The sequence below is a fragment of the Macaca fascicularis genome, chromosome 7, assembly GCF_037993035.2.
Source record: "Macaca fascicularis isolate 582-1 chromosome 7, T2T-MFA8v1.1".
Taxonomy (NCBI): Eukaryota; Metazoa; Chordata; class Mammalia; order Primates; family Cercopithecidae; genus Macaca; species Macaca fascicularis.
Window position 1 is genome coordinate 21,551,629 of NC_088381.1, and position 205,637 is coordinate 21,757,265.

Consider the following 205,637-nt stretch of genomic DNA (forward strand, 5'->3'; position numbering starts at 1 on the left):
AGAGCTGTTCCTATTTGGCCATCTTGGAACAGAATCTGGATGATTTACTTTTGTCTCCCAGTTTGGAAGCCTCATGCCAGCAGGCTACTCTAGATCTCTTGAACTTTCTAGCTAATCAAGCATGCAAGGCGTCTAAACCAGAAGCCCAGCTCTGCTTACAACAAGTCAAATGTCTAGGCCTAATCCCAGAGGAACCAGGGCCCTCGGCAAGGAACAAATACAGCCTATACTGGCACTGGTCCCTCAAGAAGTAGCACCAACCAGATTGATAAACTCGCTCATCTGATCTTGTGATCCCCACCCAGGAACTGACTCAGTCCAAGAAGACAGCTTAGATCCCCTGTGATTTCATCTGTGACCCAAACAATCAGCACTCCTGACTCACTGGCCTTTCGCCACCCATCAAACTATCCTTAAACACTCTGAGTCCCCGTATGTTCGAATGCTTGGGCAGCCTGATTTGAGCAATAATAAAACTCCAGTCTCCTGCATAGCTGGTTCTGCATGAACTCTTCCTCTATTGCAGTTCCCCTGTCTTGGTAAATTAGTTTTGTCTAGGCAGCAGGCAAGGTGAATCAATTCAGCAATTACATATGGGGGAGGGGGGACTGTAAGGGAATGAAATCCTGAGCACTGTCCTCAAAGGAGGGAGGGGCCTTATAGACTTAGGCCTCCCTAGAAGCGGCTCTCTCCTCAGAGAGTAAAACCTCACTGTTTCTCAGAGGGCTGAGAGGCTTGAAGGAAGAGTTTGGGCAGAAACTCTGCTTTGAATAGAAGCAGCAGAACCAGTTGAGAGAAAGAGGTCCACATATTCCATTTCATGGCTTTTTTTTTTTTTTTTTAAAGACGGATTTTCACTCTTGTTGCCCAGGCTGGTGTTCAATGACACAATCTCAGCTCACTGCAACCTCTGCTTCCCAGATTCAAGCTATTCTCTTGTCTCAGCCTCCCAAGTAGCTGAGATTAAGGCACATGCCACCACGCCTGGCTAATTTTTGTATTTTTAGCAGAGATGGGGTTTCATCATATTAGGCTGGTCTTGAACTCCTGACCTCAGGTGATCTACCCCTCTCAGCCTCCCAAAGTGCTGGGATTACAGGCGTGAGCCAGTGCGCCTGGCCTCATGTCTTTTTTATACTTATGCACCAGGCCCATGGAATAACGCACGAATTCATTCACTCCTAGTCGTGCCAGGCCCTTTGCTGGGGGCCGGAGAAACAGGGCCGAAACGGATGCTGCGTCATGGTAGCGCCTGTCTCCCAGAGTGCACACTGAGCTCCACCCACAGCCTCAGCGTTCTTGTTGCTAGGAATATGGACCCTCGGGCTGCACCTCAGACCTAGACCTACCGGATCAGAATCTCGGTGCTGGTCTTGAGAATCTGCATTATCAACAGCTCCTCACATTTCCCACCCCCATTCTTCTGCAGATAACATTTGAGAGCCCTGGTCTTGTGCCTACTGCCTCCGCAGGCGGTTTTCAGGGCAGCTGTGCGCGCTTGGATGTGAGGCGGCAAAAACAGCGCGCTTCAGGGCTGGCGCGGTGGCTCACGCCTGTAATCCCAGCACTCTGGGAGGCCGAGGCGGGCGGATCATGAGGTCAGGAGATCGAGACCATCCTGGCTAACACGGTGAAATCCCGTCTCTACTAAACAGAGATACGTGGTGGTGGGCGCCTGTAGTCCCAGCTACTCGGGAGGCTGAGGCAGGAGAATGGCGTGAACTCGGGAGGCGGAGCTTGCAGTGATCGCACCACTGCACTCCAGCCTCGGCCACAAACAAACAAACAAACAGCGTGCTACAGATGGAGCCAGCGCCCAGGCTTCGCGCCCCCAGCCCCCTCGCGAAGCCCCGCCCCGCCTCCGGTCCGGAGAAGGCCAGGAAGCCCCGCCCCTCCACGCTAGCACCGCCCGGGCTGTCACAAAGGAGGAAGCCTAGCCCCGCCCCTGCGTGCGCCGCTTCTTCCAGGCCCCGCCTTCCACCCTGTGCCCTGGACCCTCGGCTGGGCAGCGCCACCAGAGCGACCAAACGTCCCGCGCCTTCCAGGCCGCACCCAAGAGCCAAAAGAGTTCCATGGCGGCGGCGGCCAAGCCGAAGAACCTTTCCCTGGTGGTGCACGGACCGGGGGACTTGCGCCTGGTAAGCCGGGAAGGAGGGTGGGAAGCCTACCGACCCTACCTCACTCTCCTCTGAGCCCAGCCGCAGTCCTGGCTTCCCACTTCCAGCCCTGCGCCGGCCCCGCACCTTAAGCGCCCTGGCTGCCCAGATCCCAGCTGGTTCCCCTCCGGGTGTGGGGGCGGCGGGTAGTGGCTGTTGCAAAGGGCAGGGATCTAGTCCTGTGCCTCCCTGAACCTAGCCCCGTGGCTGGCACGTGGCCGGTGCCCAGGATGGTTGCAAACTGTTTGAATGAATCTTTCTCTCTCCTTTGCCAGCTGCAGATTTACAGTCCAGCCTCTTGTCATTGACCTTTTCAAAGAAAATGCTAAGGCTGTCTGAATTATCTGGACAGACAGTGCAGAGCAGAAAGGGGGGTCAGAGGACACTTACAAACAGCGGAAGTTCTATTTAACTCCCCTTGCTTGGGACTGATAAACCTCCCTTGCAGGATTATTATGATCACAAGAGTACTCAGCACTTAGTACGTGCTCAGGAAGTGCCAGCTCCTTCTCCTTTCCTTCCAGTCTAGGCCTCCATCTCCAGAACCCCTGGTGTTCCCCTTGCCTGTGCCAGACTTCTGGATCTTGATAGTCCCCTTGTCTGTAAGGCTCCTTCTCTCCCTAAGTCCCTATCTGGTTCACTTTCCAGCAGTTTTCCTTTCTAATCCCGTGCCTCTGTCCCTTTAGGAGCATTCTGTATGTGTGTTCTCTGCCTGAGACCCTGCCTTTTGCTCCCTGGCTTGTGGCACTAAATAAAGTTTAGGGAGTGGCTGAGTCAGCACCCTGGTCATGCCAAGGCTGCCTTGACAAAGTCCCTCTCAGATGGGCCTGTGATGGCAGTGGCTGTGTGGGACGAGTGCCAGCCATCTCTGCTGCTCCCTTGTACCTCCTTTCCCTCAAAGTCCATGCGTCAGTATGTAAACTGCAGTAATTCAGAAGCTCATCCAGATTAGCAGTTCTTGACTATTTAAGAATCTGTGATGTCCCCTCAACAGAATGCAAACAGACTGAGTTTGGCAACAATTTCAGATTGTTCAAGGACTCTCTTTAAGCCGCTCTAAGCCCCTCTGTAGAACCCTTGTCCCAGCTGACACTCCATCTCCTCAGTTGGAGAAAGTGCCATAGCCGAGGTGATAAGTTGTGTTAGTTAACAGACTCAGATGTTCAGACTCCCCAGTCCAGTGTTCATTCCACTCTTTCGAGCCTCCACCCAAGGTCCTGAATTAAAGTGAGGCTGTTAGTGTTTATTGTTGCAAATGCCAGATGGTGGTATGAGTAAGGGAAAGTGGTCCAGCTCTACACAGTTTGCAGAGTGATTTCCAACTCAGTACTTCATTCCACAAACATTCACTCATGAAAGGATGCCTGCCATGTGCCAGGCACTGGGCTCAGGGCCCAGACAGGAGGACACAGCCCCTGCTCCCAAGTTTACTGAGGGAGGCAGAGAGACAAAGTCAACAATTATGAAAGAGCCTGAGGGCTTGGATGGAGGCCTCAGAGAGAAAAGACCCCACAGGGAGGGGCCCTTGGCCCTCTATCTGCTCAGAGCCTGCTTAAAAGTCATGCACCTAAGGTGCAGAACCACAGTTAAGTTCTCCTCCACCTTAACTCAAACTCATGGTCTCCCACTGCTCAGGCAGACTACCTCTATTATGGTTTTATAGACAAACCTTTGAAGATTACAGCAGCAGGGAACTAACCTTGATCTCATCAGCTGTGCATTAGAAGCCACTCTGACTGGATTAGGGGCTAGGCTGGGGTGGCTGTAACCTAAAGGATCTAGAAAATATGATGGGCTAGAGAATTTCACCTGTGGTTGTGTGCTGGTACACTAACTGGATAAAAGAGTTCAGAGGAGGATTTAGGAAAACACGTAGGCTCAGTTTGAGAATGGGAAGTGGTAGGGTCATTTACTAGTCAGAGTAGATTAAAATGATGAGATCAGGTTTGAAAATTTGAGTTTCAGATGTCTCTGGAGGCCAGGTGTGGTGGCTCATGCCTGTAATCCCAGCACTTTGAGAGGCCAATGTAGGCAGATCACTTGAGGTCAGGAGTTTGAGACCAACCTGGCCAACTTGGTGAAACTCTGTCTCTACTATAAATTCAAAAATTAGCTGGGTGTGGTACTGCATGCCTGTAATCCCAGCTACTTGCGAAGCTGAGAATTGCTTGAGTCTGGGAGTCAGAGATGCAATGAACTGAGATCGCACCACTGTACTCCAGCCTGGATGACAGCAAAACTCTGTCTAAAAAATAATAATAATAAAATAACAAATAAAAAAATTAAAAAATAAAAATAAAGATGTCTCTAGGACAGGACACAAGGTGCCTTTGAGAAATTTCCTTGGGTGCGGGGTCTGGAGTGCAGGGATGCTATCTGGTGTGGAAATGTAAACTCAGGAGTCCTTTGCTCCTCTACTGAGCAGCACTGCACCGCCCACCCCCACCCAGGGGGCATTTGGAAATGTGTCAGGGAGATTTGGTTGTCACAATGACTGAGGAGCACTACTGCAGCCTTTATTCAGTTCATAGCACTGTCCTGGACAACAGAGAGTTGTCCTGTCCCAAATAGTGCCCTATGGGGAATTGTGTATGGCTGAGCTTGCCTAGGCTGAGTGAACCATGTAGAATGAGAAGGAAAGAAGAGGAGGCCATTACCCTGGAGAGAGCCCCAACACTGGAGGGGAAAGGGCAGAAAGAGTTGTCAGCAGAGGAGACCCACCAGCAAGGACTATGCTGCCTCAGGTGCACCTGCAGCTCCACACAAACCTTCTGGGCCCTCGCCACTCCTTCTCAGGCATGGTCTTCCACCAGCACCTCCACAGGGTCCACCCCTGACCCCAGTGTGGTATCACTGCTCCTCCACCTTTTCCTTAAGACAGATAGGCTCGGTGGCTTGGGTTTGGGGCCAGTAGTGAACCAGAGATAGCGACTAGGAGGAACAATCCTGGGGAAGCTTTGAGGGGAACCAGCCATTTTCCTCTCTGCAAGAGGACCAAAATGAAACCCAGGATTTCCTGGGCTTAATAAATTGTCAGCGGTTGCATTTGGGTGGGGAGGGGGAACCTTGGTTGGATATAAATTACAAAAAAGATAAGGGGAAGTGGGGAGAATTTGACTGTTTTCTTCTTTTGATGTAAGACCACGCAGCCACAGATCAAAAACGCTTCCATTTCTGGCTGGTTGGGGAACTGAAGCTCAAAAAACTGTGGCCGGTTTAGGTATACAGAGGGCAGGGCCTGCTGATAAAATGGTTCAGTGCCTCAGGAACTCCTTTGAAGGGAGTTGTTTGGGGAAACTCTCATTCCTAAAATCTTTTCAAAAAATGTATACATTTTCAAGGGAAAAGTGTATCATTTAAATTACATCATTATTTGCTTTCCAAAATGTGTATAAATCGTTCCTAAAATCTGAAGCAGGGTTCCAAAGTGTTCTGAAGCAGGAAGCAACGGCTCAACCCTTCCCAGTGCTGCCTTCCTGCTTGAGGTAAGGCCAGGAGCCAGCCAGCGTCCAGGGCAGTGGTCCTGTGGGGGAGTGTGACCTGGTCCACTTGACTTGTCCCTTAACTGGCAGGAAGGAAACGTACCGCACAGCATCCCTACTGCCTAAGCAGAAGGCACCATTCTCTTCTTTCTTGATGTATGGCTGCAGGGAACAAAAAATTAAACTCCTCGCCTACTAATTAGTTTAATGATCACCTTGACCACAGCAAGGAGTATTTATAAATTGGGTGGTAAGTCAGACACACACTAAGACCGGTGGTTTTCTTTTATAATGAGGAGAACAAAATGAAACAACAACCTGAGACTTAAGGACTTTCGCTTTTTCCCCTCATTTTAAATAGAGAAAGTTTGGGAGTTGGAGGGAGCAAAAGGGACTGATGACCAAGTTGATGTATAAGGAAGCAAACAGTGTCAGCTTGCTGGGGTTCTCTCTAAATGCAAATAGTGCGAAGTTCCCAAACCAGGCTGGGGAGCCAGAGTGGGTTTAGTCCCCATTCTACTGCTGCTAGTTGTATGACTCAACAAATTATTTTCCACTTCAACTTCCCAGTGAAATGGGGGTAATAGTAGTGTTCTGTTTGGTTGTATGAGGATTCAGTGGGACCAGTCGTGCGTGTGAAAGGCCTAGCACAGCATCCAGCACACTGTTAGTGGTACGTGCTCACTGTGGAGATGAGCAGGAAGCCAGAGACCCTGAGAACGGACATTTAAACCCTATCAGCTTAAAAAGAGTTGGACGGAGACCAGGGCCTTCAAACACATGGACCGTTTTCCTAACCAAGTTATTATAATGTGGGCCCAGGCAACACTCTTGTTTTCCTCTGTGTTTTCCAGTTTACTGTATGCCCCTTTGATCAGTCTATAGAAACCCAGAAGCTTTTAATTAGGAAATGAATTCCTGGTTCATGAAGTTAGAATATAAAACAGTCAAATTAGCTTTTCCCCCACAGAAGCTATGTTTGGTGGTGGGGGTGGTGGGCAGCTTGTTTTTGTAATGTAGGGTTCACTCGAATGGTAGGGAAATGAAGGGAATTAATATGTTGACTGCCTACTGCGTTCCAGGCATGTGCTGGGTACTTTAATACAGGGCTTTACAAACTCCACAATGAAGGACCAATTTTATTTTTTCCAGGCGGCCATGGACTGATATGTTTGCATCAATATATTTGAATGCTGCGTCATGTCAAAATGCTATAAACAACCAGGCACGGTGGCTCACACCTGTAACCCCAGCACTTTGGGAGGCCAAGGCGGGCAGATCACTTGAGGCCAGGAGTTTGAGACCAGCCTGGCCAACATGGCAAAATCCTATCTCTACTAAAATACAAAAATTAACTGGGTGCGGTGGTGCACGCCTGTAATCCCAGCTACTCAGGAGGCTGAGGCACGAGATCCCTTGAACGGGGAGGCGGAGGCTGCAGTGAGCCAAGATCATGCCACTGCACTCCAGCCTGGGTGACAGAACAAGACTCTATCTCAAAACAAAAACAAACAAAAAAATTCTATAAACATTTCTAAATGCTCCTCTCAAGTTCTGTACATTGCATTACAAATCAGTTCATCAGTCACCTTCTGAGTGCACTTCATCTCCCTTCTTCCTGAAAGCCGGCTCTTCCAGACTTCAGGCAGGAGCCGCTGAGCAGGGGGCAGTACAGCAACAGAACAGCCTCCACTTCCAGGAAACTGAGCACCGTGGAGGGGACGTGGTCAGATTCTCGTTATGATCAGCTATAGGAGGAGGCAACAAATTAAAGGAAAAAATAATAATTTTAGAATGATGGGTGAATGTTGTTTAACTATAAAAGGCAGAAAAAAATAGTACATTGGCATCAAGTTTAAACATTACTCGGAGATCCGTGAAGGTATTTCTTGAGTTTTTGTCCATTGAGGCAATGTATTATACCTTAGGTCAAAAGAGTTGCTTTGACCTAAGCATTTTTGTTTTGTTTTGTTTTTTGAGATGGAGTCTTGCTCTGTTGCCCAGGCTGGAGTGCAGTGGCCCGATCTCAGCTCACTGCAAGCTCTGCCTCCCGGTTTCCCACCATTCTTCTGCCTCAGCCTCCCAAGTAACTGGGACTACAGGCTCCTGCCACTGCGCCCAGCTATTTTTTTGTATTTTTAGTAGAGACGGGGTTTCACAGTATTAGCCAGGATGGTCTCAATCTCTTAACCCTGTGATCCACCTGCCTCGGCCTCCCAAAGTGCTGGGATTACAGGTGTGAACCACCGTGCCCGGCCTTGACCTAAGCATTTTCAAATACTTTTATGTATTTTTAAAAATAAGATAAATCTATATCTAATACAGCACATTCAAAATGTCCCCTCCTTACCGTCTATAATTTACTGTTAAGATTTTGGGGTAAAAAGCGGATTGTATAATGAGAGGGCATGAACATGGGCAGCTCAGATGGTCCTGGGTATCATGTCTGTTTCTCTGAGCCAGCTGCTTCTATGTGATCAGATTAAAGGGGCTGATAGTCATGAAGGAGCAGCTGGATTAAACCAGATTACCCTGATAGTGACGAGATGCAGGCTGCTTAACCCTTACCAGTCAGAGACACTTAAGAGTGAAAAGAGAATCTAAAACTCCTCCAGAAAAAGAGAAACTGGGTAGCAGCAAGTAGCCCAAAGAAGCATCTTTCTTGCTTTTATCTTAATTTTATGTTTTAACGACAACAAAACAAAACCCAAACTGGACATACCATTTCAAATTCAAAACAGGAGATTAAATCCAGCAAACACTCCCACCTCCGCCAACAGCTCTGGAAAGGCAGTGCCTTTGTCTGTGAAAGACCGCAAGGCACAAAGGTAGCATTTTCCTCTCAAAGTGATGCAGCTTTTTCTTGGCCCCTTCGCTGGACTTATGGAAGGGGTGCCTTATCTACTGGGCCTACTGTGCTCAACCCCTTGTGGGAGGGAGCACATGAATGAGCAAGTGCAGGATCCAGCCAGCCAGCTGCTCCAGGCACTGACACAGAAGCAAGCTCCTCGAGGGGAATGTGGCAGCACCCAGGTAAGGGTGTCCATGACCCCGAAGCCCCAGAGCGGCTGTTACTGTGCTCGTTTAGTTCCACCATCTGCAGGTGGTGGCATGTTAGCAGCTCAGTTGGTCCCTTGCCTCACTGCACAGGGCATGCCACTGGTAAGGGGCAAAGGGCCAGTGTGACAGCCTTTTCTGGGTACCTGCACTTGGTGGGCCCTGAGCTCTTGTCCAGTGTCCAAGAAGAATGAGGTCACCCAGATGATTGAAGGATGGTGAAGGTGGAGAATTTTACTGAGCGATGAAAATGGCTTTCAGCAGAGAGGGGAACTGGAGAAGGGATGGGAAGGGCAGGTTGTCTTCCCAGAAGTCAGGTTGTCTCTTCCCCGAAGTCAGGCCATCTCTCCCTCTACCAACTGAGTCTGGGATCTTTACAGGCACAGGATGGGAAGTGTGTGTTGACTGGTTTGTGAGTATGCAAAAAATGTTAAAGTGAAGACACCACTCAAAGGTGGGCAAAACAGTGTAGAAAACCACTTAGGAAAGATTAGGTATATGTAAAATAGGTGAAGGGTGGGGATCAATCAGAGGAAAGCGTTCAAACAGGAAGACAAGTTCTTGATCCAGTCCCAGGATTTAACTTGTAGCTTGGCTTTCAGGCTTTAAACTGTCTTCCACTTGGAGGTGGAATGTCACTAGGAATACCCACTCCTATCTGCCTAGGCATTTGGCCACCTCCTTTCGCTATGAAAAGCAGGAGAAGAAGCAAGCAATATCACAAATAGGATTTTAACATTCCGTAAAAAGCAGCCCTATTCTAAGGGGAGATACTAGAATTATGGATGTAGGGGAAATTTCTCTATAAAAATGCATGGCAGAAATTAAGAAGAAGGAGAAATATGTACACGTAGATACAATATTGGCATCTAACTTAGAAGTCTTTTAGTGTGGCTGTTAAGGCTGGCAGTTTTCCCCAAATCAGGTTTACATTAAGAACATTAATTACCAGGGAAAATATATTCAAATTTTGCAAAGTAATATTCAACTCAACAATGTTAAAAAACATGCAAATATTCAATAACATAGACCTGAACACAGTGAGCACTTATCAAGATCACTAACAGACTAGCATCTGACAAAAGCTCAAAGACTTAGAATTTTTGCTCCATAGAGAGAACCATTTAATAAGATCATGTATGGTTATATTCATACACTTTGAATTGGGAGGAAATTTTAATCTATTTATCCCTGATGAAAATTAAATGGTCCTTAACTATCCTGTGTGGATTCAATGCTAGATGCTGGAGAAGTGCAAAGGAGAGAAAGGAGTCACCTCTCCAGGCTTCTTGCAGGAGGTGATGCCTGAGCACCAGTCCCAGTAAGCAACTGCCTATTGGACAGCTGTCATGTCAGGTTCCAGCCTACTTGTGCTGACTCCAACCAGGAGCCCAGAGGTTTCACAAGAACTCAATGGTCAATTAAACGCGAGGCTTTCACATACCAACAATCATGCAAATATATTCAACACACACAGGCAGTGATAGGGGAGGTCGGGGCGGGCATGGTGGTTCACACCTGTAATCTCAGCACTTTGGGAAGCTGAGGTGGGAGGATCACTTGAGGCCAGGAGTTTCAGACCAGCCTGGGCAAGACCTCATCTCTACAAAAAATTTAAAAAGTAGCCGGGTGTGATAGCACACTCCTGTAGTCACAGCTACTCAGCAGGCTGAAGTGGGAGGATCGTTTGAGCCCAGGAGTTCGAGATTGTGGTGAGCTATTAATGTGCCAGCCTGGGCTATAGAATGAGAATGCATCTCTTTAAAAAACAAACAAACAAACAAAACCAGAGGAAACGAGCCGTGGCAGGTAGCTCCAGAGACCAGCACGCTGACCGATTAACCGATTAGGATTTCCCTCAAAACAATAAAGTGGGAGGAGTGTTGTGGCTGTTCTTCTCCCTGCAGAACTTATGGCAGCCCCTGCTCATGAGGAGGAGGCCTCAGAGTTCTCATGGGCAGAGCTTCTACAGGCTCTCGGCCATGGTCACTTTCTTTACTGTTTTTATACCCTACACAGGAATGTCCAATTTCATGTCTTAGCCACCTTTTAGCTTCACTTTCTTATTTTATTTTTTAAAATTAATTTTGGAAACAGGGTTTCACCATGTTGCCCAAGCTGGTCTGGAACTTCTGAGCTTAAGCAATCCACCTGCCTTGGCCTCCCAAAGTGCTGGGATTACAGGTGTGAGCCATCCCACCTGGCCTTGGCTTCACTTTCTTGTCAAGTTTTGGGGTTGCCTGGCCACAGCAGGTGTTATCATCTCAGATTAAACCATTCTCAAGGTTAAAAATAAACCTTGAGAACATTCTGTTAATAAAAAACCAGTGACAAAGTGACAAATAGTATATGATTCCACTTGTATGAAATAAGTAGCCAAACTCACAGAAAGTAGAATGGTGTTTGTTAAGGGCTCCTGAGGGGGTAAAATGGGCAGTTGTTACTTAATAGGTATTCAGTTTCAGGTTTACAAGATGTAAAATTCTAGAGGTCTGTTGTATAACAATGTGAATATAGACAACAATATTAAATTATACACTTAAAAGGATTTAAGATGGTAAATTTTATGTTATGTATTGTACCACAATATGTTTTTATAAAACAATAACTAGAAGAAAAAAAAGACTCCATTTTGAGACATTTTGAATCACAAAACATTATTATATATCAATAGCCCCACCTGGATGTCCCAAGACACCTTAGTCCCAGCATGTCCAAACCTAAGTGTCTCCTAATTCTCGTAGGAATTTAGAAGTCATCCCAGATGCCTCACTTCCCACCTCCTGTGGGATCTGGAAGAGGGAGAGGGATTAGGCAATGGGCAAGGGTGAGTGTGGTGTGGTTGCAGGTAAGATGGGGGCGTGGTGGCCACCACGTGAGGGGTTTAGGAGTCTCCAGGGTCATGGCGACTTGATACGAATTTGCATTTCAGCAAGATTGTTATCAGCAGAACAAAGTTGAATGGAGCCAGGAGAGCCCGGGCTGCAGACCAGCTCATTGGACCTTGGGAAGACATTCTACCTCCTATTTTGACCTCAAGTTTGCCAGGACCAACGCGGCTAGAACAAAGCCTGTCATGACAAAATAGCCAATTGGGAAACCTTTGAATTTTCCTCCCACCCTCAAAACACCTTTCAGGCACTCAAGAGAAAGGGAGAATGGAAGGGGAAAGGAAGAAAAACAGGGTCTCTTGCGCTCTGCAGGTGTGCAGGGCAGCCCTCCACAGGCCACAGGAAGCTTGGCAGCAGGGAGCAGGTGACTGCTGTGCATCTGGGATGAGACCAGCACCTTCCCCACACACTGCCAGCCATCCCCCACCCTAAGACAGTGGGAGCATGTTGCACTCTTTCCACAACTGGCAGAGTCAAGCCTAAAAACTGCTAGAATCCCTTCACTTTCTTCCAGATTCCAGCCTTGTAAAGAGTGGTCAGATTTTCTTAATGTTGATATGAAAACCATGAGAATACAGTTGTCCTTGGTATCCTGGAGTAGGGGAAGGATTGGCTCCAGGAACCCTTTGCGGATGCCAAAATCCAAGCATTCTCAAGTCCCTTGTACATGATGAAATGGTGTAGTATTCGCATATAACCTCCATGCATCCTCCCATCTGCTCTAAATCCCCCCAGATTACCTATAACACCTGACACAATGTCAATGCTCTGTAAATCATTGTTATAGATTATTTTTCATTTGCATTATTTTTTAGGGTTGTATTGCTATTTTTTATTTTTTGAATATTTTTGACCTGAGGTTTGGTTGAATCCAGGATGCAGAACACAACTTTTCCACAAAACAATTTAAAATACTTGTCAAAAGATAAAATTACTACAATTTAATTTAAAAGATTTTATTTGGCTTTATTTGCAATTCTAGAATTGGGCAACACTTCATTCCATAAAATAGCGTGTGCTCCAGTGAGGTAAACAGAGGAGGTGGTTTTACAAACAGAAAAGAGCTAAAGAAAGCAGAAACACAAGAAAAAGCAGATTGGTCATTTCAGTTATTTTCTTTGTAAGGTGGGAACAGGGAAATAGAACAACAACAAAAAAAACTGATTGGTTAAGATGAGGTTTCTTCGGGTCATAATTTTTCATTTTTTTGGTAAGGATTAAAGTAGAGGGAACTTTATTATCATGCTGACTGAAACTGGCCTGTTTGGGATATTTGGCTGTTATCTCTCCTGATTTCTCTGAAGATCATATAACAACTCAATTTTGCTTTGATGACGTGGAACTTTAGTATGAGTGGCTCCATTCTGGGTTTTTATTCTGTTCTCTTGGGGCCCAGTGCAGGAGCAAAACAGTGGCCTCCTGAAATTTCTATTTAACGTGCTTTACTCTTATCAGAAGGACAAGATTGACCAGGGTTGGTTCAACCATAGCATGAGCTAATTATGGAAAAAGAACTTTGATTTTACTTGTTTTGTAATAACAGCGAACGTATTTACTAAGTCGGCATTCCCTTTCATGATTATCATATGAAGGAGGAAATTGGGGCACACGGGTTACATAACTTACCCTGAGGTCATGCAGCTGGTGGGGGAAGCCTGGGCTGCATGTAGACAGGCAGTTCTAGAGTCTGAGTTCATTGTGCCACTCAGGTTGGCTGGAGGAGGGAAAAGGCATCTTCCTTCCATTTCTCCTTGTGTTGAAGCCATTGCTGCAACCCAAGCAAGATAGGTTAAGGGAATCAACTCAGTTATGCAGGTGGAAGTAGAGGAAATGGCACCAGTGACAACATAGCTAGGAAATGTATATTTAGGCTAATGTAAAATGTATATTTAGGAAAAGCAAGATAACATTTAGTATGTGAGAGGTACCTGAGATGATCCTATGTCCCCACAGAGGGTACTTCCTGAAGTATTTCCATGAGTTGCTTCAGGAGTGGGCTGGTGGGGCAGCGGGAGGAGCTGAAGGGGGTAGAAGGGAGAGTATATATGTGATTCAGATATGTATTTCTGACTTGAAGTGAACTATGCTGGAAAACAGACACAACTATAGTAAAGAAGAGTTACTCAATTCCTTTTTACCCCCTTGTACAGTCACTCATTAAAAGATAAGAAATTCGGCCAGGCACGGTGGCTCACACCTGTAATCCCAGCACTTTGGGAGGCAGAGGCAGGCAGATCACTTGAGGCCAGGAGTTTGAGACCTGCCTGGCCAACATGGTAAAACCCCATCTCTACAAAAAATTTTAAAAAATTAGTCGTGCAGCATGGCACGCACCTGTAATCCCAGCTACTTGGGAGGCTGAGGCGGGAGGATGGGAGGATCACTTTGAGTTCAGGAGGTCGAGGCTGCAGTGAGCTGAGATTGTGCCACTGCACTCTAGCCTGAGTGCAGTGACATCTGACATCAGGGACTGCTGATAAGTTACTAAAAATAAAAAAGAAAAAAACAAAGAAAAAAGAAAAGAAAAAGAAATTCTGTTTAGGAAACCTTGAATATGATTGAGGTGACAAAACCTTTGGGAATGAGGAGAAAAGGAGCTGTGGAGATAAAAGTGAAAGTTCGGGATCTCAGAGAACCTAAGGAACTTTGGTAGATGAGAAATAGGATAATTGGAAGAGTATCTGAGAGAAAGAAAGAGATTAAGCAAACAGAGGATTGTGGTCAACATCATGCCAGGGAAACATGAAGAGCAAGGTTTTGAGTAACCATGCTGTAATTACTTTCTGAAACATTGTAGTCTCCACAGTGTGCTTAGGGGGCAATATTTACAAACCTACGGGCTGATGTTAAAATAGTTTTGTGCTCAGGTAGCATGTCTCCTACAGAGACAGGGGGCAGGAGACAAGCCTGAGTTGTAAGGGTAATTAGAATCAGCAAGAAAAAGAATGGAAGAAGAAAGTTGGTGTGCGGGGAGAGGAATTTATTTTAACTTCTCCATCAAGTGTGTTCTGCTATAGGCACAGCACAGGCTGTGGGCACAGCACCCTCTAGTGTCTGGGAGAGTCACTGCAGCTTTGCGGTGTGGTAGGAGCACAGTTGTTCAGCTCCGTTAACTTGAACAAATATTTACAGTCGTGTTCTCTCTAGTGACCCAGGGCCTACTTGGTGTGCCTGACTGTTGTTCTAAGCTTTAGTCTTACCACCTCTCCACCTCCAAATGGGGCGTTCAGGCCTGGCCTGGCTTTAGGCAAGGCTATGAATTGTATGCTGTGGAACTGTCTTTCAATGTCTGAATTTGCCTACTAGTGCCTTTAGCAGGGAGGGTGGGGTGCTCTGCCATGTTTGAAATAAAGGCCTTAGTCTTTAGTTTCAATTTAACCTGCAGTTTAAGATTTCACGCAGTATAATGCAGCCAAAAAATGAATGAGATCATGTCTTTTGCAGGGACATGGATGAAGCTGGAAGCCATCATTCTCAGCAAACTAATGCAGGAACAGAAAACCAAATACCACATGTTCTCACTCATAAGTGGGAGTTGAAGATTGAGATCACATCCACACAGGGAGGGGAACATCACACACCGGGGCCTGTCGGGGGGTTGGGGGCAAGGGGAGGGCATCAGGACAAATACCTAATGCATGTGGGGCTTCAAACCTAGATGACGGGTTGATAGGTGCAGCAAAGCAGCATGGCACGTGTATACTGATGTAACAAACCTGCAGGTTCAGCACATGTATCCCAGAACTTAAAGTGGCAAAAAAATTCAAGTGGTATAACAGAAGCATCACTTTGCACAGTGGTCCCTGATGTCTGATGTGGCACCAGCAACGACTTTGAGGAATATTTTGGTGACAATCAGCTATCTTGAGGTGGCTATTTCTAGACTGATTACCTCCTTTCCTCTCATCCTCCCTCCCTCGCTTCCTTCCTTCCTTCTTCCCTCCCTCCCTCCCTTCCTTCCCTCGTTCCTTCCTTCCTTCCCTCCCACCCACCCTCCCTCCCTCCCTCCCTCCTTCCTTCCTTCCTTCCTTCCTTCCTTCCTTCCTTCCTTCCTTCCTTCCTTCCTTCCTTCCAATGTAGCCAGTCTAAATTATTAAGAGATTAAAAAACTCCCTTAAGCCTTTTTGCCCCCATCGGGCTGCTTTAGATGCAGCTCCACCATTTGCTACCTTAGTGTTACCATGGGCGGGTTCCTCAGTCTCATCACATGGAAAAGGGAAATAGTAGGATGTACCATATAGTTTTTTTGCGAGTATTAAGTGAGGTAATGCCTGTAAAGCACACAGTACCTGACACAAAGAAGCCATTGAGCAATGTCAGCTAGGCAGCAATAGCATTAAAGCTTTGAGCTTTGTTTCCCTGGAGAAGAGGTTCAGATTAGCACTGAGCCTCTTCAACAGAAAGGGCTGGTAACTTGAGATGAGTGAAAACCTCTGACCTTCCTTGGAAACACTATTTTGGATAGTGGTTATTTAACAAGTACAAACACTTGAGTTTGGGGCCAAGCACTGTGCCTGGTGCTAAAGAGACGGAAGGCATGGTCTTTGACTTCAAGGCATTTATGATCTTGTTAGGAAAAACAAAAGCCACGGACCACTAAGCGCAGTGCTGGTGCCGAGCAGCATGTGTCTGGTGCCCGTGGTGTGGTTTCATGCAGTGGGGCTGCCTGTAAAAGCAGCTAGATAAGCGCTTTTGGGGGAGGTAAGTTTGGAACAGTGCCTCGTCCCAGAGCTTGCTTCATGGGGCCCAGCTCTGACATTCTCATCACTTGTTTGGCAGCTCTTTGCACCACCCCTGAAAGAGAAAAGACAGTGGAAGCAGGCTTCATGCACTCTCTGGTAGCATGACCTTGACCAAGTTATTTAACTTCCCAGCTCCGGGTTTCTCATGAACAAACTAAGTGCTATGGCGAGGATAGAGTCCAGCCCACTGCCTGGCACATGGCAGGTGCTGAACGTTTCCATCTCTCTCTCTCTCTTTTTCTTGTTTTTGAGACGGAATCTCGCCCTGTCACCCAGGCTGGAGTGCAGTGGCACAATCTTGGCTCACTGCCATCTCCATCTCCTGGGTTCAAGCAATTCTCCTGCCTCAGCCTCCTGAGTAGCTGAGACTACAGGTATGTGCCACCACGCCCAGCTAATTTTTATCTTTTTGATAGAGATGGGTGTCACCATGTTGGCCAGGCTGGTCTCAAACTCCTGATCTCAAGTGATCCGCCCGCATCAGCCTCCCAAAGTGTTGGGATTACAGGCATGAGCCACTGCACCCTCTTTTCTTGATTACCTTAAAATAATAAAATGAACACTTGGATTTGGCCACTTAGTGTGCTTCCTTGTCACTAGAACTTTCCTAGCCCGTTGGCAATGAGGAAAGAAGGCTTAGTAAATCAACACTACTACTACTACTGCTGCTACTGCTATTACTACTAGCTGTGAACACCAGAATAGCTCAGATTGCTTTTGAACCTGTGAGAGGGGCCAAAATCCAGGTCTTATGTGTTCCCAAGGGGCCCCTAAAATGCCACATGGGAATTTTAGGGAAAGAGGAGCAGGTATCAGTCTCTGTGCTGATGGGAAGGAAAGAGGTTGGCAGCACAGACACTTTCTCCTACCTGTCTAGAGGGGAACACCCTCACGTTCAACTGTGGGAAACGCCTGCATCCTTTCCCTGGGGAGTTCGTCAGACCAAACCAATCTGTATCTAAGAACATGTTTCTCCAGGAAGGCGGGATCTGACATGGATGGCAGATCTAGAGACCCAAAGATCCCTTCTGCCTAGAGTTACGTGGAGTGTGCTTTTTCCTTAGTCCTGGCGAAGTTGCACCAGTGGGTGGGATGAGGTCAGCAATTAGTCAGCTCTTCCTCGGCTAGGATTGTGCCTTCGCTTTGTAGGCTGTTTCCCAGGGAGGGAACCCAGCGTCAGCACTTTATCTCATCCTGTGACATGTCACTAGTGACAAGTGTGGTCCTCTGTATGCTTTGTGAGTGTGCTGGCCATGCCGTTGTTGGGTCGGTCACTGTGTTATGTAGACAAGTGAAGAAGGGCTAGGCAGGTGTGTGCAGCGTGCCATTTAGCGTATCCCCTCAGGCATGTACCCAGGAGCAGCGTGGTCTGAGCTTGTGTTAATTCTAAGAAGAAATAAACTAATGATGAAACTCTAGTTTGTAATGGAAAATGTTCATAAGGTAAAGTTATTATACATGTTAAATGATTTTTTCAATTTTGTTTGTTTTAGGAGAACTATCCCATCCCTGAACCAGGCCCAAATGGTAAGTTCTTGGGAAACATAACTTATATTTTATTATTTCCTGTTGTTTCCTTTGGAATCACATGTATATTGTTCCCTTTCCTCTCTTTTCCTACTGTTTATTACTTTTGCGTCCATTAAAAACCTATGCTTGGCCGGGCGCGGTGGCTCAAGCCTGTAATCCCAGCACTTTGGGAGGCCGAGACGGGCGGATCACGAGGTCAGGAGATCGAGACCATCCTGGCTAACACAGTGAAACCCCGTCTCTACTAAAAATACAAAAACATTAGCCGGGCGAGGTGGCGGCGCCTGTAGTCCCAGCTACACGGGAGGCTGAGGCAGGAGAATGGCGGGAACCCGGGAGGCGGAGCTTGCAGTGAGCCGAGATCCGGCCACTGCACTCCAGCCTGGGCGACAGAGCGAGACTCCGCCTCAAAAAAAAAAAAAAAAAAAAAAAAAAACCTATGCTTTTGTTAGGCTGAGAGCGGAGTCTACTGTCCACAGCATGACCTGGTGGGAGGTTTATCTTGGCTGCTACATGAAATAAAAAGAATAGTGACAGAGTCGGAAAAATTACCGCGCCAGACTGCTGACTCATCCCAAAGAGTTTTTGACGTGAAGTATATGGACCAGTGACAGAATTGTTCCTCTTTTGACCTAAGGACAGTGTACCCTATCTACCAGAAGCTGCTGTTGGAGTGGCCAAGTGTCCTAACCCTAACCCAAACTTTGAAAAGGAGTGAGTCTACAGAACTTCATCTTTTAATTAGCAAAGGGAGCATCATGCCAGCTTTCCCCACTCCCCAGGAAGGCCAGTCGCCAAAGTGTGCGGCAGCCCAGGACCTTCTGTCCAGTGGGGGTGGGAGGGGCTGCATGGGGCCCTGTCCTCTGCTCTAATCAACCAAGCACAGAAAGTGAGTGAGCACATGGGGCCAGGGTTTCCAACACCTTTACTCCGCTCCTTCCAGGCCTCTCACTTGCTAAGCCTGTGGGGCTCAGCTGACATGCTGACGCCCAAGGTGGCATCTGTAACTTCCCAGCCTTGGGTTTCTCATTTACAAACTGAGTGCTGTGGTGAGGATAGAGTCCAGCCCACTGTCTGCACATGGCGGGTGCTGTGAACATTTCCATCTCTTTTTTTCTGTTGGCTCAGATCTCTGCTGACAGTTGTCTAATCCCTCCCATCCCTGGAATCCCACTTTGTCATAATCATGCAGGACCCTGAAGTGAGGCTGGGGGCAGTGGGCAGAGTGTCTGTAGATACTCACTCTCCCCCTCTCACACCTAGACAGTCACATCCCCTTTCTACCCTTGAGAAGTTGGGGGCAGTGGGCAGAGTGTCTGTAGATACTCACCCTCCCCTTCTCACACCTAGACAGTCACGTCCCCTTTCTACCCTTGAGAAGTTGGGGGTGTCCTTTCCCACTTTGTCCTACCTCACACCGGAACCGCAGCTTCTGGGTGAACATCAGATCGAAGGCAGCTTTCCTGGTGGATCCAGAGCTTTGCTTCTGAAAGGTCACTTGTGTTATCCACTTGTAAGTGGTGAGAATACAGACTAGACAGAATATAGCCATTCTATGGGTGCTGAGCAAGTATTGTATAGTCAGGGTTCAAGGATTTTCACCAAGATCCATGTTCAGAGAAGTGAAAGAGTTACCTCACTGTGTCCTGAAAAGTTGACTGTTGATTCCAGAAGTGGCCGAACGAGGGCTGTCTTGGACCCAGAGTACAAGCTTGGCTCCTGGTACGGCTTTTCTCCCTGAAGCAGCATTCTGCTCACACTCTTGTCTCTTGCTACACTTGCATCGGAAGGGAAAAGAGTGCATTTTAGCGGGTGTTCTAGCAAAGTCAAATCTAATCTCTCGCTACCAGTTGCTACTTCAAGAGAGGAAATTCTGAGATGATTTTCCTAACTCAAATGACTTTTCCCTGCCTTTGATCTGAGAATTCACCCTGCCATTTCTTACTCTCTTCACTAAAACTAAGGAGGAAGAAAGTTCTGAAGAGCCACCCCAGTAGTCTGTGGCAAGTGCACTGCATAGCAGAGATTCGGGTCTCTTTGTCTTTCTAAGGCAGAGTGTTTTTTTTCAGGGAGGTATTCATAACCGTCGTCTCAGTCAGAGATGACGGTATTTATTGGTACTTATTTCACCAAAGGGGCACAGTACCATCATTATTTTGAACTTAGAAAACTGGCCAGGCGCGGTGGCTCATGCCTGTAATCCCAGCACTTTGGGAGGCTGAGACAGGTGGATCACCTGAGGTCATGAGTTCGAGACCAGCCTGGCCAACATGGCGAGACCCTGTCTCTGCTAAAAATACAAAAATTAGCTGGATATGGTGGCATATACCTGTAATCTCAGCTACTTGGGAGGCTGAGGCAGCAGAATTGCTTGAACCCGGGAGGCAGAGATTGCGGTGAGACGAGATCCTGCCATTGCACTCCAGTCTGGGCAACAGAGGGAGACTCTGTCTCAAAAAAAAAAAAAAGTAAAAGAAAAAGAAAAAAAAAAGGAAAGAAAACAATAGGCATGAAGAACTCAATAGTTCACAAAATGTTGCCAAGCTGAGATTCTACCAGACTTGTTCTCATAAACAAGTAAGAATCATGCATAGCATATTAATTATCTAGAAAGTTTTCTTTTGGAAAATAGTTTGTTCTCTTAAGTGGTTGGTACATTTCATGCTACTAATAATATCTTTTCTATCCAGTGTATTGGTCAGTGTTGTCCAGAAAAACAAAACCACTAAGATATATGTGTGTGTATATATATGTGTGTGTGTACAAAGGGCAGGCTGGAAATTCAGGTAAGAGTTGATGTTGCAGTCTTGAGAAGAGTTCCTTCTCCTTCAGGAAACCTCAGTCTTTGCTTTTAAGACCTTCAAACTGATCGGATGAGGCTCACCTACATTATGGAGGGTAATCTACTTTACTCAAAGTCTATTGGTTTAAAAGCTAACCATGCCCAACATGTATCTTCAAACAACCAGGCATTATAGCCTAGCCAAATGGACACATAAAATTAGCCATCACATGTGGAAGCTTGTTTGCCTTGCGAGACTTAATCAGGGTTGCTATGTAGCTTGTTTTCCTCTATGGCCTAAATAGTGTGCCTGGCCTGGTAACCCAGCCCTCTCCCCTGGGCAGAGGGAAATCACTAGGGCACCTCAGAGTGATAGGGGTTGTTCCTTCTCTCACTGTTTTTTTCTTCCTTTCTTTTATCAGAGGTGTTGCTGAGGATGCATTCTGTTGGAATCTGTGGCTCAGATGTCCACTACTGGGAGGAGGGTCGAATTGGGAATTTTATCGTGAAAAAGCCCATGGTGCTGGGACATGAAGCTTCAGGAACGGTCGAAAAAGTGGGATCATTGGTAAAGCACCTAAAACCAGGTCAGCAAGGTCCTTTGACTTATGTGTTCATTCAACATAAACATATGTGCATGCTTTCTTTGGGCCAGACCCTCTGTTAAGCTCTGGATACAGCAGGGAACAAGAGAGTTTTGGTCCATACTCACATGGATCTTACCTTACACAAGAAAAGAGGGACCTGGAGCAGAGAGATAGTTACTTAGTCACCATGTGTTAAGGGTGGTAGAGGAGAATGCAGGTTGTGACTCGTGTCTTTTATCCAGACCCTTGGTTCATTTGAGGAAGGGACAATTAATCCAACATCTGGAGCCAAGTAAGAAATAAGCCAGGTAAAGGGCTGGAGAAAACATTTGAGGCATAGGAACCCAAACCACCTTTAGGTGCTGTGAACCAGGGCCTTGGATATGATGTTTGATTTTTATTAGATGGCTGGGAAACCACCATTATTCTTCCTAGATTTACTTAATTCATCTTCCCAGAGGGAGGAATTCTCAGCTGTGGCAGCCTGTGTTGTTCCCTGATACCATGAATTAAATCCAAGTTGTCTTGGCATAGTTAGCTGTTGGCTTTAACCTTCCTTTACCAGTGAGGCTGCTGTGCAGCCAGGAAATAAGGTCACATTATTTGGGGGAAGGTGGAGGTTGACAGGAGGCACCATCCTGTGTTAGTTATAAAGCTCTCTGAGCCCAGCCACATGCAGAGGGATTGGCCAGCTGTGAAGAAGTCAGGCATGTGTCTTATTTAGGGATGTTAAATCATTCATCATTAGTGGAAGTCAAGAAAGCTCCTGTGGTGTTATGAGGTTATTTCATAGTGGAATGTTTATAGCTTCCAATAGCCACTGGTGATTGGTTCTCACCTGTGGGACAAAGTCTCTGACTATAAATTATAATAAAGGGTGGGCTTCTCTAAATGTAAATTATAACAAGAGTTTAGTCAGTTTTCTACAATGAGCTCAGTCTTATGCCACGAGCCTTGAGGGATATAGAAAAATGAGCAGATATGATCCCTGGATGCTTAGATCGATGTGGAAACACTAGATGTCGGGCCCTACATAAATACCAGCAATTAGACAGCAAGCCCATAGGATACAATTAGGTGTGGGAAAGAACAGGCTTTAGGAGTTCAAAGGGCATTTGCTGTGGGCAAAGGTGGTTAAAGAGTTCATGGAGGAGATAGGTCTTTGACCTAGACATCTAACAGTAGTAACATTAATAAGAAGGTAGCTAATATTTATTGATTTGCTACATTAGTCTCCGTGTTAAACACTTAGATGTACAATTCTTTCTTTCTTTCTTTTTTTTTTTTTTTTTTTGAGACGGAGTCTTACTCTGTCACCCAGGCTGGAGTGCAGTGGTGCAATCTCACCTTGCTGCAACCTCCACCTCCTGGTTCAAGTGATTCCCATGCCTCAGCCTCCTGAGTAGCTGGGATTAGACATGCACCACCACGCCTGGCTAATTTTTGTATTTTTGGTAGAGATGGCGCTTCACCATGTTGGCCAGGCTGGTCTTGAACTCCTGACCTCAAGTGATCTGCCCACCTTGGCAGTAATTTGGGTAACTTGCTGTAATTATGGGTCTGAGCCACTGCGCCTGGGCTATTTATTTCATTCTTGAAACAACTCTATGAGATAGGCATTATTATCTTCATTAGTTGAAGAAGAAATTGAAGCCTGATTATTGCCCAGGGTCATTCACTAGTTTGTCTCAGAGCTGGGATGCCCATCCTGGTCTTTTGGACTCTAGAGAAAGTTCTCGGAACCACTGGGCTACCCAGCATCTTCATACTTGAGAAAGTTTTTATATTTGAGTTCTTGAAGAGGTCAGAGCTAATATTCTAGTTAAGAGGAAGCGAACAGGCTGGGTGCGGTGGCTCATGCCTGTAGTCCCGGCACTTTGGGAAGCTGCGGTGGGCAGATCTCTTGAGGTGAGGGGTTTGAGACCAGCCTGGCCGATATGGTGAAACTCTGTCTAAAAATAGAAAAATTAGCTGGATGTGGTGGCACGCACCTGTAGTCCCAGCTACTCGGGAGGCTGAGCCAGGAGAATTGCCTGAACCCAGGAGGTGGAGGTTGCAGTGAGCTGAGATCGTGCCACTGCATGCCGGCTTTCCAGCCTTGGTGAGAGACAGAGCGAGACTCCATCTCAAAAAAAAAAGAGGAAGTGCACAATCAAATTACAGATGCGAGAGTAACACATCTGAGTGCGGATAAGTCTGTGCTGCTCAGGGCAGAGGTTTTGTGTTGGGGAGTTATTGGAGATGATAAACATGCGTAATCTTTATAAAAGTCCCTCTTTAAAAAGCATTTGGCTGGGCATGGTGGCTTACACCTGTGATCTCAGCACTTTGGGAGGCCGAGGCAGAAGGATTGCTTGAGCTCAGGAGTTTGAGACCAGCATGAGCAACAGAGGTTGACCCTGTCTCTGTGAAAAATAAAATTAGCTGGGTGTGGTCGTGCGCACTTGTAGTTCCAGCTACTCGGGTGGCTGAGACAGAAGGATCACTTAACCCCAGGAGGTTGAGTTTGCAGTGAGCCATGATTGCACCACTGCACTCCAACTTGGGTGACAAAGCAAAACCCTGTCTCAAAAAATAAAATAAAATAAAGCACTGTAAAACTGTGAAATGTCATGTTATCATAATATAATCATAATTAGAAGGTAAAACTGAATAGTATGAAAACTCCACCTGATTATAGAGGATCTTGAAGGCTAGGTGGAAGAATTCATCCTTAATGGCATAGGCATAACTTGCAGAAAGTTAACTGTACAGGAAAGAAAGTAGAGGGAGTCAGAGGAGATAGAAGGAAGAGACAAATACAGACATTTTATTTTTTTGAGACGAAGTCTCAGTCTGTCGTCCAGGCTGGAGTATAGTGGCACCATCTCGGCTCACTGCAACCTCTGCCTCCCAGGGTCAAGTGATTCTTGTGCCTCAGCCTCCTGAGTAGCCAGGATTACAGGCACACACCACCACGCCTGGCTAATTTTTGTATTTTTAATAGAGACTGGGTTTCACTATGTTTGCCAAGCTGGTCTCAAACTCCTGACCTCAGGTGATCAGCCCTCCTTGGCCTTCCAGAGTGCTGGGATCACATAGGCATAAACCACCGTGCCAGCAAAATATAGACAGATTTTGGTGCTCATAAGGATTTCTGTGGGTCCTTTTCTTTTCTTAGGATACAAAATTTGGATTTAAAGTCTTTCATATGTTAACTTTGACTTAAAATTCTAATCAACAAATCTAGAAAGAAGACCACAACTTATCAAATATTTCCTAATGTTCATTTACAGAATTTAAACATATAAGTCAGCCGGGCGCAGTAGCGCATGCCTATAATCCTAGCACTTTGGGAGGCCGATGTGGGCGGATCACTTGAGGTCAGGAGTTCAAGATCAGCCTGGCCAACATGGTGAAACCCCATCTCTACTAAAAATACAAAAATTAGCCAGACGTGGTGGTGTGCATCTGTAATCCCAGCTATTCAGGAGGCTGGGGCAGGAGAATTTTGTGAACTCGGGAAGTGGAGGTTTCAGTGAGCTGAGATCATGCCACTGCACTCCAGCTTGGGCGACAGAGCAAGACTCTGCCTCAAATAAATAAATAAACAAACAAACAAATAGATAAACATACATATGAGTCAGTAACTCTAAGGCATGGAAGCATTCCTATGTTTTTTAAGACTAGACTAGTCAAGTGCAGTAGTGAGAAGCGAGGAAAGAGTAGAACAAGGCGTATTATCTGTAACTGACTGTGAACAATCAATTAAGATGACGCACTACCTTCAGCCCAGCCTTCACCACTTATTTTAATGAGCACTAACTATGTACCAGGACTCTACACTGTTCTGTGAGTACTTTCAACACAAAAAGACTTAGGAAAAATAACTTACCATGTCCCTGCTGAATAAAGGCCAGACCTTCCATGGCCTCAGTAGGCCTCACAAGGTTCTAACATCCTCTTCAGGCTCCGGAGGGCCCGAGCACTCATATAGAGGTGAGCGAACAGTCAAGTCTCCACAGCTTATCACTGTGTGAGCACCTGAGCTTCTGTTTCCTCATCGCTAAAGCAGAGATAACACCATCTTGTTGGTTTATGGTGAGGGAAGGGAGATTTTGTGATGTGCCTTTCCTGGTACCTGGCACACAATGGGCATCTGGTAAATGGCAGGACTGGATCCCACCATTATTAGTAAACTCTATTCTGTGTGGTAGGTGTAAGCACCTCTTCCCAGTGGAGTCTGTCCGTCCGACTTTTCCCGAATAACCAGGTACTGAGGCAGGATAAGGCCTGTGGGTCCTTTCCTGGGCTCCTGCCACATGGCTTCCTGCCTCACTGGCGTTCAGCCGTGTTGGTCTCCAGCTTGTCCTGGGCTCAGGCAGGAGGGTCCGCCAGGGTTTCCAGTCTTGTCTCTGATTCGCTGGTATGGGTCACTCCCCAAATTCAGACGGAGTTTAAATCCAATTGTAACTTTGATGTGTAGCAATACCTGTGATATTAAAATCCCCTGTAAGTCTGCTTTCTGTTTTCTGCAAACTTGGAGGCCATTGCTATATTGACAGCGTATTTGGAGTTCCCCTACATAGGGCTGGGTACCTGCCTGAAGATAAACCATCTAAACCATCCCAAACCCTCGGGATAACTATTTGTCCTCAATTATTCCTACCTCTCTCCCTTTCTTTACAACAGAAAAGCGCTACTGTCTTTAACCAACAGCTTTTACTTGTCACATTCCAGGGAATTTTTTCCCAATAAGTAATGCCCTTCTAGATATAAATGACGTTTGTGTCCCATGGTTTGTTTTCTCCCAATTCACAAATTCTATGTTTAGCAATAAAAATTTGTCTAGCACAACACTAGACACTATGGAAAAATAAATATGGAGCAGAAGACTGACTAATCCTGAGGCATTCCCATCCTTGATGAGGAGGCAAGATAGTCATGAAAAACAACTAGAGATGGACGTGGTGGCTTACACCTGTAATCCCAGCACTTTGGGAGGCCAAGGCCGGAGGATTGCTTGAGCCCAGGAGTTTGAGACCAACCTGGGCAACATGGAAAAACCCTGTCTCTGCAAAAACAAAAACAAAATCACCCAGGCATGGTGGCATGCACCCAGTTACTTGTAAAGCAGTCTAGGGTCAATATAGCAATCTCATTGTCTGACATGTTATCCAGAGTTCTTTGTCTCATGACCAGGAAAATTAACAAGCGTGGACACCAAGGGTGTCTACTATTAATGTCAAACCCATTTTTTTTTAATGAAACCTAAGAGATAATTCTATCAAATCTTACCCAGTTTGATCATGAGGTGAGATTCTCGTAAAGCTTTTATAACCCTCTACAAATTGTTGTTAAAAAGCAGATCAGTGCCTTAAGAAAGCCTTGTTGTGCTTTTATTTCAATGCTCAATTTACATAAAAAACATAGAATATCCTTTTGAATTTAGTCAATATATTCACATACAGAATTTCCTTTGCAAGATTTTTTTTTTTTTTGAGGTGGAGTCTCTGTCGCCCAGGCTGGAGTGCAGTGGTGCTATCTTGGCTCATTGCAAGCTCCGCCTCCTGGGTTCACGCCATTCTCCTGCCTCAGCCTCCCGGTAGCTGGGACTACAGGCGCCCACCACCACACCCGCCTAATTTTTTTGTATTTTTAGTAGAGATGGGGTTTCACCGTGTTAGCCAGATGGCCTCGATCTCCTGACCTGGTGATCCACCCACCTCGACCTCCAAAGTGCTGGGATTACAAGCGTGAGCCACCGCGCTCTGCTGCAAGATTATTTTTATAATCCTTCCACAACTCGCTCAAACCTTCAGCTTTATCTTCACCTAATTCAAAACAATCCTTTATTTCTAGGCAAAATTTACATTTCCATGCCTTCTTATAATCTTACCAAAACACACTTTACTTTCCTTACATATATTGCACGTAAATCTATTTTCAGTAGTCTCTAATTTCCTCTGCGAGGAAAGTGGCTGGGTTTAGGCAGGGACAGGTTTTTAAGTGGTCTGTAGATCCTTCTAGCAGGAAAGCCTGATATTTGAAGAAGCGATTGTCTGTTAGCCAGAGATTCCAATGTAGCTGGATGCAGAACAGGTGCCTCAAACATAAGGATTGAATGGCTGTTCTCCCTGTGATGGGGGCAGCACTGAGGCTAACAGTTGTCTCTCAAGGGTGGCTTCTTCTTGACTGCTGAAGGTGGAATTTTGCTGTTTGCAGATGGGGCATGGAGCCTGGTCCCTAATAGAGGGATGTAGGAGGGAGAGAAATTGGGGAACTAGAGGCCTTGGACAAAAGGCCAATAGTGACCTCCACAGAGAAAAATCTCATTTCACTAGGTGGCATGGTAGGGACTGAAACGTTAGGTAAAAACCCTGATTCTAAATTTTTTCCAGGCAGAGGTTAGAAGGAGAGGTTTTTGGGTTTGATAGTCTACCTCCTAGCAGAAGAAAATTGTCGCATAGAGGAACTAACTGTTCAAATTCATTGGGCAGACAGAGTCTCAGCCTTGCCACTGCTGCCCTCGCCACCCAGAGACTGCTGAGCCCCTGTCCGTCCACCACCACCACCCACTCCAGACACTGAACATCCAGTCATAGATTAAAATGAGCTGGTTCAGAAGGCCAAGCTGGCCGAGCAGGCTGAGCGATATGATGACATGGCAGCCTGCATGAAGTCTGTAACTGAGCAAAGAGCTGAATTATCCAGTGAGGAGAGGAATCTTCTCTCAGTTGCTTATAAAAATGTTGTAGGAACCTGCAGGTCATCTTGGACGGTCGTCTCAAATATTGAACAAAAGACAGAAGGTGCTGAGAAAAAACAGCAGATGGCTCGAGAATACAGAGAGAAAATTGAGACAGAGCTAAGAGATACTATCTCTTTTGGAAAAGTTCTTGATCCCCAATGCTTCACAAGCAGAGAGCAAAGTCTTCCATTTGAAAATGAAAGGAGATTACTACCGTTACTTGACTGAGGTTGCCGCTGATGATGACAAGTAAGGGATTATGGATCTGTCACAACAAGCATACCAAGAAGCCTTTGAAACCAGCAAAAAGGAAATGCAACCAACACATCCTATCAGACTGGATCTGGCCCTTAACTTCTCTGTGTTCTATTATGAGATTCTCAACTCCCCAGAGAAAGCCTGCTGTCTTGCAAAGACAGCTTTTGATGAAGCCATTGCTGAACTTGATACATTAAGTGAAGAGTCATACAAAGACAGCACGCTAATAATGCATTTACTGAGAGACAACTTGACGTTGTGGACATCAGATACCCAAGGAGACAAAGCTGAAGCAGGAGAAGGAGGGGAAAATTAACCAGCCTTCCAACTTTTGTCTGACTCCTAAAATTTACACAGTAGACCATTTGTCATCTGCGCTGTCCCGCAAATAGTTTTTGTTTACGATTTATGACAGGTTTATGTTACTTCTATTTGAATTTCTGTATTTCCCATGTGGTTCTTATGTTTAATGGTAGGGGAGTAGAACCAGTTAACATTTAGGGATTTACCTGTTTTCATCTTGAGGTGGCCAATATAGGGATGTGGAATTTTTATACAACTTATAAATGTTTGACACAGTACTTTTGGTACATTGCGGCTTCACAAGGGCCAGTGTTAAAACTGCTTCCATATCTAAGCAAAGAAAACTGCCTACATATTGGTTTGTCCTAGTGGAGAATTAAAGGGATCATTGGTTCCAGTCACAGGTGTAGTAATTGTGGGTACTTTAAGGTTTGGAGCACTTGCAAGGCTGTGATAGAAACAGTTATCCCATGGATCCCACATGTTAAACCAGGTATATCTGTAGAATACTCAATCTCAATGTGCACACCTTTGACTACAGCTGCAGAAGTTTTCCTATAGACAATCGTAACCCATCTTACTCTGGATAAGGGCAGAAATGGTTCACGTTCCATTATTTGTACAGTTACCTGCTGTTAGCTTTCATTATTTTTGCTATGCTCATTGTATTTGTACTTAAATGTTTTAGGCAACCAAAGAACAAATGTAAAAGTAAAGATGCAGTAAAACTGAATTGGCTGATATTCATTACTTATGTATATCAAGCACAGCAGTAAAACAAAAACCCATGTATTTAACCTTTTTTTAGGTTTTTTGCTTTTGTGATTTTTAGGTTTTTTGCTTTTGTGATTTTTTTTTTTTTTGATACTTGCCTAACATGCATGTGCTGTAAAATAGTTAACAGAGAAACAACTTGAGATGATGGCTAGCTTCGTTTAATGTCTTATGAAATTTTTATGAACAATCCAAGCATAATTATTAAGAACATGTGTATTAAATTAATCTAAGTGGAATAAAATTTTTATGAATAGAAAAAAAGATTTGGCTGGGTGCATTGGCTCATGCCTGTAATCTCAGCACTTTGGGAGGCCGAGGTGGGCAGATCACGAGGTCAGGAGATGGAGACCATCCTGGTCAACATGGTAAAACCCTGTCTCTACTAAAAATACAAAAATTAGCCAGGTGTGGTGGCAGGTACCTGTAGTTCCAGCTACTTGGGAGGCTGAGGCAGGAGAATGGCATGGGAGGCGGAGCTTGCAGTGAGCCCAGATTGTGCCACTGCACTCCAGCCTGGGCGACAGAGCAAGACTCCATCAAAAAAAAAAAAAAAGAAAAAGAAAAGAAAAGAAAGAAAGAAAGAGAAAGGAAGGAAATAAAGGAGAGAAAGGAAGGAAGGAAGGAAGGAAGGAAGGAAGGAAGGAAGGAAGGAAGGAGGGAGGGAGGGAAGGCAGGCAGGCAGGAAGGAAGCAAGGAAAGAAGATTCATTGGACAGTACTGGGTTTTTACATGGAGGAAAAAAAAACCCAAATGGAGAGGCGGGTATTCACTGAGGGTGAAATATCCTCCCATACAGTGCCATGAATACCTATCACTGGGCGACAAAAAGGTCCTTACTAGGTGAAAATTTAGGCTAAAATCTTGAATTCTCCCTGTTTCTAGGAAATCACAAAAACAGCAATTTGAGTTACATTCCTGGTTACTAAGGCACTGGCTGACTCTATCCAACAAAATTATATTCCCAGGTTGTAAAAATACCTTCAGCATAGCATACAAAGAAGGGATAGGAGACATGATAGCCACAAAGGAGAGAATGGAAGAAAATGCGATAGGAAAGACTGGAAGTCCTGGCACCAACACCATGATGGGCTGTCAGGGACTGGAGTTAGTTCAGGAGCCTTCAGATAACACTGAGGTGTAGCCTCAGCCAGAAACCTTCAGTTGTCCCAGGACCTCCTTCCAACCCCATGCGATGGCTAGGTCTTCCATGAATGGAAACTGGATTGGAACTCAGCTGACATTCCCAACACCCGAGGGCGATGGGGGATTGACAGAGTCCTCTCCAGCAAGCCTGTCCTCTGAGTCTTACAGATCTGGTGGCTGCACTAACCATTCTTAACTGACCAACAGAGGCCTGGTATTTGTTTGATTTTGAGAGGAAAAAAAAAAAAACACTGTGGATAAGAAACCACAGAAAGTAAAATATTAGAGGGTTGCTCCTACTCACCCTTCCGACATATCCCAGATGACCCCCTATGGGTGAAGCAGTCTAGGGTCATTGTAGCAGTCTCCTTGTCTAAGGTGTTATCCAGAGTTCTTTGTCTCATGACCAAGAAAATTAAGGAGCATGGACACCAAGGGTGAGGTTGCAGTGAAAGTTTAATAAGTGAAAGAGGAAAGCTCTCAGCAGCAGAGCAGGGGATCGACCTGAAACACGGTTGTTGTTTTACAGTTAAATACGAAGGTTTTTATAAGAAACTTCCCTTATCTGTGCAGGTGCTGTGTAACTTACCTTATCTGTGTGGCTACCTGTGTATCTTCCCTTATTTGTGCAGCTGTGAGCATGTCTTAGGCAAGCACAGGGTGCAGCTTCTCTTGCCTGAGCAACTACGGGCATGTTTTAGGCAAGCCCCCATCCCACCCCATGCAAGTTCTCACGGAGCCCACTGTGTACATGCCCAAAAAAGGGAGGAAGCTTTTTCCTGGGAGTCCCCTGATTACACAGAGAACCAAGGCGTTTCTATGTTGGGCCTCACTTCCTTATCTGTGCCTGTAGCTTGATTTTTCCAAGCTGCTCTCTATGTGCCTGCAGCTTGATTTTTTTCCAGACTGTTCTTTTGTTTGAAAGAATTTCACCGAGGACCTGCCCTAACTGTCTGCCTGCTTTTTTTCTTTCTCCTCCCTCACTTGGGAGGCTGAGGCAGGAGGATCACCTGAACTTGGGGAGGTCGAGGCTACAGTGAGTAGTGATTGCACCGCTGTACTCCAACCTGGATGACAGAGTGAGATTCTGTCTCAAAAAACAAACAAAAAACCAAAGAAACATACACACACAGAGAAACCAAAAAACCAACAACAGGAAAACTGGAAACAACCAGGTTTTTTCCATCAATAAGAGAATGGTGATACTGACTATAGTATACTCTTACATTGGAACACTATTCAGCTATGAAAAGGAACAAACTGTCATTTGTTTTTGAGGCAGTGTTGCTCTATCACCCAGGTGGGAATGCAGTGGTGTGATCACGTCTCTCTGCAGCCTCAACTTCCTGGGCTCAAGTGATTCTCCCGCCTCAGCCTCCCAAGTAGCTGGGACCACAGGCACACATCACCATGCTCAGCTAATTAAAAAAAATTTTTTTTGTAAAGATGAAGTCTTTCTATGTTGCCCAGGTTGGTCTTGAACTCCTGGGTTCAAGTGATCCTCCTGCCTTGACCTCCCAAGTACTGTGATTATGAGATTATAGGCATGAGCCACCGCACCTGTCCAGACAGTTAATACCACAACAACATAGATCAATCTGAAAAGCATTATGCTAACTGAAAGAAGCAAGATTCAAAAGAGTATCTACTGTATGATCCCATTTTTGTGATGTGCCAGAACAGGCAATACTACTCTGGTACAAAAAAATAATCAAAACAAAAAAAAAATCAAAACATCCTCTGGGGATGGGGGTGGGGATTGACAGGGAAGGGACACAGAGGAATAAGATTTCTGAGGTAGTGGTAGTGTTCTGTATCTTAAAAGGGGTTTGCATTCCTAGGTGATAACTTTAAAAAAGAACCATGAACAAATACTGAACTCTAGTTAATGATATGCAGGCTGAAGCATTTAAGGGTGATGTCTGCAGCCTGCTTTGAAATGAATCGGAAAAGAAGATGGATTGATGGAAGGAGAGACAGAGATGAGACGGAGGGGTAGATGGATAGATATGTGATAAAGTGAACATAGCTAGATGTTCCTCGAAGAATGTAGGAGGAGGCTATCCAGGTGTTCACTATGCAATTCTTTGAATTTTGCTGTGTGTTTGAAATTCTTCATAATAAAAAGATAGAAAAAAAAAACAATTAGAGAGCAGTTCTCAGGCTGGGTTTCCAAGCAGGTATGGTGGGGCATAGAATAGAAGTATAACAGAACTGGCTGTTCAGAAGCCTCAACTATTACTCTCCGCTGTATGAGGCCTCTGCAGGTCATTGGCCGTTGCGGTTCTACTACCAGGAATCAGTTGACTCCTAGTTATTGTCTAAAAATGACCAGACTGGACATAAAACATGCTATAATTACAGCTCTTGTCTTTGTAAAGGCTTTGCTCCCTATTTTCCAGACAGATGAAGAAAAAATGCCTGCAAACTCCATGTATGAGCTACCGCTTTTGCAGCAGTGTGAGACGGGAACTATACTTGGCTTGCCTTAGCTGGGAAGTGGCTGTGGAGGTAGAGGGGTGGCTTGGCTTGTTGCAGGAGTTGGAAAAAGGGCAGGCCACACTGAACTGTGGAGGAGGGGGCAGTCCTTTTCCCCCAGAGTGAGTCTGTGCTTCATCCCAAGTTTCCTTACCTGCCTAGGACACTCCGGGTCCCCAGGGAGGAGGGGGCTCATTAAGCTAGATTCTCACATCTGACGTCTGCCCATGAGCATGCAAGCCTTCATGACATCTCTGCTTCTGCTGTTTTCAAAGGTTGGAAAACAAAGAACCAGACCAAAGAGGGGGCAGACTGCTCTCACCTTTGGGCAGGGTGCCATCTTTGTTTTCCTCTCCAGGTGATCGTGTTGCCATCGAGCCTGGTGTTCCCCGAGAAAATGATGAATTTTGCAAGTCTGGCCGATACAATCTGTCACCTTCCATCTTCTTCTGTGCCACACCCCCCGATGACGGAAACCTCTGCCGGTTCTACAAGCACAATGCAGCCTTTTGTTACAAGTGAGTGTCCACAGTCCCACTGGGTCACCTGGGACCTCTTTCCCTTCATTAGCTTGGCGCTGTTTCCTGTGGTTATTTCTTTATTCTTTTCAGCTCAGAATTCCAAACATGCGGCATCACTTGGGCAGGCTACTCTTCTTGGTGGCGTTGAGAGAGGGTAGCCTCCCTAGGAATAAGACTGACTCACAGTGCTTGGTTTTAGTCTTTTAGTTTGTTTCCCTTACTTACAGCAACAATAGAAAAATACTGCTGAAAATCACTCACCCTCTGCAGACAGCCTGGAGAGAATTCCTGTGGTTCATCCTCTGTTATTACTTTCCACTGCAACCACCAGAAAGTTCATAACAACCATGACCTCGGCTGGGCGCGGTGGCTCACGCCTGTAATCCCAGCACTTTGGGAGTCTGAGGCAGGCGGATCGTGAGATCAGGAGATCGAGACCATCCTGGCTAACATGGTGAAACCCCGTCTCTACCAAAAAAAATACAAAAAATTAGCCAGGCATGGTGGCGGGCGCCTGTAGTCCCAGCTACTTGGGAGGCTGAGGCAGGAGAATGGTGTGAACCCGGGAGGTGGAGGTTGCAGTGAGCTGAGATTGCGCCACTGCACTCCAGTCTGGGCGACAGAGCAAGACTGTCTAAAAAAAAAAACCAAAACAACAACAACAATGACCTCGACAACAACAATAACACACCATGACAGCAACAGCTGACATTTCCTGAGGTGCCGTGGTGTGCTGCCAGGGCTTGAGCTCTGGGATCCTGGATCTACTCCCTCCTAGCAAGTGAATTTGGAGAAATGATTTAACTTTTCTCTGTTTCAGTTTCATTTAATCACCAAAATATTAAATAAGCTGATGCATGGAGAGTCATAATTATTATTACGATGTGCCTGCCCTTGTGCTAGTAAGTGCTTTGCATGCTTTAATTTATTTAATCTCCACAAGAATAATGGTGAGATGGGCACCGCTGTTGGGTTAACCAAGGCAGAAGGAAGCTTATTGACTTGGGCACGCAGCAGAACCAAGAGTCAAACTGGGGTCTCTGTGAGTCTCAAGCTCCTGCCCTGTGCCCACTCCCCTACCCTACTCCATTTCTCACCCCTGAAATTGTGAAGTTGAGTCTAGAGGAAGCAAAGTGCTTGCCTTTCTTCATGGCCCCCCATGGCCCCAGCCATGGAGCTCTAAGGTGCCAAAGTGCCGCTTTCCCCCTGACCCAACTCAGTTGCGTTCTCCTGCCACCCCAGCCTGGCCCCAGTGGTGGTTTTCAGCCAGGATGGGGCTTGTCCGATGGAGGCCAGGTGCCAGTCACAGGAACAGTCTGGGAGCCTACTGGGAGCCTTGAGAGGAGTCACAGGCCAGAGACCTTGTGATGGGTTTAAGTCAACACCTGAACCTGCTCTAGAAGTAAGCAGGTTACCTGTGCAGAGTCCACCTTTCAGCAAGTGGTTCCTGAATGAACCCATCTTTCTGGGGCCCTTTCCAAGTCAAGACACCAAACAAAAGTTTCATGGAAGGCAGAAGAGCATAGTGGTGAAGCCCACTGGTCTCTGCCAATTACAACTGTGTGACCTTGGGCAAGTCACTTAAATTTTGTAACCTCGATATCCTTGCCTGTGAAATAGAGATAGTAATGGTACCTCCCTCACAGAATTACTGATGAGATCCAATGAGAAAGGCATGTCAAGTCTCCAGCATGAGGTCTGGCCCATAGTAGGTGCTCAGTAAATGGTGCCAAGCTATGCCATACTCATGGCCTAGTGGTCTGGGGATGGAGGTGCAGGAGTAGACATGAAAGAGAGCCTTGCGCTGGTGGTTTATAGGGAATGATGGGGCTCTGGTTGGCAGTGGCAGTGGGGGTGCTGAGGAAGGTCTCTGGGGAGTCATACAGCCCCTGCCTTTCTTCTCCTCCCAGGGTGCTTTCTGCCTGTGTCCCCAATTCTTCCCTACCCAAGCCCTCCTCTCTGATGTCTTTTTAGGATTCCCATACTACCACAGCCTCTTTATTTGTGTACCTACCTATTTTCTTTCTATTTTCCTGCTTCCTCCTTGGCTTCTTAATCATCCATTACCCAATTTGGCCTGTTCCCTGAACCCCATTGTAAAAACTACCAAGTTGCCTCATCACTCTCTGGTGTTTACAAAGTCATGAAAGGTTGGGGCTAGGAGGAAGTTTAGAGTCTTCTCATCCTTGTTCTCCATCAACCCCCACTGGACAAGATTGGAGAGGGTGGAGTCAGTGGTTTTCCCAAGGTCAGTGGCAGCGGGGCTGGCCTCCAGGACTCCTTGTGCATGCTTCTGCCTCCACACCAGATAGCTTTCCAACACGGTTGGCTGTGTTGGGTGCAGGCGGATGAGGCAGCGTCTGCTTAATCAGTAGAGTATTCTTCCTGATAACAGTCTTCCCTCATCACCTTCCCCAATCCCATCTCTCCTCGATGTAGCTTCCATGCAGTCCACCCTCTGCATAGAGCCCTTATGAGTTCTTCAGGAAGCCCAGATGTGGAAGGGCAGGCGTATCTGGGAGCCTGCGGAGTCCCTGAGAGAGTTTAGGAATCTTAACTATTTCATTTTAAACTTTTTCCCTTTATATAGAAGGGATGCTTCTAGGGGGAGTAGAAGGAGTGTGACCGCAGTCAGAGCAGGAGAGTGGATTGGAGTAGGGAAAGTGATGGGGAAGAAGCCGAGGGGAAGGGATAAGGGGGTGGTGGGCAGCAGCTGGGCCTCCAAAGGCCTGGTGAGTAGTTCTGTCAAGGATCAGGGACAGTGATAGGAGGACTCTGAGTTATTCTGTTGAAGATTGGGGACAGTGTTGAGAGGATCATGGGGATGAGCACATGGTTTGGCTGCCACATTTATTTCTTTCTGGAACTCGAGGGTTTTCATGTTCCTGTGTGTGGAGATTTGGGGTGCTGGGTAAATCCTGGGCAGTGAGGAACTAGCAGAAATTGGATATTAATATTAGCTACACAGCTGCTCATACCAGGAGGCAGCTGATATGGGACAGGCAGAGGATGTGGAATCAGGACACCTTGGTTAAGTCTGGCCTTCCATTCCCTAGCTTCATAACCTTGGCAATTCTCTTAATGTCAGTGAGTTTCAGTTTCCTCTTCAGTAAAATAAAGATTTTTTTAAAAAGCCTGCCCTACCTGCCTAACATGGTTATCATGAGGATTAAATGAGGTAATAGATGAGCATGCTTCCTAATCTGTAAAGCTTTATGCAAATACTTGCTGTCATCATCAGCAGTATTATTGAGAGGGTCAAGATGCCAGTGGAAGTGAAAACCTAGAACCCAGAGTGAAGGTGACACAGCATTTAATCAGCTATGTGGAACAGGCCCTTTTTTCCTCTTAACTGGCCCTGGGTGAGCCGGGCAGCTTCTGTCCTCAGATGTGGTTCCTCTGGAATATATAATATGGGGGGTGGCTATCAGAGTGATGCCCATTGCTAAATCACTGTTCTGCAAAACTGGTGATAATCAGGATTGCTTGCTAAAGTGAAACTAAAAAGGCCGTAAATTTGAGAAGCAGATGAGATGCTGGAACGTGGCCATGTTAACTCCTTGTTAAGTAAACTTTTCATTTATTAATGATAACTACCATGCCTTACCTTGGATAGCACATTAAAGAAAATGTAATGTGTTTATTTCACTGAATTGATTTCTCCAAAGAAAACCATGTTGCCTTCTTCAGATGGGGACGCTGTGGCATAGGTTCTGGGATCAGAACATATCTGGCTTCTAATTTGAACCCTTTGGGCCCCTTACTAGCTTTGAACCACTGGGGCAGTCATTTAACCCACCAAGCCTGTTTCCTCATCTGTAAAATGGGAATGATAGTACCTACCACAGAACTATTCCAGGGCTTTACATGAGTTAATGTATATAAATTGCTTAGCACATTGCTCTGCACATAAATAAATGCTGGATGAATGTTAGCTATGGTTGTTATTACAGTAACGTTGGGCATGTATAATACTATTGTTAGCATTGTCGTTAACTCAGAGGATCTCTGTGTGTCGAATGATTCTTCAGGCTTCCTGACAATGTCACCTTTGAGGAAGGCGCCCTGATTGAGCCACTTTCTGTGGGGATCCATGCCTGCAGGAGAGGTGGAGTCACCCTGGGACACAGGGTCCTTGTGTGTGGAGCTGGTAAGAAACAGAAGCTACCCTGTTGCGGGTTCATTGACTGGGAATGCGGGGACCTCTCCGCCCATCTCATTCCCCCTCCAAGGCTTGAGATTTGTTCTAGAATCCTCTGGGTAAGGGAGGATTGCAGTGTCCCGTTCCCTCAGTGACTAGCACTTTGCTAAACAAACGAGTATCTGCAGACATGATATTAACTAGGGTTATATGTCCTAGGCAACATAGCCCTTTCGTTCATTTAAAGAATGAATTGGCTGGGCACGGTGGCTCCCGCCTATAGTCCCAGCACTTTGGGAGACCAAAGCGGGTGGATTACTTGAGCCCAGGAGTTCGAGACCAGTCTGGGCAACATGGTGAAACCCCATCTCTACAAAAAAATACAAAAATTAGCCAGTGTGGTAGTGTGTGCCTGTAGTCCCAGCAACTCAGAAGGCTGAGGTGGGAGGATCACTTGAACCTTCGAGGTCAAGGGTGCAGTGAGCCATGATTGTGCCCCTGAACTCCAGTCTGGGTGACAGAAGAAGACCCTGTCTCAAAAAAAACAAGACCCCATATCAAAACAAACAAAAAGAATGAATCTGGGCCAGGCGCAGTAGCTCATGCCTATAACCCCAGCACTTTCGAAGGCTGAGGCAGGTGGATCACTTGAGGCCAAAAGTTCAAGACCAGCCTGGCCAAAATGATGAAACCTCATCTTTACTAAAAACACAAGAATTAGCCGGGCATGATTGTGCGCACCATGTAGTCCCAGCTACTTGGGAAGCTGAGACAGGAGAATCACTTGAACCTGGAAAGCAGAGGTTGCAGTGAGCCAAGATCGTGCCACTGCACTCCAGCCTAGGCAATAGAGCGAGACTCAGTCTCAAAAAAAAAAAAAAAAAAAAAAAGGAATTAATCTGGTGATTATTTTTGAACGCTTGATGGGAAACTAGGGAAATTTTTTTTTCTTGAGACAGAGTCTCACTCTGTTGCCCAGATTAGAGTACAGCAGTGCAATCTTGGCTCACTGCAACCTCCACCTTAGAGAAATATTTTTGATAGTAAAGGGAAGGGCAACTCTTGGAACTTTCTAATTATACCAGCAAAGTGATGGCCTAGTCCCATCTATGAATAAGGCAGACCCCGCTACCGGCCAGTGGGAGGAGTGAGCAGTGGTTTGCTCCCACACCACTGGGAGCCAGCACTCTGCCTGCAGTAGGGTTGTAGCTAGCTGCCTCCCCTCATCCCCCGTTTCCAGCCATCTGGAACAGGCCCGAGCAGCCTCAGACCGAATCATTCTAGGCTTCTAACTGCTGGTGACCCAGACAGCACGCTCACACTCCTTGTGGGTGTGATCTGGGGTTCCTCATACTTGTTTGTGATTTTCTTTGGCAGGCCAAATAAGTGATCACAGGGTTTCCTAAGAGGGGTGATGGATATAGAATAGACTTGCCACAATGGGCTAGCAGACTGCAGGACTCAGGTGACAGATTCTTATAAAAATCTGCATGGATCCAGTACCTTTTTACCATAGAAAAGGAAAATAAGTCACACATACCACATACATGCATGCCTTGTCCCCAACACACACACATAGAAATTCACCTGCAAGCCCGTCACCGATTAGCCCAAGAGACCCACTATTAATATTTGGGTATAGAATCTTTTAGTTTGTTAGCTTTTTTCTGAGACCATGCTAAATACTCTTCCTTCACCTACTCTTTTTAAAAAATCAGACTGGGCACGGTGGCTCACGCCTGTAATCCTAGCACTTTGGGAGGCTGAGGCAGGCGGATCACCTGAGGTCAGGGTGAGACCAGCCTGGTCAACATGGTGAAACCTCGTCTCTACTAAATACAAAAATTAGCCAGGCATGGTGGCGGGTGCCTGTAATCTCCACTACTCAGGAGGCTGAGGTGAGAGAATCGCTTGAACCCGGGAGGCGGAGGTTGCAGTGAGCTGAGATTGCGCCACTGCACTCCAGCCTGGGCGACAGAGCAAAACACTGTCTCCAAAAAAAAAAAAAAAAATTCAATCTACTGTGAACATTTTTCCGTGTCCATAGATAAAAAGTTATGGCATAATTTTTAATAGCGGTGTAGTTTTTTAATCTTGCTTTGTTGGACATTTCAGGTATTATTTTTCAGTGTTTTGTTTTCTGAGGGAGTTCACAAAATTGTTCTCAGGGGGTGTGTACAAAAAGTAAATCCCCAAAGATATTCTGCATTGCTTTCATTCTGTGGGTCTGATTTTTATATTAAAACCACAGTGTCACTTAGCATGCAGATTCTATGGGGAAGCAGGTATCTCAGGAAAATCCTTGCATACCTGAGTATCCTGGGGCTATCTGGGCACCTGGGCCAACCCAGGGAGCCAGCTCACTTAAGGAACCTCTCCAGGTGGTCCTCAGAGGACACCTAAAAAGAATATGTGTCTCTCTAGGGGAGGTGTGATGGGTTCTCACGAAGGTCGGGGCAAAGAAAGAACAGGAGAACAAGTCCAGACCTTCCAAGAGTTCTTATATTCTGAATAACTGTGTTTCCTTGAATCCTGTGGTTCTTTGAGATTGTCTCCACTAGTGCCCAGGAGTAAGTGGGAAGTTTTTAGCTCTGAGGTTTGAGAGGATTAAATAGAACCCGGCACTAGGAGCGTGTTTTATGTAGAGAATAATTCTTCATGGATTCATTCACTTCTGCATTCAACAAACAGCCAGTAAGGTCTTATCATGCCAGGCACTGGGGTAGATGCTAGAGACACACAAAAGATACGGTTCCTGTCCATGGCCTGGACAAGTGGGAGAGCAGATGTTTAATATTTCACAAACATCTTCCGTCTTCTGCTTTGTTTAGGGCCAATTGGGGTGGTCTCTTTGCTCGTGGCCAAGGCAATGGGAGCAGCTCAAGTAGTGGTGACTGGTAAGGCTTTGTTCTCTTTCAGTCTCCTTGATGGGGAAACAGCTGGGCCTACTGTATGTGTATGTGTGAGGAGAGGTTATCTGTGACGGTGTGGAGGGGGTGAGTGTGTAGTGTCATATGGATTGTGGAGATATAGAAGAGTGTGCGAGTGTGTTTTGTGTTAGGAGAAGCTATTAGAGAGAGTTTGTGTGAGAGTGTGTGTGTGTGGGTGTGTTTGTGTAGCTGTGTGGTGGACATGGGAGTGTATGAGGGTATACAGCAGGGGTGTCCAATCTTTTGACTTCCTTGGGCCACATTGGAAGAATTGTCATGGGCCACACATAAAATATACTAATACTAACGATAGCTGATGAACTTTAAAAAAATTTTCTTTTAATCTCATACTATTTTAAGAGAGTTTACAGATTTGCATTGGGCCATACTCAAAGCCATCCGGAGCTGCATGCAGGCTGCGGGTTGGACAAGCTTGGTGTGAAAAGGATGTGTTGGGCTCAACAGCACCACCCATTGCACCAGAGCTTTGTTGCCATCAGATCTTACACCTCCATTTTCTTTTCTTCCTAATGAGTCATCAGATTTCTCTGTTTGAAATAATTTTTTTTTTTTTTTTTTTTTTACCTTCAGACCTGTCTGCTCCCCGGTTGTCCAAAGCCAAGGAGATTGGGGCTGATTTAGTCCTCCAGATCTCCAAGGAAAGTCCTCAGGAAATTGCCGGTAAAGTAGAAGGTCTGCTGGGGTGCAAGCCGGAAGTCACTATCGAGTGCACGGGGGCAGAGGCCTCCATCCAGGCGGGCATCTACGTGAGTGAGCTGAGGGCAGCTTTGGGGAATCAGCATAGGGGAGTGAAGGAGATAGAAGTAGGGAGTGAAGCTTCTTTACCAGCTTGCTGTGTGAGCCCCAAGCCAAATTGATTCCTCTTTTGTTATCTCTGTTTTCTTATCTCCAGTGTGGAGATTGTACTTGAACTTGCCTTACATCCTCATTGGGCCATCTGAGGTTCACACAAGATAACAGCTATACATGGGCCTTGAAAAATGTTACGGACACACACTTTGAGGATGGGGTTGGCTTCATGATCGTATCTGTGATCATAAAAGTGCAGTAGTTTTGGTAAAAAGATCAAGAAGAAAAACAGGGAATGATGCCTTAATTGTATGTGGGAAATCCCCGTCTTATTTTATTGAGGAAAACTGCAATCTTTTAGTCATTGATATAAAGTGACAGACATTCAGTTAGTCATGAGGGCGAGGTTATTTTCCAGGTTCACAGGTGTCCACTGCTTGTTTTGTCTCCAAGACTTAGGAACAGATAAGCTGCCAATGCCTGACTCGCCCCTCAGGGACCCACCAACCACTTATGGGAAGTTGGCAGGAAGTTGGAGGTGGTGGGAAGGAGTGGCATTGACAGATCAAAGTACGAGGAAAAGAGGGGAAAGAGAATAACTTCCAGGTTCCAAGCCCTACTGCATGCCAGCTTCTCTGCTGTACTTTATAAACATGATGCCTAATCTACACAATAACGCTGAAAATCAGTTACCGTTTTATGTTGAGGGATTTGTGGTTTGAGGCAAGTCGAGTCACGCCCAGGCCCAGCCCTGCCAGGCCCCAGTGCCTGAGTTGCCCTGCCGCTTAGGAGAGGAAGGGAAGGAGGGGACAAACAACCATGCTAGGGTAGAGGGACAGGGCCAGGGCTGGGGAGGGTCGCAGGCAGCTGTCACCACAGGGGACTCCCGTCCCCGCCTCCCAGACTGCTTCTCCACGGTAGCGTGGGCTTCTTCCTTCCTTCTGAGTCCAGCTGATTCATGCACGAGGGCACTTCGCATCACACGAGACATTCTAGGGAAGGCTGACTCACCAAGCTGAGTAGCAGAGCTGCCTAGACCTCCTTCTACTAAGTTGCCTGTGGCCTTAGGAGCTGAGGAAGCAGTGGGGGAGAGGGAGGAGCGGGTGCCACCTCGGCACTGTCCTGAGTTTCAGCTGGAGTCGGCCAGCCCTCTGCTTCACTGTCACAGGCAGTGGTCGCCATGGGGGAAGGGGCAAAAAGACGCTGAAACTCAGAGAGGAACAATGGGTCTGTGTGTGACTGATCTACCCATGGTATGTCTTGGGTACCTGCCGTGTGCCAGGCTTTGTGCTGGGCACTTTGAGGGCTAAGACATGAGTAAGTCGTGTCTACTGTCTTCAAGTAGTTGGCAGGTCAGTGACCTCCACCCCACAGAGAGGCAGTATAAGCTGGGCGACTTCAAGGACGTGTCTCTCCTTCCTCTTGTGCCTGGTCCTTAGAGCATTTGGAACAGTTGGCATTTCCAGCTGTTGATGGTGGCAGCCTGGTTGCCAGGCTACCTGAGGCAGCATGGAGGTGAATGTGACCCATGGGCCTCACCGGACCTGCAGCAGTGTCTCTCTTGACGTAGGGAGTGGGACTGTCATGCATGACAGGTGCTGTAGAATGCTATAGGCCACCCCGCCAATGAGCAGGCTAGGCGGCTGCACCAAATACGGACATATCTGAGCATTGCGGTCCTGCCAGGTTCTGACTGGATAGTGTTTGTGATGAGACGCGGCAGATGCCTTGGGGTAGAATTGATGTCATATCCTTGGTGCAGATGCCATACCTACAGGACAGTGTCCAGGTGGTTCCAGCATTCCTTGACCAGGGGTCAGCAAACTGCTGGCATCTTGGCAGCTTGGGATGGCCAATTGGTGTTCCTCCTCATCACCAGGTAGAGAGGAAGTGCTGATGAGGAAGTAGTTTCCCTAGAAAATGGGCTGAGAGGGCACGTCCAGGGTGCCACAGCTCTGAAGCGGCAGCCCCAGGAGTCACTCCCACACCACTCACACCCTGAGTTCACCTCTTGCTCACGGCACCGCAGGCCTCTCTCCATGGTGTATCCTTCATCTCAGAAGCGGAGGCTGTGGCGTGTGCCTTTCTCTAGTTCCACTGTTTAGCACCTAGAATGGTCCCAATAAATGCTTGCTGCTGACTATAATGAACAGCCAGCATGACTGAATTGTCCATTGTTCTGTCTCTCACCACACTGAGCACAGTGATCCCCAGAAAGCTCTGGAACAAGCACGGCACTCACAGGGAGTTCTGGGGAAATTTTCAGGAGAAATTTCGCAGCCACCTGTGAAATTGCCCACTCCAAGTGGGCAACTGATAAGGCAGATAAACATTCAAGGAAAGACAAAACCCATTATGGCTCATACTGTTGAGGAAAACATCTCTGGAACAAAACGATTTCTAACCGCCAGCCTACACGCACCTATAAAGCCTTTTTTAACCACAGAATATAAGTGACTCATCTGTCTCATGTTTATAGTTTTCTCAGCACCGGTGAGCTTAGAGGGCCGGCGGTTCCTTCCAGCTCTGATGAAAGCGCTGCCTGTGGAGGGCGCTCTGCGGGAGGAACAGGTGCTTAGACTGTGGAGCTGGCTGAAGCCAATATTGGGTCCCGAATCTGTAAAGCTTTGGAAGATGTTCCCACTGTGCCTGGTTCTCCGTGGGTTAAGTGTATTTTTTCAGAAGGTTTAAAGGAAACAGTGTTTACTCTGCCAGTCTGTTAAGTTTGGTTGGCAGGTTGAGCAGTTCAGCACTGTACAAGAATCACATTCTCTGGAATTTTGAGATGCTCAGCTGATGCAACCAGAAGATACTTGTGTGATGATACTACGTTATTGCAAGTGGGAAGTCAGCATTTCTTATCTTCTGAGCTTTCTTGTTTGTACCTCCTTTTCCAGGCCACTCGCTCTGGTGGGACCCTGGTGCTTGTGGGGCTGGGCTCTGAGATGACCACCATACCCCTACTGCATGCAGCCGTCCGGGAGGTGGATATCAAGGGCGTGTTTCGATACTGCAACACGTGAGTATGCTGTGGGTGAGCCAGGATGCTCAGCCTCCAGCAAGACCAGGGCAGGCCCCACTCAGCCTCTGGGCCCATGAGTCTCTGCCTGTTTGTTCATGGGGGGCACTCCCTGGCCACACTGATAGCTATGTGATATAACAGGGATCCAAAGAGAGAACACTCATTCCCAGTTAAAGAATGGGAAGGACAGAAGAATGAATGGAGGGAAGGAAGGAGGGGATTTTGAAGCATGCTCTTACTGGGTGTCTGCTGTTTATCCCCGCCAGGCCCCTTTCCCCCCACCCATTTTCTTAAGTTGCCAGATCTCCATTTTCTCCCTTTAAAGGGAAGAAGAAGAGAAAGGACAGAAGGAAGAAATCAAGTCCTGTGGCTCCCGTTCCTGAGCCCTAGGGCCCACCCTGGGGAGCGAAAGGGTCTTAGTTTGCCCCACCGGTGTTCCGCAGCTCCACCCTCTCCCGGCTGGGACCTTCTGGCTGGGACCCCACTCCGCGGCAGTGTCCCTTACTCCTAGCTTTAGAGGCTGCAACTCCATGCCCTCATCAGGGCACCAGCTTTCCAGTAAGCTGAGCTGTTAGTGGGTGTGACTGGATTGTCGTGGGCTGCCTCCCCACGGCTTCTCTGCCTTTTCCCAGTGGCTTCCACCATGTGCCTTGTTCCTTCGAGCCACAGGAATTCTAGGCTCCATGGCAGACATGGCGGAGTGAGGGGGTGGGCGAGGGGTGGGGGAAATTGGAAATAGGCTCTGTACCCCTGAATCGTAAGCCATAAGATCCTTTCCTCGGTTGTTGGCCTGTAAAATTGGCTTTGCCGAACCGCAGTGCTATCAATAATATGGCCAAGCTGATCTAGTGCTTGGTAGTTTTGGGCACATGGCTCTTTCCTCTTGAAGGTTGAATATAATGCTCGTGCTCTTTTACAGGTGGCCAGTGGCGATTTCGATGCTTGCATCCAAGTCTGTGAACATAAAACCCCTCGTCACCCATAGATTTCCTCTGGAGAAAGCTCTGGAAGCCTTTGAAACATTTAAAAAGGGATTGGGGTTGAAAATCATGCTCAAGTGTGATCCCAATGACCAGAATCCCTGATGTTTATTGGCTTTGCCCTCATCCGCACAGTATCGGGATCTCAGGGCACAATGGCTGGACAGGGGTGGGCTTTCATGCAGAACTTTCTCTTTTGAATGTTAAGAATAATTAATACAACTCATCATGAACAGAAGTCCTTATGCAGAGGAATTGGTGTGCCTTAAAGATACAATCTGGGATGGTTTGGGGGAACTTGTAGCCAGAGTGGCCTGTTCATGCTGAGCAAAGTCCAGCAAGCAGAGCGGAGTTTGGCAGGCAGGTGCCGGGAACTCTTCCTGGAGTGCCTTCATTGAGTAAGGAAATCTGGCCCGTGGATTTCCTGGTTCCACTGCTACTGACCCGGAGGGGGATGAGGGCTGAGTTATGAAAAGATAACTTCTGAAGACTTAACTGGCCCAGAAGCTGATTTTCATGAAAACCTGCCACTCAGGGTCTGGGATGAAGGCTTGTCAGCACATTCAGTTTAGAATGCAATGTCTCTAGAGACACATTGGCTGTTTGGTTTGATGATAAAAGGAGAGTAAGAAAAGGCATCACCTTCCTGGATCCAGGATAATTTTCAGACCAATCAAATGAAACAAAAAAGGAAGTGTCATGTGAGGTTAAACCAGCTTGCATTCCGCTAATGTGGAAAAAGTAAGAGGACTTCTCAGCACTATTTGAAGATTGCCTCTTTTTCAACTCCTGAGAATTGTGTTATTTCACTTGCCAAGTGAAGGCCCCCCTCCCCAACATACCTCACCCCACCCCACCCCTAAACATGGTCCCTTGTTACTAGGCAACCAGGAAACTGCTACCTGTTGACCTCACCAGAGACCAGGAGGGTCTGGTTAGCTCACAAGACTTCCCCACCCCGGAAGATTAGCATCCCCTACTAGGCTCATACTCAACTGATGATTATTAGACAATTCCATTTCTTTCTGGTTATTATAAACAGAAAATCTTTCCTCTTCTCATTGCCAGTAAAGGCTCTTGATATCTTTCTGTTGAAATGATTTCTATGAACTTGTCTTATTTTAATGGTGGGTTTTTTTTTTCTGGTAAGACTTGGATCCAAATCGCATCATGCCCACTTGTGACTTGGAGATTATTCATCAAGAATGAGGAGATAGTAGCCATGACATAGCTTGAGCTGTAGCCTTTAATCCCTTACTTCGACTGTGGGTGGAGGGTGAGTTTGAAGAGGTTCTGATTTTCTTGTAACGTGGGAAAGCCATGACCTTGTGCCCGAATCTGTCAGATTGCTTTGGGTAATAAATATTGTTAGTGGCATCTGACTCATGCTGCTGTTTAGTGGGCAGTGGACTTACGTTACCCATTTCCCGGAGGAAGGGATCCCAGGATTTTTGAAGGTGACATATTTTCTGTACCAAATATAATTTCATTGACATGAATTATCTCTAATCCTCACAACAAGTCACATACACAATCATTTTGTAGATAAAGAAGATATAAATGCCAGAGGAGACCTTAAGATTGTCTTAACACAACCCTTCGGCTAACAAGGGTGGAAATTGAGGCTCAGATTGTGGAAGTGACTTGGCAGATCACACAGTGGGTTAGTCAATGGCCCAGAATTAGACAGAACCCAGGAATCCTGGCATCAAATCGTTTACAACATGCTGCCTCTCATAGGCCAGAGGGGTCCAGTCCTAGGGGACAAAGGATGCCCCCATGGCACCACCCCCACCAAGCAGCTCCTACTGATGAGAAGATGCACTCAGCAATCTCGGTGGGAACATCCTCACACCCTGTGCCCACTTTCAGGTGCCCAGGGAAGGAGCTCTGTGTCTGCTTCAGCCAGGGCTTTAAGAGGAGAAAGAAGCTGGGAGTGAGGGGCAGAGGCTCTACCAGAGAATGTCTGCTGGTGTCTTGGAGGCACTTCCTGCAGACTATGCACTCCTTGCGAAGCCATTTCACTGCTGTCCCTTCATCCTTCTCCTCCCTGAGCCCTAGGTAGAAGTCCGTGTGTGGAGGAGGCCACCCAGAGATGACCCTGACCAGGCCCCACCGCCTGTAGCCACACCCAGCCTCTGTCACAGCTGGCTGCTAATAGTCAGCATTGCTTCCCTGTTATTTGGCCTCCGTACCTTGAACCTAGGTTGACATCATGAGCAGAGGACAGTTCTTAGGAAAGGCAAATATCCCGTAAATCCTATTTGCCTCCCCTTCTCCTAATCTCTGGCTCTACCAACTCCCCAGCAGGCCTCCTGCACACACACTAGGAGCCAGGAGGGAGGAGGCGGGACTGTGCTACACAAGGGAGACTGGGTGGGAAAGATGTCAGAGAACCAGTGCCTGAGTGCAGAGGTGACTTCACACCAGCATCTGCGGTAGCCAGAGGTGGCCTGCAAGAGGGAATTGCTGGAGCCAACATGTCCCCTTTCTCGGTTAGGGTCTGTGGAGCAGTCTGCTGCTTTCTACCCTCCAGGTTGCCTGAAGGGTTCTTCCCAGCTCTCCGCCCTGACACCTCTTCACTCACTAGCACTGGTGTTGCTGACTGGGTGGGGTCCTCAGTGTTGACTGAAAGCCTGAATCAAGTGCCAGGCACTGGTGGCAAAGCACATAGAGGCTGCTGGAGCTTCTAAGGTCACGGAACTTGTGGGGAATTCACATGCTTGGTTCCGGGACTGATTCACTGAGACAATCAGTATTGATTGAGCACTTAGTGGGTTGTGGTGGTGGTAGGAATGAATTCCTGGGCTTCCTGCAGCCCCTTTCCATGAATCTATACATATAAAACATGTACATGCATTTGTAAACAATAAGGGAGTGTGCTTTACTTTTTTCATTTTACTCGTAACAGATGAGAACTTAAAAAAAATCACAATTATTAAATAATTCCCATTACTATACCCGATAAAACTAATAATAATTTCATAATAGCTAATACCCAATCAACCCATGCTGTATTTTCCCTAATCTAAAAAAACAGAAAAAATTACTTTTTTTTTTTTTTTTTTCCCCAAAGACAGGGTCTTGATCAGCGCTCGCTGCAATATCAAACTCCTGGGCTCAAGTGATCCTCCTGTCTCAGCCTCCGGAGTAGCTGGGATTATAGGCATGCGCCACCATGCCTGGCTACTTTTTGTAGAGAAAAAAATTTAAAAAGGTCTCACTGTGGCCCAGCGTGTTCTTGAACTCCTGGCCTCAAGCAATCTTCCTGCCTCAGTTTCCCAAAGCACTGAGATTACAGGCATGAGCCACCATGCCCAGCCAAAACTGTACTTTTTTACACTTGCTTTTCTGGAATCAGGATTTAAACATATTGCATGTGGTTGATATATTAAGCCTTTTTTAAAATTTTTTGTTCTTTCTTAAGCCTCTTTATTATAGTTCCTCCTACATTTTGGTTTACATGCCACTGTTACGTTGAAGAAACTGGATCCTTTGTCTTCTAGATACTGTTTTACAAATGTGCTTGTTTTCATTAAATAAATGGCTAAATTTCTTTCTATGTCAATAATTGTACACATCATTATTTTAAATCACCACATCCCATTGTATGGATAGACTATCATTTATAAAGCAAATTGCAGTATTTTGAGTGTTTGGATACTTTGCAGAGTTTTGCTCTAATAATAAAGTTGCAATGACTACCCTTGTTGCATATTTTTGTGCTCCTGACTTATTATTTCCTGAAGTTATTAATATGTTATTTCTTGAAGTTATATTTTAGAATGAAAATACCTGGGGTTAAGGGTACACACATTTTTAAGGTAACCTGGTTAGACGAGAAAACATGGTATTGACATTAAGACTGTCTAAGAAAATCTCTGGGGGTGCCCCAGGCCTTGTGTGATGTGGGAGGACTCTGGGGTCTTGGGTAGCTCACAGGGGCTGCTGAGGATGAGGCCATGAAGCCACTGGCTCTATGGCTTCAGGTCACCCTTGGGAAAGCAGGGACCTAGACCCATAAACTTGGACAGATTTTGCCAACTTCCCAGGCCCCAGTTTCCTTATTAGTAAAATTGGTGGTCCCTCTTAGCTCCGGGACTACTGCCAGGACGTGACACCAAACAGCTCCTGTAAAGGACTGGCACAGAATTCATAGGGAGCTGTGACTCAGCCACTGTGAAGCAGTGAGACCAAATCAATGAACTGATACTGGAAGCCTTCCCTAGCCCTGCCCCTCCACCTCAATTCCAGGGGACACTGGGTACCGTTCACCAAACTTTTTTTTTCTCCTCCAGGTTTATCTTACAACCAAATCCAAGCAGAGGCTGCCCCACCCCAACTCCCCATTTTACACAAGGGGGCAATGCCAACCAGAATTCAGCAGCATGGCTCCCTCACCCCTCACCACTTCCATTGCTCAGGGCACTGTGGGGAGGGAAAATCCCACCTCAGCCCAATACACTTCCAGAGTTCCCTACTACAGGTATTCTGTAATAGTTACACCAGACCTGGGCTCACGGACATGGCTGGGATGGAAGAGGCTGGGCAAATGGCAGCTTCAGCTCATCTTGAGGCTGCCACATTCACTCTTCCCCACTGGGCCTCAGGAGGTGAGAATCCCTGATCCCCTGTGGCACACGAGGAGAAGGCACTGGAGGAAGAAGCCAGAGGGAGGCAACACAGAGAACCCATGAAACTTGCTCACCTACAGCAAGCAAAATGCCCTCACCTTAAGTAATCCATTCCCACTGCCACAGCAACAGATGGGTGACTTGGAAGTTGGGGAGCCTCCATGATGGCTTCAGGGATCTTCCCAGAAAGTACAGAACACACGTTGCTGTCTTTCTCCTGGCTAGGCCTACCCAAGTTAGTCAATAGCCAGGAGCCCTTCCCCTTGTGCCTGACCTGGCAATTTCAGGAAACTAAAGTCTTGAACTCCTGATCTATCTTTTGGCCCAGTAACAGTGTTATTCAGGATAAAAATATTTCTGCTTGTAATAACCTAGAATTAGTGTTTCTTACGATACATAAAGATGGGGCGTATTACTGTTGAATGCTGTCAGCAATGAAACAGCAAAAGAAAAAATGGGTGAGAGGGAGGAGCATAAGACCAATTGAGATCTGTTTCACTGAGAAGTTCAGGGCAGGAGTTCCCGCAACTCTAAAGAAAGGCCATTCACCAAACTTTTTTTTTTTTTTTTTTTTTTTTTTTTGGAGACAGGATGTTGTCCTGTCGCCCAGGCTGGAGTGCAGTGGCGCGATCTCGGCTCACTGCAAGCTCCACATCCCGGATCCAAGCGATTCTCCTGTCTCAGCCTCCTGAGTAGCTGGGATTACAGGAACACACCACCATGCCTGGCTAGCTTTTTATATTTTAGTAGACAATGGGTTTCACTATGTTACCCCGGCTGGTCACCTGAGCTCAAGCAATCCCCTTGCCTCGGCCTCCCAAAGTGCTAGGATTACAGGCAAGAGCCACTGCGCCCGGCCCATTCACCAAACTTTAACAAGCCACCAGGAAGAAGTAAGGTGTTGTGTGTAGAATGTTCCTTATTGGTTCTGACCTCTCCAAGTAGGTGCAAAACCATGTGGCATAAAATGACTTGGATTGGGTACTGGCTTAGTCCATTTTGTGTTACTATAACAGAATATGTGGGACTGAGTGATTTACAAATAAAGGGCTTCATTTAGCTCACAATTTTGCGGGCTGGAAAGTTTAAGGGCATGGCCTGGCTTCTGGTAAGGGCTTTTGTGCTACACCATAACATTGCAGAAAAAGTCAAAGGGGAAGCAGACACGTGTGAAGAGGCCAAACTCAAGGAACGTCCTGGCTTTGTAACAACCCACTCTTGTGGATCTAATCCATTCCTGAGAGAATTAATCCAGTCTTGCCAGAGTGAGAACTCTTTACCTTGAGAATGGCACCAAGCCATTCAGGAGGAATCTGTCCTTATGACCCAAGCACCTCCCATTAGGCCCCGGCTCCCAACCCCGCCACACTGGGGACCAAATTTCAACATGAGTTTTGGTGGGGACAAACTCAACCCAGAGCAGGTGTTAATACGCAGATCTTAGATGCTCAGACCCCAAGAGACTTGGCAGCTCGTAGAACCCTTAAGGAACTTTGCCTTCTGAGTGATTTGAAAGCATCCGTCACATTGCTGTTTCATTCTGTGGGCACATATGTGTATTTAACGCTGTGCTTATATAGCTTAACAATACTGTGTAGATTTTTGAGTGCTCTTGCATATTTGCACTATCTGCTTTCAGGAATACCAAAGGCAATCATATCTCTTGTCACCCATCATGTGAGATGATGGGATAGGGCTGCCAGCGCTGACTATTAAGGTTTGGTGACTCTCAGGAACTTCTGGAGAAACTGTTATCAGTAAGCAGAAGGAGTCCAATACATGATCTGTGAGGAAGTGAACGCGGAAAACGCTGGGAGGCAAGGAATTAGTCATCCAGGGCAGACGGAAGAAAGTGACTGAGCTCTGGCCTTTGGGGGCTGGGGCTGCTGGTTCTGGGGAGCAGCTGGGCTTTCAGCATAGCACAGGGACAGACAGGCTCCAGCCAGAGCTCTCCTGGGCCAACCCCAACTTGCCTTCCCATGTACCACACGCTAAATCCCCACACCTTGCTGAATGCCCAACAAAACTAGGACCTGAGGAAGGCCCTTGCTCCTGCCATGCTGCCTTCCTCCGGAATGGGGTTCCAGAAGGAACGAGGCTTCTGAAGGGAAGACAGACATTGCCAAGGTGGCTGGCGGGGGAAGTTTCTGTCATCCAGTCCATATCTGGCCACGGGCCTGTGGCGGACTGGAGGACAGCTCACCTGCATTTGGAAGAGGCACCTGTACAGGAAGACACCAGTGGGTTGTGTAGATGTCTTGGGCTCCCAATAGTAAGAAATCGGTGAGTACACGTTAGGCTACTCTGCTTCCTGATGACCTTGAGCAACTCACTTGACTCCTTCAAGCTTCAGGTTCCTCATCCTTTAAGTGGGAAAAATAAAAGAAGCCTCAGGCTTGTCGTAGGGACAGAATAAAGAACCTTGATGTTCTTCCCCTGGTGAATGGCACTCTGATTATGCTTATTAAGTGCTTCTGCCCCTGCCCTTGTCTCACCACATTTTCTCTCTTGACCTGTTAAATGAGTAGGATGAATGACCCTCAAGACTTTTCAGCTCTGAGCCCTGAGTCTGCAAAGGTGCTTGAAGGTATGGGAGGAGTTCCCAGGGTGGCAGAAAAGGCCTCAGCCTGGCCTTGACCCAGCATTGTCAGCAATTCCACAAACCTGCCAGGGAAAGAGAGATGACAGCAGACCCGGAGGCCAGGCAGAGAGGAGGAGAGGAACCAGGTGTCAGACGTAGGAGCTGCCTCTAACCGGCCTGCTCTGCTCCCCCAATGCCCCCTGCCCCCGAAGAGCCGCTGGACCCAGGAGCCCTGGGCGGTTTGTTCACATGGACAGAAAGTACAGAACACATGTTGCTGTCTTTCTCCTGGCTAGGCCTACCCAAGTTAGTCAATATCCAGGAGTCCCTTCCCCTTGTGCCTGACCTGGCAATTTCAGGAAACTAAAGTCTTGAACTCCTGATATATCTTTTGGCCCAGTAACAGTGTTATTTGGGATAAAAATATTTCTAGGGGTAAAAGCCATGACCAAGTCTCATACTTACATTTTGGAGGTGTCCCTAAATGGCTGGCACAGGGCCTGGCATGTAAAAGTAGCTCTGAAAATGTCTGTAGCCCGATAAGCAACCAGACCTCACTCCCAGCTCCCAGCCATTTCCATCCTGCCCATTAGCCTGAGCTAAACCCAGAGCAGCTGGGAATCCTCAGGCCGGCAGTCTCAACACGCAGTGACTCACTGTGTGGAAGGGGAAGTTAAACCTCAAGGATCAGGAGGGGCACGTGCAGAGACTGCAGCAAGAGGAGGGCTCACCTGGCCTAGAGCCCCCCGCCCCAGAAACCCACCAGAGACAGCCTAGGGTCCAAATAAGACAACTGAGCTGGACCTCACTGAGGGACAAGGAGTAGGACCCATTGCTCCATCCAGACAGTTTCGGCTTTTAAGGGGGAATTGTGGGGGACCCTGTGGTGTGGTGAAAACAATACCGGACCAGAGGCAGAGTTCTGAGTTCTGGGCCAGGGTCCTCAACCCATTAATTTTAGGAGAGCTAATAGTGTGTATGTTTTTTGGGTTTTTTTTTTTTTGAGACAGAGCAGTCTTGCTCTGTTGCCCAGGCGGGAGTGCAGTGGTACGATCTCAGCTCACTGCAACCTCCTCCTCCCAGGTTCAAGCAATCCTCCTGCCTCAGCCTCCCAAGTAGCTGGGATTGCAGGCGTGAGCCACCACACCCGGCCTTGTGTATGTTCTTGAGTATCCAGGTAGGAGTTGGTGAAACCTCTCAGAATTGTTATCATCGCTACAACAGAATGCTAAGCTTCTGTGACCAAGAATAAGGAATGAATCACAACAGCTGAACTGGGTGCCCACTATAGGCCAGACACTATTCTGAGAATATCAAATATCTTAACTCATAACCCTCGAAATGACCCTATGAGAGTAATATCATTGTCCCCATTTTAAAGCTGAGAAAACTGACGTACAGAGGGATTAAATGATTTGCCCCAGATCCCGCCTACTTCCTACATACATACGCTTGAATATGTGCAGAAAATAACGTCCAGGCTGATGGACCTCAAACCATTAATAGCAGTTAGCTCTGGAGGAAAAGACTTTGGGGTTTTGTGTTGTTTGCCCAGTGGGGTGGTTGGGGACAGGAGGACTTTCATTTTTTACTGTATAAATTCCTCTATAATTTGAAAAATTTTTAAAAAGCATGTTCATGTATCATTTTTGTAAGTTAAGAAAAATTAATAAGAATGTCACACTTCGCTGTGGCTTTCAGGCTCAGCTGCAACCTTTTCGTTTCCAGAAAGCCCTTGACTGCAGCCATTTCCTAGGAGCAGTGGAAGGGAGGGAAGCACCCACTCACCACTACAACCCTAGCGGACCCCTGGGCAGCCTGGGCAGGGCGATCTGCGATACCATAGACCGCGCAGGTTTGTTATGAGGCCTCAAGGACCGTGGGAGGACAGTAAAACAGATCCTGAAAACACTGCTTCCGAGAAGCCAGCTGCTTCCTTTCACTAGCGCTCAGTCTTTCTACTAACCATCTACTTGATGTGATGGTCAGCAGACTAACTGCCCACAGTAGGGCAGTCCTTGGCACCTCCTTTTAGGTTGTGTGCCTGTATTTTTGGTTTTAGTCATGTTTTGTGGACTCTGAGTCACTGAGTTTTGTTTTTGAATCAAGATTCCAAGCCTTCCACTTTTCTGAGGAGTTCATCTGGTTTATGGCTGTGACTATGATGCCTGCACGTCCATCCTGCCTTGGATGTACCTTTATTACTTCCTTCATTTGCTTTCTTCCCCTCTGTATCACCCCCTGCGATTTCTGTAGAGGACTTTGTTTCCTGGGTCCTTTTAAATTAGGTCAGAAGGAAACATTATTTTATCTTTCTAGTTTTTCAACTGGTTTTACCTTAAGAAATTTTAACAGACTATTTTTTGGCTGGGTGCGGTAGCTCACACCTATAATCCCAGCACTTTGGGAGGCCAAGGTGGGAGGATCACTTGAGGTCAGGAGCTTAAGACCAGCCTGGCCAATGTGGTGAAACCCCGTTTCTACGAAAAATACAAAAATTAGCCGGGTGTGGTGGTGCGCGCCTGTAATTCCAGTTACTTAGGAGGCTGAGGCAGGAGAATCCCTTGAACCCAGGAGGCAGAGGTTGCAGTGAGCCGCGATCAAGATCACGCCACTGCACTCCAGCCTGGGCAACAGAGCTAGACTCTGTCTCAAAAACAACAACAACAAAAACCACGAAGTTTTAATACACTAATTTTTATCATTCCTGCTATTGATATCTATTAATAAGTAGGTTATCTTTTGACTTTGTTTTAAGGAAATGTAGATGTGAGTGTTTTCTCCTCCAGCCTTACTCACCCTGTGGTATTATATCCCTGTCTAAAAGCTGCTGAACCTCGCTGTTTACCTCGTAGGTAGTTCTTACAGTATTGTATCTGATAACACTGTTTAATCAGACCTCATGCCACTTGACATGTCCCAGCCAGTCTTTCCAATCGCTTCTCCGTGTGCATGTCCCCACAGTTCGTAATGATTAGCTCTGCACCTGAGGACTCGTGTAGCTAGTTCTCGCAAGCCTTCCATTTCTTCAAATATTCTTCCAAAGGGGAAAAATAAACTTGGGTTTATTATGTTGCTAATTTATTTTCCTTTAGGAAGTGCGACTTTGCTTTCAAACTGTTCTCTTTTCTTTTCTTTCCTTTTCTTTTTTGGAGATGGAGCCTCATTCTGTCACCCAGACTGGAGTGCAGTGGCATGATTTCGGCTCACTGTAACCTCTGCCTCCCAGGTTCAAGCAATTTTCCTTCCTCAGCCTCCCGAATAACTGGGACTACAGGAGCGCGCCACCACGCCTGGCTAATTTTTTGTATTTTAGTAGAGACGGGGTTTCACAGTGTTGCCCAGACTGGTCTCAAACTCCTGAGATCAGGCAATCCGCCCGCCTCAGCGTCCCAAAGTGCTAGGATTACAGGCACGAGGCACCGCGCCCGGCCAAACTGTTCTCTTTTCTAAGGCTTGAGAAATAATGTCCAAAGACATCTTATTCTAGCCTCTTAAAATATCTCTTTCTTAGCCGCCTGTAACCACTCACAAATACTACACCCACACTTGTATTATCTTATTTGATCTCATCTCTGAATTCAGAGTTGGGAAGTAGATATGTAGAGAAATGTGGAGGATCATGTTGCTGTCTGAACTTTACAAACATTATCTCATTTTACTCTCACATTTGCTTTACAAACATCATCTCATTTTACCCTCACATTTGGCAGGAAATTGAGGCTCATAGTAGTAATGGAACCCAAATAAAGATAATTGACATGTCAGGATTTGAGCATCAGGCTGGTTGCTCCAAAAGCCATTCCCTCAACCACAATGACTCTCTATTTTCTTCATGATATTCTTGGTCACCCTGTTGCCCTTGTATCTTGTATTCTCTTTGTTTAGCTGCTATACCCATCAGGGATTTTTCTTTTTGCATTATGATCAACTCTGTTTAATTTGGCTCTAGTTAGACTTTCTATGCTGGTATTCTTGGCATTGCTAATTATTTGCTGTCTTCTATAATGAGGTTTTAACTCAGGGAAAAATAAAAAGTCCCTACCTTACCTCAAACCCCATTTTCCTAGAGGACTCCATTGCTAACAATTTAGACTATATCCTTGCAGACATACCCCAAACACTATACCCACACATATATACTCTCTCTATATATATACACACACATATATATATAATATATACACACACACACACTACACATACATACATATACATACACATTAATTTAATTTTACAAAAATGGGATTATATCTTGGTTATACAGTAGGCCCTTCATATCTATGGGTTCTGCAACCATGGGTTTAACCAATTGAGAATTGAAAATATTCAGAAAAAAGTTCCACCAAGTTCCAAAAAGAAAAACTTGGATTTGCTGCGCACTGAGTATTATGTTGAATCCACACAAATGAAGTGATGTGTTGGTGTCATATGAGGTGTTGTAAGTAATCTAGAGATGATTAAAATATGTGGAAGAATGTATGTAGGTTATATGCAAATACTACACCATTTTATATAAGGGTATCTACAGATTTTGGTATCCTTAGGGGGTCCTGGAACCAATCCCCCATGGATACCAAGGAATTACCTTATATATTTCCATGTCAGTAAATGTAAACCATATTTATTCCTTTTCATGCCAACCTATTGAGTGGATGTATATAACATAACAGCCATTGCACATAACATAGCATCTGTTGTATGGATGCACCATGTATCATCATGCATCATTCATCATTCTCCTGTTATTGGGTGTTTAGGTTTCTTCCAATATTTTGCTATTATAAATCAATGAATTTCCTTGTACATAAATCTTTCCATATAAGTGCAAATTTTTCTATAGGATTCTTAGAAGTGGGACCATTATGCTGAAGGATATTAACACAATTATCAAGCATCACTCCTATGCTTCCTTGGGGGTAGGCAAAAATATTTTTCCCTTTTTCTTTCAGAATAAATGATACTGAGTTGGAGATTTGTTCTTCAGTATTTGTCCCATTGTTTTTTCCTTCATTGGCTTCTCTTTTCCTTTTGATGGCAAAACGCTGATCTTTTAAATTTGTTTTGACACAATCATCATAATTAAAAAGCAACAAAAGTTTGATTGTGACAACAGCCATCACTGTAACACATCAACTTTGGATTTTTCTCGATTGCCTCCAGTCTTCGTGCGTGTGTAATCATAATCTTAAAAATCTCTACTGTTAATCCATGATTATGAAAGAAGTAATACTTGTTATTTTAAAATCTCAGAGATGTGTAACACGGAAAATAAAAGTCACTCTTAGTTCTACTCCACCCCTAGACATACTGTTAACAATTTATAAGTAAATATTTTCAGTCACAATCAAAATACAGATACAATTTGTATCTGTATACAGTAGAAATAGAAGGACAATTTCTACTTAATGACATATAAGTAAACATTTTCATAGTCACAATCAAAATGCAGATATAACTTTTATCTGTATACAGTAGAAATAGAAATACTATTTCTACTTAACGATAAATCTTCTTTTTCTTCTTCTTTTTTTTTTTTTCTTGAGACATGGTGTGACTCTGTCGCCCGGGCTGGAGTGCAGTTGGCCTGATCTTGGCTCACTGCAACCTCCATCTCCTGGGCTCAAGCTATTCTCCCCCCTCAGCATCCCAACTAGCTGGGACTGCAGGTGCATGCCACCACACCGAGCTAATTTTTGTATTTTTAGTAGAGACAGGGTTTCAACATGTTGCCCAAGATGGTCTCGAACTCCTGACCTCAAGTGATCCACCCATCTTGGCCTTTCAAAGTGCTGGGATTACAGGTGTGAGCCACTGCACTGGGACACCCTTATCCATTCTTACGTGCTTTTAAAATATTTGTAATTATAGTTTTTCCAAAAAGACTTTTGTTTGGATTGGAATCTTTAAGACAAGGTCTCACTTTTTCACTCAGGCTGCAGTGCATTGGCGTCATCATAGGTCACTGCAGCCTCAAGTTCCTGGTTTCAAGCTATCCTCCAACCTCAGCCTCCTGAGTAGCTGGGACCACAGGTGCACGCCATCACACCTAACTAATTATTTTATTTTTTTTGTAAAGAGAGAGTCTCGCTGTGTTGCCAAGGCTAGTCTCAAGCTCCTCTTCCCAAGTAGTCCTCCCACATCGGCCTCCCAAAGTGCTGGGATTACAGGTGTGAGTCACCATACCCAGCTCTTAAAACAAACTTTTCATGTGTATTTTTTATTTCTTATTATGAATATTTTGTATTTTTGAACAATGTACAAAAGTATAAAAAGAAAAATAAAATCAAATATATCATCACCTAGAAATACCCACTCTTACCATTTTGGTGAGTTTTCATCTATAAAAGTAAATATTTGTCTGGATTCCTGGTTATTTTCCTAGGACAGGTTCCTACAAAAGGAATTAGTAGAACAAACCTTTTAAGACTCTTGAGACATTTTGCCAAACTTCCTGAATACAAGATTGCTCATCTAATAATTTTCATCGCACATGGTTATATAATATTCCATTTCATTGTGTAGTTTACTTAATCATTCTCTGATTGTTGGACATCCAGACAATTATGGCTTCCTCGGGTTGCCAAGAGAATTACAAGAGAGAGCTATTAGGAAACCAGAGCTTGGGTCTGACACAGAGGAAATCTTCATTACTATTCCTTTGCCTACCCCCTGCTTCAATCACTCCAGGTAATGGACTTCCTGTCCCCCAGAGAACTCAGCCCTAAATGCCTCCCTTCCCCATCTGGGACCACTCCAGCACATTCCCCAAAGCTTATGCCTTCCGAAGATGTCAGCCTCTTCTGAATCCTGACGAGGTGAGGCTCTTGTTTTCCAGAACAACAGTGGGTGTTGTTTCCATGTCACACTGGGTGTTGGCAGATCCAAAGGTAAGAGGAATCCAAAGATGCCCTTTCCTTCAAAAGATGCCATCTGTAGGGTCTGGCTGTGGAAGAGGAATGTAGTTCAATCAGCAGGATGAGTGCTCCAGCCCAGTAATGAATGTGTACCTGGACCTTCTTTATCCTTCACGGTTAAGCTCAAAATCCTCCTCTTGCAAGGACCTTTTCTGAATTCCCTTTCTGAATCCATTCATCTTAGCATTTAATCAGTTGCTTATCACATAGTGTAATGTATTCCTGAACTATCCCATGAGAATGTGCTCTCTGTCTGGCACTTTACCAGGCAGGGGAAAAATGACAGTGAACTATAGGCAGAAGTCCTGCCCTCTACGGGGCTTACAGGATAGAAGGAAAGAGGAACATTGAGCAAGCATTGTGCTTGCCGGTGTGATGAGTTACGGTACTTTCTCCCCAGAGTTGGATTGGTTTTTGGCTCCTGGAGGGCAGGAAGTATGTTTTGCTTTTCTTCTGGACCCTGTGGGATCTAGTATGATCTGTGTGCACAGCAGTTGTTCAATAAATACCATCAGAACAATTAACAATGGAAAATATATTATGAAAATGCTTGGTTGCTTATACCTTTAGAGGCATCAGGATACAAAGAGCGGAGATGCTGAGATATCATAGGATTCAAACCCTTATTTTGCCTGTTACTAGCTTAATGCCTGTGGGTGATGGACTCTGAGTCCCACATGCCTCATCTATATAATGGAGGCAGTAATACCTTCTCCAGAGAGTTATTGTGAGGATTAAGTGAGGCAATGTATGTAAATGTGTTACGGGACCCAACTCAAAGTAAACCTGTAAATATTAGTTCCTACCCCAGACAATTTAACCTTGGTTGAGAGGCCAAGGAAACTGTTTTCTTCTATCCGTTTGAGACACCGAGTGCAGAAGGGAAGAGTGAAGTTTCAGGTCTAGAAGGGGTCTTAGCCTAATCCTTTTTTTTTGTTTTTGGTTTTTTTTTTTGTTTTTTTTGAGACAGGGTCTCACTCTGTCACTCAGGCTGGAGTGCAGTGGTGCAATCTCAGCTCACTGCAACCTCTACCTCCCAGGTTCAAGAGATTCTTGTGCCTCTACCACCTGAGTAGCTGGGATCACAGGCACCTGCCACCACACCTGGCTAATTTTTGTATTTTTAGTAGAGACAGGGTTTCCCCATGTTGACCAGGCTGATCTCGAACTCCTGGCCTCAAGTAATCCACCTGCCTTGGCCTCCCAAAGTGCTGGGATTACAGACGTGAGCCACTGTGCCTGGTCAGCCTAATTCTTTTATTTTCTTGGTAAGACAAATAGAGGCCCATAAAACTCAGGTGACTTTCCTCAGATTACTTGGTGATTTGAGCAGTAATGCTGGAAACAAAACTCAGGTCCCCTGATTCCAGCATCCAGTGTATTTTGGGCAGCCTTTCCTAAATTATCACTGCCAGCCTCTCACTCTTAGAAAAGGTGGGGCCTTCACGTTACATTTCATCTGAGGTCACTGTCCAGAGAAGATAAGAATTCCTGTGAAATCAGGGAGACACTTCCCAGGAAATTTATAGCTCCCTGGGGTCAAGACAGGGAGGTGGTCACTTGGTAATTTTCCACGCCATGCAAGGTCAGGATGGATTGACTTCCACATGATCGGGGTGGCTGGGGAGTGTGTCCCTGGGGGTTAGAGCAGGCCTCCTCCTGGCTTCACAGAGCCAGAACCTGGTGGGACACAAGAAAGTGAGCGGGAAGCTGGGGAAATGAGAAGGAGGGATGATCAGATAGGGTATAAATCTGGACTAGAAACAAGTCACTTACCATTACTCAAGCCCCACAAACCGCAAACTCCTCAGACTATGGAGCTCTGCCTTCAGAGCTTCAGCTTCTCTTACTGATAGGTGATACTCCTAACAATATTACTAGGTGCCAGGCACAATTAAGGGCTTTCCATACATTAACTTCACCTGAACGCTTGCAGCCTGCTTTTGAGTGGCAGGATAAAGTGGTAGTTAAGGGCATAATCTCTGGTTGAACTTTCTGGGTTCAAATCTAGTCTCCTCCCAAAGTGGGAAGATCTGCTTGAGCTCAGCAGTTCGAGACTAGTCTGGGCAGTATAGTGAGTAGCCCATCTCTACAAAAAACTTTAAAATTAACTAGGTATGGTAGCGCATGCCTGTAGTCTCAACTACTGGGGAGACTGAGGCAGGAGGATCGCTTGAGCTCAGGAGTTCAAGGTTACAGTGAGCTATGATTATACCACTGCACTCCAGCCTAAGTGGCAGAGCGAGACCCTGTCTCCAAAAAAAGAAAAACCTAGTCTGTCTTCTCACTTACATTCTAGATAACTTTGAGCAAGTTGTTTAAGGCTCTTCGTGCTTCAGTATCCCTTATCTGTAAAATGGGGATTGTGGTTATTCTAAGGATTAAGTGAGTTAATGCATTTCAAGTACTTATGACAGCACTGGGCACACAGCAAGCTCTGTATGCATTAATTGTCATCGTTTTATTGTCATCGTCTTAGAGGGCTTCTATAATTATCTTATCTAAAGGGGTCCCCTTAGTGTCACTGTCATGTCATAGTTTTATTATCTTCAAAGCACTTGTGACCTGTGACCTCCTTCTTCCCTTCCTCTTCCTCTTCCTTCTATCTTATTCATTGTCTGTTTCCTTCCACTAACATTTCAGTTCCCTAGAAGCTGTGCCTGTGCCTGGGACATAACAGATGCTCAACACATATTTGTTGAATTGAATTCTATCATTAGATCTTCCCAAACCCTGTGAGGCAGGTACTCACGTTATCCCCATTTTATGAAGGAGCAAATTGAGGCCCTGAGAGTTTTCTTTGTTTTCTCAAGGTCACCCAGCTAGGACTCAAACACAGTTTGACTTAAGAGCCCTCACTCTTAAGTACTATGCTGGATTGGCTCCTCTTACTCAAAATTTCTTCATAAATGAAGACATATCTGCACTCCCAGGTTTATTGCAGCACTGTTCACAATAGCCAAGATTTGGAAGCAAGCTAAATGTCCATAAACAGATGAGTGGATAAAGAAAAAATGGAGAGCTATTCAGTCATAAAAAAAGAATGAGATCCTGTCATTTACAACAATATGGATGGACCTGAAGAGCGTTATGTTAAGTGAAATAAGCCAAGCACAGAAAGCCAAATATTGCATGTTCTTACTTCTTTGTGGGATCTAAAAATCAAAACAATTGGGCTCATGGAGATAGAGAATAGAACAATGGTTACCAGCGTCGAGGGTGTCGGGGGAAGTGGGGGTGGTTAATGGGTACAAAAATAGAAAGAATGAATAAGACATAGTATTTACTAACACAGCAGAGGGACTATAATACAAAATAATTTAATTGTGCATTTAAAGATAACTGAAAAAGTATAATTGGATTGTTTGTAACACAAAGGATGAATGTTTGAGGTGATGGATATTCTCCCCTTCAAAAATATATACATATATATATTTAGACCTATTTCTAAGCAAAAAAGTTAATGTCAGGACAGTACATGAACTATGATTCAGTCATAACATGTACTGAAATACAGCATGTGTGTGTACATGTGTAAACAAAACAAAAATTCTTAATCAGTAGACAGGAATTATGCCACACCTTAGCAATGTTCTTCTCTTTCAGTTGAGGCAGAAGTTGGGGCTGGGAAGTTGGAAAAAGAGGCAAAGATCCAACCTTCATTCTTCTCCTACAGAACTCAGCTTTAGCCCCTTCTGTCCTCATCCACTCCTTTTCCCCCAGGCCCCAAAGCCCTTCCATCCAATCTCTTGCTTGTCCTCCTCTTCTCCACCCACAATCCCATCACCATCCAATCCCACCCGATTCCTTGTCCATCCTGTTTCATTCTCATCTTCATCCCTATTCCTGGGAGGCAGGGTTTGGATTGGGCTTTGTCCCAAAGCCTGAGACCAACATCTCTGTAACCCAGAGCAGGGAAGATTTGCTTTCCTTTGCACTATTTATATGATCATTTCCATGAATTCCCTCTGACTCATCTTCCATCTTTCTCTGGGACATTTTTGTAGCCTCCCTTGTTTGCACATTTTTCAGTCTAATCCCTCCCTGACACATACTTATGCAATGACCTCGCTTTCTCAACCCAAGGGATCACCCAATAGCTGCCTGATCCTGCCTTCTAGCCCACTTCTCAAAGAGTTGGTCACAAAGCCTCAGGAAGGGTAGGACCAGGTTAGCATCCAGGCATGTGCTGAGACTGAAGACACTTGTAATGTCTCTGCAAGTCCTTGACTTTTATCCCTCTCATTTGGTGGCTTTCTGGGAATCTGTGCAGGGTTAGAGCAGTCAGATCACATGAATACATGCTTAGGGCTGACATCTACAACCTGACTGGTGTGTGGAGTCAGGACTGAGGCTAGACAGGCTGAGTGCCATCTGAACTGACTCAAGATAATGGCAGTATGTCCCTCTATCCAGCTGGACATACACTTGGCATTGCCTGGGGTTTGGGCAAGAGTTGGCTGGGGATACATCTTTGGTGATGACAAAGTCTTTGGGAGATCCTCAGCATGGCAGGGAAGTCAGGCTAAGCAGAGAGTGTTATGGATAATCGTGATAGCCATGTTAATGCCATTCTCAAGTCTAGCAAGGATGGGTGAATGAAGATAGAATGAATATTTTGCACAGTTTTTAGAAAGACATAGGGAGGAACTGCAGGGTCAGATCTGGGAGTAAAGCTAAGGCTGAGACTGAAGAGGCTGGAGTTCAGGATTACTGACTGGTTGTGCACCTAGTAAGGGCAGGAAGGCTGGAGGGCTGCAGGAATGATTCTGTTGATAAACAGGTGGACTCATAATCATCATGCACTGCAACTGTAGAACATAGTCTCCTGCCTTTTGTCATCTGCATAATTGTCTGGGTCAATATTGTTGACTCCCCAATAATCTCACAGACATTTGAATAAATGAGGAAGAGGCCCAGAGGAGTTAAGGGATTTCCCTCCATAGCTATTTACAGATAAATTGGGTGCTAGAATCCAGGTCTCTTGACTTCTGATTGGTGCTCTTCCAGCCTTGTCAGAGAGATACCTTCAACATAGGAGGTTGGGAACCAGAGGCATTTGGCCTGGCTGAAGAGGTAGAGTGGGGCCAACGAGAAGACAAACCTGGTCTGAAACTCTCCCTCCACAGGTCCTACTGGATGGAGAACTGTATGACCCGGCAATTCCACTCATAGATACATACTCAAGAAAAATGAGTGCATGATGGCCACCAAAACATAGGTACAAGAAAACTCACAGCATTTTTATTCATAATCATTCAACATTAGAAACAACCCAAATGTCCATCAACAGAAGAATAAACAAGCTGGAGTACATCTCTACAATGGAATAGGAACAAAGTGCTGATACACACAAAAGCGTGGATGAATTACAAAAGCATTATGGTGAGTGAAAGAGGCCAATCTCAAAAGAGTACATTTAGTATGACCAAAACCGGATTTGGTAGAAATCACGTCAGTGATTGCTTCTAGAAGCTAGGGGAGACTAAGTGGAAGTGGGTACAAGGGAACTTTCTGGGGTGATGGAAATGTTGAAATGTTCTATGTCTTGACCTGGGTCGTGGTAAAATATGTACATGATTACTTATTATATGTCGATGTAAAATATTTTACAGCTCAGCTTTTTAGGAAAGAGCCAGATGGAAAACGAAAAGAAAAGTTAAAGAGCTGAGTATGGAGGGGATGTTTCAGACTGGCTCTTGCATAAGGTGACCAGCTGTCCCAATCTGCCTGGGACTGATGGGGTTTCCTGGGGCAAGAGACTTTCAGTGCTAAAACAGGGAGAGTCCTGGGCAAACTAGGACAGCTGGTCACCCAACTCATGTGGAAGAGGGGAATTGAGAGCGAGTTCTGAATATCTGGCAGAGAGGCTGGAATCCTTCAGCCCCAGAGCCCAGGGACCACTCCAGTAGATGCAGAGAGGGGCCTGCCCAGGGGTCAGGGCAGTGGGTGTCACTGGTGACATCAGGAATATCAGGGTTGGGGAGGCATCTTTGTTTCCTGGTGCCCTCCTCAAGGTTGCTGACACTTTGGGGGTGGGAAGGGGTAGAAGTAGGGCTGCTCCTTTTGGACCCAGAGGGAAAAGACTTGGAGACAGAGTTGAGGCAGTCGAGCTGTCCAGGTTCTAAGCATCACGGTTTCTGCACTGGGCTCTGAGGAGATTCTCAGCCAGAGTATCCTGGCCTCTTCCTCCCTCAAATGTCGGGCCAAGCAAATAGCAAAGCAATGCATCGATTCTGTGGAGATGTGGGGGCCATTGGAGACAAGCACTGTTGTACCTCTTCACCTCCACACTTGTCACAAGCAGGGACTGTCCCCTCCCCACTTTGCTTGCCACACCCGCCATGGCTTGAGCTGGGGTGGGGAGTGGTCTTTATCTTCTTTAGGAGATCCTGGCTGATTGTGCACTTGGTAAGGGCAGGAAGGCTGGAGGGCTGCAGGAACGCTGTTGATAACTAGGTGGACTTATGATCATCATGCACTGCAACTGTAGAACATAGTCTCCTGCCTTTTCTCATCTGTATAATTGTCTGGGCCAATATTGCTCCCAATATTGGGAGGGGCTCTGCAGTCCTCCACTGAGGCCCAAAGTGGATTCTGATGGAGAGATTGCCAATAGGGTTGGGCAAGTTAGGTGCACAGAAGGGAAGGCAGGGTACTGGCAGCAGCAGCCAGGGAGGACGGGCTCAGAAATTCTCATAGTGGTGCACGAAGTGGGCTTGGTCCTGCCTGTTGACGAGCTGACAGGCCTTCTCTACATTCTTGGTCATTCCCGGAGGGCCACAGCTGAACACCCCAATCTTGCGCACCTGTCAGGAGATTGGAGAGAGAGGGGGGCCTGCAGCCTGGAGGTGCTCACTCTCCTTGGAAAAAGCTGCTTCCTGAGCCTGGCTGGAATGACCAGGGCTTCAAATCCAGGCCTTGAGGAGGAGGCTTAAGGTGGAGGGGGTGGAAGTCCCCCTTTAAGACCTGACCCCATCCTAGGGCCAGGCAAGCGGGTGGAGTTCTCTGCTCAGAACAGAGCGGCAGGGTGCTTCCGGGCCAGGATGTCCTGGCAGGGGAAGGCCAGAGTCCCAGGGTGGGAGGGAGTGGGACTGACCTGTGGGTGGACCTCCTGCAGGGAGTTGAAGAAGGGCTCGAAGGGGGGACGGCCAAAGTGGGTGATGGAGCGCAGGCCCGTGAACAGACTCCGGTTCAGCACCTTCTGGAAGTGCCGCTCGCAGATGTACTGGGGGCACAGGTGCAGGTCAGACCAAAGACAATTAGGGCCAGCACTCAGCCCGAGCCAGCCCACATAGCCCAGGAGACAGAGACTGGGGAGGGGAAGGAGCTGGAGGCTGAGGATCAGGGCCACCAGCTCTGTGCCTCCTGCCAGCTCAGCCTGGCCATCCACCCACCTGCCCAGGCCATCCTGCCTTATGCTGCCAATCCATCTGCCCACCAAGTTGCCCTGCCTGGTGGGCCCTGACATACCAGCATGGTGGTCCTGAGGTCGAACTTCTCAGCCAGCTGGGTGATGTAGATGTGCACAGACACCAGGTCCTGGTGGTCGTTCTCCTCCACCTCTCGGATGATGTCAGCCAGCCACTCAAACTGACGCTGGGTCCGTGTCACCCAGATGAAGTAGATCTGGGGACACATGGTTGCAGCTCAGGACTCAGCTCAGCCTCCCTACATCCCAGGTGCCTTCACCTGAGAGGCTGGAAAGCCCCAGACCACCTGCAGACACCGAAGCTGTGGCAGGACCCACCAGCCTGATCCCAGGCTTCCAACTGACAGGTCCTAGCAGAGGCCCATCTGGCTACACCACCACCATCCTTCCAAGTTTGGCATCTCAACCACTGGGTAAGAATGACCCCTTCAGACTCAGTCCTGGAGCCAGGAACTTTCTCTCATGCTCCACCACTGTGATGTGGGGACACAATTCGGCCACCTATGCCCCATTTGATGAATGAGGGAGGGATGCTCACCTTCTTACACAGCATTTGGCTGCCCAAGGATGACTTGAAGACAAGGTCTTTGAGGATGGAGGCAAAGGGGGTGACCCCAATGCCCCCTCCCACCAACACTGACACCTCAAATTTATGCCACTCCTGATGGCCTTCTCCAAATGGTCCATCAAGGTACAGCTGCCAAGAGAGGGGGAGATGAAATGAGCCTGGCCCTGCCCCAGCTCTGAGGCCAGAAACGGAGACACAGGCAAAGGGAGGATACAGAACATCCTAGTCTTTTCTGAGGCACCCCAGTCCTCTCCCAGGCTGGCTTTGGGATGGCTGGAGCTTCTAGTCTCAGGATGGGGAAGGGTAGAGATCCTCTGCCAGTGCCAGAGGCCCAAAAGCAGGGTTCCCGGTGACAGGCACCTTCGGGTATCCAGCACAGCCATTGCCCCTCAGGGCTGAGTAGATCTCCCTGAGGCGAGTGGTCCAGGGCCCCACTGCCCGGATGTGCAGGCTGAGTGTGTCCTCATGGGGTGCAGAGGTCAGTGTGAAGGGGTGGTACTCGGTGGTCCCCAGAGCCAGGCAAGCGATCCGCACCCACTGCCCTGACTTGTACTCAAAGCCCTGAGGCCTCTGGAATTGCAGGTAGGTCACTCCTGGAGGTCATAGACAGGGAAAAGCACAGATCAGAAGGCCTGCTCCTGGTACCTGAGGACTGACAGGCGCCTGTCCTCTCCACACGCCTGAGGCCTGGGGAGTAGTCACATGGTCTAAACAGGTGGGGCTCCTGGGGCTGGGAGTAGGAGGGTCCCCTTCTCTGTTTTCCAGGTAATGCAAGGGCTGGGTTTCTCCGCTCCCCTCTTCCAGCCCCTCTCCTCCTCTCTACTCCCTCTTCCCATGGAAGGCCCAGTCCTCACAGCACTGCCTTGAATACCAGCCTGCTGGGTAAAAGGACTCAGGCTCACCAAGGACCATCTCAGTGGCTATCAAACCTCCATTTGAGGGTTACCTTTCTACACACCTCCTGTACTATCATCTATCTAACGCTTTTCTTTAAATCAACTACCTTTTCCGATTCAATTTATCTTGGCAGGGAACTTTATTGCTAAGGTAAGTGGAAAACCAGTATCATGTGTTCCATGTAGAAAACAACATATTTTGTTACCAAATTTTAGCTGGATACTGTTTGTTATCTGACCATAGCTGAGTCTCAGGCCTGATCTCTCTGTTAAAAAAAGGAGATTAGCAAGTGCTGGAGAGTAGAAAGGCATACTAACTCCACGCTGAGACTTTGTCCCTAAGTAATCTCAATTGAAATAATATTGCAGTGACATTAATTTTTTTACAATGTGAGTCCTGAAGGTTAGACAGTCCTGGGATACAGAAAATCATCTTTTGCCACCCTCTATGATGATACCAATCCCGACTTTGGCCAACGCTGACTCTCAACAACAGGCTGGCAATCTGGGCATCTGTCTGTCTCTGAGAGAAGGAACGGGACAGGCATATGTGGCTTCCTGCCCTGCGCTTCCCTGTACCCAGGTCACACGTGTGGGGGCCTTTCCCATCCTCAAACCCCTCTGTATGCACCATCAGCCGCCTCTTCTCAGGGTCACTTCTCACCATCTGCAAGTCTCCAGGGAGCTAAGCACAGCCCTTCCTGGTCTACTTCTATCAGGAAACCTTCAGGAATCTCCGAGAGTGGTTTTTTTTTGTTTGTTTTTGGACACAGAGTCAGAGGCAGTAATGGGGTCAGGAGGCCTGGTGAGCTGTCTCCCCACGTCTGAAGATTTGGCCTCCATTACTCCCAACCCATGTCAGGCAGGGCCTAGTACCTGAGGGCAGCAGCTCCGCCTTCACCACGCTGATCTCCACCTTCTTCCGGCTCAGGCTCACCAGCTTGTCACCCCCATAGATGATTGCCGGGACCAGGAAGTAGATGTGGAAAGTGGGCAGCTGGATCAGAGCATAGCTGCCGTGGATGATGAGCTGGAGACATGGCCAGTTAGTACAGCTCAGGCCCAGCCAGGCCCCTTCCCGGCACCCCCTCTTGCCCAGGCAGTAGGCCTGTGCCGGGGAGATAGGGCTAAGGTCTGGGGTCTTAAATCTCAAGGTCTCATTCTGAGATCTTGGATCCAAGTCTCCCTCCTTCACCTTCCTGTCCCATCCTGAGCTCCCTGCTCCATGGGCTGGCCCAGGGAAGTCCCTCACCAGGGCATAGAGCAGGATGTAGAGGTGGTGGGTCAGCCAGAAGCCCCGGAAGCTGCGGCGGCGGAAGTGGTGGGAGGCAAAGACATACATGATGGCCAGGACCAGGAGCAGAAGCACCCCTGTCATACCTGGGGGCAGGAGGACAGGGCCAGTGAGTAGTCTCAGGACTTCAGCTTGGGCTGAAAAGACAATGGCACATTCCCCTATCCTGCCCTCCTTCCTCTCTCATCCCTCCAGGGCCCCCAGAAAAGACTGCCTGGAGGGAATGGAGCTGGGGCTTGTCCTGAAGGCTAGAAACAGACCCCATGGCCACTATAGACAAGTGGGTATTCACAGAGAGATGGAGACAAAAGCAGAAGTCCTCAGACAGAACCCCCAGATCCCACATTTCCTACCTGGGACGGTCTGGAAGAACCACCAATAGAACTTCTGGGGAAGCTTGGACCTGGGGGGCAAAGGCACCTTGAGCCTCTGGCTGGGGCAGGAGGGGCTCCAGCACTGTCACACCACAGCATGACTCCTTTCCTGCTGGCCCTGACTGCTGAGGGTATGGGGCCTCCACCCAGATGGTCAGGGATCCCTCCAAGGAACTTGGCACCCAGCCGTCCACGGTTCCACCCTCTGCACTCAGCAATTTTTCCTTCTGCGTTATCCTGAACTCTCTTACTGTGGTTGACCCCTGCTTCCCTGAGTCCCTGGTTCATTATTCTGTAAGCTCCATAGGGCAGAGATTTTTGTTTCATTCACTGCTCTATCCCTAGGCTTAGAACAACACAAGGCACACAGCAAATCTCGGTAAGTAGTTGTTGAATGACTGCACGTATCTTGACACCCCTATTCTGGCATCTGGGTGGACACATGGGACACACTCCATAAATGTCTGCCCAGTGAATGGATAGAAGGCAGAGATGGCAAGCTGTGTGTCAGGCATATATGAGAAAGAGTCTCTGACTTCATCTCCCAAACACCTTTCCTGGCCAATCACAGCCAGCTTCCTTCCTGAGGGCAAGAAGTTTACCTTTCAGCTTCCCCCAGGGGACTAGCTTAGCACTGAGCTTCTTGCTGAGTGTCTGTGACTGTCGATTTCTTTTTTTCTTTTTCTTTTTCTTTTTTTTTTGTTAAAGACAGGGTCTTGCTCTGTTGCCCAGGCTGGAATGCAGTGGTACTGATCATGGCTCACTGCAACCTCAAACTCCTGGGCTCAAGCAATCCTCCTGCCTCAGCCTCCTAAGTAGCCAGGACTACAGATGTGCACCACAATGCCCCACTAATCTTTTTACTTTTTGTACAAATGGAGTCTCACTTTATTGTTCAGGCTTCTCTGGAACTCCTGGCCTCAAGCGATCCTCCTGCCTCAGCCTTCCAAACTGTTGGGCTTACAAGTGTGAGCCACTGTGCTCTGCCGATTTCTTTTTCTATTATACCCTTAGGCCCGCCCTGTGAGTCCCAGGAGAAACCTTCCCCAGAACTGACCCATCATTCACAAAGACGTTGGGGAATATGCAGGCCAGCAGGCTGAGGGGGCTGACTGAGAAGATGTAGACATTGACTGCGTGGCCAGCACTGTGCAAAACTGAAAGAGACAGACCCTGTTAGAGATGCCAACCAGGACAGACTCTGCCTCCGATCCCGAGGGAGAGGAGGCATGGGGAGGAGAGATGGAGGTATAAGGAGTTCCATCTCCCCACTGTTTCCCCCAACTAAACCCAGGGTGCTGCAGCAAAGAGGAAAAAGCCTGGGAGTCACGTACTAGCCAGGACAACAGCAGCCATGGCGATCCAGCGGTGGAAGTCCACCGCGGCGTCAAAGGGCACATAGCGGTTGAGGAAAGTCTCTCGCAGGAAGGTGATGAGGTTGCGGCACATGGTGAGCAGGATATAGGAGAACATGAAGGAGACGCTGGCCGCCGTGCCCCGCGACAGGATGATGCCCACGAGGGTGGTCTGTGCAATGCCCGAGGGTGGCGAGACAAAGCCATAGTCTGGGGCCGGAGTGAGGTTAGATCAGCTCGGCACAAGAGGCCAGGGTCCTGAGCCCTGGGCTCTCCTATGCAGACTCTTAGGATCAGAGGGCTTTTCACTCCTCTCCAAGGGTCGGGGCCTGCTCCCTGCCCACTGCCCACAGCCTGGAACTCTTACAGTAAGCACGATCTGCAAACACGCCAACACTGATGGCTGAGAAGATTGCGACACACACGATGTGCCTCCGGTAGTTCTCCACGAAGCGCTTGTACTGCTGCAGCTTTTGGGCTAGGAGGCCTCGCTGCGTCTTCTCTTGCAGCGCCTCCGTGTACAGCCGGGGAATGGGCACCGCTGCCCTATAGCAAGGGGAGGCAGGGCAGCGGTGTGGTAAGGGCCTCTGGCCTTCCCTTAATGCCACCCCATGAAAGGTGACCTGGGGATCGGGCAGGCATCAGGACGGGCCACAACAGATGAAGGGAAAAAAGCAATCTGCGGACTTCTTACTCCTCCAACCCTTGACTTCCACCTTTGCTCCATCCACCCACTCGCTGTCTCCCTGCTACTCCCCCTCCTCCTGTCTGTTCTATCCTTCTTTCTTCCTGATCCCAGCACAGGCCTCAAGGCTGTGCCCAAAGCAGGCAGGAGCCAAGAGACCCCTTACTATCATCCTGTTGAGCCAGGACCCTTGCCTGAAGAACGGGGTGCAGAGGTTGGAAGAGGATGAACAGTCATTCAACGCTATAACCCCCCAGTCAGGTCAGGAACAAGAATGGAATGAGACTCAGGATGGTCCCTTATATGCCAAGGATATGTAGGTGGGGCCTAGGGACCCTGAGACTTCTCTCCATGTCTCTTTGGGCCCAGGGATTTGGGAAACACTCACTTTTTGCCAAACCTCTTCTTCAGTCCAGGGCCTCCCAGCTCTGGGGCTCCTGAGGCAGGTGGCCCCAGTCCCTGGGGGTGGGAGCTGAGAAAAAGAAATGGGGCTGTTCTCCCCTTGTCTTTGCAGCCAGGAGAAGAACTCCCAGGTCAGAGCATGGGGTAGAGGTAGGGAGTGGCTCCTGGGACCAGGCAGGGGGCAAGGTGCAAAACGAATTAATAGGATCTCATGATTTGTTTTGTAGAATGATTCTGGCCTGGAGTGGCAGGGAGAGAGCCAAGCATCCGAGCAGCATAGGGTGAGAGAGGCAGCTGGAATTTTTGTGCTACCAAGAGCTACTTTCAAAGGGCAAATGCCTGATTTTACCCGAGGCTGATCAGCCAGTCCTACTCCCTTCATTTCTCTGCAGGGGGCTCAGCCAGGCCAGCCCGCCAGAGCCCCATTCCTGCTCACCGCTCCCCAGGTGTCCGAGTGATGAATGAGACTCGACAGCTGATGTTTTGTTTAAAGATATCTCTAATACCTAGAGAAGAGAACAAGAGGCAGGACTGGCTTCCCCACAAGGGCAGTGGGGTAGGATAGGAGACTGTACCCTCCTCCCTTCTGGGAAAGTCATGTCCAGATCTCTGACTCCAGTCCTGTTTCCCTCCTTCCCCACACTAAGCACTCACTGTGCACAGGGCAGACAATGTAACAACTTTGCGCAAGAAAGGGAATGTCCTCTTAGGTGGATCCAACCCTGCAGGTCCTTTGAGTAAAAGAAACAATGCCTCTTCCTCTGGCCAGATACATCCTAGACCAATGCCCGTGGCTTTGAGCAGTGTGTCGGATAGATTTCAACCTGCTCCTTGATCTCAGTGGGCATCCCTGTGCAGTAGACAACTTGCACACCTACATGTGCCACCCCAATTACATGTGCTTGGTTCTGTACTAGGTACCAAGGACTCAGAAAAGAATAAGCCCTGGGCCCTGCCCACCGGGAACTCTCATTTTGAGGACATGCCCCCCTCCCTGACACCAACCATTCCTCACACACTCACCACCTCCACCTCCACCTTTGACACAGAGCTGCGTGAAGCGGAGCTCGCTGTCATGGTCCCGCAGCATGAAGTGAAAATCCTCCCATGTCAGCTCCTCCTTGTCCTGGAATCCCGACTCCCGGAACATGGACTCCACCACCTCGGCCAGCTGGGCCTTGGACAGGCAGTTGTTGGAGATCTCGATGAAAGACCTGGAGGAGGACCATAGACACAGCAGCCTGTCACCCAGCAAGGTCAGGCTTGGGTAGGTTCAGGGTGGGGCAGGCCCTGGATTATCTAATGTGGTTACCAGTGACCCGGGAAATGGCACTGAGAAGGCACTCATCCAGCCTGCAGCTGACACTAAGCTGGGTGGGGTGGCCATAGACTCAAAAGGCAGAACAGAATTGAAAGTGACCTTGACCAATTAGAGAAAGCAGCCCTCAAACAGGGGGCACCTACAACTGGGAAGATAGTCCACTGAGTGCAGGGTTGTGTCCAGGGTGTGCATGGCCCTCTCTTGTGGCAGGCTCTCTGTCCACTCTCTTTTGTTGATGCCTCCCACATCACCCCTGGGCTCCCCCTTTCATAGTCCAGTGGGGGCACCAGGCAGCAGGGTGCCAGGGAGGGACCTAGCTGCAATGCCACTGCTTCATTGTGCCAACACCCTGGGCACAGGTGGGAACATCTCCATGCCCAACCTGATAGCACCCACAGTGGCACCTGCAATAGCCAAGCTCTATTCACAGCTTGTGCCTCGGGACGGAAACAGACACACTATGCAAGTTTGTGTAGGTCCGGCAGCAATGCTGTGCCATGCTGGGCCGGTACAACACAGCGAGCACAGCCATCACATTAAAAACATCGTCCCTCCAACAGTAAGCAAGATACACACTGAGTTACAGGACAAGAAGGTGGGAATTCGGCAGCCCACACCTGTAATCCCAGCACTTTGGGAGGCTGAGGCGGGCTGATCACCTGAGGTCAGGAGTTCGAGACTAGCCTGGCCAACACGGTGAAACCCCATCTGTACTAAAAATACAAAAACTGGCTGGACTTGGTGGCTCACACCTGTAATCCCAGCTACTTGGGAGGCTGAGGCAGGAGAATCACTTGAACCTGGGTGGCAGAAGTTGCAGTGAGCTGAGATCATGGCACTGCACTCCAGCCTGGGTGACAGAGTGACTCCGTCTCAAAACAAACAAACAAACAAAGAAGGTGGGAACTCAGCCCTTGGAGGCAGGGACCCTCTCCTAGATTCCCTTGAGCCTTACCTGGGGCTGGGCCTGCAATGACATACCCAGCGAGCTACAGACCGCAATAGCTTTGCCCTTTTAGAAGCCCTTGTCCGGTCGGGGTATCTGGACTATATGAGGAATGTAGCAGTTAAGGTGAATGCTTAACGCAATGTTAAGGCTTAACAGGATAGAAAAATTACAATAATGTGGGCTGTTACATCTATACTTTGTATTCATTTGCTCACTTATTTCATTTTGCCTTACTCAGTTATGTATGAAATGCCTGCACTGTGCCAATCACAGTGTGGAGAAGCTGGATTCAACAGGGAACAAGCCCTGCCCTTATGGCGTGGAGGCGAGCTGTGTTACTGACGCATTCATTGTCTTCAGGAATGAGAAGCACAAAGCTGTTTTTTTACCAGCACAACAAAACCAGAAATGGCTTAAGATGCAGGAAGAAAGAATGGTTGGAATATGGAGAAGCCTTCCACGTTTCTGTTCCTGACTATCATAGTGATGAATATTGGAGCAGCGACCAAGGTCATCCATTCACTGTTTCATTGGGTAAAGCACAGTGTTGGGCATGCTGTAAAAGAGTTCACAAAGATCCAAGGGCACCCAAAAGGGATTCGTGGATTTTTGTTGTTGGCCATATTGGTGTTGGGTTTTCGTTTTTGTTTTTTAACCAGGGAGACTTTTCTGGCTGGTGTTGACAGTCCAGACAGAGACTCTCCCAGAGGCAGAAGCCAGTCAGGTAAACATTTAAAGGTGGATGCTCTGAGAGTTTAGGATGTAGTGTCTAGGCCACCTCTCAACACAGATGACCACATAGCTTCTTTGCCAGCCCTCCTCTGACTCAACCTGTTTTCCTGTTTGAAACGCACCAGGAAGTCTCAGGATTAGAAAGGCACACCCCATACCGCATCATGGTGAAGAATTCGTCCTTGGAGAGGAAGCCATTCTCATCCAGGTCATACATGGTAAACATTAGACGGGACTTATCCTCTGGGGAGCCTGGGAAGAGAAAAAGTGATGCAGGTCATCTCCTTGCTGAAAGATCCCTAGATTCTTGGATAGCCTGGCACCTCCCAGCCCCCTACCTTTCATGAAGACCACCAGGATATCTAGGAACTCTCGGAAGGACAGGTAGCCATTGCCATCCTTGTCAGCCAGAGAGAACATCGACTCCACAAACATGTCCTGGGGTTTGAGGCCCAGGGACTCGGCAAACTCGGCCCTGCTCAGCTCGCAGGTCAGGGCCTCCCGCACCTTCTGGGAGGAGTCCAGGGGTAGGGTCCCTGCGTCGGCCTGGTTGATGTCCAGCACCTGCACTTGGGCAGCAGCAGAGGGAGGGAAAGAGAAGGAGGTGAAGCCTATGCTGGAAGCAGTTCAGTGACCCTTTACATCTCCCCAAAGTCCAAATCAGAAAGGCTGAACCCTGAAGGTTCTCCTGATCCTTAGATATACTGACTGGGGCCTCTGTTGTCCTAGAGATGGGGGAATCAAATCTCTAGCAGCCTGCCCATTTCTCCCTGGGCCCAAGAACCGGAAACTTCATACAGTGAGCATGGTGCTGGGGTATGGAAGGGAAAGTGCAAAGTTGAGGGGAATGAAAAGTGAGAAAGCCTACACTGGGGACAGAAGGTGTAGAGACATGATGGTAGACAGGCAGGAAGGGGCTGGGGCTGTGCTCTCTTGCCAATTCAGATAAGGCTGCCATGTGCCTATGATTTGTCCATTGTGCAAAATGTTTAAAAGTCACATGTGACAACCATTTATTGTTTTTTGTTTGTTTGTTTGTTTGAGATGGAGTCTTGCTCTGTCACCTAGTCTGGAGTGCAGCGGCAGGATCTCGGCTCACTGCAACCTCTGCCACCGGGGTTCAAGCGATTCTCCTGCCTCAGCTCCCAAGTAGCTGGGATTACAGGTGCCCACCACCATGCCCAGCTAATTTTTGTATTTTTAGTAGAGATGGGGTTTGACCATGTTGGCCAGGCTAGTCTCAAACTCCTGACCTTAGGTGATCTGCCCACGTCGGCCTCCCAAAGTGCTGGGATTACAGGCATGAGCCATTGCACCTGGCCACAACCATTTGTTAAATGCCTACAACTGACCCAGCACTTGGGCCAATAAGCACTGTACATAAAACAATGTTTTTCAAACATTAGAGTGTATCCGAATCATCTGGAGAGCTTGTTAAAACACAGATTGCCAGGCCCCACCCACAGAGTTCCTGGTTCAGTCTGACTGGGTAGGTGCTTTTCTAACATGTTCCCAGGTGAGGCTGATGCCCTTGGGTCCAGGGCCCAACCTCTGTGGACCACACATGTAGATGATCTCACCGAATCCTCACAACAATGCAGTGGGATGGATACAGTTTTCATCACTGTTTTATAGATAAGGAAACAGAGATACAGAACAGTGATAATGTGACTTGCCTAAGGTCACAGGGCTAAGTAAAGTGGCAATGCCAGGATTCACGCAAGACTATTTCTCTCCAGGCCACAGAGTGGAAGCTTAGTTCACCCACAGGGTGTTCTATCCAGCCCAAGTTTCCTCCATTTCTGGGGCTGGGCCCATCTCCAAAAGGCACAGATCCTGGCACCTGAGCAAAAAGGTGTCTGAAGAAGATCTCCAGGATGCGTTCCCGCTGCTGCTTTGTCACAGCCTTCCTCAATAGCTCCTTCTCACTCATCTCAGCCACATGGAGGCCCAGAGCCCAGCGCACACAGAAGCCCCGTAGTTGCTGCACAAAGTCGCCCCGTTCCTCTTCAGAGCTAAACAGCAGCACCTGGGTGGGAGGAAGGCGGCACCGACGCAGGGAGCTTGCTGGACCTTCTGCTTCAGCCTCCCCTCAACGGATCTTGGGTTGAGGGCAGGGGAGAAAAGCTCCTTCCCATCCATCCAGGCTGGGGCCAGGTGTGTGACCGAAGGGGGCCGGGTTGAGTCTGGGGGCCTCTGAAAGGAGCCCCTCTCCCCAGCAGCAGCTGTCATAGGTGAGGTCTATAGCTGAGGTGGCCTCGCTTGTGATAATGGAGTCGTGTGAGGGCAGCCCAGGCAGGGGAGGCAGGACGAGCCATACCAGGTCATACTCCTTGGGGATCTTGAGCAGCAAGGTGCGGCATCCTCGGTTGCTGGACAGGATGAGGTTGACCTGCTGCAGAGGCTGCAGCTGGACCACGCGGAGCACAGTGAGACGCCTGTTCAGGACCTGCAGACACCTGTCTGGCAGCAGCTGGATGATGATGGGACTGCTGCTCTCCTTGGGGCCTGGCCACTCCATCGCTGGGGAAGGGAGGATTGGGCCGGGTAGTTCAGTAGATGTCCCCAGGTCCCTGCCTTCAGGTCAATTCCACTGTGAAGACCCTAAAGGCGCCCTGGCTTTCCTCTCACTCTGTAACTTTGTTCTTTTTCCCAGACTCCTGTCTCTCCCCTCCCCGCTCCCTTCTCCCTCCTCTGCCCAGCCCCTTCTCACCTGGCACTCCATCTTTGGCTGCTTCCTTCTTCACGCTCTCTTTGCCTTTCTTTTGTAGTTTCTTGCGTTCTCGGCCCCGGAAATAGGCCACCACTCCAGAGAGAAGCAGACTCACTGAAGGGGATCAGAAGGAGCCAGTGAGGAGGGAGCTCCTCGCCTAGAGCTTCACTGTGGCTTCGGCTATGGCCCCTCCCTTCCAGAGGTTCCTTGAGCCTGGTCTGAAACGGTACCAAATAGCCAGCCCCTCAGGCCAGCGGGAAACAAGGGGCAGGGCCAGTCTGCAGAGAGGCTGCCTAAGAGCTCACCTAAGGGAAGGCAGCAGAGAGCAATGATGGTGATGGCAAAACCAGGGCTGCTGCCCTCAAAGAAGTCAAGCACAGTCAGGGGTGCACACTGGGGCAGGTCGCTGGTTGTGAGCTGATTAGGCTGAGGGCAGGGTGCACCTGAGGGAGAGGGCATGGAAGATCTCAAAGTCTGAGGATCCCACTGCATGGCCAGACCTCTTTCCCCTCTAACCTATAAAGGATCAAGGTATCATCTGTCTTCCCCAGGCCCACCTCCCTGAAACTGTCTCCCTCACAAAGTCCCCATCCACATCCTGTTTCTTGGCATCTACCCCATCCACCCCTTGTTGACTGTAGGGTGCAGCTTGTGTGCTAGTTGAGGTCCCTGGTGTGGGAGCCAGCCAAATGCAGGCCTCCTAGCCCAACACAGAAGGTGCCTGGCTCCCTGGACAGCACCAAGTGATTCCACTGCACCCTCAATCTTGATCCTTCTCTAGCCACTGTCACTCACTTGTGTTCTCCCAGGGCACTCACCTTTATGCCAGACAAAAACATTGGGCTGCAGAGCACTGGGGTCAACGTTGATAACAGCGACCAGCACGTCCCGCAGGGTGGTATTTCGGATTTCTTCAATCTCCTTCTTGGAGAACAGCCTAAGTTGGAGGAAGTAGAAGTCACTGGGATGGGAAGGGGATGCAGGCCTCCAGCAACCCCAGACCCAAGGAGCCAGGTGAGAAAAGAGACCCAGAGGGGCCAGTTGCAGTGGTTCATGCCTGTAATCCCAACACTTTGGGAGGCCAAGGTGAGTGGAGTGGATCACTTGAGGTCAGGAGTTCGAGACCAGTCTGACCAGCATGGTGAAACCCCATCTCTACTGAAAAAAAAAAAAAAAAGTAGCTGGGCATGTTGGTGCATGCCTGTAATTCCAGCTACTCGGGAGGCTGAGGCAGGAGAATCACTTGAACCTGGGAGGTGGATGTTGCATTGAGCCAAGATCACGCAACTGCACTCCAGCCTGGGTGACAAAGCTAGACTCTGTCTCAAAAAAAAAAAAAAAAAAAAAAAAAAAAAAAAAAGAAAGAAAGAAAAAGAAAAAGAAAGAAAGAGAAAAGAAAAGAAAAAGAGACCCAGAGGGGTTAGGAAGGGTGTGGTGGACTGACTAGGAATCAAGGGCTCATAAGGGCTGTCTAAGGCCAGACAGAAGGTCTAGGGCCCAGGCTGAGGAGGAATCTGAGGTGGGGACCCAGGCAAGCCTTACCCATTCCTGGTGTTCTCAAACCAGTAGCGGTCACCATCCCGCAGACGTACAAACTGGTCGAGGACAATGGCACTGAACAGGGGTCCAGGGTCCCCATGGCTCTCCAGGAGCCCCCCAGGGAGCAGCTCTAGCTGGGATAGGTCCTGGTTGTACAGGGCAGCTGTGGCCTTCAGCACCTGGGGCACCACAGAAGATAAGGGGTGAGTGTATGTTTGCTGAGGAGGGCAGCCACTGTTGCCCCATCCCTGGGACACAGGACCCCAGCAACTGCCTGGCTTGCTGCTCAGGCCTGATTTCCTCTTCCTAGGCAAGCCCCCTCAGGCAGGACAAGTCTGGTGGAAGGATCAGTGTGTCCCTACCCATGGTAAGACCACAGTCAGGTGCCCGAGGAGCGTATCCTGTGACCATCACCAGCCTGCCTGACCTCAATGATTAGCAGCTTCAGGGGCACCCAGCCCTTGGAGTGGGACCCTGCAGCAACAGGACAATGGCACCCAACCCAGAAGCCACCCTGCAGGAATGGTACAATGCAGTGGTTAGAAATAGATTCTGGAATCATATGGCTGAATTTAAGTCCTGCCTCTACCATTTACCAACTATGTCATCAGTAAAATGGGAAAAATGAATATATGTACCTTATGATATTATTATGTAGACTAAATGAGTCAACATATGTAAAGGTTTGGAACAGTATTGCCATAGGAAAGCTTGAGCTGCCATTATTATCATTAGTATTCCTGACCTGGGAATCCACATTAGGGTTGAGATCATTCCAGTTCCTTGGGATGTCCAGCCCAAAGGCCAGCAGGGCCTGGCTATAGCTGGGCAGCCCCATATCTCGGCCACGCTGGATGCTGCTGGCCACATAGTCTGTACGGGAGAATTTGCCAGGGCCAGGCCAGTAATCTGAAGAGGAGAGAAGAGCAGACTTTGGGCTTTGTCCTCTCCACCCTTTTTTGCCCTGCAGCCTTGTATCCAACTATTAGCACTATGGTTCTTCCTTCCTGGCTACCCCAGCGATCCACATGAGATCTGTGCCCATGCTGACCATTGTGTGGTGACCACACAGTGTCACCATATGTGATCGGGGCCAGTTTTTCCAGTAAGACCCCTCCTCTAAGACTCAAGACTGTTCTAGTCACCAAGCAGTAAATACCCTGTCCTGGCCGGGCGCGGTGGCTCAAGCCTGTAATCCCAGCACTTTGGGAGGCCGAGACGGGTGGATCACGAGGTCAGGAGATCGAGACCATCCTGGCTAACACACTGAAACCCCGTCTCTACTAAAAAATACAAAAAACTAGCCGGGCGAGGTGGCGGGCGCCTGTAGTCCCAGCTACTTAGGAGGCTGAGGCAGGAGAATGGCGTAAACCCGGGAGGCGGAGCTTGCAGTGAGCCGAGATCGCGCCACTGCACTCCAGCCTGGGCGACAGAGCGAGACTCCATCTCAAAAAAAAAAAAATACCCTGTCCTATGCCTCCCTAATTTCAAGACAGGGCTGAACGAAAAAATTTAGAGACCTAACTAAGCACCAAAGAGATTGTGGTACCACCCCTCCCCAATACTCATAGTTAATTTAAAATAAAAGCAACACAAAACTGTAAATTAAGCAAAAAAAAAAAGTTCAAAGTTCATTTTCTTCTTATGACTCCTTGAAATCTCTGTTTGTATCTGTGTTCCTGCATCGTGGGTGCCCTAGTTCTGCTGTTGATGAACCCAGAAGGATCCTCAGGCTTCCTGGCCCCTTGCCAATCACCCCTTCTGGCTCTGAGCTCACCCCTCAGATCTTCAACCACTATCCTGTCCTCCAGCTCCGAAATCTGGGAGGCCATTCCCAGCAGCAGCTCATTCACCTCCTGGGTACTGTTCAGATTGGGGTTCTGGAAGTAAACAATGCACTCAAGATAGGCTCTAGGGCCCCTACCCAAAACTCAGTCTCTCTCAGCCTGGGCCACTTTAGTACCCCAGGACAAAGAGCCCTTGGCCAGTTCCAGACTCTTTTGAGCTGTTGTCCCCAGATAATTTCCTCTATCCTTCATCTCCCATGAACCTGGGGTAGCAACACCCAAGAACTGGGATTGTTGCTTTTCCCAGCCTGTGTGAAGACTGACCTTGACCCATCTTCCCGTGACCCTGACCCCAGTCTGACCTCCCGAATCCAGTAGTTGTTGCAGACCCTGAGAGCTTGGGAGCTTTGAAAACCCTTGTTCAGGACCTTCCGGAAATGACAGCTGGCATTTCTGAAATGGAGAACAAAGGATGTGATGAGGGAATTCAGAGAAGAGTCAAGGATGGGATTGAGTGGGCTGAGGGACTCAGTGGGGGTTCATAGGATTGAGCAGCGGCCCAGGAACTTCCTTGAACATGGCAGACATTTGGCAATGTGTGTTTACTGAAGATAGTGTGCGCTCCTAGTCCAGGTAGGGTGGAGAGAGGAGGGAAGGGAATGACTCAGCTGCTGGACAAATCCTACACCCAGCAACCAAATTTCAGCCCTTAGGAGAGCTGGGGAGATTTCCCTACTAAGCCCACACATCTTACCCCAGGGTTCTGTTTCAGGGCCCCAAATTTTTGCTTCCCATTCTCCAGTGAAACTGCAAAGGAGTGTGAAAGGCCCCAGCCTCCAAGGCAGTTCATTCTGCACCTTTCTTGGTGTGATGCCCCCTCTCTGCCAGCCCCTCCCTCACCTCATGTAGACACCAGGGGGCACCATGGTAGAGAAGAACTGCTCAGAGGCCACCACAAATTCCGGGGAGATGCTGGGGTCTAGGAAAGGACGGTATCCTGCAGGAAGGAGATGGAGATGATAGGGAGATAGTCTCCTTGCCTCCACATCCTCCCTTCACACCCACCTGTCTCCTATCCCTTCAGGATTCTCAACACAGGTGTCCTCCCACCCCCCACTCCCTCACCTGTATACTCCGGGGGTGTTTTCTGCAGGAAGCTGGGCAGCCACTCATATACAGCGATGTTCTGAGGGGCAGAGAGAGGCGAGGGGAGGCTCCAGTTGGATGGGGCGGGGCCTGGAAGGGTCTGAGCCCAAGGACGGCTTCCAGGTGGAGATGAGGACCAGGCAGGGTCAGTCATGGGAGAAGCAACTCAAACAGGAGCGGTGTGAGGCCTGCCTCCTCAAGGAACCAGGGAATTTGGGGGAGCGGGGAGGTGGGGTTGGGAGGTGATAAATAATAATCACCAGCCAGATTTCTCCTCTAAACAGCGCATGCCTCCCTATCATTTACTGGGGCTTCCCTAGACCTCGGCTGTCTGGGGAGGGGTTTCTGGGTGGAAGTTGTCCACAGATGGGGAGCTCCGTGGGGCAGCGGAGTCTCCCGTGGACTTGCTCGCGGGAGGGGAGACGTCGCGGGGCGCGGACGGCTGACCTGGTAGGTGGCGATGACCCTCTTGCGCGCGTGCTGGAACAGCTCCTCGTCCCCCCAGTCTGGGTGCTGGCGGGCCAGCCTCTGCGCGCACAGGTTGTGATAGCGGAACCAGAGCAGACCCAGCGCCTGCAGGAAGGGCTCCCGGTTCCCTCGCTCCGCCCCGAAGGCTGCATCCGACGTGGGGGCGCAGGGGAAGAGATGAGCGGTAGCGTGATCGGGGGAGCCCACACTTGCAGACCCCCAGCCGGTCCCGTCCCGCCCTGGCGGCCTCACCGTACAGCCCCCTGGGCCCGCTCTGCCCGGTGGCGGGGTCGGGCGCCGCCCACATTGGCAGGGGCTTCTGTGAGTCTCGGGGGAAGGCGGGGTCGGGCCCTGACGCCAGCTGTCCCCCGGAGAAGCTCCGCAGCGCGTCGCTCCAGGAGTGCGATGAGCCATAGATGGCGCTGCCGTCCAGCCAGCCCGTCACCTGGTTGGTCTGCGGGGCACGCGGCGGGTGAGATGGGGTGTAAGGGGGCGAGGAGGGGGTGGGCGGCGGCAGGCCAGGGAAGGCCGGGGCCTGGCGGTTGTCCGCGGCTGGGAAGTGGGCGCCCCTCCCCGCCAGGCCCTGCCAGGCCCGCAGCCTGGGTCCCAACCGACTGGGGTGCGGCCCCTTCCTGCCGCCTTCCCCTCCTCACCAGGTCTCGGGGGTTGCTGGGGCTCCGTCCGGTCTTGGGGTCCCAGCGGCTCCTCTGAAAGGGCAGCACCACGTCCCCGCGCTGGTCGGGGTCGAACACGAGGTCTCCGGGCGGGATGCGGATGTTGAGGAACTCGGCGGGGCAGCCGGGCGTTTCCACGCTCACCACGTCGGAAAGAACATGGTAGCCTGCGGGCATGGGGTGCAAATAGGTGACAAACCGTCCGAATCGCGCTCTCCCCACGGCCTGGGCGGCCTCCAAGGGTCCTCAGGTGCCAAAAGACAGAGGTCCCAGTGCCAGCTCCACCACCAGCTCTGCAGGTTAGCCCCAGGGAGCCTCAATTTTCTAATCTGCAAAGTGAGACTATAGTGAGTTCCCTTCCTATCCAATTCATAAAGCTGTTGTGAGAATCAAAATGATATAATTTATGTAGGAGTACCCCAAGTCAGTCCTCCTCCCTCTGGGCTAGGGAGAGGTAAGATGGTTACAAACACATGGTGAGAAGAGCGGTGGCTGGGGAGCTCAGTTCCCAAGAGCCATAATGGGGGTCCAGTGACACCCCTAGTTTGGAGTAAGGCGTAAGAGAAAGGGGAGTGAATATCTCTGTATCAACATCCCAAATGTCTCCGAGATGAAGGCAGTCTTGAAGTGCTGCTTAGAGAGAGAGGAAGTGGTTGGGAGTCTTGGATGGGTCTCCTGTGGACTCGCAGAGGGGATCTGGCCCCTCCCCAAGGCTGAGCAGAGCGCCAGATCAACCCCACTGGTCTCCCCCTTTGCCCTCACCAAAGAAGACCCCCAGTACGGTGCGGTTGCGGAGCGACGGCAGCCCAGCTGTGCCGTTCGTGGCTGCATCGCTGAGCCGGCGCGGGTTGGGCAGCTGCGGCTCCTGCAGAGCCTGATACACACCGTCGGCGTAATTGGCTGGTACTCGGCGCTGCAACCGGCAGCCTGCGGAGGCAGGGAGTGGGGCTCTGTCTAAGCACTCCATCCCCAAGGATCACCCAAACCTCGCCCTAAGCCTCCCTCAACCCCCATCCCCCTTCACTGACAGAACCTTCTCGCAAGGGTCTCTTGGGCCCAGGAGCGCGTAAGAGTGCGCTGTGTCGGCAGCGGAGCTGCTGGGCGCGTGTTCCCCGCATATTCTCCTCTCAGGGCCTCCCGCGCCCCTGACCTTCGCGAGCCACGGCCCCAGCACACCCGAGCCCGCAGAACGCACCAACAGCGCCACGCTCGTGATGCCTCAGGTTGTTAAACCAGCCGTCATAGCGCTGCACTTCCCAGGGCAGTGAGAGTGCGTCCTGACTGCCTGTGGGCACAGAGAAGGGCCGCCTCAGCACTACGCTCCCAGCTACCCCTCCCTGGCAACAAAGGCCTTGGCCAGTCCTTCCCCAGCTCACGGAGCGCCCCTAACGGGACCCAAGTGTCCGGCCGCACTGAGAAGTTTCCCATCCCGCTGAGCTGCGCGGCGAAATGACCTTCCAGTCTCACTCAGGGAGCCGCTTGCCGCACCTCTCTCCTCCCCACCTCCCAGGGGATCCTGGGGAACACCCCGCCGCTAGAGGAGCCTGATACTTGCCCGCTGGATCCAGGGGTCCAGTCAGAAGAGCTCCTAGGAGCATCAGTGTCTCTGGTCTTGCACGGAGCATGCCAGCCCTGCAGCCTGCGGGGTGAGGGTGGGGGTGGTAGGTGGTATGGGAAGGCCACTGTTAGGGCGTCCTCTATCCCTCCCCTCTTGTTCCTACAGCCAGCACTGGAGGAGGAGCGCCAGCTGTTTCCACTTCTGAAAAGTAGCTGTTAGAAGCATAACCGAGGGCCAAACGCCACTCTTTACAGGACAATCGGCAGCTCTGGAGGCATTGACACTTCCCCATTCGCCACCCCATCAGAGCTAACCCCCGACCATAGAAACCCAATGGGCAGGAGTCTTCTGGGGCATGTCAGTCCAGGGCAGGACTGGTCCAGCCTCCCAGGGTGCGCTCAATGTCTCTAATGTCTCACCTCCACCACCCGGACCCCCGCCCCCAATCCCTCAGGCTCCGCTTCTCCTCCAGGAGTCCGGCAAGGGAAAGAGGTTACTGGGTTGGGAGCTAGGGACCTGCAGCACCCTTCCACAATGAATCCCCCCTTCCCCAGTAAACTCCCCTTCTGCAATGAACGCCCGTGCATGATTGGCGAGGGCTAACGTCAGGTCCTAAACGCTGATCTAACCTGTGGTTTAGGGTGGTGTTGCCTTCAGATGTCTTCTTTCCTCTTAAAATCTTTGCTTCTGTGCTCTGCTTCTTGCCTTCACGAACCTCACTCATCCAGCTCCGCCGATCCTCAGCCACCGCGGCTGCACTGTGGCTTTTCTCTCTGGGTCCTTGGTCTCGCCACTGTGTGGGTGTCTGCTCAGGACAGACCTGCGCCGAGTGTGAGCATCTGGACCCAGGGCTCACCCTCCTGCTGTGGAGGTGGGGCCCTTATTTGCATAACCTCTTCCCGCTCTGACCAGCCGCTGGGCTGGGACACCCCTGCGGCACGCCGCCCACGCTACTATAAAAGGGGTCCCGCGCGACTTCCAAACTCAGGGCGAACCCGCAGAACCAGGAAAGTAACGGCTACAGACAGTGAGAAGTAGTTTCGTTCGCCGACTAGAACAACTCTCTCGGTACCAACCCCAGAGCGTTGAGAGCAGCCCACCTCCACGCTTCCTTAGCGGAGAGGCGCAGAACTGACTTCACCAGCCCACTGGATCCCGGCCTTGTACGCGAAGAGACGCCAAGGACGCGCTCTCCCGCGTCCAGGTAGCCCCACCTGGCTGGCTTGCCTGCCCCTCTGCGTGCAGCTCACGGCCAGCGTGCAGCATGACCCTGTGGAACGGGGTACTGCCTTTTTACCCCCAGCCCCGGCATGCCGCAGGCTTCAGCGTTCCGCTGCTCATCGTTATTCTAGTGTTTTTGGCTTTAGCAGCAAGCTTCCTGCTCATCCTGCCCGGGATCCGTGGCCACTCGGTAAGGGTGTCCTTCTAGCTCAGGTAGAGTGGGGGAAGGTTCATGGGCAGATTGTCTCCTGAGGGACCCAGAACAGGTAAGACTGTACAAAAGCCTCCATGAATAGTCGAACTGAGGCTCAGGTGGAAGGAAATCAGGAGTCTGGTGCAGCAAGCACCCCTTTCCAAGGACAGGCACAGCTCCCCATCCAGGACATCCTGGAGAAGGACCCCAGCTGGGTCATTGGGAAGACTGCTGCAGAGAATGGGCGCTCAGTCCAGTCATTCTGAGGCAGAGTCTAGGCTTCATGTACTGGAGGGTCTCCCATCTCTCCCAGGACTAAAGCTGCACTCTCATCTCATCCCGTGGGTGATGACCTTCAGGCCAAAAGGACAGATGCCAGCAGCTCAGACTGCGGTGTTCCCCTTTGCACTGGGTTGAGACGCATGTGTACGGGTGCCCTATCCTAAGGACTGAGATTCCCACCTTGGATTAGAAGTTAGAGCCAACTGGGTGCATTGTCTTAGACTTTCCCCCTCTCCCAGAACCTAGGTTGTGCATTTTTCAGTTCTGGTAGGACCCAGCTTTTCCGCATCTTAATCTGTGTGGGTTTCCCTGGACTGGTGCACCTAGGAGTATCTGCATTCCCACCTCCTCCACTTGGAGACCAGGCCCTGTGGCCTCCCTCTTCTGAGGGAGGTGACCCCTGCATGCCTAGCACTTCTGGACTCACTGAGCCTCACCAAGCAGTGACTGGACCAGGAGACAGAACCAGGACCAGGCGCCAGACAGCTGGGGGAGTGAAGGTGGTGGAAGAGTGCCAGGAAGTGGCAGTAGGGGGAGGCACTGTTAGGGTAGATGGGAAATGGGGCTAGGGAGGTGAAAGTGCATGGTCACAAAACATTAGAAATGCCAGTAGCCCAGAAGGACTTGCAGGAAAAGCTCGCCTAACATTAGTCTCAAAGGTCTGAATATAACTAAAGATCCAGGTGAAGTGGGGTCAAGGGTGGTCTTGGGGACTGTGGTTGGGCAGGGCTCAGGCCTGACCTGGTGCCTATTCCTGCAGCGCTGGTTTTGGTTGGTGAGAGTTCTGCTCAGTCTGTTCATAGGCGCAGAAATCGTGGGTGAGTGTGTGGTGCAGCCCAAGGGGAGAGGACCAGGGTGACAAAGGAGGTGGGCAGAGGGCACCTGGGACAATAGGGAACTGGGGTTGGTTTTCTGCTCCTTCTTCCCACTCTCCAGCTCCTTCTAGGGCCCACTTTTTGGCCCTTACCATGCAACTACATTGGACCTCTAAGTCCCCATTTCTCTACAATGCCCCACCTCCCATCACCACCCCCTAATTCCATTTTCCCACCCTCTTTCCCCCACCCCACTGTGTGCCCTTCCCTACAGCTGTGCACTTCAGTGCAGAATGGTTCGTGGGTAGAGTGAACACCAACACATCCTACAAAGCCTTCAGTGCAGCGCGCGTTACAGCCCGTGTGGGTCTGCTCGTGGGCCTGGAGGGCATTAATATTACACTCACAGGTGAGGGGGCTGGGGCTAAATAAACTCCTGGGGCTGGGAGATCCCCTGGTTAGGAGAGTGTGTCAGGGATAGCTGGAGGGCCTGTCACATCCCACAAGCTCAAATAGCTTGTGGTCCTCGTGGATTTGCGTTTTCTCCAACCACTACCGAACCCATTTCTCCCGCCGAGAGCGCCACACTCCCACTTTCCTGTCTGAATCCGCTTAGTTGCGAGGTCTCCGACCGCGCGCAGCCCCATGAGCCCGCCACACCCCACAGGGACCCCAGTGCATCAGCTGAACGAGACCATTGACTACAACGAGCAGTTCACCTGGCGTCTGAGAGAGAATTACGCCGCGGAGTACGCGAACGCGCTGGAGAAGGGGCTGCCGAACCCTGTTCTCTACCTGGCGGAGAAGTTCACACCGAGTAGCCCTTGCGGCCTGTACCACCAGTACCGCCTGGCGGGACACTACGCCTCGGCCACGCTGTGGTAAGCGCTGGAGGGAAGGCTGTGTGCATGTGTGTGTGTGCCGGGAGCTGGGCCGTGTGAGCGGGAGGATGCAGACCTCGGAGGCACTGAGCAGCTGCAGCCAGACCCGACGCGCTCGGGGTGGGCATGACAGCCTCGGGGGTTAGAAGATCCACGAGGTCTGCACAGACCATCGGAATCCGGAGAGACTCCAGCCACCGCCTGGACCTCGGGAGCACGCTTCTCCCCCGGGGAATTCCCCTGCGCCGCTGCCATCCCAGCCCGTGGCTTTGGCGCTGGGGTAGGGACAAAGGGGCGCGAGACTCTGGGAACTCCAGGGGCTGGGAGAAGCCGGCTCACGGTCGGTCCCCCCACTCCCCGGCAGGGTGGCATTCTGCTTCTGGCTCCTCTCCAACGTGCTGCTCTCCACGCCGGCCCCGCTCTACGGAGGCCTGGCACTGCTGACCACTGGAGCCTTCGCGCTCTTCGGGATCTTCGCCTTCGCCTCCATCTCCAGCGTGCCGCTCTGCCCGCTCCGCCTAGGCTCCGCCGTGCTCACCGCTCAGTACGGAGCCGCCTTCTGGGTCACGCTGGCAACCGGTGAGGACCGAGGGAATGGGCCCTGGGGCCTAAGGGTGGGGACAGGATTCATACCCGGTGTGCACTTTCCAGTTTACAGAATGAATTCACATTATCTGAATTGCCCCTCTCAATAGTTCACAGAAACAGGCACTGTTATGACCATTTTACAGATGAAAAGAGGGGGTCTTAGAAGGGGTGGGTGTCTTGCCGTGTTTCATGTAATCCAGATTAGAGGTGTGTGTAGGGCCCGGGGATAATACAAGGGGTAGGCTCCAAAAGATTGAAGAGGGCCCGGGCATGGTGGCTCAAGCCTGTAATGCCAGCACTTTGGGAGGTCAAGGCAGGAAGGTCGCTTGAGGCCAGGAGTTCAAGACCAGCCTAGGCAACATAGCCCTGACTCCACACGCCTTCCTTTCTTTCCGTCCCCGCCGCCACAGGCATCCTGTGCCTCTTCCTCGGAGGGGCGGTGGTGAGGCTCCACTATGTACGGCCCAGCGCTCTTCGCGCCCTTCTGGACCAAAGCGCGGAGGACTGCAGCCAGGCGAAAGGGGGCTCACCTCTTATCCTCGGCAACCCACTGCACAAGCAGGCCGCGCTCCCGGACTTAAAATTCATCACCACTAACCTGTGAGGGGGACCCAATCTGGACTCCTTCCCCAGGACCTGGGACCTGGCAGGCCGGGAAGCAGGAAAGCTCCGGGAAGGGCACTGCGCTCAGCTGGCGCGAGGCCTCCGACATCCGCAGGCACCAGGGAAAGTCTCCTGGGGAGAGCTGTAAATAAACTTTTTTCTTTTGTTTTTTAAAAACTTTTTTTTCCCCACTAATTTTCATGACTTCTCCGCTCCGGGGTCCCACGCCCTCAGGAGCTTCCCTGGGCTGGAGACAGCCTAGTACACTCTCTGCTGTGCTGTGAAACCGGATTCTCTGTGTCTAGAGACTCCAGAGTAATAGGGGTGCCCTCTAGTGAGGCCAGTGGGACCCTACCAGAGACAGCATCTTTCCGAGCCACCCCAGGTGGATGTTAGGTGGCAGTGATGAGGCAGGTCACCCACTCCCCGTCCTGGACGCCACTCAGCTAGCCCAGCTGAGTGGGGTGGGAAGGAATAGCGTTTTGGAGTTGATTCACTAACTTCCCACCTGACTTCTTGTGAGGTGGTGTCTGAGGGCCGAGGCAGGTGTCAGTAAGGCATAGAAATATAAATCCCGAGATTCTTGGCAAGTCCTGCAATCTTATTTAGCAAATTTGGGAACTAAAGCTCAAAGAGAATGTGGCATAGTTGGTTAATGTTAGACCTAGGATGAGAAGTTTGGTGTCCTCTCCTTTCCAGTGCTGTCTTTCATTGTACCAAGAGGCCACACAAGCTGAGGAAGTAAAGGAAGAACAAAAGGAACCCAGGAAAAAGGAAAACAAGAGGTGCCAAGGGATGAGAGGAAACCATAGGAGAATCATATGTAACCCCCACACTGCCGGTGTTATGGGGGTGAAGTTAGGTTTCAGTGAATAGCATCTTGAAGAGGCAAGGCATCACGGAAAGGCTGGGTTGCTGTGCAGAGACGAGATAGCCCCTGCTTGGCCTTATCATGGCAACAGGCTTTATGGACAGGCCCAGCATCTCTTCAGCCCCTTAGGGCTTTTTCGTTTTGTTTTTTAACATCAGTATGTAGAGCCTCCTTTTTCTATTCCGTCTGTAGATTGGTGCTGGGGGTCTGGTACCAGCCACGCTGAGGGCAGTTCTTTTGGTTTTATGGGGCTCCAATGAGGTTTGGAGCAAGACTGGAAGTCCAGGTGGCCTCCACGGGGAAGAACGTTATAGAGCACAGTCAGGATCTTCGGGGTGTGCCTCCTTACAGTATGCCTTGGTGGAGGAAGCCTCTGATAGGGGAATGTCCTGGGGCTCAGGACTGTCGGCCACGGACCGGTAGCGGGGGCTCAGGAGTCCACCTTCCTCAGGACTCCACTCCAGCATAGGGTCTTCATCAACACTCTGGTTGAAGAAAGCCTTCAGCCTGTGAGGCTGCATCCTGTGGGCCACCACCATAGCCAGGCCCAGCAGCACACACAGCAATCCTGGAGACGAGGGCAACAGTTGTCCACTTTAGTGCTAGTAACAGCACCCGAGGACATCTTCCCCTGGGAGTGTCAGAACAACTCTAAGGGAAGCCTGCAGCCCCTGCTTCAGGGCAACTTGGGCTCAGAGAGGAGACTGGCTGAGGGGCATGTGGCTGGTGTAGCTCTGTTGTCCTGAGTTTCCAGACTCCAAGCCCAGTGCTCCTTCTGTTATATCCCGGGAGAGAGAGAGAGAAAGGGGGAGACAGAGAACTCTGAAAATAGGGAGAGAAAAGAAAAAAACCCTGGGGAAGGGCAGGGCACAGAGAAGGAGGCATGAGGAGGCCCATGAGGGAGGAGACAGTGAGATAGGAGAGGAGGATAAGACTGCAGGACGATTTAGGGCTGTGTAAGGCAGGTCAGAGAAGGGTGTAAGAGAAGGGTATTTGGAGGAAGCAAGAGGGGACAGGGGGTTGGAAGATTTTAGAAGCTGCTGAGTGAAGAGAGTTAGGGGCTGACAGAGAGAGAGAAGATACAAGGGAGTGGGCATCTCTGAGGAGGGAGGGGAAGTGGCACTGGGGAGAGAAAAGCAGGAGATAAGAGATATAAGAGGGCGGGGCTTTAACGAGGGCAAAGCCATCCTGGCCCCCAGGAGCAGACCCTCAACTCCACCAACATGATGCCCCCAGGCCCTCCCTCCCTGGGCTTGAGCCTTCCAGTGCTTGTCTTTAGGGCTGGGTCTTACCTGTGGTCAATGTGATCCAGAAGGCAGGCCCATGGTGAGTATGCAGCACAGAAGCGCCCAGGTGCAGGGGACATGGCGGGGTGAGTGATGTGGCCATGGAGAAGAAGAGCAGAGCCAACAGCTGGAAGATGCCCGTGGCCAATAGCATGTAGCCACCGTATACCAGCACAGGCATGGAGAGCATCACATTGGCCAGCAGCCAGCAGAGGAATGCCACCCTGGAGAGCCAGGACCCAGTGAGGACTGGCCCGGGTACTTCTACCTGCTGGTGAACCTGGTCGGGCCCAGGTGGAGGCTCAGGGACCCAAGAGTGACCCAAAGATATGAGGTGGGGATTCCTTCCCACGGACTTCCCAAGGCAGCACTGTGGTGACTGGTGCCAGGCCGCCCCACCTGAGATACGCACAAGAGCGGAGGAGAGATGGGGAGAAACCCTGTTCCTGAATCTAGGCTACCAGGGCCTCCACCCCGTCCCCTTCCCATCCTCACCACAGCATGGCCGAGGCGTAGTGCCCCGCTAGGTGGTACTGGCGGTACAAGCCACATGGGCTTCTTGGAGTGAACTTCTCCGCTAGGTACAGCACAGGGTCTGGCAGCCCCTTCTCCATAGCCTTTGTATACTCCTCAGCATAGTTCTCGCCCAGGCGCCAGGTGAACTCCTCGTTGTAATTGATGGTCTCATTCAGCTGCTGCACGGGGGTCCCTGGGGCACAAGGCAGCTGTGCTCAGCAGGAACCCAAGGGCCAGAGTGGGGCCTAGGTAGGGACTCACTCACACTGGGCAGAGGGACAGGAAGTGGTCTCAACTGAGAGAAAGCAGCTTCCAAGGCCCTGAACTTCCCTTCCTACCATGCCTCTGACCTCCCACCTCACACATCCTCCCAGCCCCAGTGCCAGGCAACCTATAGCTCTTTGGACCACACCAAACATAGATCCCAAAGACAGCAGAGCCTTCCCCTCCCTCACAGGTAAGAGCCCTCCCTCACCTGTGAGCGTGATGTTGACTCCACCCAGCCCGACCTGCAGCCCAATATCAGCGCTGATCCACGCAGAACTGAAGGCCTTGTATGATGTGTTGGTGCTGACCTGGCCCACAGACCACTCAGAACTGAAATTCACAGCTGTGGTTGGGGAGTTGGACATATGGGAACTCAGAGAGGTCTGGGCATTACTAGGTTAGAGTCCGAAGGAGAACTACAAGGGGTCCATGTCTGTTTTGGTCATAATTGGATACCTGTTAACTAGCCAGGGTCTGGCTCATGGTAAGTCTGCCAACCATATGTGGGATTTCCCTTGGCCACATTCTGTTTACCTCTTCCCTCCCTTTCTCCCTGCTCTAGGGAGAGTCACTCAGGGAGCTGGGAAGGAAGCATGGACCTAAACCATGCCAGGCAAGACAAAAGCAGATAGCTTCAACACAGACTTTCTTTGAGACGGAGTCTTGCTCTGTCTCCCAGGCTGGAGTGCAATGGCATGATCTCAGCTCACTGCAACCTCTGCCTCCCGGGTTCAAGCAATTCTCCTGCCTCAGCCTCCCGAGTAGCTGGGATTACAGGTGCCTGCCATCACGCCCAGCTAATTTTTGCATTTTTAGTAGAGATGGGGTTTCACCATGTTGGCAGGCTGATCTTGAACTCCTGACCTCAGGTGGTCTACCCGCCTCAGCCTCCCAAAGTGCTGGGATTCCAGGCATGAGCCACCATGCCTGGCCTCACGGAGACTTTCATCTCTTCTATTTGCCTAATCACCAAACCAAAGCAAACCACCCTTTCCCATTTCCTCCCTTCCTCTCTGGGGCCCTCTCCCCACAGACATTCATTTTGACCTCCTTTCCCCCCTGAATAAAAGTGTTAGGAAGGTTGAGGAGATGCATCCAGTTTGTTTCCCAGGGTGACACCTCTCCAGGCAAGGGTAAGAGTGAGGAGATAAGGCCATGGGGACAGAGGCGTATGGGCAGGGTCTGGAAGCCACCTTGAAGCAAGGGCCCACCGCTGTGGGGAAACAAGGAGAGGAGAGGCAGGCTGCTGAGGGAGTTGAAGGGATGGAGGCAGCTGCCCAAGTCAGTTGCGCTTCGCACTCACCCAGGATCGCAGCCCCGATGAATAAGCCGGTCACCACCCGCAACAGCCAGAACAGCCTCTGAGTCACAAGGTGGGTGGGTTAAGTAAGGAGTGCCCTCCTTCCACATCTACCCTTCCTGTTTCCAGACTTGGGGGAGGGGTGGGAATTCTAAAGCTGAGATCACTTGGTCAGTTGAAATCAGGGTGTCTGGCACGTAATAAGTGCTTATTTATTTATTTATTTATTTATTAGAGACAGGATCTCACTCTGTTGCCCAGGCTGGAGTGCAGTGATGCGATCTCAAATCACTGCAGTCACTCAAGTGATCCTCCCACCTCAGCCTCCCAAGTATCTGGGACTACAGATGCACACCACGATGCCCGGCTAATTTTTTTTTTTTTTTTAAGAGATGAGGTCTATACTATAAACCCAGGCTGGCCTCGAACTCCTAGGCTCAAGCAATCCTCCCACCTCAGCCTCCCAAAGTGCTGGGATTACAGGCATGAGCCACCATGCAGCACCAGCGCTCAATAAAAACTGTTGAATCAATGAATGGGGGGCTCTCTGCCTGGGATGGTGGTGATGCTTTCTCCACACTGGGGTCTCCTTCCTTAGTCTGCTTGTAGTCAGAGACTCTGGACTCCTCAGCCTGAGGCTGAGGTCTCTCTGGGCTGGGGTCTCCAGGACTGGGTTTCTCACCGTCTTTCCCCGAATGCCAGGCAGAATGACGATGAAAGTAGCCAGTGCAGTCAGAAAGATCATGATGATGGTGGCCGAAGTGGTGTCCATTGGGAAGGTTGGCTTGGGGCCAGCATAGAAGGGGAATGTGTGACCCAAAGCAGCCATCTTGGTGAGGTTGTGCAGGGGAGGCAATGCTGTACAACAACAACAGATATTTATTGCATGCCCTCAATGCACCTGGCACTGTTTTTAGTGCTGGAGATACAGCACAGAATGAGCCACACTAGGTTTCTCTTCTCTGGAGCTCACATTTTGTGCATCATCAGACTCTGCTATTACTGCCGTTCCACTGCCGCTCAGCCATCCATCTCCCCATCTTTTAGGTGACAGAATGAGGGTCTTTGCCATCAGTCTCTGTTGCCCCATTCTCCTCTCCTAACCCCCAGGTTCCATAAATCAGTGCTACCACCACCCTTGAGGCTTCTCTGTTTCTTCTGGGTCTGTCTCAAGAAATAAAATTCTCTTCTCTCTCCTTCAGGCCCCTAGCACAGATAGATCACAGAACATAAAAGGAGCTACATTTACTATCAGGTGAAGGCATAAGGTGAAAGATAGTACAGATTACAAAAAGATTGGCTTTCTTCCTCAGTCCCCAAAGGAACAAAGGCCAGGCAGCTCTGTGCTGAGTATATAATCCAGCCACATCACTGAGTTCCAGACCAGGCACTGCCCACAGAGGTCTGTCCAGCTTTCTCAAGCACCCTGGCTCTTGTTCTGGTAACTGCAGAACAGTTGAGCTTCACTGAGTTCACCTAAATAAGCACTGAAGGGGCACCTATCCTCTATCAGGCAGTGCTGGGGCCAGATGTCCTTCTATTCCACACATTATCAATATTGGCCCTTCTCTTTGATTCAAATTCCCAGGCCAAGTTTCAGCTCAAACCCTAGCTGTGGTCTTCTCTGCGTGTCCCCTGATCTGAGAACTTGTTTGACTCTTATTTGTTCCTCTGCAGGATATTGGGAAAATGGTACCTGAACTTAATGTGTTTAGTTAAATCTCAGACAGAATGCATTGCATGACACACTACTATTTTAGCACAAATAAAGGGGAAAAAAAGTCTTGCCCATTAAACCATGGCCACCATTGCTGGTGAGATATACCTAATTTCAGAGATGTCAAAATGTGGAAAAAAAAAATGCATCTTAGAGTCAATGATCCCAGTTTTCCTCGTTTCTTCTGCAGTGTGATCTGTACTGGGGTTTCAGTTTGCCCAGAAGGCTCCATAATGTAGTCTGACCACACATTGTCTTATTAAATGTTATAATGAAAGAATGAGCTTGGGAGTCAAGTAGCTCCAAAAGGTTTGAATTCTGCCTCTGCCTCTTGCAAGTCACTTGACCTCTACAGACACCCAGTTTTATTAAAAATTTGAGATAATAATGTCTATCTGATAAGCATCATTGTGAGCATGAAATGAGATTGTGTATATCAAGTGCTAAGAATGGTACTGGAAACAAATAAGCTCCCAAGTGGGGAAAGAGGGGGCATTTCATTACTCCATGTATCTCTTTCTCCAATCTTTCTTTTTATTTTAAGTAAATAAAAAACGGAGTACATTTAAATTTTTTATTAAGTTCTTAAGCTTCATAGTGTTTTTTGTTTGTTGGTTTGAGACAGAGTCTTGCTCTGTCACCCAGGCTGGAGTGCAGTGGCACGATCTTGGTTCACTGCAACCTCCACCTCCCAGAATCAAGCAATTTTCATGCCTCAGTCAGCTGAGTAGCTGGGATTACAGGCGCGCACCATCACACCCAGCTAATTTTTAAGTTTTTTTTTTTAGCAGAGACGGGTTTTGCCATGTTGGTCAGGCTGGTCTTGAACTCCTGACCTCAAGCAATCCACCCTCCTCGGCCTCCCAAAGTGCTGGGATTACAGGCATAAACCACCGTGCCCGGCCTCTCCAATCTTTTTTGAAGAGAACCCTCTGCTGGAATCCATTCTGGGACTAGTTTCAGTTCTTTACTAATATTGTGATATCGGACAGGTAAGCAACAACCTCTTGAGTCCCTGGTTTCTTCATCTGTAAATGGATTTCATAATCTCCGGTCCCTTTTAGTTCTAATGCTGGGATTCTCCTAATATGCTCTAGCTCCCAGCCTACCTCTCTCCTTCTAAGCTGGCCACCCTCTTGTGCTGTCTGTGGGAGTAGCATGGTGTCAGTCAAAGAGACAGAAAGACAGTTTTAACTTCTAATCCTGTCTTTTGGGCAAGTAACTTAACCCCTGAGTGTCAGTTTTAACACGAATTTTTTTGCTTTTTCTTAACTATTCAACTCTCCCATCCCTGAGGAATAGGCGTCTCTCTTCTTTCCTATTCTGCGAATCCATCCTCCTGGGCTCTAGCCATTCATGCCTGCCTTCTCCATCACCTTTATCATCCGTTGTCCCCCCTCCCTTCATAGCGTCCCGCTTCTTTTTCTCTGCTGGCTCCTTCTCTCAAGGGTATACTGGCATTTTTCCCACCTTAAGAACACACAGAGAAAGAACCTTCTCCCTTGCTCTTCTTGGTCCCCTCCAGCTACCATCCTACTTTACTCTATTCCTGTCACAGCCAGGCTTTTGAAAAACACAGTGTATATTGGCATTTCCACTGCCTTATCTCTTCAACCTATCACAGTCTTGACTTTTCCTCTTCCCTGTCTTCTCCATCAGGTCACTAAGTGTTAAATCCAAGGGGCAGTTTTCACTTTTCATGCTTCTTGACCTCTCTGTGGTATTTGACACTGCAGACCACGTCCCCTTTCCTCAAACTTTACCTCCTTGCACTTCCATCACACCATGTTCTCCAGGGCCTCCTGCTTTTGGCCATCTCTTTGTGGCTCCTCTACTAGTTCCTTTTCCCCCCTGTTAAATGTTGATGCTCCCCAGGAATCTGTGGTGGCTCTCTTCTTTTAGCAGTATTCCCGATTCCCTGGGCAATCTCATCCATTCCCATGGCTGATGGTTCTCAAATGTCTTCAGGTAGCCCTCCTACCTGAGCTCCAAACTCAAAAGGGCCAATCACCCTGTGGACATTTTCACTTGGATGTTCCCTTGATGCCTCAAATTTAACAGCCCCTCAAATGGAATTCATTGTCTCTGCCCTGCTTTTTATTCTATTGTCTTTGTATGTTTGGCAACATCACCACTGGTCAATCAAATAAGCCAGACACCTGAACCATCTTACCTCCTAAATATTTCTTGAAACTATCCATGCATTTCCTTCTGTACTGCCTCTGCCCTAACCCAGGCTCATCCTCTCTTACCTGGTTCCAGAATCATTTTTTTCTAATAAGCAAATATAATCATTTCACTTCTCTGCTCTGGCTAAAATCTCATCTTCTTCCTATCCCATAGAAAGTGCTTTATAACCTGGTCCCACCTATACTCTCTCCATCGTTTGCCCAGCCTAATTTATAGCCGTATGAATGACTGGCCTCTCCCTGAATCTGACATGCTCTTTCAAGCCTTCAGTACCTTTGGATATGCTATTTCCTCTGCCTGGAATGCACTCACTCTCTTGGCAAATGCCTTTTCACCCTTCAAGTCTCAGCTTGTGTGACCTCCTCTGTGAAGTTTCCTCTGATGCCACTGGGCCAACGTAGAGGTTCCCACTTGGAACATTCTGATTGCATTTTGAACATGCCTTCATGATAACAATGATTACATTGTACTCTAATTGTCTGAACATCTGTCTCCCAATTAGGCTGTAATCTCCTTGAGGGCAGAGATTTAATCTTTCCATCTTTGCATCCCCTGCATGTAGAGTATACTAATCAGTCTCTGGATCAAATGAATAAATATGAGTTCCTCTCCCCATAGGTGACTTCTTCTGATTTTGCACACAAGGGGGAGCTATGCTCCCTTATCACCCTGCCCTATACTTATAAGTCAATATTAACTGAGTATCACCAATACAGAGCTAAGGACTGGGCACAAAGGGATGTGACTAATTCTGTCAACTTTTAGTAATTTCTTAAAATTCTCAGAAAGCCTCTTCCAATAGTTAGAGTCTCCAAGACTAATAAAGACCCAGACACAAATTTTCGTGTTTAATTGAATCGAAACATACATCTCAATCTTAGCTGAAATGAGTAACTAAGAATTCATGAATTAAATTCTTTTATAAAATATGTGATAGTGATATTTATTTTAAAGCAGATGTTCACTGACCTAAGAATTCTTTATTTATGACATTTAGACTGAAGCTACTATATTTTTAAATAAAAGTCCATAGGAGGAAGGCCTATAAAATGTAAAATATGTTGGCTAATAAGATAGGAAGATAAAGTGAGGCTAACAGCAAGAACACGTGTTATATGCTGGAATTCAAAAAGGAGTATTTTTAATATATGTGAATAAGAGATAATATAATGTATTTTGGTCAGGTTTAAATATTATTCCTGCATTTATTTTAAAGGGAGGTTATAAAAAATTTAGAAGAACGTTTCATCTCTATTAACATATGCTTAAAATAAACACTAACAAAAGGCTTTTTGTATTTTAAATATAGAAGAACAACGTTAACTTATTTCCAGTTCTCCAAAATGTCATATTTAGGCCGGGAGCGGTGGCTCATGCTTGTAATCCCAACACTTCGGGAGGCTGAGGCGGGTGGATCATGAGGTCAGGAGATTGAGACCACAGTGAAACCCCATCTCTATTTTTAAAAAATACAAAATGTCATATTTATTAAAGATGACAGAAACGAAAAGACCATTGGTAAATGAAATTTGCCTTTCTGAATTTCTTCTTGTTCAGTTTCATAATTTAGGTCCTCCTTTATTTGCATTGCCTAATTTAAAGTTAATTTTTCATGACCCCGACCCTAATTTGGTTTTCATTATTAAGCTAACAGGGCTTATGCATGAAGAGGTGGGAGTGAAATGAGAAGACCCCACACCCAGCAGTCCTGCTTTTCCTACAAAGCTTGTTTCCCTGGGGAACGTCTTTCTTCCTGGCTTGTCAAGTAACGTCTGACAGTAGAATTAGTTTTAATGTGAGAAAATCTCATATCAATATTAACTTGACCCACTCCTCCCCTACCTCGCCACCATGACTAGGATGTATGCACTGTGTACATTGATATAAATTATAAATAAACAGACACAAGATAGTCAAACATACACCTACAAATTTAGATAAACAGAGACACAGACACAAAAACCACCCCGACTCTGTCATTCTCAGTAATATAGACAGCTGTGTACTTCATCAGAGACCCGTGTGACAAAATTGGGATGCTTTCTCATGGGGTGGGGGGAGCTTTCCATACTTTAGGGTCCTCCTATCTCACCTGGCCTAGGGAGGAGGAGGAACTATCCTCCCTTTCTGGGCTCCCTTTATGTACTGAAGACTTCATTATGCTCAATCTTATTATAGACACAGTTACCCAATCCTTACCTACCACAGGTTGAAGTGGAGTTCCTATGTGTGTATAAGGGGTGAGTAAAACATAAAGTTACAATCTTTAAGAAAACTCAGCCTAGAACAACCTCCAGCCTTCATCATTCAAAGTTATGTGCTAGTGTCCTGTGGCCTCTCTTGTAGCCTGACAGGACTTTCTTCTTGAAGTTTCCCCCCTGCCCACCTCCCCCATCTGCTGGAACCCATAGAGTAAGGGCCACTAATTCTCCACAAGCGGGGAGTGGGTGACATGGCTGGAGTTGCCAAGACCTCTGACTGGTAATGCACAGCTACTGCAATGTGATGCTTTTTTCTCTGAGTGGGGTAGACCCCATTAAACATTTACAGCTGTGGTTAGCCATGGGGACCCTGTCAGGAACTGATGTCCTAGACTTTCCTCTTCAAGGAAAGGGTCTGTGCGTATATGTGTATCTGTGTATGAATGTATATGTGTGTTGTTGCACAAAAGTAGGAGTTAAGTGGAAAAATGGAAGATCTGAAAAGTGGATTGAATGTGGCTAAGGAATTCAAGGGTGCAGAATTATGCAAGCCAAACTATCCAGACTCGAGTTAAACTGGGATGATGATTCGATGTATATCTTTGCGGCACTTATGGCCTTAAGAGGTTTTCCTTGCCTCCCCAGTTTCTTACCAAACTCTCTCTTTGAAGAACTCCCACTTGATCTGAACTTTGTCTGGATGAAAGCAGGAAGTGTAGCCCTAGGTGCCAGGGTGGGAGCAAGCACTTCAAGACCCCCTCCAAAATCACCTGGACCGCAGAGAGCTAAGCAGCCGCATCCCCCACCACCCACATCCGGACCACTGTTCCCTACCTTCGCCTCTGTGTGTGGCCGCCTGCGCCTCTCGCCCGCCTTCTCCCGTGGAACCTCACACGAAGCGCCCCCAGGGATGTAAAGAGGGAACCAGGTCCCGACGTTCTGTGAACAAACACCTTACTCTCAGTGGGGGCTCCTGTCCGACCCCCACTCCTCTCCTAACTCACGTAAGGACCCGGCTGTGACCGGACAAACCGGGTCTGGGGTGCTTCCAGTCACTCTTCAAGTCACTCCCAAACTTCTCAAACTGCACCGAGGCTCTGCGGCGCCGCCTCCCTCTCCCGGCCTAGTACAGAACAGGCTGGGTGCGCCAGGACCGTAGTGCCGGGGTCTGCCAGCTCCGCAGCAGTCCCTCCAATCCCCCTCCTCCTCTGCGCCCCCCACCCATACCCAGCAATCCCAGCAGCTCCAGCGCAAACCTAGAGATGCAGTTCCGGGTCTGGCGGGGCGCCGGCGCGGCTCGCAGGGCGGTGGGACCCCCGAGATCTCACGAGGATCCCCGGAGGGACACGTGACCCCAGGCTCTTAGAGGGGTTTGGGTCGGATGGGTGACTTGCTTTGACGCCTGGCCTGGTCTATGGGCGGCAGGTGATCGATGGTCTCGGACTTGGAGCCCAGACCCGACGGTGTCGAGAGGATTTGAGGAGCGTCTCCCCTCCCCATACCCTCTCCGCCTCCCACCCTCTCCCCAGCCGCGTGGGACTTGTGAAGGCGGACTTGCTTTTTTCGCCGCCCACACAACCGCACTAGCCGGGCCTTCAGCACCGACGGAACGTCTCTACCTGCGCCCCGCAAGCCCTCGCCGTCTCACCTCGCGCGCTGCGGTCCCCTGGAAGCACCTCCGCGGGTTCCCCGGCGCCAGCCTCCATCCCGCCTCACTGAGCCCCGCCCCATGGCTGAGCTGGGCCGCGCCGTCGCTTCCTCACCCCCAGCCCCGCCCGTCCCGGCGCAGAGTTGGAGAGGCACCGGACGAGAGAGGGCTCCGCGGGCCCAGCTGGGAGCCAGACCGGAGCCAAGTTGCAGTCCCGGGCTCCGGTGACGCCGTGGCCGCAGGTCAGATCGGGCTGGGGTTTTCCCGGCCCGCGGGCCTGGGCGCTCCAGGGCAGGGAGCTCCAAGGGCAGGGTCGGTGGGGGAGCCGCCGCTCCTCCACGTTATGGAAGGAAGGGGAATGCTAGCCCCTTGCGCCTCCGATCTTATCTTAAGGTTAAAACGGGCCCTGTTAGGGCCTGTCCTCTGCCCAATCAAGGTTTCGAGAGACTGGGTTCTTTGGGACCTGGGAATGTTGGGTGGCCTAGTTTGCCTGGGCCTACGGGTTCTTCTCCTGGCACCAGCACAACATACCAGGGAGGGAGCTTTGGGCTTTAGGATCCAAACTTTCCCCCTCAGCCCTCCCTTGGGACCAAGATGGCCTTGAACCATCTTCCTCCCACCTCAGGGCCACCAGGGTCACCACTCTAGGGCTTCAGGCTGGAAAAGCGGCCATGTGGGGCAAGAACAGGCAGGCCTGTGTTCTCCCTCTGGTTCTGCCGCTGGCTCTGCCTGGGGCTTCACTGCCCTGTCCTGGGGTTGTGCCTTCCTGTCAGGGTTGTTGAGAAGTTACTGCCCCGTCGTTTTGTAAATCATTAAGGGCAACCCACCCACAAGGAGTGGTGATTAAGCATGTCCACCTTCTTCTTCAGCTCATCCCCACACAGCCTGGTCTGAAAGCCCATTTCATGCCCTTAAGGGCTGAGTGGTACATTAGCGTTGGGGCCCAGGATCCTGAAGACATGGTGGCGGGGCCCGGGGGTAGGGGGGTAAGAATATCTTGGGATCAGGGAAGGACCGCTGTGGCTACTTCAGTATATCCAGCTTTACAGTTTCAACCATCCAGAGCCCAGCTCTTCACTCACTATTAAAAGGCCAGCACCTGGACAGATTCTGTGAAATGCAGCAGGTGATACTGAGCTTTCCGGTTATGGCAGGGCCTAGGTTTTTTCATTTAACAGGAGATGGAGTAGGGATGAGGTCATTCCCTGGGTTCTCTCCTCTAGACAATCCATCCAGGAACCCTGATGTTTGGCTGGGGATGAGGCTTTCCCTGAGCTCCTTTCTTCCTCTATCCTATCCCCAATCTCCAGGTTGCCTTTAGGAGGTCTTCACTGGCTTTAGGTACTCCTTGCTCCACTCAGGAGTCCCAGCCTGAGTCCTCTGCTGCTTCTGTTTCCCTGTTGACTCTGGGTGGAGAGAGAGAGCAGGAAGCTTGCACTAAATACATGAGCACCTAGTAGTGCATCCCTTCTGGATCCAACCAGAGGAGCCAAGTTCCCGCCTACCCTCTCTATATCACATTTGCACAACACCTGTCACTTTTCGTGCTTTGAATTCAACCTCATTCTCACATCTGATTCTGGTAACCACGCTGAGAAGTAAACAGTTCAGGCATATTTGCTCCCATAGCTGGAAGAGGAAACCAAGGATCAGATTGGAGAAGTGATTTATCTAAGATCCCACAGTGGACTGGGAGCAGCACTGAGACCTCAGCCTAGTCTCCTGATCCCCAACCAGGGCTCTGTACAAGGAATACACTCTGTGGAGTGCTGGGTCAAAGCAGGGTTTTCCAACTAATCTTAGAAGGTAAAGTCCATGAAGGTATGTACCAGGGATTTCTGTTTGTTTTGTTCATCATTTAATCTCCAGTGTCTATGTCAGTGGCTGGTTTGTAGTGGTGCTCATGAAGTATTTGCTGAATGAATTAAAGAATTTTGGGAAAGAGTGAGTCTCTTGAACTTTGCTACCTACTGTGACCTTGGCCCAGCCCCAGGCCTTGATTCACAGAGGCCTACAGAGTCCTTGACCTGATTCTTCTGAGTAGCTCGGGCTCATTCTCTGTCCTTTTTCTAGGGTCTCCATTTTGGGACATTCTAATCCCTGAGCCCCTATTATTTTCATCATGGTCTTCTGCCTGGCTCTAGCATGGACACTTCTGGTTGGGGCATGGACCCCTATGGGTGAGTACAGATTGGAGGAGAAGCATGGTTAGGAGCAGAGGAACCCAGCATCCTCTGGGCTCCCCAAGGACAAGATCTGTGTGATATTCTTCTGTATCCTTAGTCTCTAGCTGACACAGTGCCCTGCAAGTGAGAGTTGCCCATTTCTAGCTGTTGAAGAAATGGATGGATAATGGAATGAAAATTATCCCCAAATACACAGAGTTAGGGAGCCTTCAGCTGCTGTCAGCACTTCCTATTTTATTCTTACAGTTTGGGGGCCCTTTCTCTCTCATCTGTCTTCTCTTGTTTTCCATAAAGTGAGGGCCTCTGACTCAAAATAGGAAAAGATTGATTAGACACACAAGACAATAAAGGATCTTGGGATCAGATTGGACCCAAAGCTGAAAGGGAGTCATCAATATTTTTAAACATTATGATCAAAGACAAAAGCAATGTCTTCCACAAGAGTTTCATGTTGCTGCCTTCAGCGGACAGTTTCTCTCTGGAATCTGAGGCTGCTCTCTGTAGTCCGGATCTCTGTGGAGGGAAGTGGGCTTACAGTGCCACAAGTTAAATTTAAAAGATCAAGTCTCTGATCACTGGGGATGGGAGATGCAAAAGCAGAAAGCAGAGAAAACTTGTAGAAGGATCTGTCTTGGCTGGAGGTAACAGGATGGTGACACCTTCCCTACAACTTCTCCCTTGCCAGAGCTGCTCACCTCCACATTCCTTCCAGCCCTCTTCTTTCCTTGGCTTTGGATTTTACTTTTCTCCCTCAGCTCTCACCTCTTATCCCCAAGAGGCACTTTCCCTGTACTGTCCTGCAAAGGCTCGCTCCTTTATGTGCCACAGGCTCATTTTATTTTAGAGATCACATGTGTGGCCCTGCCCAAAGTCTTGGACCCTTAGCTGGGTTCTTTGCTCGAGCATAAGGCCCTAAGTCATGTTCCCCCCTAACTCTCTGCTGAGTGAGTGTGCAAATGTGTGTGTCTGTTCTCTGAGGTGAGCAGAGAGGAAGCCCCAGGCCTATAGACTCCTAGTTTGGGGGAAAGAAACAGGCCGGCCATCTGATCTACTGATCAGAAAGATCCCTGCTCCATCCCCGATTCCATGATCCATTCTGGATCTTCCCTCTATCCCTCATTCCTTAGTTCTTTGCCCAGCAGCTGAGTGCTCCCTCCTGGACCCTCATTTTGGAGAGTACAACAGGATCAAGAGGAGGAATTGTGTGGGGAACAAGATGCCCCAGAGAAGGGGCAAAGTCATCCATATCACCAGTCCAGTCCCTGGTCCTACCCAAGAAACTGGGGGAAAAAGCAGTAGCAACACCACACCCCTGCCCTGGGCTCTGCTCAGCCAGAGAGGACTAGTCCCCTCACCACACTGACCCTGCCCAGGGATGGGTCACAGAATGGCATGTCCTTCTCGGGTGTGGAGTGTGGCTAGCTCTTGCTCTGTGTGGTGTCTTAGGACTGGGGATGGATTCTGTCCTGTTGTGTCCCCTCAGGGAACTGAAGTTTGAGGGGAGTAAAGTCCTCTGCATCCTACTGCCCACCGCCACTGCTCTCCTCCAGCCCCCTCTCCCTCTCTCAGGCCATCTGTCAGCACACACTGCTCCCTGCGCCACTACTTTTTGGCTCCCTGCCATGTCTCCCCCACTGAGCGGCTTAAAGATCTGGCTTGAGTTTGGACACGCTTTGCCCTGGTTTTTCCCTCTGTACCCTACCTCTCACATCCACTCCAAGTATCCACTTTCTGCTGCTCCAAGTGCCAGGCTCACAGCACCCATATCCAGCAGGCCTGCCTGTCCTCTCATGCACTGACTTGCCCAGCTGCCCCTTCCCTCCATTCTCACACAGGAGCTCAGAACCCCATTTCGTGGGAGGTGCAGCGATTTGATGGGTGGTACAACAACCTCATGGAGCACAGATGGGGCAGCAAAGGTGAGTGAGAGCCAAGTGGGGACAGAACCCCAGGGCCAGGGGGGTACTGCTGCTGCGAGGCAAGAGCTGGCAAGTACCAGCAAAGGCCATCCATTTCCAAGGTTTTAGGATCCATGACATGGAGGGAAGCCTGGGACAGAGGGGGTCTAGAATGCCCCCTGAAGATTCATCCTTATCCTTACCACTCCTGCCCCAGGCTCCCGGCTGCAGCGCCTGGTCCCAGCCAGCTATGCAGATGGTGTGTACCAGGCCTTGGGAGAACCCCACCTGCCCAATCCCCGAGACCTTAGCAACACCATCTCGAGGGGCCCTGCAGGGCTGGCCTCCCTGCGAAACCGCACAGTGTTGGCCGTCTTCTTTGGTGAGAACTTCAACCTCTGGGGGAAGGAAGCCAGTGGGGTTGGGTGGACACCTCTGCATGTGAAGAGGGGTCAGAGGATGAGAGAGAAGTGACGGAGAGCCTGAGGGATGAGGGTGAGAGGTGGAGGAGGCAGTGGGGTATGGTAGAGGTAGAAGCAGGTGGAGGGAGGATCCATGCTGAAGTGAACTCTGGTTGGGGAGGCAGAAATCTGCCCCAGGCAGAAAGATGAGGGGTGGGGTTAGGGAAAGGGGACATCCCTCCATGTTGGGTTGTTGGTAGGGGTAAGAGGGTGGCAGAGATAGAAACATGAAAATAATCTGGGAGGGACTCTCCATGGGACCCTGTTCTTAGGCATTGCCCCATGGCTTCTAGGACAGGCTCAGGGCAGGGTTCTGATTCTGGCAGAGTGGACTGAGGAGAAATCAAAGTGGGGGTGCTAGGGTGGCTTGACCCCAGTGACTGAGGGTTGGTGGCTGGCCCATCAGGAATGCCTAGTTCCTGCAGCATGTTGGAGCTGGTGCTGCCAGCCCCTTTGCCTAGGCACACTCACAGGGCACCTCCCAGTTACCAAGGAGAAAGCCAAACTGTCAAGGACAACAGCTTGGAGCAGGTGTAGGCACAGATGGGTAGAAGAGACAAAGGACTGGGAGGGAGTGCCTGAGGTCAAGGCTTGGACTTGCCCATAAGGGCTGCTGAGTCTTTTGAAGCTTCAGGGGAGGGAAGGAGGCTGGATGCCTAGGGTAGGAAGCAAAGTGGCCCTCCGCTGGCCCTAGCACCCCCTCCTGCATTGCCCACAGGCTATCACCTGCTCTCGGACCTGGTGAGCGTGGAAACGCCCGGCTGCCCTGCCGAGTTCCTCAACATCCACATCCCGCCCGGAGACCCCGTGTTCGACCCAGACCAGCGTGGGGATGTGGTGCTGCCCTTCCAGAGGAGCCGCTGGGACCCCGAGACCGGACGGAGCCCCAGCAATCCCCGAGACCTGGTGAGGAGGGGAAGGCGGCGGGAAGGGGCCGCACCCCTGCCAGGTGGGGCCAGGGCTGCGGGCCTGGCAGGGCCTGACGGGGAGGGGCGCCCACTCCCCAGCCGCGGACAACCGCTGGGACCCGGCCTTTCCTGGCCCGCCGCCGCCCCTCGACCCCATCTCACCCGCCGCGTGCCCCGCAGACCAACCAGGTGACGGGCTGGCTAGACGGCAGCGCCATCTATGGCTCCTCGCACTCCTGGAGCGACGCGCTGCGGAGCTTCTCCGGGGGACAGTTGGCGTCGGGGCCTGACCCCGCCTTCCCCCAAGACTCGCAGAAGCACCTGTTAATGTGGGCGGCGCCCGACCCCGCCACCGGGCAGAGCGGGCCCAGGGGGCTGTACGGTGAGGCCGCCGGGGCGGGACGGGACCGGCTGGGGGTCTGCGAGTGTGGGCTCCTCCGATCACGCTACCGCTCATCTCTTCCCCTGCGCCCCCACGTCGGATGCAGCCTTCGGGGCGGAGCGAGGGAACCGGGAGCCCTTCCTGCAGGCGCTGGGTCTGCTCTGGTTCCGCTATCACAACCTGTGCGCGCAGAGGCTGGCCCGCCAGCACCCAGACTGGGGGGACGAGGAGCTGTTCCAGCACGCGCGCAAGAGGGTCATCGCCACCTACCAGGTCAGCCGTCCGCGCCCCGCGACGTCCCCCCTCCCGCGAGCAAGTCCACGGGAGACTCCGCTGCCCCACGGAGCTCCCCATCTGTGGACAACCTCCACCCAGAAACCCCTCCCCAGACAGCCGAGGTCTAGGGAAGCCCCAGTAAATGATAGGGAGGCACGCGCTGTTTAGAGGAGAAATCTGGCTGGTGATTATTATTTATCACCTCCCAACCCCCCTTCCCCACTCCCCCAAATCCCCTGGTTCCTTGAGGAGGCAGGCCTCACACCGCTCCTGTTTGAGTTGCTTCTCCCATGACTGACCCTGCCTGGTCCTCATCTCCACCTGGAAGCCGTCCTTGGGCTCAGACCCTTCCAGGCCCCGCCCCATCCAACTGGAGCCTCCCCTCGCCTCTCTCTGCCCCTCAGAACATCGCTGTGTATGAGTGGCTGCCCACCTTCCTGCAGAAAACACCCCCGGAGTATACAGGTGAGGGAGTGGGGAAGGAGGATGGGAGGGCTTTCGTGAGTGTGTTTTGTGGGGTGGGGTGGGGAGTACGTTGGAGATTTTAGGGCTAAATTCTTCTGTCCTCTCTTCTCCTGTTTCCCCAGGATACCGGCCATTTCTGGACCCCAGCATCTCCTCGGAGTTCGTGGCGGCCTCTGAGCAGTTCCTCTCCACCATGGTGCCCCCTGGCGTCTACATGAGGTGAGGGAGGGGCTCAAAGGTTTGTGTGCTGGGAGGGATGGGGCTGTCAACTGAAGAAAATCCGCCCTCAGGAGCTCTCTCTACAGGATTATCAGTCTGAAGTGTCCCCAAGGGAACGATGAATAGAGAGGGGAAGAAAAGCAATTGTTTTAAAAGATACATCACTGTGGTTTTTAAGCATTTTTACTTCCCTTCTCCTGCTGCTGGTGTAGATATTACCCTCCCCCCACCCATTAAATATAGAGTAATAAAGGTTCAGAGGGTGTCACAAAGCCCACTGGTCTAAACCTCATGTCTTGACACTACACTGGGGACATTTTTAGCTATAATCACAGGGCCCAGGGCCTGCAACCTTTTAGGGGCAGAGGGTTCTAAAATGTGTGCAATCTGAAGGAAAATATTGGCTTCAAAATAATGAAAAGGGAACTTGAAAAAGACACAGGCTGGGTGCGGTGGCTCACACCTGTAATCCCAGCACTTTGGGAGGCTGAGGCGGGTGGTTCACCTGAGGTTGAGAGTTAGAGACCAGCCTGACCAACATGCAGAAACCTCGTCTCTACTAAAAAAAAAAAAAAAAAAGTATATACACACACACACACACACACACACACACACACACAAAATTAGCTGGGCATGGTGGTGCATGCCTGTAATCCCAGCTACTCGGGAGGCTGAGGCAGAAAAATCACTTGAACTCGGGAGGCAGAGGTTGTGGTGAGCCAAGATCGTGCCATTGCACTCTGACCTGGACAACAAGAGTGAAACTCTGTCTCAAAAAAAAAAGATACATATTTAAATAAGTGTATATGAAACAAAGCATGTCCATTTATTTTTTTATAGTTGCTTTATAATTTAAAACAATTCATAGATTAGATTTACTCTGGAATAATCTCTGGGGTATGCCTGATGATGTACGAGACATAGACAATTGAGTTATTCACAGACAAGTAGTTTCAAAAGAACAATTTTTGAATCCTTTGAAAAGGTATATATGTACACATATGTTGTACATACAATTGTGTATGTATATATGTATTTCACATGTGTGTGTATATACATATATTGAGAGAGAGTCAGAGAGAGAGTGAGCGAGCTATGAGTACATTTAGATATTTGGTCTGATGTTGTTAATGAGGGAGTACATTTTAGATATTTGGTCTGATGTTGTGGATAGGACCTTCCAAAAGTCAGATCCCCCAGAACGTACCAAGGTCCGAACCACACACCACCTCAGAAAGGCCTGGGGTCCCTGGCTACCGCCTCAGAGACCAGAACTGATGCCTGACAGTATAACCCCATTACCTCAATCACCATCTCCCTGCTCTTTGCATTTCAGAAATGCCAGCTGCCACTTCCAGGTGGTCATCAATCGGAACTCAAGTGTCTCCAGAGCTCTCCGGGTCTGCAATAGCTACTGGAGCCGTGAGGTCCGAGCTGGGGGCCACAGAAGTGGTGGATATGTGTGTGTGCATGCGTGTGTGTGTGTGTGAGTGCATGGTGAAAGTAGGCAGTAAGGCTGAAGCGGACAGCTGGGATAGGCTGGGGTGAAGGAGGCAGCCTGGAGGACCTCAGGCATCTCCCCTACAAAGTCTGAGGTGACCAGGTAGCTGGACATGGCCAAAAGTCAAGCCACCACCCCAACCTCAGGGCTGTGGGAGAGCCAGTGGGGCCTGTGCAAGTATGGTTCTGCCTTTGTTGCTGCCTCCCATGTTTTCCCTCTCCTTCGACAGCTCTGGTTGTCCTGTAGGCCTTGGAGTACCCCAGCTAGTCTCACTTGCCCCAAGGAAACTTCCCATTAGACACACATCCCGGGCAGTGTGTGAATGCGTATGTGTGAGGGTGGTGGGGAGGAAGCAGGGGTTCTTAGAGATTATTGGGGATTGCCCATCCGTCCAAATCAGGCCAGCATGGATGAAGAGCATTGATCATGAATTTAAAGCAAAGCAAGATACTTTGTATAAAGTGTTTACTAAGGGGAAGGGAGTAGGGAGGAAGAGAAAAGAAGCCATAGAATCAGAGCCTGGAGCTGAGTTGAAAGAGGCCTCAGTGTCCCCCTCATCAAAGTCCCTTTTTATTAAGGGAAGGAAACTGTGTTCAGAGAGGGCCTGTGACTTGCCCGAAGTCATACAGCTGGTTAGTAACAGGACTAAGACCTAGATCTTCTAGTGAATTTGCCAACCACATTGTCAAGTCTCCCAAGGTCAAAGTAAAATTTTAAGATCCCTTGTGCTTGTATAGACCTCTGTCAGGCAGTATTGACTTTGGATGGGGACACCCCTCACCCTGAGTGGGGAATCAACCTGCAGAGCAGGAATGTCCCACCAGTTTGGGAGCAAACAGTAGGACTGGGCGGGCTCAGGGATAAGGATGATGGTGTGGAGGGAGCCTGGCTATCTAACCTCTGACTCCATTAACCACGCCCCTCTCCTCCCCACCCACAATCTATAAAGCACCCAAGCCTACAAAGTGCTGAAGATGTGGACGCACTGCTGCTGGGCATGGCCTCCCAGATCTCAGAGCGAGAGGACCACGTGGTGGTTGAAGATGTACGGGGTGAGTCTGAGGCTGACCCTGCAGGTTGTGAACTCCTGGCCTCTGGGAAGAGGCTCAGCTGGACTTCCAGAGCCAGGTATGAGGGGGTACCTGGGGCTGGGAGCCTGCACTGCACTCACTGATGAGAGAGCTTCTGACATGCTGATCATGGCTCCTTCTGGCTCAAGTCTTCTGGGGCTGGTTGGAGCCTGGGGCCTGGACTGGAGACTGCTGTGGTGGCCCTGAGCTCCCTCAGACTGTCTGGTATCTCGTCTCCAGATTTCTGGCCTGGGCCACTGAAGTTTTCCCGCACAGACCACCTGGCCAGCTGCCTGCAGCGGGGCCGGGATCTGGGCCTGCCCTCTTACAACAAGGCCAGGGCAGCGCTGGGCTTGTCTCCTATTACCCGCTGGCAGGACATCAACCCTGTGCTCTTCCGGAGCAATGACACTGTGAGGAGGGGTCAGGACCCCGAGGGTAGGGTGGGAGGGACAAGGCACGTGGGACTGAGTCATGGGAGATAGGTAGTGAAACTTGAGCACAGAGACAAGCACCTAGTGGGAGGGGCAGGGCTTACCCAGGTCACTTTTCCCAATATTACATATCAGGATGAAGATTACCAGACCAGCAAGATTTGGCTTTGCACTCTGATTGTTCAGATCCAGCAAGCATGTATTGAGCATCTATTGTTTGCCAGGCACTTAATAGGCACTATCTCATTTACTGTTCTCTCCACCCTCCTGAGTGGGTATAGAAGGTCCTTGACTTAGGAACAATCTGTGCTTTCTTGCACTGATGTTTAAGCTGCCTTTCAGGAGTCAGCTGTTACACCCTGAGCTATCACCTGGACTGGTGGCATGCCTGCTAGCCAAGAGACCAGACTGGGGCACCTCACCATCTTGACACAGCAGTGTTTCTACAATTGTGTGCCTACTCTATTGCACTTTGCCCTTACCATTTTATAAAATTATTGGAAAGTGGAGGTTTGAAAGGCCAATAAAGAAGTGATATGAGCATGGGGGCTCGTAAACTTTATAAAATCAATATATAGATAGGAATCACCAGGCATACCAAGAGTAGCAAATCTTTAGCTTCAAATGGGCCTCAGTGGAATTAAGCTGGTCAAGTGCTATTTACACTGTGGAGAAAAAAACTAAAGTAAAGGTCAGGTAATGCTGGTGATATGTTTTTGAAAACTGTCTCTAAAAGGCAATATATAATCAGGCATTTGATTAAAAAAAAATTCAGTTCTAAAGAATAGAAACTTTTTATAACACATCATTCTGCCATTCAACTTTTGCGCTTCTGGTTTTGTCCCTTCAACTTTCATACCTTTTCAAGAACAAGTTATGAATGGGGATTGGCTGGCTGTTTTATTACTTTCTAGAATAGGCAGCTGAATGTGTGAGAGGGTTCCCATAATGGAGTTCACTTATGTAAAGCACTCAGAGCAGTGCCTGGGGCATAATAAGCACTATAGAGGAGTGAGTTGCTGTTACTGACATTTATTATTATCATCCCTGGGGCTAATCCCTGCGAACCACCTCTTTGCCTGAGGGTGGGTGCCGTGTCCTTGCTGTTACTCCTGCCCCTTCTTGGTTCCAGGTACTGGAGGCCACAGCTGACCTGTACAAGCAGGACTTGTCCTGGCTGGAGCTGCTCCCTGGGGGACTCCTGGAGAGCCACCGGGACCCTGGACCCCTGTTCAGCACCATCGTTCTTGACCAATTTGTGCGGCTGCGGGATGGTGACCGCTACTGGTTTGAGAACACCAGGAATGGGTAAGGCCTGCTAGGGTAAGGTAAGCTCTACCTCAGCCTGGGCCGCAGACCCTCTCCCTGGCCTTAGACAGCCCCCTGCGCCCTTGATTCCAAGCCAGCCCACCGCCCCCTTCCCAACACCTCTGGGTCTCTTTTCTCACCTGGCTCCTTGGGTCTGGGGTTGCTGGAGGCCTGCATTCCCTTCCCATCCCAGTGACTTCTATTTTCTCCAACTTAGGCTGTTCTCCAAGAAAGAAATTGAGGAAATCCGAAATACCACCCTGCGGGACGTGCTGGTCGCTGTTATCAACGTTGACCCCGGTGCTCTGCAGCCCAGTGTCTTTGTCTGGCATAAAGGTGAGTGGCCAAGGGGTGACTGGAGGAGTGGTGGGTCTGGAGCCTCGTCCCTCTTCAGCTCTGGGCTTGGCTCAGTGTGGCTGAACGTCAACCTCTGTGCTCCAAGAGGGGAGTGAGCTGTGGTTCTGCCCTTGGGAACTCCAGGTGCCAGCGCCGCCACCTGCAGCTGTGTAGGGTCCCCTCTGCACAACTCCAGAAAGTACTGAGTGAGGGCAGAACCAAGTCTCAGAGAGAGCTGGTGAGGAGGTTCACATTCGGCTGAGATGGAGCTGGGGCTGGGTATAATATTAGGAGGGCTCTGTGCGGTGAGGATATCCCAACTCTACAGCAGTGAGGGAAGAGTTTGTGTGTGTGTGTGTGTGTGTGTGTGTGTGTTTGTACATACACTTGTGTGTGTGAGGGAGAGATGGAGGTTGGGATTCATTTTTTACCCCACTTGTTACCCAAGGAAGCCCCTTCCCCTCAGCTACCCAGAGTGCCCCCACCCCCTTTCTGCCACCCTAACCTCCTCAGTGATCCTGTGCCAGCACCTGTGGCCCAGCACCCAGGACTCTGGCTTCCTCTGCCTCCCCAGGAGACCCCTGTCCGCAGCCAAGACAGCTCAGCACTGAAGGCCTGCCAGCCTGTGCTCCCTCCATTGTTCGTGACTATTTTGAGGGCAGTGGATTTGGCTTCGGGGTCACCATCGGGACCCTCTGCTGCTTCCCTTTGGGTAACATGATGGACAGAGTGGAGTGGGGTGAGGGATACAAGCTAGGGGATGCAGTTTGGGTGGTTCCACTAATGACAACAAACCACGCAGAGCATGGTCCCTCTGGGTAGGAGAATGAAACACTAGAGGAGGAAGGGACAAGAGAAGTGTGACCTACAGAGAAGTCAGCTCCAGGGAGGATTGCCTCCCTGTTTTCCTGGGACTCCCCGCAGGGCCCAGCATTGGTCAGGAGCCAGGGGGAATCTGTAATCCACAGCTTTTTGCAGGCCTGGGCCTAGAGGACTGTCAGAGGCAAATCCCTGTTTAAGAACAAGGGCTAAGGCCCGGCGCGGTGGCTCACGCCTGTAATCCCAGCACTTTCAGAGGCCAAGGCAGGCGGATCGCCTGAGGTCGGGAGTTCGAGACCAGCCATGATCAACATGGAGAAACCCTGTCTCTACTAAAAATACAAAATTAGCTGGGCATGGTGGCGCATGCCTGTAATCCCAGCTACTCGGGAGGCTGAGGTAGGAGAATCAAGTGAATCCGGGAGGCAGAGGTTGCAGTGAGCTGAGATCACACCATTGCAGTTGCAATGAGCTGAGATTGCACCATTGCAGTCCAGCCTGGGCAACAAGAGGGAAACTCTGTGAAGAAAAGAAAAGAACAGAAAAAAAAGAAAAGAAAAGGAGGAAAGGAGGGAGGGAAAGAAGGAAGGAAGGGAAAGAAAGAGAGAGAGGAAGGGAGGGAGGAATGGAGGGAGGGAGGGAAGAAGGGAGGGAGGGAGGGAGGAAAGGAAGAAGGAAGGGAGGGAGGGAGGGAGGGAGGAAGGAAGGTAGGAAGGAAGGGAGGGAGGAAGGGAGGAAGGGAAGGCTGGGACAGATCTAGTCACTGGAGTGAGGCTTGGGGCTTAGTCTTTGGCAAGGCTGTGTGTGGGTCAACTAGCAGCCTGGTGGGGTGAGTCTAGGCTCTGACACAAAGACTCTGGACTTAGTCTCTGGCTAGTAAGGGACATGAGTGGTAGAATATGAGGAGGCAACGTGGGCATCTTAGATGCTACCCAAAGCTCCCCATGGGATACAGAGCAGCTTCCCCCAGGGACCTTCACAATTTGAAACAATTGAGCAAGCTGACCGAGGGGGTAGGGACAATAGGTGGTACTGCCAGGAAAGGAGCTGAGAAAGGAGCCGCTTCCAACCCCCCGAGCCACACCTCTCCCTGAGCGTCCTACTGCCTCTGCCCTCCCAGTGAGCCTGCTCAGTGCCTGGATTGTTGCCCGGCTCCGGATGAGAAATTTCAAGAGGCTCCAGGGCCAGGACCGCCAGAGCATCGTGTCTGAGAAACTTGTGGGAGGCATGGAAGGTAGGCCTAGGGCTGGCCAGGGTGGTGGTAGGGAGGACATGGCTCAGCATTACAGCTACCCACCTCCACCCCAGCAGCCTCAGGAAAAGGCCTCCCTTTTCTAGGACTGTAGGCAAGACCACAGTGGCATTAAGCAGAAGTTGGACCTGGAGTCCTGCAGCCTCCGGAGTTCCTCACGTGCAGGAGTCTTTGAACCCTGCCTAGATCTTACAGGGTTACTATGACTGACGATTCCCTGGGAACTGGTGATTTGTAGCATCTCACGCTGGAAGTCCAGGCAACAGAGAAGTGATTAATGAAGGTCCAGAGTCAGACTGGAATTGGAATCTTGGTTCCACCACCACTATGGGCTATAGGGCCTTAGGCAGATTTTTGAATCTCTCTAAACCTTTTTTTTTTTTTTCTTATCCATAAGATAGGAATAATAATAGCACCTACCTCACAGGTTTATAATGAAATGAAATAGTTCATGCAAAGCACTTGGTATAGTATTGAGCACTTAGAAAACATTCAGGAAATGATAGTTACTATTCTTTTCATGTGGCTACAGGCACAGCCAGGCTTTCAGGGAGGGAATGACCCTCAGTACCCCAGAAGGGGACAATGAACTGTGGAGGCCTCAATCTAATTTCAGCCCTGAGCTGGCCCTCTTCCTCCCAATGTACCTCTGGCGGATCCCAACTGACAAAGCCCTGTCTCTCTCCCCCCAGCTTTGGAATGGCAAGGCCGCAAGGAGCCCTGCCGGCCCGTGCTCGTGCACCTGCAGCCTGGGCAGATCCGTGTGGTAGACGGCAGGCTCACCATGCTCCGCACCATCCAGCTGCAGCCTCCACAGCAGGTCAACCTTGTCCTGTCCAGCAATCGTGGACGCCGCACTCTGCTGCTCAAGATCCCCAAGGAGTATGACCTGGTACTGCTCAGCTGGCACCTGGCTCCTTGTCCACAGCCAACGCCAGGGAGGCAGCCAGGGGGAGGGGAAGGAGCACGGGGCCAGGAGGCAGGAAATGGTAGTTACTGTGCAGGAGTCCGGCTTCTTGTTCCCCGGTGGAGTACCTGATAGAGAAACTTGGACACATTTATCCTGCTCCGGGCCTGCTGGATGACATAATCTCCATGGTTTCCACCTAACTCTTGCAACCACAGTCTGCCTCCTCCTTTTCTGAGGACAACCTGTCAGGTCCCAGCTGGGTGTCCTTGGAAGAAGCAAAGCCCTCTTCCCTGTCCTCTTATCTCAGGATGTAGTGAATTTTTAGAGATTTTGGAGGAGAGCTAAATCAGAGGCCTGGCCCATGATCCCCTCCATCCTCTGGCCTCCCTGCCCTCCTCTCCCTTCTCCAGTATGGAACAGAGGGAAGAATGTCCTTGTACACATGCCTTTAAATGCAAACTCTGCACCTATGAGCAAGTCACTTAACCCTACTGAGCCCCTTTCCTCTTCTGTAAAAGGAGATACAATATCTCTTTTGCAAGGTCACTCCAGTGGCCCCTCTGACATAATCCACATAAAGTGCCTAACCTCAAGAGGCCTTGGCAAATGGTTGCTTTTGCTCGGGCTGCCCCCTTAGGTGCTGCTGTTTAACTCGGAGGAAGAGCGGCAGGCGCTGGTGGAAAACCTCCGGGCAGCTCTGAAGGAGAGCGGGTTGAGCATCCAGGAGTGGGAGCTGCGGGAGCAGGAGCTGATGAGAGGAGCTGTGACGCGGGAGCAGCGGAGCCACCTCCTGGAGACCTTTTTCAGGCACCTTTTCTCCCAGGTGTGTACATGGGATCAGATCAATCCTTATGCTGTGGTGGCATCCTTACCTGTGTGAGGCCATGAGGTGAGTCCAGGGGAAGTCAGAGCCCAGAGTTCTCAGCTAATAATCAAGTTTATTGCAATTTTGGATGAATCACCAGACTTTATCATAAGGAGTTGCCCCGCCCCCATCTGAACCCCACCTCCAGCTACGAGGCTTCAGTGGGGGGATGCCCAGGAATGGGCTTCTCTGCATTTGTTGCTTATCGCTCTCCTCAGGGCTGCCCAGACTTTCCATCCTCGCTCATCTCAGCCTGCCCCAAAGGCTGCAGAGCCCCAGGGCAGTGTGGGCACCATGAGGGATATTGTTCACCCCTCCTTGGGGGAGTGCAGCTGCCAGAGCCCTCCATGGGGCATTGATGTCCACCTTGCAGGCTTCTGAGAGAGATTGGGAGGATATAGAGAAACAAGACAAAAATTCAGAGACTTGAGTCCACAGCTGGCACAAAAATAAAGGCAGCCTGGGAGCAGGGTAGTGGAGTGGAGAAACGTGGTAGATAAAGATAAATATGGTCAGGTGTGGTAGCTCACACCTGTAATCCTGGCACTTTGGGAGGCGAGGCAGGTGGATCACTTGAGGTCGGGGTCTGAGACCAGCCTGGCCAACATGGCAAAACCCCATCTCTACTAAAAATACAAAAATTAGCCAGGTGTGGTGGTGGGTGCCTGTAATCCCAGCTACTAGGAAGGCTGAGGCAGGAGAATCACTTAAACCTGGGAGGCAGAGGTTGCAGTGAGCCGAGATCACGCCACCGCACTCCAGCCTGGGCAACAGAGTGAGACTCCATCTCAATTAAAAGAAATATATATATATATATATACACACACACACACACACACACACACACAGACAGCATGGTTCTCCCACTGAAGAAGCTTATCATCCCACTGGGAAGACAGAACGTGCACAGAAAGGAAGATAACTGGCAAAGAATGAAGGTTACAAAAGTGATTCAGGAAATCAGCGATCCAGGAGCTCAGAGAAGACAGTGAGCCTTCGGCATGCTGCGAGGTCATGATGGAGGTTATATTTGGCAAGGACTTAAAGTTGGAGAAGTTTTGGCTCAGAGGAAAGGAACAGGAGGGACTGAACAGAGGTCTCCATGGAAGAGCAAAAAAATTAATGTTTGAGGAGAAAGAGCAGGGTCATGTGGCTGGGGAGAGGATTCATGAAGGAAGCATCCATTGAACAGACATTTACTCTGTACCGGGAACATGATTTAAAGTCATTTGAGGACAAACAAGTTGAACTTGAATATGTACAAGAACAGAGGGACCCTCAGCTGGGTGACTTCTTACCAGAGCCCAGGCAGGACTGGGCGTCTTCACTCATTGAGGATCCACTGGGGTTATGGGAACTCCCTGTGCTGAGACATGAAGGGTGCTGATATATCCTGCGGGTAGCTGTCAGTGTCTCATATCTGCACAGTGATTTCAGCTTTCAGAACATTTTCAACACAACCACTTTCGTTGATTCTCACAGTAAACCTGTGAGATAAGTAGAGCAGATGAGGAAATGAATCCCAGGCAACCGAAGAGACTTGCCTGAGGTCATGCACCAAGCAGGTGACAGAGACAGGGACATGAACCCGGGTCTCTTGCCTTCAGCCCTAGGCTCTTTCCACTACAGCACCTTGTTTGAAGCTATAAGGTTTACCTCATGAAACCATCACCAGACTTGGAGTAGGCACCTCACTTGACAGGCAGGAAAGACAGGTACTGTGGCCCGTGGCCTGCCTGCTTCCTCACTGTCTGTTCTCTCATGCTGGGACAGCCCCTGGGTGGGCTGGGGATGGCCACAATGAGAATTCCCCTTTTCCAAGCCCAGCTTTTCCTCAACCCAGCAGACGCCTTGTCTTAGTTAAAACTATTTTATGTATAAATAAGAGAAACCCCAGTAAGCTAGCATTGACAAAGGGTCAGTTGACTCTGAGAATACAGAGATGTCTCAGGAATTCCAAAGGGAGGACCTAGAAAAGGAAAGCTGTCAGCCAATGAGGCCACGGCTCTCCTAGGCTGCCTCTGCCTTACTTGGTCTCTAAGTGGCTGAGCACTTGGAGGAAGAGAGTGGTCCACACTTTCTGAGCTTTCTTGTGCTCAGGTCAAGACAGACCTCACACTTCTTAATTCCAAGTGAGCTCCCTGTCCAGTCAGCTAAGGCAGAGAGTCAGGGTTCTGTAGAACAAACATGGCTTCAGGCACCATCATAGTGCCGCCTAGCAGAGGGGGTCCTGGGCAGACACCTCAAAAGGTGGCTCCTACAGGGCTCAGCTGAACTTCAAGTCAAGGAAGCCTTGTCTCCTCTCCCTCCCTCTGCTACTGCCCAAGTGCAGGTGCTGGACATCAACCAGGCCGACGCAGGGACCCTACCCCTGGACTCCTCCCAGAAGGTGCAGGAGGCCCTGACCTGCGAGCTGAGCAGGGCCGAGTTTGCCGAGTCCCTGGGCCTCAAGCCCCAGGACATGTTTGTGGAGTCGATGTTCTCTCTGGCTGACAAGGATGGCAATGGCTACCTGTCCTTCCGAGAGTTCCTGGACATCCTGGTGGTCTTCATGAAAGGTGAGGGAGGAGGGAACGATAGGAGAGGCTGGACAGGGACTGGATCTGTTGGAGGTGGAGAAGCCCTGGGACCAGGTCTCCAGCCATGGCAGATGCCCAGGAGTGCCCAGGCAGAGGTCAGGAAGCAGAGCGACCATTACTGTGTCCAGCAGTGGGTCATCACACTGGTGTGAGACCCCTTCTGGCCAGCCTGGGGGTTCAGGCAGGCAGGTGGGGGCTCTCCTTATGGAGTCCTCCCTCTCCCAGGCTCTCCTGAGGAAAAGTCTCGCCTTATGTTCCGCATGTACGACTTTGATGGGAATGGCCTCATTTCCAAGGATGAGTTCATCAGGATGCTGAGGTTGGTTCTCTGGGACAGCCAGGAGAATGGGCCAGGGCAGGGACGCCAGGGCAAAGAGGTGGGACCTGAAGGAGAGAGCAGAAGGGCCAAGGAAGGCAGAGGCCTCCTCCTTACCCATGTAACCAGAGGCTGTTCCAACTAGCAGGGGGTTTGGGATGTGGCCAGTCGGGGCCCCTCCATGTGGGCACAGACAGTTTGGTGCGATGGAGTCATTATGTCCTGTGTCTGGATCACAGGCCCCAGTCAGAGCCTGATGGTTCCTCTCCCCCAACCCCAGATCCTTCATCGAGATCTCCAACAACTGCCTGTCCAAGGCCCAGCTGGCTGAGGTGGTGGAGTCCATGTTCCGGGAGTCGGGATTCCAGGACAAGGAGGAGCTGACGTGGGAGGATTTTCACTTCATGCTGCGGGACCACAACAGCGAGCTCCGCTTCACGCAGCTCTGTGTCAAAGGTGGGGCAGCCTGGTAGGCAGCACTGACTCATTGGTTAGGCATAGTAGGCACAATGCCCACATACTTTTAGGAGTCCACAGAAATGTTTTAACTTCCATTAAAATCGGAAGGGAAAAAATGAATGTAGTGATATAGAATAATGGATCCAATCTGGATTGTAGTTTTCTTTATATCAACATAATTATACAATGTAATTTGAAAGTATTTTTATTTTTTATTAGGAGGAAAGGGCCCACAAAGGTGAAAGTGCCTAGGGCCAGTGAAAGTCATAATGCAGCTCTGCTGGTGGGGCGGGCAGGGTCAGGATAGGGTAGGGAATGGTGGTTGGAACTCTGCTTCCCCTGGCTCCCTGCCAAAGCCCCCTGTGCCTGGTGCCCAGGGTAGGGGGAGACTGTCTCCCTGTGACAGCCCTACCCAGGCCATACTCCCTTCAGCTGGGGTGTCTGGTTGTGGGGGTGGGGTGGTATCTCTTGGGGTTTTTTTTGCTGCTATATCTTCTGGCTGAGTGCTTAGTAAATGTTTGCTGAGTACATGAAGACCCGGTTCTGTTGTCCTTCCCCCTACTTCCTGCCCCACCTATGTCTGATTCAAGTGGGTGGGGGCTAGAGTTAGAGTGAGGAAGGGGCAAGCAGCAGGCAGGAGGGTCTGTCTGTGGCCTGCTCTGAGCTGTTATGGTATCTTCTCATCTTAGAACTCTCACTGGGGCATGTTGAGACCAAACCAAGCCCCTCCCAGAATTATGAGAAGGGGTAGGCTGAGCAGCCTCCACAGGGAAGAGGGGCAAGTTAGACAAGACACAGATGAGCCTCTGGTCAGGGCTTCCCCCTGGGAGTAAGGAGAGCTGGAAGAGAGGGAAGCCAGCACTCCTGATTCTGCAGCTTTTTACCTTTCCCAGGCAGCCAGGGCAGCAGGCACCTGAGCCTGAGGGCAGGGACAAGGAAGGTACATGGAAGGGAGCCCACACCACAGAGTCCCAGGGACATCCAACACCTGGGATTGAGGGTAAGACCAGGCTTGGGGATTGAGGAAGATTAGCACTGAGTATTGTTTTCTTTTAATTGTTGTTGAGTCCAGATTTTTTTTTTTTTTTGAAAGATTTTAAAACTAAAGAAAAGGAAAAAAGGGCCAGGTGCAATAGCTCACGCCTGTAATCCCAGCACTTTGGGAGGCCAAAGCGGGAGGATCACTTGAGGTCAGGAGTTCAAGACCAGCCTGGCCAACATGATGAAACCCCATCTCTATAAAAAAAAAAAAAATACAAAAATTACCCAGGTGTGGTGGCACACACCTGTAGTCTTAAGTACTTCAGAGGCTGAGGCACAAGAATCGCTTGAACCAGGAGGCAGAGGTTGCAGTGAGCAAAGATTATGCCACTGCACTCCAACCTGGGCAACAGAGATTCTGTCTCAAAAAAAGAGATGTTCCTTCACTTTTCACCTATTTGTTACCATTTCACCACATTTGTTACCATTTCACCACATTTGTTACCATTTCACCACATTTGCTGTTTGTGGAACATTTGAGAGTACAGGCATTAACACTTTGTTTAAAACATTCTGATTTGGCCGGGCGCGGTGGCTCAAGCCTGTAATCCCAGCACTTTGGGAGGCCGAGGCAGGTGGATCACGAGGTCAGGAGATCGAGACTATCCTGGCTAACATGGTGAAACCCCGTCTCTACTAAAAATACAAAAAAAACTAGCCGGGCGTGGTGGCGGGCGCCTGTAGTCTCAGCTACTTGGGAGGCTGAGGCGGGAGAATGGCGTGAACCTGGGAGGCGGAGCTTGCAGTGAGCCGAGATCACGCCACTGCACTCCAGCCTGGGAGACACAGCGAGACTCCGTCTCAAAAAAAAAAAAAAAAATTCTGATTTAATTTTAATATAGTTCAGCTTACTTTCTTTTGACCTCAGCTATAGACCAGGGTCATCCTCAGGCTTGGTTCAGCACTTGGAAGAAACCCAGAGATTCCCAGGCCTCCTGTAAGAACTTGGCTTTGCAGCTTAGTCCTGCCCTGCCTTCAGTGCTCAGCCTAGACAGGAACAATGGGGTGACTCCTGGGAGAGCTTTTCTCCTGCATAGTTTATGATGAACATTTTCAAACGCAGAAAAGTAAAACAACTGCAGTATGATCTCCCGTATACCTACCACCTAGATTCTACATGTAACTCTTGGAGGTTTTAAGCTGGAGGATCTGAAGCCGAATATTGATAGCAGAGCAGGCTCAGAGGGCAGGTTATATACAGTTCCTGAACTCTACCCCATAGTCCCAGAAGTGGGACTGATGAGAGACACTCTTTAGGGAAGGCTGCCTGACCAACTTTCTTTCAGGCCTTCTCCCTGCCCACCTATGGCTGGGTCCAGCTCCCACTGGGGACAAGGGCTGAGGTTGGGGCACCCAAAGGCAGGGCCTCCATCGGTCTGGGACTGTCTCCTGTGTCTGAACATGGGATGGTAGGAGTGCCGTCCATTTGAGCCAGGCCCTCCTGGGCTCTGGACCCTGAGCTGCTCCCTAGCCCGGCTCTGCTTTGCAGGGGTGGAGGTGCCTGAAGTCATCAAGGACCTCTGCCGGCGAGCCTCCTACATCAGCCAGGAGACGATCTGGTGAGCCCCCATCTGGGAATGTCGGAGCGGGGAGTTGGGGAGTTGCCATTTCTCTCCCCTGAATGGTTGGGATCAGGGCCACTGCTAGCCCATGCAGCACCTTCAAACAAATTAGAAAAAGGCACCCCTTTCTCTAGGCAGACACAGCCCCAGGCCGGAGCAAGCAGAAAGCCTGCTGGATTTCCGCTCTCAGTTATGGCCTGGCCCAGATGCCCTTGTGAAGGGTAAAGGCATATGCAACAGCCTTAGTGAGGACCCCCAAGATCTGACTCATTCTGTCTGTAGGTGTCTGTGGAAATCCTGCTATCCCCTTGCTGACAGCTCTGATCCTTCCTCAGCAGAATGGGTTTGGTGGCAGACCAGGACAGCAGAGGAATGAGTGGTTGAGATGGCCAGCATCCTATCTCTTACCATTCTTGTCGTAGTCCCTCTCCCAGAGTGAGTGCCCACTGTTCCCACGGCGACATAGAGACGGAGTTGACACCTCAGAGACTGCAGTGCCCCACGGACACAGACCCTCCCCAGGAGATTCGGCGGAGGTTTGGCAAGAAGTACGTCTGCTCTTCCCCTTAAGCCAGGCAGTGCATCCATTCCTTCAGCTTACAAACATCCTTTCCTTGGTACCAGGCACTGTGCTAAACATCGTGGGTAGAGGCAGGGTGAATAGTCCTTGCCCAAGAACATCACAATCTAAGGAGATAGTCTGCTACACTGATCGTTTCAATGTCCCACTGATGACTGTTCGAATAGTGGGAAGAGCGAGGGCCTTTGGAACTCAAGGAAGCACTCACCTCTGCCAGGGAGGTCAGAGATGCCTTCATGGAAGAGGTGTCCTTTGAGTCTCTAGTAAAGGCTGAATATGGGTGCTGGGTGGGAGGTGGGAGCGACAGACTGGAAGGAGAGAGACTGAGTGTGAACGAACATGGGTAGATGGAGTGCATCCCCTGGGAAGATATGACCACTCCGGGCCATCCCTCCACTGCCAGCTTGCTTATGCAGTGTGATATAGCCTGATACGGTGAGGTCTAAATCCTACTTCCACAAGGCTCACTCGGCTTCCCTGGCTTCTGGGCGGCTCCCCTCCGTGAAGCGGGGCCCCACTAGCGTTGGGTCCGATGGTAGGTGCCAAGGGCTAAGGCTTCCTGTCTCCCAGGGTAACGTCATTCCAGCCCTTGCTGTTCACTGAGGCGCACCGAGAGAAGTTCCAACGCAGCCGTCTCCACCAGACGGTGCAACAGTTCAAGCGCTTCATTGAGAACTACCGGCGCCACATCGGCTGCGTGGCCGTGTTCTACGCCATCGCTGGGGGGCTTTTCCTGGAGAGGGCCTACTGTGAGTGACTTCACTTACCACAAGCCCTTTCCCTAGGCTTGCAATGAGTGATCGCCCTGGGGGTGGGGCCTACTGTGAGTGACCGACAGCCCCGGGGCGAGGCCTGCGGTAAGTGCCAGCCCTGGGTGGGGTAAGTGGAGCCTGTTTGAGTGAAGACTGTGAAGGGGAGGCCTGTTGTGAGTGGCAGCCGGCCAGGGCCTACCGCTGATGACCTCCCTAACCAGCTCTCTCTCCTCTGCACTGCCCCTCGCTTGCCTGCCTGGGCCCCCTCCACAGACTACGCCTTTGCCGCACACCACACGGGCATCACGGACACCACCCGCGTGGGAATCATCCTGTCGCGGGGCACGGCAGCCAGCATCTCCTTCATGTTCTCCTACATCCTGCTCACCATGTGCCGCAACCTCATCACCTTCCTGCGAGAAACCTTCCTCAACCGCTACGTGCCCTTCGACGCCGCTGTGGACTTTCATCGCCTCATTGCCTCCACCGCCATCGTCCTCACAGGCAAGGCCTGGGTGTCCTGGGGAGGCTCTCCAGGGCCTCCAGTCCCCGCTGGCTTCCCCTCCTCTGAGAGACCCCCTCTCTGCTGGCACTCACCTTTAACGTCCTTCTCCATCAGGATGGAGTTGGCCTGGGCCAGGGTGTGAAGTAAGCCCGGGAGCCTGTCACTGGTCACTGCCAAGTGCCTCTTCCCACACTTTCCAGGGCACCTCAGCAGCCTCAGCTGACAAGTTCCTAACACCCCGGAATGAGTGTGCATAATGTGTCATTTCTCCCAATTTTTATGTTTTAAAGCATGACTCTATGAGAGACAGCAAAGGAGGGAACTTCTAATGCTAGAATTCCAGACTCACATGGTTGTGTGCATGGTGTGTCTCTGGGGTGTTGGGGAGGGCCAGGAGATTGTTTAGAGGTCAGAAGTCCGGGCCAGCATGGTGGCTCATGCCTGTAACCCCAGCACTTTGGGAAGCCGAGGCAGGCAGATCATTTGAGGTCAGGAGTTCGAGACCAGCCTGGCCAGCATGGTGAAACCCCATCTCTACTAAAAATACAAAAATTAGCTGGGTGTGGTGGCGCATGCCGGTAATCCCAGCTACTCAGGAGGCTGAGGCGGGAGAATCGCTTGAACCTGGGAGGCAGAGGTTGCAGTGAGCTGAGATTACACCATTGCACTCCAGCCTGGGTGACAGAGCGAGACTCCATCTAAAAAAAAAAAAAAAGGTCAGAGGTCGAGACTCCTAGGTGCTTCTTCAGGCCCCCCACTCTGGCCAGCGTCCTCCACCTTGGGCTGAATGAGTGAGCACCCACCCTGGGCTGCCCCAAGCTCACCACACGGTCTGCTCTTCCTTAGTCTTACACAGTGTGGGCCATGTGGTGAATGTGTACCTGTTCTCCATCAGCCCCCTCAGCGTCCTCTCCTGCCTCTTTCCTGGCCTCTTCCATGATGATGGGTAAGTGTGAGTGTGTGCGTGTGTGTGTGTGTGTGTGTGTAATGGGGAGGATTCCTTCTGGGTGGAAAGAAACAAATTCTCTGGCTCCAGAGCAGAGTGTCACCTTCTGGGTTACAGGACAGAGAGTGACCAGCTTGAGCCCCTAATGCTAAGTCAGCAGGAGAGACTGGTGTCTGAGTTGGGGTGCCTCCCCTGAAGGGTCCCATCTGGAAGACCCAGAGATCTCCTTTTATTAGCTAGGCGTGGTGGTGTGTGCCTGTAACCCAGCTACTGGGGAGGCTGAGGTAGGAGAATGGCTTGAACCCAGGAGGTGGAGGTTGCAGTGAGCCGAAATCATGCCACTGCACTCCAACCTGGGTGACAGAGCAAGACTCTGCCTCAAAACAAAACAAAACAAAACAAAACAAAAAAAAAAAAAAAAAAGAGATCTCCTCTCAAGGTCTCTCTTTGCTGTCCCTTCCACACAGGTCTGAGTTCCCCCAGAAGTATTACTGGTGGTTCTTCCAGACCGTACCAGGTGAGAACTCTCCTTGATCCATGAATTTCTGGACCTGACTGTGAGCTCAAGGCTCTGGGTTCTCTGCACCCCAGAGCAGCCCAGGTTCACTCACTCAGCTCTTCTGGTGACCCAGGCTCTGCCCTCTGGCCTGACGACACTACTTGGTGGCAAGAGACTTAGGCTACTCTGCATTCCAGTCCTCCTCCCAGGAGCTCAGCTGGATTCCTGCTCCTACTTTGGGCTATTTCCTCCTCTAGTAGGGTTAGTGGGAGAAATATCTCCTACTCTGGACTAGTTCCAGTGGAATACGAGTGGCTACCTCTTCCCCCAGTACACACACATACCATAACAGTAGCTTTGAGGAGTACTGTGCCCCAGCTACATGGGGGAGGGAGCGGGCTCTTTGTCAAGTCAGACAGAGGTGCCTACCCAGTATGCCTTGAAAAGAGCGCTTGGGGGATATTCCTAACTCCCTATAATCACCCATCTTAGAGCTATTAGCTGTGAATCTATTCAAACTCTCCTGAACCTATTTATGTTTTCACTCTGTTCTTTCCTTGAAGTAACACAATTTCTATACTGGCTTCTCTCTGTGAAACACGGCATGGGTGTTTTTTTTTTAATCCTAAAATGATCTGCTTTGAACTTCAGAGGGTGCTTGCTAATTCCTGCACACTGAGATTTAGTGGATAAGGCTGTGTTTATGCTCTCCTCTCCTTTTAGGACTTTACAGGCTTTGGTTAGATCCCTTCTTAACCTTTACTTTTTTATACTTCAGGACTCTAATCTTCTTAACTTCTGCCTCTCTCCTCCTTGATCACTTGAGGGACCATTCTCTGTCCTCTCTATCTTGCCCTGGCTCCAGTATTATCCCCCTGTATACCCATGGCCTGGATCCCCTGGGAGAGGAGGGGCCTCCCACCAACTCTGGGTTGTATTTGGGGACCCTGGTGATGAGCAGGGACAGTGTGGTCCTGCCCAGTCACTAACAGTGCCAGTGCTCATGTTGTGTGCTGTGGCAGCCAATGAAGAGTGGTGCAGGGGACAAGGACCAAACCTCGACTCGATGAGGGCAGGGCCTGCTATTTCCATTGTTTGGCCCAGAGGGCCCACAGTGGACACGCTGTGCATCCATTCATTCAGCACAAATTTATTTATTTATTTATTTATTTATTTATTTATTTATTTATTTTTATTTATTTATTTTTTTTGAGACGGAGTCTCACTCTGTCGCCCGGGCTGGAGTGCAGTGGCCTGATCTCAGCTCACGGCAAGCTCCGCCTCCCAGGTTTACGCCATTCTCCTGACTCAGCCTCCCGAGTAGCTGGGACTACTGGTGAGGTGGCGGGTGCCCGGCTAGTTTTTTTTTTTTTTTTTGTATTTTTTAGTAGAGACAGGGTTTCACCGTGTTAGCCAGGATGGTCTCGATCTCCTGACCTCGTGATCCACCCGTCTCGGCCTCCCAAAGTGCTGGGATTACAGGCTAGAGCCACCGTGCCCGGCCCAGCACAATTTTATATAGGGCCCACGGTGTGCCAGGCCCCTGCACTAGGCACTAGGATTCAGTGGCAAACTAGCTTAGCCTGTTCCTTGTTCTTGAGAACCTGAGAGTCAGGAAAGTGACAGACAAAAAACAAATAATGACATGGGTGAAAGATTGGCTGGGTGTGGTGGCTCACACCTGTAATCCAAGCACTTTGGGAGGCCAAGGTGGGTGGATCACCTGAGGCCAGGAGTTCAAGACGAACCTGGCCAACATGGCAAAACCCTGTCTCTACTAAAAATAAAAAAAAATTAGCTGGGCATGGTGGTGCACACCTGTAGTCCCAGCTACTCAGGAGGCTGAGGCAGAAGAATCATTTGAACCTAGGAGGCAGAGGTTGCAGTGAGCCAACATTGCACCAATGCACTCCAGCCTGGGTGACAGAGTGAGACTCCATCTCAAAAAAAAAAAAAAAAAAATCATGGTGACAAAGGCTATGAAAAGTGAATAATGTCTGCTGAAATGAAAGGTACCTGTGATCAGTGGTGTAGGGGAGAGAACCAGAGGAGAATGCTGGGACATTCTTACCCCAACTTGGGCAGTGGAGTGGAAAGGGGACCTTGGAAGCCCCAGAACAGTCCCCTTTCAAGGCACTGATCCTCCACCTTCCATCCTGTGTTCACGTTGCAGGCCTCACAGGGGTTGTGCTGCTCCTGGTCCTGGCCATCATGTATGTCTTCGCCTCCCACCATTTCCGCCGCCGCAGTTTCCGGGGCTTCTGGCTGACCCACCACCTCTACATCCTGCTCTACGTCCTGGTGAGGGCTTTTGGCTGTGAGCCAGGCCAGGAGGGTATGGGCAGGACATTTCCAGGGAAGCAAGGAGGGCTGGGACATTCGTTCTATTTCAAGTTATTTGAAGCATCTTCTTCACTTCTCAACATCTCTCTTTGAAGGTGGAGATGATAGTACAGGGCTCTCCAGTAGGATGACCCCAATATGCAGCACTTGGAAGGTCGGCTCCCTGGGACAGGTTTTGCAGTAGCAGCCCTGCCAGACTGATCTCCATTCCTCGTAGACACTTCCACATCACTTCTGCCCAGCTAGTCTTTCCCCACTTTGGGTGGCTGGTTTTGGCTCCTGGGTGGACTACCTGCACCCAAGAGAGCATCATCCTTTTTGAAGAAACTTATCTTAAATGGGTTCTGCCACTTTTGTTCTGATCCTGTTTTTTGGGGTATTAGTCACACCCGCTAAGTGACACCTGTACAGTATATAAGCTTGTTCAAAATGACTTCAGTTGGATTGTTGATCAAATGAAAAAAAAAAATTTTTTTTTTTTTTTTTGAGACAGAGTCTCGCCCTGTCACTCAGGCTGGAGTGCAATGGCATGATCTCGGCTCACTGCAACCTCCGCCTTCCGGGTTCAAGCAATTCTCCTGCCTCAGCTTCCCGAGTAGCTGGGACTACAGGCACGCACCACCACGCCCAACTAATTTTTGTATCTAATAGAGACGGGGTTTCACCATGTTGGCCAGGCTGGTCTTGACCTCCTGACCTTGTGATCCGCCCGCCTCAGCCTCCCAAAGCTCTGGGATTACAGGTGTGAGCCACCGCACCAGGCCGATCAAATGGATTTTTAAGACTCTACCTATCCCCTTTCCTTCTCCTTAACCTTGGCTCCTGCCTCTCTCTCTCTCCTTGTTGTCTCCCTTCTCATGTTCCCTTCACCCTCCCCTGGGTTTCTCATTGGCTGCTTAGCTGGTTAGTTCTCGGGCTGATTCTGTGTCCCTGTGTTGTGGCTCTGCTTGTCTGCCTTCCTCATGAACAGAGGCATTTCCCCAAAGGGTATTCTGAGGGCCTCACTTAGAAGCTAAACCAAGTCCCAAGGCTCCAGCTCTTCCCTGCAGCAGAACTGCACACAGGGCTCTCCTTTGTGCCAAGACAAAGAGACACTGCACCATGGCCTCGGTCAGGTTGGCTCCTGCTGTCTGACCTGCCTTCTCTCAGGTGCAGTTCTGTCTTCACTGACAGATAGGAGGGTCTGTTTCATCTTGCCTGTGGCTCAGCATTTCACAGTTCTGAAGATGACTATTTAGCCTTGGCTTGGGACGCTTCCTAGAACTGATGATGTGTATTTCCTAAGAAACATCTCTTTCTTGGGAAGCTGTGAGTAATTTACCCTCTCTCCTCCGCTTCCTAATAATGAGTGGAGCCCTAGCATTCTCGGCTACTGCTTCTGTTGGGGGTGGAAATGATGTTCTTGTTCCTGGTGATAAACCAGCTACTTTGAACCAGATGAGAGATCCAGAAGAGTGGCCAGGAGGGCTCCCTAAGACCCAGAGCCCTTTCTGATTTGTCCTGGGGTATAGGCATCACTAGGATTCCAAGCCACTCTTCCTGCCAGCAGGAAAGTCAGGGGCTTGAAGGGTGTGGCCGGGCGTGGTGGCTCACATCTGTAATCCCAGCACTTTGGGATGCCAAGGTGGGTGGATCACCTGAGGCCAGGAACTCAAGACCAGCCTGGCCAACATGGCGAAACCTCATCTCTACTAAAAATACAAAAAGTAGCTGAGTGTGGTGGCACATGCCTATAGTCGCAGCTACTCAGGAGGCTGAGGCATGAATCGCTTGAACCCAGGAGGCGAAGGTTGCAGTGAGCCGAGATCTTGCCATTACACTCTAGCCTGGGCGACAGATGGAGACCCCGTTTAAAAAAAGGAAAAAAGAAAAAAGGAAAAAAGAAAGGTGGAGGCCTCTATGCTAGGCTGTCCTCGCCAGCAGTTTGGGACAATCTCATCTCAGGGAGATCAGGGCAAAAGCACCCTCTTTGTTCCCACTTGTCCCAGGTGTGACCACTTGACTTCAAGCAGAAAGAGAAATTACAAGTAAAGGACCCCAGGATAGACTAGACCCTGGGGAAGGATGGCCAGGCTTCTGATCCAGGCAGGAGAGGGCAGGGCTAGCACATCAGAGGCTGAGCTGGCTGAGCCGCCACCCCATCCCACCAGCCAACAAGGAATCTGCAGCAGCTTTGTGGTTTAAAAGGAAAGCCAGCACAAAATAGGGTGTAGAAACAGAGCAGCATGACGTCACCCTACCATTGTGCTCAGCCTGTTTGGATGCTCAGAAAGCCTTGAGGGTGGGTGTGGGCTCCATAATGAAACAGTGAACTTGGGGAAGGAAGAGCCAGTTCAAAGAAGAGCTCAGAGAGGTTTAAGTTAGTCTTGTAGGGAAAGGTTCAAGAATCCAGGAAGACTTAGCTGGGGGAAGGGAACTCCTGAATGCAAACCAGAGTTCAGTTTAAAAGCTATCTGTTGGCCGGGTGCTATGGCTCATGCCTGTAATCCCAGCACTTTGGGAGGCCGAGGAGGGTGGATTGCCTGAGATCAGGAGTTGGAGACCAGTTTGGCCAAAATGGTGAAACCCCCTCTATAGAAAAATTAGCCTGGCATGGTGGCATGCGCCTGTAATCCCAGCTACTAGGGAGGCTGAGGCAGGGGAGGTGCTTGAACCAGGGAGGTGGATATTGCAGTGAGCCAAGATCACACCACTGCACTCCAGCCTGGGTGACAGTGAGACTCCATCTCAAAAAAAAAAAAAAAAGAGAGAAAAAAAACTGAAAAACAAAAAAGAAACTATCTGTTGAGGGTCTAGTAGGTCCTAGCTCTCTGTAGGGCCCAGCAACAGAAGGGAGACTCTAATCCCTTCCTTAGCAACTTAGGATTCGCTGTGACAAAAAGTGGCATATGCATGAAGTGATCAAAATGAACACTTGATAAAGGATTAATTGCTGAGTGGAGTGTTCCAAACAGTAAGTTATAGGAGTTCATTGAAGGGAGTTTCATTTGGGCTAAATTGGCTAGGGAAGACTTTGAGGAGAAGATTGGACTTGGGCCAAGAGTCTGGGAGAGATAAGCTAAGCTTTGACAGGGCAGAGTGGAAAATGAAGAGCAATCCAGGTAAAAGGAAGGGCATGAACACAGGCAGAAGTGGAAATGGTGATAGGATATTCAGGAGACAGAGGGGACAGGCCTGGCTGTGGATGGCCATAGGGCATTAGATGGTGGCAGGACATGCTGCTGGTGATCATGCGGTGGTGGCAGTTGAAACTGAGGGGCTGTGGCTCAGCTGAGAGGCCACACCACATGGCAGAGCATAGAAATGAGCAGAGGGTGACAAAACCAGGCTTGGGCAACACCCATGACTGGGGGTGGCAGAAGGAATGAAGCCAGTGGAGGAGATGGAAAGCGAGTGGCCCAAAGTGGGAGAACCAGTAGAGCATTGTCGCAGAAGCGGCGAGAAGGAGGTGGTCACTAGTGCCTCAGGCTTCCAAGAGTAGGAGCCAACATGGCCTGAAAGGATACCTTGAAGTTTAGCCATTTGTGGGGCTGCTGGGCCCTCAGTGGGAAGGTCCTAAGGAGAGGTGGAGGCAGAAGTCAGACTGAGCCAGACTCAGGAGCAAGCAAGTGGGAACGATGTGGCCAAGTAGTGTCTGACCATGTTAGACAAACTTATTAGGGAAAGGACCAGAGCTGGATGATACTGGTCAGTTATTACATGGAAAAGGGAGACAACTTAGGTATTCTTATCCTGAAAAAGGAGAGGATAACTGGGGAAGCGCCTTTCCCCAACAGTTATTGAGTGCCTATCATATGCCAGGCAGAAACTGCTAGGAGCTTATAATGGCAACAGTCCCTACCCCTTCAGTCCAGTGGGGAAAACGACAGTAAACATGTAAATGAATGAGCAAGCAAAAGTACTGTTGGCCGGGTGCGGTGGCTCACGCCTGTAATCCCAGCACTTTCGGAGGCTGAGGTGGGCGGATCATTTGAGGTCAGGAGTTCGAGACCAGCCTGGCCAACATGGTGAAACCCCATCTCTACTAAAAATACAAAAATTATCCGGGTATGGTGGCGGGTGCCTATAATCCCAGTTACTCGGGAGGCTGAGGCAGGAGAATCTCTTGAGCCTGGGAGGTGGAGGTTGCAGTGAGCCAAGATCATGCCATTGCACTCCAGCCTGGGTGACAGAACGAGACTCTGTCCCCCCGACTCCACAAAAATGAAAGTACTGTGGATGACAATGCATGCACTAAGAGAGTTAACAGGCAGATGTGGTAGAGAGGACTGAGGGGAGGCCTGAGGAGGTGATGTTTCTACTGAGACCTGAAAAATGAGATGGAGCAAGCCATGGGAAGAACCAGGAGAAGGGCATTCCAGGTAGGAGATGCAAAGGTCCTGAAGCAGAAAGGACTTGCCATGTTTGAGGAACAGGGAGGGGAGAATGGCTGGCAGGCAGAAGTCAGAGTACTTGCGAGGCCTTGTAGTGCAATGGGAAGGCCACCAAAGCTTTTAAAGCTGGGGATGAACAGGATAAAATGAACTTTTAAAAGTCACACTGGCTGCCTTGAAGAGACAGGAATTATAGTGAGGCAAGACCAGTGGAAAACCTCCTTCCACTGGAAGGCTCCTGCGTGAGTTCAGGTGACAGGTGACATCACTTGGTCTAAGGTGGTGTCAGGGAGCTAGAAAACACTCTCATTCCTCATGGAATGCTACGGAGGATGGAGTTGGGAATGGTGAGGTTTTGCAACCTAGAAGGAGCATGGTACATGGTGAGGTGGGGGCTGGATATGCCAGCGGGGAAGGATGCAGGGTCTGAGGCCTGAGCTGGCCCCATACTCTGCTGTGGGTGTCGCTAGGTCTCAGCAGAGCTCTTTCCTCCATCCAGCTCATCATCCATGGTAGCTTTGCTCTGATCCAGCTGCCCCGTTTCCACATCTTCTTCCTGGTCCCAGCAATCATCTATGGGGGTGACAAGCTGGTGAGCCTGAGCCGGAAGAAGGTGGAGATCAGCGTGGTGAAGGCGGAGCTGCTGCCCTCAGGTACTAGCCTGGCAGGAGATCAGTTTGGTGGCACTGAGGGAACTGACGAGGCAGAGTCTAGACCACACAGTCTTCTGTTCGGGCCCAGTGGAGCTGGCAGGGGCCTTGGGTGGCAGGGACAAAGGAGCTGGTAGGGGCCAGGCGCAGTGGCTCACGCCTGTCATCCCAGCACTTTGGGAGGCCAAGGCAGGTGGATCACGAGGTCAAGAGATTGAGACCATCCTGGCCCACATAGTGAAACCCTGTCTCTACTACAAAAAAAAAAAAATACAAAAATTAGCTGGGTGTGGTGGTGCACACCTGTAGTCCCAGCTACTTGGGAGGCTGAGGCAGGAGAATCAGTTGAACCCGAGAGGCTGAGATCGCACCGCTGCACTCCAGCCTGGCGACAGAGCAAGATGCAAGACTCCAGAAAATAAAAAGGGAAGGAAGGAAGGGAGGGAAGGAGGGAGGGAGGAAGGAAGGAAGGAAGGAAAGAAGGAAGAGCTGTTTGCCAGAGGACCTGAGCCTCTCTCATCACAGAGAGCAGAGAAGCTCAGGCCAGGCTGCCCCTTGCCCAGCTGACCCTCAGCCCCAGTGCTGCCTGGCCTTCCACAGGGTGAGCTTCTGATGGGGGAGGCCTCCCTTGTCATATTCCAGAAGCAGAGCTGAGGCTGGGGTGGGGAGCTCTCTGGAGGCCACATTGTTGCTGGGTTCAGGGCAGCAGCCTCTCACCCACCGTCCCTCCCCAGGAGTGACCCACCTGCAGTTCCAGCGGCCCCAGGGCTTTGAGTACAAGTCAGGGCAGTGGGTGCGGATCGCTTGCCTGGCTCTGGGGACCACCGAGTACCACCCCTTCACACTGACCTCTGCACCCCATGAGGACACGCTCAGCCTGCACATCCGGGCGGCAGGGCCCTGGACCACTCGCCTCAGGGAGATCTACTCAGCCCCGACGGGTGACAGATGTGCCAGATACCCAAAGGTACCAGACCCAGGGCCAGATGTGCCACATGCTTCCATATCCCCTTTGAAGGCCTTGGTCCGCCAGCACTAGACTCCCCGCTCTGTTCCTCCCCTCTGTGCATCTAGAGACTGGTTGTTCCAGATAATACCACAAACCCTCCTCTTCCCCTCACTCCATATACGTATCTGCCTTTCCCTTTCTCTCATTTCTGGCTTCCAATCTCCGGTGGTGGCCAAGCTTAACTCAAACCCACGCCCCTCCCTACAGCTGTACCTTGATGGACCATTTGGAGAGGGCCACCAGGAGTGGCATAAGTTTGAGGTGTCAGTGCTAGTGGGAGGGGGCATTGGGGTCACCCCTTTTGCCTCCATCCTCAAAGACCTGGTCTTCAAGTCATCTGTCAGCTGCCAAGTGTGCTGTAAGAAGGTGAGTGCCCCCTCTTCCCACCAACCCATGGCCCCTTCTTCCTTGTCATGGTACCCATCTGTGCCTTTCTCCTCTGCCTTTGTTCTTGGCTTCCCTGAACTGGGCAGGTACAAGTTGGTTTGAAACCTGGGGTTGGTGGTGGGTGGGGTGGTATCAAAATATCCTAGACCCTGAAGGACAGAACTGGTTTGCAGATGCCTCCAGGATCCTGCCTGGTTTACAAATACTCCTTCCCTCAGTTAGGGGTGCTCCACATAGGATTTGCTTCTGGGAGTTCCTCCAGGCAAGGTTGGAGGGGATAAAAAAACCCATTCCTTCTTACAGAGGATCCCAGCACTTGCAGCCTTATTGGGCTGGGAGAGGGAAGGGCATGTTGGGTGGGGCACAAGTGGAACTGGCTCAGCTCTCAAGAGGAAGAGGAGGAGTGGTGGCAAGGCAGGGCTGGTGGGCCAGGTTGGCCCCAGCAACAAACCCTCAGGTCCTCACACGGGTCCTTTCACACCAGCCTGGACCTGGTGGCAGGTCCCTGCTCGTTTCTCTGGGCCTGGCAGGTGAGTCAGGGGCGCTGGAATGCGCAGGGCAGAAGCCCAGCCCATGTGCTGTCAGCATTCAGAGGGTGACAGCTCCCCTGCTCTCCTCTGCCCTCTGCTTCTTAACTACACACCCCACTTTACCCCTCTCAGAAGCTGCAGAGGGCTCCCCGCAGGGCAGCTTCCACCCGCTGGTCTCTCTTTGAGCCCATTCCCATCTGCCCAGGCAGCTGCTGGGTCTCCCTGAAGCTGCTCTGTGAAATGCCCTTTAGCCACTAGGTGCCTGGCAGCCTGAGCAGGAACCACTGGAGGGAGCTGTAGGACAGGCTGAGCATGAGAGCTGCTTCCCACCCCAAAGACCTTCACCTCCCCATCACCAAGGGACCTTTCCCATGGCCCTGGGGTCTCTCACTTCCACCTCTCTGGGCCCTGGGCCAACTCCATCTCTGGCCTTAGAGCCTGGCCCTGTGGCCCATACACTCCCTCTCCCCCGGCTGTCTAGGGAAGGGCACAAGCTGGCTGAGGTCAGAAGAGTTCTGTTGGTATGGACACCCCTGGGATGTAGGGAGGCTGAGCTGAGCTGGGTCCTGAGCTCCAGCCATGTGTCCCCAGATCTACTTCATCTGGGTGACGCGGACCCAGCGTCAGTTTGAGTGGCTGGCTGATATCATCCGAGAGGTGGAGGAGAACGACCACCAGGACCTGGTGTCTGTGCACATCTACATCACCCAGCTGGCTGAGAAGTTCGACCTCAGGACCACCATGCTGGTATGTCAGGGCCCACCAGGAGGGTATGTGGGCCACTGTCTGAGGTAGGAGTTGATCCTAGCCGTGCGTGGCTGAACTTTGTTCCACCCTTCCCTACCATAGTACATCTGTGAACGGCACTTCCAGAAGGTTCTGAACCGGAGTCTATTCACGGGACTGCGTTCCATCACCCACTTTGGCCGCCCCCCTTTTGAGTCCTTCTTCAACTCCCTGCAGGAGGTCCACCCCCAGGTCAGTCCAATCCATATCCAGGTTCACTTCCTCTTTATCATTTGGGGTCTGAGCAAAGCTCCCAAACCTGCCCCATCAAGGAAGAAACTGACTGCTGATGAGAACCCATCCCCTGGGAGATTGGTGGGGTAACAGAATGGAAAGGATAGGTGGGGGTCACTCTTAGGTGCTAAGGAAGGAGGCAGGCAATAGGGACTTGCCATCTCTGAAGCCATGATGTATTGTCCAGAAGGAAGAGCTCAATCATTGAGCTAGTCCTCGTCATAAACTCAGGGCTACCCTCACCAATACTGAGTCAGTCCTCACCCTGGACACTGACAGAACCTTTACTGTGAGCACTGGGCTAGTCACTACTCACAAATACTGGGCTAGCCCTCCATGAGACGCTGAGCTGTTCTTCAGCTTTAACACTGATTAACCCAACCCCTATTAGCAATGTTGATCTAGCACCTAGCAAAATTCCACTAGACTTATAAACACTGAGCCAGCCCTCACCATGCAAACCATCAGGAGCGCTTCCTTTTTTTTTTTTTTTTAAAGAATGGGTATTGCTCTGTTGCCCAGGCTGGAATGCAGTGGTGCAGTACCAGTTCATTGTAACCTCCAATTCCTTGGTGCAAGCAATCCTCCTGCCTCAGCCTCCCAAGTAGCTGGGACTACAGGAGTGTACCACTATGCCCGGCTAATTTAAAAAAAAAAAAAAAATTAGAGACGGATCTTGATATGTTGCCCAGGTTGGTCTTGAACTGGGGAGTTACCCCTTCCTGTGAACATTGAGTTATTCCTGCCTCTGAACACTGAGCTACCTCTGCCTCTGAGCAATGAGCTAGCCTTCACTTATTCCTCCTGCAACAGGTCCGGAAGATCGGGGTGTTTAGCTGTGGCCCCCCTGGCATGACCAAGAATGTGGAAAAGGCTTGTCAGCTCATCAACAGGCAGGACCGGACTCACTTCTCCCACCATTATGAGAACTTCTAGGCCCCTGCCCAGGGGTTCTGCCCACTGCCCAGTTGAGCAGAGGTTTGGGCCCACAGCTCACCTCTGTTCTTCCTATTTCTGGCTGCCTCAGCCTTCTCTCATTTCTCACCTCCCAACCTTGTTCCAGGTGGCCATGGTCAGTCACCAGGTATGGGCTCAGGGACCTCCAGGCCTAGGATGTGTCTCAGCCTGGAGAAATGGTGGGGGAGGGGGGACATGTCTAGGGTCTAGAGTGAGAAGTAGGGGAGCTACTGGTTTGGGGCAAAGTAAAACCTCTGTTTCCAAACTTCAGAAACAAATCTCAAAAGACAAACTGACCCGACAAGTACCGTGTGTGTGCAGGTCTGTATGTGTGTTGGGGTGGCGAGTGTAAGGATGCACTGGGAGCATGGATGCTGGCATCTTAGAACCCTCCCTACTCCCAGACCTCCTCCTCTTCTGGGGTCCCCACTGTCAGAAGGGCTGGCAATTGCCTTGCGGGAGGTAGAGGCTGGACCCATGGCAAGCCATTTACGGAAACTCACTCAGCACCACAGTTTAACACCACGACTGATTTCACCCAAGGTTTTAAGCACGTTCTTTCATCAGACCCTGGCCCAATACCTATGTATGCAATGCTCCTCAGCCCTCTTCTCCCTGCTCCAGTAGTCTCCCTTACAAATAATTCACTTTTCTGTGTTCAGGGTTTCTTTATTCTGCCCTAGAACCGGATGGGGAGAGGAAGCCACTCACCCAGCCAGCTCACCAGGCTGACCCAGACATCTCTCAAGCTGGCCAGTGTCCTGAGTAAAGGAGCTGGCCCAAGGTAAAGCGCCCCAGCTAGAGATCTCTTCCCCAGCCCAGGGGTGCCCTTCTTGACAGAGGGTCTGTCAGCCACTAGTGTGAGGCCTGGTGAGCCTGCTCAGGAGGGGCAGAGAGGGTGTGGAAGCTTCTGGAGGAGGTGGGCTGGGGAAGAGAACGCGGGAGGGGCAGACTCAGCTGGAGCCTGTAGGGAGCCAGAGCAATCTGGCTTTTTCCAGGACCTCAGTGACTCCCAGCCCTTCTCTGAGCAAAGGGAGAGTTGGGCACCCGTGCCTACATGGCTCTTCCAGGCAGTGAGATGAGGGCAAGGAGACAAATGAACACATCACCCAACCTCTCTGGCCTGTTTTCCCATCTGCAAAATGGCTGGATGCTCTCCTAGTCGTCTTAAAGACAGGACAACCCTCTGAGGGATTTTTTTTTTTTTTTTTTTTTTTTTTTTGGAGACAAGAGTTTGCTCTTGTTGCCCAAGAGCAACGGCACGATCTCGGCTCACCGCAACCTCTGCCTCCCGAGTTCAAGCGATTTCTCCTGCCTCAGCCTCCCGAGTAGCTGGGATTACAAGCATGCACCACCAGGTCCGGATAATTTTGTATTTTTAGTAGAGACTGGGTTTCTCCATGTTGGTCAGGCTGGCCTCGAACTCCCGACCTAAGGTGATCCACCAACCTCGGACTCCCAAAGTGCTGGGATTACAGGCGTGAGCCACCGCGCCCGGCAAGGGAGTGCCCAATTTAAACGCCTACATACCACATATCCTCAATTTCGAGAAAATAGCCACTGGTTTAGAAACTCTCAAGTACTGTGATTCACAGCACACTTTGGAGGTTGCATGTTTAGGTTCTGGAAGAGGCCCTCGGACGGCCCTTTGGCGCAGTGGTCCCCGGAAGGTGCCTGCCCAGCACGTCCGGGGGTCCTGACCAGCCTGCCCGCGGGATGGGGCGGGCCTGAGAGCCGCTCCGCCTGGCGGCCCAGTGGGCCTTCCCCGTCCGGCCCACAGGCCTGGGCGGGTTCCAGCGGTGGGCGCCGGCCGGGGTGCGGTCTAGGCCGCGGGCCGGTGGTTAGGGGCTCGCAGGCCGGCCCCGCCCGCGGGTCTGTCCGGGACAAACCCTTCCGTCAGGGGGGCGAGGGAGGCGCGGCAGGCCCTCAGTTCCTTGGCCATGGAGACAAGCGCGGCCTCCGCGGCCCGCCCCGCCAGCTTTCCCGCCTCCGCCGGCGCGCGGCTTCAGCGTGGCAGGACGCTCCGCTCCCCGGCCTGGCGCGCTGCCTCTTTGTCTCTCCGCGCCTCCCCTCCTCCCAGACAAATGGCTGTTGGCAGGAAGTTGGACGCGCTCCGGGGAAGCCGCGCGCCGCGGGGAGGGGGCGCCGCGCGGCCAGCGGGCCTTGGGTGCCCCCAGCCAGGGCGGGGGCGGCGGCGATGTTTTGACATCTCGTCAAAGAAAGGAACTTGATGCTTCGAAAGTGCTTTTCACAGCCGGGCTGTGTCTGCTCCAGAGCTGATTTATAAGCAGAATCCACGCTCTCTTCTCCGCTCCCTCCCCCGTCAGCCCGGGGACGGCGCCGGAGGCGCGGGCGCGGCTGTGCCCGGCAGGATCGGGTTTATTTATTGCCTCTGGCCCGGAGCCGGGGCGGCCTGGGGACTGCACAGTTCCCTCTGCCCGAGCCCCTCCCCTTATCTCCCCACCCCCCAAAGCCGGCTGCTTCCCAGGGGCCTGCCTTCCCCAAACCCCAACAGACTCTGGGAGGAGCCTTCCGACGGTCTGGGGTGGAAGTCGGGGACGGAGGCAGAGAGATGGTCAGGCGCCCCATGGGGCCGAATTCTGCTCCACCTCGCAGGGACCCAGTGGGGAGAAGATGGTGGTGGTGGAGGTCGCCACCTCTGCCCTAAGGTCGGAAAGGAGCCGGAGCTGCCAATCTGAAACTCCCTACGACCCCAGCAGCTCTAGAACTCCCTTCCTCCAGGGGCTATCCTTTCTCTCCAGGGTTTCCTCTATCCCCAGCTCCAGCCAACCCCTTACTCCAAGGCCCCAGGAGCCCTTTCCCTTTAGAATAAGTTAAGGAATCTCCAGCTTCTGCTCAATACCCGGAGAAGAAAGGTTTGAAAGATCATGTCCCTGGCAAGCGCCACAGCCCTCAGCCAGGTGATGGGCACAGGGCTGGGTACAGGTCTATCACAGTGCCCTGGCTTCACATCTAAAGAGTCCGGATGGCCACAGGGTAGAGCAGGGACATGTGTTCGGCCCCCTTAATGGGTAGCTTGCGGCTGGCATAGTGGTGCACAATTTCTGGGACGCTGCTGAAGGGCGGGCTATTCTGGCCCAGCACATATTTGTGTTCCTTGGTCCGGGACAGCTTCATGTGCATGAATCCCTGGCTGCTCCTGGGAAGAGGAGAGGAGACTTTGATGAGTGGGGGCTCTCCTCAGCCCCCCATCCAGCCATTCAGTAACCCTCCCCAACCCTACAGCAAATGTGGTGGTTCCAAAGCCAGCTGAGAATGTGAGGTGATTAGGGGAGGTGGAGGTCAGTCCAGAAAGCAGGGGTGGTGGTGGTGTAAGTAGGTAGCACTGGGCATTGGCTTTGTGGTGAGGCCACTGGGTGTGCCAAGAATGTGTGTACAGGGAGTATACAGGGTGTGTGCAGGTGGAAACTGAGTGACCAACACCACCCCCGACCCCTGCTGGCCAACCCTGGGGTCCAGGCACCCTGGCCCTCCAGCCTCTGTGGCCAGGGCCAGTTTAACCTCACCTTTCGTGAGCTGTATGGTAGGACACCTGTGAGGGGCTCCTGGTGGCTCATGTGGAACCACATACACCCTTGGCAGGAGGGTGGACAGATGTGACAACTAAGCTAGTCTTGGTTGGGGCTCTCCCTTCTAAAGACTAGGGGGAAGGGAGAAGCTGATCTGGAAGACCCCCCAAAATCTGGGAGTGCTCAGCTGCCTCCTCCTGGGGATATCCCTTCACTCTCTTGCTCTCTGGGTCTTCGACCAAGCCCCTAGCTCATTTATCTGGCCCTTCAGCCTACAATGACTTCATTCCCTTGCTCAGGGACATGCTCCTGCCTCTCCCATCTCCCTGCCACAACCAGGAAATCAGCATCAGTGCCTGGCTCTGCCCTCAAGACAAGGACCCCACTGCTCAGAGCTCTGGCTAGCTCCTGAATGTCCAGGGACCCTCGGCCCATGAGAGGGCACGGGAGTACCCAAGTACATTTGTCTAAACCACCACAGGCTTGGTCTGTGAGGCCTCAGGTCTGAAACCCAAGCACAGGCAAGGAGTAAGGAATGTTTTGGGGAGCCCTGAAGCCTAAGTGTTATATACTGCTGGCCACAGCCTACTTGGGGACAAGGACAGGGCTTAGAGATTAGTGTGGAAAGCAGAACCAGTGAGGGGGCTGCCTCCATCCTGAGGTCCACCCCCCAGAGAGGTGAGGCTGGCAATCCTCATCACTCGCCTCCCCTGTCTGGGTACAAAGACCCATTTCACCAGGCCCACAAGTGAGAAATCAGAGTGGGGAGGCTGAAGGGAGGTGACAGATGGGAGGAGAAAAGGAGGCCCCAAACTCCATCCCTCTGTCTCCCCAGGCATGGAGTCCTCAGGAGCCTAGCAGACTTCTGGGAAAAGGCCTGGGCCCCAGGGCTGGGCGTGTCAGGGTGCAGGGTGGCGGGGGCCATCTGTAGGTCTGAGATAACTGAGGCTGACAGCTCAGGCCCTTGGGAAAAGGAGCCAGGGGCCTGAGGCAAACGGCCCCTGTGGGTGGTGGAGAGGGGAGGCAGTGTCCCCTGTCAGGCCCAAGGCTGTGGGCAGCAGCATGGGCCCTGCTTTCCTTCACCTCTTCTCAGTTTGGGGCTGACCACTTCCCCCTTAGTCCCCCTGGGGAACTGTCTCTCCTAAAAGCTGCACATTGTTATCTTTTCGAAAGAGATCTGCCTAAGAAGGACAAGTGGCCAGAGAGCTCAGCAGCCATCTGGATAACCAACCTCCTGCAGAGGGGATGGCTGTGCTTTCCCGCCTCCTGGGACAAAGTCCCAAGGGTCCATTAGGACACAGCAAAGCCCCTGCCAGACCCTCAGGGTACTGGGGTTAGGACCAGCTGGACTGCAGGACCAGGCTGTAGAGCCTTTTTGAGGAAGTTGTTTAATTACCAGTGAAAGCCCTTCCATTAGGGAGAGAAGAGAAACCATAATCATATTTCAGAGAAGCCATTTATATGTAAACGAGGCTCTGGCAGACAGATGTGGAGCCAGGTCAGCCAGGGCGGGAGCAGGTCTCCAGGCCTGCCTTGCCATTTTACCTCCCAGGCTAAGGCAGGCTGGCAGGGCTCCACTCTGGGAGCCAGACCCCTGGCATCTCCCCTTACCTTAGCCTGTACCAAACAATAATATGGCACTGGTGGAGCCCTGGAATACCATGGTTTGTGGAGTCAGACAGAGCTGGGTTCAAATCCTGGTTTTGGGACTTTATTACCTGGTGGCCTTGGGCAAGTAACAAGCCTCTTTGAATTTATTTTCTGTCTATAAAAAAGAGATCTATCTTGCAGGGGAGTAGTTGCTTTAGAAATGGCATATAGGTTGCTTGGTGTGCTCCATGAACTTTAACTATAATTTTTAAGGCAATACACATTTCTGAGGTTATATACATCAAATTTTTGACAAAAACTCTTCTGGGAAATGCTTCTTTGATTTTATAATTCAAAGACTCCTAGAGTATGACAGCTGGGGGAAAAAAAGCGATATCTATCAATTCTACCTTTGGCAAAGGTAGAAACCGAGGCTTGGCGATATTAAGTGATTTCTCTAGGATCACATAGCTAGTTTATCAAATCCAAGAATAGAACTCAGGTTACCTGACTATAGTCCGGCACTTTTTCTATTATCTTTTTTTTTTTTTTTTTTTTTGAGACAGATTCTTGCTGTTGTTGGCCTGGGCTGGAGTGCAATGGCACGATATTGGCTCACTGCAACCTCTGCCTCCTGGGTTCAAGCAATTCTCCTGCCTCAGCCTCCTGAGTAGCTGGGATTACAGGTGCGCACCACCACACCCAGCTAATTTTTGTATTTTTAGTAGAGACCGAGTTTCACCATGTTGGTCAGGTTGGTCTCAAACTCCTGACCTCAGGTGATCCACCAGCCTCAGCCTTCCAAAGTGCTGGGATTACAGGTGTGAGCCAACACGCCCACCACTTTTTCTATTATCTTTTAGTGAAGTTGAATAATTATCCCCCAGATATGTCTGGTTTAGTAGCCCCAAGTTTCCATAGATTGGATTTGTTTGATGGTCCCACAGAATGTGGTACAAAGTGGTGCAGGTGTCCTACTAGTGATGGTGGGAGGCAAATGAACATACCACCCCACTGGCTTCCTAACATGGGGTACAGGGTCTACCAGGCAGAACTCCTGGTTGCCCAGGGCAGGGCTGGCCATGCTACCAGGGAGTCTGGGAGGCTGATCTACTGCTCCTGGGAGGAAAGCCTGATGGGAAGGGAGGGCCTTGCCTCCCCTACCTCTTCCAGGATCCAAAAGCTCAGACACCCCCCGTCCTCAAATACACACACACAGACACACACACTCTTCCTCAGAGTAAACAGGAATAACTTTGTGTCCACTACCCTGCCCTCCTTCCAGCACCCAGCCCCCCTCCCGCCCCCTCGCCACCCTATACCCTATAGACTCCCTCAGGAGTCTATAGACTCCCTATCTCCTTGCTTATGCTTCTAGAACATCTTGGGCTTCCATTAATAATGACAGTGATGATTTATTGAGCCCTTAGCACTATGCTAAGCACTTCTCATGCATTATTTCACCTAATCCTTCCCTATATCATCCCCCATCCATTTCATTAGTAAGGAAACTGAGGCCTAGAGAGGTTAAGGGGGCCCAGGCCACACAGCTAGAACAGAACCCTTCTGAGCTGCATGCTGAGGATCAACTATTTCTCCCAATGGACTCTGAGCTCCCTGAGAGCAGGGGCTGAGTCTCAGACATCTCAGGACCCCCAGTGCCTGGGGATCATTCGTGGGGGATGGGGACCTCCCCAGCTTGGCGGGCATAAGGGGAATACTGGAGTCCCCTTCCACCCTGCTGGCTGTCCCTGCACCCACAACCGTCCCCACTCACTTGAGAGACAGGGAGAAGTCATTCTTGCTGGTCTCACTGTTGCGTACCAGGTAGCTGGCCTCTTTGCACAGCCGGAGCAGGTTCTCGGCGTCGGTTCGGCTGATGGCCCCATGATACCAGCTAAGGATGAGAGAGAGGAAGGGGGGCATCTCTGCTGGGTCCCTCGCCGTCCAGGCCCACCCATTGTGGGTGTCCCCTGTAGGGAAGCCAGTGCCAGGAGGGGAGGAGCAGAGAGGGAGTCCCCAGCTGGACACAGACACTCACACCTGGTTTTCCAGAGGCAGTGCTGGATCTGTCCACTCCCCCAGGGGGCTGCTGGGCTCCACGCTTAGGGGCTTGGCTGACTTGGGGTTCCCTGCAGAGAGTCGGGGAGGTAGCCGCCCCTTCTCCTCCCGGCCAGGTGACAGGCAGCTCTTCTCCGATCCTTCAAACTGGGCTGTGGGGAACATATCAGTCATGAACTCTAAGGACCCTAGAGGTCCTCAGAGGTCCCTACTAAATAGCCAGTGCCCAATCCCTACTCCTTCCCCGAAAGGATCAAAGGAATGTTCTGGGAGGGCAGCCCAGGCTCAAGGGCCTGACTGGCTCTGGGGACATAATCTTGGATCCATCCCCAGGTGGGGGTGGGCCTTCTGTGCCACAGGGCCTCGCAGTCCCCACACTGTGGGAGGAGAGGGCAGAGAAGCAACCCGAGAAACCATGCACACTTCTCCCTCCAGAGCAGCTGACTGCCTTCCCCCAGTCCATCCTCTCAGGGTGGCTTCAGCGCTGATAATATTGTTTCTTTCTCCTCCTCAGAGTTCATTACCGTTCTCCAAATCACCCTGCCAAGCCATTCTGTAGAAATGACTTATCGATCTGAGAACAATTATCTGACTCCCCTTGGTGCCATCCTGACAGGCTAATCCTGCCCAAAGCCACCAGCCGGCTCGCCCCTCCCCCACCCCCAACGTTGCTGCCCACTGGCTCCCTTCCTCAACCCACAGAGGCCCAGAGGCAGCACCTCTGCCCTCCCAGACCAGGGCAGCCTGATAGCTGAGCCTACATAAGGAAAGGCTGAGCCCCCATGGGTCCCCTGGCCACAGGCACACAGGCACACATGCACACATGCACGTATGGATAGACACCCTCCTTCATCCCATATTTTAAAATACAATATTCAGGCACAAATGTACAACCAGATGCTCATGCCTCTGCACACACACCCTTGGGTGCCCACTCTGGACAGAACTGAACATAGAGGAAGAATTAAGCGTATTCTTTCTCCTCATTTGGGCTCTTCTCTCCCTGTAGCCCTTTGAAGCCCTTATTGTCTTTCAGCCACCAGATGCAAGGGTCAGATCTGCTCCTTTGTGCCAAGGAGTTCCACACTTCCTGTGCCTGTCCCACCCCCACCTCAGGAGTATTTGCATTGCTGAAGGTCAAAGTGAATTTTAAATGGTGGATTTTTGTAGCGTGGTAAGGAACACATTAGAAAGGGGCCTCCCTGTAGGAGACACCATCCCACAGCTATGGGGAAGGGAGGAATGTGTATTTTGTCTCTTTCTTCTTATTCCCAAATGAGATTCTTCCTGGGGTCTCCAAACCCTGCCCCACCTCTCAACTCCTCCAACCCAACCCGCAGGGCCTGGAGGGGTGAGGACATGTCACCCTGGCCAGAAGCCCCCCAGGACCCACCGCTGCTGTCCTCCAGGCTGGGCTCAGGGAGGGGTGAGGCTGGACCGGAGATGTCCCTGTCCCCATCAGGCAGGGAGGGGCTGCTGTCCAGCTGTCCCACAGGTGGAGGCCAAGGTAGGTCTTTGATGACCTTAATGTCAACTGGAGCCAGCAGCAGAAGTGAGAAGAGAGACAGACAGTGACAGAGACAGAAAGAGGTAAAGGTTGAGACACCAAAACCCAGAGCCAGGACACAGGACAGCCTAGAAAGGAGGAGGGGGAGGGGCAGAGGCAGAGGCAGGTCAGCTTTTGGGGAGGGACTCAAGGACTGGGCGGAGCCAACGCTGACCACACCAGGCTGGCCTGGTCAGACGGTGGGAAGCGCAGGTGGCAAGCAGCAGGATGCAGGGTCTTGCTCTGCCAGCTCGTGGGTCCCCTTCATTTGACCTCTTACAAGCCTCCAGGGCCCACAGATACCAGGAACAAAGGAAATGCAGGACTAGGAGTGACCAGCCCCTCCCAGCACCACCTCCGGGTTCCCATAGCCTCCTGGCACCCACAGCCTTGCCTCCCTTTCTCCTTTTCCCCACAGCCTGGGAACTTGCAGGCAGCGAGAAAGAGCCAGCCTCGCCTCAGGTTGTCAGGATTACTCAGACTTGGGGGCAGATGTTTTATTGAAATTTAATGCCCACCCCCCATCTTGAGAAGAGTGATGCCACTCCGGCTGCTGGACTGCTAACGAGGTTTCCTAATGACGAGCATAGATTTTCCCATTAAGCAATCCAAACCGTATTGATTCTCCAAGGAGACTTCTGGAGATAAACGGCCCGTCCTCAATGGTGTGTGCTTTACAGGAAGAATATTAGAATCCTGTGGTTTTCCAGTCTGGCTGTCAGGGTGGGGAGGGCAGAGGAGGGCTGGGTCCAGCTCCAGGATGAGCCCCTTGCCCAAGCAGGGCAGAGGGGCATATGCAGGCAGGAGTGAAGTCGAATGACATTTGAGCCCTTTATGTTCTCCCTGAATCAAGGACCCAGGAGCAAAAGCCCTCTCCCTGCTCCGGGCTCTTGCTCCACCCACCTCAGACCGCTAACATGAACTTTTCCATGGTGGGCTTGGACTTGGGATGGACAGTGGTGTGGCTGCAACAGAAGAAACCTGATCTTCATCTGGCAATCAAGGGATTTCTCATAGCCTCACTCTGCTCCTCAGAAATCTCCTTGGGGCCAGACACCCCTGGTCTGCCAGGGCCTACCACTGGGAGGCAGAGCCCTAGAATTCAGGTTACACCCATAGCTGTCTTCATTGTTTGAAGTAAGTGCCTTCTTTTGTTAAATGTAAGTATTTTAACACATGTCACGAGTTTCATAAGTTTGTTTTGGAATTTATTTTTAAATATACCCAGTCCCCAAAAGATAGAAGTAGTCTAAGCCTCTTAGCTTCCAAGAGGTGGTGATGCAGGGCAATACCTTCATCCTTCTCCTGTACCCATTCCTTGACCCTAAACACAGCGCTGTGTCCACACTGCCAACCCCACCCCCTGCAGTACAGAACTCAACTACATTTCCCTAGAGTCCTGATCCTGGGCCTCCCTGGGCTCCTAGGGTCCACTCCTTCCATTCTCTTGAGCCTGGAAAGCTGCTCAGAGGCCCCGGCTGACCTGCCCTCTCCAACAGGACTCACCTGCAAAGGCTTTGGAAATCCGCTCCTTCTTCCACTCCCAGGGCTGGTCATACTCCTCGGGGGGCCTCTCATCATCCTCTGGCAGGCGGGACTCCCGGGGCCAGGGGGCCCCCTCACCTTCCGGGGTGGCCCCATCCTCCTCTGGCTCATAGGGTGTGTCATACAGAGGCAAGGGCTGAGTTGCTGTCTCCTTGGAGCCCCGGATCTCTGCCAGGGCAGGGCAGGAAGGGAGAGGTGAGGGCTCAGCCTTGGCTTTCTGGCTCCCCTCCTCCTACAATGCTTCTCAGCAACAAGCCAGGCCTCCTTCAGAGGAGATGCCCTGGCTCTGAGGGGAGCTCAGCAACTACACATCCTGGGTTCCTCAAACTCAAAACACTTCGGGTCACTAAAAGCAAGGGAGCCAATGAAGGCAAGGGCGAGTGGGCACCAGAGTAAAAGACAGGAAAAGGATCCTGCGACAGTCAGTGAGGGCTGGGTAAAATTTATGAGTTTAGGAAACTGAGGCACAATCCTCCCGTTGTCCACTTCCTCCCTGATGCCAAGTTCCATTTGTTTCCTTCTGTCTCAAATGATATCATTCCTTTTTATCTTTATCTTTTTTTTTTTTTTTGAGACAGAATCTTGCTCTGTCACCGAGGCTGGAGTGCCATGGCACGATCTCGGCTCACTACAACCTCCGCCTCCCAGGTTCAAGCGATTCTCCCATCTCAGCCTCCCGAGTAGCTGGGATTACAGGCACCTACCATCATGCCTGGCTAATTTTTGTAGAGACGGGGGTTTCACCATGTTGGCCAGGCTGGTCTTGAACTCCTGACCTCAGGTGATCTGCCTGCCTTGGCCTCCCAAAGTGCTGGGATTACAGGCATGAGCCACTGCGCCCGGCCCGCAAATGATATCATTTCACAATCACAGAATTATTCTTTGCTGCCCAGACACTGTGGACCACCCCCGCCTTGAAACTTTCCCTTCGACAAGTTACATTCATCGTCATAAAGACCTCTCGCTTAGACATTCCATGGTTTCAAACACATCACCTTCTCCAAAGCTAACTGGTTCTCTTTTTGGGATCACTGACCCAGCCCCACCATTATTTTGTCCTTCCTGACTATCTTGAATGCTAATATCTGACCTTCAGTTGTGTGGCCTCCTGTACCACTTCAAGTCACACAAGTCACATCTGCTTCTCCAAAGTGACTATTGGAAAGGCAGTGACCATCCTCACCAAGGACCTGGCAAATACTTTCTTTCTGATCACCCCCAGCTGGCCTCTCCCTAGATCCTCTCTTGGCCTCTGTTCCCCAAGACCAGGTCTTATGTATCTCTCCCTATCCTAATTCCTTGAAATATACGCCCAGCCTCATGGCACTTGCTGCATCTGTATTTCCAGTCATTTGTGTCCATTGCCATAAAGATCTTTTGCTTTGACATACCATCGTTTCAAACTGACCACCTTCTCCAAAGCTAGTAGTTCTCTTACTGGGATCACTAACCCCAGTGAAAATATGATAAAAGCTATGGAGCTACTCCCCAGAAAAATGTGCTCCTATATTTTCACATATAATTTCAGGGCATTCATGGGGGCTTCGTGGGGGCTTCCTGGGGTCCACACCCTCTGACCTAAATGGAGTAGTAAGCTTCTCACTTTCTCCATTTCCGTCTACTACACTGTTCTCCTTGGACCTGGCCCTCCTTCATTCTTCAAATCCCATCTGTTCTTTGCCAATACCCAGTGACCTTCACCCTCATCTTTCCGTGTGTAGGTTACTGCTAGGGTGAACCTGCATTCTCCAGGCTCATGTTTCCAAGGGCTCCATGGAATAATATTCCAGGGATATTCTTGACCATTCTCTGCCTCCCTTACCACCTCTCCCAAGTAGGAAGAGCAGTTTATTGTATTGGTCAGTGAATGCACGTTCTCCTGCTCTTGAAGAGAAAGAACATTCTGGTTCATGCAGTCAGTGGCCTGCTCCTGTGTGTCTTTGACCCCGAGCCCCAGGTACCAAAGAGCAGGCTCTGAGCTTGGATGGGGACAAGCTCTGGCTCTTCCTTTGCAGGGTTCCCCCACTAGGCCTACTGAGTTGCCCAAGTCTGAGTGGGCAAGTTTAATTCTGTGGTGAAGTATTAAGAAGCCCATTGTGGTGACACATAAGCCCATTGTGGTGAACATAAGTAATGTTCTCTAATCAACTTTATCAGTAATAAAGCTGACATTTTCGTCCTGTTCCTCTCTTGCTCAAGAATTCATTATGGCTCCACTCCCCGTTTTGAAGCAAGTCCAGATTCCTCATTCCAGCCTACGAAGCACTACCCTGCCCGTCTCGGACTCTCTCATCTAGGTTCCCATGCACACCCAGCGCTAACATCATCTGCCCCTGAACAAACTTCCTCTCACCCTGCCTCAAGGCTGTGGCTTGGACAGACCCACCCCGTCCTCTCTGATCACCCCTATTTGATCTCTTTCCCCTGGACTCTCTCTCAGCCTCTGTTCCCAAGACACATCTACTCATTTCTCCCTAGCCTCACTCTTTGGACTACTTGCCCAGGCTCATGACACCCACTGTAACCACATTTCCAGTCATCTTTCTCCAACTGCCATGAAGATGTTTCGTTTCAAACTCATCCCCCCTCCCAAGGCTAGTGGTTCTCTTTTTGGGATCACTGATCCTCCCAGCCCTCGCCACTATCTTTTCCTTCCTATCTTGAATGCTTCTATCTGCACTTCAGTTGCGTGGCCTCCTGTACCACTTCAGGTCTCATAGGTCACAGCTGCTTCTCCAAAATGACTCTGAAAGGCAGTGACCATCCTCCCCAAGGACCTGGAAAAGACTTTCTCCATATTTTCCAGGGACCAAAGAATCAGTCCTTAGACTTGTGAGTCACAAAGCCTGTTCTGCAGAGCCCAGGGCTCAGGGAGCACCTCCCCTGCCCCTGTCACTCACCGGCCATCATCTTTTGAGCCTCATAGGGCTCCATGTAGCCATCATTTTCAGGGACCTTCTCTGGGGCTCCTGAAGCTCCTGCTGAACCTTCACCAGTCTCCTGAACATCAAACGGGTCCGCATAGTCTTCTAGGATTGCTAGCTGTGGGAGGAGAGTGAAGACACTGGGCTTCAGGGAGAGGAGAGGCAACTCTGCTTCTCCCAAGCTACTCTGTCCATGGGAGCAAGAGTCCCAAGTAGGCTGCCTTCAATCCAGACCCCCAGGTACTCAAGGACAGGCTCTGAGCTTGGATGGGGACAAGCTCTGGCTCTTCCTTTGCAGGCCTTCCCAACTAGGCTGCCAACCAAGTGGTACATCTTTTTTTTTTTTTTTTTTTTTGAGATGGAGTCTCGCTCTGTTGCCAGGCTGGAGTGCAGTGGCGTGATCTCGGCTCACTGCAACCTCCACCTCCTGGGTTCACGCCATTCTTCTGCCTCAGCCTCCCGAGTAGCTGTGACTACAGGTGCGTGCCACCGAGCCCAGCTAATTTTTGTATTTTTAGTAGAGATGGGGTTTCACCATGTTGGCCAGGATGGTCTCGATCTCTTGACCTCGTGATCTGCCCGCCTCGGCCTCCCAAAGTGCTGGGATTACAGGCATGAGCCACCATGCCCGGCCCCAAGTGGTACATCTTTTCCACTAATTTTGTGCCTCTAGGCCATCTCCTAGGCTAAATGGCCAGAAGGAGGCTAATGGGCCTCAGGTCCTGCCTCAAGTCAGGGTCCAAGCAGGACCAGAGCCTACACCAGGTGGTTCAACAAAGGGAATTACTTCAGAGAAACAGTTACAAAGGTGTTGGAAGAGTTCAAAGAGCAAGCAAAGAACAGGCAGACAACTCAGAGATTAGCATGGTCCATGCTTACGAGGGCACTTCCAGGTGGTGAACGAATAAACAGCTGCTCATCATCAAGGAAGGGAAGGTTGAGTACTCACTTTTTCAGTTCTGCTGATGGATCCTCACAACCCCTGTCATGTGGGTATTACTGTCCCCATTTTAAGGAGTCAGAGGCTCAGGGAAGTTAGGGAACATGTCCAGGACCATTCTACGTAAGTTGAATTGGAACCCATGCCCTTTGTGCAAAAGGCTGCCAACCTGCCACCAGGGGGCATCTTGGCTGTCCTGGGAGAGAGAATGCTGGATGGAGTCAGCTTTGGGGCAGCCCTGAAGTTGTGCTGAAGTCCCTGTGGGTCCTGGAGGGCAGGGACAGGAAAGGCTTCCCTTTGGCCCTTCACTTCCCACACTGCCCCTTTCTCCCACACAAGTGGCTCACGGACACTCCTCTATGCCTGCTGTCATTCAACGCAGAGTGAACTGCAAACCACACACTCCGAAGAGGCGCTCAAGGTGCTCGGGGCGGGGCGCAGCTGAGGACAATAGAACCTTTCTCCAAACTGGGCTTGGGCTTCTCCTGATGGGGCGCTGGCTGAGGCAGAGACTGAGCCCAGTTCACCCAAGGCTGCCAGCACCCCGGGAGCACTGCACCAGTGGGTTGACAGGCGATGACAGGAGGTGGCTCCAGGGCCTGCGGCATGGGGAGAGGCCACTCTTGCCTTTCCTTAAATCTCAGTCTAGGCTTTGATTCTGAGCCAGATCAGGGCTGTAGGAGCCAGCTGGGCTGGGAGGCCGTGGGGTGACTGGCCTGCTCCGGGTTAGAGGGACTGGGAATGGTGACCGCTAGCAAGGCAGAGATGAAGAAAGGAGACTCTCCGCCTCGGAGACCCCTTCTGCACGTTCCTTCGACCCCGCTATTCCCTCGGAGGCACCTCCCAACGGCTCCTACCATCTCATCCGGGCTCTTCAGCTCCCACCTTGTTCTATTCATGCCCTCAGCTACTTTACCACCTCCCTTGCATCTCTGCCTGCTTGTGGGATAACCACCATCTCAGATCATCCCATTACCACCACCGGGCTATCCATACCTGGAACTCTGTCATTTTTGTCTTTCCAACTCCAGTAAGCACCTGACATACAGTAGGCACTAGACAAATGTTTCTCCTTGATTATCACCTATCTCCCCTTGGAGGCCTTCACCCCTAGTCCTGCTTCCGCCAGGAAGTAGAGAAAATAAATCCACTCACCCCTACCCACCCAAGCTGCTTCCTCCCAGGCCAACTGGCACCCACAGCCCCACCCTTTGACCAAGGGGGCTCTGTGGTCAGCCCACCTTCGGTGATTCTGTCGGTCGGCAGCCAGCATCACACTCTTGTGGCAGCCGCTCAACAGTGTCTGAATCAACCAACACATTATCCTTAAACCCTGCGACGTCTCTCCAGTGCTTCAGGAAAAAGTCTGTAGTTAAAGAGATTTGAAAGCTTCCACTTTCCTCTTTAGTTTCTCTCTACTCACCTTGGATCACTTTGTTACCAGAAAGCTGCATGTTCTTTCTACTTCAAAGGCTTTCCCTCTGCCTGGATCGCTTTCTCCTTCCTCCTCAAGAGCTAACTCTTATAGATTATTTCTTTAGCAAGCCTTTCGATACTCCCCCAGGCCTGTTAGGTGTCTCTGTGCTGGGCTATTATCACACTGCATGGTAAATATTTGTTTTGTTCCATGTCTTCCTGCAGACTGTGAGCTTCCTGAGGGCAGGAACCATGTTTACTGTCAAATTCCTGAAAGCTCTCCGTAAATATGTGTTAACTCCATTCACATAAAACAGGAAGAATGGACAAAGGAAGTACTTTTCCTTGTTCACTCAGCAGAGGAAGCATAAATCTGGATTGGGTGGGGTCATATGAGGGGACAGTCTTTCCAAGCGAAGCTGTGTCATCAGAAGCTGCTTGGCAGAAGTAGCTGGTCCAAGCCCCCGATATTCCCCCCACCCCTGCTCCTCCACTCCATAGAGCCCCTCCAGCCTCTCCCTCACCAAGCCTGCAGGCAGCACCCTTCTTACCCAAGTCCTGGGCCCATGCCCAGTGCCGCGACCCCTCCCAGGCTGGCGTGGGCCTCCTCAGCTCTAGCCTGCAGTGCCCGTGGGCGCCCCGGTGGCAACTCTGTGGGCAGCTCAATGGCTCCTCTGTTCCATTCCTGGCTCCACACCCAGCTCCAGGAAGCCCCGGCCCCACACCCTGGGCTGGGATGCCCAAAGGAGCCGCCCACAGGGCTGGGAGTCAGGAGCAGCAGCAGAGATGCCAGTTGGGAAGGATGGCAGGACAGGCACCCACCCTGGGCACAGAAGATCCCGGACAGAACCCAGGCCTGCTTTCCTGTGGCTTCTAGGTCCCCAGGATAAACTGCTCAGTGGAGGAAGCTGCCCCTATAGGCTTCCGACCCCTTTGACCTACCCTAATTTGTTGTTTTGTTTATGGTCCCTTTGCCCCACTCTGACGTGCTCACTACTGTATCCTGCATCAATCTCAGGGCTAGCACACAGTAGATACTCAATGTATACTAAGGGACGCTCAACAGGTGTCCTCTCCAGACTCCATCCTCTGGAGTGACATCACCTTTCAGATTCACCTTGACCTCTAATGGCTGCAGGATCAGGCTCTCAGCAGATCTACATCTGAATAGAAATCAAAGACTGTGGCGCAAAGGCCAAAGGGAGGAATTGTCCGCAAAGGAAGGAATTGTCCGCAAAGGAAGGAACTGTCCGCAAAGGACTTTTGGGGAAGACACCTAAAACCACGGCTGGTATTTAGGCACACTCTCTGATATAGCCAGAATGCTGCTGAAATGCTGAAAGAGTTCCAAACTAGTAGGTAAAGTATCTACTACCCAGAGGATCCCATCCCTCTCCTTCCTGCCACCCGGCAGGGTGCCTCCAGGACTCTGCTATTGTGTCTGTTCCAACTGGGCAGTGCCCCTCCCAGAGCAGCTGTCATACTTTGAATCTCCTTCCTGCTCAAGCCTCTCCTGTGGTAGCTAGCAGGCCCGCCATCTGGTTCCTCTTCCACTCTGCAACTGGGCCAAGCAACACATTCTTGACCCCCACCACGGGGCTCCAGGGGGGTGTGGATCTAGGAGGAGCAAGAGGGGCACGCGTTACAATGCGCGCCTTGCTCTGCAAGGTCCCCAAAGTCTACCACTGCCCCCTCCTCTATTTCTTTAGCTTACACTGAGTGTCTGGAAACCTCTTTTTATCTGTAGACCTCTGTCTTTTTATCTGTAGAAAAAGGATGGTAATAGTACCCATATCATAGGGTTGGGAAGAGGAAAATTAATTTGTAAAAGTTCTTAGCCCAGAGGCTGGCATGGAGTCAGTGCTGAACAAATGTTAGCTCTGAGGATAATCTTTTACATTCAGGTATTAAGGCCTCAGAGTTTAGGTGCTTGTCCAGGGTATGCAGCTTGTCAGCAGCAGAGACAAGACAGGGACCCTGACTTCCTGACTTGTAGTGTCTTACTACAGATTTTCCAAACATTTGGGAAATGCAGCATCTTCTCTCCTCTATTTGTAGATTTAAAATACACTTTAAATCTAAGCAGTCCTGCAGCAAAGAAATCAGTCTAATTTTGTTTAATCCTGTAATTTCTCAAAAATATTTAACCATGGAAGCCCTTTGTCACTGAAAATCTATTAACCCGTTACAGTTTGGGAAGTAATGGTACATTACTTACCTTCCTCGAGATCAAACTTTTTCTACCCATGGTTCCTGCTTATTGCAATGTCCTTCTCCTATTTTATCTGAGAAATCCCTTGACATAAAACAAATGTCTTTCCCTTTTCTAATTACAAGAACAATGCCTTGTTTATAAAACAGTCACACATTACAGACATGCAGTCCATCCTACCAACCCTCATAAGACCCTTGGGTATGTCTGGTGCCACCTTAGGACTGGGGAGCAAGTGGTGGTCCCCAGCATTCAGGAAGTGGTAAACTCAGTACAAAACACACCCCTCATTCCTTCCCTAAGAGTCTGCTTCCTCTTGTTCATTAGCAATTGCTTAGTGAATACCTCCTCTCTGCCAGGCACTTGGTGGTAGGTGCTGAGGGTCCAGGCATTGGGCTCACTCTACTACCTGCTGGCTGAGAAACCGTGCAAGTGTGACTCAGCATCCTGTGCTCTGGTTTCCCCATTTGTAACCTGGGGATAGTAGTAGAATCTTCCTCACAGGATTGTTTTCAGGATCAACTGGTCTAACACATGTCAGCTGCCTCAAAATGGTACCAGGCACAAGGGAACTGCTTAGTAAATGTCAGCCACCATATTATTAAAGACAAAAAGACCAAATTTCTGAGTCCTTCTGGAGGAGGCCCACAGTGATAGACACAAAATAAGCTCCAAGTTGTGAAGCCCTAAGGCTGGGCACCAGGCTCTGGGGGCACCCACAGGCCCACCACATGCAGGGTTTGGGCCCCACTTTTGCTCTCACATAATATGTTGATTCTGTGATGAGGGCTAATGGAGTGGGCAGCAGGTACCCCTTCAAGCCCTGGGCCCCAGCCAGGGCTTGCTCAGCCTAGCCAGCAGCTCCCATCCATGGTCCTCAGGTTCCCAGCTCCCAACAGGCAAAGCGCCAGAGCTGAGTTGTCACTGAGTCATTCACTAGCCAAGGTAAGAAGCACAGATGTCTTCCAGACAGAGTTGGTGCCGCAGTGTGGGGTGACGGCACTGGGTGGAGTGGTCAGGCCTGCCATCCAGTCCCCCAGTAGCTGCAGGCCTCAGCCATCCTCAAAGTAGCAATGGCAGCACAGATGGCCAGCCTGTGAGGTTTAAGAGATTTAACTAGTCTACAAAAGTTCCTTCACCTGGACTCCTCCCTTCTCCTCCCTTCCTTCCCCAGACTCTCCTCCTCCCTCTATCACCATCTGCAAGATAAGCAGATTGGACCTACAGACTCTGTGGAAGTCCTAAGAAGGAACAGTAAAACAAACAAGCAAACAAACTCCAAAAAGGCAAGCACCAGGTCTTCCAGGTGCTGTGTCCCTTTCAGCACCTAATGACATACACTTAATGAACACTGGCTAAGGGATGGTCCTACATTGACTGGCAGCTCCGATCAATCCTCCTAACCTCAGGGCAGGAATGTCTTGTTCAACTTCAGATGCCCTCACTGTATCCCTCACTTAACTCTTCCTACCTCTGTCTGTTTCCTCCTTTCCAAATCTGTGCCTGGAGGATCCAAGTCCTGTGGATATCATCTGTGAGATACAACTATTTTTTTAAGTTCTTAACATTTTGGGGCTTGTGAACCCCTATGAGAATCTAAGAGCTATACCTTTCCCCAGAAAAATAGGAAATATCTGCACACAATTTCTGGAGGTTCATGAAGCCCAGGAACCTCTCCATGAGCTAAGAAGAGCCCTGGTTTTAATCCAGGGTGCCTGACTGTCTTATTGTCCATGTTACCTCCCCACCCAGCCCCAAACATGTATCTTGGCATGAGGGAGGCAAAGGACACACCGCACAGATGGTCACAGACAGCTCAGAGCTTCGTCCAATCAGAGCCCTGTTCCCATATCCATCCCCTTCCCTAATTACACCAGGTTTTTCCTGCTGAAGGTCTGAGAAAAGGGAGCAAAGCAAGGGAAGGCCCAGCTCTCTAGCCCCCCTGCCAGAGCATGGCCTGGGGGCCAGACAAGGGCCCAGCATCATGAAGAAGCTCTTCCTCTGGCCAGATGGCAAGGCCCTGCCTGCCCGTTGCAGGGCGCGGCTCCTGCTGCTCCCACACCTGCCCTGCTAGGCCTGCCCAGATGGCCACCCCTGCACCCCTGCCAACTACAGCAGTGGGTCCCAGGATGGGCTGGCAGCCAGAACCCCGCGTGGAGAGAAGGCTAATGGTCCTGAGCCCCCCTGGGCCTCTCAGGGTACTGTCCAGGACCTGGTTCTCTCCTGCCCCCATACTAACTGGGTTTCTGCTCAATCCCTCTGGCTTGTCATAGAAACACCTCCACCCATTCCATCAAATCTCATGACCCATCCCTTCTCAGAGGGTTCTGACTCCCCCAGCCCCAGCCACTGGGTTCCAGAGGAGAGAATAGGCCAGCACAAAGCACATCCCTGTTCCCAGGCCTCATCTCATGTCAGGAGGAGACCTCAAAGCAAGCCAGGAGGCCTGAGAGAATGAGGAACAGAAAACAGTGAGAAAGTAGCCACATAGTACATAAACACCAGCTCCACTGGGCCACAGGGGCATGCGCCAGCTCACATCCAGGAGCAGCATCTCTTAGGTTTAGGGTAAGGGACTCAGTCTGAGCTTTTCCTAGGGGAAGACTCAGACCCCAAACTCTGCTCCTAAATGGGTGGGGAGCTGCTGTCTCTAAATGGTGGGAGGCCCCAGGTCAGGGCCCATAGAGATATAGCATCCCTGCCCCGGGCCAACTTAGATGGCATCCTGGGTCTTTCTCATCACACCCATTAAAGAAACCACAGATTGTATGGCTCCTGGGAGAGCCTGCTGGATTTCATTCCTGTCCCTGTAGCTGACAAAGGAGTCAGACATCTCTTGGCCCCTAAGTCTGAAAAGCACACAGATCACAGGGCTGACCCAAGCTGAGGCATGGAGGCCCTTGGCAAGAAGAGGCTGTGAGTTGCTGCATGGAACTGTGTGGGTGCAGCCCCTTCCTTGGGGGTGTCTGGGAAAATGTGCAAGGGAAGCTGCGGCTAGGGGAGTCCCTGACCCTCAGGCCACCCTGATAATGGACAGTCACCATTCAGGACATATTTATGCATCCTTCTTTATGTCAAGCATTGTGTCAGGCACTTGGGAGACACAAGAAGACATGGTCCGTGTCCTGGAGGAGCCCATGGCTTGGTGGGCAGCCTGTTAGGTCATCCAAGCCACTGTAGAGAGGAGAAGGGCCAAAGACAGCTCAGGCCCATGTTGCCTGTGCCAAACAGGCAGTGGTTAGAGAGGAGGAGACTGACTGGTCAGTGGGAAGAACAGGGCCTACCCCTCTCTCTGCCTCACTGTCACCACCTCCATCACATCACACAATAGCGGGGGACAAGAAGCAGACAAGCACAGCCTGGGAGAAGTGCCCTTGAACCTTCCTCTGCAGAACAAGTATCCTGGCCCGGGATGGGCAGCCATGCCCCATAGCAAAAACTAGGGGAAAAAGAATTTGCATTCCTGAGGCTTCTGCTCTGGCCCTGACAGATCCCTCTCATCCAGGAAATGTGGCGGAACCGCGCTCTCTCAGCTAAAAAGCCTCAATCCTGGAGCCAACAGATTCGGAAAGCAACTCTGCACTCCAATCAAATACAAATGTTCTCTGCTGAGGAGCGGCGGGTAGGCCCCAGAACTGAGCTCCCGGGGCGAGTGAAGAAGGACAACAGAGCCAAGGCAGCCCACAGAGTCATCATCACAGAATTGAGGGGCCTGGAATGGCTTTCAGCTCTCACTCTGCCAGGGAGGAATAAGGCCGACCCGAGTCAGGGCAGGGCCCTGAGGCATGGTGGATGTCCTGTTCTCCTCCCTATCCTGGTGCCTGCAGACCCAGGAAAAGCTCCAGCCTCCCTCAGAATGGACCCGGGGGAGAGGGAGGCCAGGAGGAGAGGAGGAATGGGCTCAGCTGCTTAGCCCCATGTGGGCAACAGGTCCTGAGCACTGACTATCCTCATACCTGATAGGACAAGGGAAGGAGGAAGGAGTGGGCCTGGACCCCAGGAAGCCCCCCTTGGCAAGAACTGTAAGCTGCCTGTCTTGGCCTCCTGAGAACAACAGCCCATAGGGCAAAGACCAGTTCGTGCTGTGTCCGCAAGGAGAAACCCGTCTTCACCTCCTTTCTGGGGCTTCGGCACCTGCAAGGATGCTTAGGCTGGAGAAATAGGAGGAGGAAGAGGAGGAGGAAGCAAAGAGGCAACAGGAGGGAAGAGCTTTGTGCTGGCTATGCCCTGGGGGAAGGGTCAGAGATCAAAGGGCAGTGAGCTGCTGCTTCCAGAGGGGCAGAAAGGCCATCAACCAGTGGGGGTTGGGAGGTGCGCCTCAATTCCCGCTAGAAAAAGCCTCACGGATCAGGCTGGAGGGGGCTGCGAAGTGCAGAGCCAGCCTGGGAGGGGGAGGGTCACCAGTCCTGGGGCCATTACAGGGAATGGGGCAGAGGGGCAGAGTTTGGGGCTTCCGTCTCAGATGAGTCGGCTGAGAACCTGAACAAAGGTGGGTGAAGGCTCGGAGCCCCGGGGTCAGGGGCTCGCGTCTGCCAGTCGCTGAGACACCGAGGGGCCCGAGTCAGGCCACCTTTGTCCCTCTCGCGACCTCCAGACCCCTGACCGCCTCCCCTCCCCGCCATCCCGGCCCAGCGCGGCACTCACCCTGTCGCTGCTGGCGGGGGGTCCGGAGATCCGCTCATCAGCAGGGGGCGCCGGGGGCCCCGGGGTCTCGACCCGAATAAGGCGGTGTGGGGGAGAGCCGTGGCGCGGGGGCGGCGTGGGGCCGGGGGCAGCAGGGGTGGCGAGGGCGGCGGAGCCGGACGACCCGCCGGAGTAGGGGTCTTCGAAGTCGCGCTCCCGCTGCAGCCTGTAGGCGGCCAGGATGTCCGGAGGCGGCGCGGGGGGCGCGGCCGGAGAGGGCGCAGGGGGGCGGTAATCCGGCTCAGGGGGCGCCGGCTTGCTGCCCCCTCCGCCGCCGCCCCCCCCGCGGAAGCCCAGGTGCTCCCGGAGCCACTTGGCTACTCCGCCGCTGCCGCCCCCTCCTGGGCCGGCTCCCGCACCCCCGGCGCCCCGGCGGGACCCCCCTGGGCCGCCCCCAGCGCTCCCCTGGGCCCGCGGCCCCGGCCGGGAGCCAGCCGGAGGAGCTCCGCTCAGTAACATGGGGCCCGCCAGACTGAGCGAGGGGAGCGCAGCCGCCGGTGGGGGGCGGGGGCAGGGGTGGGGAGGGGGGCGGGGCTCTGCCGGGCGGGGAGGGGGCGGGGCGCGTCAGTAACAAGGGAGAGGCGGGACTCCGCTCCCTAACGGGGTCTTCCTCCTCCCGTAGCTGAGAACAGCGGACGCGGGCTTCCAGCCAGTGTGGGCACACAAGAAGTGAAGTGGGCAGCCCTGGGGCAGAGGATGCGACTACTGAACTGAGGTTGAATCCTTCACGTGTCGCTACGCGATCCCCTGTGGGGCGCGCATCCATCCCCATCTGTTCTTTTCCCCAGCTCCCAGGTCGTGCGAGACGCAGAGAGGGGAGCCCCCAGACTCCTGACTCTAGGGCGCCTTCCGCCTCTCCTCTTCCCTCTCCCAGGATCTTGCAACTGGGAAACTATAATCTAGGAGGAAAACCTAGGCGGGCAAGAAAAGGGGCTGTTCTGTAAGATGTGTCTGTAAGCCTCCTCCTCCCGTGCTACCTTGGGAGCCCCACAACCTCCTCCCATCCAACCCTACGCACTGCACATACCCGAACCTATGTTACTTCCCAATCCAGGCAAACACATCTCACATCACATACAAACAACTCCCTAGAGACGCCCACTTCTCCCGTGTCGTTTCCACACACGCCCTTCTCACACGCAAACAGCCCTCGCTCAAACACCCCCCACCCACGGGAGCACCTGCCCAGAGCGGGCCCACCCAGCCCTGACGGTAGCATGCGCACGCACGCAGAAATCCCTTCCAGCCACATCCCGGGCTTCATTGTCAATCAGATTAGTAACAGAATGGAAACAGACAAGTCAATAAATCAAGTCTAGAAACAGTCCCAGTGTTGTCTATCACCAACTCCTTATCCTCTCGAGGCTTGGATGCTCAAGTGCTAGGCATTTTTGTCTTAGAAATAAAACCACTTCCGACTGGGCGCGGTGGTTTACGCCTGTAATCCCAACACTTTGGGAGGCCGAGGCGGGCGGATCACGAGATCAGGAGATGGAGACCATCCTGGCTAACACGGTGAAACCCCGTCTCTACTAAAAATACAAAAAAAATTAGCCGGGCGTGGTGGCGGGCACCTATAGTCCCAGCTACTCGGGAGGCTGAGGCAGGATAATCGCTCAAACCTAGGAGGCAGAGGTTGCAATGAGCTGAGATCGTGCCACTGCACTCCAGCCTGGGCGACAGAGTAAGACTCCCGTCTCAAAAAAAAAAAAAAAAAAAGAGAAAAAAGAAAGAAATAAATAAAAGAAATAAAGCCAGTTCCTCACCATAAATGTAGCCCTGAAGCCAACACCAACATTTGCTTTTGGCTCTGCTGGGAAAGTAGCTGCCTCACCTCACCTTACCCCACTCTCTTTCCCCCACTGCCTCAGTGTCTCCGCACTCCTAGGCTCATGTCTGCCTCTTTTTTTTTTTTTTTTTTTTTTTTTTGAGACAGAATCTCACTCCATGGCTGGAGTACAGTGGCGCGATCTCAGCTTACAGCAACCTCCACCTCCCGGGTTCAAGTCCTCCCACCTCAGCCTCCCTAGTAGCTGGGATTACAAGCGTGTGTCACCATACCTGATTAATTTTTTGTATTTTTAGTAGAGACGGAGTTTCACCATGTTGGCCGGGCTGGTCTCGAACTCCTGGCCACAAGTGATTCACCCACCTCGGCCTTCCAAAGTGCTGGGATTACAGGTGTGAGCTAAGGGCACCTGGCCATGTCTGCCTTTTGAGGGCGCAAAAAGCCAAGAGGCCCCAAAGGAAAGTAGTTCAAAGCAGGGGGTGTAAAGAAGGATGTAATGGCAAAACTGTGAATGTCCTGGGATTCCCAGGGCATCAAGTCTCAAAATATTTGTTGAATTCCTGTTTTGTGCAAATTCTAGTTGGGCAAGGTGGCTCACACTTATAGTCCCAGGTACCCGGGAGATTGAGGTGGGAGAATTGCTTGAACCCAGAAGTTCAAGGCTGCAATAAGCTATGATTGTGCCACTGGTCAGACAGTGCTGCTTGTATTTAGGACAGTGCTTCTCAAGCTTTAAAGTGGACACTAATCTCCTGGGGATCTTGTTGAGTTACAGATTCTGACTCTCTAGGTCTAGCTGGGGTGCGGTCCCAGGTGATACAGATGGTGCTGGCCCCAGACTACATGTTGAGTAGCTGGACTGTAGGCGATACTGGAGAATCTGATGTTGTACTTGGTTTTATGAAGTATAATAGAGAAAATACCGTGCGTATTTTTAAAATGTGCAGTTAAATTGACTAATGATGCAAAACAAAGCTGGACATAGAGATGATAAATATAGAAGAATGGTCCAGTTAATGTATATCAGAGAGTTTCCATGGTCACCAGGTGTGAGGGCATGGATAGGTAACTAATAAGAAATCCAATAGTTGTGGGCCGTAGCCAAGTATTTGGGGAAGGTACTCAATGCTACTGATCCTTGCTTTCATTATCTCTGGAAAGGGCATGATAATCACTGAGTGAGGATTAAGGGAGATGATGAATATGAAAAAGGTTTGAAAACTGTAAAATGCTCACAGTGGAAGGTGTGACATGAGTTAAACTGCTTGACAGCTCAGAGGAATGAAATCAATCAAGTCTGCAGGCTTCATGCAGGACAGGAGGTAGACCTGAGCTGGATAGGATTTGGACAGATGAAGCAAAGGAGTGAAAGGTCATTCCAAGACAGGAGATCAGCATTAGCTGGACAAAGGCATAGATGTGGGAACCCGCACACCATAAAGAAGGGGAGTATTCATGGTGGGAAGAGTAGGAATAAAATTAGATGGGAAGGAGGAAAGAGTCATAAAGGTAGGGTTTAAACAATAATTTCAAAATTATAATAACTTGTGTAAACCATACACTTACTCTTGTTTTAAAAGATCTGCTAATGTACTTTCCTCCATTACCAGAGTGTGAGCTCCTAAAAGCAGGCAGTTTTAGCACCTCATGGGGCCAGGCAGCTTGAAAGGAACCAAGGATACAGAGGTGAGGCCATCACAGCAAGTCTCCTCTGAGTATTGGGGTGAATTTTCTAGATTCAAATTCTGTTTACCTTTTCTTTCCTTTAGAGATGAGGTCTCACTCTCTTACCCAGGCTGGAGTGCGGTGGCACAATCATAGCTCACTGTAGCCTTGAACTTCTGGGCTCAAGCGATTCTCCCACCTCAACCTCCCGAGTGTGATCCGCCTCGCCCAACTAATTTTTAATTTTTTGTAAAGATGGGACCTCAGTACGTTGCTCAGACTGGTCTTGAACTCCTGGCCTCAAGCAATCCTCCCACCTCGGCCTCCCAAAGCACTGGAAGTACAGGTGCACACCACCACACCTGGCTAATTTATTGTATTTTATTTTCCATAGTTTCTTCATGGTTAGATTCAGGTTACACATTTCTGAAAGGAGCACTACGTAGGGGATGTTGTTGACTTTTTAGTGTGTTACACCAGAAGACCCATAATGCCCATAGAAACAAAGGTTTTGCTATGTTGCTTTGACTGGTCTCAAACTCCTGCCGCTTGGGCCTCCGACAGTGCTGGGATTACAGGTGTGAGCCACTGCACCCAGCTTAGATTCAAATTCTTGTGTGTTAAGCAGTTCGCCATAGTATCAGGATTCTGTAAGGAAGCATGGGTGCTCCCATCACCAAGTGCAGAGCTATCACATGGCATCGGTTTAACAATGTTGAAATGGATAAAGACAATTTCTCTTTCTTATTCTTAGTTTTATATAGCTATAATTGTGGTATACACATAATTTTATATCTTTTTTAACTTAACATTATATCATAATTTTCCCATTTTTGTCATGTAGGCTTATTTTCTTCCAAAATTTTTGGGGAAACTATAAACCCTACAGAAAAACCCAAAGAAAATATAGTGGAGGGTGGGCACAGTGGCAGAAGCCTGTAATCCCAGCACTTTGGGTGGCCAAGGTAGGCGGATCACTTGAGCTCAGGTGTTCAAGACCAGACTAGGCAACATGGTGGAAATCCTGTCTCTATTAAAAAAAAAAAAAAAAAAAAGTAAGTGTAGTGTAAACCTACTTACCCTTCAGCTAGATTCATCTCTTTTTAAATTTTGGCATATTTGCCGTATTCCTCTCCTTTTTCTTTCATTTTCTTACCCACTTGGTACAAGTTGCAAATACCATGACACTTCGGTTTTACATACTTCGGCAGGCATTGCCTAAAAATAAGGAATTCTATCAGGCTACAAGATGATTATCACATTTAGGAAATTTAATATTTCTGTAATACTATTGTTTATCGTACAAATCTTATTAAATTTTTTGATTTTTCCTGAAAGTGTCTTTTATAGTTTTTGGTTTGTTTGTTTGTTTTTAAAACATTTTAAAATTTTCCTTCAGGCAGCCTCCTGAGCCAGAGTAGGGTCAGAGAAACTCTCTATAGTTTTTTTTCCCTGATTCCAGATGTTTGTTTGTTTATTTATTTATTTATTATTATTTTGAGATAATCTCGCTCTGTCATTCAGGCTGGAGTGCAATGGCACAATCTGGACTCACTGCAAGCTCCACCTCCCGGGTTCACGCCATTCTCCTGCCTCAGCCTCCCGAGTAGCTGGGACTACAGGCGCCCGCCACCATGCCCGGCTAATTTTAGTTTTGTATTTTTAGTAGAGACAGGGTTTCCCCGTGTTAGCCAGGATGGTCTTGAACTTCTGATCTGGTGATCTGCCTGCCTCGGCCTCCCACAGTGCTAGAATTACAGGTGTGAGCCACTGTGTCCAGCCCTGATTCCAGTTTAATTAAGGTTCCACATTTCATTTGTTTGCTAAGTTCCTTCAGTCTATTTTAATTTTGAACAGTCCCTTACTCTTTTGTTGCTAGTTTTGTTTTTCATCACATTTATCCTTTTGAAATATCCGGGCCAATTGTCATGTAGGATGTCCCACATTCTAGACTTTTCCATAGTTTCTTCATGGTTAGATTCAGGTTACACATTTCTGAAAGGAGCACTACGTAGGGGATGTTGTTGACTTTTTAGTGTGTTACACCAGAAGACCCATAATGCCCATTTGTCCCTTTATTGGTGATTCTAGGCTTGATCACTTGATTAAGCTGGAGTCCACCAGATCTCTCCACTTTACAATTTAAAGAAAGCTGTGGAATGATATTCTGAGATCTTTTAGCTGTTTTCTTCAAGCAACATTTTATCCCATGGTTTTGTCCCCAACATTGATGATCTGTACTTACATTTGCTATTACACTGGGGATTGCAAAATAGTGACTCTCTAATTCTATACTTCTATGAATTCAAAATATCTGAGACAGGTCTCAACTAATTTAGAAAGTTTATTTTGCCAAGGTTAAGGATGCACCCATGACACAGCCTCAGGAGGTCCTGAGGACATGTGCCCAAGATGGTCACAGCCCAATCAATGTGTATAAAATGTACATTGGTCTGGTCTGGAAAGGTGGGACAACTGGAAGCCAGGGAGGGGGCTTCCAGTTCACAGGTAGATGAGAGACAAATGGTTGTGTTCTTTTAAGCCTCTGGTTAGCCTTTCACTGAATACACAATATACATGTGAGAGGAGAGGAGAGGAATAGTCACCTATGCCTTAGTCTGGTTTAGTGAAACAATAGGGCAGAGGAAACAATCAGATATGCATTTGTCTCAAATGCATATAATATTCAATAATAAGCCTCAGAGGGATGGTTGAGTTCCACAAGGAAATTCCTCGTGGGCAAATTGGAGGAAAGTATGTTGGTTTTTAGAATCTTCGTAGCTATCTTATTTAGGAATAAAATGGGGCCAGGTGCAGTGGCTCACGCTTATAATCCCAGCACTTTGGGAGGCCAAGGCGAGCGGCCTTATGCAGGCTTCATGCAGGACAGGAGGTAGCCCTGAGCTGGTAGGATTTGGACAGAAGAAGCAAAGGAGCGAAAGGTCATTTGCAAGCCAAGAGATCAGGAGTTCAAGAGCTTGAGCTCAGGAATTAGAGACCAGTCTAGGCAACATGGCGAAACCCCATCTCTAACAAAAAAAAATTAGCCAGGTGTGGTGGTATGAGCCTGTAGTCACGGCTACTCAGGAGGCTGAGGTGGGAGGATTGCTTGAGCCTGGGAGGTGGAGGTTGCAGTGAGCCGAGATCGTGCCACTGCACTCCAACCTGGGCAGCATAGTGAGACTTTGTCTCAAAAAAAAAAAAAAAAAAAGATAGGCAGGATTGCCTGACACAGTTCCCAGCTTAATTGTTCCTAGCTGGTGTTCTTCTGTAAAGGAGAGCTTTCTTACCTCTCCCCCAACCTCCATCTCCATGGAGTGAATTTTTTTAAATTCAACATGATATAATCCATTACTATCACATTATTATTCTTTTTGATGCCCAAATTACCCAAAATTTGGCTATTGGGAGCCTTTTCAAGAAGCTCCTGTGTCCTTCTTCTGTTTTGTTTTGTTTTTTTGAGAGGGAGTCTTGCTCTGTCGCCCAGGCTGGAGTGCAGTGGCACAATCTCGGCTCACTGCAACCTACACATCCCGAATTCAAGCAATTCTCCTGCCTCAGCCTCCTTACCAGCTGGGATTACAGGCGCCTGCCACCACACCCAGCTGATTTTTGTATTTTTAGTAGAGATGGGGTTTCACCATATTGGCTAGGGTGGTCTCAAACTCCCGACCTCAGGTGATTCGCCCTCCTCAGCCTCCCAAAGTGCTGGGATTACAAGCGTGAGCCACAGCACCCGGCCTCCTGTGTCGTTTTACTTGGTCCCATTAATGTTTAAGCTTTTCCGTGCTTTCTCACACAAGATGTTCCAGAATCACTTTGCACTTCCCCTGCTGCAGACTTAGAATCAGTCATTTCTTGAAAGAAATCTTACTCCTTTTAGTTGGGAATGGTATTTTAAAATTGACTTTTTACTTTGTAATTTTATTTTATTTTTGAGACAGGCTGTCACTTTGTCTTCCAGGCTGAGTGCAGTGGTGTGATGATGGCTTACTGCAGCCTCAACTTCCTGGGTTCAAGCACGCCTCCCACCTCAGCTGCCCCGGTAGCTGGGACTTACAGGCATGTACCACCATGCCCAGCTAATATTTTGATTTTTTTGCAGAGATGAGGTGTCACTCTGTTGCCCAGGCTGCTCTCAAACTCTTGAGTTCAAATGATCCTCCTGCCTGGGCCTCCCAAAGTACCAAAATTATAGGCATGAGCCACCGTGCCTGGCCTGTAATTCTAAAATGGTTATTTAATATAAATAATTTAAATAAATTTAATACAGCAGCAGATATACTGCTCCTTTAAAGAACAGGGCTACCCCATAGGCAGTGTGCCCAGAGCAGCCTCAGGCCACATTCTTGTTTCCCCTCTCAACCTCCTAAAGTTGTGCATATTTCAAGGCTAAATCCTTAGCCTGACTGGTTTCAGATGAGGCCACATCTCCAAAGGCTGTCCTAGGTCCTTCCTAGGATTTCACTGAAGCCCCAAGTCAGTTACTTTTACCAACTTTCTTTTTTTCTTCCCTCCTTACTATAGAGTTAAGAGGAAAGTGCACTATTTCTCCCGGTCATGTCCCTGTCAAGGATAGTAAAAGAAAAAAAGAAAGAAAGACCTAAAAGGGCTACAAATTACTAGAAAAATAGGAGCACACACTTTTCTTTTTAGTGGAAATACAGACTATTTCTATTTGATATGAAAATAACATGATTCTGCGTTGAAAGGACACAATTTAAAATGCAGCAACTCTCACCTATAATCCTAGCACTTTGGGAGGTCGAGGTAGAAGAATTGCTTGAGGCCAGTTCGAGGCTGCAGTAAGCCAAGATTGCTCCACTGCACACCAGCCTGGGTGACAGAGCAAGACCTTGTCTCTAAAAAAAAAGCAAACCTGGCCATTTCACTCATTATGGACTCCATAAGAAACCACTGTTCAAATATTTATGGAGAGACTGTGTGCTTGGAACACAAACATATGTTAAGATCCAGTCCTTCAATGAGCTTGAATTTTGAGTTTTCTAACCGTAGTGGTTTGTGACTTAAAGTTGGATCCTGATAATAACAGAAGGGGGACATGGGAGTGGAGAGTCTCCAAATGGCCTGCCAAGTCAAGTTCCTCTATCTTACTCCAAATTCAAGATGCTTCCCTGCCCTTCCCACCTGAAATCAAAATAGGGCTGCTTCCTAACAGAGCCCAGGCTCCCATCCAAAGGTTTATATTGGTTATAGTAAAGAGTACCTTTCCCCTATCTTACCAACACAAACTGTTTCCCCATCTCCCCAGCCTGGAGTCAGGGCCGGGGAAAAAGAGGAACAGGATCAGAAATAGGTAGAGATTCACACCCCTCAGGGTATGTGAACTCTTCCCAGCAAAGGGAGATTGCCTACCAATACAAACCTCATGTTCTGTTCACATTCCATCACCTCAGGGGGAAAAAAAAAAAAAAAGAGCAGGCAAGCGAGAGCACATTGTTTTTATGCACAAAGCAAGGAGGAATACATTCACATACGTATATGCATATATAAATATGTGTTCATACAAGGACTGTTGTGGAAAGATATAGTGGAAACTGAAAATAATTGGTGGTTAGGGTGAAAAATGAAGAAGAGCTGTACTTTTTAGTAGACTTTTGTGCATGTATTCCCTATTTAAAAATAAATGCCCAGAGACTCCGTCTCAAAAACAATTTTTTTTTTTAAATTAAAAAACCAAAGAAACCAAAAATTATCCGGGAGTGGTGGTGCACGCCTGTAGTCCCAGCTACTTGGGAGGCTGAGGCAGGATAATCGCTTGAACCCGGGAGGCGGAGGCTGCAGTGAACCAAGATCGCGCCACTGCACTCCAGCCTGGGCAACAGAAGAGATTCTGTCTCAAAAATAAATAAATAAATAAATAAAAATAAAAATCAATGACTCAATAAAAAAGGTACATGAAAAGAAAAAAATCACAAGGTCATGGGGGAGCTGTTTTGCTGGTGTGGAATGATTCAGAGAACGATATTTGGTAAGAAATGGATTGTAACTGCTTGGTCTGAAGCTGCATGAGAGGATTATATGAGAGTTACTGTAGGTGGCGATCCTCGGAGTGGCTCAATTTTCAAAGGCGAGAGAAACATTGTTTCAAGAAAGTGAATTATCATTTATATAAAATGTTACAAACAAGTGGGAAAAAACGCCGAGCCCCTTGCCGTGCCATTGTTCCCACAATGCCGTGACTCGGATTCGAACCGAGGTTGCTGCGGCCACAACGCAGAGTACTAACCACTATACGATCACGGCGAGCTACCGGGGACCCGTAGGATTCCACTTCTGATTACCATCTTCAACAGTCGTAGGCCTTCCCAGTTTGCGCGTCATCAAATGTCCTACTTCTGGGGCGGGGTTCCAGCCTGTCGCTGAGTCTGATAACGCGCAGGCGCGTTGTACTCCGCCAGTTGCTTTTCTTCCTCTGTTTTGGCCCATTAGCCACGGGCGGTGGTGGTGATGACCTGGGCTCCCTGTGAGCGCAGTGGAAGTTTAGGGGAGACCGCGTGAGCATCCAGGAATGGGGCTGGGCGGAACTCAGACTCGCCTTGGGGACTGCCCATTTCGTATGCCCCGGAGACCCTTGCCGCGACCCGTGGAGGGTTCCGGGCCTGCAGGGGGCGCTCCTCAAGGGTCCTCCCTCCTGCATCCCCCAGCGGTGACCCAATGCCGCCTCTGTGGAGATTGTGGACGCCCTAGAACCGGGTTCCACGTAGAAAAAAAATCAACAAACGCATCTCGCCATCTTCCCAACACCCACTTCCTTCCAGCCTCTCATACTTCCCTGACCGCCCTGACTCCTCCTTCCTCAATGCCCCCGCTATGCCAGGTGCCCACCTAGGCTGTGTCCCGGGGCGGCAGCAGGGACTAAGTCCTATTTTAATTATTGTCCACCAGTGCTCTCGACCCCACGGCGCCTAGAACCTGCCGAGTACACAGCAGGCACTGGCTATTTGCTAAACTCAGAACGTACCATTGGTATTTAACAAGCGAATTCCAGAGAGACCATCTGCCTCTCCAGTGTCACCCGCTCCCATCAATCTTCCCTGTGCAGAGCCGCTGGAGGGATCTTGCTAAACACGATTTAAATATTTTCACTCCGGCCCTCCTCACCCTCACCCCTGGACGGCAGAAACTTTGTCTGCCTTTTCCAGCTCATCTCTTGGCCCTCCTTCAGGGTCGTTCCCCATTCCTCAATTGCACTCATTCACTCTACACGTCCTTGAGAAGCGCCTACTACCTGTCAGGCTAGAGCCTTTGGGCGTTGTTGGGGTGGGGACTTACAAAGAAGACAGAAGACTTATAAAGAGGAATTAAGACCTTTCCTTTTTGGTGAAACCCCGTCTTTACTAAAAATACAAAAAAAATTAGCCGGGCATGGTGGCGGATGCCTGTAGTCCCAGCTACTCGGGAAGCTGAAGCAGGAGAATCGCTTGAACCCAGGAGGCGGAGGTTGCAGTGAGCCAAGATCGAGCCACTGCACTCCAGCCTGGGTGACAGAGCAAGGTTCCATCTCCAAAAAGAAAAAAGAAAAGAAAAGAAAGAAAAAGATTTTTCCTTTTCAAGACTCCCTTTATCCTGGCTGCCTGACAAATTCTCATTGTGCCTTTAAGAGCTACTTTGATCCTCACTTCCTTTGCTAAGCCGCCTTTTCCTATCATTAGGAATCTGCTACCAGGGCTTCCGTGGAAATTTATACATAGGTCTATAACACTCTTTAGACTGGCGAGTGCTCTGTGCTTTGTCTTCAAGAACGCGCCCAGGCTCAAAGGACCCAGAAGCCTGTATCTTTCCAAAGTCCAATTTAGCCAGAGCCAGCGTAAACGTCGCTCTCAAATGTCACAAGGAGATCGGGGTCCATTTTCCACAATGTTGTGAAATCAGGATTAAAAAACGGATTGGTACAATAAAACGTAGCCCCCTTGCCGTGCCATTGTCCTCACAATGCCGTGACTCGGATTCGAACCGAGGTTGCTGCGGCCACAACGCAGAGTACTAACCACTATACGATCACGGCGAGCTACTGGGGACACGGGGCCTCAACTTGTCGCCTGAACTCTTCTCTGTTGAAAGCCCCGCCCCCTTGCAATGTCATTGATTTGTCACTGTTTGTTCTCGCCTATCTCCACCCTCGCAGCCATCTGAGGGCACGCAGGCGCATTAATCTCTGCTCGCCCGATTCTGGTCCACACTTGCCTGCGGACCAGACACCCCGGTTTCTCCACCGTGGAGGCTGCTCTCGGGGTTCCTCTTATCCCGCACCTCAAGGAAGTTTTGTGGTGGTGGGTCAGAACTGATTTTCCTTGTTGTGAAATTTAAGAGACAGCTCCAGTCCCAGCTAAAGTCGTTCAGTTAGCATGATAGCCAGGGCATGGTGAGCATCAGAGAGACTTCGGGTCAGCATTCCGGCGTTCCCCAGGGGCTTCACACCATTGCAGGCCCGGACTCACAGGAATCCTTTGGTTGCAAAGCGCTTTCATGTCCCTTCTTCTGCGGTCCGTGTGTACAGCCAAGAGGAGACTTCGGGCTAGGGAGTCCACAGCGCTCCCGGCTGCTGTTGCAGGTGAACGTGGGTGCCAGAGGAACCTGGTAGATAATGGAAGCTTAGGAAAGCTGGAATGGCCGCCATCTAGACGAGAAGGGCAACACTGGGTCACCTGCTCGTCGTGGCGTCCCGGTAGCTCGCCGTGATCGTATAGTGGTTAGTACTCTGCGTTGTGGCCGCAGCAACCTCGGTTCGAATCCGAGTCACGGCATTGTGGAAACAATGGCACGGCAAGGGCGTCTTTTTAGACTGGGAAAGCCACGTTCTTCTGGGAAGCTAACTCTAAAAGCTGCCACTTGTCATAAGGCCAGAGCTGAAATTATAATGGACAATTAAGTGTGAACAAAAAGTTCCATGGATACTCTGGGGCTTTCCTTTCTGTTTTTAATTTTTCATCTGCTAGTGAATCAGTCATCCCCCACCTTCCCCAATATGTGATTATTTTCTTTTTGTGTAGCTTCTGTGTGGTACTCTTTATTTTACCCTTGTGAATGATCAAATCATATGTTGGGTCCTCTAAAAAAACCTCACACTAGCTAAAACCTCAATACTTTGGGGACAAACGGGTGACAGGAACAATGTGCAAGCATTAATTAAGGGTTAGAAGAATGCAGATTAGACCATACGCTGAACCATGCTTGCTTCAGATCCCATGACAAGTGAAAAATATGACTGCACTAGAGGTGCTGGTTCCTGTAGCCACTGTGAGGGGTGCTAATGAGAGGTTTGTGGCCTCCATCTCCACAGTCTCCTAGGTGAAAGGGGGTTTTCTCCTGGAGGGTTTTCCCCTAATCTACCTCAAGTTTAAGCACATTTTCTTTGCTTGTTTTATGTGGACCTAAAAAACCCAAACTCAACAAATTCAGGTCTGTCATTTGGCATTAGGCAAAATGGAACTGAGTTTTGGATTTGACTTTCAGGCAGCTGGTGGCAGCTATGTCACTGTCAAGGAGGGAATGAGAGGGGACTGAGGAACGAGCCTCTCCAGCTCCTCTCAGCTATCCTGAGGGTGGCAAGGCAAATCCGAGATCATTCTTGGGAGAGATAGACATTGCAGTGGGGTTGCGTCCCCTCTACCCACAGTCAATCAGTAAAGAATGACTGAACAGCACTTAAAAGCAAGGCACTGGCCTCACGCCTGTAATCCTAGCACTTTGGGAGGCCGAGGCAGGTGGATCTCTTGAGCTCAGGAGTTCGAGACCAGCCTGGGCAACATGGCGAAATCCTGTCTCTACCCAAAATACAAAAATTAGGGCATGGTGGCGCGTGCCTGTAGTCCCAGCTACCTGGGAGGCTGAGGTGGGAGGCTTGCTTGAACCCAAGAGGCAGAGGTTGCAGTGAGCTGAGATCACACCACTGCATTCCAGCCTAGGCAACAGAACAAGACCCTGTCTCAGTAATAATAATAATAATAATAATAATAATAATAATAAAAAGGCAAGGCACTACTGGGGGGCTGTAATCTTCTCAGGTCTCCAGTCTCCCAGTTCCCTACATTTGGTGGGTTTAATGATGCACAACAGGACGGCTCAGACCACGAGAATGTTCTGTGCAAAACAGAATGGGGAAAGGTGAGCCTGAGAACTTGCCAAGCTTTGGATGACTGATTCAAGAGTTATATGTCGGCCGGGCGCGGTGGCTCAAGCCTGTAATCCCAGCACTTTGGGAGGCCGAGACGGGCGGATCACGAGGTCAGGAGATCGAGACCATCCTGGCTAACACAATGAAACCCCGTCTCCACTAAAAATACAAAAAAATTAGCCGGGCGCGGTGGCGGGCGCCTGTAGTCCCAGCTACTCGGGAGGCTGAGGCAGGAGAATGGCGGGAAACCGGGAGGCGGAGCTTGCAGTGAGCCGAGATCGCGCCACTGCACTCCAGCCTGGGCGACAGAGCGAGACTCCGCTTCAAAAAAAAAAAAAAAAAAGAGTTATATGTCTAGAAAATCAACATCGTCAACAACAAAAAAGAACTGGCCAACAGGAAGGTGGTGGCTTATATTCCTCCAGCCCCTCACCAAATAACTGCCTTGACAGATTTCAATCTGTGAACTGGAATAAGGTGTCAAGGTGGGATGCCAGGAAAGGCTCTGGCTTTTCCCCTGAAGACCTGCCCCCACTGCCCTGCTGTAGGTGCTTCAGTAGGCAATGAGCTACTCCCACATACTGAGGAGAAAGTCAGGAGTAGCCACTCTCTAAGAGTACTACAAGGAAAAAGTGTCAACCAAGAGGCTAGGCATGGTGGTTCATGCCTGTAATCCCAGCAATTTGGGAGGCCGAGGTGGGAGGATTGCTTGAGCTCTGGAGTTTGAGAGCAGCCTTGACAACATGGTGAGACCCTGTCTCTACAAAAAATTCAAAAATTAGCCAGGTGTGTACCTGTAGTCCCAGCTACTCAGAAGGCTGAGGTGGGAGGATTGCTTGAGCCTGGGAGATGGAGATTGCAGTGAGCCATGATCATGCCACTGAACTCCAGCCTGGGCAACAGAATAAGAACCTGTCTCAAAAAAAAAAAAAAAAAAAGAGTCAACTAATAAAACAAAAATCGCAAAAATTCACCATCTGAGATAACCTGCTAGCCATCCATATCTGAGGTCAGGAATGCTGAAGAAAGCTGAACTGAAAATGTTGTATTGTGACCTAGTTGCAGGAAGAGTGACACGAGGGGAGGGTGCGCTCCTGCACTTCGGACTAATGGCCTTTTTGGCAGCTACACAGAAGTCCAGGAGATGGGCGCATCTGGCTCTCAACATTTCATAACATCGTCTTTTGAGGTCAGTCAATTTTCCTTACAAAACAGACTTTGATAATGACTTCCCTACAGGAAAAAGCATTGCTTTGAACAAGCTTATTGGCACTGTTCTCCTAACTGTGGGTGTTTTGGTTTAGACTCTTAAGAGTCTGGTTAGCATAATTAATTTCCCTTATGCCCACTTATCTCTAGGTACACCGACAAAATGGAGTGTCTGGGCTGGCAAAGCCAAGAGCTGGAGGCCCTGGCCTGGAATGACCTCATCAAGACCCTGCTGCCCTGGGACACTCTCTCTGAGCAATCAGTCAGCACCCCCTTCCTGTTGATCTCTTGCTTTTAAAATTGTTTTATGATTTCTGATTCTGGGAATGTAATCTTTCCTCTTGTCACTTCCAGCTTGAGGTTGGAACTCTTCTCTAGGTCTCAGTGCCAGGAAAGAGGTAGGCAGTATAAGAGCACCCTGTTCACACATTCCAGCTCCAGTTGTTCCCATCTTGGTTGGATTTGTGAATTTCTGCAGGTTTCCAACCTCTAAGTCACTTTGACTTTTTTTCCCTTCCATCTGAGAGACCCTGAGGTACAGTAGTTGACAGTACTAGACTAGTCCTAACTCTAATTAAGGGGTAGCATAAATTGGGCTCGGTGGCTCACGCCTGTCATCCCAGCACTTTGGGAGGGTGAGGTGGAAGGATTGCTTGAGCGCAGGAGTTCAAGACCAGACTAGACAGTATAGTGAGACTTCGTCTCTGTTGGGGGAGCTAGCATAGCTTAGAAATGAAGCCTCTAGCCCCCGAAAGTAGGCTGCTTAAGATTTGAATCCCAACTCATCCACTTACTAACTGGGTGACCCTGGGGGATCAACATGTCTCCATGCCTCAGTTTCCTCATTTGTAAAATGATTGTAAAATGATTTCTCATTTGTAAAAGGATTGTTACGAAGATTAAATGAATGAATATTTGTAAAGCAATAGTGCCTGGCACTTACTAAGGCTTACTGAAGTTTTACTTAAATAATACAGTAGATGGGAATATAACATAATGAAATCAACTCCTTAAAAATGAGCACCCTGGAACATAAACATCCAAATGAGTATTGTGTTTCAAATCAGGCATTCCACTTTCTCCAAACAGCTGCCCAAAATATTTTTGGAATTCTTATTTGAAGATTATTTTCAGGGCTAATTTATAAGCCATATGAGTACATCCACCTCAATATTTATAATCACATTCTATTTTGAAATAACTTTTGACTGCTTTTAAAGCCACCTTCAAAGAGAAAAATGTCACCACTGAGTCTTTTAAGATGCAAAAATGTCAATGACAATGCCAGAAATGTTTTATAAGTAACATTCCAGCAAAAGAAAAACAATTTTTTTTTTTGGTAGGAGTGTGTAGACTTCAAAGGGCAAACCTACAAGGGACAACAGTAATTTACAAGCTTCAGATTGTCTGCTTAAACCATCAACCCCATGGCTTCCTGGTTATACTTCCTGGTTATACCTTGTATATCTGGGAGCTGCCAGCCCCCACAGGGGCACAGTGTTGAGCAGCTGCAGTAGCAGCCATATGCCCCTGGACCAGCAGGCTCTGGTCCTGTAAGTCTTGTTCAAAATTCAGAATCTTGATCCACAACTCAGAATTACCCAGTGAAAGTCTTCATTTTTAACAGAGTCCTCTCCAAGTGATTCATCTGCATAAGAAAGTTTGAGAAGTGCTGCTCCAGCCTAAAGCTCTAATGGAATCCTTCATTGTTCATCTTGTGAGTACTTGGGTTACTAGAAGGGACCTGCCTAAATCTACTGAGCCTCATCAATGGGGGTGTCATTGAGGTTTTCACAGTAAGGATATGGTGATCTGGGAGGGGGTCATCAAAGGGCCCATGTTTAGGGCCGTCTAGGGAGGAGGCAGCACATCTGGATTTCCACTAGAAGGCGCTGTGCCCCAGGAAGTAGTTGTGAAAAGCTGAGGCTGGAAAAGACTCATTTAATTTGCAACATACCACTTCTAACTTAACTCAGCCTGTTCCACAGGGATTCTCTGGATATTTAGGACTCAAATTTCATCCGTCTACTTATCCATCTATCCATCCATCCATCCACCCACTTATTCATCATTCATTCATTCATTCATTCATTCTTCCCATAAACTAGCATCTTTTAGTTCTTAAGTCATGGGGAGCTGCAAAGCTGTATAAGATACTTCTTATCCAGAGTAGTTTATTTTTGAGCTGAGTTTGTCAACTGAGATTTGCCCCTCATCCAAAGTCAAGTGACTAGCACAGACTGTTCAATATGCATTAGTTGGTCTCTTGTTTTTAGGTACTTCTCTCCATATCCACAAAAAGAAACTGTGGGGAGACATCGTGCAGGACTTCATTGCTGTCAAGAGACCTGAAACTAATTCCTGAGTCAGGAAGAATGCAGGAGCTGCCTTGCAGAAGCAAAAGTCTAAATCAATGGCTTCCAAACATTTTAGAACTGATAAACTAGGACAAACTTTTCACCATTGAATGAAAAAATGAGGTCAATGTGGTAAGCTTTTGAAATGCTAAATACATTTATTTCAAAGGACTGTCCTCTAGGTTGAGACAATGCCCTTCTTATTTTTGAGGTATTAAAGTGACTTTTATAAAACTATGGAGAAAGTAGGTGATTGTTTGTTTGTTTTTTAGATGGAGTCTTGCTCTTGGCTCACTGCAACCTCTGCCTCCCAGGTTCAAACAATTCTCCTGCCTCAGCCTCCCGAGTAGCTGGGATTACAGGCATGTGCCACCACACCCAGCTCATTTTTGTATTTTGAGTAGGGATGGGGTTTCGCCTTGTTGGCCAGGCTAGTCTCGAACTCCTGACCTCAGGTGATCCACCTGCCTCAGCCTCCCAAAGTGTTGGGATTACAGGCGTGAGCGCTGCGCCCAGCCAGTGATAGGTTTTAAAAAACATCTTTTCTTGGAAACATTTTAAATTGGCAATGTTGGTCTCCAAAATTAGTTTTGAGTTACTGGCCAGTAAAATCTGCAAATACAAAGCTCACTACAGAGCCCAGAGAGCAGAAGAATCAGGCTGAGCAGAAATGGTCCTGGGTGAGTAGAGGGTCTGAGGAGGCATGCTCAGAGGGAGATGTGTTCCTGTTCTGTTGGGCAATGGTCCATGCTGACACCTATCCTCCCGCCCAACAACCAGTAGTGCCTAGTACAATCTGTGCTAGGCCTTCGAGATATGAATTAAATAAGATCCATTCTTACTCTGAGATCATTTTAGTTCGGGGTTAATCAGATGAGTGAAGAACTAATTAGAACTATGCCAGACGTATATACAAAGTGTATTGGAGCTTAGATCATTGATTCTACCAGGATACAACATGTGATCTGAGTTCCAAGGCATGCATAGTACTTTTCCTGGAAAGGGAAAGAGAAAGGATATTCTACAGCTACTCGGGAGGCTGAGGCAGGAGAATCACTTGAGGATGGGAGGCAGAGGTTGTAGTGAGCTGAAATAGCTCCACTGTGCTTCAGCCTGGGTGAGAGAATGAGACTCTGTCTCAAAAAAAAAAAAAAAAAAAAGCGGAGAGGGGAAGGGTATTCTAGGCAAAGAGAAAGGCAGAAGTAAAAGCAAGGAAGTATGAATGTAAGTACAGATAGCATAGGAAAAGACAAGTTGTAGCTACAACATTAGATATGGAAGGGAGGGAGGTCAGGGAGGGCAGATCACATGAGGCCAGGAGTTCAAGACTAGCCTGGCCAATATGGCGAAACCCCATCTCTACTGAAAATACAAAAATTAGCTGGGAGCAATGGCACATGCCTGTAATCTCCCCTTAAACAAATCAACAAAGAAACGACAAAGATATGAAGGAGAGAGTGGAGGATGAGAGGGTGGAGCCAAATCGTGATGAATCTCTTATCCTTATTGAGTCAGGCCTCTTTCCTGGAGGCTGATAACATTGCTTTGGGGATCCATTGACAGCCATAGCCTTGTTCTCCAAACTAATACACCTATGATAAAATATGAGGAATTCACAAATTTCCTGAAGGCTGTCCATAGGCTTTGTGTCAGGCATTGCGGTGAGAGGGGCATTTAAGTTCCCATTTTTAAGCAGAAGAGAGACATAGTCATATCTGTGTTTTAGAAATGTTAGGTGTAAATGGATAATTATATCCTGATAAAAGTCTTTATTCAGGAGAGACAGAAGAGAATTTCTGCTCCTTGGGCTAGTAGTTGATGTTTTAGTGTAGGGACTTAATACTCATCTGGGGATGGACGAGGGACGCTTCCCTCAAATCACACCCATAGATGTTTTATCTTTAGCGTGGAGGTACAGGGGATGAACATGTTGGATGGAAAAAAAAATGGATATGAGGCTTGAGTGTGTCATCCAGAAGATCACTAGGATGGCTAGATAATAGAAAGGAGAGCTATATTGGTGATATCAGTTTGCAGCTGGGAAGAGAAAGTCTCCAACCTGGGCCAATGGAGCTCTTTCTTCTTCTTCTTCTTTTTTTTTTTTTTTTTTTTTTTTTTTTTGAGACAGTATTTTATTCTGTTGCTCAGGCTGGAGTGCAGTGGTGTGATCACAGCTAACTGCAGCCTTGAATTCCTGGGCTCAAGCCATCCTCCCATCACAGCCTCCCAAGTAGCTGGGACCACAGGCACATACCACCACACTTAGCTAATTTTTGTATTTTTTGTAGAGACAGGATTTCACCATGTTACCCAGTCTGGTCTTGAACTTCTGTGCTCCAGCGATCCACCCACCTCAGCCTCCCAAAGGGCTGGGATTACAGGTGTGAGCCACCTCACCCGGCCTGCTCTTTCTTCAAGGAGGGGAAGGACAGGTTGGGTTTTATGCTTCACAGAGTTTGTGTCATACATATTCAGCAGATTTGGGGAAAAGCTATACATATTTATGAGGGGAACTGAGTGTATGTGCAATGAGTAAACATGTATGTAACATACATACCATGTTTACTTTGGGGTAAGGTTTTGGCATTAAAATGAGGTGGAATTGGCTGCACATCAAAAGGTGAACTATAGGACACAAAGGCAATTTGTGCACAGCCTCTATAAGCTGTCTGAAACTGGCTTAAGGTCTGCAATAGCTTCTGAGAAAAGAGTATTTGTAAGGCTGGTCCTCTGTCTAATCAGACTGTTATCTGGGTTTTAAATCAGAGTTCATAGCTCCTATTGTTAGGGACCTTAGCCATAGGAATTTAGCAATTTGCTATGCCAGCTTGAACCTTGGACCCATAAATAAGTTACTTCCCTTAACCTTTGGGTCTATCTTACTTGATAAAGGGGCATCTATTTTGGTCTCTCAGATCAAAAGAGGAAGATCTAATATCAAGTATATAATGTTTTCTAGAGTCAGTGTAGCCAAAACGGCATGAAAAGAGACATATCCATGTTATACTGATATCATTCTTAGTTTTGAGCATTTGACATGATGGTACAATGTGCAAATTTCAAATGTAATTTTAAGTTAAAAGGGAGAGATACATACAAAAATTGCAACAATCTGACTTGAATTTGTTTTATTTCCAAACTTTCTTCTAAATTTCAGTCAGGCTAGCCACGGTGTCTCATGCCTGTAATCCCAGCACTTTAGGAGGCCGAGGTAGGCGGATCACTTGAGGTCTGGAATTCAAGACCAGCCTGGCCAACATGGTGAAACCCTGTCTCTACTACAAATACAAAAATTAGCCAGGCGTGGTGGTGAGCACCTGTAATCCCAGCTACTCAGGAAACTGAGGCAGGAGACTCGCTTGAACCCAGGGGGTAGAGGTTGCAGTGAGCCGAGATTGCACCATTGCACTCCAGCCTGGCCAACAGAGAGAGACTCCGTCTCAAAAATAAAAATAAAAATAAAAATAAATAAATTCAAAAAGTCAAACTGTTTCTGTGTCATGACTACTCTGGTTGACTGGCCTTGTCCTGAGTCTAGATAAATTATTTTTAATCATATAATCAAAGCTGCAAGTAACTTCTTTTTCCTTTAATTCTCTTTGGTCAAATGCTCCAAGAAAACTCACAGTAATTCACAAGTTCATATGTTCACAAATTCTCTGATACTCCTCCCTTCAAGAAGTAGAGCTTAGCCAGGCTTGATGGCACAAGCCTATAGTCCAGCCACTTGGGAGGTTGAAGTGGGAGGATCACCTGAGCCCAGGAGTTTGAAGCTACAGGGCACTATGATCATGCCTGTGAATAGCCACTGCACTCCAACCTGGACAACATAGCTAGACCCCATCTCTAAAAAAAAAATTTTGTAAAGAAGTAGAGGCCGTGCGTGGTGGCTCACACCTGTAATCCCAGCACTTTGGGAGGCCCAGGTGGGTGGATCACTTGAGATCAGGAGTTCGAGACAAGCCTGACCAACATGGTGTAACCCTGTTTCTACTAAAAATACAAAAAAAAAAATGAGCAAGGCATCATGGCGCATGCCTGTAATCCCAGCTACTCAGGAGGCTGAGGCAGGAGAATCATTTGAACCCAGGAGGCAGAGGTTGCGGTGAGCCGGGATCACACCACTGCACTCCAGCCTGGGTGACAAAGCAAAACTTTGTCTAAAAAAAAAAAAAAAAAAAAAGAGTGAGATAATCAATGTCTGTCTTTTAAAGCTGCTAAGTTTTCAGGTAATTTGTTACACTGTGATAAATAACTAATACAGATTTTGTTACCTAGAAGTGGGGGCACTGCCATAACAAAAACCTAAAATGTGAAAGTGGCTTTGAAATTGGGGAGCCTTGGAGGAAAGTGTTAGTGAAAAGTCTGAACACCTTGAAGAAGCCTCAGGGCCCTTGAGGAGATTGTAAGTGAGAGCACAAAGGAGGAAAGTGAGGAAAATCTTGCTGTCAATTGGAGGAAAGGTGTCATTACGATAGAGCAGCAAAAAGTGTAGCAACACTGCCACCTGGGGTAATGTAGAAAGTAAAAATGTACCAAATGAACCGCATGATCTAGCGAAAAGATTTCCAGGCAACCTGTTGAAAGCGTCTCCTGGTTTCTTCTTATCGTTCATAGTAAAATGCAAGAGGAGAGAGATAAGTCAAGAACTATTCAACATGAAGGACATGAAGGAACCAGAATATGAGGGGTTTGAAAATTTTCAGCCTCTCTAACTGGCTAAATGTAAGAGATAGATTCGGTTTTTGGGGTTTTGTTTTTGTTTTTGTTTTTTTAGAGACAGGGCGTCGCTCTGAGGTCCAGGCTGGAGTGCAGTGGAATGATCATAACTCACTGTAGCCTCAAACTCCTGGACTGAAGCAATCCTCTTGCCTTGGCCTCCTGAAGCTCTGGGGTTATAGGCATGAGCCACCGTGCCTGGCCAAGAAGTGAATTCTGAGCAAAGATCAAATCTAGGGCACTACTGGGAAAACATGGTCTAAAGACAAAGTAAAATGCTGTGTCACAATGATCCAAGGTAGAGCCTCAGAGTACCATTCAGTAAGACAAAAGGCCCTCTAAAGATGTTAAGGGTATGCTTTCTAGATACTCTCCGTTAAACAGTGGCGCTTTTCAAAAGCTGAAGAGCACTGCACCTCAGCCGAAGCCCAATATTGAGAAGGCCTTATTGCAGAGAGGTTTGTGGCTGCTATCTTAGACTTACGGAATGAACCACAGAAAGATTCACAGAAGACCCACGACATTTTAGAACCATATTGGCAGAAACAGCTTGGAATGAAAGGGACAAAGACTACATGAATGAAGAGACTTTTGAATTCCCAAAATTCCACCTGCTGTAATCAGACAGAAAACTCCACAGCTGAAAAACATGAGTTATCTCTCATGGAAAAGGAAGGATGACTTAGCAGAAACAAGAGCTCCAAGGTAGGGACCAAGAGTCATGGGGATGAGTAGGAATGAATCCTAATAAAAGAGTCTCCAAACTTTGCCTAGCTGGGTCTCAGAACCACTATGGACCAGTCCTATATTTCCCCTTTTTGCACAGGAGTGTTTATAGTGTTTATCGTATGCACATCCCACCATTGTGTGGTATGTGTGGGTGTCTGTGTATGTTGGGGAAGATAATTTAGCTCCAGTTCACAGGTGTTCAGATTGAGAGAAGCTGTCTTTAAGGAAATACACCTGAAAAGCGTTGTCTGCCTCTGGACCTGGTTTATATGCTGTGACTGGATTTTGAACGGATACTGAAATAAGAAGAGACTTTTGGGACCCTTAGGAAAGGAGTGAATATATATTGTGTAGAAAATTACAAATAATTTGTGGCCAGATGGTGGTTTAAAAATATATCCACAAATTCCTTGATACTCTTCCAAGTATCTTCTTCAAGATATAGAGCTTAATTTCTCCCCATTAGAGAGAAATTTGGATTTAGTGACCTTTCTAACAAATAGAATATGGCAGATGTGACAGTGTGTCACTTTCCAAGTGAGGTCATACAAGGCATTGCACCTTTCTTCTTGCTGTCTCTGTTGGGTCACTAAAGCCGGTTGCCATGATGTGAGGACACCCGAGCAGCCCTGTGCAGGGAGTGGAGGCTTCTTGGCAACAAACATCTGAGTTTGATAACTTTCATTTAAGCCTATGACTTTTTTTTTTTTTTTTTTGGTTACGGAGTTTCACTCTTGTTGCTTAGGCCAGAATGCAATGGCATGATCTTGGCTGACTGCAACCTCCGCCTCCCAGATTCAAGCGATTCTCCTGCTTCAGCCTCCCAAATAGCTGGAATTACAGGCATGTGCCACCACACCTAGCTAGTTTTGTATTTTTAGCAGAGAAGGGGTTTCTCCGTGTTGGTCAGGCTGGTCTTGAACTCCTGACCTCAGGTGATCCACCTGCCTCTGCCTCCCATAGTGCTGGGATTACAGGTATGAGCCACCACACTGGGCCTGTTAAAGTATTTTTCCTGTCCATCTTATGGACATGTATGTTGGACTGCTTGCTATTGTCCTGCAGGTTGTTAAGATTTGTTTTTATTTTTATTGTTTTATTTTTTATGTTTAAATTTTTTTTTTCTTTTAAAAAAATAAGAGACAAGTTCTCCTATATTGTCCAGGCTGGTCTCAAATTCCTGGGTTCAAGCGATCCGCCCACCTTGGCCTCCCAAATTGCTGGGATTATAGGCATGAGCCGCTGTGCCTGGCCAGTTGTTGAGGTTTGATTCATTTTCCTTTTCCTCTCTGTGCTGCATTTTGGATAGTTTATATTGCTGTATCTTCAAGTTCACAGTTAATCCCACCCAGTCTATTTTTTTGTATCAGATATTATATTTTTAATCTCTAGAAGTTCCATTTATATCTTTTTGTATTGTGTTTCTCTCCTTATTATGTTTATGTTTTCTTCTATATATATAAAATATATATTTATATACATAAAAATTTTATATACATAAAAAAATATATATTTTTATATATATATATTTTTTCTTTTTGACACAAGGGCTCACTCTGTCACCCAGGCTGGGGTGTAGTGGTGTGTTCAGGGCTCACTACAGCCTCAACCTCCTGGGCTCAAGTGATCCTCCCCACTCAGTCTCCCAAGTAGCTGGGACTGCAGGCACATGTCACTGTACCCAGCTAATTTAAAATTTTTTGGTAGAAATGGAGTCTCATTATGTTGCCCAGACTGGTCTCAAACTCCTGGGCTCAAGCAATCCTCCCACCTCGACCTCCTAAAGTGCTGAGATTACAGGCATGTAATCTCTGGCCGCCTTTTACATTCTTAAGAATATTTATAATATTTATGTTAGCGGTCTTAAGGTTCTTGTCTGCTAATTCCATCTTCCTATAGTTTTTAGATATATTTATACTGATTGATTTTCCTTTTGGTTATTGGTTATATTTTTCTACCTCTTTACATATCTGGTAATTATTTTCTTGTTTGCCAGACTCCATGAATTTTACATCATTAGGTGTTGATACTGTGGTATTTCTTTAGAATGTTGACATTATTGTGGTATGTGGTTCAAATTGCTTGGGGTTGCCGGGCATGGTGGCTCACACCTGTAATCCGAGCACTTTGGGAGGCTGAGGCAGGTGGATCACTAGGTCAGGAGTTCGAGACCAGCCTGGCCAACATGGTGAAACCCTGTCTCTACTGAAAATACAAAAATTAGCCTGGCATGGTTGTGCACACCTGTAATCCCAGCTACCGGGGAGGTTGAGGCAGGAGACTCGCTTGAACCCAGAGGCAGAGGTTGCAGTGAGCCAAGATCATGCCACTGCACTCCAACCTGGGCAACAGAGTGAGACTCCGGCTCAAAAAAAAAAAAAAAAATTTACTTGGGGTTAGTTTCAAACTTTCAGGGCTTACTAACTAAAGCATGATCCTCTCGCCAGTAGTAACACAAACTACTCACAGCCCTGTGTGAGCTCCAGAAATTGTTTACTTTACTACATTCTAGTGGTCCTTTACCTGGCTTCATCATGTTTCACTGGATGCATACATAGGTTACTTCTCAGCCAAAGACTCAAAAAGATTCCTCTGCAGATTTCTGGTGTTCTCTGTCTTTGTAAACTGGGCAATCCCAGGGCTCACCTCATTTGTTCTCTTTCTCTCAGAGATCATAGTTACATGTTGCCTGTTGTCCAATGTCTGAAAGCCATTGTTTCATATATTTTATCCAGTTTTCTAATTCTCCATAAAAAGAATTATTATAACAGTCAATTTTTCACAGGTGAAAACGTAAGTCTGTTGACAGATTTTTTCATGACTTCTTCAATTTGATTAACAGTAACAGGATTTGGGGACTTCTAATTTCTTCTTGAGCCAGATGTAGTAAGATATTTTCCTAGAAATTGGTCTTTTTCTTCAAGTTTTTAAATGCTGTTGATAGAATTATCTTATTAACTTTTAAATCTCTCTCTTATTTATAGCTGTGCCCCTAGTTTCGTCCATATCTGCTGAAGTGTATATATCTGTCCACTGCTACCGGGGGGAAAATAATAATACTCTGGCTCTCTTCCATTCTCCAAATCCCACAGGAGTACCTCTCATTTATGGCATCTAGCGTGGAAAATGGTAGCAAAAGATTCTAAGAAATGCTCCAGACTTCCGAACTCTTGGGGATCACAGAAGAGAGATCCTGCGTTGCTAGTGGATAGTCTGGTGCAGTTCACTGCTTCAGGTGCTCAGCATCCATACGTAGCCTTTTACCCACATTAATTTTCAAACAATGAGAATGACAACATAATGCTTTCACCTCAGTTCTGTGACTATCTCTCTTGCAAATGAAGATGCCCTCACTATCTTCCTTGGAAGGAGATACCCAAAGTCTTATCAGTCATTTGTCTTCTCTTTATGATGGTCCTTCTTTTTCCTTTTCAGTCACAATCTTCCGTTGGTATCCTGTAACCTAAAAACTAAGTTATGAGGTTAGCTACCATCAACTCACCCTGAATGAAAGAGTAGAGGACAGAGGAGAGGAAAGTCTGTATATTAGTTGTACATCTATAAAACAAACCAGGGAAAAATATGTTTAGCTATTAAAATCTCTCACTTTTTATTTTTTATTTTTTTGAGATGGACTCCTACTCTTGTCACCCAGACTGGAATGCAATGGCACAATCTCAGCTCAGCTCACTGCAACCTCTGCCTCCCGGGTTCAAGCAATTCTCCTGCCTCAGCCTCCCAAGTAGCTGGGATTACAGGTGCCCACCACTACACCTGGCTGATTTTTGTATTTTTAGTAGAGACGGGGTTTGCCATGTTGGCCAGGGTGGTCTCGAACTCCTGACCTCGTGATCCGCCCACCTTGGCCTCCTAAAGTGCTGCAATTACAGGTATGAGCCACTGTGACTGGCCAAAATCTCATTTCTTAATTGGTGATGAGGCAGTAGTTGGTGTTGATAATTTCCTTCTTCCCCTATCCATTTCACATTCTCTATTCCCTCAGTCAGCCCTTCAACTACTCATAGCTCTTTACCTTATAGCATGACTTACACCTTCACTGTTAACTTTGTGAACTATTAATGGTTCTGATTGAACTGTGTTGCTATAGTCTTCCTTTACTTTTTGATGTGGGACATTGAAGTGTTAAGAGGCATCATATCTAGGATGAGTGTTAAGTCCACTGAGGAATTGCTGCCTCCTTCCTCCATTAGGGGGCAATGTAATCAACCTGCCATCAGGTGACTGTCTGGTGCTGCTGAGAAATGCTGCCATACTGGGGACTCATCGTTGAGCTTTGCTATTGGTAGATTCAGCAATCACCAGTGGGAGTAGCCAGATTAGCCTTGGTGAGAAATCCCTATGGCAGAGCCCATGCATAACTTCTAACCCTGCTACCATGGCCACGTTATTCATGAGTCCATTGAGCAAGCCCTGGGGTAGCTGGGGAAATAGACTGAAAGGCATTTAACTTCCTGCCAGTGCTTCCCATTGGCTAAACCCAATCAGAAGCCAGAGGGCAAGACAGCCTAGTGACACAGTCCACACAGGTCAGAGCAAGATGGAGAAGAAGGGAGAAGGGATCTGGAGAAAGAAACAAAAGTTACACAGTGTACTCTCTGTTGTGGTGCCTCAAGTAAGATTTCTGCTCACTAGACTGTTTATTCCATTAAGACTTTGTAGATGCTCATTGTTTCAATTCTGGGGAGACCATAAGCAATTAGCCAATGATAAGGATGCCTGCAGCTCAAACCACTAACTACCACACAGGCCTTGTGTCCCATTTCCATAACCGTAACCACACTGTCTGGCATTTATACACTGCCATGAGCCTGTGCCACTGTGAGATCCCATTATTCCCACTGAGATCAAGGAGCCTAGATGAATGTCTGGCACACAGTGTCTGCTCAATAAATGCTTGTTTATTGCATAAACACCTTGTGAAGTAGGTTTTGTTATCTGCTTTCTGTGTATTTTGTTGCAGTCAGCTGCCTAACCTTTCTGGCTCTCTTTTATCAGTTTCTCTCTTCCAGATCTCAGCTTGATTCCCTAAAGCTTAATACCACAGTCAAATCTATTACTTCCAAGCTCAGGAAGCGTAGTTGTTGGATGGGCTAAGCATCAACTCATGGAAACAGCAGCATCTGCAATGTTCTTCATTGCCTTCATTTCAGAAGTTGTGTTCTTAACAGCAAGGAGTGTGAATGCCTTTTACATCTTCGACAAGGTCAGGACTCAGAGCATGTGAAATGGAGGCCGGGAAACACAAGACTGAGGGAGTCCAGAGATTTGGGCTCTAGCCTGGTTCTACCTTTTGTGCATTGTGTTAGTTTCCTGGGGTGGCTGTAACAAATTACCATAAACATGTAGCTTAAAACAAAAGAAATTTGTTCTCTCATCATTCTGGAAGCTAGAAGTCTGATATCAAGGTGCTGGGAGAATCTCACACCCTCCAAAGGTTCCCTCCTTTTTGCCTCTTTCAGCTTCTGGTGGCTCCAGGCATTCCTTGCCTTGTGGCTTACCTAATTCCATCTCTACTTCCATCTTCACACCACTTTTTTCTCTTCTGTGTCTCTGTGTTCAATATCCCTCTGCCTTTCTCCTACAAGGACACCTGCCATTGGATGTAGAGTTTGCCCTAAGTCCAGGATAATCCTATCATGAGACCTTTAGCTTAATCATATCTGCTAAGACCCTTTTTCCAAATAAGATGATGTTTAAGGTTCCAGGGATTAGAACTTGGACATTTCTTTTAGGGGGTCATTATTCAACCCACTACAGGCACATCAAATCACATCCTTCTCTGGGCCTCAGTTTCCCCATATGTAAAATAAAGGGGTTGGATTGGATGAATCCCTAAACATGTTATAGTTCTCTTAATCTTTATTTCATGTAATCAAGGTTATATAAGTAATGTTACCCTAAACAGTGTGGTTACAGGAGACAACAAACAATTGACCACCGAAAAATTCTTCACGGCATAGCACCACAACGTAGGCAAGAGGTCCTACTTTAGTGTTGTGTTTGTAAACCTGGCCCCAGCCTTGGCTCCATGCTCAAGAAGGTGAAATTGGCTCTAACTATCAAGCGTCTCATCTCTGCTTCAACAGCTCACACCCACATGCCCAAAAAGAAGTAGGGATTTCTGATTCCTTAACAGAGGCTTCTGCAATCTCTGTCCTTGCACATATTGCCAGTGTCATCTTCTATTACCTTTAGCTTGCTGCCCTGTGGCTCAGAAAGCCACAGGGCAGATTTCATGACTCTTAGAAAAGAAAAACATGTATTGAAGTGCTTTATTTAAATATAAACCACAGTCATAAATTATTCAGATATATATGAATAGCTATTTTTGGCAAAGGGAACCCCAGCAAATTTCAGTGGGCTCTAAAGAAAAAGCCATTGAGACTACGCTGTGTGATTTGGAGGCCTGCCTTCCTAGAAATCACCAAGGTGATAAAGGTGGAGCCACTAGACAACAGAGCCATCTTGTAATTCTACAAAACAGATGGTGACCCTAAAACATTTCCAAAGGCTCAACATTTTAATGAGGCAGTAGGTTAAGATTGGACAATACCCCAAACACAAATCTGATAACACTTCATAACAATTTCCAAGAAAGACCCTTTTGTTTCCAGTGGTCTCTTTCTAGCGCCCTCTCCTAAGCAGTTGGTTATATACTAGTTGGAAAGGGTAGTAATCTTTGTGATTAATGTCCAGCACTGTGGCTACCCAAAGGCACGACACTGATATAAGCATAGTTGTTGATGAACAGAGTTCTCCAGCCTCTTTTGTCTGCTCACTCCCCCCCATCCCCATCCTCTTCTGCCCAACCATTTCTAATAGGGCATCCTCCTGTGACCACTTCTTTCTGCAACTCTCCCACCCTGGCCGCAGCTCACACATACGGCACTAATCAGGTGTCATATTCCTGGGGCCTTGCTCCTTAAATTCCAAGATAACCCGTTAATAATTTAAGGTTTTATCTTAACTGCTTTACAATCGTTTATTAACCTTTGCCAAGACTTGTGCTGTACCAGCATCAAGTACTTTATTGTTGTTTTCTATCTTCTGGAAGATATGAAAAGAAAAAACTGTCAAGTCAGTCATTCTGGTTTGTTGATCTCAGCTTCACAGTCTATGGGTAGAGGTCAACTCTGGTCCCTAAACTTTCCTACCCAGGGTTTGTGAATCTTCTTTCCCCTCATTAAATATAATCTCTTTATCTAAATCTCCTCAGAGGGAGCCAGCTAACCTGCTAATTTGTAGAAGGCTGTTAAAAAATATCCTTCCACCCCAAAATAACATGATCATTTTAATGGAGCTCCCTCAAGCTAACCTCCTTTATGATGAGACCCTGAGGCCAAGACAGGTCACAAAAGAAGATTCTCTGCTACTTCCAAGGCCCCAAGGTGTATCTGGATCTTCCAAGTATTCTTGCCACAGAATCTATCTCATTTGTGATATAATATCCAAATCATGGCAAAGGAGCAATGGCATACGGGAGAAAGCAGTGTTGTGTCCATTTGTGCAGAATAAAAGACATACGACAGAAAGAAATCTGGTGTGAGTAGGAGTGGGCCTAGACGGTGTGTCCGTTCAGTTGAACCCTCCAAATATAAATGTTGAGGCATTAGAGAGTAGGCAGACGACTTAGTCCACTTGGGCTGCCGTAGCAAGCTACTACAGACTGGGTGAGTTAAATAACAGACATGTGTCTTCTCACAGTTTCGGAGGCTGGAAGTCCAAGAGAAAGGGGCCAGCCAATTCACCTTCTGGTGAGGGCTCTCGTCTTGGCTTGCAGACTCTGTCACCTTCTCCCAGTGTCCTCAAAGGGCAGAGGGCGCTAGAGTGAGCAAGCTCTCTGGTGTTTCTTCTTATAAGGAGACTAATCCTATCTGATTAGGGTTCTACCTATGACCTCATGTAACATTAATTACTTTCTTAGTCCAAATAAAGTCACATGGGGGTAGGACTTCAACATATAAATTTTTTGGGGGAAAGGGACACATATCAGTCCATAGCAGCAGGGAAGGCTTAATCTAGACCTCTTGCTCTGTGGCCCAGAAGGGTGCGTCATACGTTCCAACTGGCGGAGCCAGTAATCTACTGTTCTGGGACCTGGGTTGGAGGTTTATAAGTGAGGCTTATAAGTCACTGCTAGGGGCCGGGCACGGTGGCTCACGCCTGTAATCTCAGCACTTTGGGAGGCTGAGGCGGGCTGATCATGAGGTCAGGAGTTTGAGACCATCCTGACCAACATGTTGAAACCCTGTCTCTACTAAAAATACAAAAATTAGCCGGGTGTGGTGGTGTGTGCCTGTAATCCCAGCTACTCAGGAGACTGAGGCAGGAGAATCGCTTGAACCTGGAAGGTGGAGGTTGCAGTGAGCCGAGATTGCGCCACTGCACTCCAGCCTGGGCGACAGAGCAAGACTCCATTTCCAAAAAAATAAAAAAATCACTGGTAGGAGCAGAGAGGGAGCCCCTGGGAACATGGTATAGATGGTATAGTGTTTAGTGTTAGCATCACACATTCTGTAGCTTAGGGCCCATGCAGGTGTCCATGAAAAGAGTCAATATGAATGACCATGGCCCATTACACAGCCCTCAGGAGGTCCTAAGAACATGTGCCCAAGGTGGTCGGTACAGGTTGGTTTTATATATTTTAGGGAGGCATGAGACATCAGTCAGATACATTTCAGAATACGGTGGTTTGGTTCAGAAAGGCGTGACAACTCAAGGGGGTGGCTTCCAGGCAATAGGTAAATTTAAACATTTTCTGGTTGATAATTCATTGAGTTTATCTGAAGACCTGGGATCAATGGAAAGGAATGTTGAGGTTAAGATAAAGAATTGTGGAGACCAAGTTTTATTGTGCAGAAGAATATGTTAGATAGCAGACTTCAGAGAGAGAGAGAGTACCTTGTAAAATGTTTCTTGTCAGACCTAAAAGGGCACCTGGCTCTTAGCTGATTGTCTCCTGGCTCTGGAAAGAAAGGTAGGAAAACAAAGGGGAAAAGGGATTCTCTATAGGATGTGGACTCTTCCCCCAAGAGACTTTGTGGGGCAATTTCAAGGTATGGCAAGGAAATATATTTTGGGGTTAAATATCTTTTCCTTGTTTCATAATGTTATGCCAGAGTCAGATTGAAAAGTCAAATAAAACCCATCTGATGATATTTTATGGTTTGTAGGGTATGACTCCCTAGATCCCTTAGGTAGGAATTTGGGCAAGATAAAAAATCAGAGCTTAGTCCTCACAGGCCTGATTTTTTTTTTTTTTTTTTTTTTTTTGAGACAGGGTCTCACTGCGTTGCCCAGGTTGGAGTGCAGTGGCACAATCACAGATCACTGCAACCTCAAACTCCCAGGCTCAAGTGATCCTCTCACCTCAGCTTCCACGTAGCTGGGACCACAGATGTGCACCACCATGCCCGGTTTTTAAAATTTTTGGTAGAGGCAGCGTCTCCCTATGTTGCACAAGCTGGTCTTGAACTCCTGGGGTCAAGCAATCCTCCTGCCTTGGCCTCCCAAAGTGCTGGGATTATAGGCATGGACCACCCCACAGCCTGGGCCAACAGGGGGTGCAATTTTTACAGTCCTGGGGATGACTTGCTGGCCTCCAAAATTTTTTTATTTTACACATTTTAAGGAGTCAGGAAACAATCCTGAACAAGATGCTCTATTTCCCTTCACTTGCTCACTGATTCTTAAAAGTTCTTTAACACAGGGGTCCCCAAGCCCCAGGCCACAGACCAGTACTGGTTAGGAACTGGACACACAACAGGTGGTGAGTGGCAGGCGAGTGAGTGAAGCTACATCTGTATTTACAGTCGCTCCTTTTTGCTTGCTTTACCACCTGAGCAGAGCCTCTGGTCAGCTTAGCGGCCGCATTAGATTTTCACAGGAACATGAACCCTACTGTGAACTGCACATGAGAGGGATCTAGATTGCGCACTCCTTATGAGAATCTAATGCCTGATGATCTGTCAGTGTCTCCCATCACCACCAGATGGGATTGTTTAGTTGCAGGAAAACAAGCTCAGGGCTCCCAGTGATTCTACATTATGGTGAATTGCATAATTATTTCATTATATATGACAATGTGGTAATAGAAATAAAGTGCACAATAAATACAATGTGCTTGAATCATTGCAAAACCATGGAAAAAATTATCTTCCACAAAACCGATCCCTGGTGCCAAAAAGGTTGGGGACTGTTGTTTTTAACAGAGTACAGGACCCACATGGGCTACTTTCTGGTTTGTTTTTTTTTTTTGAAATGGAGGAGTCTTGCTCTGTTGCCCAGTCTGGAGTACAGTGGCACAATCTCTGCTCGCTGCAACCTCCGCCTCCCAGGTTCAAGCAGTTCTCCTGTCTCAGCCTCCTGAGTAGCTGGGACTACAGGTGTGCACCACTATGCCCTGCTAACTTTAGAGACGGGATTTCACCATGTTGGCCAGGCTGGTCTCGAACTCCTGACCTCAGGTGATCTGCCTGCTTTGGCCTCCCAAAGTACTGGGATTACAGGCCTGAGCCACCACCTCTGGTCCCCAGGTGGGCTACTTTCTGACTTTAGTTTACAGTGAGGCAGCCGATTCAATTCTAATTTTTTAATTTTTTGGTGCTCCAGGTGAGGCTTGAATTAGATTTCTTTTTTTTCTTTTTTTCTTTGGAGGAGGGGAATGGAGTCTCGCTCTGTTGCCCAGGCTGGAGTGCAGTGGTACGATCTGGGCTCACTGCAAGCTCCGCCTACTGGGCTCATGCCATTCTTCTGCCTCAGCCTCCCAAGTAGCTGGGACTACAGGGACCCACCACCACGCCCGGCTAATTTTTCGTATTTTTAGTAGAGACAGGGTTTCATCGTGTTAGCCAGGATGGTCTCGATGTCCTGACCTCGTGATTTGCCCGTCTCTGCCTCCCAAAGTGCTGGGATTACAGGCGTGAGCCACCGCGTCCAGCCTTGAATTAGATTTCTTAAGGATAGGTTTTGATCAGGCTGGAGAGAGGAAAACTGGAGGAGAGAGCCAAGGGAAAAGAGGTGGGGCTTTGGCTCTGAAGACGCTCTCTGCTGGCTTCCTATTCATCTGTACTGTATCTGTGCTGTTCTCCCTCAGGACCGAGCCTGCCTCTATCACGGCCCCGCCTCCCCATACCCCCATTTCACCAGGTTGGGCCCCATTCCCTCGTGCACTCCGGACAGTGATTTCTCGTGGAAAGGATTGGGTTGGAACTGCTTGCTGAGGTGGAGGGGAAAAGAGTGAAGCAAGGAGGTGACTGCACCATTGCATTCTATCTTCTCACAGGCCGCCTTCCAGTTTTTAATGCCACAGTCAGCAGACCCGCCACTTGGAAAGGTTCTTGAGAACTCAGCCTGTGGACTGAATCATGGGCGGATTTGGTAACTTCAAAGCTGGCGGCAGCCTGGCCGCCCTTCCCTGCTATTAGAGTTATCTTAACTTATTTCAGGAGAACTTCGATTTATAATACACTTATCTTCATTGCAGCACTGTTAGTGGAAGACATTTTCCGGAACTGGAACAGCCTCTTGAGATGTGACTCGGGATTGACTCAGTCCCGCAGTTGCAATGCCTCTATCAGTGTCCTCTGGGGTTTTAGGAGTGCCTGGGGCAAGTCTAGAAGTTACCTACTTTGTTGTGACCCTAATTGAGAAAATACCTAACTGTCTGGATTCACATCGAAGATTTCTCCTCAACAGCAGTTGGGCAGGTCGCTTTACCCCTCTAAGACCCCATTTTTGTAAATAGGGTTTTTAAAAAGCAGTAACTACTTCATAGAGGTTTGAGAGGATTCAGTGAGATAATGCATGGAAGGCCCTTGGCTCAGAGATTGGCACCTAGTAAACTCTCAATAAAGGTTAACTGACATTATTAATAAAAATTGAGGCCAGGCATGGTAGCTCATGCCTGTAATCCTAGCACTTTCGGACATAGAGGCAAGGAGGACCACTTGAGGCCAGGAGTTCGAGACCAGCCTGGTCAATATAGTGAGACCCTGTTTCTATTTGTTTATTTATTTAATTTTTTTTTTTTTTTTTTTTTGAGATGGGATCTCACTCTGTCACCTAGGCTGGAGTGCAGTGGCACGATCTCAGCTCACTACAACCTCTGCCTCCTGGGTTCAAACAGTTTTCCTGCTTCAGTCTCTTGAGTAGCTGGAACTACAAGTGCCCACCACAGTGGCTAATTTTTGTATTTTTAGTAGGGGTGGGGTTTCGCCATGTTGGCCAGGCTGGTCCCAAACTCCTGAGCTTTCCTCCTGCCTCAGCCACCCAAAGTGTGGGGATTACAGGTGTGAGCCACCGCTCCCAGCTGACCCTATCTCTATTTAAAAAAAAAAAAAATTACCTGGGTATAGTGGTATGCACCTGTATTCCCAGCTACTCAGGAGGCTGAGGTGGGAGGATCACTTGAGCCCAGGAGTTTGAGGCTGCAGTGAGCTATGATTGCACCACTGCACTCCAGCCTGGGTGACAGAGCAAGACCTTGTCTCAAATAATAATAATAATAATAATAATAATAATAATAATAGTTGAGTTTTCTGGTGATCATGTTAGAGCATAGTTTCTGTGAATATTTTCTCTCTCCCCTGTAAACCTCTGTCAAATTCCACTGACCCTATTCAGTGCTCTGACACAGAGCTTGACGCCATCTCACTGATACATCAACATTCTTGGCTGGGCTCCATGGTGCCGTGTTCCTGTGCTGGCCTCTCAGGCAGGTAGCATCCAGCTGGCCATGCGCATATTTACAAAAATATGACTCCTCAGAGTACTATTAGTTTTTATTAATTTAGTTTTATTTTAGATTCAGGGGGTACCTGTGCATGTTTGTTACATGGGTTTATTGTACACTAGTGGTGACTGGGCTTCTAGCATACCTATTGCCCAAATAGTGAACATAGTACCTAATAGGTAATTTTTCAACCCTCTTTCTCCTTCAACCCTCCCCTCCAGAGTGCTATTCTTTATCTAATATTTCTTTCTTATCTCCAACAGTGTTCCTAAAAGATGACAATAATAATAATAGTAGTAATAATATCTAACACTTATTAAGAGCTACTGTGTGCTACAGACCTTTTTGAAGATAAGGGATACTGAGGTAGGGCGTGGTGGCTCACATCTATAATCCCAGCACTTAGGGAGGCGGAAGTAAGAAGATTGCTTGAGGCTGGGAGTTTGAAACCAGCCTGGGTAACATAGTGAGCCTCCCATCTCTACAAAAAATTAAAAACATTAGCAAAGTGTGGCAGTGCGTGCCTGAGTCCCAGCTATTCAGGAGGCTGAGGTGGGAGAATCAGCTGAGCCCAGGAGTTCCAGCCTACAGTAAACTACGATCATGCCCCTGTACTCCAGTCTGGGCAACAGAGTGAGACTCCGTCTATAAAATAAATAAGTTAATTAATTAATTAAATAGAAGTAAGAGATAGTTAGAAGATGAATTTTAAAAAGATAATACCTTAAATGGAGAAAATGTATTTAGCATTTAATTTGACTATATAATTATTAATGAATACATTAATAATTTTTTGGTTTGAACTTTAGAGTTATTTGGCAAAAAGGCTTGCTTTCCTACTTATAATCAACAAATTTGCCTCCAATGACCCCTATTAACTTACTGTGTAATATATAACTTATTGTATGTGATATACATATAACGTCTTATATGCAACAGACCTGAAGAGCAATTTTCCTTGGAAAATGGGCCATATCATCCTGTGAGTTTTGTTAATCACAAAGAGATCTTCTTTTGACGAAAAATTCAAACTTGGGACTTATCATTTGGGAAAAAGGTCTCCTTCTAATTTCTCTTTATAAGACAATCATTGTCACAGACATAATGTTCATTTCCCTTGAGGAAAAAACAGCTCTTGACAAGAAGAAATATGGTATCAGCAAAGAACCTGCTGCTGCAAATTTGTTAAAAACCAGACTAAATATTCTGTTTCGATTTCTAAATCAAATACATAGGAGGATACACAGGGATCTATAAACTGATGAGTCAAGTATCCTTGCGCCTGATGTCTCAAGTGAATTTTGTGTTTTGTGTGACATATACATATATTTCACTTGCTTAGAAACAAAGTTGGGTTTCTAAAAAATCTTTCCTTTTTTTAACTTTTATTTTACTTTTTTTTTTTTTTTTTGAGACAGAGCCTCGCTCTGCCGCCCAGGCTGGAGTGCAGTGGCCGGATCTCAGCTCACTGCAAGCTCCGCCTCCCGGGTTCACGCCATTCCCCTGCCTCAGCCTCCCGAGTAGCTGGGACTACAGGCGCCCGCCACGTCGCCCGGCTAGTTTTTTGTATTTTTTAGTAGAGACGGGGTTTCACCGGGTTAGCCAGGATGGTCTCGATCTCCTGACCTTGTGATCCGCCCGTCTCGGCCTCCCAAAGTGCTGGGATTACAGGCTTGAGCCACCGCGCCCGGCCTATTTTACTTTTTTTTAGACAGGGTCTCGCTCTGTCACCCAGGCTGGAGTGCAGCGACGTGATCTCAGCTCACTGCAACCTCCGTCTCCTGGGTTCAAGCGACTCTTGTACCTCAGTCTCCTGAGTAACCGGGATTACAGGTGTGCACCACTATGCCTGGTTCATTTTATTTTTATTTTTATTTTTAGTAGAGATGGGGTTTCATCATGTTGGCCAGGCTGGTCTTGAACTCCTGACCTCAAATAATACACCCGCCTAGGCCTCCCAAAATGCTGGGGTTATAGGGCTGAGCCACCCTGCCCAGCTTTCCTTTTTTTAACTTTATTTTTAGGTCAGGAGTACATGTGCAGGTTTGTTACATTAGTTATTTTTCGTGATCCTCTCCCTCCTCCCACCTTCCTACAGGCCCCACTGTGTGTTGTTCTCCTCTGTGTATCCATGTATTTTCATCAGTTAGCTCCCATTTATAATTGAGAGCATGTGGTATTTAGTTTTCTGTTTCTGCCTTAGTTTGTTAAGGATAATGAACGGTCTCCAGCTCCATCCATGTCTCTGAAAAGGACATAATCTTATTCTTTTATTTACGGCTGCATAGTATTCCATGGTGTATATGTACCACCTGATCTTTATCTAATGTGTCATTGATGGGCATTTAGGTTGATTCCATGTCTTTGCTATTGTGAATAGTGCTGCAATGAACATACATGTGCACATGTCTTTTTTTTTTTTTTTTTTTGAGATGGAGTCTTGCTCTGTTGCCCAGGCTGGAGTGCAGTGGCACGATCTTGGCTCACCACAAGGTCTGCCTCCTGGGTTCATGCCATTCTCCTGCCTCAGCCTCCCGAGTAGCTGGGACTACAGGTGCCTGCCACCATGCCCAGCTAATTTTAGTTTTGTATTGTTAGTAGACACGGAGTTTCACCCTGTTAGCCAGGATGGTCTTGATCTCTCCTGACCTCATGATCCGCCTGCCTCAGCCTCCCAAAGTGCTGGGATTACAGGCATGAGGTGTCTTTTTTGTGTATGTGTGTGAGACAGAGTTTTTTACTCTGTCGCCCAGGCTGGAGTGCAGTGGTGCAGTCTTGGCTCACTGCAACCTCCGTCCCCTGGGTTCTAGCAATTATCCTGCCTCAGCCTCCCTAGTAGCTGGGATTTACAGGTGTGCGCCATCATGCCCTGTTAATTTTTGTATTTTTAGTAGAGACAGAGTTTTGTATGTTGGCCAGGCCGATCTTGATCTCCTGACTTCAAGTGATCCGCCTGCCTCAGCCTCCCAAAGTGCTGTGATTACAGGCATGAGCCACTGCGCCCTCGTGCATGTGTCTGTAATAGAATGATTTATATTCCTTTGGTTACACACCCAGTAATGGGATTGCTGGGCCAAATGGTATTTCTGTCTTCAGATCTTGGAGGAATCGCCACACTGTCTTCCACAATGTTTGCACTAATTTACACTCCCACCAACAGTGTATAAGCATTCCTTCTTCTCCACAACCTCACCAGCTTCTGCTATTTTTTGACCTTTTAATAATAGCCATTCTGAATGGGATAAGATGGTAAAAAGATCTTTTCTTGATGGTCAAATTTGCACAGATTAAAGTAAAATAAAAGCTGTGTTGTAGTTGCGAATTAAGTACTGAATATTTGCATCCTGCCAAAATACATATTTTGGAGCCCTAACCCCTAGTGTGATGGTATTTGGAGATGGGGGTTTTTGGGGGGTAATTAGGTTTAGATGAGGTCACCAGGGTGAGGTGTTAATGATGGGATTCTGTGACCTTACAACATGGCTGGGCACCATGGCTCATGCCAGTAATCCTGGTACTTTGGGAGGCTGAGGCAAGAGGATCACTTGAGGCCAGGAGTTTGAGACCAGCCTGGCCAGCATAATAAGACTCCATTTCTATTAAAAAAATGAAAAAAGAAGAGGAGATACCAGAGAGCTTACTCTTCCTCTCCATCACATGAGGACACAGAGAGGAGGCGCTGTCTAAAAGCCCTTACCAGAACCTAACCATGGTGGCGGCCTGATCTTGGATTTCCAGCCTCCAGAACTGTGAGAAAAAATGTTCTGTTGTTTAAACCACTCAGTCTATGGTCTTTTGTTATGGCAGCTAATATACCAATAAACTTTCCAAACCATGATTCCCTTTTGTTGGTGGATGTTTTCACATGCAATTAGTATTTGTGTTGAAACTCTATGACCTGGCTGCCCATTTGTTTCTGGCCTCTTGGACCTGAGAACAGATTTGACTTCACCAGTTTCGACCTCTGTTCTCATGCCTTAAATATGGCCTCAGGCAGGGGTATCTAATCTTTTGGCTTTCCTGGGCCACATTACAAGAAGAATTGTCTTAGGCCATGTATAAAACACATTAACACTAACGACAGTTGATGAGCTTCAAAAAAAATCACAAAAAAATCTCTTTTTTTTTTTTTTTTTTTTTTTTGAGACGGAGTCATGCTCTGTCGCCCAGGCTGGAGTGCAGTGGCCGGATCTCAGCTCACTGCAAGCTCCGCCTCCCGGGTTCACGCGATTCTCCTGCCTCAGCCTCCCAAGTAGCTGGGACTACAGGCGCCCGCCACTTCGCCCGGCTAGTTTTTTGTATTTTTTAGTAGAGACGGGGTTTCACCGTGTTAGCCAGGATGGTCTCGATCTCCTGACCTCGTGATCCGCCCGTCTCGGCCTCCCAAAGTGCTGGGATTACAGGCTTGAGCCACCGCGCCCGGCCAAAAATCTCTTAATGTTTTAAGAAAATTTAGGAGTTTGTGTTGGGCTGCATTCAAAGTGTCCTGGGCTGCAGGTGGCCTGTGGACACAGGTTGGATAAGTTTTGCCTAGGGGTTCCTGTCTGATTCCCTCAGCCCAAACCCAACCCCAGCCAGCCCCTGGTCCCACCCTGTTGAGCTTACCTCTGGCCTCCAGGTAAAGGATCAGAAGATGAGATTGCATCTGGAGCCTAGAAGGTACAAAGAAACAAGGAACACGGCGTGGTAGGATAAACACTGAATCTAAATTTAGGAAAAGAAAAAGAGGGGAGAGCCACAGGAAGGAGGAGAGACAAGAGAGAAAGAACATGTATGTATGTATGTATGTATGTATGTATTTATTTATTTTTCTGAGACGGACACCCAGGCTGGAGTGCTGTGGTATGATCTCGGCTCACTGCAACCTCTGCCTCCCAGGTTCAAGTGATTCTCCTGCCTCAGCCTCCCAAGGTTGGGGGGATTACAGGCACCTGCCACAACACCTGGATAATTTTTGTATTTTTAGTAGAGACGGGGTTTCACCATGTTGGCCAGGCTGGTCTCAAACTTGTGACCTTGTGATCCACCCACGTCGGCCTCCCAAAGTGCTGGGATTACAGGCTTGAGCCACCTCGCCTTGCCAGAAAGAACTTTTATTAAACATGCAACAGGCAATGTGTCAAAGGCTTTCATTTGATTCTTTCATTTAATGAATGACCTAATTTCATTTAGTTCCACAGCTCCGTGAAGATGCCATTGTCATTTTCCTTTTAAATGTCAAATAGTGGCCGGGTGCGGTGGCTCCCAGCACTTTGGGAAGCCGAGACGGGCAGATTACGAGGTCAGGAGATCGAGACCATCCTGGCTAACATAGTGAAACCCCGTCTCTACTAAAGAATATAAAAAATTAGCTGGGCGTGGTGGCGGGCACCTGTAGCCCCAGCTACTCGGGAGGCTAAGGCAGGAGAATGGTGTGAACCCGGGAGGCAGAGCTTGCAGTGAGCCGAGATTGCACCACCGCACTCCAGTCTGGGCAGCAGAGCAAGACTGTCTCAAAAAAAAAAAAAAAAAAAAAAAAGTTAGATAGTTTGTCCAAAGGTTTTGCCCTAGGTGGTAAATGTGAGATTCCCTGGGGTAAAACAAACACCTCTGTGGGGCTACAGAGGATGTGGGCAAGAAAAAGCTAGATTTCACCTTGATGATGAAGAACTTGTGTATCCAGGTTCTTTCCACTGCCCCAGGCTGCCTTGGTCATTGTTAGCTCTGCAGCCTGGAGAACAGGACCTCACCACTCTGAGGCTGCATTTCTATATCTTGAAAATGAGAGAATTGCTGGGCATGGTGGCTCATGTCTGTAATCCCAGCACTTTTGGAGGCTGAGGCAGGAGGATTGCTTGAGCCCAGGAGTTTGAGACCAGCCTGGGCAGCATAGTGGGATCCTACCTCTACAAAAGCATTAAAAAGTTAGTCAAGTGTGGTGGCACAGGCCTGTACTCCCAGCTACACAGAGGCTGAGATGGGAGAATCCCTTGATCCAGAGAGGTTGAGGTTGCAGTGAGCTGAGATTGTGCCACTGCATTCCAGCCTGGGCGATGGAATGAGACCTTGTATCAAAAAAAAGAAAAGAAAAGAAAGCTGGGCGTGGTGGCTGACGCCTGTAATACTAGCGCTTTGGGAGGCCGAGGTGGGAGGATCACAAGGTCAAGAGATCGAGACCATCCTGGCCAACATGGTGAAATCTTGTCTCTACTAAAAATACAAAAATTAGCTGGGCGCGGTGGCAGGTGCCTGTAGTCCCAGCTACTTGGGAGGCTGAGGCAGGAGAATCACTTGAACCCGGGAGGCAGAGGTTGCAGTAAGCGAAGATTGTGCCACTGCACTCTAGCCTGGCGACAGAGCGAGACTTTGTCTCAAAAACAAAAAAAACAAACAACAAAAAAAAAAAAAAGAAAGAAAAAGACAAGAAAATGGAGGAATACATAAATATTTGCCACACTACTTCAGAAGGCTAGTGTGAAGATCTGGTGTGTCAATGTAAAGGAATGAAATGCATGGGAGGCAAAAAACCCATACAGATTCACTTCAACAGCTGGTCATAGTTTCCGTTCCAGGGAGGTTACCATACAGCTTGGGGAACATAACATAAATCAAGTAATAAGAATACATATGTGACTGAGTTTATATCCACCTGGATGTGACCAAAGTACCCTTGCCTTCTGGGGATACCTCATCCTTCAATATTTAAATAAAATCATTTGGAACTCACATATTCTGTATGAGAAAAATCACCATCACTCCCAGTATTTCTGATAATTCTTTATCTTTTCAATAAATAACCTTTACACACTTTTGGTGTGCTAGATCCTAGGGTCTCTGCCATCATGGAGCTTCATAGCCAAAGAACCAATCAAGATAATTTGCTAAACACAATTCTTGATGAGGAATTCTACTGTCACTTTTTTTTTTTTTTTTGAGACGGAGTTTGGCGCTTGTTGCCCAGGCTAGAGTGCAATGGCGCCATCTTGACTCACTGCAACTTCCGCCTTCCAGGTTCGAGTGATTCTCCTGCCTCAGCCTCCCAAGTAGCTGGGATTACAGGTGTGCGCTGCCACACCCAGCTAATTTTGTATTTTTAGTAGAGACCATGTTTCACCATATTGGCCAGGCTGGTCTTGAACTCCTGACCTCAGGGTATCCACCCGCCTCAGCCTCCCAAAGTGCTGGGATTACAGGTATGAGCCACTGCGCCTGGTCCTCTACTGTCACCTTTGTACACACTTTTTTCCCCCTCCAGGCTACATTAAAAGACAACAATATGACAAACAGTAATATTAGAGAGGAATACAGAATATGCCATATCACTGACACATGAATAGCTCAGGCAATATAAGAGGACAGTGAGCTCATGGCGGCGGGGCGGGGGGTTTGAACTAGAGTCCAGAGGCTTTCAGGAAAAGGAAGGTCCTGAGTTGAATTTTAAAGGATGGGTGGTACAGAAACAGGAAGAGGGGGAAGGCACAGGAGGCTAGGGGAGGAGTACTAAAGAGTCATGATTAACAGCAAGGACTTTGGACACAAATCCAGCTCTGTCACCTGCTCACTTGGTGACTTTAGCAAATTACTTCATTTCTCTAAGCCTGAGTTTCCTTATCTGGAAAACAGTAATGGTACCTTCCTTAAAAGTTTGTGGTCAGAGTTAAATGAGAAAATGCATGTAAAAGTGCCTGAAATAGAAGAGAACAATCTTGCTTAAGGGAAAATAAGAAGTGAAAGATCTATGTTAGGGTCTTTACACTTTAACTAATTAGTAATATACACATACATATTTTTTGATATATATATATTTCTTTGAGACAGGGTCTCGCTCTGTCACCCAAGCTGGAGAGCAGTAGCAGGATCTCAGCTTACTGCAACCTCTGCCCCCTGGGCTTAAGTGATCCTCCTACCTCAGCCTCCTGAGTAGCTGGGACTACAGACATGCACCACCATGCCCAGCTATTTTTTTGTATTTTCAGTAAAGACAGGGTCTCACCATGTTGCTTAGGCTGGTCTCGAACTCCTGAGCTCAAGTGATCCGCCTGCCTCAGCCTCCCAAGGTGCTGGGATTACAGGCATGAGCCACTGTGCCCAGCCATTAGCTAATTATTAAAATAATACTTTTGGATCACCTGATACAAGCGGCTTTTTCCCTGTATTTTTGTTCTAGTTTAATGTTTCCACCAATCTTGTAGGCAGATACGATGATCATAAATAAAATCATTAAATCATTTTGAATGCACATCTTCCGTGTAATGAGAAAAATCACTGTCACCCCCAATATTTCCGAGAATTCTTTTTTTTTTTTTGAGACGGAGTTGCCGCTCTTGTTGCCCAGGCTGGGGTGCAATGGTGCGATCTCAGCTCACTGCAACCTCTGCCTCCCGGGTTCAAGTGATTTTCCTGCCTCAACCTCCTGAGTACCTGGGATTACAGGCACCTGCCACCACATCCTGCTAATTTTTGTACTTTTAATAGAGATGGGGTTTCACCATGTTGGCCAGGCTGGTCTTGAACTCCTGACCTCAAGTGATCCACCTGCCTCAGCCTCCCAAAGTGCTAGGATTACAGGCCTAAGCCACTGTGCCCGGCCCCTCTGAGAATTCTTTATCTTTTCTACTTACCGTCTCTCCTTCTTATACCTCGCAGGGCCCTCCCCGACAAGCTGTGCCATAGGGAGCTCTGGGAGGAAAGATCGCCTCCAGAACACCTGTGAGGCCACCTCAGTCCTTGCTGAGCTGAACTGGTGACCCAGACAACACTATGTGCAGAGAGCACTGGTCACGTGCTCAGTTCTAGAGCTTCAGTGTCTACCACAACCTCCTACAGTTATAGCCTTACCAGTCTGTGGAGCTGAATCTTCATTCTCTATTTGCTGAACTTCCTGGGAGACTTCTGAAAAAGGGAGATGATAACTCCTTCTGCAGAAGTGAAAATCAAGGCTCAAGGGAGCTAAATACTTTCCCCAAAGTGTCTAGGTCCCTTTGCCCACAGAACCTCTGACTCCAGGTTTTTCCATTCCTTCTGTAAAAGTAAAACAAAACAAAAACTCCAAGACGGATTAAACCCTGAAATGCTTAATAATAAGTAGTTTGGTGGCAGGTTCCTTCCTTATAACTTTTTTTCCAAACAAGGGTAGACTTTCACCAATGGGATAGAATGAGAGGGTCTAGGGGGAGGATCAGGAGTGGGAGACCAACATCAGCTTTCTTAGACTTCATCCACTTCACATTTAGCCATGGAAAATAATTAGCCAACTATAAATCAGTAAAGAATACTGGACGTCAGACTTTTCTAATCAGAACCCAACCCAAAAGTCTCCCAGGAAGTTCAGCAAATAGAGAATGAAGATTCAGCTCCACAGACTGATAAGGCTATAATTGTAGGAGGTCGTTGTTGATACTGAAGCTCTGGAACTTAGCACATGACCAGTGCTCTCTGCCCTTAGTGCTGTCTGGGTCACCAGTTCAGCTCAGAGAGGACTGAGGTGGACTCACAGGTTTTCTGGAGGCGGTCTTTCCCTCAGAGATCCCTGTGGCACAGCTTGTCAGGGAGGGCCCTGCAAGGTATAAGAAGGAGAGATGGTAAGTAGAAAAGAGATGAAGGAAGGCCAGGTGCGGTGGCTCAGGCCTGTAATCCCAGCACTTTGGGAGGCTGAGGCAGGTGGATTACCTGAGGTCAGGAGTTTGAGACCAGCCTGGCCAACATGGTGAAACCTCATCTTTACTAAAAATACAAAAATTAGCTGGGCATGGTGGCAGGCGCCTGTAATCCCAGCTACTTGGGAGGCTAAGGCAGGAGAATCACATGAACCCGGGAGGCAGAGGTTGCAGTGAGTCGCGATGGCACCATTGCACTCCAGCCTGGGCAACAAGAGCAAAACTCAGTCTAAAAGAAAAAAAAAAAAAAAGATGAAGTAGTGTGAGGGAGAGACAGAGAGGAGAGAGGGAAGGAAGGAGGTGGAGAAAAGGAGAATCAGAAAGAGAAAGAAATTAGAAACATGATACAAAAGCAAAGGACAGGGCTGATATGGTAGCATGTCCCTATAATCCCAGTGAATCAGGAGGCTGAGGTGGGAAGATACGTAGGATGGCTTGAGCCTGGGAGTTTGAGGCTGCAGTGAGCTATGGTT

General features: G+C 49.2%; 6 protein-coding genes, 3 long non-coding RNA genes, 3 other non-coding genes and 1 pseudogene across 23 annotated transcripts; 7 read left to right on the plus strand and 6 right to left on the minus strand.

The window, feature by feature from the left end:
* The first annotated feature begins 1,984 nt into the window (after window positions 1-1,984).
* On the plus strand, window positions 1,985-46,699 carry SORD (sorbitol dehydrogenase). The gene is made up of 9 exons (XM_045395373.3): window positions 1,985-2,138; window positions 17,822-17,855; window positions 21,063-21,227; window positions 33,275-33,434; window positions 37,469-37,587; window positions 40,410-40,475; window positions 41,100-41,275; window positions 44,216-44,337; window positions 45,260-46,699. The coding sequence occupies exons 1-9, from the start codon at window positions 2,073-2,075 to the stop codon at window positions 45,423-45,425; spliced, it is 1,074 nt and encodes a 357-aa protein (XP_045251308.1). The 5' UTR covers window positions 1,985-2,072; the 3' UTR covers window positions 45,426-46,699.
* Window positions 27,843-29,556, plus strand: LOC102129855 (14-3-3 protein zeta/delta pseudogene; annotated as a pseudogene).
* A 17,975-nt stretch (window positions 46,700-64,674) lies between the features above and the next one.
* Window positions 64,675-86,178, minus strand: DUOX2 (dual oxidase 2). Its single transcript, XM_073995744.1, has 34 exons — window positions 85,975-86,178; window positions 85,339-85,426; window positions 84,983-85,068; window positions 84,550-84,714; window positions 83,767-83,954; window positions 83,366-83,567; window positions 83,093-83,259; window positions 82,625-82,685; window positions 82,400-82,496; window positions 81,862-81,952; window positions 81,490-81,592; window positions 80,458-80,621; window positions 79,716-79,891; window positions 78,992-79,110; window positions 78,479-78,616; window positions 78,174-78,287; window positions 77,781-77,983; window positions 77,304-77,489; window positions 75,799-76,024; window positions 75,619-75,712; window positions 73,464-73,672; window positions 72,895-72,964; window positions 72,445-72,528; window positions 71,739-71,917; window positions 71,351-71,581; window positions 71,074-71,173; window positions 69,996-70,045; window positions 69,601-69,728; window positions 69,225-69,378; window positions 67,813-68,045; window positions 67,423-67,581; window positions 66,926-67,081; window positions 66,552-66,680; window positions 64,675-66,261 (listed from the first exon to the last, which is right to left on the minus strand). Exons 2-34 carry the CDS (start codon window positions 85,410-85,412, stop codon window positions 66,139-66,141), a joined length of 4,659 nt encoding a protein of 1,552 aa, XP_073851845.1. The 5' UTR covers window positions 85,413-85,426; window positions 85,975-86,178; the 3' UTR covers window positions 64,675-66,138.
* Window positions 86,179-86,495: 317 nt separating this feature from the next.
* DUOXA2 (dual oxidase maturation factor 2) lies at window positions 86,496-90,423 on the plus strand. The gene is made up of 6 exons (XM_005559425.5): window positions 86,496-86,756; window positions 87,802-87,859; window positions 88,131-88,265; window positions 88,524-88,737; window positions 89,102-89,316; window positions 89,736-90,423. Exons 1-6 carry the CDS (start codon window positions 86,610-86,612, stop codon window positions 89,927-89,929), a joined length of 963 nt encoding a protein of 320 aa, XP_005559482.3. The 5' UTR covers window positions 86,496-86,609; the 3' UTR covers window positions 89,930-90,423.
* Window positions 90,424-90,508: 85 nt separating this feature from the next.
* DUOXA1 (dual oxidase maturation factor 1) lies at window positions 90,509-101,993 on the minus strand. Of its 4 annotated transcripts, none has more exons than XM_045395377.3 (8): window positions 101,925-101,993; window positions 101,111-101,215; window positions 94,851-95,026; window positions 94,172-94,229; window positions 93,077-93,211; window positions 92,581-92,794; window positions 92,092-92,309; window positions 90,509-91,367 (listed from the first exon to the last, which is right to left on the minus strand). In XM_045395377.3, exons 3-8 carry the CDS (start codon window positions 94,995-94,997, stop codon window positions 91,108-91,110), a joined length of 1,032 nt encoding a protein of 343 aa, XP_045251312.2. In that variant the 5' UTR covers window positions 94,998-95,026; window positions 101,111-101,215; window positions 101,925-101,993; the 3' UTR covers window positions 90,509-91,107. The 4 variants fall into 4 exon arrangements, with proteins under 4 accessions (XP_045251312.2, XP_045251313.2, XP_065403945.1 ...); XM_045395378.3 differs by lacking the exon at window positions 101,925-101,993 and adding an exon at window positions 101,309-101,505; XM_065547874.1 differs by lacking the exon at window positions 90,509-91,367 and adding an exon at window positions 91,390-91,574 and having other exon boundaries at window positions 101,111-101,993.
* Window positions 101,994-102,061: 68 nt separating this feature from the next.
* On the plus strand, window positions 102,062-138,027 carry DUOX1 (dual oxidase 1). 6 transcript variants are annotated; one of them, XM_045395374.3, is made up of 34 exons: window positions 102,062-102,166; window positions 103,998-104,104; window positions 105,946-106,029; window positions 106,226-106,390; window positions 107,188-107,375; window positions 107,477-107,759; window positions 107,866-108,032; window positions 108,440-108,500; window positions 108,623-108,719; window positions 110,056-110,146; window positions 111,170-111,272; window positions 111,531-111,703; window positions 112,857-113,032; window positions 113,250-113,368; window positions 113,943-114,080; window positions 115,308-115,421; window positions 116,132-116,331; window positions 116,987-117,172; window positions 119,547-119,772; window positions 120,019-120,112; window positions 120,390-120,565; window positions 123,099-123,168; window positions 123,594-123,719; window positions 124,322-124,500; window positions 124,777-125,007; window positions 125,855-125,954; window positions 126,422-126,471; window positions 128,627-128,754; window positions 133,669-133,822; window positions 134,554-134,786; window positions 135,036-135,194; window positions 136,337-136,492; window positions 136,595-136,723; window positions 137,579-138,027. In XM_045395374.3, exons 2-34 carry the CDS (start codon window positions 104,047-104,049, stop codon window positions 137,699-137,701), a joined length of 4,737 nt encoding a protein of 1,578 aa, XP_045251309.2. In that variant the 5' UTR covers window positions 102,062-102,166; window positions 103,998-104,046; the 3' UTR covers window positions 137,702-138,027. The 6 variants fall into 6 exon arrangements, with proteins under 6 accessions (XP_045251309.2, XP_005559483.3, XP_073851840.1 ...); XM_005559426.5 differs by having other exon boundaries at window positions 107,558-107,759; XM_073995739.1 differs by lacking the exon at window positions 137,579-138,027 and having other exon boundaries at window positions 136,595-137,319.
* LOC141407195 (uncharacterized) lies at window positions 112,744-113,306 on the minus strand. The gene is made up of 2 exons (XR_012414933.1): window positions 113,173-113,306; window positions 112,744-113,008 (listed from the first exon to the last, which is right to left on the minus strand). It is a non-coding gene; the product is annotated as an uncharacterized lncRNA (long non-coding RNA).
* Window positions 138,028-139,964: 1,937 nt separating the features above from the next.
* SHF (Src homology 2 domain containing F) lies at window positions 139,965-160,643 on the minus strand. 4 transcript variants are annotated; one of them, XM_045395382.2, is made up of 7 exons: window positions 160,131-160,643; window positions 150,895-151,036; window positions 147,956-148,162; window positions 146,297-146,437; window positions 144,884-145,055; window positions 144,620-144,739; window positions 139,965-140,882 (listed from the first exon to the last, which is right to left on the minus strand). In XM_045395382.2, the coding sequence occupies exons 1-7, from the start codon at window positions 160,626-160,628 to the stop codon at window positions 140,696-140,698; spliced, it is 1,467 nt and encodes a 488-aa protein (XP_045251317.1). In that variant the 5' UTR covers window positions 160,629-160,643; the 3' UTR covers window positions 139,965-140,695. The 4 variants fall into 4 exon arrangements, with proteins under 4 accessions (XP_045251317.1, XP_045251318.1, XP_045251320.1 ...); XM_045395383.2 differs by lacking the exon at window positions 146,297-146,437; XM_045395385.2 differs by lacking the exons at window positions 144,884-145,055; window positions 146,297-146,437.
* LOC141407194 (uncharacterized) lies at window positions 159,788-161,491 on the plus strand. The gene is made up of 2 exons (XR_012414932.1): window positions 159,788-159,975; window positions 160,792-161,491. It is a non-coding gene; the product is annotated as an uncharacterized lncRNA (long non-coding RNA).
* Window positions 161,492-169,818: 8,327 nt separating this feature from the next.
* Window positions 169,819-169,890, minus strand: TRNAH-GUG (transfer RNA histidin (anticodon GUG)). Its single transcript has one exon. It is a non-coding gene; the product is annotated as a tRNA-His (tRNA).
* Window positions 169,891-171,580: 1,690 nt separating this feature from the next.
* Window positions 171,581-171,652, minus strand: TRNAH-GUG (transfer RNA histidin (anticodon GUG)). The gene has a single exon. It is a non-coding gene; the product is annotated as a tRNA-His (tRNA).
* Window positions 171,653-171,823: 171 nt separating this feature from the next.
* On the plus strand, window positions 171,824-175,893 carry LOC135971792 (uncharacterized). Its single transcript, XR_012414931.1, has 3 exons — window positions 171,824-171,917; window positions 174,821-174,950; window positions 175,121-175,893. It is a non-coding gene; the product is annotated as an uncharacterized lncRNA (long non-coding RNA).
* TRNAH-GUG (transfer RNA histidin (anticodon GUG)) lies at window positions 172,320-172,391 on the plus strand. Its single transcript has one exon. It is a non-coding gene; the product is annotated as a tRNA-His (tRNA).
* Window positions 175,894-205,637: the final 29,744 nt, after the last annotated feature.

Coding starts and splice junctions, on each gene's coding strand:
- SORD (XM_045395373.3), top strand. CDS start 2,073: ATGGCGGCGGCGGCCAAGCCGAAGAACCTTTCCCTGGTGGTGCACGGA. Junction 2,139..17,821: donor GACCGGGGGACTTGCGCCTG/GTAAGCCGGGAA, acceptor TGTTTGTTTTAG/GAGAACTATCCCATCCCTGA. Junction 21,228..33,274: donor GGTAAAGCACCTAAAACCAG/GTCAGCAAGGTC, acceptor TTTCCTCTCCAG/GTGATCGTGTTGCCATCGAG.
- DUOX2 (XM_073995744.1), bottom strand. CDS start 85,412: ATGCTCCGTGCAAGACCAGAGACACTGATGCTCCTAGGAGCTCTTCTG. Junction 83,260..83,365: donor CGGGCCCAGGGGGCTGTACG/GTGAGGCCGCCA, acceptor CGTCGGATGCAG/CCTTCGGGGCGGAGCGAGGG. Junction 81,593..81,861: donor ACAACTACTGGATTCGGGAG/GTCAGACTGGGG, acceptor GTTTACTTCCAG/AACCCCAATCTGAACAGTAC.
- DUOXA2 (XM_005559425.5), top strand. CDS start 86,610: ATGACCCTGTGGAACGGGGTACTGCCTTTTTACCCCCAGCCCCGGCAT. Junction 88,266..88,523: donor CATTAATATTACACTCACAG/GTGAGGGGGCTG, acceptor CACACCCCACAG/GGACCCCAGTGCATCAGCTG. Junction 88,738..89,101: donor TACGCCTCGGCCACGCTGTG/GTAAGCGCTGGA, acceptor ACTCCCCGGCAG/GGTGGCATTCTGCTTCTGGC.
- DUOXA1 (XM_045395377.3), bottom strand. CDS start 94,997: ATGGCTGCTTTGGGTCACACATTCCCCTTCTATGCTGGCCCCAAGCCA. Junction 94,230..94,850: donor CTGGCATTCGGGGAAAGACG/GTGAGAAACCCA, acceptor CTTGTGACTCAG/AGGCTGTTCTGGCTGTTGCG. Junction 93,212..94,171: donor CATCGGGGCTGCGATCCTGG/GTGAGTGCGAAG, acceptor CCCCAACCACAG/CTGTGAATTTCAGTTCTGAG.
- DUOX1 (XM_073995740.1), top strand. CDS start 104,047: ATGGTCTTCTGCCTGGCTCTAGCATGGACACTTCTGGTTGGGGCATGG. Junction 107,376..107,476: donor CCAGCAATCCCCGAGACCTG/GTGAGGAGGGGA, acceptor CCCACTCCCCAG/CCGCGGACAACCGCTGGGAC. Junction 108,501..108,622: donor AACACCCCCGGAGTATACAG/GTGAGGGAGTGG, acceptor CTGTTTCCCCAG/GATACCGGCCATTTCTGGAC.
- SHF (XM_045395382.2), bottom strand. CDS start 160,628: ATGTTACTGAGCGGAGCTCCTCCGGCTGGCTCCCGGCCGGGGCCGCGG. Junction 145,056..146,296: donor CAGCCTGGAGGACAGCAGCG/GTGGGTCCTGGG, acceptor TGTTCCCCACAG/CCCAGTTTGAAGGATCGGAG. Junction 140,883..144,619: donor GACTTCTCCCTGTCTCTCAA/GTGAGTGGGGAC, acceptor TCCTCTTCCCAG/GAGCAGCCAGGGATTCATGC.